This window comes from Lichenostomus cassidix, chromosome 26 (assembly GCF_008360975.1).
Source record: "Lichenostomus cassidix isolate B80296 chromosome 26, HeHo_3.0, whole genome shotgun sequence".
Classification (NCBI taxonomy): domain Eukaryota; kingdom Metazoa; phylum Chordata; class Aves; order Passeriformes; family Meliphagidae; genus Lichenostomus; species Lichenostomus cassidix.
The window spans coordinates 2,977,231-3,250,982 of NC_139506.1; the positions used below are offsets into that span (position 1 = coordinate 2,977,231).

The following is a 273,752-nucleotide window of genomic DNA, read 5'->3' on the forward strand; positions in this document are numbered from 1 at the left end:
GGCCAGGGGGAGGTGTATAGCATGGGAAAAGGCAAGGGGTGGAAAAGAAAAGGGGAAGGAAAAACAATATATATAATTAAAAAAAGCCGGGAGTTTGCAGATGGCACGACCTGGCTGGGCTCGGTGGCGGCGGGAGTGTCTCGGGGTGCTGGGCAGGGGGAAAGCAGGGCCAGAGAGCAGCTCTGCTGGCTGCCCTGAGAGGTGGGAGGAGGACTGGAAATAAGGGTGGAGGGAGAAGAAAAAGACCTTTCTGAAATATTCAGGGCTTTTTGTTTGCTTGCGGGAGCTTCTCACAGCCTGGCCCCCTGACGCTGGGGGCACCCCAGGGAGGCAGGGGGACCTCCGCCCCACCCCGTGACCATCCTTGTGCTGGGAGCTGCTGGCACCATCTCTCTTCCAGGGTGTTCCTGCTGCCTGAGCCAGGAGAGGCATTGCCAGCCAGGAAACTGCAGCAGGAGATAAGGCTGGGAGCCAGGAGTGGGATGGGGAGGAAGGTGTGCAGTGATTCCACCTGTCCAGGGACAGGGGGTCCCACAGCCCCAGTGGTCATCCTGTCCACAGGGTCATCATGCCCATGGGCTACTCCCAGCCCACCGTGCTGCCCCTGCACCCTCCCATATCCCCTTTTGTCCTAATAACCCTTAAAGATACCACAAATGGGACCGGAGGCAGTGGGAAATGTCCAGCTAAGCCAAGGCACCCACTGTGGAGAGGAGGGACTGCAGCTGGACAGGAGGATGCTGAGGAGTCCCTGCATCTTTCCCTACAAACCCCCCTCTCCCTGGGCTGCCCTCATGGGCACCTTCTCCTTGGGAGGGGGTTTGCAGGAGCACACCAGTAACCCAAACCCATCCCTGGCACAGCCAGGCTCCCTGGCAGCTGGGAAGGGACAAAGGTGTGAGAATGATTCTTACAGCTGAAAAACAATGTTGTACATAAAAATATGAATGTGGAGGTGTTGTCCTTAGGATGTGCTGGGAAAGGACCATGACCCATCAATGGGAATGTGCTACCCCACTTGGCACTGCTGCTGGAGGAAGCCAGCTGCCGTCTGTGCCAGGAGCTCCTGGGGACAAAAGCTCCCTCCCTGAGGTATGGAGCAGGACAGGGCTCTGGTCATTGCAGCCCCTGTCCTGATCTGAGAACATCACTAGCGGGGTGCCACCACCCTCCTGTCAGGACCAGATCAGCAGCTGTGGCAATGCTTTTCTTTCTGGACTGGGACTTGCTGCAGAAACATAAGTCTCTTATGGCAGAGGGACTCATAAGAGCAGAGTCAAAATGGAAACTGCGCTGGGTTACGCTGGAGGATCTCTGTGCTTGGCTGCCGCACCTCGCACCCCATCCTGTGATCCTTTATCATCATAACCAGAGGAAAACTAAACAGTCCTCCTTTTTTTTCCCCCTCTAACCTATCTTCTAAATCTGGAGACCGATCTCACGGCACGAGGAACAAGACCTTCAGCAATGTTGATTTATAACTGAGCTTCTAAATTGCAGGTTTACGCATTAGTATAAACACCCATAAACCAGCCTTAAATACACAGGACCGTGTGTAATTAAAACGCCAAAACACTGAGCAGCCATGTGACAGCACTGGGGAATGAACAAACTCCTCACTCGTGCCCAGACTGCCTCAGAGGGGACAGGTCTCCGGCCAAGTCCTCCCAGTTAAACCAGTATGTCGCACTGCTGGGGTTGGGTTTTGCTCTTGAAGGCTTTGCTCCTGCCACAGGAGGCAAGGGGCTGAACCCCATGTCTCACTCATCCAAAGGGATTACAAAGTCCTACAGCAGAACAGTGGGGTTGGTGTGAACTGCTGATGTCCAGGAATTCCCGAAAAAGCTATATAATCCTGCTTTCTTCCCAAAGCACGCTGCCTGGTCAAGCAGCTGAAGGGCTGATGGAGGTGCCAGGGCTGTGCACGCTGTGGTGTGCTCCAAGCATTCGGCTGTCCTCCATGGGGAAAGTCAGGCAGATGGGGATTCCCGACATCGCTCAGGGAGTCTGGAGGGAGTGCTATGATTCACACTTAAATCACCTGCAGGACAGCCCAGCGCTTCGGCCCAGCGGCTCCTCACCAGCTTCTGTAGCTGCCGTGTGGGGTTGGCACAGATCCATACCCGGGAGCCATCTCCAAAATTCTTCCCAGGCATTGGGACAACCCTGCCAGCCTGAGCCTTGTGTGTGTGTGTGTGTGTGGCGGGGAAGGAGGTGGCAGGACTCTCCTCCCTGCTGCCTCCACTCCCCGTTGTGCACTTCTGGGCAAAATCCATTTGCTTTGGCTTCATGTAGGGCCAGAAGATTCGGCCCATTGTGCTGTGGCGCTGAAGAGCCGGCGAGGAATTGTCAGCCATGCTGAAACGGTTACATGGGGAGTCATGAAAATTTACTGCACCGCGCTCCGGTCCCTCGCCAAGAAATAAAAGCAAAAGATCACAACAGGCATTTTTTTAATTTGAAGCAAAATTAAAAAAAGAACGGATCCGCACTCAGAAAACAACAACCACATCCACAGATCAAAGCAGCTGTTCTCCTCTCATTCGGGGTTTTAAGAGGTTTCTGCAGCTACAGAGATGTTTACACAGGGAGAGAGATACATACATTGTGCTGTCTTGATGCTGCCTCTCCCCCCTTCATCTGGCAAAACATTCCCTGGGAGGCGATATGAGGTCATTCCTAGCCCCTGCCTTGTTTTCCTCAAGCTGCAAGGCTTCGGGGCAAGAGGCAATTCAGTTCCCATTAGCACACACACATTTGCACTTGGAACCCTCCCATGTACATTTTGCCTGGGGGGAGCTCGGGATGGACAGGGGACCAGTCTTTGCCAGCTTGTTCCCAGAGGGAATTCCAGCAGCCGAAGCTGCCGTGAGGGCCAGCGGCTTTGGCAAAGCCCCTGGGAAGGGACATGGAGCCGGGAGGTGGGCTGGCATCTTTTGCAGACCGGCATCTTCTGCAGACCAGCCGTAATGTTTCTGTGGCTTCCACCACTTTTACGACGAGAGGGGCTGAGCGGCTCTGGGGAGCACTAATGGACTGTAAAAGGCTTTTTCCCCTCTGCCTCCTTGGCTCCAGCCCAATTCCGAGCGGCAGTGAGCCCCACTCCGGTGCTTGCGCAGGGACGGAGGCCGTGGGAACGCGCCAGGGCAGCCTCTGCCTTCACCTCTTGGCATCAGCACCTTGGTCCTGCTGCTCCGTGGGCAGCACCCGCTTTGGCAAGCAGATGGATTGTGGCTGTGAGCCAGCCTGCTCTGTCTGGGCAAATGATAAAACCCTCCGAAACGATCCTCCCCATCTCTAGCATGGATTTAATGCCATGTGCTAGGAACGAGCTGCATCTTCAGCTCGGACTGCGTGTGCTCGCATGATGCTGAGCCAAAAGCTGTTTCTGAGGCTGCACAAGAAGCTGCTGAGAAGCAAAAGTCCCCGAGGCCCTTAGGGCTTGCAGAAGCAGCTATTGAATCAGGCAGGGATACTGGAGGCAGAAGAGTGAACCAGGAGATTTCCCTTTCTCTCCAGTCCACGAGGACCAGGGGGACAACTGCCAGTCCAGGGCAGGACCCCACCTCTTTGCTGGACCCAGCAGTTCAGGGGGATCTTGTCCCGACCCTGCACACTGGAAGGTGCTGGCTCGAGAAAACAGCAGCCCAGACATTTCAATGCCCCAGCGAGGGCTGTGGTCTACAACTTGGAACAGAATAGACTATTTTTAAAAGCCGAGAGGAAAACACAGTATTCCCAGTAACACGCCAACAGCCCAGGCTCACGCGGCTCAGCTGGTCCCCAACACTCATCCCTCATTTCCCCAGCCTATGGTTTGATCCAGATGCCTCCAAGGTGGGTAAAAAAGCACCAGGTCCCACGAAATGACTGCCTGTCACCCTGTGACACCTTTTTTCCAGCGTCATGGAGCTTCCCAAAACGCTGCCTGCGAAAGCCCTTGTTTGTAATTCCCAGTTTGCAGCAGGAGAAGGTGACACATGCTGAGGTGAAGTGACTTACCCCGGCGTCACAGGGAAGGTCAATGGCAACGCCAGGAATAGCCCCGTTCCCAGTTAACCACTAACCACACTTATCCCAGAATAAGGGTCCCTTTTTCCAGCTGAATTTATAACAGCTTTCCAAGTGACATAAGGTCTTACAGAAATAGGCAGGCTTTTATTCCAGAATAATTACCAGGAGATCGGACTGGAGCGTGTATAATTACACTGGTGCTGCTGCCGGTGAGTCGGACCCTGTGCCACTGGGAGACAGCTTTTATCTCATCCTGCTTTTCCATGAGCATGTGTACGTCAGCTGGGAGATCACCAGGATGTGGGTGGGGAAGGAAGGGGCTTTGGGTAGAAAGGAAAGTGATGTATCACTCTCTACAGCTTTGTTAATCACATTTCCCATAGAAGATGATAAAAGGTCTTCAGCTACTGAAATCATAAGGAGTTTTTTGGGCTGTGCTGGGTCACATCCCTGATGGGCTCAGCAGTGCTCTGTGCATCTGCTTTGAGTTCATACCAGACACAGCTCTGGAGCAGGTGGGGTTTTTTAAAATACATTTCATATCCCACACTGGTAAAATCAAGCTCTGAGTCCAGGTCGAGGCCTTAAACACATTTCTGACAAAAGCTGTGGGGACAGATAGTATAAAAACATCCTTTGAAAGTAACTGCATCATTTTTCAGTTGTTGATGTGTTTGTGCATTGGCAAGAGTGGTGCCTGTCAGGAATAGGGTTGTGGGGGGCTTTTGGGGGGCTTTAGGGGATTGTGGGGGGCTGCTCTGCTGCCCACAGCTGCGACCAGGCAGGGGTTAACTGTGACACCACGGGAACTCCAGGACCCAGACGCACATGTTTAAAAGTAGCACTTCTCTCCTTAAAATAGTTTATGGATCTTACTCGGGGATAAATCCAACACCCTGGAGCAGAAGGAGACCTATTAATTCCTGAGTTTTTTCACGCTGTAGTAAAGCAGCGGTTTTATTTGCCCGCCTTGTGTAAGATGTCAGTCATTTTCCCACTTGCATTTCCATCTACAATTTAACAAGGCAGCAGTTTATTTCCAGAAGCCCCGGCCAGACCCCAGCCAACTGCGTCAATATTTTGTTGCTTACACAAACGCCACCATTAGAGTCAATACTGCGTTCCGGGGGAGGCTTTTTCCCTTTCTTTTTTGTTGGAATGATGCATGTACAGCTCTGGAAACATGGGAGGGTAAGAGCAGCCTCTCCAAGCATGTACCTGGCGCAGAGGCACGGGCACACTGCTCAGGGCACTGACCTGACCAAAGGCATTCGCTAATTAATTCATTCTTCCAAGAGACTTAACTGCCTCTTGCCTTCGGAAACCAAGGCAAAACCCGAGCCAAATCCGAAGCCTGTCAGAAAGCATGGAGAGACCCTTATTGACTGCAGAACACTCCAGAGGAGGGAGCTGGCTGGTGCCAGCCGCGGAGCCGGCGGGGGCAGCCGTCCAACTCAAAACTCCTGCACGGCTCCTCGGTGCCACTTTTGGGATAAGGAGAGAGGCAGAGTTTGGCTGGACCAGGGGCTCCCCACCTTCCTCAGCCTCCTGTGACGCTGCTTTGGGGTGTCTTTCCTGGTCACCATGGGCTGACCATGGCTGCTGGCTTGTTTGAGGGATGCTCCTGCAGCCCGCACTGCCCTGTTGCCTTTGGCACGCTCTCCCGAAATCCCTCAGAGGTTTTCTGGTCCAGCATGAGCTCATCCCTCTGCCCCAGTCTCCTGAGTGTGGTTCTTGAGCCACAGGGCTCTCAGGGCACCCCCAGCACCTCCCTGAAGTCACACCCACAGGCACCTCCAAAAGCTGGGGGGTTTTAAGCCTACACATGGCTAAAACATCTGATAAAATCCCAAAGGAAACAAGGAGAACCCAAAGAACAAGGGTCTGACAGCCCAACCAGCTGGGGAAGCCCTGCAGGATCTCCTTCCTAATCCTGCATCAGACCACTTTTGCATGAGAACAGAGCGGCCTTAGTGTGTCAACAAGCTCTACACGCCCGAGGGCAGCTGGGAGTGAAATGACATTATTTTTTTTATTTAAAACGGACTTCTTAACCTACAGGAAAGTAAATGTTCTTCTAGGATGGCCAAGAAAACCACACTGGGATTTTCCAAATGGGCATGACTGACTGTTTATGAGCAGAGGCTTCCAAACGCAGGAATAAATGGCTTGCTCTCAGCAGGTTTTCCTTTCTATATTTACCCTCACCTGAAATGAACATTATTGCACACTGCAACACTTATTCCCTCTGATCAGGGGAGCGGGCGAAGAACTAACCAGCCGCAACACGTCAAATAAATTGTTAATCTGGTGTTTGCACGGGCAGGGGGAGGAGGGAGTCCCCTGGGTTTGGGGCAGGGCCCAGGTCCTGCTTACAACTCCCATCCCAGCTCTGCAGGAATGCTTTGCTTGCCTGCTGCTGAGAGCTGGGGCTGGGCCCTTGGTAGAGCTGATCTGTCTGTCCCCAGCAAATCTCCAGCCTCCTCCCTGTGGCACCTGAGAATCCCTGATCACGGGCAGCTGGTGGAAAGAGGTGGCATCTGGTGCAAGGAGCTGCCCAAATCTGCACAAGAAGACTTTTGAAGGGTAAGAAAGTGCACCCAGATCACAGGTGAAAGTTCAAGCATGAGATAACCCTCTCCAAAGCACTGGGCTTTGCCATCCACCTCCACAAGTCCCACGTTTCACACTGGGCGCTTCTCTGCCCGTTCTCAAGGTGGGAAGTGCCTATGGATGCAAAGGGGTGGTGCCTCCCACGGATAGGTCCCCTGCAGGCACAAAGTGTCCTGCTGACGTGCAGCTTAGCCATAAAAGTTTCTTAGACAAGGGGCTGGGGGCTGAGGCATTGTGAACCAAACCTCACCATGAGGCTGGTCACTCAGCTGTAAAATCTCCCCTAATCCCAGCCCTGGGGAAAGGAGAGGACAGGGAGATCACCTGCCTCTCCAGGACATCGCCCACATCACATGGCTCCCAGGGTCATGCTCACACCCACCACCACCTTCAAATCTGGGCTTGACCTCCAATTTACCTTGAAGTTCACTAGTTGTGCCATCCGCTCTGGCACGCCAGCTGAAAAAGGGGTTCACATCGCCCCAGGAAGAACAGGGGGGATTAATCCTCTGTGGTGGGGGAAGTTGATCAGTCATTAGTGTCTGCGGGTGCCAGGGACCCTTGGACGTGGGCAGCAGGCATGAAACAGCCTTGCTCTGCTCATGGGGGTTTCCATGTACTCATGCCAGACAGGACTTGGCTTCTTTTTTTTTTTCCCCAGCTCAAACTTTTCACTTTTGGAAAAGTCTGTCCTTGTCAGAATAGCTGAGCAAACCCTTCCCCAGCCAGCCATTCCAAGAGAATTTGTTTTAATCCAGATTAACGAACATAAAGCAATCTAGATAAACCGCATTAAGCCAAAAACATCTTTGAACTTTTTTTTTTTTGGATCACAATCCCTCCCTGAGCGCTGTGTGTGGTTTGGGCCTCCCTGTACCTTCAGCTTCCCCAGAGCTGAGCTCTCCACCAAGCCACAATTAAGTCAAGTCAGCAAATACAAAGATTACCCAGAGCCAGCAGCACCAGCAGCGACCCAGTGCATTGCATAGGGAGCCCAAAACCAATTTTGGATGCGGAGGTGTCCAACAGGGTGAGATGGCACAAGAAGCATCTCCCCAGTTCTGTGCACAACTCCCAGCCACAATGCCTGAGCTGTGGCCACTCTGCCCACGCAACCATGAATCAAACCCCTCCAAGCCTCAGTTTACCCAGGACCAACTCATTCCCTAAACATGCAGATGATAAATTGGTCTGAAACACCCCGAGACCAGGCACTGCCTTCAGGAGGCTGGACAGGACAGGGGGTGGTTTGCTCCAAGTGGCTGCTCCCTGCAGCTTGGACATGTCTGCTGTGACTGAGGTGGCAACAGCCAGCTTGGGCACATGGGATGTTGCATGGAAAAGGTCATGCACCATCTGAGGAAGAGGGAATTGAGAGATACCACAGTTGCTGGTGAAGCACGTTGTGTGTTATGGGCACATACACACCTTGCATGCCTACGCCAGAGTCATCACTGCAGACATCAGAGCAGACACTCTCTTCTCCAGAGGACTCCCAACCAAAATCAGGGACTATGGCAAACCCAATGCCAAGACATCCTCTCACCTGGACAAGGTGGGAAATGCCCCTTCAAGCGCCTGCCGGGACACTGGGAGCTCCTCAGGATCCAGCTGTCTGCCCACGTATTTGCACCAGCATCCAGCACGGGAACAATCCAAACCTTGTCTAGCGCCCAGGAGTTCCTGCAAAAATAGCTTTCCTGGCGGATAGGGCAGAGGAAAACTCCAGTCTTCCCCAGCTCTCCCTTCCACACCCTCCCAAAACACCTGCTAATGCTTTCTGCCCTCCACCCCTATTGCCTTCCTCCTGCAAGGCCAGTTTCCAACGGCCACAGATGTAGCTGCTGGGCTCCAAATTCCCTCCCGTCTTGGAAGTGAGGGCTGTGACACCACTGGGGCTCTGCCTCTCCTGTTGGGACGGGGTTTGCTTTTTCACAGAGAGCCTTCTGCGGCTGCTCAGCACAGCAGCTCACAGCTCGGGGCACTGTGCCTCCCTCCCAGGTGATTTGGATCAGGATACACCAGGAAGTTTGCTTTCGCCTCCTCTGTTGGCGCGTGGGTGTGCAAACAGTGACCAGTTTCTCTGCCGGTTCGACTCCTTTAAATGGGGACTTTCATATTCATCAGGCTTGGAAAAACATTGACATCTTTTAAACAAAAAATCCATTTCCCCTTGCATGGGGAAGGTATTTCTGTTTGAGCTGGCAGGCTCTCCCCCTCTGGCTGCCGCCTCGCCGCGCCCAGCACGGTCATGACGGTGGGGTTGCAAAAGTGAGGCCATTCCACAGGTGAGCAAGGTCCAGCCAGCGAATTCTCCCTGCTCCTGCCAGGAAAATGGGAGCCTTCTTGGAAAGCTGAGCCCTCTGCACCAGGCTGGGTTAAATTTCTTAATCAAGCAGGGCAGAGGAGCATGGGCTCTCCACTCACTTACCGATCAGGCAGATTCGCAGCCCAAATGGTCCTTTCCAATGTTTATCATCAGGGTTACAAATTTCTGAGGTGATTAAAGGGTAAACTGAAAATCTCCCTATGAAGTTTGCTGCCTGACACTCCAAGCGCTCACCCTGAAAAAACTCAAAATCCCAATTTCCTCTGTTAGGATTTCAGCTGGATGGCTTGGCTAAAAAAAATGAGATTAATCTAATCAGAGAGATGGATGGAGCTCATTAAAACACTAGATTAAAAGAACCCACCCAGCCCTATTACCAGTGCTCCCGAGGTCTTCTGCCTTTGTGGCAAGTTAAACCCACTCAGGAATTAGATTGCCTTGCAGAAATCTGCAGGAAATGCATTAAAAATACATTCTGCTATTACAATCCTTCATGTCAGCCGTCACTCAGGAAAGGAAATTAATGCAGGGCAAATGCATATATATTTAAATACTTACAATTGCCTCCTCTGGGATCAGGATTTATAGGCTGGAAGTGATGGGCCCTGCTCTGAAACAGAGACAAGAGCAAACTGCAGTCCCCTCAGGAGCTGTTTTATTCTCGATAAATGCTATTTTCCCATCCTCAGCTTCCTCATGCAAAGCTAAGGATGAGGAAAGGGCAGGAGCTGGGTCTGGCACTGCACAGAGCTGCACCAGGAGCACGGAGGGAAATTCCTGGGCAGGATTTGGGCCAGACGGGTCTCATGATGAACTTTACTGGTTTTATTTCTCATGACCAGTTGCTTTCCCACTCACAAGCCGTTCCTGTAGTTTTGAGCAGCTGCCCATCCCCTGCCCTGTGGCCCTGGGGGCTCCGGAATCCCTCAGTGCTGCAGGTGCCAGCTGGCATGGAGGGGGAAAAAAGCTAAATTCTTTATTGGCACACAAGGAGCCTCATCCCAGATTTTGTGGTTTTGCTGGGAAGGTTTAACCCCAATCCCAGCGAGGTTACAGCAGGTGACCGGAGTCAGGCCCTTCCTTCTCCACAAAGGAAAACGGACAAACCCGGAGGAGTAAGAGAGCAAGAAGGATGCTGCGGCGGCTGCACGGCCAGCAGCGCTCCCTGCAGCCTCCCGACAGCTCCGGGCCCCGCGGCAGCTCCTGACGGCAGGACCGGGATGCGATGGCAGGGCCGGGATGCGGTGACAAGGCCGGGATGCGGCGACAGGGCCGGGATGAGGTGGCAGACCCCGGGATGCGGTGACAAGGGCCGGGATGCGCTGGCAGACCCCGGGCTGCCCTCGAGTCCCGGCGCCGCTGCCCTCAGCGCAGCGCTGCCCTCAGCGCAGCGCTGCCCTCAGCGCAGCGCTGCCCTCAGCGCAGCGCTGCCCTCAGCGCAGCGCTGCCCTCAGCGCAGCGCTGCCCTCAGCGCAGCGCTGCCCTCAGCGCAGCTGTCCCTCAGCGCGGCGCCCGCCTCACACGGGGGCCGTCGCCCCCCTGGTTCCCCCCCTCCGCCTGTAATGGGAGCGTCCCGCCGCGCCGCCTCGGCACGGCGCCTGGCGCGGCCCATTCGCTGGGCAGGGGGGAGCCGGGCAGGGGGGAGCCGCACCGGGCGGCTGCGGGGAGTCGCGGCCTGCTGGGGTGGGCGCGGGATCCCCGGGGCTGCGGCTGCGGCCGAGGGCAGTGTCCGGAGTTAATTAGCCCGGTGCCCGGTGTTAATTATCCCAGTGCCCAGTGTTAATTAGCCCGGTGTCCGGTGTTAATTCAAAGAGGCCGGCACTAGGGGTCAGCCCCGCGCCGGGGATCGCGGAGAGGAGAGGAGAATCTCCTCACACCCTCATGAGGCGGGGTGATTTGTCTGTACACAAACCTGCACTTTTTCACTCAAAAGCTGCTCAGTAAATGCTTTTAACCCGCTTTACCTCTCGAGGCTGTGGTTCGCGTTCCTTCCCTTACTTTTATCCTGCTTTTCTGCAGTCTGCCCTGGAAACAGCTACAGGCAGTCACTGGTGACAGTTCCACACTGATCATTGTGCATGAAATTGTCCTCAGAGCCACTTTGGGGACAGCTTCTCCCACACAGGTCAGCATGTCTATATATATATAAATATATATCTATATATGCAGGCTTGGCTTTTCTCTGTCTCGTAGCAAAAAACACATGAGAATAGGGATGGAGATGGGTTTGGGTCTGACTGTAGAAGTACCAATAAGATAGCTCCTGGAATAAGCAAAAAATAGTTGGAGCCTGTTTTATTTATCCATGGCTTCATGATTTTCTAAGAAGTTCTTAAATCTGATGCGTGTCAGGTATGAGTCACTAATATGGGAAGGTTTAGAGGCTCCAGCTGTGTGAGCTGTGATCGTGACATGAACAAAGCAGACTCTGCAAGGAGCTCTCCTCCGAGGTGCTGGTGTTTCAACTGAAAAGCTGTTTAAGTGACTGACACTCTCACTGCAGAGACAAACACTAGCTAGAAAAACATTCTGTTGGTCTTCCCGAGGGCATGGAGGGTTCCCCTGAAAAGTGCTGTGCTCTTTTTACCCCTCAGCTAAGATGGGGTAAGTGCTGCATTTGATGAACTTTCTCAGCATTTCAAAGTGGCCTCACTTTGCAGCATTTATTGCAGTGTTGAACTTTGAATTCAGTGTCTCATCCGAAGGAGATTTTCAGGGTTTTGGACCTGCTGAATGTGACCTCCAGAGCCTCTGCGCTCACTTCAAGACCCCAGGATGAATGGAAGAAATTCCAGGCACTCTTGGGCAAGCTGCCTAGTCAGTCATGGAGAAATGGAAAAAAACTACTACTTCTACAGGAGCTACTAAAGCACTAAATGGACCCTGGGCATTCCAAAACGGATGCTTTCATCACCTGTTCAGTAACAGATGAGAGAAATGCCTCTAAGGGCTGGAGGCCTCCTGGAGGCCTCCTTCAAGTGGCACACCTCACACAGTGAGCCCCAGCTCCTGCATGCAGAAAACAGAGCTGAGAGCCTTCCCAGGAGGAACTGGGAGTTCTCAGAAGTTTGAAATATTCTGAGATCCTGTGAGGAATGAGGGAATGCAGTTAGGAGGCATATTTAAAAAGGAAAAGCTGCATTTGATGTAGACATCTTTTCTTCTAGGCTGCAGAGATTTCTCTGTGGCTGCCTCTCTCCTTGCTCAGACTCCATCAAGGCGCTTCTTGGAGGCTGAAATCCTCTATCCAGTATAACATTCTGTGGATCTCAGTCCCAGCCTAACCTTGTGCTGGGATGAGTGCTGTGTGTCACTGTAAGCAGTTCTCTGCCCTTCCCTGCTGTCCCCTAAACCTGCTTCTTGCTGGCTGAGCATGACCAGGCTGGTCCTGCAAACATCCAGAGTGTTCCTGGTTCCTACAGCATCCTCCTGTAATTTTCTTGTCCCCAGTCTGCTCCTGGCTGCCTGAGCAAGCTTCTCTCACAGGAGATTTCTGTTGATTGACCATTAATTTTTTGTTTTCATACTTTTGCTCCCTAGAGGGCAGTGGATTCATTCCTTCCTCAGCCTTTTAATTTTCCTCGATCTAAAAGATTTCCCAAAGGGCTGTGGTTCCTTTCAGGAAGAGCTGCTGGAAGCTGGGTGCAGGTTTGGAAACACAATCCACAACAGGCAAGAGTTTGGGAATTTTCATTTTCCAGATGCAAGCTGGATTGTTTCTGATAATTTTCTCCACGCACCAGGCAGGGGTGGAATCTGTTCTCCTCCAGTTTCTCAGATCCTGCCTCAGCTTGTAAAAATCCATCTGACAACACCACCAGGGCCTGCAGGAGGTGATCCTTGGCACATCAGGATCTGAATAAACCTCTCAACTAGAAAAAGTAGTGGCCTTTCTTCCTCAAAAACCTGTCCCTATTTGGTGGGGAAGGCAAGGGGCTGTGGAGCTCATTGAACTGCAGTGCTGATCAGGCCCTTTTAACTCAAGGTGTTCATTCTGCCCAGGACGTGTAACCTCTTCTGAGGTGTCAGTGGCTCTGAGGATAAAACCTCATGGTGTTTCAAACCATTAAACCAGCTCAGTGTATTTCATGTCAGCCTGAAAACCTGACTTGCCTTGCTATTAGAAATGGAACATACAGTATAAATTTAGCAATCCCGGGTGTATTTAGCATTTCACATCAGTCAGATTTTACTTGACATGAAAATCTGAACTTTAACCTGTATTTAAATGTCTGGATTTCTTGCTCTAATTTTACATACTGAAATGTCCTAGTTCCTAGCAAGCCCCAGGTCTTTGCTGGGTAAATGTTCTAAGCAGTGGCTACCCAAATGGGTATCAGTGTCACAAGAACCACTCACTGCCCTGCTGCAAAAAGGGATTTCAGTGGTTATCCCGAGTACAGGACAGGCCCCAGGGACACAGTCCTTGCAGATGTACATTAGTGGGGGTAAAAATTAGCTTTTCTAACCCTCCATCACACTCAGAACACACCCACAGTGGCTGCAGACCTTTGTGCTGTCTTTAACAGAATACATGAATGCGATTTTAAGCATAAATTAGTCTCAAAATAATAATATTCAATATTTGGGTCATTATGACTGCAGAAAGAGCAACTTCAACCAAAGCTCCCAAACCCCCAGCCAGTGCCTGCAGGATGAAAACTGCCCTGCTTTTAACACAGACCTCAGGAGACTTGGGCACAACACTGAGGCCACACACAACAGCACACACGTGTGTCTAAGGTTGTTTATTAATTCAGTCTGTTCTAAGTTGTACAATTATGAAAACAACAAAACGACTGCTGGAAGCCCAGGAATATTTACAATCTCGCCTTGTTGTAGTGAGGTCAGTCTATGTTGTTGCACAGATCGGTTATGTTTGGTACCACAAGATGTTTAAAATTCAGACAAATTTGAACAGATTAACAATTGTATATACAGGAAATAAAAGGAAATTCAAGTATCAAAATACAGACAGATTAAATAACATTTGTATTACAAATCAGCCCCACTGCCATACATCACAATTAGCAAAAATGTCCACATTGCAAACTGAACTTGACTGTCTCTGCCCTGTCAGGGAATCCCAGGTTATTCTTCTGTGGGTAAGAAAAATGTCTGAGCTGGGTTGACGTAGCGAGAACAGCACAGGTACTTTACTTTTGGGACAAAAAAATTTAAGTAATACCAATGTGAGACCTAAAAGGGAGACCTTTGCAACGTGACAGCGTTGTGAGTGCTGTGCTGGCTCTGAAACACATATCTGAGCAGAGCCAGGGAAATGCTGCTGCTGCTGGAAACTTCTGAGGTGGGTGGAAGGAGCATTAAAGCATTGGCTCCACCTCAGCTGCACACAGAACGGGATGTGTTCGGGGCTTTTTGGCATCTGCTCTGTGTCTCAGCAGCCTCCTGAAGGTACAGACTTCACTACAGGTACAGCCTGCAAGGTGCCACATCTCCCTGGGAGGGGGACAGGCGTGTACCCCAAAAAAGTTGCATAATTTCTTCTAAAAAGAACAATCCCAAAGCAAGTTTAAAGTCAGCTGAACAGCTAAGATTAGCGCTGTTTTATTTCTTTGTAAACACAAAATAAAAAAAAGGATAAAGCATCTTCAATTTGAAAAAAAAATCATCCCCTCCTATATAAAGACAGACGAAACTCGGCAACTCCGTTTGCCGGCTGTGAGTGAGGGCTCAGCCCAGAAACCAAAGTCTGTGAAACACAATCTGTCTTCAAAGAGAGGAAAAAGACCCAGGGCAGCCCCAGCTCCTCCCGGGCAGGTAATACAGCAGATGCAGTTGGATGCAATGTCACGTTCAGCACCAGAAATTTGGGGCACTTTCCTCCAGATAGCACAAAACCCTGCAGGGAGGAAGAGCCCGAATACTGCGCAGTGGGTGGGTGAAGGTGGCCAGGAGCCAGCGACAGGCACAGGCCAGGGTCAGTCTCCAGCACCGAGTCCCTCGAGAGACCCCACCACACCAAACTGCCAAAACAACTGCTCTGTCTGTGAGGTGAGAAAGGGAGTATCTGGCTAAAGAATGGATCACTAAAGACAACCACAGGTTTACACGTGGGGCTGGAATGGACCACCAGGGTCACCGAGCCCAGTGCCTGAAGATTGGAGTCTTCATCACCACGTCACCTCCAAGCCAACCTCCAAAAAGCTCACGTCAGAAAGGAAAGGTGTCCCTCCTCCCAAGCAGAGGTTCAATTTGCAATCTTACCAAAGACTTGTTGCCAACACATCAAATATTTACACTTACACCAGTATGAATTGCAACATGTGCATAACAAGGAATGTTAGGTTTCCTAAATTCATCGACTTAACCCAAAATCTCCACTCCCCCTTCCGAATCCTTTACAGGTCTGTGCCCTCGGGATTATGGTTCACTTCCCTCCCAGCCTCACTGGTGAGAGAGACTAAAGGAAATCCTGACATACAGCAGCAACTGGAGTTAAACAGGAATTACTTGGGCACAGCGTTCCTGTGTGGCAGCAGGTCCCACAGCCCTGACGAGATCATGACGGATGCGCTGCGCTACACTTGGCATCTGAAGAATTCAAATCACAACCATTTTAACATTCTCCCCAGAGGGGAACAGTCTGAAAACACGTCAGTCACAGCCCAAACCACCGTGAAACACTCCGTAATTCGGAATAAAAGCAAACACACAGCACCTTTGAGGTGGTGTCTTTGGGGACACTGTGCTCGGATGGGGCCAAGCCACCCTCAGGCTGATGTGGTTTGTCCTTGGGGATGGACTGTTTCAGTGTAATGCCCAAAATTTAACTCCTTATTTGTTCATCTTCTGAAACTGTTGCACTAATTAAATAATGAGCTAGTATCAAAAAAGTGCTAAATCACAATTGAATATACTTAAAAAAAACCCAACCCTTCAGGGCATAACTGCATTTAAAAACAAGACAGGTGCACAGAGGCTTGAGCAGGGAGTTGTCCCCTGGAATTCAGTGCGGAAATGGGAAGAAACGGGGTCCTTGCCATAGAAATGTCAAGTATTGCAACACGACAGTTCAGGGGATAAGGAAGCTTTGTACCATCGGGGATATTGGCCACAACTGCTCTGGGGTGAAAGATCCTTTGCAGATTCTTTTCCTCAAGTTACTTCCATTGGCTAAAAAAGCGTGGAGTGGCTCGGAGAACAGGATGCAGACTTACCCCACCAGGTTCTCACATGAGAGGAAGTGATTTCCAAGAATTTGGCGTTCTCTCCTCTTCACCCAGAGCTGAAGCAGAGTAAGTACCGTCAGAAATGCGCACACCACGCCCCTGCTAAGACTTTCTATCGTGCTCCTCGCCGGACTGCGGGATTCTCAGTAAATAAAAATTTCTTTTTTTTGTTTTTGTTTTCCTCACCAAAAAGCTGCAGTGCTACATTGAAACCATGAACCGGATTTGCTCTGTGTCACTTCGTTAAAAAAGAAACGGGTCGAAAGACGTTTGTCTCAAGCTAGAAAAGGCGACATCGCTCTCGGCCTCTCGAGTTTTCCTTCGCTAGGAATGGAGAGAGCGGCTTTCCTCGGAGGATGCTGGGTCCCTTCCCCCCTCTGCTCTGGGAGCCCTCACCGAGCAGCCACGCACCCAACTCCGAGGCAGCCACCCGTGCCAGAGGGAGATGATCTTGACGTCAGGAGGCCACTGCGTCCCAGGTCTCTGCCCCGCTACTACATCCCGTGGTAGGAGACGGCTGCCCGGAGCTCAGCTTCGCAGAGGCAAACAGAAAGGAAGATAATGGAATGAATTTCCGAGTCATATAAAAACACGTGCTGGGAAAGGCGAGGCCAATGGCCCGGAGATGGGACATAAAAATCGTCAGGGCTACGGACACAGAGCGGCAGTCGCGTGGTTTGGGCAGGGCTGCCTGGGATCCCTGCTGGGTTTGGTCACCCTTAGAAAGGCACATGCTCTCATGACCCGGATTAAGGGGGCGCGGAGGGACCTGCCCTTCCCAGCTGAGAGCAGGGGGAGGAGAAGAGCTCAGACCCTCTGACATTGGGTGGATGTGTGGCAGCTGCGTGGTGAACACCTCACCACCAGGGAGTGAATTTCTCTTAGAGGGACATAGAAACCTTCAGGGCAGTTTTATAGCTTGGAATGGTGGTGATGGATCCTAAACCCAGTCTCCCAGAGCACCTCAGGCACAGCAATGTTCTGCTGCCCACAAGGCCTGGGCTGGCAGGATGGCATTGCAGCCCCTGGGCAGTGCTGGCTCTGTGTCAGGGGGCTCTGTGGCATGTGAGATGTATGTACTTGACTGAGCTTTCCTTTATTTTTTTGCTTTAAGACAACCCTTTTACTTTTAGTCCTCTCGTGGGGTTCTCACTAGCTGAGCCCTCAGTCTGAGGTCAGTTTGCCATTAAGTTGCAAATGACTTAGGAGATCAAACTCATTCCTGAGAAAGAGCTAAATAAGGACTTTGAAACGTCAGATTTCACTGCAGGTGAGGGGAAATGGAAGCTCTGAGGCAGCAACTCCAAAGCCACAGCAAAGCTCAGACAAGCTGCTGCTGGCCCTAACACCAGGGGCAAATAACCCCGGACTGCTCCCTGACCTCTCCCCACTGATGCTGTTTGTGGTGTCCAGCTGACACCTCCCCTCCCCAGCCCGGGGCTAAAAACAACATGTGCCTTTGGAAGCTTAACCACAAGCTGCCACATGAGAACTACACCCAGCGCTCATGAGAAGTCTGGTGAGTGTAAACACAAGGACTATGAGGGGCAGAAAAACCTACAAGGGACTGAAATGCATGCAACCAACCCCCTCCTCATCTCCGAGGGGACAGAGCTCACAGTGGGAACGATCACACCTGGCCCAAACCAACGCTCCCCCAGCACTCAGAGCAGGTTCTGCACCGGGCTTTGAGGAGGGAGACTGTGGACAAGAGTGGCCGTGAGGAAACAGAAGTGCCCGTGTGTTATTTGCAGAGAGCATCACAGTGGTTAGTGTCAGTTCGACTGGCAGGGAAGGAAAGGTGAGTTCACCAAACAGTACACAGCCGTGGCTCAGTCGGGAAGAGGAGGATCTAGGAGGAGGGAGTGTGTGCACCGCAGAGACAAGAGGTCTCCATCAGTCCAGGGACAAGGTGAGATAGAAAAAAAAGGCCTGGGGAGTGTCACATTGCCCCAGGGATTCACAGTGCCAGAGCGAGGGGGGAAGACGTGAAAACGGTGGGCAGCTTTCCTGGATCCACATGTCTGACTGCCAGCCTGCCCTCTCTGCTCCTCCCGCCTCACGGGCAGCTACAGCGCGTTACCCTTGTTTCCAAGTAAGGAGATTCACAGTGTTCAGCAGCGATCAGGTACAAAAGCCGTTTAAGTCTACAGTCTCCTAAGTGCTGCTGCCTTGGACGTGGTGCCTAGGCGGGCTCAGGGCGAGCAGCTGGAGGAAGAGGGAGTTTAGAAGAGCAGACAGATCAGATCGCAAAGGCACGGTTAGACGGGGCGGACGCGGGCGTTTGCTTTAGAAGATAGTGGTCTCATACTTAGTGCTGAGGGTCCGCTTGGAGTCCTGCTTGGGGTCCACGACCCAGGAGACGCTGGCATGAGATTGGGAGTCTTGGTCCACTTCAGGGGGATCCAGCTAGAAAACGAGAGAAAGGGCGTATTAGGTCATCCGTGCTTCTGGGACAGAATGAGTGGGGATTCAAAGCATGGAGTGGCTGCTGCTCTGCCTATTGCCTGTCCCAAAAACGTGCACGTGTGCAAGGAAGCAGCTCTTGATGGGGAGGCGTTTGAGTCCTTCACAGCTAAAACATGTCTGGCCATGTCAGTCTCAACCCAGCACCCCAAGATGACTCCCTGCATTAGGCTGAGAGTCCCTGTCACCATCAGTGACAGCTTTGCTCATCTCAAACAAGCATGAAAAACGGAGTGCTACAGAAACGGGACAGAGGGAGACAGCTCCTGGCAGGTGAGCTCCCATGTGATTTACCCTCCTGACCAAGCACGGCTCTTTCCTCTTGTCCTCCTAAATCAGGGTGTCACGGGGAAGTTACCAGCCCAGCAAGAGCAGCGGGGTTAGCTGAGAGCTGCCACACTGCATCAGCAGGGGTGGGTGGGAGCAGCAGATCCCGGGGGTTCATCAAAACCCCTGATGTAGGTTGGAATGAGCAAGGGGAGGAACAACAGTGAGGCAGGACACGAGGGCACAGCAGGAGACACGGGAAGTAGGGAGGCAGCCCGGGTCGGTTCGGAAGGGAGGATGGCAGGAAGAAGGGTAAAGACCTTCGCTCCAGGACTAACAGACTGCAGCGGCAGGTAGGAGGGGCGGTGTGTTGTACAGGTGTGACAGTAACAACAGCGGGTGTCGGGAGGGAGCGGCACCTGAGCGGGGGGAGCAAGCAGAACACAGACAAAAGGAGACATTAAAGGAAGGCAGTGGCTTATGCAGCAGTCCCTGCTCCTCAGCAGCTCCAGTCTTGGCTGGTTTTGGCTATGGGGAATCCCATAATGCAGCTCACCTACGGATCTCACTGCGGTTCTGCAGGGTTTGCATGTGGAAGCTGTGCTGAACCCAACAGGGCACTTAAGCCCCATCCCACCCAGGCTATTTCCCTCTCCTGCTACCAGGAGGAGCCCCAACCCCACAGCAGGACTGGCACAGGCACAGACCTGCAGTGCCAGCAGCAGGACAGGCACCTGGACCATGTCTGGGCTCCCCCCACCACCCAGGGGAGGTGTAGGGGTGTGGTGCCCACGAGAACCCCCAGCTCAGCCCAGCAGGTCACTCTGCCACACACACATACCGCGGATTTCCTCATGCTTGCTCGTGGTTTAGGCACCGGTTTGGAAGATTTTGTTTCAATCATTTCTCCTGCTCCAGCACCCAGAGGCTTTGCTCTCTGGGCTTGCAGGGCCAGCTGGTAGGCGACCTCGAACGCCTGCCCCAACGTGAGGATGATCTCGTACGTCAGGTTCTTTGGGAGAACACAGAGAGCACAAAGCTGTCAGATCACCCTGTGCACAATCTCCCCTGTGCTCAATAGCTGCTCTGGGGTCACAGACCTTGGCAGAGCTGGTGCCTTCCCATCAGCAGGTCACATCTTGTTGTGTCCCTGGCAAAGCCACTGAGCTCCTGATGCGGGGGAGTTGGGACCCTGCTGCCTCTCCCAGGGCCCTCTGCCCACCTCTAAAGTCCCACCAGCACTGCAGTTCAGCAGCGTAAAGAAACAAAGCCCAAAAGTCTTGTGCAGTTGATTCTGCCCAAGTATAAAAGCAAATCATGCTTCTACCCTCTCTGAGTTAAAAGGTTCTTAAATCAGCCCATTATGCTCAACATAATTGAGAGCATGTTAGGGGTCTGTGCATGGCACATTCCCCAGGAGGGAAAGCTCCTGCCCTGCTTTATTCAGCACTGGAGATGGCAGTAATGAAGCCAGACAAATATTCTCTTGTTCCACAGAGGTCCAGTGTAAAGGCATTTGGAACCAAGACTACTTTATGGTAGAAATGAGTGAAAGAACCCTAGGAAGAAGCAGTCTGTGACTAGCCAATAAAGCTCAGGGACGAAACAAATGGGCTGTGAAGGACTGGGAGATGTGACACGATAATCCACTCACCACATCCACAGTGCTGAAGACATGGCAGTAGTGATGGCTGGTCTGCAGGTCCTTGGTGATGTAGGCAAAGGTGCAGAGATCCTCAGGGTCCTGAGCAGCACAGGAGATGTTCCGGATCTCGTGCTCAGCAATGACATTCTGCCGGGGTCAACCACAAGCACCTGTCACCCTTCTGGGGATGGCAAATACACCCGGCAAACAGCGGCTGTGGAGGGTGTCCTGGGGACAGGGAGGGGGAGTCTCCCAGCCAGACCAGTCCCAGCTCCCTCCCATGACAGGAATAAATGGCAACATGGTCCACAAGCAGCTGGTCTGCCAAGCTTTTGGCATTCAGGTCACCATCACCACCTTGGTATTCCCCCCAACCCCAGAAGCTCCTTAGGACCAGCCATGGCTTCTGGAGCCACAAAACATGGCCTGCAGCCCCCAGGCAGGTGGAACTGTAGGTCATGTCCCTCCAGACACTGACTTTGAGGCATCTGCAGCTCACCTGGTTGGAGGCATCGATGAACTTCACCCCTTTGTATGTGATGGACAGGATTATGGTTGGGATCTTCTTCATGTGCTCCGTGGATTTCTTCAGAAACAAGAATTTTTGAGTGACCAATTGTGAATGGATGGTTCCCTTCTCCACACCAGCCCCAGCCCACCCCAGAGACTCCCAGGCCCATACAGGCAGGTTTGGGAATCTGGAACTAGGAGGGGGAAAGTTAGCTCCTGGTAGAAGCTGAGGATGAGGGAACAGGGACCTGAAGAGACTCCAGCCATCACTTCCCCAGTGAAAACACCCACTCTCCCACTGCACAGACCTTCCAGCTACCAGGAACAATGCTGGGAAGAGGCAGTTCACCAGTGGCACTGCCTGTCTGGTGGTCTGGGCCCCCACAAGGTTTGGGAAGCCAGAGATTCCCCCTCCCCAGTCCCCATCATCCACCACAAGCTGCAAGTGAAGCCCCAGGGTCTCCATACCCTCATCTTGGCACAAGCATCCTGTGTAGACTCTGTCCCTCGGAGGTCTTTGATCAACATGGAGCCCAAGTACTGCGTGAAGGAGGGAGTGATGTTAAATCCTGCCAATCCCAAGGCAATGCCATTGCCCTGAGATTCCACACTCAGTGGCCTCACCCCAGATCCTCCTCATCCTCATCACCCCCACAAAGCAAAAGCCACTTACATTGGCCTCGTACCCGCAGGACTCGAAGATGAGCTTCTCAGGCTGGTGTTGCCAGTTTTGGACTGGGGCGTATGGGGCTGCCAGGCTGGGGGGGCGCAGTGTTAGCTTGGACTCCCGACGGTCCTCCTGCGTGGGAAGAAACACGGATGTGAAGCCACAACAGGTTCAGTCTGGGCTGAAACAGCTCTCAGGAGGGATCTTTGGGCTGATGGGAGTGAGGTTGGCAATGGCCAAATCCCCGAGGAATGGGGCAGAGGTGGCACACAGAGGGTGAAGGTGCCAGAGCTGATGGAAGCCTGAGCTGTTTTTGAGGTGAAACTGAGGCATAAAGGAGCTGCTGGCTCTGATATCTGAGGGAAGCTGAGCCTGACCAGCTTCCTCCCTGCATCATCCTACCTCCCCCCTGGCTCTAGAGATGGAGGAGCCTTCAGAGAGGACCCCCAAGACACACAATAGCACCCACTAACCTGTGCTTTGTAGCGCTCAACTCTGGAGTAGGGAGCAACCTCAGTGCCATGATCGTGTTGCCTCTTGGCAGTGTCCCCGGAGGGCAGCAGGAGATCAGCAGATCTGCCTGTGCAGGAGTCGTTCTGGCTCAGGGGTGATGACGTCTGGGACATCAAGTCCTGGCACTGGAATGGGCAGACACCACAAAAGGTCCTGGTCAGCTTGGGCTGTGCCCCCCATTGCTCCCTCGACACTGTCTGACAAAGGGTGCAGTGAGTGGACTAACAGGGTCAGCTCCTGCTCTGGGGGCTCCTGCATCAATGCCAATCCCACCCTTTACTGTCTGCATGGGACACCTGATTGACTCCCAGGATGGTTTCAGCCACATACTCAGCCTCTTCTGTCCAGCACGCCTCTGTTAGCTTATCCCAGGAGGGCAGGGGACATGGGGACATGCCGGGCTGGGGGCAAGGTGATTCCAGAGGCGTGGGCTCCCCATAAGCACTGAGCTAAGCACCCGAGGGTGATGATGATCAGCCACCTCAGCAGAGGAGCCCCAGGAGCTGCCGCCAGAGCAGCCGGAGCCTCGGCACAGCTGTGCCCACATTAGTCCCATTCAGCCCACTCGCTTGATTTGCCATTGACGTCCGCCCGCGCCGCAGCCAGCGCTGGAGCACACCAGCTGCAGCGCCAGGAAATGCTGCAAATGGCCCATTCTCCCACCCAGCTCCCCGGGCAGCATCTCAATCAGCTGAGCAGCCTTCTCCCCGCCCTCTCCCTGCTGCCTTCAGTCTCACAGTGCAGCTCCTTGGCTGCTGCTCCCGCCCAGGCTGCCTGACATGGGGGTTGAGCAGTGGGTGAAGGTGCAGGGTCTGTACCTGGCACACTCCCAGTGCAGCACCAGTGTGAACTCTCTCTGTTCCTACACTTGAACCCAGACCCTAAAAAATCCCATGTCAGCAAGCATGGCACAGCAACCCAACTTGCTTCAGCTAAGGCTGTTTGGGTTGGAAAGCCTTGGGAATCCAAGGTAAAAGGGCAGAGCTCTGCAGCAGGGCAAGGACCAGATGTTTAGGATGGGTAAAGTCCAATTCCTGCTCTCCAATTCCTGCTCCAGGAAGCTTATTTGCAATCTCTGGGTGGAGACAGCACGACACGCTGCCCCACTCCTGAGCTCAGTGGCTTTTGCCAAACTCAGCTCTCAAAAGCCAGTTCTCAGGAAGCACAGGCAATGTAATGCCTCCCTCCTAGCCCACCCCTGTAATAAGGGTCTGACATCCAAATGCTGCCACTCCTGCAGCAAAAATCAACATCCACACATCTTGTCGAGTGCTATTTGGCAGCAAGAGCAGGAGCTCTCAGCAGCCCAGCCGGGCCAGGGATAGGGCTCCAGCTCCCAAGGGTGCAATCAACCACCAGGCCCCAGCTGCAGCCCTCTCCAGCTGGGCTGGGTCACTCCTGCCTGCTGAAGGCTCCCACATCTCTGACCAGGAAACAAGGGCAGGAAAGAGGGCTCAGAGCACCACTTGGTGCGGGGCAGAGGTGGAGTGGCACCCTGCACCCCTTCATGCAGGCACCCACCTGCACAGAGGCAGCTGATCCCAAGGGGCAGCCTGACCTTTCCCATGGGGTCAGTATCCACAGGCTGACCTGCAAGGGCTGGAGTTATCTTCCCCCACCCACTGCAATCACAAGGTTGCCCCTGCACAAGTATTTGCTGCCAGGATGGCTGGAGAGGATGAGGTGAGGAGCTGAATAGACACCACTAGCCATGTCAAGATTTCTCCCAGCACTGACACACGAGCCAGGCAGGGACCACAACAGGGACTCACTCTCAGCTGCGAGAACCGTGGTGGCTTGGCTGGTGGCTCCTCATAGGGTCTGTCTGCCAGTGAGGCAATGATCCTTTTCCGATGGCCCAGCAGGTTCACTTTCAGCACCTGCAGGGAGAGACCACAGTCACTGTGGGCACAGAGCCACTCTGAGAGACCTGTGGCAAATCCCACCCTGAGGGAATGGGGCAGGACCTCGCTGCCCTGGCAGGAAAGAGGTGACACTCACATTTACTATCTCAAGCTCCCAGAGGTTTTTCACAGTGTCAATAGAGCTGTAGCCACTCGAGAGGAAGGACTGGATGTAATCCTGCAGTCCCAGGGAGTCGAGCCATGCAGGAACTGAGGGCTGGCTATTCCCATCACAGCCCAGGGGTTTCAACTGTGAAAGCACAAGAAAGGTGTTAAAAGCTGCAGGAGATGGGATCCCGAGGGTCAATGAAAATCAGTTTACAGGCTGTTGCCATCTCAACTAGCCAGTAAAAAAATCACTGTATAAACAAAGAATGTGCTTGGGATCAAGACTGATGGCAGGAACAGTGCCAGCATGGAGCTACCACCATCCACATAGCCTGGAAAACCAGTACACTCCTCCTCCTCCTCCCTGCTATTCCCCAAACCCTTCCCACAGCCCCTCGGATTCCTCCATGGCCAGAAATGCAGGGGACTGGATTTTGTTTCCTCTGTATTCACAGCCACACTTGGCAATGTCCAATTGGTTGGTGCTGACCTTCGGGAGGGAGCGAGCAGCCTGGAGCAGCTTCCGGCGGTGCTGTGGGTCACCAATCCCGATATCCCGAAGGTCCTGGTCTTCCATGACATTACAGCCCTGCGAGGACAGGAGGGAGTGACATGGGAGCAGGGGACAACAGGAGCCACATCTGGTGTGCAAATGGACATCACACAGCTACAGCACCCTGCTGACCTCACCTCCAGCACGTCCTGGGAGGAGGAGGAGAGGGAGGAAGATAAGGAAGGCTTCCAAGGCTGGGACCTCTGCCCCGCGTACCGACCTTGGGCACAGAGAGGGCTGACACGAGCAGAGCTGCAGCACACAGAGCACTGCCCTCCCCTCCCACCCACAGCCTGCTCTGCTTCCAGCCTTTAGCCCTGGGGCATGGCTTACAGCCACCTCCGTGGGATGTGACACACAAAAGGCTTTAAACATCGTCTAACAACACCCAGGCAAACCCCAGCTCCCTCCATGCCCGAGCAGCAGCTCTGGGCTCTGCTCAACCTCCATTCATGCCACAGAGAAACCTGCACTACTTTCCCTGGCAGTAGGGGAAGGTCAGGTGTCTCCTCTGCCCTCCAGGCAGGGGCAGAGATGCTCTGCTCACCCCACACTGCCCTGTTAAAACCCATTTTCTGCCCCCTTCCCCCTGCAGAGCAGAAGCACATGGACTCTACCCCCCTTTAAGAGCCTCCACAACCTGCTTCCCTGCCCTCCTACCTGGGCAGAGCTCAGCAGGACATGTCTCCCCACGCCACTGTGTGACTGAAGGCTTCAGCTCCAGCCTGTACCCCTTCCCTGGCCCTGCCTCCCTCTGCTCCCCAGAGAGTCCCAGCAGAAGGTCTGCGCCGACAGCACTTCACTGTTCCACATTTTGGTTTTATAAGAGAAACCCAATTAAGGCCGGCCGCGGGGAAGGTGAGGGCAGGTGAGATTGCCAGGCACCCTCCATAAAGGGTTTCCTACCCCTTCCCATCCACACCTTCATGGGATTTCAGCACGTGTGCTTTGCTAAGTGCTACCTGCTTTAAATGCAGCGAGCTGCCCCCGAGCAGCCACCTCTGAGTGTTCCTTGCTCCCAGCCATGCCAGCAGCATCACTGCCACTTCCATGGTGGGTCAGGTGACAGCAGAGCAGGATGGCACACAGCTCTCCACCCGGGAGCTGCTCTCCTCTCGGCCACAGAGGAGTGTTCAGGGAAACGGGGAATTAACACCACAGATAAGAGATGCCCAGAGATGTCTCTGCAGGCAGGAAGGCTGCCCTGCAGCCCACACACTGTCATTTAGCAAGCAGCAGTGGCAAACGAGCAGTGGGTGGCACGAAGCAGAGCCCTCAACACCCCCTGACACAGCTCCTCTGCCTACCCCTCCCTCAGCAGGACAGATCCTGGAGATTCCTGGAGAGCCGGGGAGGAGGGACCATGACGGCAGAGCCTGAGCTGACAGCCACGGCACAAAGGCATTTATTTGTCTGAGAGTTGTTTAAACAGCAGAAAGAGTCAGGACTAATGGCTCTGCAGCCCACGAAGGGGGTTAATTCCCTGTCTTCCCAAAGGCCAGCTCACAGACTGTGCTGTGTGTTGGGGCCACTTCGTGCTGGGAAGAGCTAATGTCACTGCCCCAGAGTGCCTGGGGACACCAGACCATGGCCAGGCCCTGCACCCCACAGCCTGGGAACGAGGCCACAGGACACCAGGGGCTCACCTGAGCTGTGACACTGCACACAATGAACTGTGAGAGGATGGAACCACGTCAGAAAGCTGTTCTGTGCACCCCTCAACTGCACAAAATCAGTGAGAAGAGGCAGGTTGTTGCTGAAGGCTCCAAAGTGCCCATTTGGTGCACAAGCAGCAGCTCCCTTGGATTGGGAAGAAACCCCCTGTGATTAACACAAGGAGCTGCTGCTGCCAGAGCAGCGACCTCCGGCTGGCAGGCAGCAGCATCCCACCAGAAAGATGAAAACATCCCTCCCCTTTCTTGTTCACAAATTTTAAGCCAAAGAGCCACATTTAATGTGCATTCCTGTAACAGCAGGAGATTGTGTGCTTGGCTCCAAGGAGGAGGGAAGGGATTAACGGGGATTAACTCCCCTGACAGACACCTCACCTGGCAGGAATGCAGCGTCTGTTCGAGGAATTCATCTCCCAGAGAGAGATGGTTTTTTGAAACGAACAAAGAGGGCCAGATCAAGTGATGGGATTTCTCTCATAGGTTTGGAAAGCAAAGTATTACTGCCCTGTCTGGGGGAGGAACAGGGAGGGACTGAAGTGCCCACAGCAGGTTATTGTCACACCTTGGGTACCCGAAACCTGCAGTTCCTGATGTCTGGGCCTGCTCTGCTCCCTCGACATGCCCATCTTGGTGCTCTGTGGCTCCATCTCCCTGTGGAGAGCCAGGGCTGATGCTGGGGGAGCACAGGGAAGCTGCTGGCAAGGGCAGAGCTCACAACCAGTCCTTCCCTTCGTGCCACCCGGACAGCAGGAACAGTAGGCAGGCAAATGAGCTGTGACAATGGTGATGTGTAATTTCCACGTATAAAAACTAAACAAGCTTGCTGATCCTATTTACATTTTCACTCATGCTCACTCTCCAACGTTGAGCCCTTTTTGGTGCTAATCCCCTTTGGCATGGCTGTGATCCCACATGAGTAGCACGGGGCTGGTGGCTCTTGCTCTCCCACAGAGCACCAGTGCCAGCCCCAAAGCAGGGCAATAGGTGCTCTCCCACCTTTGGCACCTCTAATTCAATAAAAGTTGCCTGCTATGTAGCAAGGATACAAGGTAGTTAAATACTGTGAAGCTTACAGCTTTCTCCTGCACTCCTTATTTTTATGTGTCATATTAAATTCCCTCAGTGCCAGTCCCTATTCTCTGGGTACTTAACAAGGATAGACAAAGCGTAGCAGCTCTGAACAAATCATTCCAGGCCCTGGTGCAGGAGAAATGTCCTTCAAACCCATCCGGATTTCATCTCCCATGAAAAACAATAATCTGCCACTAAACGAGAGAATTAAATACAAAGACACTGGAGATCTTTTAACCTCTGCCAGCCACACAGACGAGGCAGACTTTTAACCTGTCTGCACCCAACATGTCCTCAGACGAGAGCTGCTGGCATGGGTCACTCCTGATTTTTGGCTTTACTCAACGGTCCCCTTTGGTGCTGGCCAGAGGTCAGCAGATGTCACCTCCCAGTGCCCCTCTGAGGGTACAGAGCAGCCCCAGCTCCCACCAGTCCCTCCCCAGGTCCTCTGAGGACGGGCTCTGCCATCAGCTCAGTCCTCCAGGAGCCTCCAGCAGCAGCCTCAGAGATGCCAATTAAAATCAAAAAGACTTTCCCCAGACGTGTTTCCGACTTTATTCCTTGTGACAAGTGCTTTTACCTTGCACGTTCCTCCTGGTTGGTGCAGCCCTGCAGGGTTGAGCGGAGCAAGGGAGGCTCAGGGTTGCCCTAGGTCAGAGCTCTCACTTTCAGCCACATTTTGGGGAAGTGAGGGACACCCAACAGCCCCTTCCTCCCAACACCTCACTGTGTGCTCTGGCAGGAACCAGCCCCAACCTGGGCTCACCCAGGGAAGGGAGACAGAGGGTGAAATGCATTACCTGAGGCAGAACTCCTCAGCTCCACTGGCAACTCAAAGAGCTGAACCAGCAGCCCAGTCAGATGCCTGAAACTGGGTATAGTGAGTCCCATCCCGGGTCCCAGCTGGCACAGACTGCCTTTCATCTCTGCCTTCAGCTTCCTCCCAGCCAAACTGAGCCCCCTCTGTGGAGAGGCACAAATACACAGCACCCTGAAGGACATTCCTGAACCCTGGCTCTGCCCTCCACACTGCCCCAAGAGAGGGCAGGGATCTGCCAGTGACCCATGTCCTCACAGGGAGCCCTGTGGGAGGCCAGTGCAGCCGACCCACCGGCAGAGACACGAGCTCTTGGAAAAAGGGTTGGCTTTGGTCACGCCTCACTGCTTGCACTGTAGTTAAACAGCCCGTGAGGCTCCAGGTTTCTCATTAAAGCAAAAAGGCACAGTCAGAGGTTACCTGGCAGAAGGCAGCATCCCCTCCTGCTACCGAGGTGACCCCAAAGCGACTGTGCCAAAGGCGGCGCTGCCGAAATCTGCCAGATTCCTCCTCCAGCAGGACACTCTGCAGGCACTTAACTACCCAATTTTCAGATGCTGCTTCTTCCCCAGAGCCTGGCGTCTGTCCATGCTCTCGTTCCAGCTAAGGAAGGGCCCGAGGCACCGAGTGTTCCGTGCAGGACGCGCGGCCGGGCCGGCAGTGGATGGACCCTGATGCCAGCCTGTGAGCACACCCTGCACGGGCAGAGATGGGCAGGACAGGGAGCAGGACGTGCCTGCTATCAAAAGCAACAGATGCAAAACCCAAACACAGCTTTCCCATACTGCTGCAGACATCCCAAGCAGAGAGAGAGCTGAAGGCTCTCTGTGCATACAAAGTGCATACAAAGCTCTTTTTCCCTTCAGTGCGTTCGAGACAATTTGCATCTTGTTGAGGATTCTGCTGTCACTGCTATTGCTCTGCTTTTGGCAGCCTGGATGTGGGAGATGGAGACATGTCCAGCTCACCACAGACTCAGAGTGAGGATCCCACAACTAGGCCCTGCACAGTCAGACCTCAGAGCAGGGGGACCCTATCTGGTCACACAAATCTGTGTTTGTAATTAGCCTTGTGAGCTGCAGGGTTTGGTGAGTTCCCTTAACAGCATCTACAGTCTGGGGTTCTTGAGTGGAACACAGAGGAAAGGATCTGTTTGGCCACAGGCATTATGACGAAGCCCCAGCTCTTCACAGAGCATTGACTGGGAAAGGGGCTCATACACAAAACCCTACAATAAATCTGAGATTAGCATACAGCCACTTCATTTTTGTTTAATTTTCTTCCCCATGCAGACTGGCAGTGTGACAATGGCAACGGAGGGAATCGGTCATGGTTGTCAAGTTCAGGCAATTTTATTGAGAGAAAAAAAATTAACTGCAACTTTAATGGCTTTTTTAATGTTTATGGGGCCTGGAGCTACTAATGAATCAAATGTAAGTATCCTCTAAATTGCCATTTCTGGTCCACCCACTTTGCTCCTCAAAATCCACTCCAACTTCGCTGCTCCCCATGGAGTTTGTTCCTATTATCTGGGGAATTGGTGCAGCTCTGCTGCATTTCCCAAGATCCTCAAACTTCCTCCAGCCCCAGATCCCTGAATGCCTCTGCTCTCACCGTTCCCTTCCAGAGAAAATCCAAACCATGGTGGATAAAGCACAGTCCTTGGGAACCTCCTAAGGCCCAGCCAGAACCCACTGGGGAGATGTCAAACAAAATTCATTTAATTGAATTCTGAAGCAATTCCCACTCAGGGGGTTGGCAAAGACCCCCACCCCAGGGTCCAACTCCACTCTTAGGGGCTCATGCAGGGCTGCACAATCAGTCTGGGGACCCTGGCACGTGTTCCTGGGGGCTGGCAGCAGTGACCAAATCCAGAAACAGCCACCCAGAGCTTCTATCCAGCTGAGCAGAGCTTGCTCCAGTTCCAGCCTGACACAGCCCAGGCATGAGTTACACAGGGCTCACCTGAATCTGCACTGAAATCCCATCTGTGGTCAGGCCACGTTCTTGCAGTGTTTCAGCAAGAACAGATGCAGTAAATCCCTGTCAGGGGTCTGGTGGGTCCCTGTTCCTCACAGATCATTCCTGGGTGCAAACCACTACCAGAATACGTCAGTGCAGTTTTCCCCGAATGGCTACTGTAAAATGACAAGTTCTACATGAAAATAGAAAAAAGCTCTGGGGCAGACACATTCCCAGAGCATGTCCAAAGCCTGGCTGCTGCCCAGGGGACCAGCAGCTGTGCGCCAAGCTGGGCTGTTCGGAACTGGATCAGGCAGGGCTGAGTGACTGAGGACACAGGAGATGCTGGTGCTCCAGCAGGGCAGGTATCAGGTGAGAATGAGATCATGAAGGTGTCAGCCCACACCCCAATCCCAGGAGCTGCAGAGAGAAGGAGACTAAGCTCTGTTTGTATCCCATTAGATGTGCATAGGGCTGTCCTGGGTAGGCAGGAGGTGCCGAGCTCAGCTCACACACCCAGCCCAGGTGGGCCAACCTGAGGCAAGGCCTCAGCTCCACGTTTATCCTGTTTTTGCCTGCACACACAGAGAGGAGAAAGGGAAGTAAAGGCTGTTCCATTAGTGAACACCACCGCAGGCTAGTCTAACATGGCTCTGAATTGCATTTAATCAAATTAATGTCAGTACTCTAAATTATTTGCGGACACGTCGTTCTTCCACCACCATCATTTTTCTACCACTTCTCCCCAATTATAAAAAAATAAATAAAATCCCCCAGAGAAGCCCAGGGCACTACACACAGAGAACAGATTTCCCTTTCTGACGCTGTCTCATTGAATCAGCATTAGCTGCTTTCCACACACTCCATGGGAATCCAGGCTTGAACAATAAAAAAAAGCCATAAAAAATGGTTTATGTTCTCTTTTACCTGCTCATTTGTGAATCACAATATCTTTGAACTGAATAAAAAGTTCAGCTCCAGAACACTGGTACAACTGCCAGAGCACGCGGGGTTTGCCCTTCTCAGATGTCAGCCCAGAGGAAGCTGTTGGGGCAGCAGCAAGATCCCACCCTCCAGGGGAAGGGGAAAGCTTTTGCAAGCACCTCAGATACCTTTATGGGATCTGTGGGATCACAAAACACCGTGTGAGGGAACAGGTAATGGCATTTCCTTCCGCACTTCTGTGGGGGAATTCCACCACCAGTTATTGCAATTCCTTCTCATTACAGTGGCGACATCCTTGCCTTCTCCAGACGGGCAGCATCCAGCCTGCTGTTTCCCTGGGTTAATCCCTGTTTGCTGCAAGGACCAGGAATGCACTGGACATCCCAAAATCCATTTCCAACTCACTTCCCAAAGGCGGCATCTGTGGCAGATGCACCAGTGAGCACAGCAGACATGATGGGGCCAAGCTCCAGGAGCAGCAGAATCCCTTTTGGTCCATATCCCTGTGACATTTTTCCTGCTCTCCCAGCTCCCTGACTCATTACCCGCCAAGGACAATTAAGTCCATTTATTGTGCACTTTTCTGGATGACACTTCTCACTCACTGTTGCAGTTTTGTGATCTGACCTTTCATTTCCCTCCTCTGGTGAGGGATGAAGCAATGGGACTACAGGGCTGCTCCACGTGGGAGGCAGCAGTGCTGCTCCTCCTGGGTGGTGGGGTGGGCATTCCTGGTTCACTGGAGCTGTTCACATTTGGCAGGCAGCACTGCTGAGGGTTTTATCCCACTTGCAGAGCTGTATTTTTGCTATGTCAAGGACAGCACAGCCACTGCCAGCAGCTTCGCCTCAGTTGTGCTCACCCACCACACGCACAGATAAACTTTCCCCTCTGATGAAGGAATCCCAGCGGGCTGCAGAGCAGGAAAGGAGAATTGGAAGCACTATCTCCACTTGAGCTGTTCCTAATCCCAGCTGCCTGCACAGGCTGCTGCCCAATTCCAGCTCCATATGAAAAGCAGCAGCTGAGTGTCCCAGTCTGACTGCCCATGGCAGTGGTGCTGGCCATGAAGGTCACTCAGTGGCAACACAGAGGGTGAAGGAAAGAAGCTGCTGTCTTGGACAGTGGGGTTTGTGCTCAAGAGTGGCAGAATAACAGGGAAAGCATCTTCTCTGCCTTGTCCATAAACACAGTGTAGCTACTGTAGGCAACTTGAAGGGAGTAAAGAATTTCTGCAGAGAGATGTGGCCCAATATGCAGATGTGGAAAGAGAACTCAATGTTTTAGAAAACTAAAGCTACCTAAGTCCATCTCTTATCACCCCTTTCTTCCCTCAACCAAGCCAAAAGATTACACAATCCAAGATCTGTGTAGACCTTGGTCCTTCCCAGGAACACAGACATGGGCGAGGACACTCCAACGTCACATCACATCCATGTCTCAATAATCCTGCTGACTTGTGCCAGCGATACCCACCCAACGCTTGATCGAGATTAACTTTGTCCCAGATGCAGAGCTGGAACTCCCAGGAGCAGAGAGGAGGCTCCAGTGCACCTTTCCCTCTCACAGCACAGCCTGTGAGACACTCGTGGCTCCCACTGTCACCTGTGGGAGCTGTGGGTCCCCTGAGCCTCTCTCAGCTGTTGGTCAGCAGACCCTGAGAGCAGCAGGACCCTCAGGCCCTCCCTGCTGCCCACTCGAGGGGCAGCCTGTCCAGTGAGATGGTCAGCACGTGGCCAGAGCACAGCTAATCCCCTAATCCCCAACTCCTGGAGTTCTGAAAATAACAGAATTATTATTTTTGGAAACAACACGTGTTTCTGCCTTCCTATATTAATATCTAATTAAGAAGCCAAATATACTTACAGAGCACTTTTCCAACTCCCTTTACACACGGTGTGCTCATGAATCATTTCCCTACCTGGGGGTAAAGGCTCCTGTGACACAGGGCACAGATTAACACAGGAGCCAGCTGCAAACACCCAGGGAATCAAGAATTCCTGAAACCAGACCTGGCTGCAGTACAGGCCACCAGAGCACCAGCAAGCCCAGCATCCCCAGTTTGTGTCTCTCACAACCCTGCCCCAACTCCAGGGCAGACAGGGCACTTTAAACCTCTGTTTCTTCAGTGAAGAGCAGCACCAAGCACCCCAGTGCCTGCACACACCAGCTCTCACCCATCCCTGCTACAGTGACAGGACATGCTCCTTGTTAGACTGTTCTTAACCCTCTGAGTATCTACTACGGGCTGAGTATCTTCCTCAGTAATTAAAGGACTCTTTTAGGACACTGCTCTGCTCTGCAGCTGCACCACCGCTGTACACTGAACACTTTGATCCTACAAAGCTCCTGGTTTACCCCCAAAAGGCACCTGGGAACCCTGGAGCAAAGGGAGCATCCTGGCACCCCTAGCAGGGAGCGATGCTGAGTAAAATCCTGCACAGAAAGCAAGTGTTTTCATATCAAAGGACTCCAATTTCCTAGTCTGGGCTACTAAAACTTAATTAACCTCATAACCCACCTGGAGATTTGCAAACCATTACCCAGCATTCTTTGGACCTTGAAATACTGAACACAGGGAGGCCCTAAGAGGGACTAATCCCTTCATAGAAACTGTTTAACTCCAGGAAAGTAATGCACTTAGTTTGGAATATTCTCTGTTAGTGACTGGAAGGGGCAGCCAATAAAGCAATGGTTGTGCAAAGAAGAGGACTGGGCAGCCCAATGCTTACAGCTTGACATCCTGAGCCCCTGCTCTGCCCAGCTTCAGCCTTCACAGCAGTTTTAATAATTCATCCAAGAACATTAAAAACACCACTAGAATCAAATTAACTACTTGTTCCTCACTTGTGCTGTATCTGATGATTTTGCTTCCCCAACACCAGAAGCTGAAGGCAAGGAACACCACACAGGAAGAGATTCTAAATAATTCAACTTTCCTACTGGGCTGATGTATTAGCTTGGAGCTCTCAGGGCTGGGATGAATGGATTTAAAGCCAGGGCTGGCACGGGTGCCAGGGTCAATTCCCTAGGAAAAGTGATAAGCAGCAAAATGGAAATCAGCGGGGGTTTGCAGGAAATCTTTGTGAAATCATTTGACCTTTTAAATTTGAGAGGAATGAGCAAATGAGTGTCCCATCCCCTGAATCCAGCAGCAGCTGCCTGCTGCACTGAGAGCAACCACCCAGCACTGGACAGGGAAGAAAAACGTCCAGCCATGAAGAAAGCAAATTCTACCACGTACCCAACACCACCACACAGAAGAACAACAGAAGAACTTTTGCTACTGGAGTTCGGAGCTGAGTGAGGTCCATCACCCCTGGCCAGGGAAGGGAAATGTGTTTTATCTGCAGCTCCTGGGTGAGAGCAGCCATCCACCCTGCAATGATCACAGATCCATCAGCAGGGGATCCCAAGAGGATCTACAGGATTATTTCTTTTGAATGTGTTGTACCATCTCCATACAGTCCCAGCACACACAGGGATGCTGAACCCTCACACATCCCTGGCCAAGAATCCACTAAGGTTTGGGACTGGCCAGGTGGGACACGGGATGAAAACCACAGCAAACGCCAGCTCTGGAGGGGAGTGCTGGCCCTGCCAGGGGAAGGGAAGACAAATGGCCTGGCTGCTTGCTGTGGATACCAGGATAGATCCCACAGCTGTACAGATCCCACAACATTTATCCTCCTGGCCAGGTCACCTTTTAAAGTACAATTACACCCTGCCTTTAAGTAGCACAACAGATGCTGCTCAGGTGTATTCTTCCTTGAGCCTCCATCCATGCCCTTTCCTAGTCTCTGTCTCTCTCCAGCTGCCCCCAGTACCCTCCCCACCAGTGATGGCCACTGTGTGTTCCCAAATCCCCTCACCCAGCTCACATCCTCCTGATGTCACCTCTCTGCACTGTCCCCAGCATTAGAGATGTCCTCACTCCTGTTCCAAGGCAGGATGCTGCATTAGCCAAAATTACTTTTCCAAAGGTTTACATACATTTTTTGTTATTTGCCAAACTCTGACTCCAAGTTTAAAGGCATTTCTTTAAGCCATGCAGGGAGAACCCTCCTGCAGCCCCAAGATACTCCCTCTTTGCAGTTCATCATTCCACACGAGTTCTTGGATTTTTACACCACACGGCTTTAAGTTTCTAGACACTGGTTATTAAAACCCCTCACCACTGAGCATTACCATGTCGTCATCATTAGGTTTCAGAGCCAACAGTGTCAATGCAATTAGGTACAGCTCATTAACATACTGCCTGCATGCTCTGAGCAAGTATAGTTCCAACAAGAGGTCTGCTGCCTCCTTCACAGCCCAGAGCACAGACTGCTCAGGGGTTCTGTCAAAATACCAGTGAATTTCAGCTCCCATTTCTGGAGTAAGTTGGATAGTAAAGATTTAGGGGGCAGATTAAATAAAATTTTCTATCAAAATTACAGCAAAAAGCCAACAACACCAGAACTAAATGCGAAGACCCAACACAACCCTCATCTATTCCTTCTGTCCAACCCTCTACACCTCCCCAAGATCATCGTGCTGGGTGGGAGAACCTAACTCTGCCCGGTGCCCACATGGGGCATCGGTGACACGGGGAGCTTTGGCCAACCCATCCCTTAGAAGCCACAGTCCTGCTGAGCACTTACCAGGAAGCGAACATCATCAAAGCCATTCAGGAGCAGCTTGCTCTCGTACTGCTGCAGGCCGATGGACTCCAGCCACTCCCCGACACTCTGCTCCAGCATCCGCGAACCTGACGAGAGAGGAATCGGCAGCCGCTTGAACAGGGAGAAACCGTTCAGGCGGTAGCAGCGGCACTCTGAGGAGGACAGATGGCATTGCCACATCATAGTCATTACCATAAAGAAACTCAAAAAATTATGCTCAGAGTACAACAAATCAGCGGGCAGACAATTCCTCTTGTGTGCACAGAGCATGGACAACAAGCTCGCAGTGCCTCCGCGGGCTCTGGGTGCAAATCTGTACCGCAGTTCACACTCAGAAAAGAAACTCCTCTCCCGGGCAAAGGTTCAGAGGCGCTGCTGGGGCGCTGAGATCACAGGCACTGCTGTCAGGGCTCGCGAGTTCCTCACCAGGCAAGCACATGAAGCCCAACCCCACGGGGATGCGGATCCACTCCTTGGCTCAGCGGAAGGGGGCGGGAGGAGAGCAGCAAACTTCAACCCGAGGCATTCCCAGGCAGTCGCAGGTGCGAGGGAAGGGAGCGGAGTTGTGCCAGTCCTCTCATCCGCACACCTCTGGACGCAGCCCCGGCTCGGCGGGGAGCACGGAGCAGCCTGAGAGAAACAGCTTCATGCAGCCGAGCCAGCTCGGACACGGCTCGGGAAAGCAGCAGGAGTCCAGGCAGAGCGGCTGTCCGCGGGAAGACACGCAAGACAAAGGAAGCACAGACTGCAGCAGCGGAGAGGAAGGGCTCATGCTCTTCCTCCCCAGCAGTCCTGAGAAAGGCAAACCACGGCAGGGGCTTCGTCTCGCTGTTACTGCGTTATGAGGTCCCCAGGCACATGTCCGGCAGCCCTGGCTCTGTCATTCTACCAGCGATCCGGCCGCTTGGCATTCCAGCACGCTGCCAGGACCTCTTGGCATTCCAGCACGCTGGCCACAGACGGCCCAGCCCCACCACTGCACCCTGTGACAGCAGAGCCGGGACTCTTCTCACCCAACACTGCTGGTCCTGCCAGGTGTTGGGTGCACACCTGGATTTGCCCTTCCTTCATTTTCCTCGGCTGAGCGCAGCCGCCGCATCGAGCCCCTCGCTCAGACAGGGAGCAGCTCTGCAGGAAGGAGGCATTTCGGTTCCCTGCTTCCGAGCCACGGCAAAAGGAAAAAAGCAAATGCAAGCACACCCTCTCCTCCTCCTGCAGCAGCTCAAGTCCGAGCCATGCCCTGGCACCTCCCCTCAGCCTCTGATAAAGGAGATTCCTCCCAACACCTACGGAAGCTTTGCAGATGAGCTCTCCCTTCGCTCACCCCCCTGGGATGAGTCCAGTGACTTGTTACTCTCCTCTGGGAAAGCTCAAGACCTTAAGTATGACCAAAAAAAAGTTCAGAGATCTCCTTTTCATCAGGGAATTTGCTATGCAAGACAGGCAGATTTTCAGGTTCCCTGGCACGTCTGTTTCCAGCATGGATGCAAAGAAAAGGATGATCAGGAGACCCCCGTTTGCTTCCTTTGAACCTTCAGGTCAGCTGAAGCAGTTTGGTACCTTCCAGCCATCCCTCCCCACTCTGCTGCAATGGCTGCACACCCAGAGCTCACGGTGTCATCTGCAGATTGCTGGGGTAATTCCTGCTGTCTGGTCCAGGGGGTTGCTCCTGTGCCGGGTATTCGGGAGCGCCGGCCGGTCCTTCCAGCAACGCCGAGATCACAAAAGCCTCCTGCCTCCCTCCCCTGAGCCAGCCCATGCTCCGGGGCAGCAGCTAAACCCGGACTGTGTGCCAGGAGCTCCTGCTCTCCATCCTCCCCTCCATCCTCTCCCCCGCTGGTCCCTGTGCTCCCGGCGGCTGCAGCGGCGGCTTTGTCTGAGCCGGCGAGCCCCACGCTGTCCCTCCCTTCTCCTCATCCTCTCCCCCCTCCCAGCGCTCCCACCCGCCGGGAGGGAGGCAGCAGCTCCGTAACTCTCCAGTGGAAATCACTGACTCCTCAATATTTACTCGATGATGGACAACATGGCTTGGGGGTTTAAAAAGATGATGTCACAGGTCTGCTTTGACAGATCCAAGTGATTTGTGGCTGGCTCAGAATTAATTTATCAAGAGAGAGGTGAGGAAGTGCCTGCTGCCTACCACAGCATTCCTGGGAGCTGTCGGGGTATTGGCAGGGGGAATGAAACCACAGCAGCTCCTGCCCCTGAATTCCTGAATTTAATTTTTAAAATTATTTACTCTATTCAGCCTTGTATACACTTGTAAATGCATTTCTGCTTTTAAAAGGGAAACCTATAGTGACATCAAGTGCAGGTTTCCCGTTTACAAAAGCCCTTCAAGTCATGACATAATGAAGAGGGAAAAGTATTTGGAGGGAGGGAATGAAGGGGTTTCCTTTAAAAATAAAAAGAGAACAGGTTGAAAATAAATCCCAGGCTGAAAATAAAGGTGCCCCAAATACATCTGTTATTCGTGTGTTACAAGGATGACACAAGAACAGAAGAATCACAGTACTTGTGTCCCCTGGCAAGATGCTGATCACAACTTCTGACTGAAAAAAACTCCTGTTTCTTAGCTCCAGCCTTCCACTTATGCTCCACATTCTGGGAATCCTGCCTTTGAGAAGCCTGCAGCTGGCAAAGGGGGAACCAGTGGGCAGAGTCAGAATGATGAGAGCATTCCCAAAGCTCACAGACAGAAGGACAGCAGTGCAGTGCTCCTGCAAGGTTCTCCTCAAGTCCCACAGCACAGAGAGAAAGAGGCTGCCAGGGTTCAGAAGGGGCTTTCAAATATTATTGTTTCAGTAATGACCTTCAGTGTGAAGCTTGCACCTGTCTGGAGGTGAAATCAGAGTGTGGGTTGTGCTGGACCAACATCTTGCCGTTTGCTTGTGGACATTTGGTGCAGAGAGACACCAACATCTGTTCCAAGGCCTCCTTTAAGGCAGGTGGAGGCTGGTATCCCTAAAATGAAGGTGCTCCTTGACTGCCCAAGCTCTGAGAAGCCCTTGCCAGCCCTTACCTGCTTCTTTCCCCAGACATGAGGCTGTTTTATGCAGAAACTGCTCATACAAAGAGCTCCAAACACACTCATTCCCACAGGAACTGCCAACGAGGCATTTTACCTTTCCAGACCCCAAAATAATCAGGAGCCTCAGTATCTTTAAATATCGTATTTTTGAGGATGAGAGAGCATTTGGGAAGTTCCCTGAAGCTCCCTGCACATTTACCATGACCTGAAGCATTACAACAGCCCCACAAAGCACTGAGGAGGAAAAGCCAAATGTGTGGGAGCTCCCAGCAATGGGGTGGGAGAGCCCAGCTTGCTCCAGGGAAAGGAAGGACAAACAGGGAATGTGCCCAGCAGATATCTGCACACGAGGGATCCCAAACCGAGCGTGACAGAGCACAGCCTGCGGGAAAACCCTCAGCTCCAGGACACGGCAGCTCCCGTGCCCACCTGCTGCAGGGTGTCCATCTTGCTGAGCACTCCCTGCACAGCTGCAGGTCTGCAGGAAGTCTGGCTCCTCCTCTCCCCTCCATGTCAGACCTTTCCCTGGCGCTATCGATCCGTCACAGCCCGGACCGGCGCAGGGAGGGCTGTCAGAGCAGGGTGCCTGAGCACAAACCCACACAGCTTCAACTCCTCTGCAAAGCCACCTGACCCTGGAATGCAGAGCCTGAATCAGGGTAAACTCCCACTGGGAACACCTCCTCACCTAAGCAAAAACCTGAGAGACAAAAGGGTATGAGGTGAGCTCTGTCACAGCCCATGTGAGCTGCGTGTGTGGATCTGCATTAGCATCTCATCAGGAGGAGCTGCTGCCCACCCGGAGTCAGAGCTGTTCTGCTGCAGCAGTCTGGAGGTGAAGGATTTAAAAGGACAGAATCCCTCGTGGTGGCAGCTCTCCAGCAAGCTTGAGTTCTGCTTTTGCTCACAATTCAAAGGCAGAGAAGAGAATTAATGTTTTAAGCACGCTCCAAGAGCCTTGTTCAGTGGGTATCAATACCGACAGGTTGCATTCAGAAGTGCCCAGGATCACCCTCCCTGAGGCACCTGGCACATTAACCACGTCCAAAGGGCATGGCCACCATGAGACACACACTGACCCACCAGCAGCACCACCCAGCCCTGCTCAGCACAGCTGCTGCCCTCACAGAAAGAGCCGGGAGGACAATCCCGCAGCTGCGTTCTGTAAAATTGAATGAATCTTCCCAAGGAGTGTTGAATTAAAATTGCTGGCAGCAGCACTGAGCATCATGTGGGAACCCCAGGTCTGCTGCTCCTGTGCCAGAGAGCATTCCTCTCCCTCCCAGAGCCAAAGCAGGATAAAGAGATCCCCATGCAGGAGCCAGCACCTTGTTTGTGTGCAGAGCACAGCCAGGACAGACAGACACATGCTGGGTACACTACCTGAGATCCTGTGCTGCTCCTGGGAAAAGTCAATGCCTTCACCGATGGAACTCATGATCTTTTCAATCTGGAAATAAAATAAAAAAAAAGCACGTGTTGCATTATTCATAAAGCCTCAGCAAAAGGCAAAGACAGCCCAGGATTTCACCTCCCACGTGACAGCTGAAAAAAGCCAGGGAAGGATGTTAAGATACCTCTGAACCAGAAGAGGTACCCTGAACACCTTGCCTGACTAACCTTGCCTGAGTAACTCTTTGTTGGGATGGATGGCTCACAAGGGATATGCAGAGGCTGAGGCTCTGCAGAACCTTCCCTTCTACAGCTTGCCAGTGCCTGGAAATAAAAAGCTTCAACATAACCATCCCTCTGGAGCACAGCCTGGGGGAAGGAAGGAGCCCCAAACACCTCAGCTCACCCCACATGAGCACACAGGCCCCCTCCAGCAGCAGCAAAGCCACAGCAACACTGTCACCAACTCCTTCCCAGCAAGCAGACTGCAAGCTTGGGCTTTTCCACACTGAGTTTTGTTGGGCAGGTTTTGGCTTATTTTTTAAACCACTACATTTCGCAATGCTGCACACGGAGCTGTGCTCCCACTGGAGCAGGTGCTTCCAAAGGGCCTGAAAATAGATCATTTGGGATAGCAGAATCACAGGGCAAATGCATGAAGGACCCAGGAGAGGGAGCAGGAGACAGCTTCATCTCTGACAGAAACGATTCACAGTCCACAGCTCCAGGCAAACCTCAGGCAATGAGGAAGAAAAGGTACAAACTACGCTGGAGTGGGTCTGAGTCCACTTAAGAGCTGCCTAGAAATGGCTGCATTTGCAGCACACACAAAAGAATAAATTAATCCAAGTTGCAATTTCCAGTGAACCTTCAGGAGACTTCCTTAAATGAGAAACTTTTCAAGCAGCTCTTGAGCAGAATTTTTAAATAGAGGTTTCCAGTGCAGTGGTACAGAGGGAGAACTGACAATTACCAGGTTTGTAAGAGGAAACACCTAACAAACTTCACCTCAGTTGGTCAGTTCAGACCCTTCAATACTCTCAGCACTGAACCCCACTGTTTCCCAAAAAGCAACAACACACTCAAGAGGCTCAGGGCTGGTTGCTTATCCCAGTCCTCAGTCTATAACCGTGCAGAAATTAAAAAAAAAAAAAAAAAGAAAAAGCAAAAAGTGCCTCCAGTGAGATTCCCAAACAGAAATCTCCCAAGCAAACACCCTGCGAGGCACTTCTGAGTGGTTGCTGCTGAATGCAAAGTGACTGGCCACAGAGTGGGGGAATAAACCTCAACTCTTACTCAACTTTTTTTCTCTGGGTCATTTAAGGACACATTTAGGGTAGGAGTCCAAGTTTCCCTGGACCTCACCCCCGGCTGCCTCTGTCCAGCCTGGCTCCCAGTGTGATGCTCTGCTGGGTGCAGCTGCAAGGAAATGCTGCAAGGGACTCCCAGGAATGCTGTGAGAGGCTGGATCTGACTGCTATGCACACTCAGGGGCAGCTTGGAGCTGAGCTCCATTAGAGAAGGGCTTTGGTGAAACAAAAAAACCTCTTACAAGGCTCCTGCCAAGGCAGATCTCCATGAAGGCCCTCCTGCCTGCAGGGAACAGTGGGCACGGCACTTGAGGTGTAAATCTCACCAGGGACAAGGCACTGGTGTGAGATGTAACAGAGCTATTAAGGATGTAGGTCCTCTGCCCCTGGAAAACCATGAGGATGAGCACCTCTGTTTGGCTTAATGCCCATTTACTGGGAGATTTGCAAATCAGCCTGGGAAAACAATCAGAATCCCAACACATAAAGCAGAAGAGGGAAGTATGAGCTAAAAAGAAATTCCAGTTAGGAGGGGTTTGGAGGCACTGGATGCATGGGTCCTGTCCTAAGGCAAAAGCATTCCTTGCTCCCCTGCCTCTGGACACAGCCAGGACTTGAATGTGACCTTTGCTGGAACTGCTGAGAGACTTCTGAGCCCTGCCAGGCTCATTTCAGCAAGAACCACCACAACACATGGTTTTGCCCCCAAAGCAGCAAATGCTCTCCAGCAAAACCTTTGAATTTCAGTGCCCTCAAGTACCATCAGGACATTATGGCCATGCAGGATTGGAGGGAAATACAGGGATGGTGCAGAATCAGCCCCATGCCTAGGAAACACCATGGGCTCTGGCACTGGTTGTTCTACTCCCTTCCATGGACAGGCACTGAGCCTGAGCTGCAGAGGATTTCTGGGACACTGCCACAACCCTGAGTGATTGCTGCACAATTTGGGTCTTGAGGTCAATTCAGTTCAAGCCTCAGAAGTTTAAGGACATTAAACTCTGCAGACTGGTGTCCATCAGCTTCAGGACAAGCTACATCTCTGAGCTGGAGCTGCTCTTGTCTGGGAATCTCTAGCTGGATTCAAATTGCAAATTAACTCTGAAGCCAAGTTCCTTTGTTTCCATCGTGCTGCCCTCTCCTAATTTGAGAGAGACTTGATGCTGTCCAGGCTCAGTCCCCAGCACTGCCAGCTCTGCAGTCCCAACACCACTGTGAGGACTTGCAGGTGCCTCTGCAGCACTGAAACACCCACGACCTTTTCCTCAAAAGCAGGGAATCGCCTTGTGCCATATAAAACTGAATGGAAATGAAACAATCACGTGGCAGAGGATTACCTTTCACAGCCCTCCTCTGCCAAGCGTCGGTCATGGTTACACACAGTTCCAGATATTACCATTAATGCAGAGGGAATCCTGCCCTGCCCTCAGCTCTCCACGAAAACCAAACACCTCAAAGACTCAAATACCACCTCAAACATAGATTTATGGCTGACCAGCTTGATTTAACTGTTAGGAGGCTGCAAGGAGAAGAATGAGGGGAAGGACAAACCTGGAGAGGGAACCAATGCTTTAGAGCATCCCTGTCCTCTGCAGCCTTTCCTCAGCTGCACTCCAGCATGAACATGGGGTTGAAGAGAAGATACCTTGAAAATAGCCTACGCTACAGTTTTTTAGGCTGTTCTTTCCCACTGGTTAATTATTAAAATACAAAAATACCATGTTTAAATATAGCGCTGCAGCTCAGACTTAGTTGTAGCCTGAACACTCAGTTCCGATTTGTTTTGGCTTAACCTGTATTTTTCCACTGAAGTACCCAGTGCCCATCTCTGGTTGTGCTGTGGGGTCGGTTTGGGGTGGGGATTTTATGGTTTATTTGTTTTACACCCACAGAAATAAAACCACCAAATGCTTCTGCTTCCTAAATTACTATAACCATATCTGTTATCCCTAATGCATAAGGACAGCTGGCTCCATGCTGGGACAGTGTTTTGGCCAATGAGCCCTGAAACCCCACCAGGGAAGGAGAAACTCCAGCACAGCTAAAGTACTCTGGGAGAAGGAAAGGCTGCAAGGACAGGAGTGTCCCAAAGCAGGAATGTGACCGGAAGGAGCTGTGGAGCAGTCACCAGGATTGGAGCTCTTGGATCTATTTTCACATTTGCCTACATTTGGTGAAAGATACAAATGTCCCAAAAAAAGGAGCTGGGTGCGGCCAAGAGTCCAGCCAGGGTGAGCTCTTCCAGGCAGGCAGGCGGCCACAGGAAGAACATAGCAACTGGCCAGTGACTCCAAAACAGAACCTGACTCAAAACAAACTATCCCGAGCAGAGTTCTGCTAACAGAGAAGAGGCATTTGTTTGCAGAAGGCCACTGAGGCCAAGCCAGCCTCGTGGCATGCTGAGGTCTGTCCTGCTGCAGGACAGGAGACATTTCCACACCAGAGTCCTGCACTGCAATTCCTCACCTTACAGTGCTCATGGCAGGAGCAGCCAATGGCTTCATGGGGATGCAGGATGTCTCCTTTTCTCTGATTCCAGGCTGCAGGAGCAGCAGGGACCCAGAGATGGACAGTGAAGAGAGCAGTGAAGCCCCTGGGACACCTCTCCTTACAGAGGCCCCACTCCACAGCCAGCCCTGATGTGCTCTGTTCCACCCCATGCCCTGATGGATGTCAAGCCATGGTATCCATTTGATCTCTCCAGCTTTTCTTCCCTAGAGCCACTGCTGAAGTTTGAAGCCAGTGAATCCATTGAGAGAGACTGAGGGCAATTAAACCAGCCCCGGTGCTTTTGTCCCCAGAATAAAGAGCTTCCCACAACATGGGCTGTCTGCTCACACACAGGGAAGGAGCTTCATTTGAAGAGGAGACTCTGCCAGGGTGACACTCACCCAGTCTTGGAGGAATCTCAATTCTCCTGGAGCTGTCTGGAAGAGGCTTCATAAAAACTCACCTTACAGTCACAATCAATGCAAATGCACAAGTTTGTTCTCAGTCTCTGCACGCAGCACCAGAGACTGCCAAGGACACAGCAAGGTCATCCTGAGAGAACTAAAAATCACAGAGTCCTCAAACAGTTTGGTTGGAAGGGTCCTTAGAGATCATTCAGTCCCACTCCCTGTCACAGGCAGGGACACCTTCCACTGTCCCAGGTTGCTCCAAGCTCTGTCCAGCCTGGCCTTGGACACTTCCAGGGATCCAGGGGCAGCCACAGCTTCTCTGGGCACCCTGTGCCAGGGCCTCACCACCTTGTGTGACATCAACATCTTCTGCTTCCTCTGTGGCCCCTTCCCAAACTGGCAACTTAAAAATCACCAGTGATTCCTGAGCACCAGGAAGAGGAGCTGCAGTGCACCTGCACAGGCCTCAGACTCTGAGCAGTGAAGTTACTCAGATAAAGGTCTGTAATTAAATAAAACCACACAGAACCAAACTCATGCTATCTGCCATATGGAGGGCATTAGTGCACTATAATGACACCCTGCAGCAGGAGTATAATTAAGAATATAGCAGGATTCCCATCATAAATCCTTATTACTGAGGGTTCATAACCTATTGTGCAAACCCGCCCAGGGCTCAGGCTCAGCAGACAAGAGCAGCTCTCACAGCAGATTTCAGTCTCAAAAGCTACTTACAAAGTTGGGTGGAAAGGTTATCAGTCTTTCAAATTTCTGCAATTCCAGGAGAGTGTCAGCAGTTAAGACTTCATTATTCCTAAGCTTTAACAGCTGGGGGATGGGGCAGATTTGGTTTCAAATTATAAAAAAACCCCAAACAAGCTGCTTCTATAGTTTCTAACCCCTTTGAGCATAACAAACCCCCCAGTGATGATATTACCAGCCCCACAACAGCCCAGCAGGTCAGCTGTAAACACCAGGGGAGAACTATGGGTAAGTGAGGTCAATGGGTGATGCTGGGGCAGCACAGAATCATTGACACTTCCATTCTGCACCAATACCACAGCAAAGCCCAGATTACTGACTGATACTGCACCCCTGAAGGAAGAAGGGAGGCTGTTCAGACTCAGCTGTGATATATCCTTGAGCAGAGGGATGGCAGGATTGCAGCATCCACCAGCATGTCTGAAAGGGATGGAGCAAGAGCAGAATCTGGGATGATACCTGCTGACTCCTTAGTACAAGTACAGTCTTGAAAAATTTGGATCTGGGCTGTGAATCTCATTTCTAGGTTGGTGGCAGCCCATAAACCACTTCTGGTTCAGTTTATGATGCTTCAGCTTATGTTCTCCCATTGCCATCCCATGGAGCACAGTGCTAATATTTCATCTCAATATGTTCTGTGTCTCCCAAAGACACCAGCTTGTATGAACTCAGCATAACAAACACCAGAGGCCTGGAAAACATAATGCTCCATTTATTAATTCAAAGCTAAACTGCACCAGCCAGTTGTTCACGGCACATTTGAGCACTCAAATCCAGAGTTCCTGTGCTACATCCTCCCCCAGCAGCCTTCCACACAGCATGGAGACTTGCTGAATTTATTTCAAATCATTCTGCAACTGTTTGCCAGTGATAAAGGCAAACACATTTTCTGGCTTAATATGGTCTCTGAGAAATTCACTTGGATGGGGACCAGGGCCTGTTGCTTCACGCCACTTTCCAGCTTATGTTTTTGTACAAATCCCAAAGTTACAAATCTAAACACGTACCAAAAGGAACTTATGGTATAAACTTGAATTTCACAACAGCGTGTGATGGATCTGCAGTATCAGAGCCCTCCAAATAGCAGTGTTGTTTTAACAGGAAAATCCAACACTGACATGATAAAGAGAATGGCCAAATGCAGCAACACATCTGCCCACAGCAGGGAAACAACCAGACAAGGACTACTCTGAGTCACAATAAAAAAGGCAAACCCCCCAGAAAACACTGAATCAATTGACTGTCATTCCATATTCCTGCATCCTAAGAGAAACCCCAAAGCAACATAAGGCTCTCAAGCAAGGCTGGCTCAGGCCTGTGGGACATGAGGCAGAGCAGTGAAGCTGCTCCAGGCTGGAGAGAGAGATTTAAAGACTTTTTTTAAAAATAAAAACTTCAGAAGTGCTGGGAGATGCGACGTAAAGCGGAAGAGAACATAGTGAAGGACTGGATTTAGTAAGGACACTGCGGCCGGACATTTCTGTTCCTGAAAAACAAAAATGTCCCCAAAATGCCAACGATCACAAGGTTGTTCCATAACCAAAACATCCGTCAGAGCACGAATCACTCACACAGAAGAACCAAAAGCTTCTGATTCACAAATACTGAGTTCATACACTTGGGAAGCTACTAGAAACACACACCGAGGTGGATGGAGCTGCTGTTCTGGCAAATATCACCCCTGTTGTGTCCAACCCTTGCTGCTAAACACTGGAACAAAGCATGCCTGGTCTTTACATTTGCCTTTCAGCACACAAATTTTCCTGTAAAATCAGTGAATTGTCTTACATTGGCTTGGATTGGCTTAGCTCCACATTGGCTCATAATCCCAACAGGCTGGGCCTTTGCAGCAGGTTTAAAAATGGTGGAAACACAAAAGCTTTCACTTCAAAAAGTTCATCAGGCCGGAGGAAATCTCACCAACTGGGGGTAGAGGGAAGAGATTGGACGTGAGGGATGATGTAAGAATTCCTGACCTTAGCACAGGAAAAACAAGAGGAAACATTGGGATCTGGAGATAATAGAATAATCAGCCCAATAATTAAGCTGATTAAGACCCTGATGGCCATACTTGTTTAGCAGAAATCAGGACCAAAAATACTGACCCCACTGCTGCTTCTGCCCTAGACAAAAATGAATTACAAACCATTTCAGGCAAAGGGGAAACTGGAATGCAAGCTGAGGGTGAGGGTCAGGTTGGGGCAGGGGACACCCAGGGACAAATTAAGCCACCCTGCCTGGTCCCACCAGCCAAACCCAGGGCAAGCTGAGATTTAAACACCTGAACCAAGAGAATAAATGAAACATTTTGGGAGGCAGAGGCTGATGGCTGAGCTTTTACACGATGCAATTTCACCAGACACAAAAACAGCAGGGGAATATTTGCATTTTCTTTCAACAGGGCTGGCTGGCAGCTCTGAATCTCAACTCCTGGGTGTTTTAAGGCAGTGGCAGGTTTTGCATCAAGAGCTTTCCTGAAAGTTTCACATTTCAATGCAAATGCTGTTAATCCTCCACTGTAAGCCTGTAATTAAGGCACTGATTTCACTGGGTACTGCAGCACCCAACAGTCCCCAACAAGGTCTGAAGGCACCCACAGCAGCCACAACCACCATCAAGTTGATTCCCAGCTCTGAGCCTGAGGTGGAAAGCACCACATATGTGACAATCTGCTCCTGGCATCCATCCTTTGGGGACATTAACACCCCCAAAACGAGTCAGCAACCGGTGAAACATCACATCCATGGTTACTGCAGAAGCAAAGCATTCCTTTTGCAGCAGCCATGGAGCACCACTGCAGTTAGTCATCGGAGATGAATGTCCAGCGCCATAATTAACTACAGAATATTCATTAGTTCTTCAACTAATTCACTTGGGAGAAGAAAAAGTGGTGGACTGTGCACCTCCTGTTTTCTAAAAAAAACCCCAAAAACCTAAAGTAACATGCACGTTTTATTCAGGTCCCTAAATTTTTTTGGAAGGAGGTTTAATCTCTTCCTAGAAGGACTTAAATCAGAACACAGAACTACCACCTCATTCTGTGGGATTGATACTGGAACCTCCAAAATCCACATTCAGCATTGGACCTGCTGACCTGATAGCAGGCAGCTGGAAGTGGAGCATTAAGGGATGTCAGGAGCCAGGTCTGAGGCTAATTCCCAGCAGCCTTCCTTGTTCTTTGCCCTGACCATTTAACAGATCATGTTTCTTACAAACGCCTTCCAGGCAGAAGAGCAGCCCCAGGCTGATGGGCAGGGCTGGAGCTGCTCTACAGGGGAAGGCAGAGCAGAAGCAGGTTAATATGCCCTGAAAAGGGGGCTGGCAGTGGGGCTGGGGGCAAAGCCCCCCTCCTTCAGAGGTGCAAACACAGGTTATTCTGTACCAAACCCTCGGTGAGCTGCTGCTGCCCCACTCATCCCCATCTGCTCAATATTCATCAGCCAAGGATAAAAACCAAATCCATCACTTCAGCTCTCAGCCAGGTTTGGAAGGATTCAAATACTTTTGCTGACTGAGAGCTCTACCCCTCACATGCCTCCTTGCCCCCAGCCTGCTTCCCACTAGAGCAGGACTGAGAATTTTTGGTCCTCACCTTCTCCCTGGGCAACACATGGATATTTGATGTATGAGTTTCTCTGCCTTGCTCACACAGAATTCCCACCTGACAGTGGCAGCAGGACCACCACGTGTGCCTTCCCACTCCCAGGAAGGAGCAGGGGGTCAGGAGGAGATGGGACATGGGCTGAACAGGCTCCTGGGCAGCACAGAGCAACACTCTGGGCCAGGTCCTGGGAGCAGGGGAGCTGCAACTGGGAACAGGGATGAGTTTTGCCAAGTGAATCATTCCTTCCCCATCCCACCCTTCTGGCAAAGCCAGCACCACCTTCCACTTCCAACAAAGGGCATTGGCAGTGCTTGGCTGGGGCAAGGACATGACCCTTTGCTTCCAAGCAGCAGATTTTCTGCTGTCCCCAGCCAGGGGGGACACCAGGGCCCACAGCAGTGTCAGCCTCTGCTGCAGGTCCCATCTGTCCAGGGACACCACAGATCCCTCCAAGCCCCTGTGCCCTGCACAGACACACCTACTGCTGGCCAGGCAAGCAGGCAGAGCCCTCAGCTTGCTGGGTGCAGCTGGGAGCCACAGAGAGCTACACATGGATCACTTCCCTCCTTAGTCACCTGCATAGAGGCTATTAAAATTAATAGAATATAAATCTGCCATTGTGTCCCCTCAGCACAGAGGGAGAGCCAAATCATTGCTAACAGGAGTGGCTCAACAAGGTTTATATTGCCCTGGTAAATGCGGAGGTTGCAAGTTGCATCCAATTATGAGCAGCTGCATTATCCCATCCAGGGAACTAATTCAACACTCAATGACACCACTACATTTATGTTTAAATCTCACTGTTGCCACTGTGACCAGCTCGACTTTTTAAAAGTGAGACCTGCCCCATTGCAGACAGATGTGAATTTTTCACATTCTTTCTCCGATTTCCTCACCTAAACAAAAGGGGAAGGAAAAGCAGATTCCTCTCTTGGGACTTGTCTGGCTGCCTCAGGGGAAATGAGGGATTTGTTTACAAGCAGGAGGAAGCAGCTCCAAGGTTCATCTGAGCAGAGGAAGCAGAGGCAGTGCAGGCAGCCCAACACTTGACCTCTGCTACCAGTGCAGTCATGCCAAAGGCTTCTGCCCTTTCAGTGTCTGCTGCAAACAGCTCAGATAAAAGCACAGGGAATTATCCAGCCCGTCCAAAGAACCTTCTGCTGCAGAGCCTTTCCCTAAGCCACGGTACAACTGACCCGGGCAATTAACAGTGAAGCTTCTCCAGCCCAAGCAGCTGCAGAGGAAAATATCTATTTGGCAACCCTGAGACCCGGCAGGGAGTGAGGGGGAGGGAGAGAATGAACTGATGGATGGATTCTCACGTTGCTCTTAGTATCTCCAAATACCTCCCTCTTCCCCAGATGATAATTTTCTCTCCAAGCCAGGGTTGGAGAGGCAGCTGAGCATCAGCCAGTGCAGGGGCACAACCCTCCCCCGGGTTTCCACGCCCGGCACACGCTGCTCCACACCCCCAGCACCACGCCAGGGGTTTTGGTTCCTTTCAGAGTACAAAGAGTGGTTCATCCGAGCTTATCTCTTCTGCAGCCCCGGCTCTCCCGGCACAGAATCATCCCCAAAGAATGTTTCAGTAATGCTGCGGTGCTGAATTTCAGAGGGACACTTAATCTCGCCCCAGTGGCTCTCCAGGGCCAGCTTTCTGAGCATGAAATATTTAACTGTCCGTGGGCGTCCGATATGATAATAAAGTGACTGCTAACCAGCCGCTGAAATACACGTGTGAGGAGGAGAGCAGGAGCTATCAAATACACAAACCAGCCTAATTACTGTCTTCCTTCCATCCCCACAAACCCCCGGGCACTGCTCACACTCTCCAGCAGCAGGGAACCAGCAACACAACACCTCCAAGACTGGGATAGTCAACAGGGAAGAACTGGAAGGAGGAGATCAGGAGAAAAGTTGGTGAGGTGCACTGTTACCAAGTCTTCCTCATTTTGGGAATGTGAAAACTTATCTGGCTTGCCTAAAAGAAACTAAGCACTGTATTTGAGAAAAAAACTTTGAAGCCGCTTGCAGTTCTGCTACTTCCCCACTCCAATGAATTCTCTTTTGGCATTTAACACCTTACAGGCTCCCAGCGAGCATGTGCCTGTAAATGCCTTGTGAGAGTTAGTGGAAGCAATGGAACCCACCCAGGACCCCCTGAGGGCAGAGGGGAACTCCTGCTGCAGAGTCATTCCTGGCACAGAGGCTCTTTAGCAAGCTCAGCCTTACCTCATCCCACTCGGAAGCAAAGGATGGAGACTTCTCCAGCCGCTTCTTCCCGGTGCTGCAGTTGGAGAGCGATTCGCTCCGGCTCCCCATGGCATCGTCCTCCGTCGGGGAGCAGGTCAGCAGGTCAGAGTCCGACTTCGACAAGCTGCGGCTGAGTTTGAGCTCGGCTTTGGGTTTGCTGCCCGGGTGGGCTCTGCCCACAGCTCTGTCCCCCTCCGGCTCAGCACCGCCGGGGTGCTGTGGCACGTGGGGCGTGACTAGGGCTGAAGGATCCGCCCGGCTGACGTGCTGCACCGTGGCGTACACCGCCGTCTGCTTGGGGTCCGGGGAGCTGCTCCGTGCTGATCCCGACGAGGGTAACTCAGCATCCTCCAGCTGCATAGCAGCAGGGTGGCTCGAGGCTTCCGTGTCCTCCTTCTCCGCGGAGGAAACGAGCCTGAAAGGGTCCTCGCTTATCTCGCAGATTGGAGAAGAGCCGTGGAGCAACCCTGAAAACTGCTCTGGCACCTGGATGTCCTGGCTGTCGGCAGAGTCCTGGCTGCGGCCGCCACTGCTCCTCCTGTGGTCTTCAAGGGGATGGAAACGGAGAGGAGGGGGAAATTAAAAACATGGAAGAAGTAGCAAAATCCCAGTTCTCTCCCTGCCCTCCCTCAGCAAGGGAGAGAGAGATAAAGAGAGAACAGTTCCGTATTGTTCCGCGTGCTCAACTTGTACCCAAAGTCATGGCATTTATGAAATTCCAAACACTGGCCCGATTTACGCAATCTGGCAGCTCTCCGTGTTTTTTATTCCTGTTAACACTAACTATCAGGCCTTGCTATATAAGGCCAAGAGAAGTGCTAACTATATCCTGCAGAGAGAGCAAGTGAGGTGGGAGCAGCAGAGACAGAGGCTCCTGGAACATCTGATCCGTTTCCATAAAGGCCAAAGCGTTATTTAGAGCCGCGCGCCCGGCTCTTGGCACGGGCTGCAGGGTGGGAAAACGCCTGGACTGTAATCGACCTGTGAGTTCCAAAATCCGCTCCCAAAAAAACCCACTGCTTCCCTCCCTAGTGGCTTCCGAGTTTAACCTCTCCTCCCTGCTCAGGGGAGAGAAATAAACAGTTTATGCAAGAAAAGAAACTTGAGCAAAAAGTCTCTTTTGCAATGAACTGAGCACAGAGTGGTCAGAGCTGGTGGAGGACCAGCTGCCCCAGAAATGTGACACTGGTTCCCAGCTACTCCTGCCCCAGCAGCTTTAATATCAGGTACCAGGGTCCTGCATAAACCATGAAGAATTGACTGATCCCAAGTGCTGAGCATGCCCACACACACCCCCATGTACTCACCTTTGTCACAGCTGAACAAGCGTTTCAACTGCAAAAGCAAAACTCTGTCAAACCAACAAGTCTAACCTTGGTTTCCTAGGATTCTTTCACCCTCCCAGCACTGCTTGTGAATTTTAACTGCTTCCATTTAGGTGCTGAATAAACTCTTCAGTCTGAGGACTAAAAATTGATACTGCAAGGGAACAATAAAGCAAAGCGCTCTGATAAGGAGGCTCTGAAGTGCAGGGAGGATGTTTGGATGTGAAGAGGAAATTGCCTGCTTTGTGGACAGCAGCTTTGGGAAGCCAAGGCAAAGGAACCCTCCTTTCCGTGCGCAAAATAATGAATTCTACTTTAACTAAAAGCAGCCTGCTAGCAGCAGCAGAGAGCCCAACTCAGCCCCTAGCACCTTTCCAGCACCAAGCCTGATAAGGGGATTTTCAAACAACACCTGTTGGGCTTTGTGGTCTGTCCTCACACCAGAAATGGGCAGGAAAGGGCTCAGTGAGTCATGTGCCTTTGTGTTTGGGTCTCAGGTACCCCATGCCTGACGAGCATGGTGAGTCCCTCTTGCAGGCATAGGAAGGTCAGGAGCAGCCACAACCCTCACTGCTCACTGGGATCAAGTGATGCAAGGGATTATCTCATCCTGGATCCTATGAGTTAGAGATTCCACGACAGTGAAGTAGTTGTTGACTCTCTTGCACAGGCACATAAACCACCAGCTCTGTGACGGGAGCTGCCAAGGGTAGGCAGGTCCCAGTGCTGGCTGAGGGGGGCCAGCAGCAGCACCCCAGATTACAAGGCCAGACTGGAGAGAAACCTCAGAGGACAAACCTCAGAGGAGATCAGATGTCCTGCATTCACAGGACAGACTGGGATTAATGCAAAGCCATGGAGAGGTGAGCAGGACAGCAGTGATGGGAGTCACATAAACCTGTGGGGAAAGAAAAACTTTTGCAGCTTTTCTTCCCAACCTCTTCCCTTCCTTGGAAACCATTTCTTCCATGCCCCAGCTGAACCTTTACTGACATTTCTGCTGAAGGCAGAGAGGCGGCTGGCGACACTTTGTGCCACGTGCTGTAACACTTGAGTCCAGCCAGAACAGAGTGCTCCAAATCCAGCTCCAGCACCTCACAAAAGGGCTCCTGTTGGACAGGAATCCCAGCCACCCACTCATCCACAAGCTGAAGAGGAACTCTGAAATACAGGGCAGCTGCCAGGGAAGGAAGGGATGGAGCGAGGGCAACAGCACTTGCTCAGAAGTCGTGAGGAACATCTTGAAGGAAACAGTTCAGAGCCTGCCCTGAAAGCTGCAGACAGAAAAACTAATGTAGAAAGTCACCTCATTTTTTTTTTTGTCACTGAGGTGCACACAGCAGGAACATGCAGGGCTCTCCAGGCCTCTCCTTTAAAGGCACCTGAAAGAATCATCCTCCAGCTACACCTGAGTTACACTCAGAAATGGTTCTCAACACAGGGACTTTTGCCCAGCTCTCTTCACTGATTTCACCCCCCAGCACAGATAATCTCACTGATCCTGACTTTCTCAGCCACAGGAGAGGCTGCTCCCAACCCTTCCTGGGATCAGGAGCCCCTCCTGGGTACAGACTGTTTGCTTCCCAGGGAGGATTCAAGTAAGAGCTTCCCTGCCAGCAGCCTGAGGACTCCAGATACGAAGCACTTCCCAAACACTCCTCGCTAAGCTGTAACCACCCTGCCTCGACTGGATTTCTTTCCCTATATATCAACAGCAGGATTTGTCTCACGGCCCTGGATTAGGAGAATGAAGCTGTTACTGCAGCTGCTGCTTGCACAAGCTCCCCACCCTTAAAATTAGTGAGGGCATACAGCAGCCTCTGACTTGCACGTGGAAAAGGCTCCCCATGTTACATCACGCCAGAATTTGTCAAGTGAGGAGCAGGCAAATCTCCCTCCTGTGAAACAGAAGGCCAGAGGAGGAAGCTGGCCTTGAAGGGTGGAAAAATAGCCTTCACCTTCAAGAGAACTGAAACACAGGCTCATTCCACAGGCAGGTGGAATGCCATGTGTGGAAGGCAGCTGAGGATGGCACACTCCCGTGTTAGTCTCGCCAAGCTCAGCCATTCCAGGTAGAGTTTATCCACCTGAACTTGTGCTCATTTGTACTCCCCTCACCAGAAAGGGCAATGAGACACTGTCCTGCTTAGAGAGATCATTGATGTGACTTGTATAACACGGTAACAGCAGAAACATAGGCTTGGCCTGGGATATGGAACAAGGGTCTGTCCTCTGTCCATGACAACACCATGTGAGGACACACAGACTGTGGGTTTATACTGTCCTTCATCTCACAGCAAACCAAGAGCTTTCTGACCCCAAACCTTTGTCTGCAATATCCAAGAGTACCCACAGATCAAGGTCCACCCCACTTTGTCAGCAGCCATACTGTGGCTCTCAGAAAAGAGTTTCTTTAAGTCTCTCTGCAGTGTGCTCTGACATTATTGCTGGCTCATTCCAGCTCTCTGGTTTGCAGCACGGTCACATTGTGCTGGTTGAACCGGTATAACCACAAAGAAAATCTCTGGAAGGGCAATGCAGGGTCTTCAATCTTCCTATGGAAGCAGCACAGAACAACCTCAACAGGTACCAGTTTGTACTAACTACCAGAAGGCACCAAGTCAGTCCTACCTGCAGCTGGTCACTGCTGACAGCACCTGGGAGTGATTCCTGAGAAGCCAAACAGATTAAAACTCAAAAGCTTTTCCACATTCACCCTCTATCAGAGCTCTCTGGAGGCAGCAGGAGCTGAGAAGCCTCCTCCTGGTCACTCCACACACATTCCTCCTCTCTTGCCTTATTTTCACACCCTGTTACAGGGCCTGAGTGCCCTGACTTCACGCATGTGACTGCACACCAAAGTGGATGGGAGAGCATTTGGCTTAAACCACTTCTGATACTCTGCCCAAAACACGAGGCCAACTTCTCCCAGTGCTCCAACATGTGACAGCGAGCTGCTCTAACACTCACAAAGGCCACCAAAGCCAGTGGATAATGCCACATTCATCTGCTCGCTGGACACAGGACAACTGGCAGCCACGGGAACAAAGGCAGCTATCACAGATGAAAGGCACCATTAAACCCGCGTGCCTGAAATTCAGCCTTTCCGCTGCCCTGAAATGCCCTTTCAACAGCCACAAGAACCCAAGTCCTCCTCTCCTGACCAAAGGCTCCTCCAGAACTCATCCACAAGGCCAGACCCTCAGACTGAGAGCCAAGAAGCAGTTCAAAGCCATGCTTCAGCCTGTTCTGTTTCTTGGGAGTGAGCTGTTGCCTTTGATGCTCCAGGACCCTTCTGATCCAGAGGTGGGAAAATTCTCCAACACCCCAAGTAAGCTTCAGTCCCTCCCTCAGCTCCTGTTTAACTTTTTGGCAAAACAGCTCTGCTACTCCCCAAATTTATCTTCTCCTCCCCTATTAACCACAATGCTGACTGCATTTAAAGAGCAGACAAATGCTGGAAGATGAGGAAAAGCTCAACTGCATCCTTGAATTTCTCCCACTGCAACAGTGGGAAGAGCTCCAGGCTTGTTACCAACACAACACCACTGTCCATGGAGTGCAAACCGTTAAGTCACAGCTTTGATCTTTCCAGCTGTGCACCAAAAGATGGGACTCTGCTCTGGATCCACAACAGGATCCATGAAGATCTTCCTGCAACATCTCCTGTTTTCAGGTGTGCGGGGGAAGAGATTTGCATCAAGAACATGCAGCTGCATTACTCTGAGGCTTTATTTTAAGCTGACACATAATTAGGACACACCTCCACTCTTACCAATCAAGCCTGAACACAGCAGCCAGGGGAAGGAGCGGAGCTGTTGGAATAGCTCATGCCTGAATAACCAGCAATAGCTGCCCACTGATGAGTGCCTGAAAGCCCTGGCTCAGTGGCTGTTGCCCAAGGACCGTTCCTGGCCCAGACTGCAAAGCACCAACCTGAAAAGCTCACAAATTTTGCTTCTGGCAGTGAGGGGCTTTGGCAAGTGCTGGTGGGAACACAATGACCTCTTGTGCCACCCTGGAACAGCCAGGAGAGCAGCAGGATTCAAACAATGATAACTATCATGCTGCAAAGAGGGGAAAAAAGCTGCAGGTCTGACAAGGCAGTCAATGAGCCATCACCTCGAGTCCTTGTTAGCCCCGACCATCCTCAAAGGGAGAGGGGTTTCCGTGTGAGAGTCCAAACTAAATCCACCCAAATTCCTGCTCAGGACTTCTGAATAAAGCTGGAAGTCTCTTCCCTCTAAACAAATCTTTTGTTATTGTTGAAGGAAAGCCAAAAAGCCAACTACAGCCAAACACAAGAGACAAGGTGTTCCCAAATGCTTTATAAAGCATGAAGGTCCTTCTTGCAGGAGGAGAGAATGCCTCAAATTAACCTGTGCACCCTGTGGATTTCAGTCAGTTCTAGTTCTTGCTCTACACATTTTTGTTTTCCTCCTCTGTTAGTTTCCATCACAAATTAGCTCTAACACAGAGCAGGATGTTGATTTTACAGCAGGATAGCAGAAACCTGCAGCGCCAGCTGGATGGAGAACATGGCTCACTGGAATACTCATGTTGCTCATCTCCCTCCAGCACAGCCTCCAGCCTCTCACCCTCTGCCTTTGCTTGGCCAGGCACAAGATTTGGGCACTTCTGAGGTCACAGAGTGGATCCTTGCAATCTCTGAACTGTCCCAGAGTGGAGCTGCCCTTCCTCCCTGTACACTTTGTACAGGAACGCTCAGAGCTCTCCTTCACAGAGAGATTACCAGGAAACACAACAATCACCCTCCAGCCCCCACCCAGCAGAGAATTCTATTGTTCCACTTGCCCTCTGCCCTCCATGTTTCCCTGAAGTGCATGCAAGCTTTTTGGATGGTCACTCACCTTTTGTTTTCCTGTCCACTGCAACTGGCTTTTTCGTTTCTGCTGTAAGCAATAGCTCGTAGGGGTGTTCCTCTTCCTCAGCTCCACTTCCCCTGCTCTTCCCCCGGGCAGCAGAGGCCTAATGGAGAATAGCACAGTGTGGTGCTCTGCAAAGCAGTGCTCTGTCCCAGCATAAACCCCAAAGCCTCTATGCCATGGGTTAAGCATGGAATTGGCAGAGGCAACACCTTCACTCCGGAGAGTGAGGAAAAATGTAATATTCCCCTTCGGTTTTTTTAACCCACACAAAAAAAACCCCACCCAAACCCCTTTAATTTTTAGTATTTCAGGCTGCTGACAGCTTTCCAGCACTGACCAACTGCCTCACTGTGCAAAGGCTGCAGACAGTCTGGAGGGGGAAAGAGCTGAGACCGTTATTCCTGTTCATCCCAACTCAGACTCGCTGTTGCTACCGGAATTTGCATCGTCATTCACTTTTTAGCTGCCGGCCCTATTAGGACAGGGCTGAAAAGAACAAAAGCCCAAATCCCTGCCACCCTCTCAGGCATCTCAGATCTGCATTTCTGACCTCGGGATGTATGACCTATTCAGAACTAAAGAGTCCTCAGGCAGCACTGTATGAACTCAGTTTAACTTCAACGTGCAGCAGCGATTGTGCTCATTTAAATCCCCCAAAACCTCTACTTAGAGCTGGTTTGTAGCCCTGGCAGACTCTCCCTGAGCTGCTCTGGAAACCACCATCCATGTGCAGGGATGAGGTTGTGGTGCAGGATCCAGGGATGAGGTTTTGGATCCAGACTCATGCATGCTGGTCTGCATCAATGCCAAGGATGACAGGCACTGGATGCTCTCGTGTGCCATGCCAGTGCTGATGGGGCTAAACTGGCCACCAGGGCACCCTGCTGGCACAGTCAGTTGCCTTTCAGCACCATCTCCTGGCCAGACCCTGGCAGGTTGATGCAATCCTGTCCCAGGAACGCAGCATGACCTGGGACTGCACCCTAAGAGGCTCAAAGAGAGCTGGGGAGGGGCACAGAGTGATAAAATTTGTGAATGGCTTGGAAGTGTTCAAGGACAGGTTGGATGGGGCTTGGAGTAACCTGGTCTAGTGGAAGGTGTCCCTGTCCATGGCAGGGGATGGGACTGGATGATCTTTAAGGTGTCTTCCAACCCAAACCATTCTGTGATCCCATGTGTGACTATACCCAACCACTGTGGGACAAACCCAAGACAGAAAGCAAACAATTCCTACCTATTGCCAGGACAGGGAAGAACAGGTCTGAGCAAAGCATGCCCCCAGGGAGTGCTCCTACTGCTCAGCCCCCTGGACCTGCCACTGCCCTACCAGCAGAGCACACACCACCTCCTGCTTCTCCCCGAAGTGAAAGCACCAGAGCTGCTCCAAGGGCAAACTGGTACCTACCTGACTGCAACCCAGCCAGGAGCTCTGGAAGCTTAAGGAGTCTTGGAGAGGCACCCAAGAGTCAGAAGCACAGAAAGGATTCTGACATCCACGTGCTGTTCTGCACGAGCCCAGCTGGCTTTTAAAGTGACTTTCACAATGGGAGGAAACAGGTCATGTCCAGCATGGGAAGTATTTATTCTACCTGCTTTGAGCAGGAGCTGCCAGGCAGACCTGCTCCTTTCCAGGTGAAGGAGCTCATAATGAGCAAATTAGGGAAAAAATTCTGACCAGATGGTGGCACGAAACCATCAGACCAGAACAGCAGGTAACAGGTTCCTGCCAGTGATCTTGGAAAAATCCTGCACAGCAGCAGCCTGTTAGCACAGCAGCAGCCTGGACCTTCAGCCAGGCTCTGGTGCTCTCCTGACACTCCTGTAGATTATGATTCCTGTGCTGTCCTCTTTAAATGCACCAAAGGCAGGAGCTCTCCAGCAGCACACAGCTCCCAGCTTCTGCTTTGTGAACTTTCACAGGCCTGTTTGCACCTGATTTTCTCCATCTCTCATCCTTCCAAGCGCTAAATAGTTTCAGGTTCAAATTCACTCAAAGCAAAGACCATTGCTGGAGAACACTGCTTGCTCTGTGGGCTCTGTGACCAGGAGCAACACCAAATTTTCTTCCAATTCAGCTTTCAGTTCTTCAGCCATGTTGTTTGCATGTATAAATGTTCACTGGTAGCAAAGCCCAAAGATAAGACACCGTGAACAATGAGGATGGTCTTTAAGGTGTACTTAAGCCACAGCAGAGGACTTTGAAAAACTTTTTAAAGGGTAACTCATCTCTTCCTCTGTCTTCCCCTCCCAGAGCTGCAGACCAAACTCCTGGAGCCAACGTGGCGCCTTGTCCTTGATCTGCACTTCCCTTCTGGAGACAAGCAGTAAACAACTGGAACTGAAGCTTAATTTGACAATGCAGACTCTTACTCAGCTCCAAACCCAGAAGGTTTCTGCAGATAGTGAAAGGCACCACTCAAGCACCTCCACACAATCAGCTCCTTTCCCTGTTTGTACCAATGTTTTTCCGTGATGAAAGTGAAGTTTCTTGTTTACGCTCCTCTGTTTTGACTGATAGCCCCAGCTTGGCAAGGAATAAAAAGACTACTTTGGAAAACTAGAGTTTGGCCCAACCCCAGAATACTCAATGACTAAGTGTCCTGGCTCCAATGGGAGAGAGCAGGGCTGGAGGGTGGCAAATTGGGATGCTGCAGCAGAACATTTACAGCATTCCCGGAGCATGTGCACGCCTGCCCGGCCCAGGGAGAACAGGCACTGAGGTGATAAAAGATGGGCAAGAGTTAAAGCATTAAAAAAAGTTAAAGAATTAAAAAAGCAGAGCAGGCCAGGAGGAGCAAGCAAAGGAAAAGGATCAGCCCCAAACTCCTCATCAGTATGTCCAAAAGGTCATTTCCAGGCAGCCACATGCTCTCTGTAAGCTTTGTCACTGAAGCTGGTCGCAAATCAAGGTCTCCCCAGCGAGTCACTTTGCCATTTGCCAGCAAGATTTCCTTTAATGGATTGTGCTTCCAAAGCCATTAAAGGCAGGACAACACAGCAGGTGTTTGGTAATTAAACATGGCAAGAAAGCTCAGCAGGAACGGTCAAGGCACGTTTCCCTCCCTCGTGTTTATTGTCATAAACAAGCTCTGCTGCCCAATTACGCCATGACCTGCTGCCCAGCTCTCCTCTTCCACAGCCAAACACAGGACTGATTATCACCCCCTGCATTTGAGCAGCAGTGCAGGGATCAGTCCACAATGTCACATCCCAGTTTCTCTGCTTACACATGGCTCAGGGTTTACTCCCTCTCTGCAGTCAGTTTTATTACAGCAGACCATGTTCACTCGTGTCTTGTGTGGATTTGACACACTCCAAAACACTGATTACATTTATGCCTTGCAGAACTCCAGCAGATCAGCACATTCAAAGAAAGCACCTGCTGAAGCAGAGCCTGGTCCAACAGCAGAGGTGGCACACACTCCATGGGCTTCACATACAACCCATTGCCTTTGGGAGAGCACAGAAATCCAAAGGATTTGGATTTGCTTTGAACGTTTTCCTGGGTGTCAGCAGAAGTTGCCAAGGCACATTTGTGGTTTCCCACAGCCGTGTCTCCCGGAGAGTCCTTCCTTCTGAGGTTCACAGGCAGGTGAATGAGAGGAGCAACAGGAAGCCCAGGAGCAACAAAATGGAGTGGGAGAGCTTGTGTTCCACCAGAAAGCAGCTCACATGCACTGACCACTGCAGAAGGCAGCTTTAATATGTGCTGGGCCACATCCTCAGCTGAATTCAAGCCCCTGATCCCTGCTCATGTCAGTGGAACCCACAAGCCCACACAGCTCCTCCACAGCTGGGAGCTCAGAGGAAGCAGGAACTCACAGCCCCTCTGTGTTTCAGTCCAGCTGAAGATGCTTGTGGTGGGATCATTACTAGTGGGCAATGGTCCACATCGCAACGTGGGTCAGAAAAATCTCTTCCTAAGGGAATTCTGAGCCAAGAATAGAAAAGTAAGGCTGAAGGTCAACTCTGAGGTGCCCTGGAAGAACCGGACAAAGGAAGTTCCCATGGTAAGGGGACAGCAGTAATGCTGAGTGAGGGAATATTTCTCATTCACAGCCCAACTAGCACAGGAGGTAACAGCATCCTTGGCTCCTCCCAAACTATTAAAAGTGACGTCTGAACCACTCTCCCATGAAACACCCCAGAGCAAGCCCCATGTACCTCACAGGGAGCACTGTGGCCTGTCTTCTTCTCCATATTCTGCTCCTCTTCTTCATCAGGCGGGGGCTTGGCCGGTGGGGGAGGACGTTCTCTCTGTGGGTGAGACAAGCACTGTCAGCTGTGCTGGTACAGCTCTATGTCCCTTCTGCTCCCTCCAGCTCTATGTCCTCACTGCTGTGGATGCAGCAAGGACCTCTTCAAATTAATCTGGGTGGAGAAGTTCTGCCCTAACAGCTGGGCAATGGCTGCTGCCTTTCCTCATCCTCTTCCTCAGGACTCAGATCTGTTTGCACAGGTCTCACTCAGACCCAGACCAGTAGCTGCACTACATAAGGGAGTAAGCAATGAGCTGATGGGGAGAAAGGGCTTGTGGCTTAGTGAAACTAATGCCAGAGGCACCTCTCACAGTGGAAAACTCTGGAGATAAGAAACAATGCTAAACTGTTCTCCAATATCCTGGGATTGTCACTGGGCAGCTGGAGCTGCTGCCTGATCCTGAGGCTGAGCACATCCCAGGCCACCTCCTGCCCAGCCACAGCTCCATCTAATGGCAAAGGGAGCAGCAGAGCTGCACTGCTCACTCAGCAAGTCAGGGGAGGAACTCCAGCGAGCTACTGGAGCATTTCCCTCTTCCTGCTCTCTTTTCACTGCAGTTCAGCCTCTTGTCTTTCCTTACTTGTGACAGAGCTGAGCTTATTTCACACCAAACACCATCAGCACAGCACAATGACAAGATTTGATCAGTAACAGGACAGTGCACCTGATACTGCACACCTGATAGATCTGGTCAGAATGTCCATCATCCAAAGCTTTTGTCTCATTTCTACTCTACTTGCTTTCTGCATAAGCCAAAGGCTGCACCTCTTTGCAGAGAGGGGAACAATGGTTACTGTGCCCCCAGCAGTTTAATTGTTCACTGCTGCTCTGCCTTTTGTCCAAAAATGCCTCCACAGAGCAGACTTTGGAAAACCAACCAGAACACAGAGCCTGAAGCTGACCCAGCACTGCAGGGCCTGTGTCCCATCTGCCCCACAGCAGCATTCCCAACAATCGCTATCAGGCCAGCAGATGCAGCTGACAGAAGGTGAGGAAGACTTCTCTGGGGACAGTTCCAAGAGCTCTGTGCTGCCTTGTAAAGCCTGGAGTACCCTCTACAGAGCTCTGCAAGTAATACACAAAACCCCCCTTCCACTGCCAACTAGTCTCCAACAGATTATTATTACAGATAATTTCCTGAGAGCCTTTGTTTTGGCAAAGCAGTGAGCGAGACACGAGAAAATGCTCCACAAGTTTCCAGAACTTTTTTCTGGATGAGAAATCAGCCCTTCTGTGAAATGTAATCTCCTGACAGACCAAGATTCACTGGCATCAGTATCCAACTGCCAGGAAACAGAAGGATGCAACACGAAGTGAAACTCAAGCACAAAGAAGTGGCTGCTTGTAGGCAATACATGGGGCTATTGCCTATGAACAGGGCAGGGCAGAAGGAGAGGTACCTGCCTGCTCTAATCATTGCCAGAGAAGGGTTTAAAGATTTCCTCAAGCTGGAAAACCTGACCTTGCAGGTCAGCCCTCTGTGCCTCTAGGACAGGCAGGGATGAGCACACAGAGCTACATACAGGCCTGACTCCTGCTGCCTTGAGGCCACTCGGCTCAGCTTCCTTATTCACAGACTCTCGGTCGGATGATCTCCCGCTGGCCAGGCTGTCCAGGGAGTGGCAGGACGTGGCATTGTACAAAGCTTCATATGGGCTCTCCTCCTCGGGGTTCACATCGAAATCGATGATCAGCTCTGTCACAGCTTTGTCCACATCACCTGTGGGGGGAAGAGAGAGATAGGATTGTCACTGGATCTCCCAACGTCTGTGGTGGCAGGGAGAGGAAAGCTGGTGATGCCCACCCTGAGATGTCCGGCCCGAGGGATCGGTGGCTGGAACGAGCGGGGCTGGAGCAGATTTCTCCACAGCTTTGGCACTTTTCTTCCCAACGGTGTAATCTGCAAGGGGGTTGGGGGGACAGGGTCAGCTCACATCAATCTTGTTTTCTGTCCCCTTCAGCACACGGCACTTCCTCCCTCGTGGGTGGAAGGCCAACTGTCAGCTTATTAAGTGTCCAAAAAAAATAACATTAAAACTTGCAGCTCAGATCCCAAAATAGAAGCAGGCGGCCTCTTTAATCACAGGCACAAGGGTAGGGATGGTCCTTTGAACTTTCAGAGTCTTTAATCAGAAAGCTGCAAAGCTGCTGTACGGACACAGAGTCACGGAGCAGATTTGTGTTGTAGACACAAGCTCCATCACTGAACAGAGTCATAACAAGAGAAACCAATTCCAGCTGCAGCCCCCCAACCACACAGGCAAAGTCAGAAACATTCAGCTGATGTAAAATCCAACAGCAGCTCTCTCCTGGGGCAGACTAACAGCCTTTATCTGCAACACCTCCAGTTTTAAAGCCCATCTTTGTCTTCAGTTTCAGAATAAAGCTCAAACCTACCAGCCTCACAGGCACAGCTTAGTTAAAAGTCTGAGAAGTGCTTTGAACCTGCAAAGCTCCCAAATGCTCAGCATGAATAACACACCCCAGCTCCAAATGCTTCTGATCCTCCCCACAGCTGAGAGGAAATGCAGACAGTGTAATTACAAGGTATGAATTTAGCCAAGATGTCACATTTCATTCCCGAATTTGGACAGACACAATGGACCGAGCTCCTTTATAAACCACAAGTAATCAAGGCCTTTTCTGTAAATCTCATCTGCAGATTCCATGCCCAAGCCTCACAACGAGGCGAGGAGCAGGATGTGAGATCTGTGGACAACGATTTGCCTACACAGACACGTAAAGGGGAGTTGCACCAGAACCATTTCTAAAGCTGTTATTTTGCATTCTGCAAGCAGATTTAGGATATCCTTAATTTTAATTAACTTCTAAAGTGAGCTAAACAAAGCTCAATTAAGCCCATTTAAACTGTAAAAGTCACACCACACTCTCTCAGCAAAGGGCTAATCCTCCTAAATCCCCCCAAGTCCTCCTCCAAACATTTGGTCTGGAGAAGCTCACCCCAGTGTTCCTGCCAACACAGCCTGAAGCTGCTTTGCCTTTAGCACTTTCCAGGGCTAGGAAAGCACATCCTGTACCTGCCCTGGCATAATCAGCACCCAGAACCTTCCCCTGCTCCCCACAGGCAGAGCTGCATCACCCACCTTCGATGAGGGCTGCTATGTGCTGGCTTTTCTGGGAAGGAAGCTCCCTCACAATATCCAGAGCAGTCAGGCCTCTGTTATCCTTTATGTTCACATCAATACCTGTGACAACAGGGGTACAGAGGGCAAAAGGAAGAACATTGTCTAACTGTGTGCAGGTTCACGTTTTTCAAGTCACGTTTGTGATCATCACTGGGGGGAGCTAAAAAACACTCTAGAGACAAAGCTAAAGCCAAACTCCGAGAGCCAACCTCTCCTATATCCTGCTCCAAGGAGCTCCAACAGCTGGATGGAGAAACCTGCTGCACTAGAAAGGGATTTCCTCAAGCTCTGGGTGAAGGGATCACCGCATTAGTGCTTCAAAGGAGGAACATTCTCTCACCTGCAGCCAGCAATATTTGTACCACATCTGTCTTGCCAAACAAAGCAGCTTCGTGCAAAGCACTGCCTTTCTCAGTCTGCAAATTAAATGGAAACATAGCATGAAGCCAGACAGCAGGGAATGGTGAGGGAGGCATGGCTTAGAGGGTTACAGAAGCAATAAATACACAGCGTTGTACACAAGGTGTGGGCAGCACTACCTATGGCTGAGGACAGACTATCAATGTGATTACAGTGCTGAGGATGTGGGATGGAAAAATGGGGATGGTTTCATCAGAGAGACCAACAAAGGGTCTTCTACAGCTTGGCAAGAGGTCATGTCCTGACAAGGAAAGACAAGACCCACATACAAGCCATTGCTGTGAAAACAGCACATTCACAAGTGGCTTGATAGAAAGAGACACGTCTGCCTCCACTGCTATCAAGAGCTCACAGCACTGCAGGACAGAACAGCTTTGGCCAAGGGGTGTTTCTCTCCCTCACTGCATGTCTGGGGCTTTGCCCAGCCCCTGCGCAGGCGTGAGGCATGCACAGCACCCAAGTCCCTCTGGGCAGCTTCCCCGAGCACCCCAGAGCTGCACAGCTGGACACAAAGCTCTCCTCAGCTTCCTTGAGCGCTCCCTCTGCGAGAAGAGGTGGCGGAGCTCTCAAATCCCCAGCAACCAGCCCAGCCCCACAGCCACACCAGATACCTGGTAGTTGCTGTCCATGCCAGCATCCAGGAGGACGTGAACCACGGCCTTGTGACCATTCCTGGCTGCCAGGTGCAGCGGAGTGTGTTTCTTAGTGTTGCAGCTTAAAAGGTTGGGGTGGGCGTTCAGGAGCATCTTGACCACTTCCAGCCTCCCGTAGAGCGCGGCCAGGTCCAGGGGGGTTTCAAACTTGTTGTTGCGCATGGTGGGGTCGGTGAGCTCCTCCAGCAGCACCTTCACCACCTCGGTGTGGCCGTGCTGGGCCGCGCAGTGCAGCGCCGTCTCGTTGTCGTTGTTCTGCGGGGCACAAGCGGCAGTGTGTCAGGGCAAGGGCAGCGGCCGCCCCGCGCCTCGCCTCGCTCCAACATTGAAGTTTAAATGCAAAAACAAGACAAAAAAAGCAGTGGGGAAGCAGGGTCTGAACCAGCCTGAGCAGTGTTTCACCATCTCACTGGCTGTTTACCATCCCCTCACAAGCTCATCGACTGGCCCACCCAGCCACAGCTGCAGGGATGTGCAGAACAACACACTTCAGCTGGGGGAAAGAGGGACTACAGATGAACCAGCCTGTTTTCCAAGCACTGGGATCAGATTCCAGGGGCCATGCTAAAGTTTAAGGGATGTTGAGCTATATCCAGATTCCCATTAATTCTGCTGGCACCTGGGGAAGGCAGTCTGGTACCTTGGCAGCATCCCACACTTCAGGGTGCCACAAAAATAAAAGAGTGAATGTAAGGGCAGGCAACCTGGTGTGTGAATTCTGTTTGCTGGAGCTTCATCGTCATCATTTTAGATTTAAACTTCAATTGTTTCAAGCCCTACTTATCCTGGTTATAACAGTCATTGCACCTCTGCAATTCTGGCTGTTTAGAGAAAGGGTGCACCAAGTCCCATGCAGTTTGTAAACCAGAGAGCCGTGCAATTCCACCACCACAGGAACAAGCCAGGGCTCAGGGCAGCTGAGGGAAGCAATGTCTCAGTGACAAGGGAGCACCCCCAGCTGGAAGCCAGACCCAAACCCATGTGTGCAGCAGCAGCCAGGCTAAGAACCAGCACTGCAAAGCCCAAAGATGAGCACTCCAATACCCTGCACATATAGGTGCAAAATAGGAACATGGCCAGATCTAACACAGCTTTTTCTCAAATTAAATTCTTCTCAAGTTTCTAATTTTACTGCTGTGTGTCATCCACAGAGGGATTCTGGTTTAAGCACTTTAGAAACAACTATCTGACAATTTCACCCCCCAAAAACTCTAATACGAATGGTTACACACTTCAACTGAAATAATCGTGAATTTGTCATTTTAACATTTCCATTAAAACAAACACAAAGTTCTTGTCCTGCTGGAGGCAGCAGCACCGCTGCAGAAGGGAATTTAATCCCTGCCTGCCTGCTGTGAGAGCACACACGTGCCTGGGGACACCGCTCAGTATTTTGCACCATGTCACAAACTCGTGTGGCTGCACAAGCACTCGGATCCTGGTGAGGTGCTCAGTCACTCTCAGGCTCACAGGAGTCCTGTCAACCCCCCACTTGTTTGTATCTGGCTTTTGCATCACTTCTCAGCCACAGGCGAAGCACCAGGGGAGCAGGAGCTGGGAGAGGCTCCAGCAGCTGCAGCTTGAAGGAGCAAAGCAAAGGAGGCAGGAGCAGCACCAGGCACATGCAGGGGGCAAATGGGGGCAAAGCATCACTGCCAGCACAGAAAGTCAAGTCAAACAGGCTCTATCCTGGAGGGAGGCACATACACGTGGACAGAGGTTACTGCAGGATACAGAAGTCTGCACATAAAATATACAAACGGAGTGAGAGGGGACAGAGTAGAGAACATCAGAGCTTGCACCTGCCCGTCAGCTCACGCTGCTGCTGCTCTTGGGCATTTACAGGGTTGGCAAATCCCATTATTCCTATTTGAAAGGGTTGGGAACGCAGGGATCAGGGAGCCCACAACAGCTGGGCCCAGGCTCTCAGCCTGCCCTGTGGCACGAGGGATCCTTGCTGCCAGGCTTTGGGGACAGACTGGATGACCCCAGCCCCCCTGAGCAGTGGGGGGACACACTGCTCGTGCCATGCCAGCCCTGGCTACTGAGGATTTCCTTGGCTAGGCTGCCCCCCTTTCCTTTCTCCCTAGCACAGGGTATGTATCCCTCAGGGGGGCTTTAAAGCATGCAACACTTCCAAGCACCTGCCTGCGGGCTCAGAAATGGGAACAAAACATCCTTTAGAAACGTAATTGTTGGAGACTTCCCTCATCTTCCCTGCAATTCAGTCCAATTTTCCCTAAGCAGATTGGGGATCCAATGCTCGAGGCAAAATCTCCAGACGTTCCTCCTGCAGCAGAGCTCACCGAGCGGTAAAACTCCCCCGAATCATTATAGCAAGTCTCTCCCAATTCCTGACTGTGCAGTGGAAACTCCCACTACTGCCTGAGTCTTTACTGCCTCCATTTTGGGAGAGTTTTGAGCAGCCAAAAATACTACAGCTCTTCCAGACAAGGGAGTTTGCTCCCTTCCTGCGTCACCTCTCCAGGCACAAGCCAGAGCTGAGCCTGAGCAGGAGTGCTCAGACCTACAGATGTATCAGAGATGGAAAGGGAAAATTCCATTCCAGCAGCCAGAAGGCACGTGGCTTCAAATTTCAGAACTACTTAGAAAAAATAGAGCACTCAGGAGGGCTGAGGGGCTGCATTCCTGCAGGAATCCTTGCATCCCCCCAGCTCTCAGCCAGGAGAGAGGAGCTGGGAGCAATGCCCATCTGCAGAGCACAAAGAGAACATGAGAAGGGATGGCTCTGCTTTCTTATGGGCTCCAGCACAGGTTTCAAGCCTGAGATATCACTCACCACACACAGCCCTGCTGTTCCTCATGCCATGCTAAAGTGGAAAATCCACAGCCCTTTCAAGTGCTGTGTCCGTCCTGCACCCCCTGCTACCAACACACTGAGACGGCTCTGACTGAGCAAAGGGAGGCTTGGTTTAAATAAGGGAAAGTTTTCTGACCTGCAGAGACCTGAAGGGTTGAATAAACTGCCAAAGGCCACAGAGCTGCCCCTCTCTGAGGTTTTTGAGAAGCTGGTGGGCAAACCCTGGTCAGGAATGGTTTAGGAACACTTGATCCTGCCCCAGGGTTGGGGAAAGTGGCTAAACAGCCCTTCAGTCCCATCCAGTCTACTTCTAAGATTCCTTTGTAGGATTTTTGTCAGTGTCTGAGTGCCCAGCAGAGTCCTGCCCTATTGACAACCTGCTGTTTGGCTGCTACTGAGAAAACACCAGGGTTTGTGTGACAGACAAAACTCCACATGCTCTTCACAGCTGGCCAGGACCTGGTGCAAAGCTGGTCAGAACTTATAATGAACCCAACAACTGTGTGTAAATCATCTCTCTCCCTTTAAAACCAAAGCAAAGATTCCCAAAATCTTGTCTTGCTCTAAAGAGCACCTCAACTCTCTAGAGAGCACCTGAACTGAGGCTTTAAATAATGCACTTTTCCACAGTATAAAACAAAAATTAGAGGACTCTGTAAACAAAAATTCACAAGAAAGGGAGCTCCTTTGGTATTCCTTCTTTACATTCCTTCTTCATTCAACATCCCTATACTGGAGAGATTTTCCTTGGTTACTGACAATATCTTAAAAAGATCCTTTCAGGCTACTGAACTGTTCAGCTATGATGTTTCCACGGAAGACAATCCTTGGCATAAAATTTCCACCTGGATTTTTGTAAAAATCCCTGATTCAGATGAGCTTCATGGGAATATGTTTGTGCTCAGAGGGTGGGAGTTGGTGACCCTGAAACAGGGCTCTGCAAAACCATGCTTAACTCCCAGCAAGCACAGGAACTCTGGCTGTGTGTTTCTAAAGTCCTGCAGAGGGAAGCTCTGAGAGACAGAAATCTGCCATGGATGGCTGGATCCAAAATAACTGGCTGGAAGCAGCTGTGGTGTGGCAGCTCAGGGCAGAGGTGTCTCAGGACAGAGCAGCAGACTGTTTACCATCCCCAGCTTGCAGCTTCACTAGGAATAAAACTGAAAAATGGTGTCTGGGAACACCACCAGGAATTTGATCTGTTTCTTCAACAGCTCGGTCTCAGCACATCGCACAAGCTGATGTGTCTTTTGTAGCTCAAGAACAACTGAAAACAAGAGAAGAGCAAAACAGGCCAGAGAACAGGAACAGGAGACCAGGGCTGAAGGGTCAGATGACATCACGGACTGAACATCAAAAGAGAGAGACTGATGTAATAAGCAGGACATGGAGGACTTGGGAAGGGAGGCAGGAATATCACTGCCCTCCCTTCTCCCCACCACCACCACAGGAATTAACTGTCCATTCAAACAACACACACAGCATTATGCATTTGGTAGGAGAAAAGGCATCAAAATTCACTCCAAACAGCCCACAGAGAAAATGCATCCATGGTTAAGCAGGGAAAAAAATTCCTTCTCTTTGCATTTATCAGCAACATCAGCACATGAAACAAAACCTAAAACATTTAATTGAAGTAACATTACCTTTGGGAAGTCATCCAGCCCAATCAAGCAAACTGACCATCACTGCGAGTCCTACAAGGCTAAGCAAGGAAGGAGCCCCCAGGAAAGTAAGGAAAAGCTTCCCTTTAATTATGTTTCTATAACTGCTTTGAAGAGAGAAACCCACAGTAAATAAATGGTCCCATTTTCCTTTCCCCAAGCAGCTGCAAAGTGAACAGGTATTATTGCACCTGGAAGCACGCGAGTGCAGCTTGGAGTGATGATGCAGTGAAATGCTGACAGCAAAGTACACACCTTGGCATTGATATATGGGTCAAAGGGGCCGTACTTTTTGAGTTCTTTGATCTCAAGAGCATTCTACAAAAAGGAAGAGGAAAAAGAAAAAAATGTGATAATGAAATGGGTGAGATACAGCAACAAAGCAATGGGTGACTCCAAGGGGTGGAACGCCAGGACACAGCATCTTGTTCCAGTCAGTGCCATGACCAGCAAAAGCCATTCCAGCTGGGATTGCTGTAACCTGGACCAGGCTCCAAGCACAGGCTCCTCAGCTGACTTCTCTCATTTAACAGACTTCCTACTAAACAGACATTAATGAAACATTACCTGGAAGGACCATACTAAGCTTTGGATCTTTTGCAAAGATTTCCCCTCTACCTGCCCTGCTCAGAGCAGAACATTTACACTCAGGGCCTTCACTCAATTCTAATCAGATTGATTGTGAAGGGCTACCTGCACTCAAGCCTATGTAATCAGACTGAGTGCCTGAGTGCAGCTGTGCCTGGAGACATGATTAAGCACAGCCCCAAACTGGAAAACTATCACCAAAGACATTAGAACACACACTCCTTGTTATTCTTGCTCAATGGAGGAGTGGTAGGGAATTGCATTACATCCAAATTTTATATTCCATGATGTTTAAGCAGCATTTATCCCTGGGGCAGCCTGGTGCATTGAGTTACCCATCCTGGGAAACTTCAGTGTGGCACTTGGGTCACTTCAACAAAGAAGGACTGGAGCTCTTAAAACTGCCTCTGAAAGGACTTTGCTCCCCAGCTTCTGAAAAAGTACCATGGAGCAAATCAACAGCAGGGACTCCCAGCTGCTCACCTCGACTGTGAGCTGAACTCAAGCCAGGGGTTTCTGACCTACCTGGAAATTACCTCTGGAATGAATGCTCAGGTTTAACCCGGCAGCATTAAGGCAGGCAAACCTATTTTGATTTATTCCTTTCCTCCTGAAAGAACACCTGAGTGGTTTGGGAGTTGATTCACAGGGACATCAGATGTTCCTGCCTTAGGGACAGGACAGGCACAGCTCACTGCAGCTTTAGCCACCTGATTTGGGTCTGTCACCCTGTGTCTGCCAGGCTCACCCAGGGAGGGGCAGTTCAGTGACACTGCTCAGATGGCCTCACTCATGAAACCAGTTTCCTTAAACAAAACTCTGAAACAACAGGAATATTTGGGTCTTCCAGCAGTAGCATTTCAGAAGTTCCCTGGAATTTTAAGATACCTCTGATGTCCATGGGGCAGTTCCACAGGAGCCAGCCCTCTGGAGAGGGCACAGCTGTCTCGTGCCCCTCACTCCCTCTGCACCCCAGACCAAAACTGTCAGCTTGACAAAAGAAACAAATCCAAGAAGCTTTTCTTTTTCTTGCCAGATTGAGAAAATAATTCTTTAAGTTAGGGATTTATCTGGGGGCAAGTAGGGTTAAAATTATCTTAGAACTTACAAATTAGTGAACTGGAGCAAGTGCCAGAGACAAGCCAGGAGAGCAGCTAAGAGAGCACGGCCAAAGAGACTGAACAAAGCTGCCTTGATTAGTTCCCAAAGGAGGGAGCCAATGGATCCTCTGCAGAACTAGAAACCTGCTTAGCTATCCAGCAGCTGAAAGGAAAACTGTGGGTTAGTTTTAGAAGCCCAGAAGCAGGAGACCACTCCCTAAGTGTTGAGCAGTTCTCATGTTCATGTGTCTCTCTGTAAAACTTAAAAACCTTTCTCACCCTACCACTAACTCAGAACTGAATGTATTGCTTCAGGCAGTGCCCCTCTTATCCCACCAGCAAGTAGGACCTTACAACCATTGCTGCTGGTTTGGGAAGGGTCAGGAGTCAGCTGAAGGAGTCTCTCTCCATGCCAGGAAAGTGATTCAATGACACATTAGAGAAAATCAGGCAGACCTGCTCATTCACTTTGGTGTGCGAAGGGCCCTGGTGGATGAGGAGCTTCACTATGTCAGCATCTCCCTTCCAGGCTGCCAAGTGCAGGGGGTAACAGCCCTTGTAATCTGCCACATTGGTGAGCGCGTCGTTCCTCAGCAGAACTTCCACAACATCCCTGCAAGAGATGGGAATTTGGGTGAGACACTCAGTTCTGGTTTCACAGCTCACACTCTGCAGCTAGTACTGCACAGGATTATGTCAGAGATTCTCCTGGAATGTGACTTTTAAGTGTACCTATTAAATGCTGCCCAAGGAAATTAAAAAAAAAAACAAAACAACAAATAAATATTGATGAGGTGAGCTCAGGGAAGATCTACATTACCTCCACACTAGTGGAGCTGAGCAGGGGCTGAAGTCAGCCACAAGCCTGTGCTGCAAAGTGAATTGCACCAGCACAATGAAGGTGAATAAAGATTTTAACTCTATTCCATTGCTCAATATCTTAGGCAGCAATGAGCAACATGAGATCTACCACAGTGAAGACTGGAGTCACTTAAAAATGTGATATGCACACAAGGCAATTGTGAAGTGGTGCAGGCCCAGACCACCCTGGACACCAGACAGGCTGTAGTGACTGTCACCAGGGGAGCCCCTTTCACATGCTGTCACAGCTTATCCAAATTGCTTAGAAACAAACGGGTGGTTGAAAACCTCAGTGTTTCGAGATGTGAGACTGTGCAGCAGCCAAAGCACTGACATTCTCCACTTCCCCTGAAGATGGAGTAGTGCTGCACCAGTGCCTCGGGCTGGTGAATGAACCACACAACCGTGACCAGGGAAGCACAAAGCATCCACCCCTGCAAGCCAAGGCATGGGAACAGGACTCACTTATGGCCATTGAGAGCAGCGTGGTGCAGTGGGGTGTATCCAGTGCTGTCAACGCAGTTCACGTTTGGCCCTCTCCAGATGCTGCAAGACAAAAAATGGACAGGGAAACACTTAGGCAAACACCAAACAGGGCAAGGGCAAGGTGAGCAGAGCTCTCACACCAAGGTGGGTACCTGACAGCTGCGGTTGGGGCAGTCACACAGAGCACAGAGTACAGCAGAGGGGTCAGTGTGTCAGCACATGCCAGCACATGGGATCATTCCTCTGCTTTAGCACACCCTCCTGCTTTCCAATCAGAGCTCCCACTGCCACACAGCCTTCAGCCATACACAGCCCTGCCAAAAAGCATCTTCACAGGAACATGTGTCTATTAGACTGAACCACAAGAGACAGCAAACCACTGACCCACTGCTAATTCACACCCCGCAGAAGAATTCTGATGGCTCTGGGAAACTGTCCTTCTCCACAGCAAGAGTCACAAGGGATGAGTGGAAGTCAAAGACTGTGGGATACAGAGGCTGCTCTCGGTCACCAGTGTGATTCCACACTGACTTCTCACTGTCCCAAAATCACTTCCATCTGTCAGCTGCTGGCAGTCTGTACTAAAGAGTAGGTGGTCTCCCAGCACTTCTGAGAGCATTAACTCCCCTCCCTCGTTCAAAAGTCAAGCAGCAGAGATTTAAGAATTAACCCTGGCAAGGATTACTCTTCCCCAATCCCTGCTCACATCAGCACAGGATGGCACAAGTGAGAGGCCAGTGCTGCTCCTGAGCTCGCTGTGAAAGGAGTGTGGTGTCTGCTGCCCCTCACGAGGGCTGCCACCCTCTCCCACAACAGGCATGAAACTCAAACCAGTACATTCTTATACACAAACTGGAACTGTTTACCTTTCCTGACAATGGCCCTCTCCAGTACAACCCATCATCCCTGTGTGCTGGCCTGTTTAACACTCCATTCTTCCAGAAATTACACGGGGCTTATTGCAAGCCCTGACAATCCCACTTGTGCTAACATGGTACATTTTCCTGCTTTGTTTTCTTTGGGGCTAAATCTTAAGAGCACCCTCCAATCCCCAGTTGAACTGGTTTAAAATCAGCCAGCTGCAGCTCTGTTTGAAGCAGGCCTTTTCTGAGCAATCCATTTCCTCCCCAGCACGAAATCAAAGCGACTCATGTGGCCTAGAGGCTTTCTAAAATAAGTCATCACTGGGGGGCTGCTAGCCAGGAACACCTCAGTGCCACACTGAGCAAGAATAGCAGGAAAGGCACCAAACCAAACCAATGGGAATCTCTTGTAGACCAAGTGGAGCTTCAGAAGGGAATGAAGCAGCAGGCCCACACTGGAGTAGGAAATGGAAAGTCTGTCCCTGTCCCTTCCAAGTGACTTCTGATCTGCAGAGCATTATAAAAGGCTTTGCAGTCCTGAGACAGACCCAAGCTCTGCTAGAGGAGAGGCAGCTAAGGGGAAACTTTATCCAAGAGGACAGGCAAGTGAGCCACAAAATCCAATTTGCAAAGGATCAGAGGCTTATCCTGAGGCATCCTGCACACCACACAGCATCCCGTGCTCCAAGAGCAAACTGCAAATCAATACACACATGCAGGGCACCTCCAGCACTGACAACACTGCTCACAGGATGATGGTTTAAACTACATCCAGAAGGTCGGTGAGACACCAAAACTCCCCCCTCAGAGTGTGTGCAGGAGTGCCCTGCCCGATCCAGCTCTGCAGTCCTGAAGCATGAAGAGTAGAGCTCAGCTCTGGTTTGTTCCTGGCAGTGGGCTCTTGCAGTGTGGTTGCCCAAATAATTTATTGCTGGATTTAAAGTGGCAATTAATGGTTAGAACTAGTGCCAGAAAGCCTTGTGTGCAGTCTAGAGCAGTTCTAACATTGCACCTGTGCTGCCTTTGCTTGGGCTGTAACCTGGGCAGTGCCAGAGTCCCGTGGTTTTACACATTAAACTGAGCCGTGTTTGGAAGCTGAGCTCAAACTGCTCGAGGGTGAACACATGAAAAACCAGCAGCAATTAACACAAATGTTTCTTTCAGCTGAAGTTATGAAACAAGGAAAACCAGGGTCAGTGGTGCAGTGGGCAGGGCTGGGGACTGGAGCCTGGGACATCCATCCCCATCGGAGCGTGGTGTCCCCGTGATAAAACACTTCCTGAAAAATCTTCAGGTCAATGCTTTGGACTAAAATGAGAAGTTTGTTCCAGGAGCTCAGAGGAGGAGAAAAGCTGGAGCCCAGGAGGGAGCTGGCCCAGCAGTGAGCACTGGGTGCTGCGGAAACCAACTGCCGGGATCTAAAGATATTTAAAAAAAAAACATCTGCTGTGTCCTCTCCTCCCCTTTGCCTTTTTATTCCTGCAAATAAAGAAAGCTTTTATCAAAGAAAGGTCAAATCACCCAGAAGATCAGACTGGAAGGATCCAAGAGGAGAACTATTTATATTTAGATGTGGGGACTGCAGCAAAATACATCACTCCCTGCCCTCCTCTTCAGCTCTGCCAGCAAGGCCATACAATTAATTCTCCTGAGGTATGGAAACAGGGTGCTGAGAAAAGCAGAGCACAAAGCCCAGAATTCTCTGTGTACACTGTGACTTTGGGCTGTTCCTGACTAAACAGAAACCCCAATCCCAGCACAGAGAGGAGAATGCTGTAAATACAGGTCCCCAGTAAAGGTCTGGAGCCAATTTGACCTCTGCTGCTTTCTGATTTCTATTCTCCTCCAATCCCCTGAATTCACATCAAAGAGGGAGTGTTGTTTTTACCTCAGTGGTCTCTGTTCTCAAAGGATTACCCAGGTCTCACCTGCCCTTTGCTGCACCAGGGCAGCATCTGAAGGTGTTCCTGATGGCATCTGCTTAAGGCAACTAAGACTGAAAGTTGAGGACATCAGAAAAGCTCTGAAAACAGCAAAATCTGCTCCATTTAAACTATTTCTTGTGCTCAGTTTTCTCTTGCTCCATGATTCAGCAAGTGCTGTAGGTCTTAAAGCTTCCTTCTTGTGAAAACTGCTGAATAAAGCACATGCTTTAGGTCATAGTAAAACCCCGAAGTTCCTTTAAACAGGACCATATTTGTCCTCTTGCTTTTCCATTTCTTTCTTCCCAACTTTGCTCACAAAACCACCCCAGGCAGGGGGCTAGAGCAGGGCCAAGCCTGGAGGACAACATGGTGTTTCAGCTCAAATGATGAACCTTTGGGGCAGTTTTTGGTCTCACTAACGTGGGTTAGGGAAGCACCAGGATAGCTCTGAGTACTTATGCAAAGCAGAGGCCATTGCACCCTGTGTATTTACACACCCAACACTAAAGACAAAAAGCACAACAAGACACCAGCAAACACGAGTGGCTTGGCACAAAGTCACCAGGAAGTTTAAAGCAGTTGAGCACTGGCCCTAGATGTTTGTGTACTTCACTCAAAGCCTCTAAGTGTCAGGAGGGCAGTGGGGGCTGAAGGCAGATTCCCTTGAGTCCATTGCCCAGAGGCCACCAGAGCAGGTCAGTCACACATCCCAGCTATCCATATCCATACAACCACTGGATTCCTGCACCCAAACGCGACCCTCACTTGGTATTTCCTGCTTACAGAGGGAACACAAACAACCCAGAGGTTTCGGGTGAGGCCTCAGGGTTAGGAAGCTGCTTGTGTTTTTCTGAAGCGTGAGGAAGGCACTGCTGCAGCCAACCTCACCAATGGGAAGGGTCTGGAGTGGTGGGACTCCCAGCAGAGCAGGGACCCCACTCCCTACACACCCCAACCACCAGATACTGCAACAGCTTTATGAAAACAAGCAGCTGATGCACAGCTGGAGAAGATTAAAACAGAATATTGCTGGGGCAAGGGGCTCTCAGCCCCTCTTGCCAGGTTTTGGGAAAGCCCAAGGAGAGCAGCTGGTCAGATTCCAGATATTGGAGCAACTGCAGAGGAAGCCAAATCTGTGAGATTCCGCTTCTGTGCTCCTCAACTTCTTGGTCCAGATTTTTATTTGCTGTAAGAAAAACAGGCAGATTTTCCTCAAAGTCAAAGGGTCACAAACTCAAGTACAAGACGCCAGAATGGACGAGGAAAAGCATATATATATATATGTGTGTGTGTGTATATATGTGTGTGTATGTATATATATATATGTATTAGGAACAGGACACATAGAAGTGACCCAGGTGACACTGCACAGCACTACAGCCAGCACAAGGGCTGAAAAGCCCTGGCTCCATAATCAGACCTGCTCCCAACAGAGCCACTGACCAGGGATTCCAGTTAAAATCCTCAGGCTCAATCCACTTCAACTGACACACTGCAGCAGCCAGAGCCATGCCTGGCCCTCTGCACAGAGCCAGACCTCAAGTTCCCACTTCATCAGCTCATTCTGAATGAAGCAACAGCTCTCAACAACAATTGCCAACAGCTCCAGACTTGTTGCCCAACACCTACAGACAGTTCAGCCAGTGTCAGGTCAACAGGGAGTTGTGAGAAACCAGCATTTCCACCAGTGGAGCAACACTGTGCAGCAATTAATCCTCTGATGGCCAAATGATCCCTTCTCCCACAGAAAAGAGAGGAACTTTTCATTCCTCAGGTGCAGTGGGTGGCCAGGAGCAGGAAACCTGCATGGATTTGCAAAGTGACAGCAGCCTGAGAAGACTTAGTTCAGGAACTGAGAGGCAGAAGGTGACCTCATCTGCTTCCCTCACAACCAGTCTGCCATCTCCCACTCCTCATTTCCAGGGGAGGCTGTTTTGGGTTGGCACAGACCCGTGACAACCACATGTTTAACTCCTGGTCGTGCAGCTCATGCTAGAAAGGAACCAGACAGGGTTGGCATTACTAATAGAAATGTGTCCATCCAAGCTAAAAACCCCCACTAGGAAGAGGCCAGCCCTAGCCTTATGGATGGCTCCTGGCAGTGGAAATGCATTTATTTAAACTTAATGTATGGTGGGGGGCGGCAGTGGGGACAGAAAGGCTGGGGCAGGTGTGCAGCGCGTGCTACATCAGAGAATCCCTCCGAGCAGGGGCGAATAAAGAGCTGCAGGACAGGGAAAATATAGGTCTGGGTTGAGTGCATATGCTGCCCTTTATTCTTAAAAGCATTACAGGCACTCTGCAACCAACCCACTCCCATTAAGGAGCATTCCCAGCTGATGACAGGCCGTGGAGCAGGAGCAGCCCCACATAACACAGGCTCCAATGCTGGTTGTGACCTCGGGGCCAGAGCCAAACAAGCTTTGCTGGGAGAAGTGCAGAAAGGGTCAGCAATGGAGTCTGAGAAAGCCAAGCAGTGTCTTTGGGAGGGGCCCAGGAGCTCTGGGGTCTGATGTGTGTGGCAGCAGGAGCATCCCCCTGTCCACACCATGTCCAAAGGCAGTATGATGGCAGGGGAAGAGCAGGGGAAATGGGAAGGCAGCACCCAGCATAGAAAAGGAGGGTTTGACATGAAGCCCTGAAGCTGCCAAGCTCATTCGAGGTGGCAAAGTGACCCCTAAAAGAGGACAGAGATTGGACAAATTTGCCAAATGCTGACAAACCTCTCACTGAGGTTTATTAAACACTGATTTTGTGGCTCATTCTCTTCTTTTGCATCTGACTAGATGGGGTTTTGAGGAACAGGAGCAAAAGGAACCAAAACATTCCTACAGAAATTCAATGAACTGAGCAGCATTATGAATGTCATAAACCAGCCCGGAGCTGGTAATATCCTGGAACTGCAAACAGGAACCAGAGCACTGCTCAGGTAAACATTCCCCACTCTCCATTTGCAGCTCACCTCTGCTTCCACAGCACTGGAGAAGATGCCACTAAGTGGAAGAAAATACAATATTAAAAAAAAAAAAGGAAAAAAAAGAGATGCAGAGTACATTAGCAGGACACGTGTGTGTAGATAGTGCAGGCTGCTGGGTTCCACTGAAGCACAACTCCTTAGCAAGGTGCCAGACTTTCCCTTGGCCTTCCCTCCACTGAGCACTTTCAGAGAAATAGAAGGAAACTGCCTGGGCAGCCACAAATTCCAGACCAAAACCACCAAGCAGCTGATGCTGCAGCACTGAGCTGGCTACAGCTGGCAACCTCGCACTGGGCTTTCCCTCCCCCTTCTCCTTTGTGAGATGATTTAACAAGCTGCAGAATCCCACGGGACATGTCAGTCAGCCAACAGCAATGGAGCATCGTGTCTGGAGCCCAACATGTCCATCTGCGCTGCTCCCTTCTGACAAGCACAAAGCTCTGAGCTTGGAGTAAAAATGTCATCAAAAGGAACTTGTGCAGAGAAAAATGTTCCCTCCCCCACCTGCCAGTGCTCTTGCACAGGAAGGGATGTGCCAATTAAGTGTTTTGGGATGGCAGAAAACGTGTCACCCTCTGCTCACTGTCAGAAAATGTCAATGGGATCAGAACACCTGGAAATTACTGTTTGTCTGCAGCACCCACAGAGATCTGATCCAATATGTATCTTAGTGGGAATTTGGGATTTCCAGCAGGAGCATTGCACCTGGAAGGGTACAGAGACAGTGATATTTTATTTAAACATGGACACCCTCCTGGTGAAGTCTCAGACCTCTCTATAGAGAGCAAATAAACCACCCCCATGTTCTCAAGGTGTGCCTGCTCAGCCCAGCCAGCCAAGCTCCAGGGCTCCTCTGGGCCACCTTGGGCACTGCCCCTTTGCTTTGTGCCATGTCACCCATACTCACATCCCTCTCAGCCTGGCTGCTGCCCACCCTTTCCCAAATCCTGATCACGTCCCTCTCAGCCTGGCTCCTGCCCAGCCCTTCCCAAATCCTACTCATGTCCCTCTCAGCCTGGCTGCTGCCCACCCCTTCCCAAATCCTGCTCACGTCCTTCTCAATCTGGCTCCTGCCCAGCCCTTCCCAAATCTCACTCACGTCCCTCTCAGCCTGGCTGCTGCCCAGCCCTTCCCAAATCCTGCTCACGTCCCTCTCAGCCTGGCTGCTGCCCAGCCCTGATGCCTGGAACACTGAACCACGACGTGTCTGACCTGGGGCAGATGAAAAGCAGGTAAATAGGCCAAGTCAAGCAGAGACAGAGATTCAGGGACCGAATTACCCCTTCCCTACAGCAATTAAAAAAGCAAATGCAATTATTTTGTACCAACAACTGCACGCAGAGTGCACTTTTGCCTTAGGGAGACTGAAACCAGTGAGAGAGAGATTGGCACGACATCCCCCTTCCCTTGTGACATTGCCCAGATCAGTGACAGGATGACTCTGAATCGGTGCTGGCACTGCAGTGCTTCATTCTGTGCACACAAGGAGACCCTGGATGGCAGGAGGGACCCCTGGGCTCTGGCCCAGGACATCAGGACAGGCAGGAGAAACACGGTGCTGGAGTGAAAAGGGAATGAATTGCTGATACTGAACAGAAGAATGACAGGATGGGAAGTGAAGCCCTGGAAGAAGGGGACACGGAGAATTCAGTGCCACAACAAAGCTTCCCCTAAAGTGTTTGGAGCACGCTTTGCCCTTGAACACAGCCCTCACCAGCAGCCCAGCAGCTCACCCACATGGCTCCATCTAAGCCTGTATCAAATCCCAGCTCCAGCTTAACCAGGAGTCCCTGAGGGCTAAAGAAAGACACTGCAAGGAGAGATTAACTGGCAATAGTGCGGGACACAAACAAGGAACCGACATGCCACTGACTCCAGAGACATTCCTTCTTGATGAGCTTTTTAATTGGCTGCCCTAAGAGCAAGTGACAGGGAAAGGAGAGAGCAAAGAGCAAGAGGAGGAGGGCAAACAGAGAAGTGACCCTATGGTGGCTCGGATGGGAGCACAGGGGACACACCTGAGCAGCCACAGAGCTCTGTGATCAGCTCTGCTTGCTCCTGCTGCACACTACACAAGCAGAGAAAGCACTGATTTAGACAACAGTTCCTAAGGAAGCTCAGTAAAAGAAGGATGGAAATCAGAAAGGACATCCCTTTACTCCAGAAGCATCCTTGAAATCCAGTCTGTTAAAGAGCAGGAACAAGAGTGAATGGCCAAGACGGGAAATTATTCCCAAATCCCGATATAGCTCCTAGAAGTTGTCATTACTTGTCTGCGCTATCTGTACAGAGATAAGGTTAGAGCTGAAAAACACGAGTGCTGAGAGCTGAGGGCATGAGCCAGGCAGTCAAACAGAGGGTATGGAGCAGGAGGGTTCTGCCCTGCTCTGAGAGCCCCGGGGAAGGGCAGGGACTGCTCCCCAGGAGCTGCCACAGGCAGCTGCACCAACCCCTAATGCTGGAAAACTGAACCAGTAATGGAACAGGCAGCAAAGAGAAATGTTCCCACATATTTCACAGTGGCTCTGCAGCTTCCAGTCCCGGTTTCACCCAAATGCCAGCTCTGACTCTCCCCACAATGACAGCCTCAAACAGCTTTTTTCCTCACCAGAAAGAAAACTTCATTCTTTGGGGAACATATGGAACATAAGATGTTCCAAACCCCTTGAAATATCTCTGCCCACTTCTCTTCAAGAATAACAAACTCAGCTCTGAGCCTTTTCTCTGTTCAATACAGCTCTCCCAGCCAGGAGCTGCTTTCAGCAGCACAGCCTTTCCCAGCCTGACATTTTTAATGTACAGAAGGAATGTACATATGCCAGTCAGACTCCTAAAGATATACAGGATAAAACTCTGCATTCCTTCAAACAATTTCAGGGTTACTGTAACTGTCCCAGCAAATAATTGTATCTCAGCTGTAACAACTCACACCCATGTAACAACCAGGATCTTCAGAGCTTTTAAACCAATTCTCTTTAGTCTTTATTTTCTGTGAAAAGGAATGTCAAGGTCACATCCTGCTTCACTCCTTCTGTGAAATAATTTCTGTTTAGATTAGAGGAAATATTTCCAAAATGCCAAATCCAACATGAATTCCACACATCCTCCAAGTTCCATTTTCAGCTGTTCTGACCCAAAGCAGATGAGCCTCAGGAGCTCAGGTATGGCTTCACAGCCTGGACCAGCCTGAAAGGAGCTGTGAAGGGGGCACAGGGGCAATGCAGTAATTGAAAATCACGCAAAGGTGGTTACTGACAACACTCCAGGATGGCCACAAGTCATCCACGGGGATAAAGTGAGGTCACTCAGACATCTCTTACAGGGCAGTCAACTCTATCAGAGCTCCCACTGTGCTGCAAGAAACCACGGTTTAAGAAATCACTGGAAAGAAGCACTAGGAAAAACCAACACAAGTCCACAGGATACAGTCTCTTATTTAAGTAATCTGATGGATTTCACTGTCCTTGTAACAGAACCAAGATCAGGACGCAAAGCTTTGAAGTCTTCAGAGCTTAAGGCTTTATCATAATCCTGCTCCTGATTCCTAAAAAAAAAATTGTGCTGATTTCTGAAACCAAGAGCAGTGAGGAAGAGCCTGTGGAGCCTGCATGGGGGTGCTTCAAACCTCAGCAGGCACCCAGCCTCTGGAATTGGATTCTGTTCTAAAATCAGGCACTTTGTAATGCCAAACTTGAGCGGATTTCTCAGTGTCTTAATTAGATGAGGCAAAAGTAGTTTCACCTAATTTCCAACCCAGTTCAATATTAGATTTGAAAGACCACCTATGACATCTTCAGCCTTGCTCGCCCCAGGAGTCTGCACAACAGCAGGCAACGGGATTAGATAGAAATCTAATGAGATAATGTATTTACATAATATTTATGGCACTCACTCTCAGACAGGGTTCTGTTCTTGCGTCCTCAGTACGTGGCACTACAGACACTTCCTTTGAACTGGAAAAAGCTGGAGGTTTATTTTTAAATCTAATTTCCCTTTAAAAGAAACCATGTGTTTAAATAACAAGGGAGGAGCGCATATGTACCTGTGTTTACCAAACCTAAACACCAACTCGAGCTCAACTTTCCTGCAGCTGAAATAACTCAGGCTCCTGCAGAGTGTCCAGTAAAGCCATGCACACAGAATCCTCCTGTAATTCCTTTAGCATCCTCCTATGTCAGATGCATACCCTGATTTTCACCTGAACCCCTCAACAGTCACACGTCAGCAAGCTAAGCATGTATCTAAACACACAGTTCCAGCACTTTGCATCCTGCAGCTTCCCAAACATTTAAGCAGCTCACCCTCACTAGCCCTGGGGAAACAGCCACCTTAACACCCTGTGTGTGCCAGAGACAGCTAAAATCCTTGGCTCAGGAAAAAGTAAAAACCACACAAATCTACACACCGCCAAGATAAAAATAGTTCCGAACTTAAGCCCTTTATCCAGAAGTCTGGAGGCCCAACTGGATTTTCTTCCAGGATACAAACATCTGCAGGAATGCCTGCCCAGCATCCAGCGCCAAATTCAGTTCGAGTTAAAGGGCAATGAAAAAAGTTTAACTCCCATCTGATTCATCCAAACTCCTCAAAGCTGAGTATTTCTCATTGAGCCACAGCACCAGGACAAAGTGATTTGGGATTCAGGTCTAGAAACGTGCATGTGATGCAATGGCCACCCCAGGTACCATGTGGCATTACTGCCTGGCCTGACCCAGGGCAGGGCACTTCCCCACCCAGGAGGGTACAGGAGTCTCTCTTTGGGAGACAGGACATAAAAGAGCTCTGAGGACATCACACAGGCTCTGCAGGTTTTGTGTAGAAGAAGAGGGCACATTCACACACTCCAGCTCCAATTTCATTTCAAAGGCAGCTCACACCTTCCTGCCCTGTCTTTATTTGAGCCTTTGCCCCCTCCTCAGCCCCCCAGGCTCTTGGATGTGGACAGCCAGCACAGGTGCACCGACATTTCCAGCTCTGTTTTCCTCCCTCCTGCAGACAGCAGCTGTGTTCACTTCGCCAGTCGGTTGCTATAGAAACAAATCAATCCTCAACAGTTTTATTTTTACCAGTTTCTGTGAAATAGGATTTATCTCATTTCCATGACTAAGCTGTACTCTGGAGAAAGCTCTTTGGGACAGCGACAGTGCCAGCTCAGCATCGGGCACAGCTCGTGCTGCAGTGACAAGAGGAAATGGCCATCACCCGTGTTCAGAGGCACCTTCTCATCTTGAGGACACTTCACCTTGAAAGGATTCCACAGCCAGAGCACTACAGCACTCCACAGCTGCCCCCGAGGAGTGGAACAGAGCAGGGAGGATGGCACAGCCTGGGTAAGGTGATGGGGTCACACCGTGTGGAGATATCAGCACATGGTCTGTGCTGAGAGCCAGCCTGGCAGCCCTCGGGCACTGCCACAGGGTGGGCTCAGCCTCCATCCTGCCTGCCCTTTGTCCCAGGGCAGCTGAGAGGGGCTTTACTTCTGGTCTGCCATGACCTGGATGCATTTCCTCCATTCTGTATTACCTCAACTCTGTGTCACACCTTTCACCTATATCCTTTCTAGCCTGTTTGTTTGTCTTTCAGTCTCACTGAAGTGATGTGTTACCTCACAAGAATCCCACTGTATGAACACTGTTTTTTGGCTCAGCTGCTCCCAGTACATCAAATACTGCTCCAACCATTCATCTCCAGAAAGTTCTGCTCCCTGACAAGGGACCTTCTGCAGCTGGAGGGGACCTGTGGCATCAAGTGGAGCAGTTCCACTTCACCAACACCCATTGCTGGGGCACAACCTGCTGCATGCAGGGAGAGGAAGGGGAGACACTGCTCCTCCATGCTCTCACCTGGAGGTTCCTGCCATTCCCTCCTGCTGGATCCAGGAACTGTGCAGCCTCAGGAGACAGGAGTCTGTTAGACCTGCCAGCTGAAGTGTTCCCCCTGGCCAAACCTTGGGGAGAGGAGCTGGGGGTGGCCAGGCCAAGCTGGAATCTTTACACTGCAAAGTGCCCAAAGCCATCTGTCAAACACTCAGCATCCAGCTGAGCTCTGCACCACTCCTGCCTTCAGAACACAGAGTGCTCTGGCTGTTCTCAGATCTGCAGTGACACTTCTTCAGTTTAGGGACTGCAGACACAGGTGGAGGCCACAAGGCTGTAGAAATGTCAGGATCTCGTAGCTCAAACATCCCAGGTTTGGTGACAGGCATAGCTGTGGTTTTGTTCCAAAATTCCTCACACAGCTCAACAGCAGGGTGAGAAGTTGGGGTTATACAAATCAAAAAGCCATCAGGGAACCTCAGATACACCCTCAGGGCACTCGAATCTCACAAGCACCTGAGCACAGCCACCCTTGGGCTTCATACAGCTGTTCAGGACCCTCCAGCCAGCGCTGGAGCCAGGCCTGAGCACAGCATGGGAAATAAGTAAATGCATGTTGTCAATGTGTTTCACAGCTCCTTCCATGACAGAACAGAGCACAAACCTTAGATGAGCCCTGCAAATGCTCCTGGGAAGATGTGTAACCCAGCAACTGGAAAAACACCTAGGAGCCTTGTGCCTCAGCTCCTCGAGCCCCTGAGAATGTCCACATCCTACAGTGGATGCAGTCAGCAGCAGTAGCTGCCTTTGTTCCGACATCCTCAGCCATCCTCAACACAATGGGACCCACCTGATGCTCCTCACCTGAGACCAGGACCCCTGTGACACTCCTCCCACCACGTCTCAGCTCACAGCAACTCCCTGATGGTGCATTTGAGGTAACCTGTATGAGCATTTGGATATTTCCAAAGCTGCCTGGCACTTCAAAACACTCTCAAAGCAAGGGAAAAACTACGCTTTTGCTCTCCCCTCTGACTGACACAAACACGATGACACATTGATGTTCCCAAGCTAGCAAGTCCTACAGCACATGTGGGTAAAGACTGATGGGAAGCCAATACCTGGAAGAATGTTCAGCCTCAACACCCACCTGTGCAGAGCCTTCCACTTCCAGCCCCACTCTCTGTCAACCAACCCCAGCAGTGCACAGCCTGGAAACCTGGGGCTGCCCACAGCCTGTCAGGAAGGGAGAGGGACAGGGCTCTCCTGAGGGGTTTTCACAGGAAGGGAACCCACCCACAACAATTCCCACATGTCCCAGAAAGCCCCAAGTGCTGTACAAACCACAAGTCCTGCTTTGCCCACTGGCTTGGGCGAGTGGAGCAGAGCAAGGCCAACACTACTGAGGCCCCAGAGCAAGGAGAGCCCAGTGCTCCTGGCCCAGCCCTGAACATGGAACCACGCTGACCAAAGCACGCAAATAAAACTTTCCAAAGCTGCATCACAACATCACACAGAGACAAAACACTGCAGAGTCACAGCCAGTAACTGCAGCCTTTGAATTCTTGAAGAAGTGCTTAGGAAACAATTCCCAGCCCAGCGCCGGCGCACACCTGTGCCTGTGGCACAAGCACCTCCAGCAATCCCTGTGTTTGGGTGAGTAATTAAAGAGGGATCTGTCCCACTGTGCCCTGTGCACGGGAGGGTGTGGAGAGGAGAAGGTTTAAAGTGGGTGAGATGATTAATCACAGCAGCAGGACGAGGGAAAGACCCAATGTTGCCCTGTTCAGTGGGAATGCAGCAGGAGCAGCTCCCTTGTGATGGGGAAGGGGAAGAGAGGAAAGCACCTTGTCTGCACAACCCTGGAAGGTGGACCTTGGAGCCTCTCTGATGCTCCCTGCTGCTGTCTCTGCTGGACACTGCAGGACTCAGTGCTTACCTGCAAGGCCTGGGCACACACAGAGGGACAGACAGGCCAACAGCCTGACCCTGACCTCAGACAGGGCAATTTCCCCTTCCCTGGCAGCAGCACTCTGTTTCTTCCCAAGGGAACAGCAGCAGAGAGGCACAGCAAGAGCCTCACCCCCCAGGAGTACACAGGGCACTAACAGATCCCTGCTGTAAACCATCAGCCACACCAGAACAAACACCAAACCCCCCCGTTTTTAAAAAAGAACTCATTTTTCTGACTCCTAACCACCCTTGGACTGTTGGAAGCCACTTCAAGTGTTCTGCCATCCCACCACGTCATTCCCATAACCAACCAGACCCCTCACCAGCAGCAACTGTTGCAAATGGGCTGGAACAAGGGCTGTGGCTTCTGTAGAACAGCACTCGACCCTTCCCACAACAGATGTGCACCCAAACTCCTCATTCCCAGCAGAAGCTTCTCCTTGATACACTCCCTGAGGACTGCATATCCCATCTGGGGCTCAGCAGCAGCCTCAGTTTCCCCTCTGGCAACGCAGATCCAGGCTTTTCACAGCAATAGATGAAAATAAAAAGCTGCTTCTGCAGATTTGGCTTTAACACAACCCATCCCTCATTGCTCCTGGCAAAACCTCCTGAATGCAGCCTGATAGCTCAGCCACAGATTGTTCTGTTCTTTCCCGCCTTTAACTTCACAGTGAACCACTAAAAAATAAATACAATAATCCAAATTCTGCAGCCTTGATGCAGAATAGGCTCATGACCCCAAGAAAGCTCATGGATTAACAGGCCATTTCTGATTTCTGGACTTGCTGTTGCTCATAAGCCTTAAGCTGGGCATGCACGGAGTGGGTTTTCTCTCTCACTGCTCCTCACACGATGTCTCTGCCTGAGCCATGATCCATGGCTGGAACCAGAGCAGCCAGGCCCAGCTGAGGAGCCAGGATCTGCTCCTGACTGCTGGGCCAGGCCTCCAGCAGCCCCCCAGGCCCTGGCAGATCCCAGGGGCTGCGCAGATGCCGGCAGGGAGCCGAGCCTCCCAAACCCTGGCAGCCACCACCTCTTTGTGAGCCCACCATCTGCTCTGGCAAATCCACACTCCCATTTCCCCCCTCCTGCATCCTTCTCATTCCCCCAGCCCGCTGTCAGCATTCCCAATTTCCATCAGCTTCCCACTGGGGTTTATTCTTCTGCCCAATGCCCTGAGTGTTACACCCTGGCATGTTCACCCCTTAAGAGAGACTTGAATTCTCTTTGAAGTTCCTCCTCCTGTGGCTTATCCTGCTCCATCCCATCCTGCTTCCTGCTCACCTGCAGCCATAGGTGATTGGAGTCTGAGCCTGGCTCCACACCCAGCGGGCCCTGCTCAGCCTCAGCAGGAGCAGCACAGCCCAGACCGTGACAAAGTTCACATTTAACTGATAACAGACACGGTGGCAGCTCAGGTTACCTGAAAAAACAACGCATTCCAAGGAATTTACTGCCAGGGCCATCTTCTACCACTTCACAGAGCAGCACTTGCTCTCTTTGGAAGAGAAATGGCCCAAATGATGAGTGCCAGCTCAGAGCAGGTGTCAGCTCAGCACATACCAGGTGTAATGTGGGAATTCCAGGGAATGCCTGGTTTGTAGGCATCCAAACTGTATCTTAGAGACACCTGAAACACTGCAGAACTGCCATAAGAAGCTGGGACAGGCACCTTGGCAGAGATGAGCTTTGGAAACAGGTTGTTTAAACAGTGGGACTTAAAAAATAAATAAAATAGGAACTAAACTGGGACCTGAAATCAGGTGAAGAAAGGAACAAAGGTGTCCTGCCATCCCAGCAGAGCATTTATGACCTGGTTCTGCTCTGGGAATGAGCTCTGGGGAGTGGAGGGCAGCTCAGCAGCTCCTGTGTTAGAAGAGATCCTTACGGACCTGAGGAGCCTCAGCAGGACCAGGAATCAGCCCTAAGAGGGCCAGGGGCTGCCCAAGGAAGGGAAAATATGGAGCACACAGACCTGACTGAGGGCAGGCTTCTCCCCACACCCAGAGAGGGCAAAATCCTACATTAGAAAAGTTCCCGTCTTCTAGCATTGGAAAAGGTGAGGTTTCCTCCATCCTAAAATTCATCTGTCTGGTCCCTACAGCCTGGCCTCTGCTCCCTCTGGCTTCTCCTAGCAGGGACACTCAGCAGCTGCTTCTCATCAAAACCTCATCACAAGCTCCTCACCTGGAAGAATCTCATAGCAGAGCCAAAGCCCAACAAGTGGTCAGGAGGTGGGAAACAGTCACAAAGCCCCTAAATGGCAGCAGGTGGCACACAAGACAGGCTGCCATGGTCTGCCACAATATGCAGCCAGACCAGGAACCAGTGTCACAGGCACAAATCCCAGCTGTACAGGGAGAAATAGGTTCAGGAGCTGGGACTTGGGAGGGGGAAAGGGGTTGTTCCAGTGTCACTGACAGGTACAGGGCAATGAACACAGAATATGAGTGACAGCTGTGACAGTCACTGTCCTTCAGACATGGGTCTGTGCATGAAGCCATGTTCACACGTGAGAAATACAACAGGTCAAAGGGACAGCGTGGCCCACTCTGGTACCATGGGACCAGTGCAGGACCATGGGCACTGACCCAGGGAAAGGCAGGGAAAAGGCACCCTTGTGCTCCAGTGCTGTGGTGGATCTGGTTCAGCTCACAGCGTGTTCAACTGCACCGACCCTCTGCACTGATCTGAGCCCCTGTGGGCACATCCATCCCACTCAAACAAGGGCTCAGACTGTTTAATGTATCAAAAGAGAAGAACAAAGCTCGACCTAAGGGTAGATTTACGTTTCAGAGAGGCAAACGTGTGCCCCAGGGCAGGGTGAGCTCTCTCATGTCTGCAGGCCTCCACTGCCAGCCCAACCTGCAGCTATCCAGCTGGGTTATGTGAAAGGAAAAACTAATCAAATTCGGCCAAAAACGGCCAAGTCACATCCTTCTGAATAGTCAGGTCGAGTAGCAGCAGTGTCACCTGGGGCTGGACACAAATCTCCTCCACATGTCCCAGTACAAACCAATTGCTCAGGGACCAGGAGCAGCAGCATTCCCAGCAGAGGCCAAAGTGGCTCAAAGCTACAGCTCCAGAAGGGCAGCAGCAGGAGAAGATGTCAAAAAAAAGGGAGGAGGAAAAAAAACTAACAAAAGTCCAAGAGTTTCAAGTCAACAAATTCCACAGCATGGGGCTGGGGACGAGCCGACCCCAGATGCACAGCCCCGGCAGTGGTGTCACCTCCAGCTGTGACAATGCCAGAGCAGGGCCCGGACACCTCGCCCAACACCTGCCCCGAGCAAGCCAGCCGGCAGCTCTCCCACAGCCAGAGCCTGCCCCGAACCCGCAGCCCTCCGGACACACCAGTTACTGCCCAGTTACCCAGTCTGCAGCATCCGCACCGCAGCGGTTTGATGCCAGCGGGTCAGGCAGCACCTAGCCCTGCCAGTGCCCGCTCCAGACAGCCACAAAGTCACTCCCCTGTCCCCTCCCAGCCCACCGGGGGCACACCAGCCCGAGGAGCTCGGCTGCAGCCCCCTCCGGCCCGGCTCCCCAGCAGCCCTGGTCCCTCCAAACTCTCAGGGTGCCCAGAGCACAGCCCGCTCACAGCCCGTAGCGATGTCCCATCCCAGCTCCTCAGCCCCCCATTCCCACCCGGGGCGCCTCCAGCTCACTCCACACCCACGGGGGACAGAGCAGGGACAGACCCACAGCCTCCCCCGCCGCGCTGCAGCCCCAGGGAGCTCCGGCATCCCTTTGTCCCACAGCCCTCTCTCCCTCTCGCTGCACTTCACAAGCGCATCAACCCCACCGCTGCCTGCCAGCCCCGCTGCCTGCAGCCCCCAGCCCCATCCACAGCTCTCCGTTCCCTTCCCGTCCCGCAGCCCCACAACCGACTCCCCGTCGGCGCACAGCCCCGCTCCCACCCCACACCCCCAGCTCCCCGCCCGGGCCGCGCTCACCTGAGCAGGCTGGACAGCGGGTGCCCCACAGTGACGCTCCCGCCGCTCCCGCCGCCGCCTCCCCCCGCCGAGCCGCCGCCGCTGCCGCCGCCGCCGCCGGAGCCGCCGAAGCCGGAGCTGAGGCGCTTCCCCGAGAGCAGCTTCTCCACGGCCGGGAGGTTCCCGGTGCGCGCGGCCTCAAGCAGCTCCTGCTCCTTCCCCATGGCCGGCGCGGCCCGGGCGGCGCGCGACTTCCGGGGCGGGGCGCGGGGCTCGGGGGCGGAGCCTGAGGGGGCAGAGCCCGAGGGGCGGGGCTAGGGGCGGGGCCTGGAGAGAGGGCGGGCTGTGGGCGGGGTTTGGATCAGGCCCCGCCCCCGAGCGCAGCGCTGGTGCCTCAGCCGCGCTGGTTCTGGGCGGGTCTGGGGAGTTTCCCCCTGCCGGGCCGCGCTAACCCCGTGTTCCGGACCTGTGTCCCACAGGAGGGGCCGGCTGCGGAACGGCGGCTTGGGGCGGGGCTTGGAGCGGGGCCGGTCGGTCCGAGCGCACCGGGCCCGGAGCTGAGCCCAGCGGAGCTCCCCCTGCACAGCCCCGCTGCCATGGCAACAGGCCCTGCCCCGCGCGGCCCCTCGCGGCGCCCGTAGCTGTGCGTCATCAGGAGGCGCCGTTGCCCTGCCGTTGCGGCGCCGTTGGCGTGGCGACATGCTCCTCCCCCATCGCGGCGCCCGTGCTGTGTCATCAGGATGCGTTGCCGAGTCGCTGTTACCATGGCGACAGGCACCGCCCCCGGCGCGGCGCTCGCAATTACTTCCTCATCAGGCGGTGCGGTCGCATCTCCGTTGCCATGACTACAGACCGCCCTCCGCGTCGCCGGTGACTGTGCGTCATCACGAGCCGCCAGCGTCACCGTTCCCGTGGCGATAGGCTCCGCCCCTCACGGCGTGTTTCGTCATCAGGAGGCGCGGCGGGCGCGGCCATGGCGGACCCGGCCCGGGAGCCGCTCGGTGCCGCCGCTGTCCCGGAGCCGCCGCCAGCACGGCCATCCCCGCCCTCCGCGGGCGATGGGGCTGCGGCCGCGGGGGAAGCGGCAGCCGCGGAGGAAGCGGGCGAGGGCGAGGTGGGGGAGGCCGGCGGTGGCGGCGAGCCCAAGGCGGAGGTGGCGGACGGGGAGGTGAGGCGGAGCGGGAGCGGGGCCGGGCCGGAGCGCGGGGCCGCAGAGCGAGCGCTGCCCTGTCGCGCAGGTGAGGAGCGCCGAGGGGGAGGCGGCGGACGGGGAGGACGCGGGGCTGCAGCAGTGCGCCGCCAGGAAGGTGAAGCTGGAGCTGAAGGAACGGAAGGAGAAGAAGCAGAAGGTGGATGAGGACGAGATCCAGAAGATGCAGTGAGTGTCCCGGGAGTGCGGGGATCGTGTCCCCGGTGCCACAGCCCCGTCCCCGATCCCCCTCCCGCCCCGCGGTACAGCCCAGCGCTCCCCTCTCCTCCCGGCCTGGCTGGTACCGCGGGAGGCCTTTACACGGCTGTAAATGATCGTTCTCTCCACCGCAGGATCCTGGTCTCCTCCTTTTCCGAGGAGCAGCTGAACCGCTACGAGATGTATCGTCGCTCCGCCTTCCCCAAGGCTGCAATCAAACGGGTACGGGAGAGGCAGGGAGACCTCGAGCAGGGCGGGCTGGGGGCTCCCCGGGACCCTCCTGGAGCTCTGCCGGCATTGTCCCGGGACAGCTGATCCCGGTGGATTCCAGCTCAATTCCCCCACCAGGATGTGGTGCTGCAGCTCAGGCTCTGCCCAGAGCACGCCCGAGGGGGGCTGGGTGGGGCCGAGATGTTACTGCATCTGACTGTCCCCATCTGTCCCTGTCCCAGCTCATCCAGTCCATCACTGGCACCTCCGTGTCCCAGAACGTCGTCATCGCCATGTCTGGCATCTCCAAGGTGTTTGTTGGGGAGGTGGTGGAGGAAGGTGAGTGGCACACGGTGAATTCCCTGCTTGGAGCAGGACATGGAACTGCACCGAGCGTTCCATGTTTCTCCCTTCCAGCAGTAGCTCTGGTTCAGAGCAGAGCCCAGTGAAGCTGCCACAGCCCCTCTGATCCCACCAGTGTTGCTGCTGCTCCTCCTCAGGTGGAGAACCTCAAGTGCCAGTTCTGTCCCTCAGCCCCAGCTCTGTCCCTCAGCCCCAGAGCAGCTGCATAACAAGGATCTCATTAGTGCTACAGGGACAAAGCAGTTCCTTAAGCCTCTTAACCTGCCGCAGCGTTCCTTTATGGGAGGAGCTGGGATCAGTTTGGGACAGGCTGGGAGCTGACCCAGCTCTTGCTGCTCAGCTGGGAGGGTGCTGTGGGGTCCCCAAGCCCACCCTGTCCCAGGGGCTTTGAGCTCATCCATTCCCTGGCTCCAGCATCTCCATGTGGCTGAGTGGTTTAGAAGCCATTTGTCCTGGTTGCTGCCCTGGGACTCCTGTCAGTGAGCAGCTCATGGAGCAGGTTGATTTCTGACACAAACATGACCTGCTCCCTTTCCAACTGCACTGGAGCAGCAGCAGGGGATGGGCAGAGCTCGGGTGTCCCCTGACATGACCTCTCTGTCTGTTGCCCAGCTCTGGACGTGTGTGAGAAGTGGGGGGAGCTGCCCCCCCTGCAGCCCAAGCACATGAGGGAGGCTGTCCGCAGGCTCAAGGCACGGGGGCAGATCCCCAACTCCAAGTACAAAAAGATCATCTTCCACTGAGAGAGCTTGAAGTGAGCTTCCTGAAGGATGTTCCCAAGTGGACTCTTCCATAAGGCCCCTCTGGGGGAGCCTGTGGGACCTCAAGGATGTTTCTGCTGTCCTCACCCTGTGGGATCCACCCTTGACCTGGACTCCAGGGCTCCTCTGCCTCAACACAGCAGGAGAGGAACATCCAGAGGCTGCAGAGCATTTCCTGCTGACCCAGCTGTGCCAGCTGTGCCCAGATGTGTGGCTTTTTTTGTACATTAAACTTATTCTTGTGTTCATAGCATGGCTGGGACCTGTTCACTGTGTAACCTGAGGTGCTCCCAGAGCTGTTCCTCATGTGCTGGGAGCTGGGGCTCAGCTGTAATTCCAAATGCAGGAGCTGCCCAGCACCATTGGGAAGGGATTGGGAGGGAAAAGCAGGAAAAGAAGCTCGAGCCTGGAAGGAGGTTAATGAGTTTAATTCCGCTCGTGGTTCATAGAACCAATAAATGCATCAGTGAAAACAAACTGCAGCAAAGTTCCAATACTGCCTAAAATTCAAGTTCAGGTTTGCACATTCCCCCTGTCCCCTTCCAGGAGCCCTAGGAGCTGCTCCTGGCCCCGTGAGAGGTGCTGAGGCCACGTGCTCTCCCACAGCACCTCTGCTGGGCAGGACTCCCTGGGCTCTCACTGGAACAGAGGAAGAATCCTTAAATAAGAAGCTCCACAAAGTAAACTTTGATATTTATGACCTGTGGGGATCCAGGAGGTTTTGTCCTCCCACGTGTGTGGGTTTTGGGTTACAGTCCTTTTTACTGGGACTTCAAAGCAAAGGAAATGCTTGAATTCTTCAACAAAACCCATTGACTTAAGATGCTGGAGCAAGGAATTTGCTGTAAACAACCTGGCCCCAGCTGTGCTCAGCCTGCACACGTGGGAGGAGCTGTGGGACCTTGCAGGTCAGCACCAGGGCTGAGTAAACCCTTGGCACCCTACTCCTTCCCCTAACGCACACAAAACGTCATGAAAATTTGAAAAAGCAGAAGAGAAACCTCCCATTCTCAAGCAATTAATGAAGAAAAAGCAGGAATACCATGGCATTCCACCTCAGGAAAGCAGTTCTCAGAGCTCTTGCTCCCCACAAGGAGAGGGAGCAGCACAAAGGTTTGGTGAAACAAAATCCAACTTCTGCCTGTGGGCTCTGGGCAGTTCCCAGCAGTGCTCACAGGGAGCTGCTCCACGTGGCTGTGTTCCAGTTTTGCTTTTGGGAACAGGGCTGGCAGGTGGCTCTGGAACATGTCCCATCCCAGGCAACCCCTCAGCCCGGCTGAGAGATTCCGCCCAGTGCTGAAAGCCCCACAGCTCCTTCCTCAGCAGCCATGGCTGCTCCCCCTCCCCAGGGAGGAACTCGGGCACACAGAGCTTTGAGGACAAGGTGCATCCCAAAAAACACCCAGGTCATCTCCTTCTGACACTGAGCCAACTTCCCTCACCCCATTCTTTGATAGTAAACTTAAGGTTTAAACAGTGCCTTGTAAGGGATTAATTCCTTTGTGTTTCTGCACCAATGAAGCCAAACATTGTGGAATTAAGTGGGAAAGAACTGGACTAAGTCTCATACAGTCTATCCATTGCATCCATCTCTACACCAGGAATTACTGGTGGAAAAGGAAATCTGAAGGAATTTCTTTACCATCCTGACCCTGTTCTTGAGGGAATAGTGAGCTGTGTGCCCTCACTCCACAGTGGGAAATCCCATCTCTGTTTCCAGGTGACAACAGCCCTGCTCTCCCAGCAGAGCCCTGACCCTTCCTGCCACTGTCCTGTCACTGCCCAGGTGCTGCAGTGACCACCCTGCTCCTGCTGTGGCCCCAGGAGAGCACAACTGGGCAAGAACACAACAAGGAAGGGTGAAAGCAGCAGAAACCCCAACATGGACCATCTCCAGGTGTCACCATGAAAGGTGGAGGCTGAAAGCCACCCACAGATGAGGATATATGGGGTGTCTCCCCAGCATCTGACCTGGTGTTTGTAGGCTGACCATGCCCTGGCTCAGAGCAGCACTCCCAGGCCAGAGCAAACAAAACTCCTTATTCCTCCCATTTGTCTCAGCCAGGCCTCCCTCCCTCCCTCTCCCCAGTCCTCTGCAGTCCCAGCTGGTTTCAGTCTGGCAGTTGGACCCGTTTGGCAGCAAAAAGACCAAACCTGCCCTGTTGGTGCTGGTGCTGGTCCCCTGTCCCCGGCAGTGCCGGCACCGTCAGAGCTGGAACAGGGGGTTGTATTTCCTGATCTCCTGCAGAAGACGAGCCTTGTCCATGTTGGCTTCTGCCAGGGCCAGTTTCATAGTCTGGAGCTCCCTCTGCAGCTCTGGCACTTGCTTGAGCTACAAGAGACAAGCAGAAAACAAGGCAGGAGTTTTCAAGGTAGACAGTGAGCTGCTCCAAGGAAAACCAAAACAGGAGCTTTTGAGGAGAATTACACAGTGTGACACAACCACACTGACAGAACTTCTCTTTGTGGGAACCTCTCGATTCCTGTTTTTCTTACAAGGAAGTGGATGCAGTGGGGAAGATGGAGCCAATCAGAAAAAAACCCCAACCAAATTCTGAAAGGGAACAAGTGAGTTCATGCTGGGCAAAGTGCCCTCACTCCTCAGAACACTCATAGGACGAGGCACAGGCTGCTCCTCAGGGCACTCCCTTCCTGCAGCTCACCACACCTGCCAAGGACTGCAAACAATGAAGGCAAAAGAAAATTTCCAGCTCTCTGTTGTCCAGACAGCAGTGACTCACCTGCAGCCCACGTGCTCCTGCCGCTGGGGCTGCTGAGACAGACTCTGCTGGGGCCTTCTGCTCCTCAGAGACTGACACAGGTTTTTCCTGTTTTGGTGAATCCTTCCCCTGGGAAGCTGGAAAGCAACAGAACCCACTCAGGAGTGGACATTCGGACAACAGGGCTCTCAGGACAGAAAGAGTAACTTCAGTTAATTTTTGTCCCTTTTTTTTTGTTTTCCCCTCTCTTTTTTAACAGGGAAACAAAATTCTCTTTCCCCTTTTAAAATGGAGAAACTAAAAGGTAGTAATGTATCCGGTGTTTGTGAGTTCAAGGAAACACCAAGTACAAACTCTCACACCAGGGAACAGAGGCAGGGACTGCTCCCACAGCAGGGAACACACACAGGGACTGCTCCCACCCCAGAGGCCATCCTTCCCTGCAGGAACCATCACACCTCAGTCCCAGTCTCCTCCAGCACAGCCTGGGGGTGCAGAGGGACAATAAAACCAGGATGTTGCTGACCTGTGAGATAGAAGACGCCGTCATCCCTGCGCCTCACCACGACGTGATCCATTGCCAAGGTGATGGGGACAGGGCCAGGGGAGGTGGGGTACACCGGGGGGCTGTCATCCTGAAAAAACATGAAGCAGAGAGGGGATGAGCTGCTGTGGCAGCTCTGGAAAGGACTCCCCTTGCCCGCAGCCTCCTCAGGAGCAGCGTTCCTGACTGGCAACACTGCCAGACTCACAGAGGTACCTGCCTTTAGGTACAAGGTGTACAGGTACACCATTCCCTTGTGCTCCTCATTCATCCCTAGGGCAGCTTTTAGAAGCAAAACCAAACAGTTTCAGGAGAAGAGAAGCTCTACAGACACCCCCAGCAATCCCACAGCATCCCTTCCCAATCCTGCAATTGGGAATCTCACAAGCGAGCCCTGCCCTGGGCGGGGAATCTCTCACCTTCAACGTGATTTTGGCATCCACGACCTCTATCTCCATGGGGATCACCTCTGGGATGATTTCATCCTCCAGGAAGGGTCCCAGGCTGGTGAGGCAGGAGGTGCAGAGCTCGGTGGAGCTGCTGTGGAGCAGCATGCGGAGGAAGCCGTTGCGCTCGGCCAGCGGGGAGTGAACGGCTGCACATGGCCCTGACTCCAGGCGCAGGCACACCTCGGGATGGGGCTGCCTGGGCTCAGGGCTCACAGGCTTCTCCACACCTGGATCCCCTAGAGCTGGAGCAGAGAGATCTCACTGCACAACGGGACGCCAGTGATCAGGTATCAACTCAAAATGGGCATCCTGGAAAGCTCATTTCTGTCCAAACACAGCCAAGTGACCTCAGTCTGATGGCATCTCTCACATGAGATAAATCCAAATTTCAAAGGACTAAGAGCCCAAGTCACAGAACTGGCACCAGAGCTGGACCATTTAAGGGCCCAGGTGCATCCCTGTCTCACCACACCCTAAAACTAGCTCCCATTTTACATGTGCAGGAGCTGACCCAGTGCCCCACTCACTCTCCAGAGCTGACTGACCTTTCCTCATCCCTTTGCCCCACCGTGGCCACTGGCAGGACTGGGAAAGGCAGGATCAACAGCCTGGGAACTGCTCACACTTTCACTTCAGGTTTGGGGTTGGAGCTGCTTTTGGTTTTGTGTTACATTTTTCTGGAGGAATGGGGGGTGTGGTTGAGTGGTTTTAGGTTTGGTTTGGGTTTTTTCTAATTCAAATTTAGGGGAAGTCCTGTAGACCGAAAGCATTTTTCTCAGAGCAGGAATAACTTCAGGGTTTCCCTAGATAGCTTTACTCACTCTTTCGATTCATTTCATGCATCCTAGAAGCAATTTAAAAAATCCCCATCAATGGTAAGTAGGCACCACAGAGCCTGACTGTAGGAAACATCTTTCAAGTGCCAGATCTGAACCCTCACACATGAGTTGTGCTCAATCCTAACCACCCCGAACACTGAGGCCACAGTTAATGGAATATTCCCTGAGGGAGGCTGGTATAAAAGCCAGTTCTAACAGTGCAGCTGTAAAAGCAGCTGAGCCCCAGAGCAGTGCCTTACCCACGTAGCCACGCAGGAACTGCCACATCCCGACATTGTTCAGCTGCTCTGGAACCACGGTCATCACTTGAACAGCCACAGACAAATCATCCCCTTGCACCTCCATGGCACAGTTCACATCGTTCATCTTCAGCACCAGGACAGACACCTGCAACAGCCACCAGGAGGTCACTGGTTACAGCAAACACCTCCTTCCAGAACCCCTCAGGGACAGAATCCCAGTGCCAGGGACTGACCAGCTGCAGACTGGGGTCTTCACTCTGGGACGTGGAGCTGTTCACCTCAGGAGACACTCCACCCTCGTCCTCTGCAACCAGGCTGCTTCTGCTGCCTGTGTCATTGTGGGCTGGGGGAAGCTGCCCTGAGGGAAGAGGGTCCAGGCTGGGTTCTGAAATGGAAGTAAAAATAACTTAATTCCTTTTTTTTTTCTGGTTTTGAGAACTCCTGATGTCAGCATCTGCCTGAATCCCTGGCCTCTCTGGAGGTACCATCCTCTGGAGAGCTCTCTCCAGCTCCTCAGATGAGTTTATGCAATGCAGGGTTGAAGTGAAAAGATGTTCAGAGTAACTTATATCCAACCAGCCCTTCCTAAATGCTCTGTACCACTCTCCCCCAGCACATCACAGCCCTACAGCCCTCAGGACACCACTGGGATGTGCAGGTTCACCCCACACCCATTTACACTCCTGATCTCAAAGAAAAGGCACCTAAAAGAGCAGAAAGAGCACAGTGAGGCAACTCCTTAAGACCTTCAAAACCAAGGAGCAGCAAAAGTGATTCCATAGGAACACAGCATGGATGGGTTGCCCTGTTCACCACTGTGAGAGGAGGGTGGGAGAGAGGAAAAGCCAAGGGCTTTACCAGAGTCTGTGAGCATCACGAAGCCATCACTGCCATCACTGTCCACAGACAGCCCATCCTCAGGGCCACTCCCATCCACAGATGTGGTGTCAAAGGAGTGCTGGGATGAGGTCCTCTTCATGGAGAAGAAACGCATCCGGCCACTGCCTGCCCCACCTGGGGTCACTGCTCCCTCCTCTGCTTTGGGCACAGAATCCCTACAAAAAAACCCCAACAAAAACCAGTGATGAAGGCAGGCAGCTGAGCCTGCAGATTATTCAGATTGGATTCAGGATGGACTCTGATCACATGCAAGTCAGACTTCAGCATCCTCAGACCAGCCCCAAGAGATGAAGGTTTAACCCATCTCCAACCCAAACAAAATGGAAAGAAGGGGGGCAGTTTGCCTCTGTTTCCCCATCCTGCAGCCCAGGAGCCCATCCTGCTCACCTGGCCGGGGGCAGGGAGAGCATCCTCTGCATGGTGGAGGTCATCTTGTCCCGGCTCAGGCTCAGGGCATCCTTTGTGAGGGACATGGCCTCCTTGGTGAGGTCCATGGTGGCGTGCAGAGCTTCCTTTGTGGCGTCCTTGGTGATGTGCAGTGCACTGGAGAGCTCCACCTCGATGTTCCGCAGTGGGATGAGCTCTGCCTGGCCATTGAGGGTGACACCTCCTCTGCCTGAGGGCTGTGTGTCCGAGGCTGGGCTGGAAGGGACAGCAGGAGGGCTCTGAGGGTGGCTGCTGGTCTCTGCTGGTTTTTCTGCAACCAGGGCTTCCACAGCTTCGTGTGCTTCCTCTATCAAGCCTTTCTCCTCTGCGCCCTTACCAAGGGGAGCTGCACTCAGAGCTCCATCGCTCGCCGATCTCGGGAGCCTCTCCAGTGAGACACTGGATGTGTCCTGGATGCCACTGTCCTCTGGGAGCTCTGAGGTGCTGCCTAAGCCCTTCTCTGAACTGCTCTCTGATTTCAGCTCCTTCTCTTCAGCTGTCAGCCCCTCCTTGCTGTCTGAAGGAGAGAGCTCGGACTCGATCAGGCTGGTTGTGTCTGAGTCCAGGGATCTGGGTTCCAAGACAGACCCTGGAGCAGGGGTCATGAGCAGGGCCACCTCAGCACTGTGGAACATGACTCCCACACAAGCAGACATGGAATCTAAAGGAGACCCAGTCATTTCCTGGGTATCTTGGGCCAGCTGCTCCTGCAGTGCTTGCAGAACTTCCTTCATCCTGAGCAGCACCAAGTACTGGTAGTGATTGAGCCGAATTTTGACATGGACAGAGGAGGACATGAGCACATGGATATCAGCAGAGGCTTCCAGCTCTTTACTGTCCACTCCATCATCAACTTCATAGTCAGATTCTCCCAAGACATCCATCGTGTCTGGAGCTTTGTAGATATTCTTCAGATCCTGGTCAGTCTTTGACCTTTGACAAACACCACGTTCTCCAGAAAGGTTTTCATTCTTGGAGTGGTTGCTAAAGCTGGCAGAAGGCTTGATTTTCACCTCAGAGGTGGCCAGTTCCTGTCGTTTAGACATCTGAGCTTGCCCCCACCTCTTGGGCAGGCAGGCCCATATGGAAAGGGGAAAAGGGTCAACAAAGCTAAGGGCTCTGCCCTTGGAGCTTTCAGCCCCCTCGAAGCCCAGGGAGAGCTCAGTGAAATTCACAGACCACAGATCCTCAGAGGCAGAGGTTTTGTGAGGCAGCTGGCGAAAGCCTGGCCGCTTCTGTGGCCTGCTATCCACCTCGTAGGCGTGGCGCAGGAACAGGGTGTGCAGGAGGCTGAATCTGTCCTGCGCCCGGGGGAACTCAGCGTAGCTGGAGTGGAAGAACTCAGACCCTGCAAACTGACGGAAGAGGCTCTGCAGGTCCTGGCAGCTGCAGGAGGGAGCGTGGCGGGTGTTGGTGGCTGTCACCTCTGACATGCAAACACACAGAGCCCGTGGCCGGTCCCGGTGGTCTGTGACCTTCTTATCCACAGGGATGCTGAGCTGCAGGGGAAAGAGACATGACAAGAGGTGAGACAGGAATAGCAGATACTTATCCTGGATGAGAACTGCAGCACCAGCTTTGCTGCCCACAAACCAAACAACAGCAGACAGAAGGAAGGCAGCAGATTTGCTTCCTTGTTTTAAACTCCAGCTATGTCCTGGTATCATGCTCCTTTCACAGAGAGAGCTCTAAAGACTGGAAAAGGAAGGAAAGGAATGGTACCTTCAGCCTGAAGCCATCCAGCCGGACATCCACATGCTCATCCCTCTTTCCTGAGTCCTCCAGCTTGTAGATGGCTTTGAACTGCTCCAGGCTGCGATAGAGATCCAGGCAGAAGAGGTTTATCCAGAGCACACTTGGTGTGTCCAGGGTGAGCATCAGGCCGTTCAGCTGCACGTACAGGTTTGGGCATGGAACTAGAAAGGAACAGATTAATGAGAGCAGGAAAGGCCCCTCAGGTGCTCTGCAGCTCTGTGCAGAACCTGCACTGACAGCACCAATGCAGGGGCTTCACCACCCCTGGGAGACACATCTCTGAAGGGGAGCACCCAGAGAAATGAGGTGATCCCATTGAGTGAGCACCCAGAGCACCCCATGGCCCTGCTCCAGTGCTCTCAATAAGGCTGAACCCCAGGAAGTGGGCAGACAGCAGCTGCTGCAATTCCTTCCTGCAAGCACATTGTGCACAAACTCTATCCCACCTTCCCACAGGTAAAAAAAAATAGGATGGCAAACATCAAAAAACTAGAAAACGATGGACAGAGAATATCTAACAGGGTTAACACATCTAAACAATTGACGACTCTTTAAGAAGCTTGTGAAAGAAGGTGCTAACCTTGATGTATTACCTGGAAAGTCCTGATTGTCTGGGAAGTAATATTCTGTGAATTCAATATGGATTGCAGAGACCTGATCAGGGAGTTTGAAGATTTTTCTACTACAAGAAACCAAGGTGGAGGGTTTCTTACTCTGTTGCCCAGCTGTAGAAACCTGGAAACAGAATGGAATGCAGTTGTGAAGAACTCAGACTTGGCAAACCCAAGTGTCCCAGTGACCCCACAGTTACCTGAATTCAATCCACCTCATTTACACATCAAACATACATTGCTTTCAAGCAAAAACATAATTTTCTTCCACTTGCTGATGCTGCCAGCTCCTCTCCTTTGAGGGAATTTAGTTCTTTATGCCTCCTGTCATGCTAGTAAGAGCTGTGACAAGCAGAATTAGGTGACATGAGCAAACAGAACAGAAATCTATTCCAGCTGCCTGCAAGATCAGGGACATGTTGGCAAATTCATCATAGTATCTGGTGCTGCAAAGAGCAAAGCCAGCTCTTGGGTGGATACAGGGCACATGGATGCAGGGCCTGATGCAGGCTAGGGATGCTCTGTCCCAGGGGAGAAAGCCTGAGGTGAGACTTATGCATCCTCTGCCAAAAATCCACATCTTGACTTCTCAAAGGCATAGAATGCTTTACACTGGGCCTGCCTAATGCTTGGTGTGAGCTTAGATAGGAATAGAGGGCAGAAACCCAGGGTTATCCATTTCCCTCTGAACATAAACTATCAGCAGCTCATTCTTGGGTTAAAACTTTTACAGGCAACACCATAACAACATTTAGGTTCCCTGGGCAGCGTTTTGCATGTCATAGGATTTGCATGATTTATTCGAATCATATCTGGTGAAATTTCCTTTTTTAAAGTGCCATTGCCATCTGCAGGCCCTGCTGAGCTCCCTACCTGGTGCACATCCAGGTCATCCACTCTCACCACCACGCAGCTGGAGCGCAGCCGGTGCCAGGGAGGGTGCCGGAGCCGCGGGAGACTCGTGGGAGGAGCTCGGCCCTTCTCTGGGGGGCTCTGCTGGGGGCTCTGGGGAGGCTCTGTGGGGACAGACAGGCAGAACCAGCAGGGTTTTAGTCACCTCCTTTGCACCATTCATGCTGACACCTCTGTGCTCACTGAGCAGAAGTAACAGTCTCAGAATTAACACAGCTGAGCAGGAAAAACACTCAGGACTTTTGAAGGAAGAATGCTGTGAAAGGTGAGTCTGTTCTGTGGCAAGAGAACACATCCTTCAGCCAGGTCTGAAGTATTTAATTTCATCCTTATATACTCACCTATGGAGAAACTCAACAATAATCCAGGAAAGGGATCACTGCAGCCTGTCCATCCTTGCTGCAGTGCTATCCCAGCCACTTTCCTTTCCCATTACATTTATGATTTTTAGCGTGCTGTGCATTCCTGCACCAACAAATCAGCCTGCTCAACTGGGGACAGGCAACTAGAGATACTGCTGGATGGAGCAAAATTGTTACCACCTCCTGCTTCACTGATTTTATCAAATACCATTACCTGGTTTCCTTTTGAAGGGGGAAAGTGGAGTCTTGGCAAACATGGGGTCTGTTTCTTCATAAAACTTCTCCATCTTGCTTTGAAATTCACTGACCAACTTCTTAGCCCACTGTCCCCGAGTCTCCATTGCTTCACTGTACCTCACCCAATGCTTACAGGCATCTCCTGCAGGAAAACAAACATCCAGGCTTTAAAAATGAGGTTTCTTTCTTCCAGTCCAGCCTGCAATCATAGAGCAGGACTGTTCTTTAAACTCCCTTTTTATCCCCCTCCTCAAGTTGTGAGGCCACAGGCTCCCTACCTGCCCTGTGGAAAGGATAATAGTCAAAAGCCATCCTCCTGAAGGTCAGCTGGATGGCACCTCCTAGCATCCCATGCTTCAAAGCACCTGTGGGGAACAGAGCAGAGGAAACCATGGTCAGCTCTGCAATCCGAGCCCTGATCCAGGAGAATTCAGAACCTGTGACTGCCACCACTGACTGACACCATGAACAGGATGAGGGTACCATCTTTAGGAATCTGCACCCAACTCTTGTCCTAAGCAAGGACAATGACTCCAGAATCAACTGGCCAAAAGTTTAAATAGTGAGAACCAGACCTGGAAACTCAAATCCCAAACTGCAAGGCCCCACTGCTTCCCAGCCCCCTTCCAGAGAGAAAATTGCTGCCTCTGCTGCTGTTTTCCTTCCTCCTGACCTGACTCCCTGGCGTGGCTGTCATCACAGATGTGGAGGTCCAGGCGGGAGATGAGGAGGTGGTAGGAGGATTCCTTCATGTCGTGCTTGTCAAAGTACTGCCCGATGCTGGTGGCGTTGGGAGAAGCTCCAAAGGGCTGAGCCCAGGACTGCTGGGCACTGGGAGCAGGTGGGGTGATCTGTGGGAGGGAGACAAGCTTGGTGAGAACTCAGAGAGGGAAAACAGAGAAGTTATAAAGCAATTAACCAACTCATGCAAACTTCCAGTCTGCAAGGCATTCGTTTATAGGAATTGGGATTCCCAAGATCTGAATCCTTTCCTGTGCTCTTATGAGAAAAACCCTTTGTGGCTGTGCCAGCTGCATGCACTTTTCTTGGAAGATGTTTTAAGATTCCTGGGCAAAAACGGCCAGGTATTTCGTATTTCCCATCCCTCCTATGCAACCTCACTGCACTACATGTGCATTCCTGCTTCCCCAGAGCTTCCAACTCCAACAGAAATACTCCTCTTCCCTTACCCTTGACTTGAAAAACATTTTATTGGCAATCAATCCCCCTCCTTTGTTCACTTCATTACCCCACAGCAGCCCACAGACTCTGTGGCACTGACCTGACACCGTGAGTTCCCATCAGGGAAAATGCTGTGAGTATGGGCCAGATGTCACACAAACACAGACTGTCCTTTTCCCTGGCAGATGAACATCCAAGCTCACTCACCTGTACAGACTCTGGTGCCAGGCTTTTCCTCTGCTGAGCAGATTTCTCCATGGCCTCGCTCAGAGACTCAGCGTATTTCATCATTGCTTTCAGCTGAGAGTCTGTCAGCACCCAGAGCAGGTCATCCAGCAGGAACATCAGCTTGGAGGCCACCACGTTGCAATCTTTGGTCTGAAATAGCAAGGAAGGAGTCAGGGACTTCAAAAATTGCCTCTTCATACATAGAGTCATCATAAAACACAGAAGGAGAAAGAAGGGAGGCTGCTCTGAAACTCCTCTGAGAGATGTCATCTGGTGCATGTCCACAGCACCTCCTCTCAGATGGAAAGCAGTCAAGACCACCTCCTCTTTAGGAGACAAATTGCTCACTGTTTAATTTTTTTTTTCCAATCATCACATTTCCACAGAGAGCTAAAAATCAGGCTGCCAGCTTTCAGCTCCCAGTAAGGAGATGACAGCTCTCCTTGGGATGTTCAAATGAATTGAAAAACTCACTCCATCCACGATATCCTCCCCTGGGAAAGAAACTGCTTTGACATTTGGTAAGAACACAGCTGTCTCTGACAGAAAACATGGAGAGATACATCAGTTTGGGCTCAACGTTTTTGAAGAGAGAGAAGAGCTGTTGAGGACTGTGGGAGGAAATATGTATCATCTCCGCAGCAAAGCATGGAGAAGACTCTCACCCTTCTCTTGAGAGAGATCTGGATCCTCCCCTGGTTGGTGATGAGCCTCAGAGGAGTAGTGATAGGATCCTGATCACCATTGTCCGTGGCATCTGCCTCTATCCGCAGGGTCTGCCAGGTGAGCTCCTTGAATGTCAGAACCTGCTCAGGAGGAGAAAAACAGGAAAACGCTGAGATTTTCACAACTTCAAGGATTGGAAAAAAAAAAAAAGAACACTCAGAAGACATGAAATGAAACAAGGAAAAATCATTAATCACATTTTTCTTCTGTGATCCAAGGGCTCACCTCTCCCCTCTGTGGATCCGTGATGCGGGTGAGGCGCAGGTCACTCTGCTGCCAGTTGGGGTTGACACTGTAGCCCTGGAGCTGCCAGAGCTCAAAAGAAGCATGAAAGGCCTTGGAGTGAATCTTGATGGTGATGGAATTGACAACAATAAACATCCCCTCCACGACCTTCTCAGCAAAGCCATATTCACTGCAAAGAGAAGATCCCCCCATGTCATGGCAGACTTGGCAGAGGTGAGGTTCACACAGAGAGGTTTAAGTGCAACACCAGAGGCACTTAAACCTGAGAGCAGGGAGGCCAAGGGTGAATCAAGGAGAACAGGAGCTCCCACACCCCAGCAGGATGTCAGGGAGAAGCTGCAGGGTTTGGAGTCTGACCTTTGTCCAGCAGCAAGAGCGATGGGTGATTGTCCATTGGGTGGCCGAGGCTCCTCACACGTCCTCATCTCCACCTCCACCTTGTCCAGGTACTGCAGAGACACAATGTGGGAGCCATGAGCACCACAACAAGCCTCCAGCTTGGCCCACCAACCCCGGGGTGAGACTCCAGGGCAGGGACAACCAACTCTAGGGTCTCAACACTCCATGTGTTAAAGCTCTCACACCACCAGTGCCAGTGGGTAACCTGAAATCCCAGATGTGGGGAAAACAAACAACAAAAAACAGGCACCAGGTTGCTCTGGACTTCCCTGAGAGCTCCATCCTGCAGTGAAATGGGGATTTCATGGCAGGGCACTCACAGCCAAACAGTGCTCCCTATGTGCTAACGGCCTGGAGGATTCAGGTCCAATGAAAATTTGAGCACTTGATGGTTTCCCTCTCCGGAATTTTTCTCAAGTAGAAGAGATTAAAAAGAGTGAGGAAGAAAAGGAAGAAAAGAAGAAGGAAGGAAGAAGGGAGAAAGGAAAAAAAGAAGACAAAAGAGGCAACATTACCAGGCAGATTGGGTGTGTTTTCAGCTTTGTCCACTGGATCTGAAACAATAAAGTTGAGGTTATCAGAGTGATCTTTGCACTGGAAAGTTTCAGAAACTGCAGAAAACCATCTCAGCCCAAACTCTGAGCCCCATTTCTCTGAGAAATGTCCACAGTGTCTCACTGTATCCAGGTCAAGCAGAGACACAGACCAGGGAAAAGACATTCCAGACACCAGATCTACAAACCCAGCTGAGCTTTTGGATCTCATGTATCATCAGGAGTAATGGATATTCTGCAGGTCAAATTCTGCAATGGGGAACATTCCTGGTCTTTAACAGTTCACAACTAACTGCTGCTGTTACTGGGAGTCAGACAACTCTTTTGTAGACTGAGCACAAACCAAAAAGCTCCATTTTATTTTCATACAGCAACATTCACTCTGCAGTTCTTGTAGGAGGGAGAACAAATGTTTGTTACTAAACTGAGCAGATCTGACTCTAAAAACAGAGCACATCAGATGAGTAAGACAAGCTCATTTTTACTGTCACTTGGCAGAGTAGAATCATATTTCTTTTATAGAAAGTCTCTTTGATGTCCTTAAAACTTTTGAGTTCATGTAATGCAACTGTGGTTAGTACCATGTGCAGTTAAACAATCTGGCAGCTTGTAGCAAGTAAAAAAACCCAATTTTTTGCTCTAAAAAGCACAAGGAGGAAGAATTTGTAAGAGTTCGGTGTGCAAAGTGCAAACCCACGGATAGTCTCAGCAATTCTGCCTGTAAAGGGATAACTTTATCCATTTAAAGTTGGATTAACTTTAAATGCTCACCCTGATGGAGGCCTTGTTGCAGTAGACCCGGGTGATGGCGAGCCAGGTGGGCAGCTCCAGCACATTCTGCAGCACCTCCTCATCCAGCTCCAGGTTGGTCAGCTGCCCCTGACCTTTCAGCGTGCTCAGGTTGATTTTGTCTGGGGAGAGGTTCTTGGTAAACCTACAAGAGAAGAGAGAGGAGACTTGAAAAACAGCCCCCAGCAAAGCTGCTGAAACTGCAGGAGCATTTCAGAGTTATTTTAATACCAGTCTGTTTGCTGTTTTGTTAAACTCTTTCTGACATTTTTAAACCCAAGGCAAGTTGGTTGCTCCAGAAAAAAAAAATCTCTATGCTTTGACATTTGGAGGACTTTTTTGTTTTAAACTAAATTCAGGTTTGAGAAACTGAAAATTCCTTCTAAAGCTCTGGATCCTGGAAACCAGCAAAACTGCCCTAGGACAAAACCAAAGAAGACCAAAGCCAAACTCCAACAGCTCAGCAGTTTTACTCCCCTCAGAATTGCCATGTCAGCAGGGAAAAGTTTAATTCTCTAGATTCTTTTCACCCAGGAAAGCAAAGGATCATTAATGACTGACTTTTGTGGCTGTCTCATTTAAACACCACCCTTGCAGCCCAGCTTGCTCTCTGCTCAGCAGGGCCAAGCAGCAACTCTCCTCCCTAGAGACTGCCCCAGCTCCCTCCTCTGCTTTCTCTGCCTGAAATTCCTCCTCCCCAGGGCTGCCCGTGTTCCACCTCCCCTGTGTGCCCAAGATTTCAGTATTGTGGGTGAAACACTTGCAGCAGGACTGCTCAAGAGCAGAGGATCCTGGTGTCAAAGCCTGACTACACTAAAACCAGAGTGGCCCCTAAGGAACCAGAAGAGCCAGTTCAGAGGGCAGCAGATCACAGAGGCTGTACAAGTGTTAGCAACACTTCTCCATGTCAGAGAATCTTTCTGTGCCAGCAGAACTTCTCCTGTCCCCATCAAACCTCACCCCTGTGCAGAAGGAGCTGCCACCACAGGAGCAGGGAGCTGCACTCCAATGTCACTGCATTCAAACTTGAAGAGTTCCTGGCAGACAACTTTCCCACCACTGAATCCAGGGCTTATTTCTCACATTCCTCCATGCCAGTGCTAATTCTCATTCTGTACAGTGGTCCAGAAAGCAGGATGGAAAGAAAGCCCCTATTGTCAGCATAAGCAGGAGCAGGCTCCCAGTCACACGCTGCTCTGCTTGCTCCATCCTGCACCCACAGTGTGAGGACTGCTCTGGGAGAGGCAGGAGGGGCTTCTGGAGCAGCCACAGCTCAAGGAGGAGAGGAGAAACCGGAGCCACACTGCTGGGGTGCAGCTGCTGCAGGAGCTCGGGGTGTAGCACAAACCTGGCTGAAGCACTGGAGCAGCAGCTGAGCCATCAGCCCTGTGCTTCCGGGGGCAAAAGGGCTTTTCCAAAGCAAACATTTTGTCGGGAGAGAAAGGCTGACAGATGTTGAGCTGTTGGTGTCAACACTGCGCTAGTGATGCAGTGCTGCTGGAACAAGAGGGCAGCACACAGCTGAGAGTTTACCCACTGCTGCTCTTCCCCCCTGCAGACAGTTCCTGTGCCCTGCTGTCCCCTCCCTGCCCTGAGCCAAAGGGACACGCTGGCAGCTCAGACCAAGTTTACATCACACCTGCCAGCACCTCAGGCTGACACATTCCCTCCAAACTCGTCACTCCCTTTAAACAGAAGCTTCTTGTTTAAGCACGCCCAGGGAGGTGTCTGAGGTCAACACAGCTTCTCAGCATCTGCACCAAGAAACTGAAAATTCCAGAGGGTGTCCCAGCAGCTGCTCCACTGGCAGTGAGCACTGAGAATCCAGATGATTTGGGCCTGGAGTCCTGTTGTGAGCACCCACAATCCCAGACATGGCTGAAAATCAGAGCAAACACATTCAGAAGCAATACAGAAGCACCCTTGTGTTGCATCAGAGAACCAGCCCTGCTGAAAGCTGATGTCACCGTGTCCACTTGGGATTGGATGCTAAGAATAAACCAAACACAACCTGGACAGGTAAATGCAAAGCACTTAAGCTCCCAGGCTGGTGTGGGCAGTGATCAGCTCACACTGGCCAAGCTTTCTCACACCTGCACTGAAGGATCATCCCTGGGCTCGAAGCCTCATCCCAGGATAAGCATGCTCAGAGGGGAAGCTGCTTTCAGCTGGTAATGCAGAGGAAAAGTACAAGTGCTGCCCATAATTCTACACTGGCAAGTCTCTAAAGGGGGAGAATGATGTCTAAGCTTTTTATTTATTTCTCCTGTATTTGTAGCTTTGTAGATTGCTAATGCATGGATGTAGCTCCAGTACTTTTCCTACCCTTTTCCCCTAGATTTTAGAACAATAAGCTGACCTTCTAAACACATTCCTGAAATATTGTTTAGTCTTATTCCAAGTAGGGGACCTACAGTAAGACATAGTAAGAAGTGGGGCAGAGAAGCCCTTGGACCAACTCCAAAGGGCTGACCCAGGAATGGGTCACTGGGGCAACTGAATCTCCTATTGGATGTACCTGTTAGATATCCTAATTAATTAACCTTAGGAAATTGTAGAAATTCCATTCTGGGTGTGCCCATCACCACCAGGACACCTGGAAGCTTCCAAGTAAAGGTCTGCTTTTTACTTTACCATCCTAACACTGTTGCAAGGGGTTTTTCTCTTTTGATTATAGGCAACAAAAGCACATATCTGACCCAGGGCATCACTTTCATTCAGTGTGTAGGTGTATCAAAAATACCAGCACAGCATGGAAGAACCAAAGCTGTGAAACAGGACACTGTGCAGAGTGAGGTATGAAACTCGATCCAGCCAAACCAAACAACCCTTTATCACCATCTCCAGGGAAAGGCAGCAGAGATCCTGCTGAGCAGGTACCAAACCCACCCCCAGTGCTACCAGAGTCCACACAAGAAGCATTCTAGATGCACCAAAATGTGCCATTCCACCCCCAAAGCAGAGCTCACAGACACCACCCATGATGGGACAACAGAAGCTGCATGTTCTGGAAAAATACATCTCAAATGTAAACAAATTCTTTCTTTTAAACCACAGCCTAAAATTCCTAGGGTATGTTATCTGTTGTCAAACCTTGCTTCCAGCTGGTGCTCCCTACAGGAATCCCAGACCTTCCACTGGAATAAACTCCACATTTGAGCCACTTTACCACCCACACGTCAGACAGGGCTTACAGGAGGCCTCAGGTGAGAGTTTCTGAGAACACAGAGTTCCCAGGTGCCAGGTCTCTGCTGTTTCCAGAGAGGAACTGCTTTGGTCAGTGCCAGGGGAGGAAGAGCAGCAAGAGCAGAATGTCAGATGTTTGCTGGCAGGCTCTCTCCATTCACACTCACCCACAGCAACGTCCTTGGCAGCATGGGCTGCTGGCTTCGGGAAAACTGAATGAAAATGGTGGCTATTGGGAAAACTGACACGGGAGGATGTTTGCCCTTTTTTTTTTTTTGCAGTTCCAACAGAAGTCAAGAAGTGCTGAGCCAGTAAACTCACAGGGCAGCACTCCTTTTGAGCCTGCTGGGATTACCCTGACAAAAGTCAACCCTGAAAATCTATTTGCTCCATCATCAGCTTGAATATATATCAAAACATGATGTCACTGCTGAAAACAACTGCCCAGTTCCTCAGCCTGCATATCCAGAGGCCACAAACTCACTGATTGCAAGAGGGAGTTTGGGTAAATCTGACCACTGGCCCAAAGCCAGGCTAGAATCATAAATAAATTTATGTTCACATTTGTAGCTGTCTCGCCACACTGTCTCCAACTGAGCAAATGCATGGATAGATAATGTCAGAAGACATCTGAAATCATAAAATTTCTCCTCAGAGCCCTGTCTCATTACCCTGCTGCCAAATGGATGAAGAACCCTCTTCTCAAATACTCAAGATTTTCTGCCTCAGCCTTCTCCCTGCAGTTCCCCAGCCATCACTGGCTGTTGCACCCAGTCACCACCCCCAGCTCCACATGAGCATTTCTATTAATACCTTTGTCACTATGGCTATTATATGGGAGAGTTGTATGTATTATATGGAGCTGTACTCCAGTGACCTTGATTTTGCTTAATGACAAGCAAAATCTCTTGGCAGAAGAACTTGTGACACCAGCCACAGCTGCAGGGAGCAGCTGGAAAGTCCCTCCAAACCAAGGTAGGGCAGGGAGGGGGAACTGGTCAGCTCAGGGGGAAACCAGCCAAGCTTTCTGCCTCCACAAGGGTCACAGTGAAGGAAGAGAGGAGGATTTTCTGCTTTGATTTGGAATACAAATATGTATTTTAAGCAACTATGACAAGAATTGGACATGGGAAAAAAAACCCCAACAACTGTATTCTGACCAATGCAGATTTGCTCCTTCCTGAAAGTCTTTTCAAGTCTTGCCTAGTCTGGTTTTGAACAGGGCATTCAGTGGGATTTCCATCTTCATTGGGAAGACCTTCTATAACCCAAAAATTTCTGTGATGTGACATTTCACCTCAAATTGAAACCTCATATCTCAAGAGCCAAAGAGCACGTTTACTAGAACAAAAGGTTCACCACTGCTAAAAGGAAAGGTCAGTGACTTTCCAAATTAGGGCTACTCTCAAGGAAGGCAGCAGCAGAGGCTTTAAGTGCAACACACATGACTGAGGATGAACTTAAAAACAATTTTGGAGGAAATAAAACTGGGCAAGTGATCAAAACTTCTGTAAAAAGGGAAAAAATAGCTGCCTCGAAGACGCACAGGAAGAACTAAAAGCTTTTTCAGGAAGAAAAGCCATTTTATCTCCTCGAACTTCCAGTGTAAGCAGGGACCACTCTGAGAGTGGGCACAGAGCTGCTCTGCAGACAGAGGTAGAGCTGCAGAGGAGGAAGAGAAACTCGCTGAATTAGCAGAGGATGGGACTAATTATTGCACAGTGTGAGATGGAGTTGGTATCACACCCACTTAGCACAAAGCCATTTGGAGTTTAAGGGAATCCGATCAACACCAAACTGCCCAATTGTTCAGAGGACAGAAAGCACCACAGTTACAACCATCTCATAATGTGTGTACAGCTCTGTGCACCCTAGATATCCTGGGAGGCAGTAACACCTTCCCAAGGGGACAATCAGCCTGATAAACTCACCCTGCTTGGGTTACAGGGCAAGCAGTTTCCACGTAACGTGGTACCTACCAGCCAGTCCCACGCTCCTTATCAGGGTGGATTTAGGCACAACTGGTGTCCCTGAACACACACACCACTGCTGGTGGCTTTCCATTATCAGCTTTCTGTTTTTCCAGGCTTCAACTGAATGAAAGGCTGGGCCTCCCAACCACCCGAAGCCAAACACAAAACATCCTGATGAGTAATCAGTTGTCTTGGCTCCGCGTTACCTCCTGCAATACAACAAGGCTAAGGGGAAAAGGCTTAGGAATTAAATTCAGAGTTAAACCTACGGGGGAAAATCAGCATTTCCAAGCAGATTAGGCACGAGACTGAACCATTACACAAAGCAGGACTCCAGCTCACTCCTCCCTGAAAGCTGCAGCCTCCTTTCACCCCAAGGACACCTTCTTGTCCCAACAAATATTTCTCTACAGCATTCTGAATGCTGAGAGGCTCCTTGCTCCACACCCACCAGCACCTCTGGGTACTGGGAGCCCTGGAAAGTAAACCAGGAACTCATCTGAGAGGAGGCCAGGTCTCTGCCAGGGGCTGAACACCTCGCTGAGGAGCTGCTTTGCTATTTCCAGCTCCTCAGCTGGACACTCAGTGAAGTTTAAATGCCAGTTGCCCCATGCTCCCAAATCCGGAATGTAAACCCTCAGCACCTGCCAGGGAACTTCCCATGTCTAGTCCTCAAGCAAATAACAGATGAAAGAAAACTAGAAGAAACCCAATACAAGCACTGGTGCAAGGCTCCCCTTCTTCATTCTGCAATCTGATCTGCATTTTTATTTCCAATGTGCAGAAAAGAACAGGTTGTTGTTTAATTCTGATTCAACTGAGCACCTGCAGGAGAGGCAAGGGTTCAGGGAGTCCAGGAGAAATAAGAAACCCTTGAACAGTGCCTTTCCTTAGGGGAGGCTGAAGGGCTCTGGAGAGGTTCCACAAGGTCAGTGCAAGGCTCTGCAAACCCAGAGCTGCACTGAGGGAGCTCCAGCCACATTTTCATCCTGAGCTGCTGAAGTACAATTTACCTCTGCTGCAACAAGAGCCTGTTTAGCATTCCAGAAACAGCACACACAGATCTTGGGCTGAGGAGAGGTGGTTGGAAACACCTTGCACCCAGCAGCTGACACATGCTCCATGAAACCATCCACTTGGTTCTCCCAGCAAAGTGTAGCACAGCAACCATGCCTTTAGAAGGGAAGACTTTAGCCTCTGTGAAGGGAAAATGTCTGTGTCCACTCCCTGTCTTGAATAAAAAGTGGCAGATGTGTGTTAACTTTACCTGTAACACACTGGGGTTCCACCTCACCATCAAGAATTCCTCACTATTAAAATTTTTAGGTGTAAAAGAAGCCATCAAAATGTACTAGGAAAACAAGAAATTTCCAAATGAAAACATGGAGTAAAGGGTTTACATGCAGCTTCACATGCTTTGCTGGGCACAGCGTGTAAGAACTGAGACCAGCTCGTCACCAGGGGTTTGGTGCTGCACCAGCAGCAGCTGCTGGGACCTGACAGAGCTTCCTCCTCATAAACTGCCTCATAAAGTCCTGCCACAAACTGCTTCATGCTCTGGATGCACCCTGGGCACTGGGGCACCAAAGGAACCATTAGCTGACTGAACTGAGGGGAGCATGACGCTGTGCAGACAGAAAAATAACGGTTTTTATCAGTGTTTAACAGCTGGCAGCTCTGTGGTTTCATGTACTTCCCATTGCTGCAACAGCTATTTTAGGCAAATGATCATCTTAGAGATCATCACAGAAATTTCCCTGATCACCAAAGGAGGATATTAAAGCAGCTAAAGCCAAAATGGCAAAGTTGGTCAGAGGTCTTGCTGCCTAAATCACTCGGGAATTTGTAGCTTCCTCAGGCCATTCCCAGACGCAGTTTCTTTGCTTTCCTCTTTACCCACCTCGCTCGCTAAATTGCTCCCAGGTAATTTATAATCAAGGTCAGGAAACTGGGAGAAGCCTGAAGGGTTGGTAGTAAGCAGATCTCTGTTATTGGTGGCAGCTTTTCCTGACTCCAAGGGTGTCCCAGAGCCCTCAGGAGCTGCATGTGCCATCCTGTGACTGCAGCAAGGGCACAGCTGCAGCACAGTGCTCGAGCATGCAGCGATGCTGCAAAACACTTCAGGGCAAGGGAGAGGCAAACAGAGCAGGAATTCAGGCTCTGTTCTCTTACAGCAGTGCCCAGACTGCAGCATTTGGGCAAGAAATGTAAGCTGAGGGTTAAAAGCACTCTTTTGACTCAGGGAATTCCCCACGCTTCTGTGCTGGGCAAAGGCGTAGCTGGTGACATGGCCTGACTTGCCTGGTACAAGCCACAGAGCCCATTCCAATGATTCCTGAATGGTACAGACCAAGTCCCATCTTCTTGGCTGAAGAACTGCTCCTGTCTCATCTGCCCACCTTTTCTGATGAGAGGAATGGGTTCCCTCGAGACAGCACATCTCATTTCTGCCATCCTGACCCCAGGGAACCTCTCACCGCCTGGCAGAACAATTACAACCACAATGGCCTTTCTCTGCCCTGCCTTAGCATGAATGCAAATCTCCGATGGTGGGGATGGACAGGGAGCAGGCAAGAAGTCACAGACCTGAGCATGGAGGCCCAGACAGCTCCAAGACCAACTGCAGAACAGGCAGGACTCACACCCAACGCAGTGCTGGGTCTGGGAGCCAGCTCTCAGCTCTCTGTGTTGGCACAGAAGCAGCACAACTGCATGGAAGGGATAATGCCAAAGGCATCTTTAGGGCCAGGAAGGGATTCCGAGATCCTCACATCCAAGTTAGGAAACAGCAGCCCCCACGAGCCCACGCGCTCCCAGCTCAGCACAGGCTGCCACACCCACGTGTCCTGCTGCTAAACGGGTCTAGAACAAACTAAAGCTGCACCATGAGCCTTCCTGATCACCCAAGCACCTGCTGCAAGGCCTGGGTGCAGCTGCAAATGAAAGAGGGCAGGAGTCAAGGCAGCCTCGCCTGGAAAAAGGGATGGAAGTCCTAATCCCTGGAAATAGAGAGGGGGAGCTTCACTCAGGTGCTGCACCATTTATGAGGAGCTACACATGCTGTTTCTCCAGGCTGAGGACCTGACCTGCCCTGATAAGCACCTCAGCGCTACACCCTGCACGTGCCACTCTGCTGCTCTGTCCTCAAAGATCTTTTTAAATTCTGTTGTCTAAACCTCATCTTACTTACCTGAAAAGGTGGCTCCATCCTGTGCCGAGAACAGTTTGCCAAATCCACAACCTGCCACCCCCTCATTTCTGTGCTGCACATCTGTTACACATCTGCCTCGACTGGCGACACATGCTCTGCACTCTCCTCTGCAAACAGGTCTCGTTTTCCACACAGCTTTTCCTCTATGGTACTACCTCTGCTGTTGTTAACTCCTCTCTCATTTCTCCTCTGCTCCCTTTTCACCCTATTTTCAGAGATTCCCAAAGTTACTCCTCAGCAGCAGCTCTCCGGGGCTCCTGTCACAGTGAGACACATTTGTGGTCTCCTTGCCCTGTGTTCAGACCTGCCCCAAACCCCAGCCCAGCTGCTCCTCTGCTGACACCAGCTTTTATTTCTTCCCAGCGGGACTGCATGTTGCATTTCCTCTGGAAGCCATGTCCTGTGTGCCTGTTACTCCACAAGCTCACAAGCTTCAACACGTGTCCCAGAAGAAAACGTCACCAAGCAGCTGTTACAGGCAGCAGGGGATAAACCTCTCCTATGAAATTAAATAAAAGCCATTTTGGCAAGGATTTCCACTGCAGTGCTGAGAACTCAAATCCCAAAGTGGCACATGAAGTTGGGTTTGTGGATAAACAGGGCCTTTGTCACACCCTGAGAACACGGATCTGCTGCAGCTATGCTAACACTAGTTTAAAAATAAAAAGACAATGAGACGAAGCTACTTTCAAACAAGGCCAGGAAGAGGCAAAGACAGCTCGCTGATTTTATTTCAAAGCATTAGATGTGCTTCCATGAATAATTACAGGCTGGAGAACACAGCCATGCTCAGAGCCAGCAGTAGGTGCCCAGGCAGCTCTCAGGGAGCCCCTGATGCTGGGATCCAAACCCTCCCCAGCACTGCAGCCCTGTGCCTGCCTGGAAGCAGCAAGAACTGAAACCACCTAATCTGTTTGCTTTCCCAAGCTATATATAGGACAAAGGAGTGAAAGGCACAGATGGCGAAAGCTCCGCAAGTTTTTAGGTTCTCCTGCTCTAGGAATTTAAGCTGCTGAAGCTCAACGCAAGGCTGAGCCTTCTAAAATACCTTCACAACTGGACAAAGCCCAGCTGTACCAATCCCTGCCGTGACCACTGCAGCCACCCTGTCACACATGTGACATGGGATCACAGGAATAGTCAGGTGAAACATCTCATTCACATTTCCCTGATCCAGCTGTCTCTCCTGACTGCTTCCTTGCAAAATTCCTCATGGAAGAGGGATAAAAACACACCCCCGTGCAGACACAACATAAAGAACGAGGAATTACTTCATATGCAAATGTGAGCAGAAAATAAAGGCAGATTAATGATTCAGTAGCAAAGTTCTTCCAGGAAAACGAGTGTGGCTGGAAGAAAACCCACAAGGAGGGTGAAGATGAGGTATTTGGAGGAAACAAAACCGAAACAAAAAGACGTAATCTTTTTTATACACCATTAAACTGGATTCAAATTGTGTTTCTGCAAAACATCCACAATCCTCTTACAAGTGAGGGGCAGGATCAGATAATCACCCAAACGACAAAGTGCAGCTAGTAGGAACACAGGCAGAGATGCTGAATGTTTTGGAACTCTTTGTTCTCCTTGGAAATGTCCAAAGGAGACACAGATGAACACTAAGAAGTGGTCCAGTCAGAGGGAAAAAGAGGCACTTTGGGCAGGAACATGATGTAAGTGTAAGGCAGGGGAGATGGAAAAGCAAAATTAAGCAAAACCACCGGAAAATTTGTATTTATGTAAAGAAAGAGATCTGTCCATGAGCACAACACTCACAGGAGCAGCACCCAGGGATAAAGCCCAGCTCTGTCCCATCCTCCATTAAGAACTGCTCTCACTCCATGGTATAAAATACTTCAATACCTCCTGACCAGGAGGTTGAATCCGTACTGAGCACAACACAGCTGTGTGAGGTGAATGAGACAGAAAGCTCAGATGCTTGGGATGTCAAGTCTAGCAGAGATCCACATCAGGTCCAGCAGAAATCCATTTAAACCAATGCTCAGAGCAGCTCCAGCAGCAGATCCATCATCCCTCATTCGGGACAGTGCAGAGAGAGCTGGAGCATGGAGCAACTGGTGACTGCAAGACAGACCCTGCCCTGCCTGCCCAGGGTGTGTGGGGATGGTCTGGAGCTCGGGACACTCCCGGGATCCACCTCAGAGGTCTGGGATTCGTGGATCACACCAGCGCTGACCCCACGCTGCCCAAACAGGTCACTTCATGCCCCTCACTCTGCACCTGAGCGTGTCCAGGAGCAGGGCTGGAAAGGACCTGCTCAGGGAGCACAGAGGACAGAGCTGTGCCCTGCCCTGCACCCTCACAGATACTGCACCTTCCTGCTCGCCATCCTCTGACCCCGCAGCCAGGAGTTAACACAGCTCTTTCCTCGGGCAGGGAAACTGAGGCACCGCTATGTCCCGAGGCCCGCCCCGAGCAGGGCAGAGCAGAGCATTTCCCGGCAAAGCCTCACGCACCGAGCACCCGCTCCTCCTCAGCACCTTTATGAACTTCACTGAAAATGACGGAATACAGCGCTAACACCTCCCAGGGCCGGTGTCACCCCGCGGCTGGTCATGTTCCCCTCAGGCCTCAGAACTTCCACTGCGCTGCCCGCGGCCCAGGGCCGGCACCGGCACCGGGACACCGACAGCGGGGCACTCCGAGTGCTCTGGGCCGCTCCCGGCAGGCCCGGCCCGCTGCCCCCGGACCCCACAGCCCCCCGGACACCCTCCGGCCCCCGGACAGTCCCCCCGGGCCGGCGGCTCCACAGCCGAACGCGCCCGCAGCCCCCCGGGCCCGGCGGCTCCCCAGCGGCGCTGCCCGGCTGTCCCCAAACCCTCAGGGCCGAGCCCACCGCAGCCCCCCGGGAGCAGCAGGAGGATAGGGAGGAGAATGAGGCCGAGAAGGACGAAGAGGAGCGGGAGGCTCACCGGGAGAGGTGCTTCAGGATCTGCTTCTTGATGATGCCCGCCATGCCGGGCCGGCGGGTCAGGCCCGCGGGCGGCGGGACCCCATCGCGTACCGCCCGCTCCGCACCGCCCGCCCCTTCCCTTCTTCCCTTCCCGCACCGCCCGCCCCTTCGCTGCCCGCACCGCCCCCTGCCTGAACCGCACCGCACCGCCGCAGCCGCGCTCCGGGCCTGTGCGGGGACGGGGCGGCAGCACTGACCCCCTGGACCCTCCCCAGGATGTCCGGGGACCCGCTCCGGGACCCCTCCTGGAGCTCACTCCAGCACCAACTCAGGACCCCCAGCAAGCCACCCCGGGATCCTCCAGGACTCCCCTCCCATGGGTTCCAGGGACCACCCCGGGACCCCCCGCTGGAGCACACTCCAGGACCAACACGAGATTTCACCCCCGGACCCCCAGGGATCTGCCCCAGGATCCTCCAGGACCACTCCAGAGCCCCAGGGACCTGCCCCAGGATCCTCCAGGACCACTCCAGACCCCCAGGGATCTGCCCCAGGATCCTCCAGGACCACTCCAGAGCCCCAGGGACCTGCCCCAGGATCCTCCAGGACCACCCCAGACCATCCCGGACTTGCCCCAGGATCCTTCAGGACCCTATTTCCAGGGGCTCCCCCGGGACCCCCATCAGCCCTGAACTTCCCTCACTGCTCCCCACCCCTATTTTCTTCCCCAGGGGACAGTCCAGAACAAGGCTCAGTCTGTATGGAAACAACAGCAATGTTTTATTGTTGTTTGTATCATTCAACAGGGGGAAGTAAAATAATAATACAACTGAAGAGACACCCAAAAAGCCAGGCCTCGTACAAGTCAGTGCAGGGTGTGGTGTCCATCCACACGCTGAGGTGACAGCAGAGTCCCTCCATACACAGAGTACAAAACCCCAGGGACACAGGTCTGTGGCATTTATCATAGGGAAGGTCCTAATATGAAAAGGCAGCTTCGTCTCCACCTTTATCTGTCTGGACGGGTCATTCCTGGCCTGGTTGGCACCATCATGGGTCTGGAGGGGGGTCTCATCATTGGGGGCCCTGGCATCATTGGCATGTGTCCTCCCATGGGTGGCCTCATCCCAGGAGCTGCCAGGGGAAAGACAAGTTAGACAACAGCACTTGGGACCACCAACTGCCCAGTCATTGTAGAACATGGATGGTTTGGGTTGGCATAGACATTAAAGATCTATTTTCACTCCCCTGCCATGGGCAGGGACACCTTCCATTATCCTAGGTTGCTCCAAGCCCCATCCAGCCTGGCCTTGGACACTTCCAGGGATCCAGGGGCAGCCACAGCTTCTCTGGGCACTCTGTGCCAGGGCCTCAGCACCCTATCAGGGGATAATTTCACACTTTACAGTGGGCAGGTTCTTGTCCTGCTCCAGGGAACTCCCATTTTCCTTCCAAGTCTGTAAGTTCTGATCTGGCAGCTGCTGAGATGGATTCCATTCCCTGAGGGGCTCAGCCAGCAGCACAGGAAGAACCAAGCTCCTGGATTATGCACCCATTCTGACAATATTCACTCAAAAATTAGTTCCAGCCACTCAAGAGAGACACGAGCTTAATTACTGATCTGGAAAGTTCATTTGGAGAAAAGTGCTGCAAAACCATCCCATGTGTCCACAAACAAACACTGAGCACCTCTGCCAAGGAAAAGCAGAGGCTCTGCTGCCCAGCCCTGAAATAATGGTTTCCATCCCACTTTGCCATTTATTTCCGCAAGGCTGCTGAGTGTCACGGACTGTGCATTTATCTTGTGCCTTTAAAAACACTTTAAGAACACTTTCCAGCACAAGACAATAATTGCAAAGGCACTTCACTACTTTCAGTGCACATATGTGTGTGTGTGCTCCTGTAGATTTGTTCTGGGAACCACTCCAATAAGATATCCCCTGAGAATTCTTCAAATGCCAGGAAGTTCAGGAGTGGAATGGAATGGATCAAAGACATTTTCGTTTACAGTTCTGATAAAGCCTTTTTCAGGCCCATTGTTTCTCTGGAACACATTCCCCCGAGACGCTTTAAAGAGTAAAATTCATTTAGCGCAAAAAACGTGCCCCTTGTGCAAAACCTGAGACCTGGAGGCACCAAACTCCTGAACAATGACTGCTCAGAGCAGAGGGAGAACAGCTTCGACTTCCCAGTGCTGTAATTCCAGCTGCACAGGGGGTTGGTAACTCTCAACGAGGAGCAAAGGGGCTTTAATAAGTGGTTGTAAAACTGCTGTAGTCTCTCCATGCAGGGCTAACAGTGACACAGGAGCGTGACCAGCCTAGCATTGAGCTCCCAACAGACAGCAAACATCACCCAGACCTCCCACCTAGCCCCCATGGCACAGTTACCCCATCCCAGACTCACCAGGTCCGACTGGCATCATTCCTGGAGGGGGTGGGCCCATCATTGGCATCATCGGGGGCCCCCCCATGTGTGGGGCTGGCATCATGCCGGGCCTGGGGGGGCCAGCTGGACAGACACAACAGTTACACACTGGCACTCTCAGCCACCAAAGGGCAAGGCAGTTATTCACAGCACATGGCAGTAACTAAAGCCTCAGTGGCTTTGTATCTGCCTCCATTCCAGCCCTGATTCCAGGTGCTAGGAAGTGACTGGAGAAGGAATATGCTGGCTACCAACTCCAGCTGTGCATACACAGCACAGGGAACTCCCAACAGCAGGGCTTGGGGCTGGGAGGGCTCTGGGCCCTTCACCAGCTCAAGGGCAAAAGCTTACTAAAATTACTCTATTTAGAAAAACCAACCCAAACCAACCCACTGTGTAGTTCTAATGGAGCCACCTGCATGGGAGCCCCCATGGAATGTGGGGCTCTTACTGCTTCTGAGGAACTCAGCACCCCAGAAATAAGACACAGTAAGAGCTGAACTGCTCTTACACAGAATTCCCTCCTATTGTGGGAGCACAAGCTCAAGATGTCTTAACTTGACTTCAGACTAAAAGGCCTTTACTTTCCAAGTTGATAACACAAGCAATACAGCTCCAGAGAGTGTATTGCTTGTGGATTCCAGCCCCAAACTGCCCCAAACTTACGGATGCTGGGAGGAGGCGGAATCATGGCTCCGGCCGGAGGTGGTGCCGAGAACGGGGTCGGTGGAATTTTCCCTTGCTGGAATGCAGCCGCTACATTGGGGGGGAAAAGAAAAAAAAAAAAAAGGAAAGAAAGAATCCCAGGAAAAAAAAAAAACCAGTTACTAGGCCGATGAAGCGCCGGGTCACTCGTCCGTGTCATGCCCCGCGGTCACGTCATGCTGCGTGCGCTGCTGTCCCCACGCCGGACACATCCCTGGCACCTGGGGAGCACCTGAGACTCCTGGAGACAATTATTGTTACAGCTGGGACTAGAGAGCTCCTGTGTGGATGTCACACCCCTGGGCAAGGTGGGTGTGTGGGTGAGAGAGGAAAAAAAAAAAATAAAAATCAACCACGTCGCGGATCTGCATCGTTCCACCGGGACATGCTGTGCTGGAATGGCAACGGGGCGAGGACTGGGGAGGGGCAAGAGTAGGAAATGGGGTGCAAGGAAGGGGAGAGATTCAACTGGTATTGACTGGGAGGAAGGCAAAAGATGGGGGAGTTGGGAGCATCACAAGGAAAAGAGACAAAGGGAAATAGAACGAGGATGAGTCTGGGGAAGTCTGGGCTGGATGTTTTAGGAAAACTCTACACCCAGAGGTTGTTGGGCACTGAGTGCTCCCCAGGGAGGTGCGCATGGCTCTGAGCCTGGCAGAGCTCAGGGAGCAGCTGGATGATGCTCCTGGGCTCATGGTTTAGTCTCAGGCAGTTCTGCACAGAGGTGGAAGTGGGACAAATGATGCTTAGGGGTTCTTCCAACCTGAGATATCTATACGAATGCTGCCATAAAGTTAATCTGGTGTTTGTATTTCTTTCATAGAGAAAAGAGCCATTCCTCAGAGGGAAGAGAAGGACCTCCTGAAGTGGCAAAGGAAACAATGTCACACTTCAGTCAAGATTTTAAGTGCCAGGAAAAAACATCCCTCAGGAACTGAGGGCAAGCAACCCCAGCATGCAAAAACTGCAACAATTCAATGTTTTAATATCCATTTTCCTATCTTTTGGAATCCCTACCCATGCTCTCTGCATAAACATGCCACTGCCAAGCAGCACAAGTGTGTTATGTGGCCTTGTAGGACATTACTGAAGGTGGTGGCACTGACAGCCCTCATGAACAGTGACAGGAGGGAACCTCAGCTCTTGTGTGGTGAGCAGAGCACTCAGGGTTCCCCAGCACAGCCCACAGCCTGAGGAACTCAGATCCAGACTCCAAATTTTCGCTCATGACTCCCTGAACAAAGACTCCCCAGGGAAGTGAGGAAAAGTCAAGGTGGAAGCACGGAAGAGCAGCTGGAGGAAGGGCAGGGGAGGGAACGGGGAGGCAGCCAGGGTCACGGACAGATTGGCCTTACTTGTTTTGTCAATCAGGCTCTGGGCTTGCTCCTCCATCCATTTCTGGTAATAGTCCTTCACGTTCTCCTTGTGCTTCCGGCCACTGCAGTGGGTTTTTCTCACCGAGGGCTAGGAAAGGTCACAGAAACCCAGGATTCAGCAGCAAATAGGAATTAAGTATGATTTTAAACACATGCAATTCAGCAGTGTAAAGCAGATTTGTTTCCATGCCCAGTCAGAGGATGGCTGATATGTGAAACCTTTATGTATAAATGACAAGTATTAACTCCCCAGCTCAACCCAGACTGTCCTGACCCTGTCACTGTCCTGCTAGAGAACACCAGGGACGTGGCACTTTCTCCTTTTTGGCACGGAAGCAGAAAACACTAAGTAACACCGCTGAATCTCACGGTTCCTCCTTTTCGCTCACATTACTTTTGTTTCACTGCTGTAGATGAACAAAAGGATCAACACCGAGGCTTTGGCACTCACCGAGTCATGAGTCAGGTACGTGTCACAGTAATCACAGTAAAACCTGCCGGGGGAAAACCTCGTTATTCAGAGCTCCCTTCGCGCTGCGAGCGTTAACGGAGCCCCGGAATGACACCGCAGGGTGCCAGGGCTCGGCCCGCCCGCTCAGCCCGGCCCTTCACTGCCCTGGACGCACAGGGAGCACCGAGCACCGCCCAGGAACCCCCGACCAGCCCCGCTCCCCGCCCGGGACCCTCGGGAGCGCCGGCCGGGCCTGCCGCACTCACTTGGGCATGGTGCTCCCGCCGCCGCCGCCAGCCGGAAGTGGCGCGCACCGGCAGTGACGCACTCATGCAGCGGCCGCTTGAGCCCCGCCGGCTGCCGTAGGCCCGGAGCGCTGCGGTGGGTGGTGCTGTGTTTCCCCGCCCGGCGGGAGGAGCATCCCGAGCCCGCCCGGCCCGGGCCGGTCACGCCACCACCGCCCGCCCACAGAGCCGGCAGCGCCGCCATCGCCCCCCAGCGCGCCACTGGAGGGGTGCCTCGGGACCCCCAGCCTGGGCTGCCGAGGCGTGTTCTCCTTCCTCTCCGTGCTCTCCTCACGGAAAATACCCCGTGCTTCCGATCTCAGGCCGCCCACGAAGCGGCCTCTCGCGGCCGAAAACTGCAAGAAAAACATTGTTTTTAGGGGGTGAAAAAAACACCGAGCGGGCTCCCGTCGGGCCTTGCGCTGCTCATTTGCATGGCGCCGCGTGACGTCATGGCCTCTCATTTGCATACGCAAACACGCGCACTCCCCGCCATATATGGATGGCAGCGCGCGGTCGTGGGCGGAGTCGGCCTATAGCCCCGCCCCCCGGTGACGCAGCGCCCTCGCGCGGAGTCCCCGCGTCACGAGCGGCGCTCATTTGCATGCTGGGCCCCGCCCCCTCGCCCTTGCCGCGCTCCCTCCCTCCCCCCCGCGGGCTCCCGGCCCCGCCCCGCCCCGCTCGTGGGGTGACGCCAGCGGGGTGACGTCTCGTGCCGCGCGCCGCGGGGGCGGGGCGGCGCAGGCGCGGTTCCGGCGGCGGCGGCGGCGCGCGCGCACTCACCCCCCACCCCCCCCCGCGCGCCCGCCCGCCCCCGCGCGCCCCCCCCGCGCGCGCGGCGCTGAGGCGGCCCGGCCCGGCCCGGAGCCCCCGGGACCCCCGGCCATGGAGGGCATGGATGTGGACCTGGACGCGGAGCTCATGCAGAAGTTCAGCTGCCTCGGCACCACCGACAAGGACGTGCTGATCGGCGAGTTCCAGCGCCTGCTCGGCTTCCAGCTCAGCCCCGCCGGCTGCGCCTTCTTCCTCGACATGACCAACTGGTGCGGGCCCGGGGCCGCGGGGGGGGAGGCGGGCGAGACGGCCTGAGGGGGCTCGCGGGGCCGAGGGGCCGCGGGCCCGGCTGCCCCCCCGGCCCGGCCCGGCCGCCCCAAGGCCCCGGGGGAACGGGCGGTGTTTGTGCCGGGCCCTCTGCCCCTCGGCCGGGCCGGGCGGGCGGCGCGGGGCCGGGGCTGGCTCCCGTGGCGGTGCGGGAGCGGGACGGGCCCGGGGCGGACGGGGCTGACTCTCGGCCCCGGGCCGGGCTGCGGGTTTGCCGGTTCGCCGGTCCGAGGGCCGCGGAGCTGTTGGAGAGTGACAAACCGATAGACGGGGCGTGTGACCCGCGGGCAGGGAGCGGGGACTGCGTTCGGGGACGGGCTGTGGCGCCCCGACATTGAGGCGGCTTCAGAGGACGGGAAATTGTGGCAGAAAGGCGCTGTGGGAGCCTGGAAGCGTTCGCGGTGCACGTGTGAGAGTTACCGGGGTGTTTGGGGAAAACTCCGTGTCTGCCTGTGGACTGAGGGTCTCTCTAAATCCTCTGATTTTCGGCGTGTGTTTGCCTTTATAAAGGCTCTGTGTTGCTGCCCAAGGAAAAAGTAGACATGGGCTATCAGGGAAGCTACAGCTCTAGAAAAACAAGGGAGATACTCAGTACAAGTGTGAAAAACAAACTAGGAGTGTTGTGGTGCAGTGAGCCCAGGAACTGCAAATAGAATAATGTGGAGCAGTTGCTGTGTGAACGGGGGGGTTTGGCTCGTTTTGAGACCTTGTACCTCTCAGCCCGTCTCCAAAGTGTGTTGACCCAAAGCTCTGCACCGTGGGGGCTTCAGGAGAGCAAATGATTGCTGCGTGTTTCTGACACGATGAACAGAGATGGCTTAGCTAAGCTTTGCTTAGAGGTAGAACATCAAACCCGGAAACCTCGGCTTTGAAACCTGAAATCCAAAGGGCGCTCAGGATATCAACAGTTGGGAGAAAACTTGTGTGGAATTGTTGAGCTTATAAACAGTGATAAGACGACTTCGTCAGCTTTTTGCTTTTGCTTTTCCTTCCTCCTACAGCTCTGTATTGAATTATAGTGACAAATATGCATCTGCAGAGGGAGTAGGGGAATAGCAAGTAATTCCTTGTGTTTTGTAAGCTGACACAATGCAAAAGAAGGTCTCGCAGAGTTCAGGAGTTTGCTTGGAATAAACAGTTGGTTCGCAGCAGAAGATCCTTTCCCACTTCATTTATGTGTTGATAAAATGACTAATACAGACACTGCACTGTAATCCTTGTGGGGTTCTGTGAGGCTCCTGGGGAGAGTAGGGAACAGAGTTGAACCTAGAAGTTACTCCTGAAGATGCTCTCTGTAGTCAGAGTGTTCCTGGCTTGTGCTGAAGCAGCTCTTTTTCATTCAGGAGTATTGAATTCTTGTTTGAAATAACAGCATTTCTAATCCAGCCTCAGAACCAAGGGCTTTTTCCAACTTTTAGCTGCAGTTGAAGATCTAAAATGATTAAAATAGCTTTAATTTTCCAACTTCAGTAGCTAATTAGATTCCGAAAACATCAGTTTTGACATTTTTTCTGAAGTATTAATTGATAAGCCTTGTGGATGGATGGGCATGTGCCTGTTGGGGTGGTGAGATGTGTGTTCAAATAACCACAGCCTGTGGCTGCTCTGAGAGGGCTCAGAGCCCGTGTGAGTGCCCGTTCTCAGCCTGGCAGGGGCTGCTCCCTCTCTCCCAGGTTGGTGCCATTCCTTGTGTGTCCAGTTGGCATCTCTGCTCTGTGCCTGTCCCACTGCCCAGCTCCCACCCCTTCCTGTATGGCCACAGGGTCGTTGGCCTGGCCAGGCTGACCCTGCACTAACCCTGCTGTCCCTCAGCAGGGACAATCAGGACACGTGTTCCTGTTCTGGAAGCTCCTTTCCTGTGTCGTTGAGAGGCCCTGTGCAATCCACACTCCCCAGGTGATTCAGGCAGTGCCCTGTTAGGTTTGCCTTGTGTGGCCTGGAATTAGGGTCAGATCCTTCTGGCACCTGCAAATAATTTGTCTTGATGAGACCATCAGATCATTTTTCCAAGTGTTAAAGGCATGGCACGTTCCTTCAGGGATGATTCCTTCTGCCTCAGGATTGATGTTCACCTGCAGGAAATGGTGAGGGAGCTCCTGGTGGGGTGACAGAAGTGCACACACTGGCTATTCCAGGTTCTCTATAGCAATGTCCCATGTGTGAGTTAATTAACAAATATGTAAATAGTTTCACTGTAACTTGTTCCCAGGTGTGAAAGCTGCTCTTTGGCAGTAACTGTCATTTCCAGACCTGCAGTTCCTTCCCCACTTTGTGCCTTTCATGTACTATAGGGAGCACTCAGAGCTTAATGTGCTTTGAATGACCATTTCCAACAGCATCATTAGTAATTGTGGTCAACGGATTTACAGTGAATTAGCAGTACTGCTGAAATTGAGGAATTATTTTTCAATAGCTTGTTTTGCCAATTTGGGGGGGAAAATTAGTGGCTGATTGGTGAGGAATACCTGTAAGTAGCCTCTAAACATCTGTGTCCACTTCTCCAGTTCCCAGGAATGCCCAGTGTCCCTTCAGACCTCTGTCAGGCTTGGGCAGCGCTAAGGAACTGCCAGCTGGTTTTATTAAGTGCTGCAAAAATGCTTTGGGTTGAACATATGCATCCAAAGTTTCTGAGGCTGTTCCTTGATCTGCAGGAAATACAGGTTAAACCCTTTGTCTTTTCCCTGGTATTTATTAAACACTTTCCTAGAGTTCTGTCTATTTTCTGTGCTGACTTCTTACCTGCCCGAGATCCTGCCTGTACATTCCCCAATGGCAGCACACACATTAGGTTATTTATTTTTCATTCAGAGAGGCTGCGGCGGGAGAGGCTGAGCTTTCACTTTCGGCCTAAAACCAAAAGTGAACTTCTTTGTTCAAAAAGGAGAACCAATAGTGAACTGTTTTGATGCCAAAATGTTTCTTCCTCATGAGGAAACCCTGGGTAGCAGAGTGGGGAGGGCATTTTGCTGCCACTGCATCCAGGTTCAAATTCTCCTGGGTTCTCTTGGCTCTGCTCCCTCCCCTCCAGATGCTGGGCCCCACCACAGGTGGGAGGGAAGGGGCTTGTGGGAGGGATTTCTGTGGTGCAATGAAGTCCCACATGTTGCCTGCAGCTCCACAGTGATCTGTGAGATGGGCAGGAGCTGGTCTGAACCCCTTTGGCCTTGGCCTGCCTTCACAGGGAGCTCCTGGAACTCCATAAAAGTCATTGGATTCCTCTAAAGCTGGTGTGGAAATTGTACTGGGACAAGAAAAAAAGAATGATTTTCTTTTAATTGGAGTGTGTGCCAGTTTTGTGGGTGAGAGGCTTGGAGCTGCTTTAATTCCATGAGAGAGTGAATTAGTTTGAAGTAGTTAATGGTGGTGAATTTAAAAGCCATACTTTAGTGCAGTTGGATGAGAGAATCCCAGTTTGGAAGGACTAACGTATATTTCAGTAATTTACATGTAATACTTCTTTACATTCTCTTTTTAGCTTTTGTTTAGAAAGCTGAATTTTTATTAGAGCAGTAGGTGTGATATTTAATTGAAATGTGTCAGATAATGATGGCTTCCATTGTGTGGGGGGAAAAAAAGCATTATTGTAACAAAGCTTTTTGGATCCAGCTTTAGGGGAAAAAGGTCATTATTTGTGAGGTTGTCAGATCTCTTCTGGAGATCCTCGTGTTTTTTCATCTGTTTAAGAGAATTTGTAGCTTTGTCTTTTAACTAATAAGTCAAGGTGATGTTTTGCATAAAGATAAGTTTATCTCTGAAAACACTGCAGAATCTGCAGTAAGACCTTTTTCTCTCTTGTCTCAGGTATGGGGCAGTTCTGTGCTAAAATTACATTATAGATGCACATTTCCATCCCTGTGGGTGGGCTGTTCATATCCAGTGGAACACCTGTATTGCCCAGAAGTGGATGTACTTGACTGTGGGTCTAAAGATGTGGTTTAGCTAACAGGGCTTTAATTGCTTTTCCCATGACTTATACTAAGTGTAGGTGCTACTCAGAGAAATTCTTGAGGTATATTTGTGTAAGAAGTCAGGACACTCAGAATTTAACAGAACAGACAGGGTCAGGGGGATTCACTCACACAGGATGTGTTTCCCACAGTGGCTCACACCATCACTTCTGATTTTTAACTGCAGGTGTTTGCAGAACTGCCCTTAAAATCCAGCATGCAGGTGTCCTCTGAGAACAGATGTTTGGGCTGCTCTTCAAACTGAATCCATGTTCTCACAAACATGAGGAAAACTTGCCCACTGCTCTGTATAGATCCCGAGCTCAGTTTTGACACTCTTCCCTTTGGTGAGGAATCCTCGTGTCATGGAGGAAGCAGGAAACTGCGACCTGATTTTCCAGATAAATTATCCTCCTTCCCTGGGATGCCTGTGGGTTTTCATTCCTCACCCCGCATCGATGGGGCAGTGACAGCAGTGGGTGGCAGCTTCAGTTCCTTTGTTTCCCGTCATCGTTATCAGGTGATAGAGGCCAGAGTCCCATGTTCTTTCTGTGACTCAGCACACGTTTGTGGAGCAATCTGCATCTTGGTGTGACTCTGATCTGGTTAATGTTTGTTTATGGTGACCAGCTGAGCCATATCTGGTGAGAGGGGTTGCCTCAAAACATTGACTGGGTTTTGATAAGCCTTAGTGGGGAAGAGGGAAGCTGAGGCTTTGGGCTTGGTGTCTGTCTTAGTCTAACCCAGTTGGTGACATGCTGTCCTCACAGGCAGAAGTGACACCCCAGAAGCAGATCTGGTGGTTGATGATGTGCTGTCTCCAGGATGTCAGGACAGCCTGGCAGCTTGGCTGTGGATTGTGGCATGTGCTGGGTCATTTATACCCTGGTCTGGGAATGGAAAAGAGATTTTAAACTGTTTGGTCTGTTGTGGCTCACTTCAAACATAGTGGATGTATCTTGCTGCACATGAACCATCGTGGACTCCTGCCTCTCTGTGTCCACAGCTGTCTCCTGATGCTACTAAAAATAACAACATTACAGAATCAAACAATTTAAAAATGTTTTCTTAGAAGCTTTTATCTAGTGCGGAAAAAAAACCAAACCCACACCTCTTCTCCAGAGCAACTCAAGTGTTTGACCTGATTATTTTGAATGAAATCTAGACTTTAAAGAAATTGTATTTATAACTGTGGAACATACTGTAATTGTGCTCCAAGGTACAAAACTTTTAAAAATTTGGTGCCTGTGGTATGGAAGCAGAAGCAGGTAACTGTAGCAGAATTGGGTACAATATATTTTTTGTCCAGCTGGACTCTGCCTTACATGTCCCAACTTGTTCTCAGACAGTTTCTGTAGCTTAATCCCCCTTCACTTTCCTGCAGACAATTATAGATTGGTGACATAGTTTGTGCTGAGGAATTGGCAGTTACAGAATCTCCTGTGTACTGGCAGCTCTCAATGAGTTTCCACTGGGAAGAGCTGTTGCCTGTTTTCAGTGGCAGCTCCTGCTGGGACATTCTCGGGATATTTTACTCCCCACTTTAAGCTGCTGGGACCAACTGCTTTGAGAGGGCTCAGCTGCTGGGGATGGTTTTGTGGGCTCGTGCTTGTAGCAGCATCATTGTGGTGCTGCTGTTGGGCAAAGGGTTGTGCTCAGGTGTTTCACTGTGCTCAGGTGATGTGCTCAGCCCTGCGCAGGTATCTCGGGAAGGTTTCAGCAGCTGCTGTGGGTGTTTCTGTGCACATTAAAGCCGCTCAGGGAAAGTGATTTCCTTTGATGGTTTCGTGCTCTGAGGATGCTGTGCTTCTCCTGTGGGCTCTCAGTTTCTCTCTTCGGGCTGTCCCTGCAGATACAGGATTGCTTCTGTCACCACAGGTTTCTGTCTTCCTAGAACAGCCCACTTTTATGTGGAACTGCTGCTTTCAACTAAGACAATGAAATATTTTTCTGTGTCTTCATGTGAAAAAATACTTAAGCTTTAAATTAGCCAGCTCTTTCCCCTCCCCCTTCAGCTGTGTAAATTCAGCTTAAAGCTTTCAGCTTCTCTCGGTAGTCCTTTTGCATCATCAGACATCTTCCAAGGTAGTTTCCCAACTTCATGGATAGAATTTAGTGTAGTTTTAGTGTAAGAGGGGTCAAGAATGAAGAAAACTGACACAGAAATTTTGCTTTCTGAAATTCTGTCTATTGAAAGATATTCACTGATTAAAATTCCAATCCTTCAAAACATCTTGAGACTTTGCACTTAATTGCTATGTGTCATCCCTATTGAACGCTTGAATTGAAAGCTCCAGGTAGAAGTGCTTTCCTGCAGCATGATGTGCACATCTCTTCCCCCACCCGCTTTGGGCTTCTCCAAGGTTTAGAGTGAGGCACCTCCTCTAAACCTTGGAGAGGTTGGGAACTGCTGGAGATGTCCCAGCCTGGAGTATCAGCAATCCAGGTCCCCAAGAGCTAGGGTGAAGAACATCCAACTACAATAGTAAGAACTAAGAGACAAAAGGGGTTGCCTCACTTGGATGTCCCCCATATGCATTTTTAGTCTCTCCTTCCTGTATCATGTAGAGAAGTTCCATTATTTAGGAGTGAGAAATTGTCCATCTGCTGCACTTTCTTTTTGTTTTTTAACAATAGACACCTTATGGGGTGCTGTGGTGCCTGGTTACACTCTGCATTTGGAGAGCGACAGGAGCTCTGCGAAGGCAAAGACTTGAGTTACAGAAAGAGTCCGAGGTGTCCTACATCACGTGTGCTGTACTGGGGATTTTATTGTGCTGTTTAGCACTGCCCAGTGTCTGCATTGCATATTTCCAGGAGATGTCACCTGAGTTGCTTGGCTCATGACAAAACACTGCACCCTGTGAGTGCTGAGGGCATACAGAGAACACACCTCCCAGCCCGGGCACCTGCCTGGCTCCTGCCTTCCATGGGGACAGACCTTGGCACCTTCCTTACAATGACCAAGTCCGTTCATTACCTGAGAAATATCCTCTGCAGCCTGTCTCTGCATGACCTAAGGGTGCATCCCATCTGAAACTCCACGGGGAAGGTGCCCTCGGTGTTGCAGGGAGCATTCTGTCAGACGTGTTCTCCAACAGCTCAGGAGAACCTGAGCCCTGCAGTGTTCCCCAGGAGCAAGCCATGGTGGGTGCTGTGCTGTTCTGTGCTGTGGGCATGGGCAGGAGCCAAAGTGAAATTTGCAGCCTGGATTTTGAGCTTAAGCTGTGATTTGATTTTAATTTTTACCCCCCAAAAGTCTGTTCTTTAAAAAAATTACATATTTTTCTTTGGCTCACTTATCAAGAAATTTGACAATAAATGAAAGCTTGCAGATTTCTGTAACATTTATAGTTCAAATTCTAATGTCCCCCGTCTTGTATGTTCAAAGCACTTGCTTGTACTGCTTTTCTTCTGAGATACTGAACTTATCTATGCTGAAAGAATTCTCCATATTCTGGGGAGCAGAAGGGTCTTGGGCCTGTGCCCTGCTTTGCTTGAGGCCTCAGCAGCCTTGGTGCTTCAGTGTCTTCAGTCTCCTAAAAAAAGTCTGATACAATTAATTAAAAAACAATTTCAATTTACCTGTATACTGCTGGTCGTCTGCAGGACGGGGAGGTTGTGTAACTCGAGTTTGTGTACTGATTTGGAAGAGTTTTTTTTTTAAGTCTGAACATTGAATTACTTCAAGTAATTAATGCCTAAATATATTGGTTTAACATAACAAAAAGCTGTCTGGAAAAAACAGGGAAGGGAAAGAAGGGCTCAAGATGAGCCACCTCTTTGCTAACACTTAAGAGTTGTTAAGGGATGTCTCCAGAGCTATTAGCAAAGAAGGTTTTAACTTGACTATTGTAATTTAGCTCCTGAGGCTTGAAATGAAACAGCTGAGGAAAAGGATTGATCTGAAAAGGAACACTTTGGTGGTGTGTGGGAAAAGCACTTGACACCCAAGAGTCATGGGATGCCCTTGGAGAGGAAGGAGTTAGAGTAGATTTGGTTGATGATGTGGAATTATAACCTGTATTTGCTTCCTACTCCCCTCTTTCTGGGATTTTGCTCTTATGACTAAAATTGAGCACGATGATGAGTCCTGAGCTCACCCCATCGCTGGGGTGACTTGTGACTGTAGGCTTTTCCCGCGAGTTAGGGCTTGGATCCTGTCAGACCTGCTCTGTAAGTGTGGCAGGGCTACAAACTGCTGTGGTCCAGGACTGCTCTAAAAATGGAAAAATTGCTTAATTTCGGGAACGTAAGGAGGGCCTGAGACCTGGAGGGCCTGTGAAGAAAGAGCTGCATGGCCACCCCTGTAATTAGGAGAGCTCAATCATGTCAATTACACTGGCTGGATTTGCAGAGTTGTTTGGTTTATAATAGTAATTTATCTCCTATGGCAGAGAGCAGAGGGTAGTAAGTAGTGTGGTGTAAGTCACACCGAGGAGTGAAATCAAGCAGGCAGGGATGTGTGAGCAGAAGCCTTTAGATGATAACTCAACCCTCTGAGGGCTGACCCTTGTGCCTGTCCCTGCAATGTCTACAGCTGGGGCTATGCAGTTACAGCTGGGCACAAAGACCTAAAAAAACCCCAAATATATATTTTAAAATAGACAAATTTTTATAGGGCCTTGAGTATGTTTGCCCTAATGCATCTCTGTCATTAAGGTCGCATTTGGTTTTGAGCTGCACTGATGCCATGCCTGTGGCAGGGTGTGCTGCCTGGGCTCTGCTGCCTGCACATCACCAGGCTGCAGAGTTGGCCTCTGCAAGTGGCGTTTTCCTCGGAGTGCTGCCCTCCAACTGATCCTGGGGATTTTGGGGTAAGGGAGGAGGGGGGCAGTGTGTGTTGGGAGGAGAGGGATAGAGCCAGCAGTGGTTGTACTAGCTGAGAACATGACCGAGCTGTGAGCCGGGGGTGCCTCTGGCACAGAGCAGGGCCACCGCCTCTCTGTCCCTATCTCCTGGGGTTGTCTGTGTCAAAGAACGTGAACTCAAGGCAGATTTGCTTTGTCATCCTGACTTTGGCTTTTGCCACTGTGAATTTCTCTTCAGTTTCTGGAAGCTTCTTTTTAGTTCTCTACTGGGAAGTCCAAGAGGCATTGAAACACGTAGAAAGGCTCACCCCAACACCCCCCGCCCCTCAGAGCATATGGTTGGGAGTGGGGAGGTGGCTTTGGAATCACAAACGGGGGCAAATCTGTTTCCAGCATGTGTTGTTCTTTAGTTAGTTTTTAACTCGATGCTGCAGAGGAGTGTTGTTGTTTCCCAATGGCAAAGCGCACTGAAATACGACCCCGGGATGGGAGTGCTGGCCCCAGGCCTATGTGCACAAATAGCCCACCACCTTCTGAAGCCTGCTTGCAGCAAACACACACAGCCAGGCTGCCTCACAAAGAGTTGCAGTAGAAATCTGCCTCTCAGAGCTTTTATTTTTTCCTCTCAATGTCAATAAAATGTCAGTACCACTGATTCCAGAATCATCACTCACAAGATGTTGTGGTCTGTCTGAAAATGTAGTTATGTAGTAGTGGATTAGGAAGAGAAAGAGCTGCATTGCTGTCTTTTGTATCTCCTACAATACCTTTTGCCTTGGATTGCTGTACTACAGGAAGAAATCGTAGTGCAAACTAAGCTCCAGCTCATGGTGTTAGCTGGGTGAGCGAGCAGGAGTCTCTTGGCACAGCCCTGGTGTGAGTTATGTAAATCTTGTGCAGTGTATAAGCAACAGGCGGTTGGTGACGTAAAACTGAGCATTTGTCTCTGTTTACTGGCTAATGTGACATGGCCCCTTCCTGCAGCATTTGACTGAGCTGGCGGGATTAAATAGAGCCCTGACACTCCTAAGCAGAAAACGCCTCAGGCTGAATAATGGTTTCTGCTCTGGAATTCGGAGTTCTGGCCACAGCATGGGACCCGGTGGCTCCTGTGTTAGACCAAAGTCCGCTCGGCACAGATGGCAAAGGTCTGGCTGTGAGGCTGGCGTTGCTGAATTGCTGATTGATCCCCGTGGCCATGTTGTGCAGGACATTCCTCCAGTGCCTCCTTAGCAGAATGTCAGGAACTCCTGTGACTCACACAGCGATTATCTGCTGGCGCTGTGATGGATGGATTGATTGCCAAACTGATGAGGCTCTTTGGGTCCTCTTGAAATGCTTCCAGAGTGGCTCTACCCCCTGCTGTTGCCCCCTGTCTGGTGCTGCATTTTGAGTCCCCTGAGTTTTCTGTGAGGAGAAAGTGACACTGCTCCCGTGCAGTTTGGATTTTATCCAGAATGTCCGATTTGAATATTTTTTTTGCCATGAACACTGCAGGAATTGAACAGGAGGCAGAGTTTCTTTACTCACTGTTTCAAGCCTCTTTCCAGCTGGCAAGCAGCCCCACAAGCCCTGTGTTTGCTCTTGCTCAGGGTCACGCTGCAAATGTTTCTCTTGCTTTCACCTTGGCTCTCTGACTCGGACACATGACACCCCACCCCTGTTCAGCCCCTCAATATGTCACTGTGCCCACACAGAGCAGCTTCTGCAGGGCTTTGGTTTAGATGGTGCTTCCCAGTTTGTGAAGTCTTGGTTTGGTTTTTTTTTTTTCTATCCTGCTCAAAAAAGCAACACAGATTTCTGTAATCGTGAATAAGAAAACAGTTGTTGTGCCCATTGGGTTTGGAGAGATTTTACTCATCTCTATTCTCACAGCACCCACTCACAACATGTAAATTAGGGCCACAACCTCTCAGACGTGTATAAACAGAGGAATTACATGACTTGCCAAACACTTACGTAATGACTTAATAGTATATCGTGGAACTGAGCTAAGGCTCATGAATCCTCTTCCTGCCTGACTGTTCCTCTTCTCACATTAATTATCATGAGTTGTAGCTACACCGTAGCTCAGGAATCAATAGCATTGTGGTTTTCTGAATGTCCTTAGTATATCACAGGCTTGCACTGTCATTTATCTTTATTCAGTGAGAACTTTTGACTCAGGTGGTTTGTAAGTTCCTGTGAGTTGTGACTACCCAGGGCTGAGCAGGCGCTTTATTGATGAATAAACAGGTTGTACCTGATGTTGTGTTTCAAAAACAGCAAGGCTGGAGTAGTTGCCAGTGCCCTTTGGCCCTGAGAGTTATCAGAAGAGCGTTCTTCATGTTTTGTTCGTCTTGTGCTCCTTTTGGACCTTGTGTGCCAAAATAAAATTGAGAGGTTTTTTCCTTTTGAAATTAGGTGAGGTAACAAAGCTGGTGTGAAGAAACTGCCCCATGTTTGCCTCCTGTGGCATAGCTCTTCTCTTAGTGTCTCCTGAACTGTTCAGCAAGTTTCATAGAGAGCTATTGGAGTAGAGGTCTCCAAGACTTGTAAGTTCCAAGATTTCCAGGGAAAACAGAAGCAGAGTAGAAAAGTGATCTAAACCAGTGTCCCTGGCAAGAAAAAATACTGTATTTTGAGCTCTGTTATCTTGGAGAATCCACATGCAATAGACACAAAAGCTTTAAAAAACACATGAGCAGCAGAGCTATTACAGTCTGGACATTTTTGCTGAACTGTTTGGGATGACACATGGGCACCTGTGCAAACGGCCTGATCCACCTGTACTTCAGGTTGTAATGTGCTTTCTTCCTTTCCAGGAATCTACAAGCTGCCATCGGAGCCTACTATGATTTCGAGAGTCCAAATATCAATGTCCCCTCCATGTCATTTGTGGAAGATGTCACCATAGGTGAAGGAGAGTCCATCCCTCCTGATACCCAGTTTACAAAAACGTGGAGGATACAGAACACAGGTGAGGCCTTTGGACTGCAGAAAACCCCACACAGCAGGTGCTGGGATCCAGTGGGAGGGATGCTGGCTGGAGGCAGGAGGCTCACATGCATTCACCTGGGCTGGAGCCACCCTGAGGTGCTGCCAGCCCATGCAAGTTCCTCTTCTTGGGTTGGCACAAACATTTTGTGACAGGATGTGCAGCTCAGTCAGGTCATCAGTCTTGTTCCTCGTGCCACCACACAAACAAACTCTAGGAAACTTATAGACAAACGAGGCAGTGACACAAGGGTCATGTGGCAGGTCCACTTCTGGCAGAATTGCCTTTTCATGTTCTGAGAGGATGCAGGGCTGGAGTGACCACATTCCAATTTGAAGTAAGTCAAAGCAGTGACTGGGATCCAGGAAGTGAGGCCAGGCAAAGTGCATTCCCAGTGCTTGATCTCCTGGGATGCAGTCAGAGGAAAATGAGATCCATGGATGTGAAGGATTCCCTTGTGCTCAAGCAGTGAAGTGATAGGATGTTGCATGAAGATTTAAAACTGTGTGTCTGAATTTAACTGACCTGCTTGTACTGGTGTGAGGGAGAACAATCCCACACTGAGGTGTGATGTTGGGAGTCATCAGCGAGTCAGGTTCAGCTCTCAGTTTTTCTACTTCTGAATAACTGCAGTACTTGGGCTGAATATCCAAGTATGGCAGAGACTAAAACTGCACAAAAAATCTTTGAGTATTTCATCAGGATATGGGGAGATGTTTAATAACACTGATTTATAGAGAATGTGTTCTAGAGGAAGGGTTCAATATTTCAGTGTACTTTTTCTGCCTTCTTTTGTTTGAAAGTACAAAGAAAGGGTGACACATGGAACTTGCCTAAACTCCAGTTCTGTGAAAAGTTCACTGGCAATTTTTTTATAACTGTCCCAAACACAGGTACTACAAATCTAGTGTGACAGGTCTTGTTTCTCCACTCTTAGTACCTCCGTTTATGTGTGTTATGACTACACTTCTATCTCAGGCCCTTCCGACTCCTCCCTTCCCTGTTCCTCTGGTGTGCCCTTGCCTGGATGCAAATTCAGCCTTTATTTGGCATCCTAGTTCAGGAGATGTTTCATTGTGCTTGAAATGTTTCACCTTCTGAAATCCTGGGGCTTCTAAAATGAGGGACAGGAGCTCATCTTGATTTAGGGTTTCCTGGTGAGGCTGACATTTGTTTTGGCTTCTGTGTGGTTAAAACCTGGCTTGTGAAACTATCCATCCATGCCCTAACGGTAGTGCTGGAGGCCAGGGCTTGGTTCAGCCACTCTGCTGAGGGGTAGTGAAGTGCAGCTTCACATGCTGGTTATGACTGTGCAGTGTGAGGAGGACTGCAGCATTTAAAAACCATTCTTAAGTTAAATTAAGGTATAGTATCAAAGGGCTGTAGTGTTTCCAGATAATATCTACTTGTTCGGCAGATAACTGAAGCAGCGCCAAGGTTTTTAACAGCTCTACAGGAGTCCTTGATTAAATGACTTCAGTTCTAGAACACAAAATACCTGAGGCATGTGTCACTGGAGCGTTGCAGGTCTGATGAGTGTGACAGGCAGAGCTCAGAGATTGTCAGTTTGAGGCGTGTGAGCTGTGAGCTCAGTTCACTCAGGTTCTCGTATGTGTCAGTAAAAAACAATGCCCTGCTCTGGTACCTGCAGGATGGTGCTGCCTTGTCTGCCAAAAGAGCAGTTTGTGTAGTAGAACCATTGCTGAAAGAGCACCAGGATTTAACAGCCTGGCTTCCTCTCCCCACTCTGCCCCCAGCTGCTGCTGGCTCTGCAGGACACTCTCTGCTATTTATCATCTCCTGAGAGATGAGTGTACTGAAATAGAATGACATAATCATAATTTCGTTTTATGAGGCTTATCAGTTGCAGCGTTCTAGGCACCTTGCAAGCCTAAAGCCATTAAACCCGATAAAAATCACATAAATAATTTAAACTAAACCATGTTGCTGGGCTGCCAACCTCTGCAGATGAGACTTCATGCTCAAGTGCCCCACGCCTCAGGCTGAGGTCAGCCAGACAACCAGCTCCTGTTTCAGAGCCCTGCTCTCTCAGCACCTTTCCAGCTGTACTGCTACATCCCCCATGCTGAACATCCCGCTGCACTCCTGCTCTCCCCGTGAGGTTGTGAATTCCACAAGCAAGGACTTCACAAGAAAACCAGTCCTTGCCATGTCTTCACTGGAGTATTCACAGGGATTAAATTAGCAGGCAAGCTGTTGCAAAGGATGCTCCTTGAGGTAATGTGAGGTCAGGGCAGCCTCCGGCGCGCTCGCCTCGGACCAGACGGAGCAGTTCCAAGCTTCATGGTGGTTCAGGCTTTCCGTAGCCATTTCCGTCAGCCTCAGCTGAGCAGGAGGTATTCTCAGTCGTTGGCTTAGTCTCATCACATGACTGGGGAAGAAGCAAAAGAAAATTGTGCTAAATTGATATTTCATGAGTCTCAGAAGCACTTTTTCTTTCTGTCTGCCCCAGCACTTGTTATCTTTGGCAGCTGTGCTTGCACACAGGAGCTGTTTTCTGTCTCTCTGATTGCCAGATCACGCTGTCAGTCCCAATGTCTGCAGTCTAAACATGGATCTCCACAGATAAATTGTGTTCACAACCCTTCCCACCCTTGCACAAGCCCGAGAAAAGGGTTGGTGCAAGGAGAGAAATAAATCCATTTAGGAAATTGTGCTGGCACTTCAGTTACAGCTCAAGCTATGAGTTTCTCTTGAGATTCCTAACAGGCTTAGAAAGAAATGAATCCCTGAAAGGACGTGTTGCCAGCACTTTGTATAAATAACAGGTATTTGATGTAGCATGGCTCAATGCTTCATGCAGGGAGGTAGAAATGGGGTCACACACGCAGCCCTGCCCTTGTGTCTGCCTCTGGCCCTGGGGAAGGGGAGGTGTGTATAGGTTAGGTTTTGTTTGTTTGTTTGTTTTTTTGCAGCTGTTACACTGTGACTTTGAAAATTTTTTTGTGTAACAAAGACCCAGAGATTACTCAAATAGAAATATCAATTCTTCTGCTGGTCCCTAAATGCACCAGTTAAGCCTGCTCTGAAAACCAGGCTTCCTCAGCATCCACTGCTGCTATGTCCTGTGTATCTTGGTTTCCTTTGACCATCCAACAATTGCACAACTGTTTTAACAAGCATGTTTCATCCAGTCTTACACAAACAGACAAAGCTTTTCCTGGTGCTCTGTTAGTAATTCCCTCTCCTGTCTAATCCCAGGGACGGAGGCGTGGCCCCCAGGGGTTTGCCTGAAGTATGTCGGTGGAGACCAGTTTGGCCACGTGAACATGGTGATGGTGAGGTCCCTGGAGCCGCAGGAGATGGCCGATGTCAGCGTGCAGATGTGCAGCCCCAGCACCGCCGGAATGTATCAGGGACAGTGGCGGATGTGCACTGCCACGGGACTCTACTACGGAGGTGAGCAGCCCCTTTCCCAGCCTGCATTCCCTCTGGGGACAGCAGGGACATTGGTGGCCCCTGTGCTGTGCTCCGATAACAGAGCTGGAGGGCAGAGGTCTGCCAGCCCCGGGCCTAAATATAGAACACAGAGTGGAGGAAAACATCAAGGGAGCTGCTGCTTTGTTGTCTTGGTCAGTGTTTTCTAAGCCCTGGAACAAATTACAGATTACATAAAACTCTGGAAAACAAAGGGATGTGCATAGCTCTCCTGGAGGCTCTTTCCCAGTCAGTCCTTGTCAGAATTCTTTCCCAGTTTTCTATTGCTTTAACACTGTGAACTGCATATGAGCATAAAACAGTAGTGAAAACCTCATTTGAGAAGTAATGTCCAGGGTTTAGTGCAGTGATTTAGTGCATCCTCTGTGAGCCATTTCTCAGTTTAAAGAACACATATAGCTATTTTGCCTGGTGCTTCAGCATGGGCCTCCAACATCTGCCTTCAGTGCAGCCCACCTTTTTTGCCAGCTTTAGTTTACACTAAACATCTTTGTGTCTCGGCGGTTGGGAGTATCCCAAGTTTCAGGTTTGAGTGAGAGGTGTTGGCGCATGGAGGCAAAAATACCAGTGCCCAGAGGAGGGGGCTGCTGCCAGTACTGTCACTGCCGTGTCTGCAGGGGACACAGTGTGTCCCTGAGGGATGGACAGGGATGACATTCTCATGCAGGTGGGACAGCCTGTTCAGCTTTCGTTTCTGGTCCTGCGTGCTCATAAAGCCGAGGGTTTGTGGAGGTGTCCCAGCGTTGCCAGAAGTTGCCACTTTTGCCAGAACACAACCTGAAGATTAAACCTCTTTGTCCACCAAGCTCCGAGTCCGAGGGCCTCTTGCCCTGCAGCCGAGCTCGTGGGTTTGGTGTCGGCTGGCCCGAGGTCCGGCCCGGCGGTCCCGGGGATCCCATCCTGCGCCGGGGCCAAGCCGGGGCGGCACCGGAGCCGCAGGGCCGCGGGAGGGCGGCAGAGGGCGCTGCGGGGCCACTCCCGGGCCGCGGTGGGGGCGACGTTTATTGCGGGGAGGGGGTGACAGTGGGAGGGGGGTAGTGTACAGGGGTGGTCACACTGTGTGGTGGTGTGTGTGTACAGGGGTGGTCACACTGTGCAGGGATGGTCACACTGTGTGGTGGTGTGTGTGTACAGGGGTGGTCACACTGTGTGTGTACAAGGATCAGTGGTATGTGTATGCATGGGTCAGTGGGGGTGTGTGTACCGTTTTCAGTGAGGGAGGGTGTGCACGGGGGATTAATGATGTGTACCTGGGGGTCCCAGCTCTGGCAGAGTTCAGAGTTCCCTAAGCAAGTCGTGTGCTGCTAAGGTAAAATTCCACTGTTCTTAATTGGCTCCTAAAATTCAAATTGCTGATCCCAGCCCTGTTAAACTGGGGGCACTGGAACCAGTACTGTTAAAACTTCTTAAAAATGTGCTTTAAGCAATAAGTCTTTTTCTTGCTGGTATAAAGGATGGAATTAATGTTCTGTTTTGCTCCTGCCCCTTCTTTGTAAACTGCCATCTAGTGACACCCCAAACATGTCTTTCCACAGATGTCATCTGGGTGATCCTCAGCGTGGAAGTTGGAGGACTTCTGGGTGTCACACAGCAGCTGTCATCCTTTGAAACAGAGTTCAACACGCAGCCGCATCGCAAGGTAGAAGGAAACTTTAACCCGTTCGCCTCTCCACAGAAGAACAGGCAACCAGATGAAAACAACCTAAAAGACCCTGGGGGTTCCGAGCTAGGCACAATCAGCAAAAACACATGGGGGCCTGCTCCTGACCAAATCGAACAAGATCAGAATGGACTGTCACAAAACTCTGTAAATCTCTCCCCCAGCAGTCACTCGAACAACTTGTCGGTAGTGACGTACAGTAAGGTAGGTGCCCTGGGCGAGCAGGAGAATGGGTAGGGGAGGAGCCTGGCAGGTGTGTAATTGCTCTTCCTTCCAAACTGCAAAGCCCTTTCCTTCTGCTTCTGCCAGACCTGCTAAGGAAGGTTCTGAATTTGACTGTCTGACTCTGCCAACTCCTCATGTTATATTAAAATATTTTTTGCCTCTGATAGACTCTACCAGATCCACCTTTTTGTTTTTGCTTCAAGTCCTTCTTAAAATTTATATAACCTTGTTTGGGTGCTGTAACCGCAAGTGGCCGGAGCTTGCTCCGGTTGCGTGTGCAAATAAGTCAAAATATCTCTCTAGATGTGTCCTGAGTTTGACATAATTTTGAACAGAGAACAAATAACCACACCCTCAAACTTCAGATTAGCCAGATAATTTCTTTTTAGCTGGTGTGGGGAGACTACAGAGCTCACCATTTGATCCCAGAAGCTGCCTGCAGGAACAGTCAATCAAAGGACTGTTCCTGTCTGTGTCCTTGTCTTGTTCATAATTGTAGGTGACTTTTAAATTATCTTTACTTTAAATCTCTTTCAAAAGCTTGCTTGGTGGATGCTATATGAGTCTGAGTGATATTTTGACTGTTTTTATTTGCTTGTGTGTGAAAAATGAATTGCAGGATTATTTACAATTCAGAATCCACCTGTTAATGCAGCAGTATGTGTAGGTGTGTACTGTCGTATGTCAAACTAGTTTGATTTTTAAAATCCTTTAAAAATGCTTTACTGTATTTTGAGCAGGCTGTGTAGGACAATAACACTTGGTTGCTGAATGACTTAATAAAGCCCTAATGTTAGTTCACCTACAGCACTTTAGTTCCTCCCTGGATGACCTGCCTGTCCTGTGCCAGTGGATCTTGTTTTAGTGACCTTTGCCCCAGGGCTGTGCATTTTTTAGGGTTGGCATGCACGGGGTGAGCCTGACTGCCATCCCCTAGTGCTCCCAAACACCATCACTGGGCTGGCTCCTGCTGCCAGGCTCTGCTCATCACAGTGGAGTGGATGGCTTGGGCACTGCTTCACCTGTCAGTGAAACACCACCTGAATTAGCAGTGCTGAAAGTCGCTGCTTTAGTGGCGGTGTGGTGGGGTCATGGTGCTCCCCCAGGGGCTGGGCTGGGACTGACTTCAGAGAATGTGGGTGTGAGGATCCAGAGCCTGTGGCAAGGAGCAGCTGTGCTATGGGAGAGAAGCCAACAGGGGAGTGAAGCACCACCTGAGAGGTGTCACTAGGCTGAAGTGAGCTGGTTTAGCTGGTAACCCAGAGCTCCATGCTCTGAGGAAAGGAGGGTGGTTATAATCTAACCCCAAACATAGGGCAGATGACCTTTCCTCCTGTTCTTTTCTATTGTTTTGTTTTGGGGTTGTTTCTTTTTGTATTTACAGAATATTCTTGGGTGGATTTGAGGTGGATTATCCAAGATTAAAGCAGACATTTTGTTTGTTTGCTTCAGAAAGGACAACTTTGTGGTCCTTTTTGGCTGGGGGTGGGAGATATGGAAAAGCTACTTGATTTTTGGGTGTTTTTGTCTCTACTGCAGTTTTTTTTTTTTTTTATTTGTGACGTACTAAAACAAATTATCTTCTCCTTTGGAGGCTGTTCTGGTAGATCTGAAGATCTGAGTCCTGTTCCAGCCTTGCCCATCCTGCCTGGGGCAGGAAGCTTTCTGCCACAGACCCAGTATTCATATTGGTACAGTACTGGTTCTCTAGTAAACAAGTTTGAGGGAGTTGGACATCCCAGCCACTTGGTCTGGTTTGAAATGGCAGGTGAACATTCCCCCCATTCCCTGGCCAGGCCTCTGGAAAAGAAGATCCAGTTTTGTTTGGCTTTTTCCCTTGGTGTGCATGGTGTCCCCATCTGGGGATGCTGCTGGAACAGAGGAGGGGTTATTAGAGGTGATGTCAGGAGTATTGAATCACCTGAGGAACAGATGGAGCTCCAGTACCTGTTGGGAAAAGCTCTACCTGGCCCATCTTCTCCATGCCCCCAGGGGATCTGACCTGTACTCGGCTGCTGCAGAGGAGAAGGGAAACTACTGCACTGGCAGTTGCTGTCTTGTGATTGAATATCGATGTGAAAGGCTTTATTTCAGGTTCTGGAGCAGACAAAAGAGCGCTGTGGGTTGGTTAGGCAGTGGCACAGACTCCAGAATTCCTGGATTTTATTTGTCTTAGGCAGGAGCGCTGATGTTCTTGTCTCCTTTCATGGAGCTGGGAGATGGAGGGAATCCCCAGTCATGTTTGACAAGCCATTTGGTGAGAGAAGGGGATGGTTCAGGTTTAGTTAAAGTGTTGAGAAGAGCCTGTGTTCTGTATTTAGAAGTAAAATAAGCCCTTAAATATTTCTCAGGTGACTGTGGAGGCTTCCTGTGCTGAGAGGCACTGGGGACACCCAGTCATGCAGTGCATGAGACCATGAAATCTTTGAGATAAAATGAGCAGTTTCTGGCATCTGCAGGTGTAAAACATACTCGAAGCTGCCAGACCTTGTCGGAATTAGTTCTCCCTCTGGTGCACTGAGCAGGTGTGACTTGTCCTCTAGAACTCCCCATTGGAGTCAGGATTGTGGCAACGCCGACGTGCCATCTGCTGCTGGGTTAGACAAGTACAGCAGCCTTTCACACCTGGAAACATACAGAATGCTTTTATACAGCAGCAGAGTGTGTGTGGTTTGGGTACCCTGCTCAGTGGAACAAGCTTTCCTAGGGAAAAACAAACAAAACCAGACACAGAGTTCCCTGTAAGCGGATAAGATGAAACCTGTGGCATGGTTGGAACAAACTGTGTGCTCTTTATTCCTGCTATGGCACCCACCTCCTTGGGGCCCCCTGCCCACCTTCCACACACACCACAGGCCAGAGCCTGTCAGGACTTTGCTTGAAGCATGTTGTTGTTAAATCTGTTCCCAGTGGAATTTTTGCATGTTCTTAGCTGTAAAGATGTGCCTAAGTGCAGAATAGGATGCCCAGAAATCCCCATGCACAGATATTTTATTCTCTGGCAATCGCTTTTTCTGGATTCTACAGAGATCTGAGGCTGATACAGCTTCCTCCTATTTACTCCTGTTTCATAGCAACCCTGCACGGTCACTGCTGCTCTCTTCTGACTGGCTTTTCCATTAAAAGCCAAGGATCCAGTCTTACAGTGCCTGGGAATTAGAGTTTAATTGCTTAACTGAGGAAAGAAACTTACAGGTTTTCCCATGTCTGGGAAGATCAGAAGTGAATAGCCATATCCTGACACTTAGATTGTACTTAACATCTCTGTGTAAAATCCATAGATCTGTATCTAAACCTGCTGCCCAGGTGAACTGAGGAATTGCTGCTCTCTCTGTCATGCAGAAAACTGCACGTGGAAGTTGTGATTCTGCAAAGATTTGCCCAGACAGGGCACTGGGCAAATGGTGCCTGCCTGTCCTTGTCCTTGCTTGTGCAGCTCTTCAAAGCCTAGTGAAATGGAAACATATTTGGAGTTAACAGCTTTAAAATCTGAACTCCCTTTTTTCCTGCTGTGTTTATGCTCCCCATCTCCCTCCATTCTGTGTGGAGCTGAGCTACTTGGCAGCTTTCTGTACCTGAGGGGAAACCAACCCTGTGTCCTTGGAGCCTTTAGCTGGCTTTCCCTCTCCAAGTTTAAATGTTGTTGCTGCTTCTAGAGCCGTGCTTCTCCCAAACCAGGGCCACCACTTTGCAGATTTCTGGAGTACCTCTGTAAACTTTAGACAGAAATGCTTTTACTGGAAACTGGGCATCAAACTGTCTTTGTGCATGAGGATGATGCCCCAGAAACGTTTGCATCCGTAGAGGAGAGAAGCTCCTTCCATCCTGGTGTCTGGGCTTCACTCTGGGCTGGTCACCCCAGGATTACATCCATTTAGACACAGTGGGAGAATATTGGGCTTGGAGCTCCCATGGCTGCTCCCACAGCACTGCAGCCTGGGCTGGGCTGGCATGAGCTGGTTTGCCTCTCTGGTGAGAGATTGGTGCTTTGCGTGCTGCGTGTCAGCTCATCCATGAAATCCACGTCCTTCTGGTCTGTAGGAAGTACCAGATAATCTGATTTTAGCCCCACTTTGCTCCAGTGCAGCCCAGCAGAGTTTCCCAGTTGTTTATCCTGGCCCAGCAGCATGTCAGGGATTTGTGCATGGGAACTCAATCAGGTACCTCCCTGTCGCCTCCTCACCCGTGGGCACCTGAACCAGCCCTGCCAGTGCCTGCTCCCAGAAGGTCCTGAACTTCCTGGTGGTCTCCTGGCCACGCCATGTTTGCACAGCATGCATGGAATAAAACACAAGTGCTGGATGCTTTGTTCTCTGTTTGTGCTCAGTTTACGTAAGCGAGGTTGGAGCAGCGTGGGGTAGGAGCGGCCTGAGGGGATGGGGACGGGCAGTGTGGGATTGGGCCACTGTCAGTGTCCACTGGGGGACTCCTGTATTGCTGTGCATCCACCTCTTGTCCCTGGAAGTGTACCTGCATTGGTGGTGACTCAGTCACAGAGGTGAAATAAAAAGCTGTCTGAAAGCCTGTGTGTGATGGTTTATGAAAGATTCCCTTAATCCTCACTTTGTTCCCAGCACAGGTGCCTCCGTTTACAGAGCTCAGTATTCAAAAGGGGTTTTAACTTCCCAAAATGTCTCACTTCCCTTCTAGAAGCACGAGTCATGATAATTTGTACCAGTAGTTGTCATGCAGAGTCTTTGCATTGGAAAATCACAGTTCTCACACACTGATCTGTGTGAAGAGCCAGTGCTCCCACCAGCAAGTGAGCAGTTACTTCTGGGGAACATTCTGGAAGAACTGAAAGTGAATTTGCAAAGCTGCAGCTGAGCTTTTCGTAAAGACAGTGATCCCACTTGGAGAATAGATGGGAATGCACCAAAAATAGTGGGAATAATCCTTCCATTGGAGCAACTTGGAAAAACTGCAATTGTCTGCAGAATTATTTTTGCATGTTTGTGATGTAAAATGTTGCATAGAGGGGATAATTAGGCTTGAAAATGTCATATAGGGGTTTGGTATTTGCATTGCAGCAGTAGCTGGAATTTTCTGGTATGAAACCCTTACATTGTGCAGGATAAATTAATGTCATGGGACAGGGGAGGGGGTGTCACCTGCACAGGGTCTGCACTAAAGCAGCTCTCACTCAGCCTAAAGAGACAAGTAGGGTTCAGTTTTGCTACGTTCTCATGTCCAGTAGTGAACCTCGGGTAGGTGAAATGCAGTGAAGAGTGGCAATCCCAAAAGCAAAGATTTGGGGCTTTTCCATGATGAAATTCCTTGTGTCAGGAGGAGCTGACCATGGTCGTTGTGGGGACTGCTTTGGCATTGCCAGGGAAGCTCATTCCAGGCTGTGAGGTATCCAGTGCAGGGTGGCAGGTGGTGCAGAGCTGTACATGCTGAGGAATCTCTTGTGCTGAACTAAATTTTGGGTTTAATTGACGTGGTTAGCATAATTGCATAGCCTTAAATTAGATGCTCCAGAAACCAGTATGTGGAGATCCAGAGGGTTTCCCTGCAAACCAGCTCATGGTGACTTCACAGAGCCTCTGCATCCAAATCAATAATGAGCTGCTCTGATGTCAGACTGAGGGTGACTGGCAGTTCCTCACACCACGGGGAGATGCTTGGGAAACCCCCAAATTAAAGCAAGCAAGGTGGTTTTGCCTCTGGCATTCCCTGTGAGGTGACACGGGGTAAGGTGTGCCCCCAGCAGAGGAGCAGGGGATGGTTAAACCCCTCCAGAGCTCACCAGGCAGTGCCTCAAACAAAGCCTTGTGTGCAGGTAGCTCAAAGATGAAGCAAATTCTGGCAAATGTGTCTGTACAGGTAATCGGCAGCAAATCCTGTTTTCCTTCTGCAGAGTGCTAAATACAATGGCTTAATCCCTGTGAGGTGAGACTGCTTGGGATCCTGTTTATACATTGCTCTCCTGTGTCCTTTTTTTGTGCACCTGTTCACGCCATCTTAATGTTTCTCTCCTGCTTCTCCTTTTCCCCCTATCTCAGCGACTGTATTTTTGGAAATGTTAGATATCTCAGTAATTGGATTTTGATGGGAGCATCTCCTTCCTGAGGTGAACTGTCATGCTGGAATCTGCTGGCTGTTCTCTTCTGAAAAGCTTTACAAACTGGCACTGCAGCATATTCCTGGGGTAGAAGCGTGTTTGTTTTTCCATCACTTGCATGTATTTCTGTCTGCAAACAGCAATTTCCACGTTCCCAGTCTTTCATACATCCCACGCAGTTCAGGAGATGTCCTGGTTAATTGTCTGCTGATCCTCCTCTTGGTTGGATTCTGAGAGCTGCTGAGAGCTGCTTCATTTTACCATTTGCTTGTATTTGCCACCTGATATACCCCAAAGAATGAACTTCTTCTCTCCAGCTGTAGCAAGATTATAGACTGTTCATGGCACTTCCTTCCTAGTCAAATCTGCAGCAGAGCTCTCCAGCCTGGGGTTTGCCAGTGACGTAGATTCTCTGTACAATCCCTGTTCTGACTCATGGCTCCATGGCCCTGGCTCCTGCAGTGAGGGGGTTTTGAAGTTGTAGAGCATGCAGGAAATGGTATTTCCTAGGGAGTTTTCCCAGTTAAAGGCAGAGTGGTAAAAACTGAGGCCAGAGCTTCCTGTTCAGCCAGAGCAGGAATGGTTTTGGCTGTTTGGGCTCTCACTGCCTTACCCAGAAAGTGCTGCTGGGAAGAGCTAGACTGTGTTTAGAATCATTTGCATAATGGTCTTCCGACTCTGCCATAAGATAATTTTTTCTCCCTCATCTCCCTGCTGACCTCAGTGTGTGTCTGGGTTTTGTTGTGGGGGTTGTACCTTCATCAGTGACAAATTTCATCTCCCTAAGAGCTGGGGCATCTCTCGCTCCCTGTGGGTCTTTCTTTTGCTTCCTCATGAAACCCCAGATAGCTGATCCAGACAATAGAAGTTACAAAAGGAGTTCCTGTTAATTTGAGACCTGTGACTAGATCTGACATTTAGGTGACTCACTTCAGGATGTAAAGGAGGGAAATGGATTCTGTAGGAAGCATTTTGGGGGTTTTGGTTTTGCTCTGGGTGATTTCACTGGAGGCAAATGTGTATTGTTACCCTGAGAGGGCATAAATGGCACTTGTGGGAACGTGGATTTTTTTTTCTGGGTTTTTTTTTTTTCTGATACAGCCTCTTACCCAGTTACAGCCCCATGTCTCTGGGACAGACTGGGGAGGCTGCAGGGGCTGAGCCTGCAGGTGTTGTAGCATCTGTAGGGGATTCTGGTATAGAAAACATAAGTTATTTTGTGGCCTTGGCCTAAAAAACACCTGACAGAGGTAAGTGGTGGCATCTGCCCTCTCTAGGGAAACCAGCCCTGGAATCTGTGGTTTAGGATGTTCTTGGAGCCACAGTGGGGTTGGTGGGAAGCCCTGGGCTGAGCTGGGCACTCTTCAGAGCTGAGCATTGAGCATTTTGTTTCTTGCCTGTTGAAAATTGATTATGTCTCCAACTTTCTTTCAGGGTTTCCACGGTCCTTATCACTTCGGACAGTCTTAAAACACAAAAACACAAAACGGGTATCGACAAGAGGAGAATTTAAGAAAAAGCTGACTTTTGGGGGAAGGGAGGGGGATTCATGTGGCAGACAGACACAGCGTGGACCCCCCTTCTCTGCCTCCGTGTTCTGGATAAAGAAGAAAAAACAAAAGCCCAGTAACTTAAGACTAGCTGTTTCCAGAGGAAAATCCAAAACCTGAGTATGCATGTGTGACTGCTGGATTTCAGAGTGGTGTAAATGCTATGAGGAAGAAGAGACACCAACACTATGGGTTTTTAGAAATCATCTTCACACGTAATTAGGTAGCTTAAAAAGAAGTTTAAAAATGAAAATTTAAAAGCCATCTTTAAAAAGAAAGAATATTTTGCCTACAGAGCGGTTGTAGTTTGAGCAAATGTTTAATTTCTGTTTGTTTCTTGTTCATATTTTTTTTTTCCTAAGGGACAGCGTGCATTTTCCCAGAATGTCCTGGTTTGCTGCCGAACGGGACTGGCTCGGCACCCGCTGGGGTTTGTGCAGGGACTGCTTCTGTCAGACTTTTTTAATGCCAGGTTGGGTCTGCACCCAGCACTGTGTTTTTAACAGCATCTGCTGGTTTCAGTTACCAACTTTTTAATCCTTTTATTTCTTCTTTTCCTTTTGGTTTGGGTGTTGCTGTTAGTTGTCCTGCGTGTCGTTGGGAGCCACGCTATGGCCAGGTCCTGGTACCAGAGTTGGAGACTCTGGGACTTCTGGGATAACATGGAGGGTTCATCTCCCTTCCCCCTTGTACATGAAGTACACAAATACACACCCATGTTAATAAGAAACTGATTTATTCAAGTTCCTGAGCTGTCCTGTGTGGTTAGCAGTTTAAAATCCCTTTTTGTTCACTCTTGATGTGCAGTAGCTGTGCCTGGAGCTGTGTGCCAAGGGGAATCTCTGTAGCTATAATTCACCTGCTGGTAGTTGCAAAGCTTCACAGTCATCCTGTCCTTTTCATTTGGAGTCTCCCTTCTCTCTTTCAGAGCATAAGTTTGTATTTGTTTCTCCTGTGCTGAGGTGTAGCTTAGAGGCTGATCCATGTGTTCTGGAGCACAGAGCAGGAGTTGGCACCACCAGCTGGGTCCCACTGTCACCTCTTCTTCTGCCTTTGTCGTCTGGGCTGAGGCTCTGAGTAAGCTCTCAGGGTTCATGTTAGGGAAGGGATTGCAAAATGTTTGGGCTGCTCTGCTGTTCCTCCAGCGTGTTTTCTTCCCGTTCTGGACTGGGAAGTGCATTGTGAGGGGAGACAGCTCGGGCTTGGGCGCTGTGGTGGATTTATTCTGAATTTTGCTGTCCCTGCAAACAGAAGGGAGTGAGCCCAGCAGCACCATCCTGCCCAAACGAACCAGGCTGGAACAGCCATCTGCCAAAGATACAGGAATATGCAAAGCTCCTTTTACCTTCTTCCAGATCTTTCCAGTGAATACTTTTCCCCGTGTCAGAGCTGCACACTGCATGGCTTTGCCCTCACTGCTCTTGGCTGCTTGTGTTTTCGTGGCTGGTTTTGAATGGGGGAATCCTTTGTTGCAGCTACCAAGGACTGGTACCCGAGTGCATTTGGATGGACCTGGTGGGGACAGTGGGAGTTCCTTGTGTCCAACGGAGGAAGGATTGGGTGATGGATTTTGTTTGTATTTCAGAGGTTCAGTTGTTAAAGATCACCATTAGCTTAAAATCTCCCTTCAGAAATCTGTTAGCTGGGAGAAACAATATAAAAAACTACCTGTACAGAAGTGGTACTGCAGGATTTGAACATCCTGACACTTGCATTCTGGTGGGCACTTGGCTCTGCCCTGGAGCTGGAGCAGTGTTGGGATTGGAGTGAACCTGCTGTAGGTGCTGCTTCTTGGAAGGTTTGGTTCTTGTCCTGTGACAACATTTTACCTTGGATTAGTTGCCCCTCTCTGAGAATTCATCTGCAGCCCCACAGTGTGGTGTGGGCAGGGGGAATCTTTCCTCATTCCCTCCTTTCCTCGCAGATGGCTCATGAGCCCCTCTGAGGGTATGAACATCACACCTGCAGCACTGCTGCTCCCCTTCTGAGGGCACTGAACCTCTGGAGACTGCTCTTGGTCCAAGTGACAAGGTGATTCCTTATCTTTATTAGCTCCTTGTGTCAGCTGCGTAGTGGAAGGGAGGGGAAATCAAGGTCTGAGTCTGAGAGTTAGAGCTGCTGCTGTGACCTTTGCCTGGTGTCAGCAGAGACACCTGGGAGACCCTTGCACTCGGATACCCCCATGCTGGCTTTCTGCTCCCAGGCACGTGTGCTCCTCCCGTGTCCCTTGGCTGCCACTCTCGTGTTCCTGTGCTCCTCCTAAGGCTGAATTTCCCTTGTCTTGAAAAATCAAAACCTGCATGCGCCCCAAGTAGCCATGTGCTTTCCCACTCCGAAGGCACACGCGTTCGCAGTCCGTGGTGTCCCGGTGACAAGGGTCACATGTTTCAGCAGGGCTCTGAGATCTGCAGCTCTTGCTGCTCACATCTCGCTCTGCCCAGGCAGCTGAGGGATCCACAGAGCACTGGGTCTGGTTGTGGCCCTGGCTGTGGCACTGGAAGGATGTTTAAAACAGGGGTTGCTCTAGCTCTGTGTTTTTCTTCGAGTAAAAACTGTTTTGCTGAGGCCAAAGGTGGTTTTATCTCCTTGGAACTTCGTGGTGCAGTCAGCTCTCAGATGGCTCGTGCTTCAGGTGTCCAGCTTTTAATGGGGAGATCTGAGATGCATTTGGCTAAGTTCTGCCCAGGTGACCTTGTGACACTGCGGTTTGTATCAGTTCCCACAGGGAAAAGGGTAATGCAGAACATCTCTGATGGCCTCTAAGTGGGTCCCTGTGGCAAGTAAGAGCCACTTGGGCCCTGTCACTAACACAGCTCAAGCAGTGTCACCTCCCAGCCTTGGCAAACTGGAGCAGGGTGTCCCTGGGACTGGCCCTGAAGTGGCAGTTTCACGGGAGGCGGTGAGAGAGTGGGAATCTTCTGCCCACACCTCAGGAGTGTTGGATTCGAACCCCGCCAAGGTTTGGGAGCTGGGGCAGAGCCGTGCAGTCGGAGAGCAGTGGTGTGGGTGGGAAATGCACGCTGTCCCACGTCTGGGTTTCTGTTGTGTTTAATTTTTTCCGTGTGTGAGTGCGTGGGTGGTTCCCAGCCTGTCTGTGCTCGCCGGGGCAGTGCATGTGTAGCACGGGATGGTGTGTTGCCTCTCTGAGTCTGGGAGAAGTCCTATGATAGCACATTGGGGGTGAAAATAAAGGAAGCTTTTTCCTTAATGTATAAATGAATATTTGTATGATTAAATTAACACAGAAAAAAAAATGCTCTGTAGCTGTTGAGAGTTTTATTGAAGCTGCAAAATTTCTGAGTCTGTCACCTTGTAGTTAAATGTACCCAGTCTGCTCCATCCCCAGAGTGTTTCCAGACACTCAGGCACAACACCCTTGAACCCTCTAGCCCTAATTTACTCCAGATTGCTTTGAAACCAGACCAAATTTGGTGCATATTGAGGTTGTCAAACCACCTGTCAAACCCCTGGGTGGGGATGAAAGTGGGGAGAGGCCATGGGGTTGCTTGTGAGGCTGAGGGAGATTCCCTCATGACCAGGTCAGGTTACTTCAGCACGATAATTCCTGAGGAGTGGGATGGTCTCAGCAATCTCCATACAAGGGGCACCAGCACGAAGTGACACCACAGCTGTGTCCCCCGGTGCTCCTTGCATGGCTGATCCACATCACAGCCCTTCTCTCAGAGCCTGGTGTGGGATGGGGTGATGCTTCACTCTTCAAACAGCCCAAACCTGAGGGGTCAGACCTGAGGGATCAGACCTTCCATCTCCTGGGTCACTCAGGGAGGCAGGAGAGGGAGTTTAAAGGAAGAAAGTTTGTTTTATCTTTTCTCACAATCCCTAAGGAAACAGCTGGTGCTGTGGATCAGGATGGGGGCACGTGAAAGTCTCGCTTTGCTGGGCACCTTGCAGAGTTGTCTCAGGTGGATCTGAGTTCCCAGGTGAGGCCTTGCTGCTCAGGACACCCAGCCCAGGCATTACCTGGATAAACTGCACCACAGAGCAGCTCAGCTGAGGCCATTCCTTTGCTTACCTGGAAGTTTGTTACTAATCCCCACGAGAAACCTCACTCTGTGTGTGCTGGCTTTGCTTTTATCATTTGAATAAATGCCTGGAGCTTTCATCTGCCGGTTAAGCTTGACTGAAAGCCTGACTGGGAACAGACATCCTGCTACCTGTGCCTGGGGGTGTTTGTTTTGTGCCCTGAGCAGAACGCGCCCCTCGAGCTCGGGGTGCTCGTGGGTGTCCCGAGGCTGCTGTGTTTGGGCAGGGGAGGATCACCCGCCCTGCTCGCTGCCCAGCTTTGCATTTACTCCTTATTTGCTCGAAAGAATCTGTTTATCTTTAGGGTTGCAACCTGTCAGAGGCTGCCAGCGCAGGACAATCCCATCACACCTTTAATGGTATCTCCTGAGTGGGCAAATAACCGGTGGGATTGCCTGGTGGAGGTCATCCCGCGATCCTGGGTGCAGAGTGGGCAGGAGGCCAAGGCAAACGGCCTCCTCAGGCACCTGGGAGCTGCTTGGGTGCTGCTTTGGCTGCTTGTTTATTTTTTTAGGGGAACCAGATCGTTGTCCATTAAAAGTTGCAAAATTAATTCTGGTTTTATGCGGGTTTTTGGTTCCCAAAGCAATGGCGGTCAGAAGGAGGGTGTTCCCAGGTTTTTGGGGTGGATTACAGGGATGAGGGTGTGCTCAGCACCCAGGACTGCTCAGGCCTGTGCCCTATGCCTTTTTGGGTACTCACCCTCCTCGGGCTGGAGGGAAGAGCAGGATCTGCTCCAAAACCTGCCCAGCACCACTGCATGTCCTCATATCTGCAGGCATGACCTCCAAGGCTCCAGTGGCCACCTACCCATCCAGGAGCAGCACCTGGAACAGTGGCAGAGAGGAAGAGGGCAGGTCATTGTGATTTTTATTTATTTTTCCTCTTCTCCCTGCTGCATCCACTAATCCTGCGGCAGCAGCCCGTGGTGTGCAGCGCAGTGCCGAGGGAGGATCTTCCCTCTGCTTGTGCAGCTCTGCAGATCCCTTGGGATGCACAGGGGAATTTTAATGGCCCAGAGGGGAAATGAGGCCAAGCCAGGGGTGGGATGCTACCAGGGGTCCACGAGGAAGGAGCAGGATCAGGGGAACCTGGGCTCTTCCTGAAAGCTCTCCACAACCTGCTCTCCCTCTGCCTGTGCGTTTCGTTGGAAAATTCCCAGTTACGCGGGAATTATTTAAGGAAGTCTAATCTCAAACGTTTCCTACCCCATTGATAAAACAGCCAAGTAGTAAAAGCTCTGCAGAGCCCAGCGAGGAGGCAGATGGCACGCGTGGGCACAGACCAGCCCTGTTTGCCCCATGGAATGCTGCAGGCTCAGCTCTGCACAGCAGCTGCAGCTGGGCTGGCTCTGGAGCTGCCTCCTCACTCATTGCATTCCCGTATTTTGGTTGTCTCTTCCCCGCAGGAGTGATGCCTTCATAGAAACTCAAAGTGTGGGGGAAAGGTTTGGTTTTCACCACTGAACACACAGAGCGAGTGGTGCAGTGTCCTGTTGTGAGGTGGCTCGGCCATGCTGAGAGTGGGGACACTGCAGGAATCACAGCTCCTTATGCTGCCAGGGGACAGTGTTGGGAACAGGGCTGACCTGGGGGGCTGATCTTTGTGCTGGGGCTCCCAGCCGAGGTGTTCCAACAGGGTTTGCTGGCGACAGGCCCAGCCTGGGGCAGGTGCCAGCAGAGGGAGCTGAGGTTGTTCCTCATCCACAAAACCCTTTGGAGCTGCTGGATGTGGCTTTTCCAGGCTCACTGCTGGTGACAGTGGCCAGGCAGGCGAGAGCTGTGTCCCCCCACACTCCCAGAGCAGCTGCTGTCCTGAGTGGGCTTGGCTGGGCGGTGAGGTGGCACATGTCACCTGGCCTGTCACCACCGCTGTGGGACTGGGGCGATGCTGCCGAGCCAGGCAGGAGTTGCTGGGCAGGGACAGCATGGGTATGACCCTCTGGGTTGGGAATGAGGAAGGGTCTGCACACCAGCAGGTCCATGTTGTGTCCCATTTTGAAGGGTATTGGGGACTAAAGGGGGTCTGGGTGCTCTGTTCTGGCCCCAAAGTGGTGCACAGCTCTGTGGGAGGGAGGGACCCCCAAACCTCGGGGCTGAGGTAAGGCCCTTTTTCCAGGCCTTTCTCCAGGAAAGCCATCCTGCAGGATGGGGCTTTCAGCCTCTCCTGGGTGTCTCTACTCTGCTGGTGTGGAGCAGCTGGGCTCGGCACTGTCTGTGCTGCACTGACATCCAGGGGAAAACACAGCAAGAACTCACATTCCTTATCTAATCTGCAGCATTTTCCCTCCTCGCTGTTTACTGTGGCCACGTTTCCTCAATTAATTGACAGCTGCAGGCTGGGCTGTGACGTTAGCCTGTGGCAATGAATCCCCAGACCTAGGGTGGCATTGGAGAGACCCCAGGATGAGCCCCTCGAACCCCTGTGAGCCCAGCAGGGCCATGAACCCTCTGCTAGGTGACAGCAAGAGGCACCTGAGGACTGATACTGCCATGTTGGGCAGCAGAGAGGGTCCCTGTCCCCAGCTGAAGGGACACTTGAACCCATCCTGTCCTGCCTCAGCCTCAGCAGTCCCTGTGCTGCACCAACTGCGGCTGTTCATGGCCAGAGCAGGGCTTGGCTGGATTCTGCAAGGGTGTTGGGCAATTGTGGCCACTGTGCCCTTGTGGGTGTCCCCCCAAGCCCCCTGAGCTTGGCAGGGCATGGCAGCAGCCTCAAATCCCCCAAAGTCCCACAGTCTGCTGCTGTGGTTCACAGTGGGATGGGGGGAGGACAAATCCCCAAACTGCAGCTTTGGAGCAGCCTGGTTTGTCCATCTTGGGAAGAGGGGGTGAGTTGGGGCTCAATGCTCTGCAGGTGCCTCCCTGAGCAGAGAGCTCTCCTCGGGATGAGCCTGGCTGCTCTGCCTTGCCCACGGGCAGCAGGCTGGGAGGAAGCAGCTGAGGGTGCCTGAGAAGCAGGTTTGTCCGAATTTTAAAGGGATCTAAATCAATAGCGATAAGGAAACAATTATTTAAAGAGCAAACAAATGGAAACTGCTAAATGTACCTTTTTTTTCCCTTTTTTTTTTTCTTTTTGTGGGTGAAGGGTGCAAGGCCAATGTCTCTGGGTGCTGGTAGTTAGTCCCTGCTGGGACCACCCTGGGGTGGGCAGTGAGGCAGCTCTGCTTGCTCAGCCCAGCCCCAGCCAGGCTGCAAACGAGCCTCACAGGACAAAGTGTTGTTTCATCCCACGAGGAAAAAGCTTTTATGGGTCATCTGGAAACGCTAATCCTCAGGTGAGCCCATTTGTGACGTTCGTGAGCCTGTTGATGGTGTCACTGCAGGTGCTGGGTCAGCGGGGACAGGGACAGTCCTAGGCTGGTGCAGGGACACTGCTGTGTGTTGCCTGCACCCACTGGCCACAGTTTCAGAGAGAAAGGAGCCAGAGTGGCCTCTGAGACCAGACAATTCCTGCCGAGCTAGGATATTCTCTTCACCTCCTCCATGGAGCTCTGCTGGGGTTTGTGGCAGAGCCAGCCTGCAGCTGGAGGTCATCCCTGCTCCTTGGAGAGTCTTCCCCCCACTCTGCCTGGTGCAGGGTACCCCAGGACTGGAGTGCTGCTGGAGGATCCCCGTTTCCCCCACTGGGGCTGTGGCTGTCACCAGCGGGGCTTTGTCTCAAAGGGCAGCTTATTCCCATCCTTCCCCCCCATGGTGTTTTCATCGGCTTTTGGTCGGGGATTAGGCACGTGTTGACAGAACAAACATTTTGCTGCGCTCAAAATCCACTGCTGAGGAGAGAAGTGATGTCCTCCTCGCTCTGCTGGTGCCTGAGCCAGCACTGGGATGGGGAGAGCAGGGCTTGGGGCTGGGACAGCCCTTTGAGGGGAACATGGAGCCATTTCAGGTCACATCCCACACCAAGGCCGGATCTCTGTCTTGCTGCTCCCTCACAGAGCATTAATCGCTTTCTGCTTTAATATCCTGCCCTGCGAAACCAGGGATGCCACAAGGAATGCTGCCTGTCCCCTGCAGGGCTTTACCGGGTGCTGAGGCCCCCCTGCCCAGCTCCCGGTGTCCATCAGAGCTCCCTCCTCCCCAGACCTGGCTCCGGGAACTGTGGCTCCGCACGGGGTTGGTGGCAGGAAGGCTGACAAGGCTGGCAATGCCCAGGAGCTGCCCGCGGAGCATGTGTTTGCCAGGGATAACAAATTCCTCCACGCTCTGCGGCCAACACAGTGCCTGCAGAGTGGGGGAGAACAGATCTCGAGACCTCATTTGGGGTCCTGCCCCCTTCCCCCTTTTTCTTTTTTCCCTACACGACTCCCAGGCCCTGGCTCCTTGCAGAGCCCCCGGACAAGGTGCCGGAGCCTGGCGATGCTCACGGGAGCGACACGTTTCCTTCGGAGCCGGTGAGTCACCCAGCGCTGAGTCACGGCTGGCGCTGCGGGCAGCTCCGTGTCCCCTCCTGCAGCCCAGACCCACAAATCCGTGCAATGCTGCGGGATGTGGGGTCCCTGCCCTCCGTGCACACGGGAGCTCTCCTCTCTCTGCTCCCCTGGCCCTGCAAACGTGGCTCAGTGGGTCGGGAGCGATGGCAGAGGGGTGGCTCTGTCCCCTGCCTGCCCCTCGCCACGCAGCCCCTCGGTTCTGTGAGCTGAGGCCAAGCTAATGTGGATGTTGAGGTTACTTATAGGGCTTTCCTCCATGGGGCAGAACCGTCCGCAGATTTGTCTGGGATGGACAGTGCAGGAGCCAGGGGGAAATCACTACCAAGAGCTTTCCCCGCTCCAGGGGCAGCGTGTGCTGCCCTGACCCTCAGAGCTGCCCGTTCCACCCTCTCCCACCCGGGGTGTTTCCCTGCCCAGCGGCTCCCACGCTCTCCGGGCTGTCGCTCCGTGGGGCCGTTATGCCCGAGGATCGTTTTGCATGTGGGGAGAACCGGCAGCAGAAGAATGAATTTGCATTTCTCAATGGCACCCAGTGTGGGAACCAAAGCCGCGGAGGGTTCCGCTGCCGCTCGGCCCCTCACCGGGGCTGTGTGAAAAGACAACATCCCGTCTGCTGGCACCGGGCCCGGCCCGTCTCACCTGGCTGCCCGTGTGTGCCTGGGAACTGCGGCTGCCGAGCGGCCCCGGCTCGGGGAGGGGGTGCTGACCCCCTGCCCGTGCCCTGCGTGCCGGTGGGATGAACAGGTGACAGTGACAAAACAGGAGAACAATGCCTCTGTGGGTGATTTTGGGGGGTCTGTCGTGCTGGATGGGATTTGGGGTTCGTGTGCTGATGCTGTATGGAGAGGATCCTTCCCCACACTGAGGTTTCCCTCCTCGGCACCCCAGATCTCCGGTGGTGGGGCAGGGGGAGCTGTGACCTTTCCTCACCCAGCGGTGAGCGGGGTGTGCCCACGCCGCCCTGAGCCCTCTCTTCCTGGCACCGCCGGGCGACCCGCAGCCATTTCCAGGCTTTTAATCCCAAGAGACAAAAGCAGGAGTTTAACGCCACCGGAGGAAGAAAAGAGCAGGGCTTTGGGAAGGGAACAGCAAACACGGCGGTGGATCCGCTGCTCCCTGCCTGGCTGGGTGTCCCATGAGCTCCCCTGTGTCACCCAGGGTGGCACCGAACCCGGGGGTGCTGGGGGCAGCCAGGGTGGGAATGGTGGGGAGCTGGTGATCCAGGGGCTGTGCTCAGGGTGGTGCTGGCATCACCCTGCTGTCTTCCCCCCGTCCCAGCTTGTCTTTCCTCAGAAGCTGCAGAAGCAGGACTGTGGCACCCCAGAGCCAAACCCTGTCACCTCCTGCCACCACAGGTGCGAAGCAGCCTTTGAATGGGGCCAGGTGGGCACAAAAGTCTCTGTGTTCGGCAAAGAGGTGGCACCTGGCTCCCCAGGATGGCCAGTGCAGAGCAGACACCCACCCCTGCACCCCTGGATGGAGCTGGCTTCTGCAACAGCCCCTTTGCACCCTCGAGGACTGCCTTGGAATGCAGGTGACACCATTCAGGTGACACCACGGTCCCCTCGCGGCAGCACGGGAGCACCAGGAGCCACCTCATACAGTGGGGACAGAGTGTGGGAGCAGTGGCCAGCAGTTGGAGCAGGGTTGGAGTGACAGATTGGTCACCGAGTGCCGGAGCAGGGATCGAGTGCCAGAGCCAGGATGGAGTGTCAGAACGGCGATGGAGTGGCCGAGCAGGGCCGGCAGCCCCAGCTCCTCTATCAGGGTGGGCCGCGGGCGGGTGCCGCAGCAATAACGCGGCTGTTTGCCCCGAGCACACACGCGGCCCCGTAAATGGCGTTTATGGCAGCAGCTGGGAGATGGGGGAGCCGGGGAGGTAATAAAGAGAATAAAGAGGAGCGGCTCCACTCGCCCTGGGGCTGCACGGGAAGTGGGTAGGTCTGGCTGGGGTCAGCAGGAGTCTGAGGGGATTCTGGTGGTGTGGGCTCTGCAGCTAACCCAGCAGTTTGGGAGCTCTGGACGTTCTTCCAGGTAGATCTAACAGGGTCATTGCACCGTGAAAAGCACCATCCCCTCCGTGCACACCTGTGGGTTCCTGACCCTCTGGGCAGCTTTGGGCTGTGCTGGAGACACCTTGTTCCCTCCCAGGACCCCTCCAAGGGGTGGGGGGAATGCATTAAAAGCACTTCAACCATTCCAACCATTTCCAGTCTCCTTGGCCTGCAAAAGAAGCCTGCAAACGCCCACCCTGCAGCTTAGGAGTGGAAATTCATCCTGTCTCAGCATCGCCCTGAGGCACAGAGGCCTCTCAGAGGGACTCCAGCTCTGCCCAGGGGCCACCACTGTCCCAAACACTGATGAAGCCCCACCACTGCAGGGGACCAGGAAACATTGCTGTGTGTGGGGACAGGCCGAGCTCCATGGGCTCTGTGGTTTGTGCTGTGACATCAAGGGCCTTCAATAGTTTTATTATATGTGACATGGCTCCTTATCTATTATTCTTGTGATGGAGCCAGAGATTAGCTGCAGGCAGGTGGGCAGAGATTCTTCCAGGCTGATTCATGGGTCGTTTCTCCATCTCTCCCCTCCGGCCGCTTTCCCAAGCATTGAAGTTTCAGCAGTGGCAAGAGACACCGGAATCGAAGCTGATGGGTTGACAGGGAGGACAAGGAAAAAAAGCCAAAAACTGCACACACTGGGCAGAAAAGCCAGACTTCATTTCCCTCTTCTGTTGTTCTTCAGGTGTTGCAATCTCTCCTTTTCCTGGTTTGCATGTGCAAGCAGAGCTGTGCAGAGCTGTGATTGCGAAAGGTGTCGGGGAGAGCCCGGTGTGGCCAGAGTCTGGTGTGGCCAGAGCCCAGGGTGGCCAGTGCCCAGCACAGCTGGAGCCTGTAGAAACTGGAGCTACTGTGTGGTTGCAGCCCCTGAGCCTGCTGGGAGGGAAGAAGAGATCTCATTTTGGGGCCTTTCATCCAGTTCTGCAGCGCTGTGCTGCACTGCTCAGCTCTCCCCGAGCCCAGAAAAGCAAATGTTTTTCCCTTTAATCTCTTTCTGTTATCAAGATCCCGCTGCTGCTGATAAGAGAAGTAGGGAAAGCTCTTTTAGACCGAGGTGTGAGTTTGGCCACAGGTTCCCAGACAGCCCAGGATGACCCAGGTCTGGGAAGCTCTGGATCTGGGGCTGGGAACTCCCCACTGCTTGGTGACATCCTGCCCAGTGTCCCCAGTTGTGCTCTCTTCTGCTTTGCTCCTGACTCCTTCTGGTGCTCTGGTCTGGTGTTTGCTCTGGTGAAAAGCTGTAAAGAAGCCAAATAAACACGAATGACCTGGAGGTGGTATCACAGCAGATCCAGCTTGCACAGCCCGTGCAAACCATTCCTTGCTCACCAGATGTCCCTCAGGGCACAGCCTGGCTGCAGGGCAGGAGCAGAGCAGCCACAGGGAGGGTGGGATGGCTGCAGTGCTTTCCCAGCATGGCTTGTGTCAGCCTGGTGTTGAATTTACACGTGACTTCACTCTGCATCCTCAATTTCCAGGGCTGAGACACCTGTGCTTCCCTGCTGTGGGGAAAGGATCCATGCTGGGAGTGCTGTGGCCCCAGGGCTGTGCAGGGTTGCTCCTGCTCTGGGTGCCCTCAAGGCATGCTGAGGTGTGACACAGGAACAGCTTTGGGTCCCTGTGGGGCCTTGTCCAAAGCAGTGGATGCTCTCAGTGGGCTGGGGAGCTCTGCTGTGGCTGCCAGGAGCACTGGGAGGGCATTGGATGGCCTGGACCCCCCTCCTGGCTGTGCCACATCCCCATCCCACATGCCCAACCCCTGGCAAAGCCCAGGCAGGCGCTGGCAGCTTCCCAACACAGCTGCTTGTCCCGGGGTCCCCCCACACCCACTGCCACGTGTTCCAGGCCCAGCCGTGTTTACCAAAACAGGGGAAAAGAACTCCCCTGGAACACGGCAGCCCTGATCCAGGGGGAGCTTTCCCCACGATAAGATAACATTGAGGCGTTTCAAAGGGAGGCAGAAACTCCTGGCGCTGCCGATAGCAGCGAAGCCCTTTCCCAGATGGGTCTCCTTCCTCCAGGGTTTTCATTTCCTCACTGCAAACTTTTCCAGGATGGCTTATCACCTGTGCCTGCCCCGGCTCAGGGCAGTGAGGGATGCCAGCTCTGTCCCTGCTCCATGGGCTGGGGACGGGCCACTCGCCTGCCTGGTGACGTGGGGACAGCCTGTGGGTGTTTGTGGCGGGTTTTGGTCTGACGTGGGTTTTTAGGGCATGGGGGAGTTTGGTTTTGGCAGCTCTACGTGCACAGGAGAACTGCCTGAACTGCTCTGCCTGCTTCATGTGCTAAAAAAAAGACAATAAATACCAGCTCGGTGTCTGTCTCGCTCAGATCTGCTTTTTCCTGCTCGTGCCGGTGGAGACAACCTGGGCCTGGAGTGCAGCATGTCCTGGCCGTGTCCCCGTGCCCCATCCTGCAGTCTGTCCCCCTGAGCAGGGGACAGTGCCATGTCCCTGGGGTGCAGAGAGTTTGGGTGCTGGCAGGGGCTCCCTTCACCCCCTACAGCTCTGTGCACCTCACTCACAGGCTCCATCACAAACCCCTCCTGGCTGCTTGGGCAGGGGGTGGTTCTGGGGTTAGGGTCAGGGATGTTCCCAGGGGATCCCTCAGGGATGCTCCTGGCCCTGGAATGGCCCAGCCTGCTCTGGGAGTGATGCCATGGACTCTCACACATCTGACAGGTCTCTGTGCTGCAGGTCTGACTCCAGAAGGAGCCCCATGTCTGTCCCTGTCCCTGTCCCTGTCCCTGTCCCTGTCCCTGTCTCACCCCATGCGAGGGTGGGAAGGGGTTAACGGTGCCTGGATTTGCCCCACTCCCCTCCCAAGGCCCGTTCTGCTCTCAGCCCGCCCTGGGCGCACCTGCCAAGGGTTAACCCGGCCCGGGCTGTTCAAACACCTCGGCTGAGGTAAGCGCTGCTTGTTTGTTCAGGTAAATAAGGAAGGAATTGGATATAATGGGCAAAGGAGGCTCTGGCTGAGCCCTGACACTCACTGCCGGCGTCCCCCTTGCACTGCCACCTCTGGCTTCGTCCCTCTGCTGCCCTCGGAGCCCCTCGGGGTGCCCTGTTCCCGTCCCTGTCCCATCCCGCTGGTGCCCACCGAGGGCTGATGTGGCTCAGCCCAGCCGCGCTGCCGCTGCAAAGCCAGCGCTGAGCCAGCGCGGTGCTACCGGCTGCGCTCCCCTCCGGAGCTGGGACACCTCCCCTGGGGCCATGTCACCCGCAGCCACCACGCCGAGTGCCACAGGGACGGCTCTTCCCAGCCTGCGCTGGCACCCATGTGGATTCTGAGCCCGCACACCCTCGAGGTAAGGCTGCCGCGACCCCCTGTGCTCCATCAGCACCCATCCAGCCCTGTTTCCCTCCCTCCAGGGAGTCCTGCTTCAGCCACTAATTTGGGGTGGACACGGTGTTGTCCCATGTCAGCACTCCGTCCCACAGCTCCTTGCACCTTCAGGTGTCATTAGGGCTAAACAGGGACAGGTTGTGCCTCAGGGTGAGGTTCCCGGCATTTCTCTGGTTGGTGTCACCCAAAATGAAATGGGGTTTGCTATTTTTGTGTCTTTGCAAGCCCCTCCTGCTCAAGCAAGGAGGGTGGGATGGAGCCAGGACTCCTGGGCTTGCTCCTCCTGAGCCCACCTGGGAACAGCTGGGACACCCAGGGTCCCAGGCAGGGGACAGGGAGGGGACAATGAGCTCTGGGGCACTGTGTGACAAACCAGCAGCTGGGACCCTTTGTGGAGTGTCCTGGGTAGCTGTTGAGGAGTCACCAGCTCCGGGGTGTCTCTGAGAAGCTGAACCCCTTTCCCAGGCCTGCAGTGTCCCAGCTGCTTTCCCACTGGGGTGGCTTTTTGTCAGCCCTAAAGTCACTTTGGCCGCAGGTTTGGTTTTCGTGGTTCTGCTCCGTTAGTGAAACACAAACGCCTCGAGGGTGCCAAATCCCCACAATACTGGTGTTCTCTGGGGCCAGGAGCACGGGGGGGAAGGTGCTGCTATAAATAGGGGCTCCCTGGCCCCACATGGGGAACACCAAGCTCTGCTGCTCACCTGGGGGACACCGAGCGCCGGGCTGTGCTCAGGTCACCGGCGCCTTGTGCCTGTCCCCTGTCACTGCTGTTTGCCTCCCTGCGCTGATGGAGAGGGCAGCCTGACCCAGGGCGTGGGGACCCGTGGGGACACCTGGTCCCCGTGCCAGCAGCCATGCAGGTAATGGCAGGAGGAGCCAGGGGACCTCGCTGGTGTTGGAGGAGGCTGGTGGGAAGCTGAGGGTCCAGAGCCCCCGGGACTAGCTGCATCCCCTCTGGGGGTACATCGAAGTGAGCCCTGTCCCCAGCCCTGTTACCATACAGGTACCAGAACCAGCCCCCTGCTCTGTCACCTCCCCAGCCCCTGCTCTGTCACCTCCCCAGCCCCCCAGCGCTGTCCCCAGTCCCTGCCCTGGCTGTGGGGAGGTTCTGGCCAATTCTCCTCCCTCCACCCAGAGATAAGAAGAGTGCGTGGCACAGGGTTTGGCAGCAGGACGTGGCACAGCTGTCACTGTGGGCTTTGCAGGGTGGATGGGACATGCTGGCAGGATCCCAAACTGTCAGCAGCCTCTGAGCACCCACCTGGGTGTGTGCTGCAGCCCCGGCTCATGCAGGGACCCCAGGGCTCTTCTGCCTCATCCAGGCTGCTCCGGGCGGTCTGTGACAGCTCCGAGTTCCGCACATCCCCAGTTCCTCCTGGGACAGCACAGCACATCCCTGTCCCTGTCCCCAGCCTCAGCCTGGAGGTGACCCTGGCGCCTGGTCCCCCACCCCGGCTGCCTGGGAAGGGCTTTCGGAAGTGCCCGGGGGCTTGGGAGACATCCCGGGCAAGGCGGGCAGCAGCTCCTCCCGCAGCGGGCAAACCTCCCCAGTCCCACGGGGCTTCGCGAGCCGCGCTCCGGCACAACCTGTTCCACCGCGGATTTGATTTTAATTAACGGACCCATTGTTCGAGGGCGGGGGGTGGGTGAATTTCTTTTTTTTTTTATTTTTCTTTTTTTTTTTTCTCACTCCCAAGTGCTGATCCCAGCGTTCCGGTGCTTGTGTCACACCCTGAGCCAGGAGAGCTCGGGGTGGCACGGGGATCCTTAGCCCCATCCTCATCCCCCTCGGCTGCAGGGTCTGCTTGGGGCTGGGTCCCTGCGGGGCTGAGCCACGACCAGGCCACCCACAGCCATGTCCTGGGAAGTGCAGGAGCCCCATCCCAGTCCCACCACCCCATTCCTGTCCCATCACCCCATCCCAGTCCCACCACCCCAGCCCAGCCCCGCGGAGCCACAGCTCCCCACGGAGCAGCAGCCAGGGAGCCTCTGCCAAGGCTGATGCAATGCCCAGCTCAGCCTCGCTCAGCTCGGGCAGGGAACGGGAAGGTTTCTGGGTGCCATATGGCCCAGCATACCTGGGGCTGCCCCTCTAGCTCTCCTTGTCCAGGGAAGTGCAAAAAGGGATAGGGAAAGAGAGGGAAAAGGCCACCTAAAGTGGCTTCTCAGTGCAAACAGTCCCACCCAGCCTGGCCGCCGGCGTGCCGGAGCGGGAGAAAGTCAAACAGCGGCCCCCGCCCTGAGAGTACAGCGCCCTTGGCGGGGCACAGCTCAGCCTTTTGGGGACACTTCCCGAGGGATTGGGTCCCTCTGGTCCCAGATGGGGGAACAGGATGAGGGTGAAGATGGGGCTGGGGCTGTCCATCCTGTGCCCTTCCCAGGGATGATTCCACAGCCCTGCTCCTCCGTGTGTGAGGATTCACCATGAACTCAGAGCATCACAGAGGCGTTGGGGACGAGTCCCCCATCCCCTGCCAGACATCCCCATGGCTAGCACCGAGCAGCTCTGGGAGATGCACAAGCTGTTACCACTTCCCTTTTGTGCTGGGAGCAGCGTGAGGCTGGATTTAGGGCTGATCTCCTAAAGCTCTTCTTTTAATCCCGAGCAAATCAAGGAGAGGTTTGGAAGCAGGCACCATCTCTCAGGGAAACTGTTTGGCTGGTGGGGGCAGCTCAGTGGTTTGGGGACCCTCTTTTCCCTCCTTCTCCTCACTGCAGTGCCACCAAACCACTCAGGGACTTGGGCTCCAACTGCTGATCCACAATCCCTCCCCAGGTCCCCACAGGCTGAGGCTGCCATGAGTGCTATTTAGGAGTCAGTGGTTCCTCCGTGGGTTTTTCTGAGCTCTTTGGGCTTTTCCAAGGGTGAAGCAATGGGCAGAGCTTCCCCCTGGTGCAGCCAATGCAGAACTTCCAAACCCATATTCCTGGGAGCACTGAATCCTCAGGAGCTGCATTAACTCCCCCCGAGCACAGGACACAGGGCTGGGTCCCCACTGTCCCTCTTTCACTGACCACCCCTGCTCCTGGGGGCTGTGCTCTGCCAGCAGGAATCTTGTGGGATCTTTCCCTCTCATGTCTTTTAAACCTTTTTCCCCTCAGCTAGGGTTTGGAGCAACAGGGCACTCCCTTTTCCTGGCCACTGCCCCCATTCCCCTTCAGCGCTGCCTGGTGTCCTGAGGGGGTTCAAGCTTTACAGGTTCCCTTTCCAGTGCTTGCTCCATTGCTAAAGCTCCTTTTTCTGCTTCTAAACCACCAGTTTGGGATGGCTCTTCTTTTTCTTCTCGTGGAATGCAGTGCTGAAGGAGCTGGGCAGTGCCCTGGCTGTGCCCATTAGCAGATTTCCCCTGGCAGGAGCTTCCCCTTCCCGAAGTCTCAGAATGGTTTTTGGGGAGTTTTCTCCACGGATGGAGCCATTCCCTGGTGTTGCCATGTAAATTCAGCAGGTTCATCCTCTTCTCCATGGCCTCTGCATACAGAGACACATGGGAACAGGCTGATTTTGGGTAATTTTTCTTGCAGGAGAGTGAAGATAATTGCAATTTTCCTGTCCTGCAAGGAGAGTTCTCATCTGAGGCTTGGCAGCAGCAACCAAGGGTTGGGTGCTGCAGTGCTGGGCTTGATCCCTCCTGGGAGATGTGGCTCTGGGGGCTGCTGTGCAGGGACACCTCAGGTGGAAGCAGCAGAGGATGTTTTCCATAAGAAATGTGTCCATGTGGCTCAAGCATCCCTTGTCACCCTGTCCTGGACAGTCCAGCCCAGTGTCCCCCACTGCCTCCCACCAGGGACTCAGCTCCACCTGGACTGAGCTGCTGCCAGCCTGGGGTGCAACCCATGGGGACACCCTAAACACCCAGACCCTAAACAGGGCTCAGATCCTGCTCATCTGAGCTCCTTCTCTCTGCTGGCTGCTGCTTTGGTCCTCCCAAATCAGGACAGCCCCCCAGCCGTGGCTGACCCCGCACTCATCCCGAGGCTCTCGGGGCACCGTGGGGCTCTTCGGAGGTTTTTTCCCCTCTAACAGGCTTAGTTCCTCCCTTTGTGCCTGGCTGCTGGGCGGGAAGGCAGGAGCAGTGCGGGCTGAGCTCTCCTCCTCTCTCCCCTCCGGGCAGGTTTGCAGCCGGCGCTGAGCAGAGGGATGGGCAGTGCCAGCCCCGGGCTGACCACTCTGCCCCCCGGCCGCCTCGCCTGGCCGGACCCCACCTTGCTGCCACCCCCGCGGGACCCCGACCCTCGCGGCTGGGGCTGTCCGGAGAGCCCCAGCCCCCCCAGCACCCCCGAGCAGCCCCTGCCCGCCTTCTGCCTGCACTACTTCGACATGCTCTACCCGGAGGACACGGCCTGGGCCACCAAGGGCGCCGGGGAATCGTCGCACAGCAGCGCCCAGGGCGGGCGGGAGGAGGCGCGGAAGGAGCCGGAGCAATGTCCCATCATCGACAGCCAGGGAATGGGGCTGGGGCCCGAGGGGGACCTGCAGGGCAGCCTGCACCTGGAGGAGCACTCGCTGGAGCAGGTGCAGAGCATGGTGGTGGGCGAGGTGCTGAAGGACATCGAGACAGCCTGCAAGCTCCTCAACATCGCCGCAGGTGGGTGGGTGACCCAGGGCGCGGCCGGGGAGGGTGTGCTGGCCTGGGAGCCAAAGCCACGCTGCGTTTGGGGGCTGCAGCCCTGTGTGAGGGTCTGGGGGAGCTCCCTGAAGAAGGAAGGGATGGTTCCTGGGGGGCTGTGAGGGTCTGGGGGAGCACGGCTGCTCCTGGCTGGCCACACTCACCCCCCTCCACCTCCAGACCCCACGGACTGGAGCCCCGGCAACGTGCAGAAGTGGATCCTGTGGACGGAGCACCAGTACCGGCTGCCGCAGATCGGGAAATCCTTCCAGGAGCTGTCGGGAAAGGACCTGTGCGCCATGTCCGAGGAGCAGTTCTGCCAGCGCTCGCCCGCCTGCGGCGACATCCTGCACGCCCACCTGGACATCTGGAAGTCTGGTGGGTGCCAGGGAGTGTGAGGGAGCTGGGGAGGGTGGGCGATGCCGTGCAGCAGGAGATGCCCCCCTGATCCCCCGCTCCTCCTTTCCAGCCGCCTGGATGAAGGAGAAGGCTGCCCCTGGAGATGTGAGATACTGCGGTGAGTTCTGTGTGGGCCGGTGGAGCTGAGCCTCGGGTACCTCCGAGGTGCTTGAGGGGTCCCTCCCTGCTTAATTGCAATTATCCAGTGCACTGGAGCCGCTGTGGGATCTGTGTGATTACACTCCCTCTGCCCCAGGGCTCTCTGCAGGGCGCAGTGAAGGGGAAATGGCCACGATCCCCTCACTGGCCCCATCCCACTCCCCCTGCACCCCTGCGGGCTGCGCAAAGGCGGCACTGAGCTGTTCTCCCTGCTCCGAGAGAAGGAGGAGAAAGCAAAGCTTCCAGCCCCAGTGCCTGGACTCAAGCCCTGGTTCGGTGCTGAGGACTCGCAGGTCCCCAGGACAGTGCCCAGCAGCGAGGTCTGTCCCCTCCCTCCTCTCACCATCCCCTCCCACGGCAGGAGGTGACTCCAGCTGGGCTGACAGCGAGGTGGACTCGTCCTGCGCCGGCCAACCTATCCACCTGTGGCAATTCCTCAAGGAGCTGCTGCTGAAGCCCCACAACTACGGCCGCTTCATCCGCTGGCTCAACAAGGACAAAGGTGGGCGGGGGGCGCTCCGGAGGCTCTGGGGTGGGCGCTGCGGGGCTGGCGGAGGCCAGGACAAGCACTAACCCCGCCCTGCTCCCCTGCCAGGCATCTTCAAGATCGAGGACTCGGCGCAGGTGGCTCGGCTGTGGGGCATCCGCAAGAACCGCCCGGCCATGAACTACGACAAGCTGAGCCGCTCCATCCGGCAGTACTACAAGAAAGGAATCATCCGCAAACCCGACATCTCCCAGCGCCTCGTCTACCAGTTCGTCCACCCGGTCTGAGCGGCGGCAGGACAGGCTGAGCCCCGGGAGGGACAGGGGACTTTCATCGCCTCCCTCTGCCCCAGCCACAGACTGTCTGGCCAGCACCAAGGACTTTGGCTGGTGTGAGGCTTCCCCTGCCAGGACCTGCTGGCAAGGGACACAGGGACCCTGTCACCTCCAGCAGGCCCTGGTGTGGGGCAAGGACCGTACAGAGCCCCTGCCCCCCATGGGGAGGGTGGCCATGGCGGCTGGGCTTGTCCTCCGTCCTCTCCTCCCTCCTGGCTTCTGGCTGCAGGTGGCTTCACCCCAGCCATTGTTCAAGGAGGACAAAGCCTGGGCAAGAGCTGGGACAATGACACCCACTGTGACAGGGACATCCACTGCTGCTCATGGTGGCACCCGTGCTGACCTGTCCCAGTCCGTGTGGGAGCAGCCTGGCACCAACCGAGGATGCTGTGGCCCAGGGGACCATGGGCACCCCCTGGGACAGGTGCACCCCCTTGCTTTTCACTCCAGGACATGCTCATCCTTTGTGGGGATCTGGGGCTGAAAACAGGAGTTTTGTGAAGAGAACTGTTGTAAATGTGGGTGTGATGCTGTGCACAGTGGGGTTCCCTCAAACTGTTCCCCCATCCTTGTGCCACCAGAGTCCTCCTAACACCCCAGGTTCTGTCACAGAGCTCTTCCCTTGATTCAGATTTTACTCGGACTGCCTGATTCCGGAGTTTGGGGAAATGGAGATGGCAGCTTTGCCATTTCCCTCTGGACAATAAATCCAGAGTGTGATCTGCCGAGGCTGGGCTGGGGCAGAGAGCTGGGAATTGCTTCACCTGCTCGTTGCACCAGAGTCAGAGTTACCTGATAATGTTGATCTTTTATATTATAGGTTTTTTATTTGTTTATTTGCTTTTTGGTTTTGGCTGGCGACGAGTTTTGGTTTAGGTTCAAATGTTGAGGGGTGGCCCAGCCTCCCAGGGATGTTCTGTGGAAGCTTAAAAGGAAAAACATCTGATTCTCCGTGTTTTGAATTTTTTTTTTCCCTTAAAAATGCTGCCAGTGCCAGCTACTGCCTTTCCCTTCTCTTCCTCTGGCCAGCCCTGCTCACATCCTGGCTGGAGGGGTGGAGGGTGGAGAGGAGCAGGGGAAGGAGGAAAACTGCCTTAGCCTTTGGAAAAAGGGGATGGAAAAACAAAAAATGAGGGGGAAAAAAAGAAAAAAGAAAAACGTGTATTGTGATTTGCTGTGTGCATCCAACGCAGGTGGTGTGGGGCACTGGGAGGATGGGCCAGGGGTGCCCCAGATCTCGTGTCACCCTCGGGGAGGGCAGGAGGTGACATCAACCTGCTGTGCTGGGGTTCTTGCAGGATCAGGGGAGTGCTGGGTCAGGGCTGGTGCTGGGAATGGCCCCAAAACCTGTGTCATCTCAAGCCCTCCCCATGGGCTTCCCAAAGCTTTGTCTAGCAGTGGCACAGGAGTCCCCAAAGGCAGTGGCTGTTCCCTCCTCCCGCACCCACCTTGTCCCCCAGCAATGCATCTGACCCCCCATCCCACTGCACCCCAAACCCTTGGGGTGGGGCTGTTGCTACCTGGGGCTCCAGAACCCCCTCAGCTCCCCCCCAGGGGTGAGACAGATGCACAGCAAAGGAAACCCCAGAGCCAAGGACGCTGACAGAGCTCGGTTATTTTCTCTTGCTGCTTTTTGTTGTTGTATCCACGGAAATACAATCACGAGAGATATATATATTATATATATACTTCTTAAATTACACAATCAATGTACAAAAACCGGGGTGCATTGCTGAGACAGGTGGTTGGTTGGGTCTTTTCTGACTTTGTGGGTTTTTTTCCGGTACCTGGCAGGGGCCGGGCGGCTCCTGCCCACCGTGCCCAGCACACGGTGCCTCCCCTGCATCCACGAGAACACTGGATCCCTGGGGCCAAAAAATTCACGAACCAACGGAGGGGGCAGGAGAGGAGCAGGAGGAGCGTGCGGGAAGCCGATGGCATTGATGCTGCTAAGGGTGATGGTATGGAAAGAAATGAGAGATGAGCTGTAGGGAAGAGCTCGGGAGGGCAAACGCACCCGAGGCAGGGGGAGAGGGGTGGCCGTGCTGGGTGGCAGCAGCCGCGGGAGCTGCGGGGACAGGGCAGAGCCCAGGGGAGGAGGGGTAGAGCTCCTTGGGGACAAGCAAAGGGCAAAGCCTGCGGCCATTCCCCTGCCTTGGTGTGGCTTGTTCTTGGCTGTCTTCGCCAGGCAGATGCTCTGCCTGGGTTGGGTATCCTGAGGTCTCCTCCTCATCCTCCTCCTCCTCCTCCTCCGGCTGCAGCTCCTGCCGGCACCCTGCAGGGCTGGACGGTGCTCATCCCCCATCCCTGCTCTGCTCCTGCCTCTGCTCAGGAAGGGGCAGATGGGGACTGTCCCCCGCAGTGCCCAAGGCAGTCCTTGCTGTGCCAGGCTGGGTGTCAAGGTGCTTCCAGCAGCACTGGGCTGTGGTGGGTGCTTCTCCGGACAGCGCTGGACTTTAGGGCCATCTCACCCCGATCTGGTGTGCGTTGGATAGCTGCCCACACGAAGGGCGATGCTGCTCCCTGCAGCACAAGCTGGGCATCGGCTAGGGAGCCTCTACCTGCTCCAGGTGTGCTACAGCCCAGCCGGGAGGAGGAGGAAGCTGAGGAGATGCCATCAAGCTCCGTGGTCCCACCTCACCTGGGCATCTCAAGGCTGGCCGCGGGGCTGCAGGGGGCATTCGTCCCCGTCCTCGGGTTGGGAGGATGAACTGGGCAGAACATGGAAACACCAAAAAAAAAAATAAAACCAACGGAGTCAGACTCCAATCCCTCTCGGTTTTCTGGGATGAATTTGGTTGGTCCCAGGAACTTCGGCGCCGTGCGTTTTGGAACAGTTCCAGCCAATCAGAAGGCGGCTCATGATTTCAGTATCTTTAAAAACCAACCAATCAGGAGCTCTCACTGGTTGGGCTTTAAGATCTTGAGGTATCGGCTTTTCGCTCAGAAAAAAAAAAAAAATTCAACTAACGTAGACGAACGGACAACGTCATCTTTCGCTTCACGTTATCTTAGAAGAAAGCGACTATGCAAAATACTCTTCGGAGACAACTCTTAAAAAAATAAAAGCTTGGTCGGAAAATATGTCTGAATCTCTAAGAGTGAGGAGTGAAGGACCAGACGGCAGAATGGCTGGTTGGCTGGTGGAGAGATGGAGACAACGGAGGGTGGATTTATCTGCTGACGGTGACGAGGAGCACACCACAAGACTTAGATTGCCTCCACATAGTTGGCGGGGTACAGCCCCAGCTGCCCGTTGTCCAAGCGCCCTTTGCACCAGCCCTGCTCGTCTTCCTCGCCGAGTTTGGTTAGTTCATCACCTGGAGAGCAAGGTGGAAGGCAAGAGCTCATTGCAGGTGCTGGAAATTCTCCCACCCCCTGTTTCTCCCCGGGATGGAGCTGCTGGGGGTTTGCAGGACTGACTCTGAGCACTTTGGTTTGTAGGATAGAAAGGCAAGGGGTGACCCATGGGACCTCATGAGCTCAGCCTCTTCTGCATTCAGGCTCAGCTTCTGCCTTCCCCTTTCTGGCAGCTCAACTTTTTGAAGGGCTGAGCCAACTCAGAAATTATTTGGGGGATTTCACACCCCCAGCTCCAGCAGACGAGCCCTGCCTGACCTGGCATCACCAAGTGACCATACCTGCTTTGAAGCTGAGCTCATCCTGCTCCTGCCCGTCGTAGTCGTACAGAGCCCGCACCCTCACGCCCTTCCCCGCCGACTCCTCGTCGAAGGGGTTGGTGCCACCGTTGGCCTCGCTGGTGTTGAAGGAGTTGCTGCCCTCATCATCAGACCACTCAGCGCTGTAGGTCTGCCCGCGGTCGTGGCTGCTCACGCTGGGAGGGGGAGGAGAGCGAGGGGTGGCTGTCACTGAGGACAGCCAGCATCCCCAAATGCTCGCACAGGCAAAGGCTGTGCCTCTGGCGGCACCTCCCCTCTGTGCCGCCCCTCACCTCCCGCGCTCGCCCGCCTGAGCCCCCGTGTCGCCCGCGCTGCTGGCGTTGGTCAGGGCCACCCCCTCGCCCTTCTTCTGCTTCTCCTTCCGCGTTATCGTGTGCGTCAGGTCCGGGTTCCACTCCTGCAAGCACAGAGCCAGCGGCCCCTGAGCGGCCGGCTGCCCCACAGGGCTGCCAGCCCCCAGCTGGCCAGCCCAGCCTCACCTCAAACTGGGGCCAGTTCATGGGCATCCCGGGGCCACTGGTGCTGCGGAACCACCGGAGATCCTCCTGCGCGTCCGACAGGCGGATGGTCTGCTCCAGCTCCCGGTACACGTTGGCATAGCTGCAGGGAGAGGTGTGATTGGAGGCTGTGGGTCGGGGTGGACCCCTGGGGACAGTGGGGGACAGGGACACGGCCAGGCTGTCACCTGAGGCCCAGGTTGTGCGTCCTCCGAGGCACTAGGGGGCGCCAGGTGCCCATAGAACATCCTGCCACTCTGGTACCTCTTGGTGACCAATTTGTTGGCCAAAATTCCCGGTCCCTACCTGCTGCTCTCGGCCAGGTTCAGGTGCCTCTTGATGTCCAGGAGCATTTCCTTGAGGAAGTTGAGCCTCTTCTCCTCAAACTGCTGGCACTGCTCGAAGACCTGCTCCATGCTCTCGATGTACTGCGGGGTGCACTTGTTCAGCTCGTCCAGCACCTTCTCGTACTTCTCCTGAGTCTGCAAAAACGCAGGAGGGACCCTGGTTGTACCTCGAGCACCTCAGAGGCTGTTTCTGGGTGCTGACAGGTCTGGTTTTGGGGGTCACCAGAATTTGGGGAGCCCAAATTGAGCCAAACCCTCAGTGGGTGGAATCAGCCCAGTAAATGGAGTAAATCCCTGCCCAGCTTGCAGTCGCCTCAGCACTGCCTGCAAGTCCTCCATTTAAAGGAGCGCAGGGATGGGAAAATTGGAATGGATGGTGGGGAAAGGGATGTGGTAACTACTTCCACAAGTTTCCCCTACCCACTGCCAGGCAGTGGCTCACACCTTTTGCACATCTTGCTTGCACTTTTCCACTTTGTCCTGGAGCTTCTTCTGCTGCTCAGGGGTGTTGGACTGATCTGCCTTGCTGTTGGCTTCCCGGGTCATGGCCAGCTTCTCCTCCTTGCACGCCAGGTGATAAGCTTTCTTGGCTGTCTCCACCTGTGGGGAGGACAGGGAGGAGACATCAGAGTGGCAGTCACAGCCCCCTGCCCACCCCTCTGCTTGTGGGGAGGTGCTGTGTGTCTCTCCCAGCCTGGACTGGGCACACAGAGCCAGACCTGGGGATGCAGAGATGCCCCAAGACACGCTGTGCTTCTCTCACCTCCTTGAGCTTCTTGGCCCAGGGCTTCTGGGCTTTCCGGAAGCCATCCTCAGCCTCCTTGGCCTCCTTGAAGCCCCCCATGATCTGCTTGTGGTAGGCATCCTTCTGCCAGTTCTTGACCTTCTCGAAGTCATCATTCAGGAGGCTGTTCTTCACCTCCTGGTGCAGCTCGCTCACCTTGTCTGCCTCTGTCATGATCGCGGCCCACGCCTTCTCCAGGCTGCCATACTGGGGACCTGGGGACCGAGGGGACAGCTGGGGGTCACTGCACTGCCCTTGCCCCTCCATTTCTGCCAGGTGAAGCTGTGACAGTGCCACCCAGGTGTGTCCTGGGCAGGTCCCCACAGCAGGTAAGGCACGGTACCTTTCTCGATGAGCTGCCTCCACCGCTTGGACCAGTCGGTGAGCTGCTGGGCGTAGGACTTCTCGATCTTGGCCCTCTCGTGCACACAGTTCATGAGGTCATTGCAGAGCCGGTGGCCATCGTCGATCCTCTTCACCGTGCGCTTGTAGTTCCCCACCTGGGATGGGGATGGGGACAGGCAGCTGTGGGGGATGTGACCATCCTGCCTGGCTCCAGCCCCAGCTGGCCTGGGGTGGCTATGGGGAAAGCACCAGGCAATTTGGGGGTGCAGGGATGGAGCTTGGGTTTGGGGCTGCTCAAAGACAGCTCCTTCCAGTCCTCTCTGTCACTCTGTGCCCCTCAGAGGCTGAGACCTCCAGCAGAGCCAGCTCAGACACAGAGCCACCATGTCAGGGACACTCTTAGACAGGGATAGGAGGGCAGCCCCCAGCCCAGGGGACACTCTGGGGTGCAGTGACAGCGGCGGTGGTGTCTGTGGGAGGAGAGGATGGTCAGGACTCACCTCCCAGAAGCTGTCGGTTGTTTCCTCGGCAGCCGATGCCGAATCGTCGTAGGAACCCGACATGGCTCCCGGCGCTGCCTCGGGCGTCAGAGCAGGCGCTGGGGGTTTCCTGGGTGAACACCAGCCTCATGCACTGAGGGGAAAAGAGAGGGGACTCATGGGTGGGAGCAGGGGACCCCCATGCTGCCTGCCAACAGCTGTGTGGGACAAGCAGCTGCGTGCAGGGGACAGGCATGGGGACAGTGCCCACTCCAGCTCTGGAGCCACAGACTCCTCAGTGCCCACCACCCATCCAAACAGCCCCGGAGCCAGTGGTGCTGGAGGGAATCGTGGGAAGCAGCACAGTGGGTGATCACAGGGCCTGGCTCAGCACAGGGAGCCGCTGGGCGAGGGGCCATGGCAGGGTCAGGGGATGCGCCGCCCAAGAAATTCTCGTCCTGATATTCCACCCTAATCCGTCCTGATCTTCAGAAAAACGGCATCCCCGGAGCGTCACGTGGCCCCGCTGCATGGCTTAACCCTTTGCCGCTTTCCCAAGAGCTGCCAGGGGCTGGTGGCTGGGGGTGGCATCACGTGGGGACGGAGAGGGGACTGTGGTGGCTGTGAGCATCTCATCGTGCCCATCCTGACCTGGATTTGAACAGTGCTTGGACAGGAAAGAACTGGCTGGTTCTGCACAGCTTCTGCCACCAGGATGGGGACAAAGTGGCCATGAACAGCTCAGATTTCCTCCTGCCCTGTCTCCAAAAGGGCTGTGATCCTCACACATCATCCCTTCCTTGGGGAGGTGGAATGGGCCAAGGGAGAGCTGACTGCCTGTGCCTCCCCGTGATGGGTGGGAGGGCAGGGCTGTGGGCACAGGGTCCTGTGGGGTCCACTGGTGAGTGCCCACGCTCTCCAGCTGTGTGCACAGCTGGCCCGGAGGTAGCCCCGGGCCAGGGCAGGGCACAGCCCCAGGAGGACGGGGGACCTGAAACAGTTACTGGAGCGCGGAGCAGGGCTCGCTGTGCTGGAACTAACAGGGCCTGGCAGGGATTTAGTGATATAACCAGGGAGGCACCAATCCCCTCCGCCCTCCCCAGACGGTTAAAAATAAACGCGTGACTGTCCCTCGCTCAGCCGCCGAGACGCAGATGGATGGGGGACAGCAGCGTCCCCCCGCAGCCGGCAGCACACGGCGCCCGCGCCTGCCTGGCACCCACGGCCCTGCCTCCGCCACTGCCTGGCACCCACGGCCCTGCCACTGTCCTGCCTGGCACCCACAGCACCACCCACTCTCCCTGCCTGGCACCCATGGCACCATCACCACTCCTGCCTGGAACCTATGGCACAGTCACTGTCACTGCCTGGCACCCACGGCACTGCCACAGTCCTGCCTGGCACCCACAGTACTGCCACTGTCCTGCCTGGCATCCATGGAAATACCACCACCACTGCCTGGCACCCACAGCACTGCCACTGTCCTGCCTGGCACCCATGACACCACCCACTCTCCCTGCCTGGCACCCACAGCACCATCACTGTCCTGCCTGGCATCCATGGCACTGCCACCACAACTGCCTGGCACCCACAGCACTGCCACTCTCCCTGCCTGGCACCCAAGGCACCATCACCGTCACTGCCTGGCACCCATGGCACCAACACTACTCCTGCCTGGCACCCACAGCACAGCCACTGTCCTTGGCATCCACAGTGCCACCACCACTCCTGTCTGGCACCACAGCACTGCCACCCTCCCCACCCGAGCACCCGCAGGCTGCCCCGGTGACCTGCAGCGCTGGCAGAGCACGTGGTGGCACAGCCCTCAAGGGACCCTGCAGGTGCTGCGTGTGTCATTCCCCTGAAAGCCGCGGGCACAGTGCAGTGCCCAGCGCCAGGGGCTCCGGGTTTTGCTGCAGAGGCTGCGCTGGCATGGCAAGGGCACCCTCAGGGCGACAGCCCCGCTGTGCCCCGGGCTGCAGGGAGGGAGCACAGCACACCCACGGCTGGGTGTACCCAGGAGCCGGGGGCACAGTGCCAGCCCCAGCTGCCCCCAGCGAGCCACCGATGCCACGGGGCGCTGCGGACGTGGCTGCCGCAGCTCCCTCTCCGAGCCACTACCTGGTCCGAGCCGCAGCCCGGGGGTTATTTTTGGCTCTGCATCACTTCCCAGCTAACGCTGCCGCCTCGTTGCCACTCTCCTGCCACGCACCCCACGCGCGACCATCCTCGCCCGCCCGCGCACGTGCGTGTGCCCCGCCACGCCAGGCCGCCTCGGCCGCCTGTGCCACATGTGCCAAAGCCCTGCCAGCCCCCGCCAGCCCCCGGCCCTGCCAGCGCAGCCCATCAGCTCGCATCAGGGCTGCTGGCGGTGACGCCTGGCGCCCGCAGAGCCGGCGGCCGAGCCGCGGCGTGGAGAGCTGCCAGCCCCGGCCCCGCGCTGCCGCTAGGGTACCCTCGGCCTGGGGGGCTCCGCTTGGGCCCCTCGCTTCCGCGGAGCTGCCAGGGAGAAGCCGCAGAGCGTTCGGCATCAAGTGACGGCGGAGTTTGTCCCAGCTCCTGCTCCACGTGCCCTTGGGCTGCTCCTGCAGAAGCTCCCCCTGCGTGTCTCTGCTGTCAGCCTGAGCACTGACACAACTCTCCTCACCCTCCAGGCAGCTCCCGCTGCCCCGCTGCTGCAGGGGGGTCTCTGCCCTCTGTGGGGGCCGGGCTGTGGCCGTGGCCCTGCGCAGGCAGGAGGCTGCTGCAATGCAGAGGCTGGTGCTGCTGACACCGCGGGCAGGGCACGGGCAGCTGCCTGCACCCCCATGGCAGAGTCCTGACTGGCAGAGCCCTGTCCCCAGGGAGGTGGGGCAGTCCAGTCCTGCTGTCCCCTGTCCCCAGGTTGCTCTCTCCAGGTGCGTTTGTTGCCCCAGCATCTCTCCTGCAGCCAAGAAGGAGGTGACGGGGATGTCACACTCCTGCCTCTGGGCACATTGGCTGAGCCCGGTGGGGACCAGGGGCAGGAGGGGCTGCAGAGCCTCTGGTGGAGGTTCGTCGGCTGCAAAGAGCCCCTGGCCAAAGCACGATGGTGGCAGACGTGCTGCAAGGAGAGGAGCAGAGCACAGAGAGGGATGGTGTCCCCATGCCTGTCCCCAGGCAGCAGGTTCATGGCAGTGTGAGCCCCATTGCTGGGAGGGCAGTGGGTGAGTGACTATTGCTGAGAGCATCCAGAGCAGGGGGAACCCCAACTGGGAGCTGCACTGCTCTGTGGGAATCCAAGCAAGTGGGCTGGGCCTCAGGCTTTGGCCACAGGAAAGGTCATTTGCTCTCCCTTATCTCAGCACAGAGCTGCTTGGGGGTCCATTTCGGGGTGCAGCAATGCCACCCTGATGCACTGCTGTGGCCACATGACAACCACTCATGGCCAAGACAAATGGCCTTGGATACAGGCAAGGAAGCCCAGAGGAGCCTGGCAGCAGCATCTCCCACCACGTTCTGGGGCTGCTGTGCTGCATCCACCATGGGTACAAGTGGCCATGTGCTGCTCCTGCTATGGCCACACACAGGGGGTGAGGTGGCCACACACAGGGGGTGAGGTGGCCACCCATGGGGGATGAGAAGGCCACATTTGGGGGATGAAGTGACCAAGGCACCATGGCAGGTCTCAGGGAAAACCCATGATGCCGATGAGCGTCGCAAGAAGCTTTTCAGCTGCAGGAGCTGTGCCTGGTTTGCTGCTCAGCTGTGACCCAGCCAAGTGGCTGTGGGATTCCCACCCCAGGCCTGGTCCCTGTATTCCATGGGGAATGCTCCTGGGGCTGGTGATGAGCTCAGGGAGCCAGGGGCTGTGGAGGGGTTTGGCTGTGGCTTGGCTGAAGTGTGGCCTCTTCCAGAGCCCATGTGGACTCTGTGAGGAAATGGTTAAGTGGGTGCTGCTGATTCACGCTGGCAGCTCCTCACCAGCACAGCCCAGGGCTCAGGGATGAGCAGTCTCAACACCCGTCCTGCCCCCTCATCATCAACCTGAGCCCAAGGCCAGGTGGGAGGTGAGCCTGGGCCTTTCCTGGGCACTGTCTCCATGGGAGCAGGCTCATGCCAGGGTCCCTCCTGCATTCCCTGGCAAAACCCCTTTGGCTGCAACATGAGCAGGGCTGGAGCCCTTGGGCAAACAGCCAAATCCAGAATGGTGGGTGATCCTTGGTGGGATTTTGGATAATGGAGCACCATGGGGCTGCCTGGGAGCTGGTGTTCGAGCAGTGCATGAGGTGGCTGCACCCTGGAGGGGGCACAGAGGTGACGGTGGGAAACTTCTGGGAACCACTTTTCCCATGAATCCTGGGCAGAATGTGCCTATGGAAACCTCCTTGTTTCCATCGGGGTCATCTGCATTGATGGGGAGATCTGAGGACTGAGCACCCACTGGACCCTGAACGTCCCCAAAACCAGAGAGGAGGTTCAGTGATCCAGGAGCAGCACCAGGAGCCTCGTGTCCTGTGCACAGACGGGAAGCTGCCGGGGGCCAGGTGCTGCCAGGTTGCAGTAGCCAGGGGAGACGCATTTGCTCCAAGCCCTGGCAGAGATCAGCTTCACAGCTCATGTGGGCTCTGCAGAGACCTTCCCCTTCCCCCCGCGCTCCCAAAACCACCCTGCTCAGGGCACCCATTAATCTTCTAGGGATTTTAGGAGCCTCGTGCAAAAATTTCTGGAAGCTTGGTTGGTATTTGCAGATAACGCAAGTGTCTCTCCAGGGGAGCCTGCAGCCCTGCTCAGGGACAGCGGATGTGCCGGGAATGCGGATGGGGAATGTGGATGGGGATCCCGGGAGGGGCAGCAGCAGCAGGATTGCCAACCCCCTGCATGCGCTCAGGCCTGGGGAAGGGAGAGGGGGCTCACCCTAGCTGGGGGTTCCACTGCCCGCCCAGCTCTGCAGCTCTGTCTCATCCTGCTGCCTCGGCTCGCCGCGGTAAACAAGGCTGCTCGGACACCGAGCGGGGATTTGTGCGGTCCCGGGAGCCGGGTTTAGGCAGAAATCCAAAGATGAGGTTTGCAATTAAACCCAGAAGTGGCAAACAGGAATGGTGGAGGATACGGCGGTGCCATCCCCCCCGCTTCCGCATCAGGGGAGGGGGGAAGCGGAGCGTCACGCGCTGGCACGGGGGTCCCGTCCCCGGAGCCTCGGTGGGATGGACCCGGAGCTGGTGGTGACAGAAGGCAAATGGGGCTGCTGGGAGCGGGAGAGGTGGAGGGACAGTGGAATTTCAGCTGTCTGTGGTGGGGAAGGAGACTTGGAGGCAGAGGGGATGGGAAAGTGGGGAGATGGGGGGACAGCAAGGGAAAAGCTGGGGTGACAGTGCTGAAAGGAGGGGATTCAGGGATGGGGCTAGGTGTCCATTTGGGCAGGGGGACAGCAATGACAGGGACGGCACAAGTTCCCCCCGTTATTTGCAGATGGGGAAACTGAGGCACAAGCCCGGGAGTGCGGCAGCATTGCAGAAGGGGTGTCCCTTTCCCCAGCACCCCACTGGACACACGGAAGGGGTGAAGGTCATGTTCCCCCTCAACCTCCCTGGCTTGCAGAAGGGATCCCTAGCTTATAAGGGACACCGTGTCCTGCCGGGGGGTGCAAAGCCACGCCGTACTGCCCGATCCTTGCACAGCATGCCCCCCGCCATCCCCCCATCCCCGCAAGGGACCCGGCAATCCCGCACCCCAGCCCGGCAAGGGACCCCGGCATCCCGCACCCCATCCCCGCAAGGTACCGGGAGTCTCGCACCTCGTCGCCGCAGGGGACCCTGCTGTCCCCGCGGGGGCTGCGCTCACCTGGCGGGGGCCGGGGGCCGGGGGGGCCGGGGGGCCCGAGGCCGGGGCCGGGGCTCCGCTCGCTCCGCTCCGCTCGCTCCGCTCCCGCCGGGCAGCGGCGGCGCGCACGGCCGCGGGCACGCGCCTGCCCGAGCCGCCCGTTGCCATGGCAACCGGGATGGAGCCGCTGCTGCGAAAATCATCCGGGGGGGGCAGAGGGGGGGAACGGACCCCCCCTATCCCTGTGCCCGCGCCCACCCCGAGGTGTCGCACTGCCGCCACCCCCGCAGAGCCCGCCGGCCCCGGACCCTCGCCCGGGGCACCCATCGGGGCCACCCCACTGCGGGGCGCTGCGGCCCGGGGCACAACCCGAGGGGGGCGGCGGACGCCACGGCAGGGCGATGACGGGGTCCGGCCCCGCGGCGCTGCCGGGCTCCGTTAGGGCCAAACCGGGCTGGTTTCCCCGGGCCACGTTGCGGGGTGGCTCTTTGGGGACCTCCCCTGGGGGTCCTGGTCCTGCTGCCCCGGGGGTCGTTGTACCTCCTCCACGGGAGGGAACAGAGTCACGCACTCCCTCCGCTGCTGCCCCGGCCTCTCTGTCACCCCCGCGGTTGCAGGGGGGTTTTGGGGCTGAGCCACAGCTTTTGCAGGAACAAACACCCCAAAACGCCTTCGGAGAGGCAGCCGGTGCCGCCTCCTTGCCAAATGTGCCAGCTGGGAACAGGCTGGCGAGAGAATCAGGAACAGTGTTTTCCCCCCGGCAGGGCTGGGGAAGGGGGCGAGGGGGCTGCAGCCCCCAAGGCTTCTTGGAGGGGAGCAGGGCAGCTCCCCCTCACTGCCATCTGCCCATCTGCCTCCTCCCAAGCCCCGGGGCTCATGCCCGGGGTCACCGGGGCTTGTCACAGGCTGGGAGTCCCGGGGGCAGAGGGGGCTGGAAGCCGTCGGGGAGCGGGGAGGATGCGGGTGGGGGTGATGACAGGCTCCCCGACACTGCGCCTGCATCCCCCCGCGAGCGGGGGATGTCAGGGAAATTAAAAGCCAGCAGGAGATGAGAGCGTCCAGGCGAGTAACCGAAGCCGCTGCAGAAGCTGCAGTAATGAGGCTGCCGGGGCCGCTGCCGCCGGGATCGGGTTGCCCAGAGAATGCGACCCGGTCCCGGGGGGCTCTGCCGGCCTCCGACGCCGGCTCAGCTTTCCCCTAACAAGCGCCTTCGACTGCCTAATGAAGCTCGGTGGGGCTCTCCAGCCCGCCTGCCTTCCGGCTCCTTCCAGCTCCTTGCCACCCGAGCCATCCCACCTAATGGCCAGACAAATGGCACCCGGAATGCTTCACGCCTGGCTGCAGCAGGGGTGAGACCCCAGCCATTTAATGTCCCCAGTCCCAAACACGAGTGGGTGGTTCCTCCAGGAGCAGGGGATCTTTGCCTGTTGGCCTTTCAGGGTGCTGAAGAACTGCTCATGGTCCTTCCATGCAGTGAGTTGGCAGTTCTCAGCACAGGGTCACTGCAGGCACCATCTGCCCTGACAGCATCCGTGCTGCAGAGGGGACAATGTCCTTCGCATTAAACACTAGGTGACAAACACTCTCCAGGATGGTGATGGGGGGACTTGAGTGACTTGGGGGAATTCCCCAGTGCAAAGAGCCGTTGCCACCAGCTTTGTGGCCTGTGCAGGTGGCACCAGCTCAGGTCTCCTTCCCTGCAGCTTGGCTTTTCCACGCAGGGAGCAGGTGGGAGCTCTGCCTCCTTGGTTCCTTCACCAAAAACTCGGTCACGACAAACTTTTCCCCAGCTCTCACCATCCCACCGTTTACTGTTTTCGGTGGTAAGTCACTTCTCCTCCTGTAAATGAGTTTCCTTGTGGGAAGCAGCAGACGGTATTGGCAGGAAATAAGCCCTGATTTATCGGGCCACTTGCCACTCTGGAATTACAGCTCCGTGAGCACAAACGGAGAAGTCGGAGCGCATGAGCCCACACCGTGATCCCGCGGCTGCTGGAGCTGGAGGGGGCAGGAATGAAGAGATGCCACCAGGGATCAGCCGCCTGCCCATCAGCCAGGCAGGAGTGCCAGCCCTCGCACGAACAGGGGGGTTTCGAGCACAGCCAGCTCCCGTCTGCCTCCCCAGCAGAGCATGGAAATTGTCTTTCCCAAATCCCGGCAGAGCCCCCAGTTAGGGGTCTCAGCTGGTTCTGGGGGCAATGACAGAGCTCCTGGCCCACGGGCAATCCAGGGAAGGCTGGTGGGGATGGGGACAGAGAGGCATCCCGGTCATCCCGAGGGCATTCCTGGTCTCCGCTGTCCCTTCCCACCGGATGCCAGGGCAGAGCTGAGGCTCGCAGGGCCCATGGGGCCAGTGCCCCGTGCTCGCCCCATGCCTGCGCGGCGTCCCTGCTGCGGATGTGCTGCCGGTCCCAGGAGCCCTCCGGGGAGCTGGGAGAATGCAAGCGCTACTTTGCATCTCTAATTAGCCGCGGAGGATAATTGGCGGCTCTGCGGCAGACAGGCAGCCATTGTGGAGGGCCCCGCGCGGGGCAGGTGCTCCCAGAAACCCAAATCCCACCGAAACAATCCCCTTCTTGTCTGCCTGTGACCGGCCGGGGCATCCTCCGAGCCCTTCCGGGGAAGGGGCTGGGGCCGGGACATAAAGGCTCCATTTTTCCTGGGAAGCAGCGTGGAGCTGGCTGCAGGCAGCTGCCTGAGGAGCCCGTACACATCACCCACGGCCACGCTGATGCTGTGGTGATGCTGGGGCTCGCTGCCCCCCATGCTGTGCCACGCCGGGGGCAGCCGGACACTGGTTTGGCCACTCCTGGAAGCTGCCGGCTGGATGCAGCCTCTCCTCCTCCAGGATCACCCGCAGGAGCTCAGCAGGTCCAGGTTTACCTTCAAGGTGTTGCACAAACCCCGGCCAGGTTGTCATCCCCGGGACAAAGTCTGTCCCTGGGCAGAGCCGTGCCAGGGGCTGTGCTGGAGGAGCTGGCTCCATCCCCGTGCCATCCCGCCCTGGCGGGGACCAGCACGGCTGGGGACACTGCATTCCCAGCGAGGGGGATCCCACACGGAGCCGAGCCCAGGCTTTGGGCTCGGGATGTGGCCCCGGTTGGTTGTGACACGCTGTGCTGATGTCCCTTCCCTTCTCGCCCTGCCCTGTGCACGTCACTGTCGGTCCCTGCCAGTGCCTGGGCTCTCTTCCCTCAATCCTTTCACGGTTAAATCCCGCTCCTGTCCTGCCGCAGCCCCTCCGGCGGCCGCACACCCTGGGAGAGGAGGGAGAGGAGGGAGAGGAAGGAGAGGAGGGAGAGGAGGGAGAGGAGGGAGAGGAGGGAGAGGAGGGAAAGGGGCCAGCGTGGCACAGATCAGTGCAGACCCCGGGGCAGGGCAGCACCTCCAGCACCGCTGCCTGGTGAATTCCCCTATTTTCTCTGCGCTCCTGCAAAGGGAGCACAAAACCCCAGGAGATGGGAAGGAAGGTCCCTCAGGGCTGCAGCCAGGGTTTCGGGGTCAGGCGCGCTGGGAGACGCAGCGACTGATCTCTGCCGTGCTGCGGCCACGGGCTCGAGCTGGACGTTTGGCTTAGGGCTGGGGTTTGCTCGGGGAAGGCGACGCGGGGGCCGAGGGATGCGGGAGCAGCCGGGGAGGCTGCCGGGAAAGCTCTAATCCGTTTAGCAAAGCACTTGCTTTGCCATTTCCAAGGCAGGAGGTGCAGGAGCTGTGAGGAGGAGATGCAGCAGGGACAGGGACAGGGATAGGGACAGGGGCAGGGACAGGGACAGGGACAGGGACAGGGACAGGGACAGGAGCACGGACAGGGACAGTGCCCGTGGTTAGCACGGTACTGTGGCAGGCAGGGACAGCTCCCGCTCCGCGGGACGAGCCGGCACGTGCGTCTCTCCCGAGGAATGCCGCAATTGTCGCAGCATCCTGGGGGGTCACCCTCGGAGAGCTTTCCCCCAGCTCCATCCGTGCTCCCCCCGAGAGGAAGAACAGCGGGGATGACACGGTAGCAAAGCCCCAGGATGGCTCCAGGCAGCTCCAGCAATGCGGCGCACCCCTCGCCCCCTGCAGCCCCCTCGGCACAGTCCGGCACAAGTTGAAAATCACTTAAACCGGGTCGGGCGCGGGTTCGTTTCCCAGCGCAGGGCGCAGATCCGGTTCAAACACCGCAGGGGACGCGGGGTGACAGCGCTGTCACATCGCTCCGAGCCCCGGCATCCCCTCTGCCCCCCAGGAACATCCCTCCGCTCCCGCCGCCCCCCGGGCAGCTCCCGCCCCGCCGGCCGTACCTCGGGGCCGCGGGGACAGCGGCGGAGCCTCTCCCGGGGCCGGCGCTGCGCATCGCGGGCAGGTGGCGGCAGATGGGGCGGAGGGAGGGGGTAAAGATCAGCTCGGAGATTAGGGCGGCATTTTTAGCCGACCAATCCCCGGCCCGCCGCGGCGGCTCCTCGGCCGCGCAAGGTGACAACGCGACCGCCGGGAGGATGGCAATAAGCCGGGAGCCCCGGGGCGGCGGGGGTGGCCGTGCCTCCCCGTTCCCTCTGCTGTGCCACCCGGCGATGCTCAGGGGTGTCATGTGCCGAATGCTTGGGGTGTTTAGGTGTCCCCTGCTGCACCGACCCTCGCTCTTGTGGCTCCCGGGGGTTCGAACCCCCAAACGGGGCGGGAGAGCTCCGAGCTGGTGGGGACTCGGGGTGTGACCAAGGGGACACGGGATGTGACCAAGGGGACACAGCGCCAGTCCCCCATGCCGGGCACACCGCGGCCCCCCGGAACGAGAGCCCCCATGAGGGGTGACACACAGCCGGGGGTCAGGGCAATCCCGGCTCCCGGCAGGTTTTGGGGAGCAGAGCACTTCGGTGCCTCCCGAGCCCTTTGCCCGCGGCTCCCCGGCAGGGCTGTACAGCTCCGCTCCGCAGGGCACGGCGGGGAGCTGGGGGTGACACGGCTGGGGTGACAGGGCTGAGGTGACAGGGCTGGGGTGACACGGGGAGCCGCCTGTGACCCCATCAGGCAGCGCGGCGGACTGCCCGTTCCCAGCCGGCAGGGGGCCTGCGCTCCGCTCAGGCGGCGCCGCGGCCACCCTCGGCCGCCGGGGGCCTTGCAGGGCGGCGGAAGCGGCGGTTCGGCGCACGCGCAGCCCTTTCCGGTCGGGCCCTGCCGCCGCCGCCACGGTGAGGCCGCGCTCGGGCCATCGGCTCCGCATCGCAGCCATCCTGGGGCCTGGGCCCTCCGCGGGGCATCTCCGCCATCGGGGCTCCAGGCCCGGCTGTGCGGGGAGGGAGGGACTGGGGGCGCCGGGCCGCGGGGTGGTACCGGAGGTCCAGCGCTGGCACCGCGGCCTTCCGCCCCGGGCGCTGCTGCGGGGGTGGCCCGAGACCCGCGGGGGTTCAGTCATGCCCGAGCACCGAGAGCCCCGCGCCCCGGGCCCGGCAGCGCCGCTGGTAGCCGAGTTCCCGTGCTCGGCGCGCTGCCCGCGCTCCCGGGGCGCTGCCGGCTCGGCTCCAGCTCCCGGAGGGGCGAGAGGCTCCCGAGTTCAGGGGTAGTTAACGGCAGCACCCGCGGTGTCCCTGGAGCCGCGGCCCTGCCCCCCTGTGCCCCGTGTCCCGCTGTCACCGACACCGGACGGTGCTGTCCGTGCTGTGGGGGATGACTGAAGGAGTAAAAGCTGGGACTGCTCGGTGTTCCCTGCCGGGAAGCAGCGGGAAGGGGCGGCCCGGTGGGCAGAGCGTGCCGGGGCAGCTCGGGCGGCACTGGGGTCACCCAGCGGGGATCGCTGTCCCCGGTGTGGGTGTCGGTACCCGAATGTCACCCAGCCCTGTTTCCTGTGCCTTCTGCAGATGTTGATGCCCAAGAAGAACCGAATCGCCATCTATGAGCTGCTGTTCAAGGAGGGGGTGATGGTGGCCAAGAAGGATGTGCACATGCCCAAACACCCCGAGCTCGTGGACAAGAACGTGCCCAACCTCCACGTCATGAAAGCCATGCAGGTGTGGGGGGTCAGGGGCTGCAGGTGCGGGCTGGGGGGACACACGGGAGTGTTGCAGTTGTGTCCTGTGCGTGGGGATTGCCCCCATTATCCCACATCCCCATTCCCCACTGCCCTGCTGGAGGAGCTGGAAAAGCCTCACCTGTAACTGGGAGTAACTGGGAGCTCTCCCTGCAGTCCCTCAAGTCCCGAGGGTACGTGAAGGAGCAGTTTGCCTGGAGACACTTCTACTGGTACCTGACCAACGAGGGCATCCAGTACCTGCGGGATTACCTGCACCTGCCCCCCGAGATTGTCCCTGCCACGCTGCGCCGCAGCCGCCCCGAGACCGGCAGACCCCGGCCCAAAGGTGAGGCAGGGTGGGCACAGGGCTGCTGGGCTGCCAGGACACTGCCAGCTCTGTGTGGCTGGGGGGGTTGGGTGTGGAATGGTGATCAGAGCAAGAAGATGTGGTTGGGGGTTGTTGCTTTTGTACATGGCGTTGGATTGGTGTCCCCTGGGAGGGGTGGGGAGAGTTGGGGGTCACAGGGAGGTGCTCTGAGTGGGGACTGGCCTGCCTCAGGGACTGGGATTGCTGGGAGCAGGTCTGCTGAGACTAGGATGTGGTGAAGGTGTTGTCCAGTGTCACCTGGGGCTCACCCATGGCCAGGTTGGGTGTCCACACTCACCAGGGATCCTGAGTGTGCTGCTGGACAGAGCTCATTGTTAAAGATTGACAGCAAACTCGTGGTGGAGGAGCAGTGGAGCCCACAAAAATGCTGAGGGGTCTGGAGTATCTCTGTGATGAGGAGAGACTCAGGGAGCTGGGCCTGGTTAGTCTGGAAGAGACATTCAGATATCTGTCTCCATGAGGTGTCAGAGGATGGTGCCAGACTCTGTTCAGTGGTGCCCAATGACAGGACAAGGGGCAGTGGCCAGGAACTGAAACACAGCAAGTTCCAGCTTGACATGGGGAAGAACTTTGCATGATGGGGCACAGCACTGGAACAGCTGTCCAGGGAGGGTGTGGAATCTTCCTCTCTGAGCATATTCCAAACCCACCTGGACATGTTCCTGTGTCACCTGCTCCAGTGACCCTGCCTTGGGAGGGGGTTGCACTGGGTGATTTCCAGACGCAGTCCCTTAAAACTCCAGCTGTTCTGTGATTCTGCTGGACTTGGCAGCTCTGATTTTCCCTTGGTTTTCACACCCCTGAGTGCAGGTGGCTCTGGGGGTGCAGCCAGATGTGCTTTGGCTCTGTGGGCTCACATGATTGTGCTTTTTGCTTCTGAGCCACATCTGGGGCCAGGGGGTGCTGGGAGTTCACCCTCAGCTCGTGCAATTTGTGTCTGAGCCAAACAAAACGGGAGCATCACCTGCTTCAAAGGAAGGAATTGCAGAGAAACTGGGGAGGCGATGCTTTCTTTGATCTCTGAGTAGCTTTGGATGTTCCAAGATTTGTTCTTTAGCTGCTGTCTTTATCCAGTGAGCTAAAGGAGCTGCATCCCTGATGAGAGGGAGGGAGGGAGGGAGGGGTGGCAGTTCCTGGCTGGGATTTGTGCAGGTGGAGCTGTGTGTGGTGTCCCAGTGTTGTACTGGTGCTCTGTTTCCCTGTGACAGAAGCAGCCTGGCAGCCACAGAGGTGGTGTAATAAATGAATTATTACAAGAACTGAGTTTTGTATGGCCAAACAAGTGCCTGTGGTGTCAGGCCTGTGGACATGCAGGACGCTGGGGTGTCGTGGGCTCCAGGGACATGTCCCAATCCCTGAGAGGTGGTGGTCCCACCACAGCTGGGTGTTCCTGCAGGAATTCTGTCTGGTATTAACCTGAGGTTCCACAGATAATCTGCTCTTAGTGTCATGAACCTGTTCTGTGGGGGATTTGGGGTATTGACAGTGTGGCTGTTTCAGGTTGGGGTCAGAATTCTGTCCTGCAGTTTGTGACTTGGCTGTGGACAGGCATGTTGGACATGGCAGATTCCTAGTGTTCCTGGGGTTCCTACCAACATTAATGTTCAACAGTAGTTTGATGGCCAGAAAACTGTTGAGATGATGCTGTAAATCCATTTCTCACACTATTTAACTTCCATCCAGTCACAAGCTGGGGCACTTGAGCAGATTTCACCCTTAAAGTGATGTTTCCCTTATTAAATCACTGTTTTCCTTAGGTTAGTTCTCCCTGAGCTACCCAGGTGTGGCACTGCTGCCAGACCTGCTGCTGTTCTTCTCCTTGGGGTGCAGGAAGGAGCTGTTTGTGCCCTGGCTGAGCAGGGTTTGAGGCTCTGCTGTGTGTTGCAGGTCTGGAGGGTGAGCGCCCAGCGCGGCTCACGCGGGGTGAGGCTGACCGGGACACATACCGCCGCAGCGCCGTGCCACGTGAGTGTCCCTCCTCTGCCCCCCTGGCCTCGTGGGGACACCTGTCCCAGTGATTGGGCTCCTCTCAAGGAGAAAAGGAAGAGATGAAACTCTTATCATAGAGTCTGTATGTGTGGGTGGATGGGAGGTTTGCTGGACTTCTGTCTGGCCAGACTCTGGGATTTTCTCTGGGGTTGGTTCAGTAACTCTCAAACGTGCTCAGTTACAGCTGTTTCACTTTGCTGTGTTCAGCCCCAGTTTTAGTTCTGTGTGATGGTTAAAACTTTGCTGCCAGGCAGACATGCTGTGCTGGGCAGGGGGTTCTGTGGGCACTGACTGCTCCTCTCTCTGCAGCTGGTGCTGACAAGAAGGCTGAGGCTGGTGCTGGAGCAGCCACCGAATTCCAGTTCGTGAGTATTTGCATTTGAGCTTTGCTTCTTTTGTTGAGGTTTTGATGGGGGAAGCTGGAAGGTCCTACCTGTGGGACCCTGAGGGTGTCAGAGAGGTTGGAAATTGTCACCCCTCACACACAGCTCACTCACTGTGGGGAAAGGATGTGGTGGGACAGAGACCAGTGACAGGTTTGAGAGCAAGCTGAGCTCTCTGGAGAGCCATGATTTTATACTTAATGCATAAAAGAGTTTTAGGGATGATCCACAGAGCTGGCTGGGAGTCGATTGATATTGGTGGTACTCAGCTGGCTGACCTGTGCCAGTGTTAGACTGTTACCAAAGAAACACCAAGTTGAGGAAAGAGCTTTGATGATGTTCTTTGTTCTTCTTGCTGTCACTTGACACGGTGACTTCTAACTCTCTCCCTTTGCTGTTGCAGAGAGGTGGATTTGGTCGTGGCCGTGGTCAGCCCCCGCAGTAGAACTTCGTGCTCATGTTTTGTGTATAATAAAAGAGGTGAAAATGCCGCTGGGTTCATGCCTGTGTCTCACTGAAGTGCACAAACAGAGCTCGTGAAGCACGGGTGACTCAGATCTTCGGCATCTGGAACAGCACTTTGGGAGTGACTAAAAACAGGTTCTGGTGAAGGAACTCTCCAAGTTTAGGGGGTGTGGAGGTGAGTCCTGGAGGAATGCAGTGCTGTTTCCCATCTGCCCAGGGTGATGCCGATTCCTAGTGATGCAGGAGGGCAGGGCTGGGACAGAGCTGTTGTGCAGATGGAAGGTTCAGCTGTGCCAGCCCGTGTCCGTCTGGACGGGACACAGCCCCTGTGGGCGGGTCTCGTGTCCTGCAGCCCTGCGGTGTCACCTGGGTTGTCACTCGCTGGGGACCGATGGTGGGCTTGGTGGCAGCACCTGCGGGGGCTGAGTGGCGCAATGGCTGCTGCCCGCCGCCAGGTGTCGCTCGGCAGCCGGTGACAGTGGTGGCTAACGGACCCGGGGTGGCCGCGGTGTCACCGGCGGGGGGAGCAGACACGGACACTGACCCGCGGTGTCACTGCCAGCGGAATGGACGCACACCCGGGCTGTCACCGGAGCGGGAATGGACACCAACCCGGAGTGCCGGGGAGGGGTGATGGACACACACACAGAGGGAATGTCACCGTGGGGATGGACACCGACCCGCGGTGTCACCGGAGGGGTGGGGACTGGCCCGAACCCGCGGTCCCGCCGCTGCCGCAGCGCCCCCGCGCGGCTCTGGGCGGGCGCTGCTGTCCCCGCGGAGCCGCTGTCACAGCGGGGCCACGTGCGCGCGGCCGGCCCGGCGCTGCGCCGTTAGCGTAAGGCGGCGCGCTCCCCGCCGCCGCTCCGCGCCGCCCGCCCTATTCCCGAACGCGGCCTGCGCCGGTGGCGCACAGCGCGCGAGCCGGGGCGGGGGCGTGGCGGCGCCCGCTGCGCGGGGGGAGCGATTCTGGAAGCCGCGCTGCGCTCTTTGCGTAGCGGGCGCGCCGCGAGGCCGCGGGAGCAGCGCCGCCTCCCCGCCCGGCGGCGCTACGCCGTTTGCGTAGCGAGCCCCAAGATGGCGGCGCGGTCGTCGTCGGCGGTGGCCGGAGCGCGGGCGGCGGCGGCGGCGCGGCCGGGAGCGAGGGCAGGGGTGAGGCGGGCGAAGGGCGGCAGCGCGTAGCGAGACCCACGAAGCGAGACCCAGAGAGAGACTGTCGCGGGCAGGCGGTCCCCCCGCGCTCCCCCGTCCTTCGCCTCCCGGCGGGTCCCGCCCGCCCCCGCCCTCCGGGCCGCGCGTCCTCCGGCCCCGCCGCCCCCGGAGCGGAGGATGATGAAGCTCAAGTCCAACCAGACGCGCACCTACGACGGGGACGGCTACAAGAAGCGGGCGGCCTGCCTGTGCTTCCGCAGCGAGAGCGAGGAGGAGGTGAGTGAGGGCCGGGCCGGGGGCGAGGCCGGGCCCGGGACCCCCGAGCCGCCCGCGGTGGGGGCACTCGGTGCCAGTCGTGTTTTATTTTAACTCGGCATAATTCAGCCCCAGTGGGAGAGTTGGTGCTTCCCACTCGGTGACTGCTCCCCGCTGGAGCCGGGGAGATGCCCGGTGGGCGGCGGGACGGGCTGAGGGGAGCGCGGGAGGGCGTTTGGCAGCCGGGCGGACCGACCACGCTGGCAGAACTTCAGTCCAGCACATCACATGAGATGGGACAGGAAACCTGACCTTGGATTTATAAAAAGAAACTGGGATAAAAAGGGACTGATGGACTGCCAGAAGTTGCTGTCCAGAGAGCTTGGGAGGAAGTGGGAATTAAAGGTGGATTGGTTGGTTTCAGAGCGGCCGCGTTGCTAAGGGGCTGCATTGTCCGGGAAGTTACAGAGAGAAACTTCGCTCCGATGTGCGATTTTACACGAGTTTTTATTGACACCTCCTCAAGGTGGGCTCGGGGTGCTCAGAGCAGCGAGGCTGCAGGTCTCCCTTCTGCTGCTGCTGCTGGAGCCAGGCGTCCACACTCCACTGCATTTGCTGTGCCCGAGTGGCTGTGCTAAAGTCTTTGTTCTCCTGATTATCATATTTGTAGCTACAGGAAATCGGAAGGGAATGCAGACAGTTCACTGGAGGAAAGGCAATTAGCATACATCCAGTTATTATTTAACGTGAAGGAGGCTGCACAAGCCCTTTGTAGCTGTGCTGGCGTGATGAGGAGTGTCAGCGTTTCAGCAGAAATGGTCTGAAATGACAACAGTGTGTTTGGTGCAGCGCTCAGTGTAGCTGGTCCTTCCCACGGACTTCCAGGAAATTGATGGACTGACTGAAGAAGAGCATCATTGTTTTGTGTGATGATGCTGAGGGTGCTCAGCATGAGTGGATGAAGTTGCTGGAGTGCCCTGATGCCATTTTACACAATTAGTGGGGCAGTTTGCAGGCTCTTCTCAAGAGGTGGAGGCTCGGCCATGTGTGATTGGGGGTAGAAAAGTACTTTTAACAGGTGCCTGAAGCAATCAGCATGTGACTGGTTGTGAGTTTAATTTTAACACACCTCAGCCTGCAGCTTTGTGCAGGCTCCAGATGATCCCTCCAGCCCATGGGAGCTGGTGACAGAGCCCTCGTGGTGCTGGGGACACCAAGGTGTGTTAATGACAGGTGTCAGACTCCCTGCTGTGCTGGGACACCAGGCTGTGTGGCAGTGTCACAGTGCTGACCCAAGAGGTCGAAGGAGGAAAGTGAACTCGTTCCAGAGGCATGCTGGTGTGGGATGGATGCTTCCAGCAGGCTCAGCTGTCAGGTTGGTGTAAGGCTGAGATTTATAACCGTTTTTGTGTCAGTTGTGTCTCTGTTCTGGTCTCCACTTCTAGCGGACAGAATTTAAACTCGTTCAGGCTCTAGTTTCTAGGTGAGACCTGGACTAGAACAATGTGTTTCTGGTTTCAGGCAGGATTTGAGGGAGCTGCCTCCCTGTGCTGGTTGTGCTGGATCATTCCTGGGGTCTGTAAGCTCTGGGAAGGATGTTGTGTACAGGGCAGTGGAGATTCTGGATAAGCATCATGGTGTCCCTGTGGTCGCTGTTGGTGGCCTCGTCCCTGAGCTCCCAGTGACAGCTGGCAGTGGCTGTGGTGCCCTGGGACACCTCGGGGAGGGAGCACTGGCTCCTGTGGAAGTGCTGCAGGCTGGACTGGGGTGGGTTTCCTCGGGATGTGCAGTGTGTGTGCTGCTGGTGAGGATGCACAGCAGGAATGAGGCAGGGAAGGACAAGTCTGATCTCGGAGCCTTTGAACTGCTGTGTGTGGTAGCTGTGAGCTGAAACTGCATCCTCTGCTCCCACCTGTTACACCATGCTGTGGGAGCTGCCCAGGAAGGGGGCTTGTCACAAATACATCTGGGAAAGTTCTAACCCAATCCCACCTCATTAACCCCACCGGGGTGGACTCTGTGCCCAGATGCTGCACTTGGCCTTGGCCAAAAGGCTGGGAAGCCACTGAAGTTAAACTTGTGTCAATGAGTGAAATCAGCAAGCAGGACACCTTCTTATTTTTTTCTTTCTAATTATTTCTTGGGTTAATTCTCATTTGTTGGCTTTCAAATAAACCTTGAGAGAAGTTGACTGATGTCCACTCGCTGCAACTCATACCTTTTTGATAGCAAGCCAGGTGTTGCCTGTACACATTTAAGTACAGAGTTTATCATGGCTGTGAAAGATTTCTTGGTTTGCTCTTGGACAATAATACTTTTTAATGTTACTGACGTATTTTATTATTGATTGCTTCTATTTAAATGGAAATTGAGATCTATTTAAAAGGTCTCTCCAGGGAGGGGAGAAAGAGGCAGAGCCAAAGTATGTACATTAAAGATCTATTAAAAGCTTAGTGTTTGAAAAGAAGAGAGAAGAAAAGAAGCATGTTTTGATAAATAAATTAAACTTTCTACATTAAAGTAGGATTTCTTGCTAGGACTGACTGTTTCTCATTACTGTTTCTTTTAAGTACTTAAGAAATAGTAGAACTTTGCTCTTGCCTTTCTTCTTCATTTCCTGCTATGAATTCAAAAACCCCATTTTTTCTGGCTTTAACCCCTCCTTAGTTCTAGAATTTAAAAAGTTTGTCAGTGACCAAGAAGAAATAAGAGAATTCTGTTTACGCTGACAGAGGAGGCTATTTTCTTCCGTTTAGGTGTTTCCCCCTGACTCTTTAGTTCACTGATGTATTTTTCTTTGAAATCTTAGCAATCCCTGGAGATTGATAAAACACCATGTCCTTGCTTTGGTACTACATTTGCACATAAAGAGTCTTAACAGAAAAATACTTGGTTCTTTTTTGGTTTTAAAGTGATTTATTTTCTCCCTATGCTGCTGGAGGTCACACATTGTCTCTGCATTGCATTTGGAAGCCACTACTTTTGGGCATGAAAGAAGCTCTGGAACGTTTTTGGAAGGCCAGGCATTGGCTGAAAAGATGCCTTTGTTACATATTCCTTTAAAAAGCAGCACAGGGAGAATTAATTTCAACATGAATCTCAAATGCAGAGGAAAAAAACCCGGTTTTTGGGTGTTGTGGAAACCCCCCAAATTGTGTGTAGTTTCCCAAACCACGATCCACCTCCTTGGGTAGCAGGGAGAGCCAGGGCAGCAACGGGATTAATTCAAAGAGTGGGAACAGACTTCAAAGAACCTTCCAGCAGCCAGACACCAGGACTTTGCTATTCCCATCTTTTCACGTGGAGTGAACTCCCGGAATACAATACTGCAGAATTGCAGAAGGAGAGCATGGAGGGAGAGCTCCCAAATCCTGTGGCACCTCTGGAATCACTCAGTGCTTCCTTGGGATGTCCCTGCCCCTCAGCATTGCTGTCAGAGTGGTTTTTCTCCACAACACACGTATTTTTAGTATGGAGCAGCTGTTTTTGTGGGGAAACATCCAGAAACTGCCCCTGCTGCCCTGCTCCTGGTGGCGTTTGACAGGAATAAAGAGGCACCGTTGGGCTGTGGGTCCGCGCTGGGGCAGCGGCAGGTTTGAACATGCCCACATTGTGCCTGTGAAAGGACAAGCTGCTCGTTAACCACGGGCGTTTTTAAAGACTTCTTTTTTGGAGGAAATGCCTCGGGAAGAATCTTTTCTGCGCGGTGAATGAGGCCTGAATGGAGCTGGGAGAAGAGAGGTTTCACCCAGGGGCCGATGCCCTGGCACACGCCAAGCCCTGCGGTCACGGGAGAGCTGGGCCGGGTGGCCCCTGGGAAAACCATTGGAATGCAAACGAACCTTTTTTCTTTTCCTTCTGGCCTCTCCTGGGTCGGTTGTTACTCCAGCTGTGATGTAACACAGCAGAGCTGGGATTGGAACCCGCCGAGTGTGGTGGGGATCACGCGGTGCTCCTGGGCTGTCCCCTGTGCCCTGGCACCAGAGTAAACCAATAACAGCTAAAACCACTCCGGGTGCTTCTCTGTTGGGATGTAAGTGAGCCCAGCATCATATGATTATCCTGCTTTCCGTGGAATATAGTCCCAGAATGCCTGTTCTGACGGCTGGGCTTGGCTGTGTGCTCCCATCAGCTGCATAAAAGGGTTGTGGTTGAAACCAAGTGAAGTTCTCCTGTCTGTTGCTAACCTGTTACCTCATCTCCAGGGGGGTAAGGAGCAGCTTGGAAGTGGATCTCTTGCCTGTGCTTCTCCTGGCCTTCTCATTGTGTAGAATCTGTAGATTGTGTTCCCCAAGAGCCAGAGCATGGATAAACCTCTGCTTTCACCTTAAACAGTGTTTCTCCTTCCTACAAAAGCAGCTGTCACTAAACAGTTTTACAAGCAATTCCATGGTCTCTTGTACTTTACCAAACTACAAAAGAATAAAAATTGTTACAATTTTCACTTCATTTACTGGAAGCTCAGCAAGCTGTTGTGAAACTGAAGAATTGAGTCAGTTTTGTTCTGCTGCAACTCAGGGAAAAGTGATGAATATGGAAAGAGGGTGTGCTGCACTTTTGGGCTGTGGAGAAGGACCCAATAGTGGTGGCTGTGTCTGTTCTCTACAGAACACTGCTTTGGAATCTCTTCCTCCTCAGATCCATTTATTGGTTGACCAGGGGTTGGTTTTTTCCTACCATTTTCTCCTCATTGTGTGTGTTCTGTGTCGCCCCTTTTTAAAAAAAAACTGTTGCCCAGTTCTCTGACTTGGTTCATCTCAGCACCCTTCAGACAAACTCCTGCAGTGTGGAGACAGGTACAAGCATTGGGAGTGCACCCAGCAGGGACTGCTGCCACAGGGCCTCATCTTTCCAAGGATGGTCTCTCATGGTCTGGAAAACAACTCTTTCCCTTTTTAGTCAAAAAAACCCAGCCATGTGCTTGGACTTTTACCGTCTTTTAAAATAATGAGAATTTTCCTGGTTTTCTTGGATAGAGCAAAATTAACAAACTCAGTTCTACCTTACAAATAGCAAACATCCATGTGGGAATGCTGTAGCTGACGTCATGTAGTTGGGAAGCAGGGTGTCTGTTTCTTTAAACACTTGTTCTTTTTCATTCCAACTGAGGGACTGGCTGCACAGACCAGTCCAGGATCTTTCAAATTTTGTGTGTATTTGTTTCAGAATTCCTTCCTGTGCCACTGGATATTGCACACTGACTCTTTGTTCTCAGAAATTTCACATTAACCTGTGAAATTTGGAGGGATGTGATTAACTGCCGGGTAGATTTTTGTCAGATGTTTCAGGGGTTACTTTGCCTTGTGCAAATGACATATACTGGTATTGTGCATAGAATTAACTGCTTATATTTGAGCAGCTTCCCAAGAGTTTGTGTGTGCTGGATTTCATGAGTAGGGTGGTTAATCAGAACAGTGTGTGGAGCTGCTGACAGCCAGAGTCATTTGGTCTCTGTAAAAACCCAAATACCGCTTCATTTCTGTTTTTCCCCTCCTTATTCAAAAAGGCACTTTACAAGCCAGCATTCCTGCTGGAAAAGGTGCACCTGGACAAATTGTGTAAGCACTGAGTGGTCACCAAACTGGTTTTGACAGGCAGAAATAGGTTCTGGGGTTTGGGGTCTCTCTCTGGGAGTGCCCCTTATCAACCCTCGGCTTCTGAAAGCAGCAGCCACTGCTGCAGGCGGTTCAGCTGCTCCCGAAGCATGGGAAGGCATGTTGCAGATAATTGTTGTGGTTATCTAAACCATAATTTCACTGGAGGGGGAGGACTTGGGGTTGTGTTCCTCCCTGGCAGGAGCAGGCAGTGGCTCTGAAGTTGCAGGAGCACTGCAGTAGCAGTAACAGGACCCGTGGTGTTCTGGAGCCAGAGCAGCAGCGCGGTACGTGGTGATTTATTATTGTTATTCTAACCAGCAGCCTAAAAACCAACAGAATCTTCTGTATTTTTTCCTCTCTGGTTATAGGAGTGTAGGTGCGATCCAAGCCCTTGAAACGACTTGAACTTCTTCCAGTTCACCTCTTGCTCCCGTTCCAAGCTTTGTGCTTTAATTTTGTCAAGTTCTGTGGAGCGAATCCCTTCCCCTTTGCGCTTGCTGCCGTGAATTTCCCACCTCCAGTTCCTGGGTATCACGTTGTAGATTAAACCCCATTATCCCACGGAGCCTGGTGCAGGTGTGTGTGCAAAAATAGCACTTGTCTAAGGAAACATATCCTGTTGAGGAGCAGGAATGCTCCTGGCAGGACAGGCTGTTATGGTCAGGGGAGGGATTTCTGTGGCTGTTGAGAGTGTGTGTTGTGGTCCCAGCTGCTGACCCTGCCAGGTGCAGGGCCGGCTGTAGCCCTGCTGACCGCCGGCTGTACTCACTCCTGCCATGTGCGAGCTCTGGAACGTGCCTGGAATAGCAAGAGGGTGGGAGAAGCCCTCCTGTAAGCCCTGGCGTGTGCCCTGGGGCTGTCCTGCCTTAGCATTTTGGCAAAACACGTGATTTGTTGGGGAGTCATCGAGGCCGTGTTGCTGCCGGGGAAATGAGATTAATTTTGCACGGCTTTGGTGGCAGCAGTGTCCCTCTTCTCCCCCCTGCTCCTCCAGTTGTCAGCCTAAAGGTGGTTTGGTGTGGTCAGATGGACATCCCCCTTTTGTCAGGTAGAAAAGCATTACAGCAATGATAATATGTGGGGATTGGGAGAACGTTTGTTAATTTTAAATGAAACATCCGAGGTGTTTGCTACGCTGGACACAGCACCAGCTTCGGGATCTGCCCATGGGGCACAGGGCAGCACACAGCTCAGCTCCTGAGAACACACTCGTTTTAAACTGAAACTTCGAGACAAAGGCAGATTGTACAGCAAAAGCCTTGCAGTCAGCCATCTTCTCCTCCCAGCTCCTGCAGCCTCTGCGGCAGCGTCTCCTTGCAGGCTGTGCTCTGATAAATGATGCTGGAGAGGGAAACGAGTTGCAATGCCGGGAGGTTTGTGCTTCAGTCGCTGTGCAAACGACCTGATTTATGGCTCACTGTTGATAGAAAGCATGGCAATATTGATAGAAAGCATGTCAATATTGAGGGAAAGCCTGAAAATATTGAGGGGAAGCCTGTAAGGCAGTGCAGAGGCTGTGTCAGGAGCCAGCAGCTCTGGATCGGCTCCTGGCAGCAGGAGGCTGCTGGGCCAGACCCCGGATTTAACATCTTGCCTGCTGTTCCCTGTGCTGGCTGCCAGCTCTCCAGGCCCCGGCTGGCACGGGTGGGTAGTGCTGGCTTTTCCTGGAAGTCTGGAAGGTTCTCAGCTCCTTTTCTACTCACGCTGCAGCCCAGCTTCTCGCAGGGCTGTGGCTCTTTTCGTCTGCTCAGATGCTGCTGTGGAGCCTCTTTCGAGGAATTGTGTTCCTTACCGTGTAGCTGCTCTTGTTTTATTTATGGGTGGTGGTTGTTGTTTAAATCCACCACAGCGTGGAAGAACCTGGGAATCTCTCAGTCTGTGCTAACGGGGAGTTAATTCTCTGCCTGATCCTGGTTGCCCAGTTTTGGCTTTGCAGAGCCCCATTATTCCTGTGAAAAAACACCAGTAAAACCCCTCCATGTGGATACAGCGGGTTCATGTGTAACTGGGTTGTTTTCAAGTCTGCATTGTGTATTGGGGATACCCAGATTTATCCCAGGGACAAGCCCTTTTCCCCTTTTCCCCTTTTCCCATGGAGCTCCTTATTCCACGTTGCTGTCCGGGCAGCCTTAGATGTCTTGCTGTGTTTCCTGCCTCCTCCAGGCGGGGTTAGCGCTGCTCAGGTTTGTTTGGATTTGTTTGTTGTGCGCAGCTTTGAAGGTTCTCGCCATGAGGCTCTGTGTTGAGCCCCTGCTGCACACTTCAAACTTGGCTTATTTTTCTAAACTTTCTCTTTTGTGGGGGTTTGTGTGTGTGAGTTTCAGCAGGGCCACCTCCTGCCTTGCCAGAGAGGCTTGTGTTGCTCATTTCCCTGCTTTGAAATGACATAATTGTCTTTGAAATCCTGGAAAACACAACTTGGCCATGTGACGTGTTACCTGCAAATGCTTTTCCAAAAAGTCTGCAAGACGTGGCTCCAAAATCCAACTCCAGAATTCAACTCCAAAATCCCTGGCAGGCCAAGAGTCTCAGTAGCCATCTGAAACACAGTTGCCTGGCAAGAATAAAATGGAAATATCCAAGTGTTCTAGCCTGATTTAAACAAATACAATAAGTAAATTTTGGTGTATTTTTTGATGGCTATTTAGATTAAATTAAGTACTTTAGAATGTATTAACATAAAAGTTATTTATGTGATAAAGAAGTTAATGAGCCAAAAAGCCAGCTGTACCCTGGGCTGGTCTAGTGGAAGGTGGCAGGAATGGGCTTTAAGGTACCTTCCAACACAAACAGTTCTGAGATTTGGATGATGACAACATTTTCCTTGATCCCTCTGAATCCATTACATGTATCAGGATCCAGGACTGGTGTTGGAAGTGGGTTTTTTTCTAACACAGCAATGTCTCCCCCTCGTTTGGAACTCAGCCCCTTTGTCTTGGGAGAGCTCATTGGTAGCAATATCCTGTTTGAAGTTGTTTTAAAAGAATGACCTTGTAGGGCTTGTTTCCTGCTCTCTCTTGATGGGATTTCCTTTTTATTAAACAGGAAATAGTCTGATTACATAAAAGTGTGAGAATGACAGGTTTTTCCTTCCCAGTGAGGGTTGTTCATGTTAATTCTATTCAGAAAATTCTCAACTGCCAGAGCAGCTGAAGTTAATTTACTTTGCCTCAAACCATTGTTTACACCCAAAAGTTCCTCCTGGTGTGTTGCTGAGGCATTGTCTGAGCCCAGGCAGGTTTCCTGGAGCAGTCTGTGTCCAGGGTTCCGAAGCAGATCCTTGTTCTCACGCCTGGAAGGTGGCAGAAGTTCAGGGGTGTGAGGTGTGCTGTGCTGAGTTTCAAAGATCTGGTTCTACAGCTTTTTCTAATATTTTTCTTCTTTTTTTTCCCCTTGAGCTGGAGTTCTGAATTGCAAGGGGAAGTGTCAGAGTTGATGCTTCCTTACCTGGCAGCAAAGGTGCAATTGAAATGGCTTTTCCTGCTCTTTTAGCTTTGTCCTCGGAATCACCAGTTGACTTGGAGTCAGGAATTTGAGTCCAAGCTCTTCTGGATGATGAGTGAGGATGGACTAGAAGTCAAGTACTGTGCTAGGAAGAGGTACAGTGGCAAACTGAGGTGGCTGGGGATGGCCCTGCAGGGAGTGGCTGCTGTCCTGAGGGCTCTGAGCATGAATGAAGTTTACATTCCCTATTTAGGAATGGCTTTCCGATGGTGTTTGACATGGACTGGATGCCTGGGGGAAAGGAATTCTGCCTTCCTCTTGGAGAGGGCCAAACACTCAGGATGTCACTGTAAAGTAAACTCTGTTCTGTCACAGCCTGGCCAGAGGGTGGGGCAGGCAGGAGCTATCCCACTTGGGACTGTGGAACCATGCACCTTCATTTGTTTCCAGTATGAGTTTGGTCAGTTGGCGGATGAGAATTTTCAAGATAAATCAGCTAGAAAACCCTGGAAATCTTGTGCTTGTTTTTGTTTTGGAAGTTTAATTTTGAATTCTGTGGGTAGATTCCTTTTGGTAATTAGTGCAAATCTTTTCATATCCTACTGGCAAATCACTGTTTCCCCAGTAAAGCCTGGGATTTCAGTGTCTCCACAGTGTAACTCCCAAATGTCTGACACTGTTACAGCTGGCCTGGAACCTAATTGGACTGGTATGTTGGAAAGTTTCTGGAGCAAGTCTGCTTTTGGCTCCCAGCTTTGTGCCAGTGAAATGATGAAGTACAACAGGATGACTCTAATGAACGAGCTTTGTTTAGAGAGCCGGACAACAGTATTAGTTTTGTTTTTAGTTTCCATCTCTGCTCATGGATGTATTGCAAGTAGATTTAATAAGCACAGTGTCTCGCTATTCTTTGGGACAGTCTGTAGCCAGTTGAGAGTGTTAGTTAGGGTTTGTATTGCTGGGAGGTGGCAGATCAGAACCTGGGCTTGTACAGAGCAGAATTACACTGGAATAAAATGTTTTTTCAAGAAAAACTGTCACAAAGTACATGTCTGGCAAATCTCTCCTGGGAAGAGGTTTGAATAATTTTTCTCATTCACAAAAGTCTGTCCTTCTGTGCAGCCTTTTCCTAAGGGATTTTAAGTTTAATGGGTTTAATATAAGATTTTATTTTGCTTATACCTCATTGAACAATCTCCTGTAAACCAAATTTAGCCAAGTGCTGGCTCCGGAGCTGAACTCCTACTGCAAAAGAAATGACAAACAGGGGGGCTGAGAATCTGTGCTCAGACAATTGCACATCAACAGTGCAGTGGGAGTTCCCAGATGTGTCCGTGCTGTTAGGGACACAGCTGCAGGGACAGGCAAGGCCAAAGGCACCACAACAGTTAAATCAAGGTGCTTCTGCAAATGGTGAAGGTGCTGAGCAGCATCTGGGCAATTCTGTTGTTGCATGAGGTGTATCCCAAGCTGTGAGGACTCTGCACTGAGCTCACACTGGGAGTGCTGCTGTGTCCAGTGCAAATGAGTGTTTGGTGTGCAGGGGCAGTTTTTCCTACAATGCATCAGAGCAGGGAGAGGCAATGGCTGAATGACAGAGTGTGGGAGTGCCTTGGTGTCACTGCTCATGGAATTTCCGTGGCTGTCTGAACAGGGAAAAACAAAGTTCTAGCAAGGCCTCGCCTTGGGTGGGTCGTGTCTGGAGGTGTGTGAGGCACAAAGACAATCTCTGCCCTGTGCCTGGGCCCTGCCAGGGAGCACTGGGGGTGTCCCATCAGCTGTGCTCTGCTCTGGGGGTGTCCCATCAGCTGTGCTCTGCTCTGGGGGTGTCCCATCAGCTGTGCTCTGCTCTGGGGGTGTCCATCAGCTGTGCTCTGCTCTGGGGGTGTCCCATCAGCTGTGCTCTGCTCTCCACAGGTGCTGCTGGTGAGCAGTAGTCGCCATCCTGACCGATGGATTGTCCCCGGGGGAGGCATGGAGCCCGAGGAGGAGCCTGGCGTGGCTGCTGTGCGTGAGGTCTGTGAAGAGGTGAGTGCCTTCAGCCTGTGCTCTTACCGCCGTTCTGGGAGTTTGCTTTCATCACTCTTGCTGCTTCTCCTCGAGGTGAGGAGGGAGGTAGGGTCACTGGTGATATCCCCATCCTGCGTGGGAGGAGAATGGAGTCCTAAATAAGGAGAACATGGGAATGTAATTAAACCTCTCAGTTGGAATGAACTTGTCCTTGCCTGATACCTTTAACTGAAAATAAATTTCAGCTCTTGTCACTTCAGTGCATATGGTGATATTCTCTGCTTTGTTTTCTCTGTGTGAGGAAGAGTTTTGTAAAAGAACTTTAAAATTCAGCTGTGCCTTTGTGGAGCTGTCTAGTACTTGGGTAGAAGGTAGAAATAAGCCCTTATGAGCCACTAAAGACACTCCAAATAAAGGGACCTCAGTATGTTTTGGTCTAGAACAGACTGTGAGGTTTATGTGAATAAGTGAAATTGGCCATAAGATACCAGCAGCAATTACTAAAGGGTGCATGGGTTGGTTGGTTTGTTTTTTCTTTTTCACTGGAAGCTGTTTCAGGAAGGAGATCAAACAGCAGATCAAGCACAGATCAGTGGGCTGTAGGGAGAAGGCAATTTTTTCTCTTAAAGCTGGAAGAACAATTTTTTTCTTCATAAGAAATGTAAAGGCAGCAAATGGCAGTTTACTGCAGTGTATGTAAAACATGCCTTTAGAATTTGCATCTGAATATTAACAAACTGGGGAGATGCTTAGGTTCAGAAATGATTGCATGATTATAGATAGAATGACCAAGTAGGTTCACAGTTACATAAGGCAGGATTAAAAATGCTTTCAAGAGGGTTATAAATCTTTGTACTCTGTGCAGAACAGAAATCAAGAGCTAATTGATGAGACTTGGGAGGAAGCCTCTCCCCTGGCTGCTCTATTGAATTGTCTGGTATATACAGGTTTCTCTCTTGCAATTATATGGAATTACCTGCTGTGATCTAGCAAAACTCTGAATATTTGAACTGTTGGACTAATCTAATGTGGCAGATCTCGAGCTGTGTGTTTCTCTTTGGATGTTTTTCTAATCTAACAGTTTATCAGAAAGAGATTATACAGTCAAAGTTTATTTTTTAAGTGTCTTTAGGTCCCTCTAATACTGGGAATCGCTACTTGCAAATTTTATTTCCAGCTTGTAACTCAGCTCCCGCTTCTCCAGTAACTCGGCAACCTTTCAACCACTTTACAAGCCAAAGTGAGTGTAACCAGAACAATAGAAATATTTTTAGCTGCAGACTCCTGCTTTTCAGCCCAAGCGTTATTAACAATGAAGTGATTTGATACAGAAGTTCATGCAGGGGGTGCAGAGCTTCACCTCTCAACCCTTAAAATAAATGTTCACCAACACTCCCTGCCCGGGCAGCAGCGCCCTGGGAGAGCCGCGCTCTTTCCATGACAGCGCTGGCTGGAAGGGAGCCTTGGCACGGCTCCGGAGGCACAGGAACTGGTTTGGGCTGGCTGAGATAATCCTGCTCGCTCGGCTGGTGTTCCCTGCTCACGTGGAGCGCTGCCCACTGCCAGTGTAACTCAAGCCGTGGCAGCCTGGCAGGGGTGAGTTCTGCCCAGCGAGGCACCTCAGCCTGGCTGCTCCCGATGGGGAACAGGGGCAGCTCGGAGTGCTGGGAGCACCCCCAGCTCACCTGGGCACTCACAGCTCACCTGGACATCCCCAGCTCACCTGGGCACCCCCAGCTCACTCAAGCACCCCCAGCTCACCTGGACATCCCCAGCTCACCTGGGCACCCCCAGCTCACCTGGGCACCCCCAGCTCACTCAAGCACCCCTAGCTCACCTGGACATCCCCAGCCCTGGGAGGTGCAGGTGGAGGACCTGACACGGAGCTGTCAGGAGCTGTCACATCAAAGGCTCCCTGAGGACTCTGTCCTGTACCAAGTGATGTGAGCACTCTGCCAGTGGGGCTGGTGGAGCTTTGGGGGTGTGAAGCCTTCCCCAGACGGGCTCTGCTCATGTCCTGCTGAGGATCTGCACGCAGAATTATCCCCCACATCCCTGGCCTCGAGCTCTGGGAGCTATTTGCTGCATGCAGGGGGATGTTGTTGGAGCACAGCAGGAGTGTTGGGAAGGACTGGAGTACCCAGGTCATGCTGTTGGTTTGGCAGGAGGGTTTCAGGAGGCTGCTGGGAGCTCTTGCTCTCCCTTCCATGTGAATCCAGGTGTTTTCAGGCTGGTTGGAGCTGAGGCTGATTTCTGAGTAAGTTTGATGTCTTTGCTTCTCTCCTGGACAGCCTGTCTGTCACCTGTGGGGACACAGGTTAGCTGGGCAGTTCCAGTTTGCTGCTTGAGTTGGGAGAGGGAAAATCCAGTTTCCCCCATGTCAATGAGCAATGCTGCTCAAAGCTGTGGAAGAAATGTGTGGAGTTTCTTTCCTTGACTTTGGTGTGCCTTTCCAATTTTTAATAAGAGCTGGTTGGAAGAGCTGTAAGGACTCGTGACCCTTCCCGTTGCTTGTGGCTTTTGAGGATGACAATAGACTCTCTCTTCTCAATTCATTCTCTTGCATGGGGTGCATTTTCTTTTCAAAATGTGCTTCCCTAAATGAACATTTTAACTTCTACATTCATTGTTTTAATTTTAGTGTGTATGCATTTGGGTTTATCCATGTTATTGCTGGAATTATTGTCATCTAAAGTTACCTAACTTTTCCCTCTTTCTGTTCCAAAAATGAGATGTTGATTCTGAGTGAAGGCTGTGATCCCTCTGTCCCAGTTTGAGTTCAAGTCCTTGTCCTAGTTTGAGGTAGTCCTTATCTATATTAGTCTGCAGCAGCACAAGCATTAAAGTAGACAGGTACCAACACTTGTCATGCTCTTATTGTCTGCATGAAATTGGAAGTGACTGGAGTTGCTGGGCATTGTTTGTGACAGACAACACGGCAGCTCTGGGTCACAGCAGCCTCTTCAGAGTAAACCCTCTTATTTCTGACAGGTTGTTGAGAAGTGCTGTAGTCAGTCTTACAGAGCTGGGAGCTCCACGTGTGTTCCAAGGTTCACCTTCTGGAAGCTGTGTGCCCTTTTCAAACAGGCCTTGGTGCTCGTGGAGTGTGGTTTTTGCTTAGGAATAAAAGGGTTTTTATGGGTGTGAGCAACTGGTGAACATCATGGGATAGAAATAGATGCCTTAGAGTTATTACAGAGTGACTTTGAACAAAGCCTCCACACTCATCTGTGAAACTCAGAGCCATTTCATTTTTCACTTAGAGCATTCTTCACATCCTGACCTTTAAATACTTAGTAAATGTCAAATATTATAACATTGCAGGAGTGTTAGTTGTGCTTTCTTCATGGGAGTCAAAAGCCAGATAAGCTGTGCTTGATCTGTGATCAAACAGGCAATTGGTGCCAATATCAAAAATAGTCCATCATGACAGTACTTTGATCTGGTTGCTGGAACTTTTTTCCCCCTTTTCTAAACATGCTTTATAGATAATCTTTGCTGTTTCATGTGTTTTGTTAGTGATTTAGAACACAGATATTGCTATTTTTCAGCGCTAAAATAGGAAGACTTTTTAAAAATACTGCAGGGCCCACAGATGAATAATGAGATGATGGCATTGAACTCCTCTTAGTTGGTCATACCCAGTGGCTCAGAGTCACTGTCCCTTACCCTGTGTACTCAAACTTCACAAAAAGGAGTGCAGTGTGTGAAAGTTCCTCGCTCTGACGTGGAATTTCATATCTATTTCACAAGTGTAGAAATAAATAAATAAAGGTGTCACGCAGTGCAGAATTAGATGAATGAGTCTGACCCTCTTTAAGATAGCAGAGTTTGCCCAGCTGGCCTGGAATCAGCATCCTTCAAACGTGTCCACAGCCCTCCTGGGTGGGATTTGCACCTTCAGTAGTGCAGGTCTTAGGGCAAAGATTTGGGTGTTCCCCCACAGTCCTCTTGCCCAGCAGTAATCTGTAGTAGATGCAGGCTTTGAGCCTAATAGAGCAAAGTAAAATAGCTGAAATTCCAACCCACATTTTCCTTAGCTCAGATGGAAGGAAATAAAAGCTGTCCCGAGGAACAGATGGTGTTGCTGCAGGCTGCTTTTTGCATCTGACCCCAACTTATTTTCAGCTTTGAAACCTGAACCTGCTGTTCTTGGATGTCTTCAGTAATTTTTCTTTATTAAAACAAGTTGTTCCATGAGCAGCAGAACTAGTAAAGCTTCATTTCCTCTGGATTTTTGTTCCTCATCCTGAGCTCCCAGCCCACCCCTCTGGGTGCAGCAGGGGTTTGAAGTGTGTACTGGTCGGGCAGCTGGCTCTAGCAGTGTCTGTTGCTAATGTGCTCTTGCCAAAACTGCCTTTTCCTACTCCCCCAGATACTGGACACTGATTTGGATCAGCAGAGCTGGGAAAAAGCTCATTTTGGCAGCTCTGTTGTACCTGAGCGTGCCTCTCCCAGGGAATCCTGTCGTGTGATTGCCCTGCTTTGTTCCACACCTGCAGGCAGAACAGTTGGTGCTGCTGCTCTCCTACCCCTGTTGATGAGTTCAGTACATCCTCCAAGAGTCCTCCTAGGATTCTCCTTGTGCTTTGAGGGTTGCAGCATGGGCTCTCTGTGCAGCACTTGCAGTGCTTGGAGTGGCACAAAATCAATTGTGCTCTCTCTGCACACTCACTGTCCTGGCCCAGGAGGGCAGAGCATTCTCAATCCATTTACTATACAGGAGAATATTCCTGGGTCATCTGCTGCAAATTTTAGAATTAGACCGTGCTGCAGTCCTGGGTGAGCCTGGGACTGTGCTTTAACTCTCCAAGAAAATGCTGTTGGCCCATAGGAAAGGAGGAGATGGGGAGCTTGATCAGAGAGGAGCCTGGCAGTTCTGTTGCTGGTTACCAAGCTTGACGTGTTAGTGATAACAGCTGTAGGTTATTTCCTCAGGTGTCTTGGACAACTTTTATGTTAGAAATTTGTGTGAGACTGTGAATTCCATTTCCATGCTTGTTTTCTCCATTGTACAGAAGCTGATGCTCCTGTTGGTGTGGGAATTTAGTGCTATATCAAAAACAGGTACATGACAATCCTGTTGGTGTTTGGTATCCTGTATGTTGTCTTTAAAATCCACTGTACCAGGAAAATGGGCTGAGGGAAGCATTGGCCCCCAGGAGCAGTGAGTGATGTGTTTTGCAGGCTTTGGTAAAAACTTGCTCTATAAAATCATCTCAAGGTTTGTTTGAACCAAACCATTCTTTTATGTCACCATTTACAACTGCACACGAGAAGTTCATGCGTGAAGCGGAGCTTAGAGCTTTCTCGAGCTGTCTGATGATAATTCAACATGATTTTTCTGCAGCACATGTTTGTCTTGGCATCGTTTTTTGTGCCTTTTTGGGCAAATAAGACCAGGCAGGACAGAGCAGGAGGATCCCGGTTTGCAGACAGCATTATTTCTGTCGTCTCTCTTTACCAGCACAGAAGGAAAGGCTCCTCACCTGCCTCTGCTACTTCCAGCACAGTTCTGGAGCTGGGATAAACTGCCTGAGAGGCTGGTTGAGCAGAATTCATCCTTCGTTTCCAGGCTGGCCAGTTGCCTGGAGATAAATTTATTTCTAGTCAGACTTGAGAGTTCACTAAACCATCACAACAACATCCCTGGCTTTTGATTCAGTGCCTACAGGTAAGGAGAGCAGAAATTCAACAGCCTTTTCCAGGAACCAGTGAAGAATTGGCTTAAGACAGTTATTTTCCAGCAATATTTGATTATGCTTCACCTTTTAATGCATTCATGTCCGTATGTTGTGAAGGTGGAAGCCTCCAGTTCCTCCCTCTTACTGCTGCCTGTTGAACACGGCTTAGCTAAAAATACATCCCAGTGCTGAAGGAGTTCCTTGAGGGAAATGCATTTGAAGCATTTACATTCCAGCTGCCTTCAGAGAAGGCTGAGCCCAGGTCAGCAGGGTTGGCAGAGGAGGTGGAATTGCTCACCCACAAAGGTCAGGCCATCTCTGCCCAGCCCGTCCTGCACACGTGGGCATCGACCTTCATGGAATTGCTGCTCCTTCATGGAATTGCTGCCTGCTCCAGAAATAGCCCCAGGGTCACAGTCAGTGGGGCACCTGTAGGCTGAGCAGGATGTCAGAAGTACTGATGAGACAATAAAGCTTGTGTCTAAAAAGGAAATAAAAGGTTCAGTTGATTCACTTTCTAGAAGTGGAGCTCAGTGAGAGTGATACCAAAAGGATTTACAGATTTCTGTGACTGCTTGTAGTGAGGGAGCTACTGCTTCTGAGGCAGCTCCACAACAGCTCCCATTGGAAGCAGGAGTGAGGTGTGCTCTGGCTGCATTGTTTGGTACCTGTGGATGTTCATTCCATAGCCTGGAACTTAACCAGGAACATTTTCTCATTAATTAAATTTCTTCCTTTCTGATAGCACGTGATTGTGCAGCAGCTGGTCAGTAGGACAGAGAATTTGTCATACTGTTAACATGTATCCAAACATCCTTTTTTTTTAAAAAAAAAAAAGAGAAGCCTGACATAATCAGTCTCTGTATCTCATGTGCAAGAGGCACTATTTCCCTGGGCTGTTCAGGATGTGTTCCAGCTGCTGGAGACGGAGCCGACGCTCCTTCCCAGTTGTGGCTGGGTCGTGTGCCAGGCTGTGTGGGTTGGTTCAGACCTGTTAAGTCATGGAGTGAGATCTCATCTTGTCTGTAGCACTTGAGTTCCAACCATTTACAGTCATAAAAAAGAGGGAATATAAAGCAGGGGCAGAGAGTGGGCTGGGATTCTGCACAGAGAGCTGAGGAGGGTGGGGAGTGAGCCAGCAGGGAGGTACCAAAAGGGACACCAAATGTGATGGAGTGGCTCATCCTCAGTAGTATTCAAATAGGCAGAACTGTTGCTTAGATCTTTTCGTTTGTCTCTTCTTGATTCAAGAGCTTTATTTCAGAGTGCATCTGCCCTTTGTGTTATATCCAAACCCCTCTTGTTGCTGCTGCCAGGGCCACATCAGAGGGTTTTGTGTTTATATTGGCTTGTTCCCAGTGTGTGCAGGACACCCCTGAAATACCTGGGAGCTGTCACGTTGCTCTGAGGGTGTAGGTGGATGTCTTACACATACTTTATTTTCTTAAACTCTGATTTTGAAGGGGTAAAACTGCTAAACCCCAAAGCCAATGTTCCCAGTGCTCAGGCTGTAATAACCTGCAGAGGAAATTCTGGTCACGAGGAGTGTATTGGTATGCAAGGAGTAACTCCTCAAATATTTCTTCTTCCTCCACATTGAATTCAAAATTGTTTGAATGTAGGAAAACAAGAAAAAAAATCCTGGGAATGATTGGATGGTGAACGCTTGGGATACATTTCTGTCGTTTGTCTTGTGACTGTGTTGGTTTAAGATTAGCAGAATTTTAGAGCGTTTGCTTCCTGTCCTAAAGGAACTGGTCCTGCACAACAAGTAGGAAACAACTTACTGAGCTGTTGTTAAAACATGTTTCTTTTCTCTTTGAATTTCCCTAGGCTGGAGTGAAAGGGACGTTAGGAAGATTAGTGGGAATTTTCGAGGTAAGTTTCAGACACAGGCGGTGGGAAATTTTGTTGCAAAAAAGCGTCGTGGAGTAACAATGGCTCTGCAGGGTTGTGGAGTGAGTGGGTGCTGGTTTGGTGCAAACTTCAAAGTCCCTGGTAAATAAAAACACACCTGCTCAGCACTTCAGATCTTTGCAATGGGCACTTCAGTTAAATCACTGGTGATAACTGGTGTGACTGAATATTCTCTGCCAAAAGCCAGCCCCAGCTGGGGCGTGGGGTCCCCAATCCTTTTTAGCACTCACAGCCACACTTGGCACAGTCAGCATTACCAGACACAGCTCTTCTCACTGTTGTTCTGTCCCTGTCACCCTTTCACAGTTGCGTGAAATAGGTAAAAATCTTCCCAGTTGAGGAACCAATTTATAAGCCCATCAGTCCACAAACCACTGCTCCACAGATCAGAAACTACCCTCTTGGGCTCCAGTCCCTAGTAACACTTTCAGACCTCTCTGACTTAAAACACAGTTTTTAGTAGCTAAGAATGAGCTGTGATGTGGGGAGGAGCTGCACCCAAGGGGGGCAATTCACATTTTGCAGTGGCCTAGTGCCCTCCTGCTTAAAAGGGTTCGTTGTTGCTCTGGGAGGTTTGTTGTTACTCTGTCCCCTTTGCCTTCCAGAACCGGGACAGGAAGCACAGGACATACGTTTATGTACTCATTGTCACCGAAGTGTTGGAGGACTGGGAGGACTCTGTCAATATTGGTAAGCTTGGTGCTTTTGATTAACTGATGGAGACAAACCACAGGTCAGATCAGCATCCCTCTGGGACCTGGAATCTGTGTGAGTGGTCAGGAAGTGTCACAGTGGTGTGTCTGTGTCCTTTGGTTGCATGGGGGAAAAATTGTGGTCAAATTTTTCTGTGGTCAAATTTTTTTTGTGGTCAGATTGTGGTTTTTGTCACCTCTGTGACAGAAGATGCCAAGTAAGTGTCCAGCTGCCTTTGCAGCAATTTTGAGTTTAATTCTTGCACTGGAAGGTACCAAGCAAAGAGCATGAAGATCTGGAGGAAATACATCTGGGCAGTGTGGGTTAATCATTCCCTGTTATCTCTGAAATCTTTGCATTTAAATTGATTCTCAAATGGAAATGAACCCCTTGTTGCCACAAGGTTTGTGATTGCACTGCAGCAAATGGAACATGACTTTCCTCAGGCTCTTTGAGGAAAGAGTAAGAACTGAGAGCTGTCCACAGGAAACTGAAATTCACTTGCAAACTGATGGAAATTGGGTGGTGCTTGGTATGCATTGCGGGTTGTCTTAAAATGGGCATCCAGCTTGAATAGAAATTGCAGAAATAGCAAAATAAATGTGGGGTTTTTTAATTAGGAAATGCAAGACATGGGGGTGTAGTGCCCTAAACAAACACCTGTCCCTGGGATGGGGAGCTGTCAGTGTGGGACTGGAGGGGGAAGCCCTTGAGATCAGAGAACATCATTCTGTTGCATCTGCTGATTTCTCTCTTCGCCCCCAGGAAGGAAAAGGGAATGGTTTAAGATAGAAGATGCCATAAAAGTTCTGCAGTATCATAAACCAGTGCAGGCCTCATATTTTGAGACCTTGAGGCAAGGCTGTCTGGCCAACAACGGCACCCCGGTCATGACCACGCCGTACTCCGAGAGCTCCGTGTCTGACATCAGATGACTGACGACGTCCCTGCGAGAGCAATTCCCAAAAGCAGACTGAGACCTGGATTTCCCTCCCCTCCCCGTTCCCATGCCTCCTCCCTCACACCAGGCATGGGCAGCTGCCTGGGGCAGAGCAAGTGTTCAGAGTGCTGCGATTTAGTGCAAGGTGGGATTTTTTTTAAATTTTTTTTTTCTTTTTTTGGCTTTTTTTGCTTTTTTTTTTTTTTTTTTTTTGGATCTGTATTTTGTAAAATACATTTTGTGCATGAAGTGCCCCTTTCCTGGTACTCCGCTCCACGGCCTGGAGGCTGCCAGCCCCGCCTCTGCCTTGTGCTCTGAAGTGTCCCAAGTGTCCCCTTTGTGTCACCCCAGCCAGAGCCACTTTTTTTTTTTCTTTTTTTTTTTCTTTTTTTAATTAAAAGACTTCCAATGTGAGATCAGCTCTTCAAGTCTTAGTCTGTACTGTAAGGTGCTGCTCAGACCCGTGTGGGGATCACTCGCAGCACACCTGTATAAACTTTTTTTTTTAGATGGAGGATCTAACAATTTAATTTTGCGGGAATTTTTTTTAATCCTGGTCTGCTTCTGAAAAGAAGGGTTCATAATTAATCTGTTTGCCTTTTGTTCTGTTTTTTAAAAACACACATTCTGTGACAGTGCTAGTGGCTGGGCCAGTTTACTCCCCATCCAGTATCTCCCGATTTAGTGCAGTGACACTTGAAGTTGAGGGCAGAGTTCGGATCACCTGCAGACATCCCTGCGGCTTCTCCGACAGCTTCCGCCAGTATTTCTGCGTTTCCATCCGAGTGAAACCACCAGGAGCTGATCTTGAACCGTTGGCCAAAACCAAACAGCCTCAGCGGTGCTGCGGTGGCGCCCGGATCGCGTCGGCTGCCGTGGGAATCGGGGATGCACAGGGGGGTCGGACGGACAACCCGGGGTGTGGCTCACCAGTGCTGTCCCCTGCTGTCCCCTGCTGCCCCCGTCCCGCTCGTGTCTCTCTTGTCCACATGCCTTACGCCGTGCTGAACTGGACACTTGGGATTTGTGCCGAAGCGTCGGATCGCGCTCGCTGAGAACCACGCGCGTGTCCCCGGAGAGGAGTCCTGGGGGGAGAATTCAGGTGTTCAGTCTCTTGTCCTGTGGTTCTGCAGCACTTACACCGTGGAGCGTGCTCGAAGTGTGCCCTCCGTGAAAGGTACAGGGGGGAGCAGCACAGCAGAGCTCCCTGATGCGTTGGCACACTTCACACGGGGGTTTGTTGTTTTATTGCTGTAAGTTTCATGCTGTCTTGATTTGCCAACAGTGTTGTCTAGTTGGGAAATAAAATGGGAAGGGTTGGGGTTGGGGGGTGGGTTGGGACAGGTACAAGTTTTGGGAGGGGCATTAATTAATCCCTGGCTTGGGACAAGAAGTGGTTGCTGAGTTCAGTAACTTCTCCTTTGTCAGAACAGAGCCAAGATGTGAAATTAAATCTGCAGTACTTTTTTTTTTTTTTCCTTTTTTTTTTCCTGCTCTTTATTTAACAAAAAATATTCTAATAAACACTCACTGTTCCGGAGTTTTCTCTCTTCCTGAGAAGCGCTTACAATATGAAAATCTGATACAAATATCCATGGAGCCTGGGACGAGGGGGAATGGTATCCTTGCTGGTTTGGCAAGAAGCTGTTCATTTTAAGATCCTCTTCTGTTCCTTTCCTTGTTCTCCCTGCTTTCATCGGTGTGGAGTAGCAAGGCCAAAAGCAGTGCCAGTGATCGCTGACATGGAAAACCACGCGTAAGGAACAGCCCATTATTCAAGGAGTAGCTCAAACCCAAGCATCTGGAATTGAGCCTAAATTACACCAGTTCAGCTCACTTCAACTTAGAGACGAATGTACAATCCTTTCTCACTATGTGCTGGTCAGCCTGAACCAAACTCTCAAAAGGGCTTGAATATTCAATCTGGAAGTGTCCAAGAAATTCCCAGAGTCGCTGTCCCCGCGCCCTGCGAGGCACCTGACACAGCCATCTACTGCCTTCAACGAGTCTTGGTCTCTACTGTACAGATTAGTATGTTGGATATGCTTTGCAGCAAAACAGCTGGTACTCCTGAAAGAGTAACTGCAGTTTTAATATCAGCAGCATGCACACTTTTGTTTTTAAACTAAAAAAATGTTTTTACAGGGCTGTTAAACTGACAATTTAGGGTAGAATATTGTTAATGACTTGCTAATGGCTTATTTGTTTGGGTCAGAAAAAATAAATTGTGCCAAGAAAGTGTTTTAATGTGGCATGGATTGATGCTGTTACCACAGAGTGGCTGATGTTATGCCTTGTAACTGGAAATGGCTCCTGGGGCAGGAATAGATGATTGAATTCCCAGATTGAAGTTGTGGATTTCAGACCAGGCCTTAGCCCTGTGCTCCCTGAGCCTCTCCCTGCACCACGCAATTCTTGTCTTCCTCAGCATCTGAGGTTCTCTCTAGAGCTGGTAAAACCCAGAGTGGTTTTATCTCAACTGGTGTTAACTGGTTTGGGACTGATAGTCGCCCTGTCTGTGTGAGGGACAGGGGAGCTGCTGGGAGGGTGGCTCTGGTTCCTCAGCTAGGATGGGGCTGCTCAGTGTTGCTGCTGGGGCCACTGTCCTGAGCATGGTGAATGCTGGGGAATGAGCCTGGGGCTCCCAGCCAGGCTGAAACTGGTGCTATTCCGAGGTGGTAGCGTTAGATGGATAGTGGGATTCTTGCCTCAGCTGGCCTGACCCCTACCTGGAGCATCATCTGTGTCTCAGCATCCCATGGGAGCAGGTCTAGGCTGGCTCTCAGCCCAGCTCTGCTCCCTGGGCTCTGCTGAGAACAGGGTGTGACAGAGGATGTCCCCAGACAGCCAGCGAGTCACAGCAGCTGTAGGCCACCCTCATGGCAGGTCTGGAATGCTGGTTTGGGATGTAAGTGGGGGTGTGGGTGAGGAGCTGCTGCTCTTCATCACCTCTGGGCCCTGGGGTCCCTCTGCAGCTCCTTAGGGGCACAGTGATGTCACTAATGAGGTCACTTCTTCCCTTGCTGCTTTTCATTTGTGGTCGTGGTCCAAGGACACCCCAACTGCTTGAACACCAAGAGGAGCAGGGAAACTCTACTGGTTTGGTCTACTCCAGCACTGGGAGCAGGAGAAAAGGGAAGACACCCCTGGAGTACCTGTGTGTCCAAGTGCTGCTTGATCCTTCCAGCAGGGTTTGTCAGATCCCAAAACTCTCTGATGGTCTTAAATGATGTGTAAAACTCAAGAGGCAGGTGGACATCCCTCTGCAGAGAGAGCTGAGGATAAAACTCAGCAGTTGTGCAGCTCTGGCTTTGGGGAGTTTCTCCCAAGATAAGGATTTGTCATCGTGGAACAGGGATTTTGGTTCTTTGGTTATTGGTTGCTTGGAAATTGCCTGTGGCAGAAACCACTCAGCACCTTGCCTGAGTGGTTACTGTTGGGCAGGTTTTGGTTTTCAGATGTGACTTTGCTCACGCTGAGGTTGTTCAAAGGCACATTTCAGAGGGAGGAGCCTTCTTGCAGTTCAGAGTAACCCCAGGTGGGCTTTGGGGGATTTCCCTGCTGTGTGGCAGGTGGGGCTTGGCTGTGCTGGGCTGGGAGGTGCTGCCTTTTCCTGCGAGAGAAGAGTGAAAGGAAGGAGGTTTTTCTCCATTCTCCCTGAAATCTGGCATTCAGTGATGTTAAAGTACTTCTGGCGGCTTCCCAAAGATGGATTGTTTGAGTGGTTTGTAGGAGCCTCAGTGTCACAGCTGTGCCTCCCCATCTCAGCACGATGTTGCCACTTCCCAGCAGCACTGGCTGAGCTGTCCATGCTCCGTGTGGTCAGCAGGGCCAGCACAGCCTGGCTCAGAACTGCCGTGGGACTGGGAATTCCGAGCCATTGCCATTCACCTCTCCAGGTACAGCATTAGGCAGAACATTCCCTGGATGTGGAGTTAACAGCCACTGTGCAAACTAAAAAGATTTTTTTCAAATTGGAAACGCGTTGGATTTTGGGTTGTAGACCAAGGCAGTGACAGCAGGGAGGGGACATGGTGACAATCTGGTTCTAGCCTAGCCTGGTGGGTGTGTTCTGGGAATAAACAGAGGAAGGGCTGCACGTCAGGGTCACTCTCCTGTGGGTGCTGGGGAGGTGTCACCCAAACATCCTGCTGTCTCCCCTGGTCCTGGAGGGAAGGTGGGAGCTGCGTTTGGGGCCTGGAAGGAATGGCATTATCAGCATTCCCAGTGTCTCTGTTCCTGTGTAGATGGATGCTGTGAGCTCTTCCCTACTCTCCTGTGGAGCACTGAGGCAGCTCATTCAGCCTGAGCTGGAATGTGCCTTAAAGCAAACTCTGTAAAGGGAAAAATGAAAAGGGATTGGAATCTGCAAGTGCTGCTTTTTCCCTTGTGTGGCCACAAAGTATTCAGTGGCTAAAAATGTGGGTAGGGAATGTCAGGAATCCTCAGTTCCCTTCCCAGATCTAGCAGGGGCTTTGGGCCTTTGCCTCAGCTTTTCCATGCAGAAGCTGTGTTCAGCATTCTGCAGCGCATGGGTCACTCCCAGGGATCGAAATCCTGGAGGCTGCACGGGTCCAACGAGTGCCCCAGTTACAAAAGCTGTAGGTTTTCCTGCCTGTTCTCTCTGTTTTATCCCAAATTGACGTGTTTGTGTTTTCACACAGCCCCATGCAGCATCCATTGCTGTGCAGAGCACATGGGGCAATGGGGGGAGTTGGTGAGGATTGGTTTGGGGTTTGGCTCTCCTGCATGGAGCCTGTGGCTGGTGCTAGGGGAGGATCAGAACTGTATCTTCAGCCAAACCTTCCCCAAGCAGTGACAGTGAGGAGCTTCTCCCTCTGGGTGATGCAGTGCCTGCTCTGGTCTTGCTCCCAGGCTGGGTTTTCCCTCCTGGCTCCATTCTGCTCAGTAATGGCATCATCTGGTGGCTGCAGCCCTGCAGGGACATGGTGACCTCATGGCTGCAGTGTCCCTCAGCTGGTCCCTGAGCCCCTGACACACACAGGATGGGATCCTCATTTTCCTAACATTGGAATGAATTAACCCAGCTGCCGTGCTGGGGGTAGTGTCAGGAGTCTGTACATAACCAAGGTGTAAAAAGAAACGGAACTGGACTGAAGTTGTATTTAGGAGATTTATAAATCTCTCTTTGGTGCTAGTCCATAGAGGTTTTTTTCCTTTTTTTTTTTTTTTTTTTGTGGGAAGGTGGGAATTTTGACATTGTACTTGATGAATCGGCTCTAGAATTGCCTCAGAAATTAACCTGGGGAGGTCTGAGAGTGTTTGTTGAAGTTTCTGTGTGTCCTATTTTATATTTATTAAATCAGAAAACCTGGAATGATCACTTTGCATTTGCTCCTCAGTCCTTCCATGAGCTCTGTGTTTGTGGGGCTCCTGGCAGCCCCCCAGGTTGGGTCAGCTGGGTCCTGGACCCTGGCTGAGGGATGAATGACCAGGGTCCATTGTCCAGCCTCCTGTCCATGGGTGTGGCTGCCTGAGGCTTCTCCATTCCTCCCCAAAACAAGGAATCTCCATGGTTGGTCAGGGCTGTGAGGCACAAACCAGAGCTGACTGTCTCTGTTTTGTGTCTGAACCTTTGAACTCACCCCCAGCACTGAGGGTGGGACTGGCCTGGGCACTGCCCTTGGTGTGAGGGGAAACAAGTTCTGAACCCTTCCAGATGCTGATCCGAGTCATCCAAATGTCCAGGCCTGGGGTGGGGCTGATGGCAGCTGCAGAGCCTGGTGAGGGATCTCTGTGTTGTGCTCCATGCGGTGGAGGGGTCAGTTGGGATGTGGTGGGGTCAGCTGGGATGTCTCATGGAGGTTCTTGTGCCACTCCTGCCACCTGGCTTTCACAGGGAAGTGTCAGCAAGTTTGCAGAAGGAAAACTGATGTAGAGAGCAAATTTGCTAGTTTATTAGGATTAAAAGATGCCTGATATTTTCAGTGATTTTCAATGAGTTGCAAGTGAAATGCTCAATTCTCTGTGAATTCAAGATGGTTGGTTTTGTGCATGTAATTCCCATAATCTGTTTGGGTTTATTTTCCTGGCTGCAGATCTCCATTCCTCACTCCAGCTCTTGGTGTTTCTAATCTCCTGGTGAACTTCATATGGGGGGGTTATGATGAATTAAATAGTTTGCAGAAACTGCAAAGGCCCTTTGGAAATGGAATTGCAGTGGATGCTTTTTTCTCTTCCTCACTGACTCGTTCTCACACCACCTTTGTTCAAAGTCACACGCGTGAAGTAGAAAACACATTCTGTTTTCTTTGGGGCTCCATCTCAGTTGGAGCCTCTGGATAACACAGGTGTTCTGCTCCTGCTCAGTCCTGGCTGGCAGGTGCAGGACATACCTGTGTGACTCTGACCTTTCATCCACAGTGTCTCCAGAAAGGCTGGAGAGCTCTCCTGTCTGCAGAGCTGGGTGGTGCAGCAGGGTTCTGTCACCAGGGTTTCCTCTGTTGAGTTGTGTGTGATTGGGAGGCTGTCACTGTCTTTTAAAAGAGTAAAAAATTGAAAAAATTGAATTGGTGGATGCCAGTTTGCCGAGAGTGTGGGCTGTAATCTAGTGCCAACCAATAAACACGCCAGTATTTCACACGGCTCTGCCTCCTGCCTGCTCTCTTTGTCCCGGCGCTATTCCCTGCGTACGTGAACTCGGAGATCAGGCAATGGTGTCACCCAAGGAGAAAGCCCTCCCTGCAGTGCCTTGGGACAGTCACAGCCTGGAAGGGGAACTGGAAGGATGTCACCAACAGCCTGGTGTTGAGATGGGCTCGCTGATGGGGTGGGCAAATGGGGCATTTTAAGGGGACAGCCTCCTGGAGCCTCTGAATCTGCTCCTAGCTCTTTCACAAAATCCTTCCTGAGCGTTCTTCCCGTGGGAATAGCCCCGTGCTGTGGGAGAGGCCGGGTGGAGCCTGCATGGAGAGCACCAACACCCCCGGCAGCACGTGGTGCCCATGGCCACAGAAGAGCGAGCTCCCGCATTTCCCTGCGAAGCAAACACGTCCTGGTGTGGAGACCCATCCCTAAGCGAGCCTTTGCGAATTCCCTTTGGGATCTGGATGCGACCAGGCTCCTCCTGCAGAAAACACAGACTGGTGCACGACGGCCTCGTGTTGCAGCTGCGGCTCGGAGCCCAGGGCAGAATTAATCTGTGCTGACGGCGGCGTTAATGCCTGAGCGGGCGAGCGGCGAGGCAGAGCCGGGGTGGCTGTGCCCCCGCGGGGACGGCGACACCCGGCCCCACACCCCGGCATTTCTGGCCGGATGAGCAGCCGGAGGGATGCGCTGGCTGGAAATCCGGCCACTTGTGCTCAGCTGCTTAAACGGGAGCTTAGCGGCTCAGCAAAGCTGTCCCCAATTATGTGCTGGGGGCCGAGCAGCGCAGGGGAGGGGGCTGATGTCTCACAGCGGGGTTTGGGGCAGAAAAAAAATACCCTGTGGTGCTATTCCAGCTCTCCTCACTTTGCCCCCTGGCTGACACGCTGACACCCCTTCCACCCGTGTCACGAAGGTGCCTTGTCCCTAGGAGGGGTGGTGATGCTGCCCTCAGCCTCCCCGGCATCCTTCCCCCCCCGCCAAGAGTAAGCAAGGGGGAGATTTCTCCAGGGATGAGCAGCTCTTGTGCTGCCTTGCCCTCCATTCCCCCTTTTCTCCCATCTGGATGCTCTGGGAGGCAGTGGATGGGGGGAAAAAACCGTTCATGTGTGATCTGGGGGTGCTGCAGGTGTCCAGGGCTGGCTCTGGCCGTGTGGAGGGGCTTGGTGACCCCCTCGTCTGCTTCCAAGGATGTTGCTTCCCCTGGACCCCGCATGCTCCTCCCGGCCATGTGCTCCCACTCGCTCATGCTCTCCAAGGAGCTTTCCTAGAAACTGAAGGATTTATTTTTAGCCGTGGCACGGCAGGGTTCGGCTGGGAGGGGATGGGCAGAGGTGGATGGCGGCAGCATGAAAGGCCCCTGAGGTGTCAGTGCTGGGCTGAGGGGAACTGGGGGTTCTGTCCCACTCTTGTTCCCCCATTGCAGTGGTGAGCAGGGGGCTGGAGTTGGTTTGAGAAGGGTCTCTGGGGCAGGGAGAGTCAACACAGACAGTGAGACTAGTGCCACTGCTGGGGAGAGTGGGGTCAGCACGGGCTGGTGGGGCCAGCGGGACCCCCGGGGACAATGGGACACTGGGGACTGTTGGCCCCTCTCAGCTGGTGCCCTTTTCCAGGCTGGAGAGAGGAAAATGACCCTGCACGGGCTGGGCAGAGAGTGAGAGCAGCAGTGCAGGCAGGGTATGGGCAGGCTGCAGGCCGGGTGCAGTAAGGGTACAGGCAGCAGTGCAGGCAGGGTACAACCAGCTGTGCCATGGGCAAGTTCATCCCAGCGGCTGCAGACCAGGAGCTGCTCTTCCCCCCAGCTCAGGAGGCTCCGGATACTCCACAGAGGCTGAGCCCTGTCCTGCTGCCAGTCCAGGGGCTGTGTCCCCCCAGCTCCGACATGTCCAGGCTCCTCTTTCACCTCATTCCACTTATTTTCTGTAGCTGTTGGGAAGCGCAGCAGGGCCTGGTGCTTCCCGGTGTCCCCTGCTCCTGCCTGACCCACTTAGTAGGACCATCTGGTCCCTGAGAGCAAAGCGGATTAGCCCTGCGGCTGGGATCAGGGCTGGGGCACTGCCACCACCATGGGTGACACCACTGTTACTGTCACAGCCCCTGCCTAAGCTCCCCACGGATCCAGTCTTGGGGACATTGGCCACAGCAAGAGCCCCTGACCAGGATCCAGTCTTGGGGACATTGGACACAGCAACAGCCCCTGGCCAGGGACCCACAGCCACCTGTGATGGGGGTGACCCTGCCCATGTTTTTGCATCCCCTGGGACCCAGCCGACCCTGGCCCTGTGGGTCAGTTGTCTCACACCACACCTTTATCTCCATCCATCCATCCATCCTGATCCTTCCATCCCTGTCTATGCATCCTTGTCCACCCATGCAACCTTCCGTCCATCCATCCCTCCCCCTCCCTCTGTTCATCTGTGCTCGTGCCTCCTTCCATCTCTCCCTTCCTCCATCCATCTGTCCACCCAATTAATAGTGCACGGATGCACCTACCCATCCCTCATGTCCGTCCGTCCATCCATCCCTCCCTCCCTCCCTCCCTCCATCTCTTCTCCAGCCCATGCCCCCAGCTGAACACTCGTCTGGCCAGATGTGCTACACTCCCATCCCTCCCTCCATCTGTCTGCCCTCCCCTCCACTTGCCCTTCCCAGTGCTACCCGGGGGTGTTCTTTTCTTCCCTTCTCCCGTTTTTCCCCCGTTTTTTCCGTCGCTCCCTCTCCCGGTTCCTCATTTCCCCATTTTCCCTCCGTTTCTTTGCCCTTTTCCCTCTTCTCCCCTCACGCGTTTTCCCGCCCTCCCCTCGGGTCTTTGCTGCCCCCTGCCGGCCGCGCGCCGCCACCGCCCCGCCCCAGCCCCGCCCCTTCCCCCTCCGCCCCGCCCCTTCCCGCGCGCGCTCGGCCCCGCCCCGCTCCCGTCCGTCACGCGCCGCGCGGGTTCCGGGCGCGGGCGGCGCGCGCAGGTGGGCGGGGCGGGGCGTGGCGCGCGCGGGGATCCCCGGAGCGCGGGGGGAGGGGAGCGCGGGGGATCCCGAACCGGCGGGGGGAGGGGATGGGATGGGATGGGGGGGTGAATTAGGGTCGGGGTGTCCCGGGCACAGACCGCTGCGGGTTCCCGCAGGCTCCCCCAGCCCCGGCTCTACAGGGAGGGGTGCGGGGTGATCCCCCCGGGGGGTGTTGCCGGACGGGGGATCATTACCGGGGTGGTTGGTTATTACCGGGCGGGAGGTGGGTGATTACCTGTGCGCCGGTCATTCCCGGGCGGTGAATTCCCGGGGTGGGGGTCATTCCTGGAGCGGGGCTCATTCCCGGGCAGCGGGTCATTGCCGGGGTGGGGGTCATTCCCGGACGGTGGGTCATTGCCAGGGCCGGCTGTGGGTTGCAGAGCTCGGTCCGTGGGGCCGGACACGCGCGTCCCCATGCGGGCAGGAGCCGCCGCTGGGCCATGAGCAACGCCACGGCCCCCACCGCCCCGGGCGCGGCGGGCGACTCGCTGGTGGGCTCCGTGCTGGGACCCTTCCTCCTCCTCACCCTGCTCGGCGCCCTCCTGGCCGCGGTGAGTGAGTGAGCGGGCTGGGGGGACCGGGGGGCACCGACCCCACCGCCCAGCCCCGCGCCGCTGATGCCTTTCCCCGCAGGTGATGTACGTCAAGAAGAAGCGCAGGTGAGCGGGGCCGCGGGGCTGGGGGGCCGTGGGGGGCTGCGGGGTCACCGCTCACCACCGACCCCCGCCAGGTCCGACCGGCTGCGGCACCGGCTGCTGCCCATGTACAGCTACGACCCGGCTGAGGAGCCGCCCGAGTCGGAGCAGGAGCTGCTGGTGGAGGCTGAGGAGGCTCAGGTGGGTCGCTGTGGTGGGAATTGGCATTTATCTAGTTTTTCCACGAAAAATTGAAGTGGCAGCAAGGGAAATGTGTGTCCCGAGGGAGCTTCGGGCTTTGAGAATCACGGAATCATTAAGGTTGGAAAAGACCTCCAAGAACGTTGAGTCCAACCTCGTGGCAGTCAGGCTTTGGGTGTAATCCCGAGGTTTTTGGGAGAGGTGGGGTGCACAGATGGTGCCTCCCCCTGGGCTGCAGGTGTGTCCCTCTCTGTTGCAGGTGGTGCCCGGCTGGGGGGGACCCTCACCCCCTCGGCCCCCTCGCAGGGACTGGAGGGCCTGACACTGCCTGGAGCTCCGGGACTGGATCCTGCCCGCGGGAGGGGAGGGAGGACAGTGCCAGCATCAGCACCATCAGCCAGAACGGGCAGGACGTGCCCACAGTGGTGCCGTGATGCCACAGCCCCCAGGACCCCACCTCTGAGCACTGACCAGGGCGGGACATCTCCCACCTCAGTACTGGGTTTTGCCTTTTTTTTTTGCTTGAACTGCTCCCGCAGCCCCGTGGAAGGCCCCGGGGAAGACTGGCAGACTGGCAGGGAGCAGCAGGCTCTGCAGGCACGGGATGCCTGTGGGAAGATGGGGTCAATAAATATGTCTCTGCCTTGGCCCCGAGGCTCCGTGTGGGGCTGGGGGTTCCCAGCCTTGGGTGGGAGTTTGGGGGGCAGCAGGGTTTTGCCTGTTTGTGTTTGGTGGCTGCCACCAGCACGGATGTCCCTGTAGAGAAGGTGCCATGGGAAAAGCCACCCCTGCCCCACCCAGCCGGGGCCTGGGACAGAGGTGTCACACATGTCCATAAAATGTTTTATTCAAGTAACTGCAAATAGGAACCCAAAAGGTCGTTAACAGTGAACCAAAAAAAAAACCCAAACCAAACCCCAATTCTCTCCCGCCGGGGCCGCCCGGCACCGACCTCCGGTCCCGCTGCAGCCGTCGTGCTGGGGCAGAGGGGCAGGGGGAGCATCCCATGGTCCCCCCACCCCACTGCCCTGCCAGCCTCGATCCCTTGAAGCAGCAGAGCAAACTAGACCTCAAAATAACGATTTTTTTTAAAAAAAAAGAAAAACGAAGCCCAAAAAAAAAAAGGGAGGGGAAAAAAAAAAAAATACCCCACAGCCCCCAGCAACACTCCGAAAACAGGAACCACCGAGCCCACGGTGCCCTGGCAGCGCAGCAGCACGTCTGTGAGTTCAGAGAGTGGAACTTAAATATCCAGAGGTAGTTGTGAATGAAAGGAAAAAAAAGTACTAAAAAAAAAAAAATATATATACCAGAACCTATGAGGAAAGGGCTGCGTGGAGCCAGCCCCGCTCGGGCACCCTGGGGACTGGCACCCTCGGGGACTGGCACCCCGGGGATGGGCACCGGACCCCGGCAGCGCCGCGGGAGCTGCTCCCGCACACAGTGCAGTCACCCAGGACTGGGGGGACACGGGGGGCTGCCCGGGGTAGTAGCAGGCCAGAGCAAAGGTCTAATGCGTTTTGGGGAGTCTCACCTTCACTGCCCCCCTGTCTCTTCCCTGCAGAGGCCCCAGGGCAGAGCCCAGTGCTGGGGGGCAGCCAGCACCCGCTTTGGCGGGGCGAGATCACTGCGTTGGGGGCAGTGAAGGTGGGGGGTCCCAGCCCCGGCTCTGCCACCACCCCCTTTCCAGTGGGGCTGCCCCGAACCCCAGGGCTGGGCAGGGGGAGCTGGGGCAGGTGCCCCTCCCAGGCGGGGGCTGCGGGGGCCGCCCGGGTTGGGCCATTTTCCAGTGCTGCCGTTGTCTGAGGGTGAGGAGGGAGCGGAGGAGGGAGGAGGAGGAGGAGGAAGCCAGGGCGGCACAGTGGGTCTCTCCCCGTCCCTCTCCCCCGGCCGCCGCGGGGCCGTCGGGCGATGAGGTAGCGCCGGTTCGGGAAGTGTCACTGCTCCTCCTCGGATGACTCCTGGGAAATGTTCACCTCCTCCTCGTCCTGCTGCTGCAAGGCAAGGGAGCATGGCCGGGGGGTGTCGGGGAGTGCAGCCCCACCCCACTGCCCCGGATGGAGGGCTGACCACGCTCATCACACCCCTGTGCAACGAGGGAAACTGAGGCACGCCACCCTCCTGGATTTAAGGACTGGCCCTGAGTCCAGGTTGCAAATTAAATCCCAGGTGAGAAGACCCCGGCTGGGCTCACAGTGAGGAGGTGGGACCACACATCCTGGCTGTACAGCACCTCTGAGTTTGGCACCGCGGTCCCTAGTGGCCGCTGGGGGTGGTGGCAGTCCCGGCTGCCCATGTCCGGCCCCGGGTGTCCCTGTCCAGCCCCCACGCCGGGGTGGGCGGCCGTGACCCCGCACGCGGCGCTGACTCAGGGCTGAGTGAGCCTGAGTCACAGCAGCCCCCGCTTCCTCCCGCTTCATTCACAAAAACGCCACCGCGCCTGCCAGAGCGGGACATCGTGTCCCCGGCACGGCCCCGCTGGCACGGGACACGCTCCTCCCACACCACTCCCCCCTCTCTGGCTGCCCGCCCTGGGGTCCCCAAACAGCCCCTGGCGCTGTGACACCCACACAGGAGACCCCGGGATGCGACCGTGAGTTTGCAGCCCCGGCTGGTTTCAACCCCTCGGCTCTGCAAGGAATTTTGGTGGGAAAAGGAGCAAAATCTGGGGCAGGCGGGGAAGGGAGATGAAGCATCCCGGATACCTGGCACCGCCTGAGCTGCGAACCGAGGGGGAAAGGAGAAAATAGGGAATGGAGGAGGGAAAGCACAGGGAAGGAAGGGGTGGTTGTGCCCACAGGGTGCAGGGACCCGGGTGGGTGTGTGCCAGCATGTCCCCAGGGCAGGACCAGCCACCCAGCACTGCTCTTGGGCCCGTGGGGAGATGGGGACATCTCACACCCCCAGCTCCAGGGGGTTTGCAGCCCACCGAGTGCCACACTGTGTCCTACTCGCTCACTGCCCCATGATCCTCCAGCCCGGCAGCATCCACCCCACACTCACGGGGCTCTCTGGGGAGGTGCTGTGCCCCCGAAGTGCCCAGTGCCCTGACAGGGTGCAGGGAGAAGGGAAAAGCCCACTCACCGATTTTTTGGGTCGCCCTCGAGGTTTCCTCCCTGGTGTGACTGCAGCTTTCTGAGTAACAAAAAGGGCATTTTGGTCAGGCTGTCCCCAGGATGCTGGCGGGGGTGGGCAGCATTCCCCTTCCTCCCACCCGTGACTGCCAGATTCATCACCCCAGTGGCATCTCCTGGGGTGCTGCTGCCAGCCCCCCGAGCCCCCCCAGCCCTGGGATGCCCCGTGAGTCACGAGGTGGGTACAGGATGTGAGTCGCATGTTTTGCAAACAGGTTTCTCTCTGACACACACAGCCCCCGGCTCCCCCAGCCAACTGCCCAGCCCACCCCCCTCTCCCAGCAGCAGATCTGCCCTGAATTGTCCATAATTGAGCTCAAACCGGACCTGTGATGCTAGCACCCAGCTGGAGCAGTCCCACCCCCAGGTACCTACCCTGCCCTTTGTGGTGGCCTTGTTTTTACTGCCCTTCGGCCGTCCACGGGGTCTCTTGGGGGTTGGGGCCTCGCTGGGCTCCTGCTGGAAGGAGAGCAGAGGTGGGTTGCAAACCCAAAGTGCCTTCCAGCCCACCCTGGGAGTCCCGTTGTCCCCAGCAGACCCTGCCAGGGCAGAGATGCTCTTGCATGAGGTACAGGGAGCACTGGTCACACTGGGATTGGCGATCAGGCGTCAGGCACAGGCTCCTGTGTGTCCTTCAGCCAGGCATGTGTGACCTTTTCCACCCCCCAGCATCACCCACTCAGCTCAGCTGGACAATCCCCATGTCAGCCCCTCAGTCCAGACCCGCTTGCTGCTGGTGCTGCAGCCAAGGAAGTGTCAGGGAACCCACAAATCACCTTTTCTGCAGGAAAACGATGTGCACAAACCCCACCTGCCTCGGGGGGGCTGAGCGGGGTTTGGTACTATAAAGGCTCCAGCAGCATCTTATCTCTCTGAGCAGCTTTTGCTAATGGGGCTTTAATTAGCCCGTCTGCAAAGGCAGGTTCAGCAGAGCCTAGGGAGGGGCAGGGGAGCCCCCAGCCGGGGCCAGGAGCTCTGGGGTGCTGCAGAGCTGGGGGGTCTCTAGAGCCCCCCAGGAGGGTCTTGCTGCTGGAGAGCCCAGGGGAGGTGCTGCCCACAGGGGCTGCACTGGGGATATTCCCACCCTGCCCAGGGGTGCAGGTGTGGGGACATTTCCTCCTGCCCTGTACCCTGGGGGTGCCCAGTCCCCCCCTCCTCGCAGGGGACCCCACGTACCTGCGGCTTCTTCCTGGGCCGCCCTCGGCCCCTCTTCTCCGACACGTCTTTCTCCCCTTTGGAGGCCAGGGGCTGGCTGGATTTGGCGCTGGATTCACTCATCGTCTGTCCCAGCAGCGGTGAGGAGGAGCGGGAGGGAGGAAGGTCAGTCAGCCATGGCTTGCTGTGCCAGCTGTGCCATCCCCCTGCCCTCACCCTGGCCAGGTTAGATGCCACCTGCACCCTCCTGGCTGCAGGGCAGTGCCCCAAGCCCATGGCATGGCCACCCCGGAGTACCAACCAGTGCCCAGGCAGCTCCCGGGGTCCCCTCAGGCATTTGGGGAGCAGCACCTTGGCCAACCCATCCTGCAGAGCCCAGCCCCTTTCCTCAAAAAGTGACAGTGGCTCCAGATTTAATCTGGAGTCCTCAAAATCCCACCTGTGCTGCTGGCACCAGCAAGTTGGGAAAGGATGAGTGGTGGCACTGGAGACTTTGGGGACGTCACCAGGGGGTGCCAGGGCCCTGGAGTGGGTGGAATGGAGCTCAGGGTGCTGCAGCCCTGCTCCTCACCCCACCCTTGGCACTGCTGCACCCCTGCCACCCAGCTGGGATTAGGGACAGGCACTGCCTGGCACTTGTCCTGGGGACACCGGGTTTTCACCTCCCCTGTGCACGTCCCAAAGGGCTGGGCAGCTCTCCCTCGCTCTTGGAGAAATCCCACAAAGGAAAAAGCTCCATCTTCCCCTCTCCGCCTTGCTGCTTCCCAGGGGCACATGGAAAACCTGCTTTTCCAGAGAGTGGGGGTGGCTCTGTGCCCAGCTCCCAGCCCAGGAGCAGGGAGGATGGGCTGGTGGGAAGGAGCAGGATCACTGCCACAGCCCTGGTGCTTGCTGGTGACCCCTCACAGGGCCAAGTGACCATGGCCATGCTGGGGACACTTGCCCAGAGCAGGGATGTGAGGAAGAGGCAGCTCTGAGGTTGTGTCCCCGGTCTGTGTGTGCTGACAGAGTCACCCTCCTACCTCTGGGGTAATAACGCTCAGTTTGGAGGAACTGGTCTGGATTTGATGGTGCTGGAGCAGCTGGGATAGTGGGGCTGTGGGGAACAGAGGCTGCTGAGCCCCCCGGGACACTGAGCCTCACAGGGGAGGGTGTGGGCAGGACATGCAGCCTGAGGAGCCACACTCAGACCTCTGAGCCTTTTCAAAAAACAGGCGTCAGCTCCTGCTCCCCTCTGGAAGTGACTCATGAGTGCAGAACAACAACAACAAAAACCACCCTCGGAGTCTTTTTTTTTTTTTTTTTTTGGGAGACAGAAACCATGCCGTCGTGTAAACACCCCGAAAATATTACTCACAGCATCCCAGAGCCCTTCAAGGAGTCTCTTAGGGAGAAAAAAAAAAGAAGTATGGTTTAGATTTAGGCCAGCAAAGGGCCGGCTGCTGGTCGGGCTGGGACGGGGTTTTGTCTCTTTTTTAAGTCAATCTCTGTCAGAGGCAGCACAGCCTCGAGCTGCTCCGTGCCCCCTCCCGCAGCTGGAAACAGATGGGCCCAGCATGGCCCCCACCCTGCCGTGCTCTGCTCCCCCCGGAGCAGGAACCAAGCCCCACACAGCAGCTCCAGCTGGGAATGCCACGGGGACCCTTCATGGGATGGGGGTGCCACTGGGTCTGTGCCCCCCCGAGAAGCAGCTGCTGCTGGGAAGTTGTTGGTGCTGGGGGAAGCATGTGCACATCCCACCCAGCCCTGTGCATCCCACCCAGCCCTCTGCATCCCACCCAGCCCTGTGCATCCCAGCCAGCCCTCCAGCACCTCAGAGCTCCCCCCGGGGGCTGCAGGGCTGAGGGGCTCCACGCCCCGCTCTGGCAGAGGGGGTTGGGAGGAGGATGCTGGAGATGGGGGATGCTTCCCTCCCATCCCAACACCTTCCCTGCCGACACCCCGCTGCCGAGAGCAGCCCCAGCTCCCCGCAGTGCTCCCAGCTCGGCGGCACCTGCCAGGCCCCGGGTGTGCTGGGAGCCCGTGGGACGAGGCTGGGCACATGGCGGGAGCAGCTCCGGCCCTGCTCACACGCATCAGAGCCATGGAGGGAGGGAGGGAGCAGCTGGGTTGCCATGGAGGAGAGGAAGCAGCTGAGAGAGAAACCTTTCCAGGCAGGGAGGAATCAGTGGGGGACGCGGGCAGGGGCTGCCGGGCTCCCCGCGGCCGGGGGGGGAACATCTCTGCACGGTTTGGAGGTGGAGGGGCCACATCTGCCTCTCGATTGATGGAGCTGGGGGAAGGAAATCTCCTCCCCTCTCCATCCCTGCGGATGCTGAGCCACCGAGCTCTCCTCCCCCAGCCCCATCGCTCCCTCTGCTCCACAGCGTGAGCTGGGCCGTCCCCAGCGGCCACCTCTGGGTCGCACAAGGGCCAACCTGTCCCCTCGGAGCGATGCTCCTGCCTCCTCCTGGGCCTGCTCCTGCCTTCCCGGCCGCCTGCGCTGGCTTATGCTGCTCCGTGCAGATAACCCCATAAATCCCCCGCTCCTGCCACCTACTCTTAGATTAAACAAACTGGCCCAGGAGAAGCGGGGAGACAGGCGGGGGCTTAGATCTTATAAAAAAATAAAAAAAAATGTATATCAAATCTCTTCACGCCCAGAAAATCCAGCCTGATGGCAGCTGGAGAAGGATCCCAGCCGCACCTCCTGGCAGAGGGATGGGGAAGGAGGAGGGGAAGGAATCGTGGAGCAGAAGTTGAAGAGCCTGTTGGGCAGGGGTGCGGGCCGGGAGGGATGTGCGGGCTCCTCCTCAGCACAGACCCGCCGTGGGGCTGCTCTGAACCCCCCCCGGGCTGCCATTGAGGAAAGTCCCCCCCTTCCTTCCTGGGATGCATAATAAAAGGAAGTGATAAAGGAAAGGAAGGAGGGAGGTGGAGGAGAAAGAAAAGAGGCAGGAAGGGCACCATCAGGGCTTTGTGAAGCCCCTGTCCTGGCGGGGGGGAGGTAATAAAACCCCTCGTGGAGCCCGCGCTGCTGGCGGGGTGCGGGGCCGGCGGGGTGCGGGGGCACCATGCGGGGGGCTGCTGAGCCCCAGCGCCGCAACTTCGCACCGAGCCGCGTGTGTGCGTGTCCCCCGTGAGCCGGCCTTGGCCTCGCACCGACCCCACGCACCTCACGCCGCCCCGGCCCCACGTTCGAGTCCCGCTCCCACGCCCGTGCGCCGGCCGCGGCCCCACGCACCTTGCACGGCCCCGGCCCCGCGGGCTGTCCCGGGGCTGTCCCGGGGCCATGCGGGCCCCCCGGCCCCCGTGCGGGGCGTTTGCATCGCCCGCAACCGAGTAAGTGGAGCAAAGTCTCTCCGCGGTGGGAGCAGCGGCACCGGGGACCCCCGCCCGTCCCCCCCCGCTCCGCCGCGGCCCGCCAGGTGCATCACCCTGCCATTAACAATAATTAATACCAATAATAAAGCGAGGCACCGCCAGCCGCACGCAGCCGCGTCCCTGCAAAACCCGACACGCCGGGGCCGATCGTGCTCCGCATGCGGCCAGGGCCAGCAGAGCCCCCCGGCCCTCCGCGCCCCCCGCAGCACAAGGAAGAGGAAGGTGGCACTCACAGTCAGCTTGATCGCCGAGCCGGCTGTTCGGGGTGGGTTTTGGGGGCGGCTTGATGGTTTTGTTTTTCCCGGCGGGTCTGTGTTGCGGAGCGAAGGGACCCCCCGCCCGCGGCGACTGCGGATCTGCAAGGAGAAGAGAGAGGCTGCGGCTCAGCCCCGCATCCCCGGCCCCGCCAGGCCCCGCGTATTTATATAAATAATAAAGAGAGAGGGAAAAAAAATTGCTCCAGGAGGAAGGAAGCTGGGTCAAAATCATTTGCAGGGAACGAGGCAAAAAAAAAAAAAAAAAAAGGGAGGGGGGGGAAAGGGGGGAGAGGGGGTGAAAAAAAAAACCGGAGCGAGCTCCTAGCCTTACTGGAGGGGATCCAGCTGCTAAAAATAGCAAAATCACACTCGAAATTAAATAAGGGCAAACAGGCGAAGGGAGCTCCCAGCGCCGGCGGAGCGGGGGAGGCGGAGCCGGGGCCGCATCACGGCGGAGGCGGTGCGGGGCGGCGCGGCCGGGAGCGATAGGGCCGTTCAAAGGGCTGCGGCGGCGGCTGCGCCCCCGGCCCTGCCCGCCGGAGGGTCCCCGGCTGTGGATGGAGGGTCCCCCGGGAGGCTGGAGGCAGCGCCGGGGTGGATTGAGACACCCTCGTCCTCCCGCCCGGGATGCTTTAGGAATGCTCCCGGCCGGGGGGTGCGGCGCCCCCCGGCTGGGTGACCCCGCGATGAGTGACCCCCGATGGGAACGTCCCCGGCTCCCCCCTCTCCGTGTTTTGGGTTGGCCTGGAGGGGGGTTGGGTTGGTGACCTCGTGGTGGCGATCACTGGCCGCGGCCAGGCCATGCGGCGGTGGCCAAAGCACGATGCTCCTTCTGCTTTCTGCCTCCTCACCTCACAACCCCCGCAAAAGCTTCTGTCCCCAGCTGGCGGCACCAGCACTGGGGGCTCCGTGCCTGGGGGTCTCAGGGCTGCCTGGATCGTGTCGCGATATTTATTTAATGTGTTACTGCAGCAGCAGTGCCGAAGGGGAGGCTGCTGTGGGAGCAGGTCCTGCCCGGTGCAGTGGGGTTTGGGGGGCTGCTCCTGATCGGTGAAGAGGGGTTTGGGGGGCTGCTGAGTGGCTCTGAGGCTCTCCCGGGCTTTAAGCATGTGTTGGGCTCAGTCTGCAGTACAGAGCTTTATTCAGAATTCTTTTGGTTTGTTTGGAAGTGGTTTGGAGCTGAGATCAGCTCCCCAGCGAGGTACCCCAAAACCCAGGACCCCGCTGTGTCAGGGCAGGGTTTCCGAGGCATGTCGAGTGTTTGGGATGTTGTGGTGGTTTTCCTTGATGGGATAACAGGAAATCAGTGTCCTCTCCGTGATGTGGTTGTGTGAAATTTCCCCAAACTCCTGCGAAAACAACAATCACAAGTTTAATGGGAACTGATTTAGGTGCTTTTGACCATCCTAACTCTAAGAGTTGAAATCTGAAGGGAGGATGTGAACTTTAGACTGCTGGATTTCAGTTTCAGGCAAGTTTTTATTAAAAAAAAAAAAAGGGGGGGGGACCGTTAAAAAGATGAAATGTGAAAGTATCGATATCTGCCTGTGCAAAACTGCTCTGGCAGGGAAGGTTTGCAATGCAAAACAAACCAAACCAAACCCAGCCAGGCTTGGGGCACTTGTTTCTGCTAATTGTTATTTGGATTTCTCAAATCCCCTGCAAATTCCCCTGCCTAAAACACAATCGGAGCAGTGTCCCTTTCTGACGATTAAAAAATGAAAGCAAAGAGGGGGGAGAGCCCTCCTGCAAGAGAGTTCCTGTTCCCCAACACCTGCAGGAAGAGCAGGCACCACCCTGCTGCACCCCTGTGCACATCCTGATCCGAGCTCTCCCCCATCCGAGGGCCTTGTGTCCAGGCAAGGGGCTGTTTACAGACCCCGAGTATTTTTTTTTTTTTTTTGTTTTGCTAAAATCAGCATTTCCCCACCTGCAGGCAGCCCTGGCTGGGTTTGGAGGTGCCAGCGTGCCTCTTGCCCCGGCTCTACCGTTTGGGTTTCCCCCTTTGTGGTGAGCCCGATGAGGAACTTGGTTTCTGCGCTGGCAGAAGCTCGTTGTTTTTAACGTCCCTCGTTATTTACCCTGCAGTGGCTGTGAGTGGCAGCAGCCTGAGCACTGCTAACGGCTGGGGCTGCTCTGCTTTGCTTTGATCCCTCAAAGTTTTGGCAGTTCCTCACTCCCTGAGCCCACCTCGGAGCCTCCCCACACCGGCTTCTCTTGGTCTTTAAAGACAAACAGGGCTGCTGTGGTCCCCCAAAAATTAAAGTGTGGTGGGGACATGGCCCAGCAGTCAGGTACTGGAACATAACCGCGTGTGAGGAGGGGAAAACGGGGGAAAAACTGGTCTGGAGCAGAGCCCATGGCTGGGCCCAGGACTGCAGTTTGAGAAGATCATTTTCACTTTTGTTTCTGCAGTTGGGTTCCTGTTTCACAGCTCGTGGCTGAGTGGGTTTAGGAGCAGGACTGGGTAAGCTCCCCCAGCCTGTGGTTTTCTGCAGCCCAGAGCAGGAGCTGAAAATGGCTGGAAACAGGGAAACAAATGATTTATTATCCCCCCCATGGCAGCTGAGCCCAACGCGGGGCACGGCGGAGCAGCCTGGGCCATGCCGGGTTGGCACCGCAGCGAGCTGGGCAGCCCCGGGATCCCGGTGGGTCGAACAGCCCGGGAACCCCTCCGGTTCAAACGGGGATGTCCCCGTCCTGCTGTTCTCAGGGCTGGCCGGCCATGTGGCGGGAGGACAGGGACAGGGACGTGGCCTTTGTTTCCCCTCCCGGCTTTGTTTCCCCGATGGCCCCATTGTTGAAACCCCATGTGGCCGAACAGCCCCGGACCCACCCCAAACCAGGCCTGTTAATTTGATTAAATGCCTCCTTCCTCCCTCCCACCCCTGGAGCAGATAGAGCTCTCACCAGGGCAGCGTTTTCCTGCAGCCCCTTTCTGGGGACAAATTCCTAAATCACCTGATAACTTACAGGCTTAATGCTTCGAGTTCGGGTTTGCAGGACGCAGTGCCGTGGGCTGAACACATGAATTATTTTGTATTTCGATTTATTTAGCCAATATTTCAGGCCCGGGAGGAGACCTGATGGAGAAATGGGTGCTCAGCGTTTGAGAAAAGCTGCACCTCTGGGAGGTGTCCGGAAAAAAAGGTGCTTTGAAATCACCCCCAGCTCCTTGGGCTGCAGGGAGCTGATCAGCTCCCCGAAAAGCGTCCGGGAAGGACATGGGGGACCAGAGGGTGGCCCTGAGGGACACACGTCTTGTCCTGCCCTGCCCTGCCACCGAGCCCCGCAAAGCTGCGTTTGGGATTTGGGTGCCTAATTCCTGCTAGTTTCCCTGGGAAAGGGGAAACCCGATCCTCTGAGTCAGCTCGGGCTGTTGGGTGATTGCAAGGGCCACCCGGCTAATTACGAGCGGGTGTGTTTGTCACCTCCAGAGCCCTCGGGAACAGCCGTTAATGGGGCGTGGCGCTGGCTGGGTCCCCTTGACTCCGGGAGCTGGGGGTGTAAAGGACAATTTGGCCACTCCAGTTTGGCTACTCCACTCACACTCCAAAGAGTGAGGCAGGAGCAGGGTTTGAAGGTGCTACCCGCCCTGGGCTGCGAGGTGCTTGGGGCTGCGGTTTGTACAGCCCCCGCACAGGGAAATACACGTAAATAACTCCCTGGATCCTGGCGATCCTGACACAGCGGGATCTGATCCATGGCGGCCGCAGGGCGAGCAGGATCAGCCGGTGGGGCTGGAAAGTGGTTCTCGCTCAGCCACCCCTCACCTGCACGTCCTGGCTTGTGGGGACATGTCCCTGCCCGCCACCCCTGCTGGGCGGCAGCAGGGTCTGGTTCAGTGCCACTCCTGCCCGCTGGGAAGGCGAGGATCCATTTTGGATGCTGCTGCCGGTGGGATGGGCATGGACAGGGGGCTGTGTGCGGGGCGCTCTGGCTTGGGCGCTCTGTTGGAGCATCCCGTGAATTTTGGGGAGCTGCTCGGGTCCCTTGGCCAGTGCCCTGCGCCACTCCACCGCCGGCTGTGCCACCTCCCGAGCCTGGGGTGGCTGCTGGCTCTGGCAGAGAGCGGGATGCTCCGGGGCTGCAGCCATCGCCGCGCGGCTGCACAATGGCCTTTTGTCTGCGGGGCTGCCCCGGGAACATCCCGCCATCCCAGTTTCCCAGTAACATGAAACCTCCTCGGGGCTGCTTGCCGGAGCACAAAGCCTGGGGCTGCTGCGGGGGGCAGCCCTGGCCCCGCTCCCGCCTCCCCCCGCAAACGCTTCGGCACATGTGCACCGAGCGTGCTGGGGCTCAGGTGGGTGCTGAGAGGCTGCCAGCCCAGCCGGGTGCCGCACGGCAGGAAGAAGGTGACAGGAAGAAGGTGACAGGAATCAGGGGAGCACCAGGAATGCAGCCATGCGCTGTCCCCATGCCCGCAGCACCTCCGAGCGAGGATGCGGCTGACCCACTCTGGGGGTGCCGGCAACTTCCTCACCTCTGGTCTCCCCACGCAGGGAATGAGAAAATTCCTCCGGGTGCTCCCTGGAGCCCCTTTCCGTCTGCCCTGGCTGGGGGGCAGGGAGGGGACAGGCCGGGGAGGAGCTGTAAATCATTAACGGGGGCGCGGTGGAGGGGAATGCGAAGGGTCATTAATCGAGGGCTCGCTGGCGGGCTCGCAGTGGGGGCTGGCTGCCTGATATTTTTTTAATCAAGGTATTTTATTGCACATCAGCTCCGAGCAGGGCAGAGGAGGAGCTGGTGGCTGCCGGCAGCATCCGAGGAGGGGTGAGGGGATGCACGGCAAGGCCCTTGCAGGGGGCTGGAGGACACGCGGTGCAAGGGACAGGGGATGTTTTTCCTGCTCTTCCCAGCCTTTTCCAGCTCCTCCATCCCCTGGAATGTCCGCAGGTTCCGTATGATAGGGGAGGAGCCCCCCACTCCCTGCTCAGCTGCGAGTTCACTGTGGCAAAGGGGACGCCCCAGAGAAGCTGCTCCTTATCGGGGCTCCAAGAAAAGAGTTTTCCCAGCCAAATTCCTTGACACTTTCCCCTTTACTCAGCTCCGGTTGGAAAAGCATCGAGGACCGAGGGACTTCCCTCGGTGGCGGTGACTCAGGTGGTGGTCACCGAGGTGACTCAGCCGCTGGCTCCGGAGGCACAGGAGGGCCCGGGGTGACACAGAGGCAGGGGAATGGGAAAGGGAGGCGATGCCGGAGGTGACGGGATGGGGAAAGGAGCCAAGCTGGCTGCTGGTGCAAGGCAGGGAGCTGGAACCGGACTTGTGTCCACTCCTTGGCCTGGGGCTTTGACGAAGGGGCTTTGGGAGGACATGGGGCAGGGCGGGCAGAGGGTCACTTTACGGTCAGTGGATGACCCGAGGCAGCAGGGCAGGGCGGGATGGAGCGTCCTGGGATGGAACCGGCAGGTTTTCCTGCGGGGAACGCGCTCCCACGCAGCCAGAATCACAGAATTATGGAATAATTTAGGTTGGAAAAGCCAACGCTGCGGTTTCCTGCTGCCACCTAACGGGGAGAGGCTCTGGCTGCGGAGCGGGATGGAGGCGGGGGGCTCCGCATCCTCCCCCCGCCCGCCCCGGGGTGAGTCCCAGCATCCCTCACCGGCAGCAGAACGGTGCTGGAGTGGGCTGGGGGCAAAGTGAGGCCGGGCAGGGCTGAGGCGCGTTCCCCTCTGTCCCCCTGGCAGTGCCCGCGGGGAGTTCGGTCCCCTGGAGAGGGATGGACTGGAGGTGCTGTAGGGCTGAGAGCGAGCTGAGCCCTCCACGGGCTACTCGCTTCGCCCCCGGACCTCAGGGACAGCGCGTTTGTCCCTAGCAGGGACCCCCAGGCACGTGGCGTGTCCCTGACCCTGCGAGGCGGCTCTCCCGTTCCCGGGGGAATGTGACATCCAGCCCGGCCGGAGGATTAGGGTTGGCTATAACGGGCCGGGCGCTCACCGCTCACTCCCGGCTCCGGTTACTCGTGTCCAGCCCTTCTCATCTTTCAAATGGCAGGGACAGGCTGGCAGGGGGCCTGTGGGGACACCGAGAGGGTTATGAGATTGGAGGGGGTGGTCCACGAGGCTGGAAACCACCGTGGGGCTGAGCACCCCAGCCCTCCGTGCCCCCAAACCCGGGCGGGGGGATCAGGCTGCGGTTATCCCAGGGTGAGGGTCCTGCAGGGTACTTGCCACCTTCACTGCGGGGCCAGGACCTTCCACCCGTGCTCCCCTGCCCCGGTACCCCCCACCCACCACGAGAGCCGCCGGGTGGGAGTTTGCCAGGCTGTCACCCACCTTCCCAGGCGGCTCCGGGCCCGCGGAACGGCTCCCTTGGCAACTGCACCTCCGTAGGTAGGAGCGGAGCAGCACGCGTGGCTCCCCTCGAGGGGAGCGTCACGACACGGCTGGGGGGAGGCTCCCCGTGACTCGGAGCTGGGGGAGGACAGCACTGTTCCCATCCCTGACGAGCGGCCCCAGAGTCCCTGCGGGGTGGGAGAGAACACCCCCGAACGAGCCCACCCCAGCACCCACACGCCGCCCTTAAATAGAAGGATGTGGCTGCTCGGAGGGTCCCTGGTCCCCGACACCCGCGGGGAGAGGCTTGGGGTGCATCGGTTGGATCTCCAGGATCTTCCCTGGAGATTTAGGGAGAGGTGCTGGGCGGGTTGTGGGGGATGTAATTTGCGTTTCACCTGCCGCACCAGGGAATGGGAGGCTGGGTGTGCTCAGGAGATGCTGCTCAGGCTGTGCCACACCTCTGCGCGGGGGGCAGGAGGGGACAGTCCCCACCGGAGCCGGGTGGGTATTTCGGACAATGAGTGCTCCTGACACCTTTCCTCCATCCCCAGCGCCGGGTCCGTTCCGCTGCACGGCTGCAGTGAGGGAGGCTTCCACGGGAAGGCACTGCTGGCCTTCGCTGGAGATGCTGAGCCCAGCTCTGGGACCCGAGCGCTGGCGCAGCAGCGTGGGCTGGGGGCTGCAGGAGCCGGGGGTCCCCGGCGCTGGGGTCTGCGGCAACCGAGGGTCCCCGAGGCTGGCAGCTCCCGTGGGACCTGGCTGGATACTGGCTGCGCAGGCTGCTCCAGGTTGCGTTTCACCATCACCCCGTGCTGAGTCCTCCTCCTCCCGGACATCATCTCCCACTGCTGGGCTGCTCTCTGCCCCTGGGACCTGCGGCCCCCTCCTCTCCTTCCCCTCCGCCGACCCCCCTTGGAGATGAGTGATGCTCATCCCACCTCCCCCTTGTCCCAGGGGATTGGGATTTGTTGGACTGTGTGTAACCAGTGCACAGGAGAACCTCTGGAACCCTTCGCCTGGGGCTCGGGGAGCTGAGGGAGAGAGGAAAAAACCAAGAAAAATAATTACAATAATAAAAGTTTTGAATATTGTGCAGTGAAACGGGGCGGGAGCCTCTGCTGAGCTCTGCAAAAGCAGGGAAATAGAAAGGAGCTCTGAATGACTTGACTAGCATCCAAACTGGGAGCAGAAGGGAACTGGGGGGACTGGGAGGGTTTGGGGGGTGGCTGGTGGCACGTGGTGAGTGTGTCTGTGTGTGTTTGAGGGTGCTGGATGTGACTGGGATGGATCTGGATGGGATCCAGGGTGCTGCTGGGGGAGCTGCTCCCTCCTCGGGTGAATCTGCTGGTGCAAAGCTGCAGCCACGAGCATGGGGAATCTCTCGGGACTCTGCTGCACGGTGCAGGATCCCTCCTGCCTCTCCCCAAACCCTTCCAGGACTCTCCCAAAAGCCACTTTCTCCCACTGGGGGGGGTCACACCGACACTGGTTTGGGGACCCTCCCAGCACAGCCCCTCACTGCGGCACCTGATCAACGACCAACATAATTACTCCTGCAAAGGCAAATCCGTGCTGGCCTCGGCTGCTTGGTTGCACTCCAAGGAAGACAGTGTTTCCTTGCAAGGATGAGGCCATGAATATTTTATGTCCGAGGAGGATATTTCTTTCAGGAGGTTGTTGCATGAATTATGGAAAAGTTGGGAGGAGAAGACGGGTGCTGCTTGCCGGGGTCGGCTCTGAGCTGGAGGCTGAGCTGGCACCGCGGGGCTTTACCTCAGCTCCCTTTCCCTGCGTGCTGGGCAAGGTCTGCCCCTCGCTCCCCACCACAGCAGCAATCAGGGCCTGCTGGAGGAGCCTCTGGTGCAAACCCATCCCAGTTTGGGGCAGTTTGTGTTCTCTGGCAGAGCAGGTTGGTGCATGCAGAGTGGATGGGGCAGTTTGGGCTCGGGGTTGGACAGGGGATGGGTGCTCAGCTGCCAGTCTGGAGGGGTGTGAGGGGTGACAGTGGCTTCCCTGGGCACTTGGAGGGGGGAAGCAAGGGATGGAGCTCTTCCCTGGTTTCCCCGATCTCCTTCTGCCTGGGTGGGTGCTTTGGATGCTGGCGCTGGGCCCATCCAGCCTCCCGCGGCTTCCCGGTGCCACTCCCTCACCAGAGCCCGTGCTGCTGCTCTCCTGTCCCTTCTGCCCTGTCCCCTGCACATGTCCTGCACCCCAGGTGCTGCTGCCACCCTGCTGCAGCACGGCTGGCTGGGAAAAACGAGGGGGTTGACTTCCCCACCAGCCGTGGCTTCCGCGTTAGTATTAACTAACGTGTAAAGATTTTCCTCTAATTGTCCTGTGGGTGCAGAGGGAGTGTGTGCTGCCTGGCCGTCACAGTTAATTTTACCACCAAATGTTCTCTCTCCTTCCCTATTCTCCCTTTTTTTTCTCTCTCTCTTTTTTTCTCTTTAGTTATAAAGAAAACATTTCCAGCTGCTCATGATCCCTGTGGGTGGAAACCACCCCACTCCTGCACCCAAATGGAGATGCAGACAGAGCTGTCTCTCCCTCTTTCCTTTCCCAGTGCTTTGCTTTCCCAGGTTTAGGGGACAGGGATGTGCCTCTGGGATGTTGCTCTGGGGACAGGGGTGACATCTCGGGCTTTGGGAACAAAATTGGTGGGAGGAGAGGAAGGTTGGTTGGGAGGAGGGACCCTGGTGCCTCTGAAGGTGCTGGTTTTGGGGGCAGCTCCTGCTCTCTCTGAAGCATCAGCAGAAAAAGCTGCTGATGGTGCACGACGGGGGATTTCCAGGAGAACATTGTGCCTCAGCTTTTCGTGTTTCTGTATTGTTTAAACCCCAAATCCGGAGTAATCGCCGCCCAAAATAACCTCTGGCCACTCAGCACGTCCCTGGGCCTGAGCCTTTTCCTCCTCTTCCATAAAGCAACAGGGATAACTGGGATGGGACCAACTCACCAGTTGCACTGAGTGGACCAAACTGGAGGGAACATCCAGCAGCAGCTCTCGTGTTTCCCTGTGAGTGGGGAAGGATCCCTGTGAGCTCCAAGGATCCCAAATTCTCTGCTCCTTCCCAGCATTGCCCTGGAGGGAGGCAGGACGTGGCCCAGAGGACGGAGCTGACAAAACTCCAGGTTTTTGGAGATGCTGGAATGAGTTCATGGGGGTGAAGCAGCAGCTTCTCCTATACTGGGGTCTGAGTCTGGTGAGGTCCATCAGTGTGCTGAGCTGTGCCAGCCTCTGCTCTGCTCCTGGGGGTGATGTGGGTGCCATCTGGGGTGTCCCCATGTCCCCCTGCCCCGGGCTGGCTGTCTCCTCGCTGCCTCTCTCGCCATTAGGTGGAAGTGTTGTAGAGGAGAAGAGCTGCTGCCCAGCTCCAGGCTCCACGAGTGGCAGCAGCCCGGCAAGGGTCCTTTGTCCCCCTGTCACGGCAGCAGTGAGGTACAGCGGGGAATTTTTAGGCTGGATACACCCGAGAGAGAGGAATAAACCCCGAGGGTGCAGCAAGAGGAGGTTTGGCAAGAGAGAGGTGTTTGGTCAAAGCAGCAGCTCCCCAGTGTGCTCCATCCCCTCCGTGCTGTCAGGGGAAAAACTCACAAGCCCAGGGAATGTCCCTCTTGGTGGCCTCTGAGAGGCAGGGCTGTCTCTTTGGTCCCAGCTGGGGTTCCTCTGGGGGTCCCACATCAGCTGAGGGGTGTGGGTGCCTGGCAGGACCCTGGGCTGCAGGAAAGCTGCTGGTGGGAGCTTGGCAGCACCCAAAATGTGTGAAGGGCAGCCAGGGGGCTGCCAGGGAAGCTGGCACAGCCACAGGAGCCTTCCTCACGAGGAGGAGGAGGAGGAGTTGTCATCACTCCCAGCCTGCAGCCGAATCATCCCTCGTTCATTGCTAATTCCTCCCCGCATGCCCGGATGGGCTTTTTTTCTTTTATCCTTTTTTTTTCTTTTTTCCCCGCATTTCTTTAAAATGCAACTTTCCCCATCAAGAGCTGTTAGTCATGAGGCGTATAATGAGTTTTATATATATTTAAGTGGTCTGACATTCGGCATCCCATTATCCCCACTCCTCGAGAGAGGCACGGACCCGATGTGTGAATGTCAAGCCCATGCGAGCACAGGCAGTGCCGTTCCTGCTCTCGAAAGATCCACATCCATTACCCACGTTCATGCGCTGGGGGTGTGTGGGAGTCTCTTTCTTCTGGAAAGAAATCCAAGGCTGGGTTTTTTGCTTTCTCCTTGGCCTATTATTTAGGTGGTTTTGGAAGGGCCGAGCTGGATTATTTTGTTGGTTTTGCTCTGCAGTTCTGTTTGTCCCTTTGGTAACTGCCCAGCACAGAGTGATTTGATGGCATTTTGCAAGTGGCTCGTGCAATTCCTGCTGGAAAATGTCTGTGGGGGCTGAGCCAGGGTCATCCCGCTCATTCCCAGCCTGGAACACCCTGCCAACTTCCACAGAGACTTTTCCCATCCCTGTCCTCTTGCTCCGGCTCGTCTCTGCCTGACGTCAGTGAAAATCTTCCCTTTGCTGCAAAATCCCTGAGGAGCAGGACAAAAGTGTCATCGCGGCTCTTCTTCCTTCCTTTTTCTCCTCAAATCCTTCTTCTGCTCTTTTCTTTTCTTCCAAACTGTCCTTTTGTTTCTTGCTGTTCCACCACCACGGGCAGGACTTGTGTCCCTGTGCTGCTGCTCCTCCCAGCCACGTTTTCCCCTCAGACAATTGGGACACCCGAAAAACCTCCCCAGCCACCCCCCACCCCTTCCCCTGCAAACTCATTTCCCTTTAAACACACATGAAAATAGCTCTTGCCGGGCCTCCCGCTTTTTAATTGTGTAGATATTACAGCTAATTACAGTTCTATTAATATTTCACTTTGAATTAAAGATTTATTTTCCGCACCCTGCTATCCAGGAGGGAATTGAATCCACACCCAAGCCAATTGCAGGCGCTGGCAATGCAGCCCCCAGATGGAAAGGTTCGGGTGTGATTCCTGAGCCTCTGTCTCTTTGACAGGAGTGACCCGTGAGGAGGAGGGAGGAGGTGGTGGCTCGGCCATCAATTATTCAAAGCCCTTTTGCAGAGCCGAGCCGGAAAGTCCAGTCCATAAGATGTGGTTTCAAGTTTTCCTATATTAAAAAAAAAAAAAAAAGGCAAAATTGCAAGCAGTTGTGTCTCCTGCATGGCGCTCGGTGGCCTCAGCAGTGGACATGGTGACCTTCCCGGCTGGCCAGGGGCCAGGGCAGCGGGAGCAGGGATGTTGTGTGGCCAGAGCTGGGCCTGCCTGGGGACAGCCATGGGATGAGTGGGGTCAGGGAGCCCAGAGCCTCCTGCATGGATGCTGTGAGCCCTGGAGTTGAGGGAAAGGCTCCCTGGAGATGCTGGAGTGCCCTGGATGAGTACAAACGGAGGTGGGAATGCCTCGGGATGAACCCCCAGCCCTGCCCGCGGGGCGGGAGAGGCAGCGACTCGCTCGGTTCCTGTGGCTCTGTGCCTGCCGGGGGAATATCGATCCTGGCGGACATCTCCCTGTCCATTTGCTGACGGCATCGAACCCTCCTGGAGGACTTGATCAGCTCTGACCCCGGCGCTGAGCAGGAGCCCCCGCAGTGACCTCTGTGGGGTTTGCAGAGCCACCTTGGGGTAACCCCACACCTGGGCTGCACCCCTGGACTCACTGTGGTGTTTCCCATCCCTTCCACCATCCTCTCAGCTCCCACGTGGTGGCCTTTCCCGTTGTGCCGGGGGAAGCGTCGGCCTCAGCTGGATTTCCAAATGTTAATTGGGTTTTGACGTTCCCGATGGTGACACGAGCGCCGTGGTGGTATTTTGGGTTCTGGCTGACGGCTGGCACAGGGGTGTGAGAAGGGGAGACGTGCAGTCCGTGAGGCTTGGGGAGGAGAGGAGAGGCACTGCCTGCTCAGCTATGGTGGGAAGAGCAGCCTGCAATTCCTGGGATCCAGGTTCCCAGTTTTTGGGGAGATTGGATTGTGATTTTCAATCGGAGCCAGGGCAGCAGTGAGGCACTCCTGAACGAGCTGGCTGCTGGAGCAGCTCAGGCAGTGCTTCGGCCGAGATTCTCCATAATTTATCCCAAACACCTTCCCCCAGGGATTCTTTGGGACCTGGGCAGAGCAGAGCAGGGTGTCCTCGTGGCTTGGTGCTGTGAGACCCCAGGCTGTGGGCAGAACACCCTTGTTTCTCCTTGAAGGCAAACACGTGTCTTAGAAATCCCTGAGAGCTGAGGGCTTCACCTGCCTCAGAGCAGGAATCTTGACCTTCGGGTGCCTCTAAAAGCTACTTTTGGTGAGGGATTTGCACCTGCCTTATCCTGTGGTGTCTGGAGCACGCTCAGCCCCGGCTTGGGGCAGGCAGGGGGTCCTCTTCTGGTTTTTGTGTCCCTTCCACATCCACCGCAGAGCAGATTTTTCTGTCCCTTCCACATCCACCATAGCACAGATTCAATTCCTGCATCAGTGCTGCCGTGGCTGAGGATGCTCACACGGGTGGGGGCTGTGAGGGCTGTGAGCATCCTCTGTGAGTCCCCCCGGCTGCCCTCCCCTGCCCCCCTGGAGCAGAGTAACAGCAGGCACTGCTCAGGTTCTTGCTCTGAACAGAATCACTGCAACAGCCTGGTGGCTCTGCAGGAGATGCGCTCTGGGCAGCATCCCATGGCTATCCCTGGATCCACGGGAATGTTGCACTTGTTCCCATGGCGGGAGGGTGGCTGGGCAGCTTTTCTAGAGATCTGTCTCACTGGAGAGCCCGAAGCTCTTTGAAAGGCCCAGCTGGGACGTTGCGCTGGAGCTGGGCAATCCCGAGTGCTTCTGGAAAAAAGGCTCCTCTCCAGCCTCCCAGCCAGGATTGTGGTGAAAAGGAGCCTTTTCCAGGGGCAACCAGCCCACCCGGGCCCTGGCTTACCCTCACCAGGGCTGGCATTTCGCTGTCACAAACGAGCGACACAAGTCACCCCGTAGGGAAGATGAGGCTGCAATGGCGTGTTTGTGGTCCACGCTCGGTTCTTTGGTGCTGGGAAGGGCAGAGAGCTCTCCCCGCAGCCAGACCGCGCTTTTTGTGCGCCGATGGCTTGTCCAGGAGGGGCTGGGAGCTCCGGCAGCCCCGCGTGCCCGCAGGTAAGCCGGGTGCGCCCTAATTGCTCCGGTGACCGAGCAATCACCACCGTGTCATTACCGTGATGGATCGCAGCAGTTAATGTGTCAATGGCCATTACCAGGGGGTTGTGTTTTCTCTGGATTAATGAATCGACACTGCACGGCGGGCTTCACGGAGCCGCGGGGCCCGGCGGAGGGGATTGATGGGGAAAGCAGGCGATGCAGGAGCCGAGCTCGGCTTGGCAAGGGGTTGGCATCGTTTTATGAGAGGGAGAAGGGTAACGGCTTGGGGTGACGAGCATCCTCCTTCGTGGCTGCTTGCCGGAGCTGCTCCCACCTGCGAAAGGGGATTTGAGGGTGGCTGTCCCTGCAGGGAGCCGGAGACCCTCAGCAGCCTGGTGGGGGGACCCTTCCTCCCGGAGCCGGGGGACCGCCGGGGTGGGGGTCCCCGCGCTGCGCTGGGGCTTTAAGAGGCTGGCAAAGCCGGCGGCGGGCTTCCCAGCTCCTCTTCATGCAAAACTTCCCCGGCCCCGGCTCTCCTCCTCCTCCTCCTTTTCCCCCTCCTCCTCCCCCTTCTCCACCTCTTCCTCCTCCTCCTCCTCCTCCTCGCCGCGGCTGCGGTGCGCGGAGCGCGGCGGGTCCCGCCCGGCTGCGGCTCGCTCGGCTCCCGGGCCGGGCCGGGGCTGGGGGGGCCGGGGCCGCCCCCGCCGCACGCCGCAGGGCCCCCCCGGGCTGCCCGCGCCCCCGGGCCGGGGGCGGATCGCGGCACCGGGCAGCGGGCGGAGACGGGGCCGGCGGCGCCGCCAACTTGGCACTGCCCGCGGGTAAGTGCGGGCGGCGCGGGGGGAGCATCCCCGGGACGCTCGGAGCTCCCGCACCTTCCCCGGGGGCTGGAGTGCCCCCCGCTCCCCCTCCCTGCAGCCTCGCCGTTTCCCCCTCCGCAACGCTCCGGCAAATTGTCCGCCTTTCCCTCTTCTTTTTGGGTTGGGGGGGCTGCGACAGCGGGGGCTGCAGCCCGGAACCCCCAGCGCTCCCCCCTCTCCCACTCATCGCATTATTCATCGCTGGGGACTGCGGAGCGCTGCCCCCTCCTCGCCCCGCTGCTCTCCCCGCCCGGGGACCCTTACCCCTGTCCCCAGCCTGCCACCTTTGTCCCCAGAGGTGCCCGCTGTCCGGCGAGGGCTCCGGGAGGAGAGCAGGGGGGCTCGTCCGGACGGAGGGAGCTGGCAGGGGTCGGGGCAGGAGGCAGCGGGCAGGGCGGCTGGCCGTGACCGTGGCCGAGCCGCCGGCGGGGGCTGCCCTCGCCTCGCCGCAGCGGGCAGCGCCTGCAGAGCCGCCGCAGGGCAGGGCAGGGGGGACGGGAGAGCGGCGAAGGGCTGAAGGCGCTGCCCCTGCCAGCTCGGAGGGGCTGGGGGGAAAGACCCTTCCCCGGAGTCGGAGCGACCCCGCGGGGGAACCCCCGGGCCGGGCAGAGCCCCGCTCCAGCACGGGGTCGCTTTCCTCTCCGGAGCGTTCTCCCGCTCCTTGGCGCTCTCCGGGCGAGCGGATCTGAGGCGTCGGGAGCCGCTGGGGAAGTTGGCAGCCGTGAGAAAAAACCGGAGAACTCTCCCACTCTGCCTGCCCGGGTGCAGCCCCGCCAGCCCTCTTCCTCCTCCTCCTCCTCCTCCCCGCGGTGTGATGAGTTTGCCGTGCTCTGCCAGCCGGGTGATTTTCCGTGGGCTGCTCCGGCGCTGGGGGATGCCCGCTGCCTTCGGCGGCGGCTGCGACGGAGAGGCTGCGGGTGAGTCACTGCCTTTGCCATCGCCATCGCGCTGCAGGTGACCTGTGGCTCGGGGCTCGGCGGGGGTGGCACGAGGCAGGGCCGGCGGTCACCGGAGGAAGCCACCGGCAGTGGCTCTGTGCCCCGGGCAGGGCCGGAGGAGGGAGGGATGGAAGGATGAAGGGAAGGAGCAGAGCCGATCTGTTGAATGCAGCGGGGAGATCGGGAAAACGCCACGAGAACTGCCAAAAGAAAAAGCTCATTTCCTTCCCTGCCTTCGCTCCCTGTAAGCAGCGTTCATCCGCACCAGGCGGCGGGGGGATGTGCAGGGGGATGTGCTGGGCAAGGCTGTGGCCGGGGGAGAGCTGGGACAGGACCCTTTTCCCTTTGACCCGACAGCTCTGTGCTCGGTGGATGGGATGTGCAGAGATCCTGCCTGATTTTGACCAGCCTGGCTGAGCCGATGGGCAGTGCTGGTGGCCACGGTGAGGGCTGTCCCTCTCCATGAGGGCAGAGGGTCCCCATGTGGCTCCAGCTGCCCCAGGCTGGGGGGCTACAGGCAAAATCCTTTTCTAGGAGGGCGTCAGGCACTGGTTTGGGGGTGCTGAGCTACACCCCGAGATGTCTGACCAGCATCAAGGGGATTTTCCCGTGGTAATCGAAGCTCGAGAGGAGCTGTGTCCTGGCCCCACATCCCACATCCCAGGGGCCAGCATCGCCCTGAGGAGAAGCCCAGCGGCTCCCCGCAAAAGAGCATCACGTGCTTCAACTTTGGCATCAGGCAGGAGGAGGATGGATTTGTCAGCTCAGCCACCCCCTTCCAGCTCTTCCCAGAAAGGCAACGGCTCGAAGAAGTGGCAGGTCCTAATTATAACATACGTGAACCCGCGCCCGCCGCCCTCCCCGGCTTCACGCCCGCTGCGGGCACCGGCTCTTCTCCCGGGCGCTGCGTCTCACGGAGGGTTTTTTCCTCCCTGCAGCTCCCTGGATGGTCCGGCTCAGGATGGGGGTCTCTGGAGTGACCGGCGGGGGGGTGTGGGCAGGGGCTGGCGCTGCCACACCGCAGTGTCGGGGCGTAGGTGTGATGGGCAGCGGGGCTGCCGCGCTCTGCCGCGGGCACTGCCGGGCACCGCCGGTCAGGCCGCGCTCTCGCTCGGAGCCAGCACCGTCCCAAATTGCAGATGGCGATAAAAAATTAATTGCCGGATTCTGCTGCACGTGGCAGGAGCGGGGACGAGCGGCGGCTCCTTGCCTCCCTTCCAGCCGCTCCCGCCGGAGCTCTGCGCTGGCTGCCGGCGGAGACCTCGCGCCGCCTGCCCGCAAGGTGAGCTGCCGTTCTCTCTCCGCTCGCTCCGGGGCTGGATGCTGCTCGCCTTCCCCCCCTGCCGCGCCATCCCATCCTTCAAAGTGAGGGATTAGCCCTGACCTGCTTGGCAGCGGGAGGGAGGCGGAAGGAGAGGGCTTGCTGCAGTTAAGGACATATATAAATATGGTGTGATAAATATTGCCTGGATCTGGTCTGCGCCCTGTGGGAGCGCTTTTGTTTGGACTTCAGCGTCCTTCAGGACACGCTCCGGGGCAGTGAGGTGGGCGGTTGTACCCAGCTTTTCCCCACCATGAGGCTCTGAGCTGGGGACTGGCAGGACCTGATTGCAGAGAGGACCTTGGTGATGGGCTCGGGCTTGTGTGAGGGTCTTGATTTTGGTTCATGCGTCCATCGAGGGGTTGCTGGGGCAGGGGCTGCGTCTTGGAGCTCCTTGAGGGGGTTTGCATGGCACAGTCTGGGGTCTCTGCTCACTGCTGCCCGCTGAGCCGTGGCCTTGCTTCCCCGAGCCAACGCCGGGCTGCTGGACCTGAATACTTAAGGTTTTGCCTGTCGGGAGAGAAGCTAACCTGGCATCCCCTCCCTCTGTGCACGTCTCAATTCTGCTCTACTTCATGGAGGTTTTGCAATTAAAAAGACCAGGAGCCAAGCGAAGTTCCCTGTAGCTGCTTGCAGGCGGGAAGAGTGAGTGTACACTAATTGGGATATTGTGCTGCCTGCTGGCTGGCCCTGCTTGCTGGAGGAAGAGCAGGTGGGGAAAGAAATAGCCTTGATTTTCAAAACGATGCTGTGGAGCTGGTAACAGCCAGCGTGGCTTAAGCTGGCACAGCCCTCCCAGTGCCAGGGCTGGGCTGGAGTCTGGTGCTGAGCTCTTTGGCGCTGGAGGTGGGATGTGCAGGTGAGTGCTGGGTGCTCTTGGCTGATTATTCCTGCATCTCCTGGGCTGTGTAACCAGCTCAGCCTCTGCTGGGTTTAACGAGCTCCAGAAAACGTCCTGGCTCTGAGCTGGGAGATGATGGATCCTGCTGCAGGCAGAGCTCTGAGGTGTGGGGTGTGCTCAGAGAGGGGTCTGTCTGGAGTGTGTCCCAGGTGGGGCAGTGCTTGTGGGGATGTGCAGGAGGAGCTGCGGGAAGGAGCAGCAGAGATGATGCTTGGGATGGCCGGTTGCTCCTCTGGGCACTGGAGATGGTTCAGCGGCAGGAGATCTGCCTGATGTGGGGGAATTTTTAATCAGAGTTGGATTTAATGGAATCACAGAATGGTTTGGGTTGGAAGGGACCTTAGTGCTCACCCAGTTCCAGCTTCTGGGGGCAGGGACACCTTCCACTAGGCCAGGTCGCCCCAAGAGGGGCTCCCTGTCCAGCTGAGCCCTCCCCTCTTCCTTCCAGAGCCCTCCGTGGCTGGCGATGCCGGTGGCCCGGTGGCCACCACTAGAGGGGGGCAGGATGCCACCGTGCTGCCGGCCCCATGTCCGGGGTGCCGGGACCGCGGGGCTCTGCCTGTCCCGGGGCAGCAGCACCCACAGCACCCAGCACCTGTGTCCTGCACCCTGGCTCGGGCAGGGGATGACCCCCGGCTGGGGTTGGACATCTCGGTTTGGTCTGTACGTGTGCCACTTCCCAGGTTGGGCTGCGGCACTGCCGGGATGAGGGCGATGGGAAAGCTCCGTCCTCACCGCTGCTGTGCTGGTGGAAGTAGGAGGAAGCAGAATTGCTCCTTGCTCTTGGGCTGGGGTAAGCACCTCGCTGGGCTGTGATCCCACCTCGTTATTCCCACCTTCGGGGTGCTGCTGTGGGGCTGTGCAGATGGGGCAGGAGATGTGCAGATGGGGCAGGAGATGTGCAGGTGGGGCAGGAGATGTGCAGGTGGGGCAGGAGATGTGCAGATGGGGCAGGAGATGTGCAGGTGGGGTAGGAGGGTGGCTCTGGCCCCTCGCTGCCTGGAGTGTGTGGGTGAGGCTGTTCCCTGTTCTACCAGCACCTGCTGTAGGCAGGTGTCTCCTTCCAGATGTGCATCTCCCTCCAGATGTGCCCTTGGTGGAGCAGCTGCTTTGGAGAGGCTCAGGCATGGTGGTACCGAGCTCTGGGCTGCGTGGGAGCAGTGACTTGTGTGAGGCTGAGGGGATGCTGGAGGCAGGTGGAGGGGACAGGGTGCTCATCTGTCACCCCTCCCTGGGCCCTTTGCAGCTCAGGGGCTCACTGGGAAATTCCAGCTCCATCTCCCCTGATGATTCTGTGAGGGATCCAAACCAGCTCCCTCCTCCCCCCCCATTATTTTCGCTTTCTTCTTGCCTGCCGTGATATTTTTACCTTCAGTTCGTTCAGATTATATGATCAAAGGAGCCACAAAGGGGAGAGAACAGAGAGGGAAAAAGCTTAAAAGAAGAAAGGGAAAGGCAGTGGGCTCTGGGGGCACTGCCAGCTCTGCGGGAGCTGCCGTGGGCTCTGAGGGTTTTCCTGGGAGAGGGTCTGTGGTGTGAGCATCCCACCTTTGATGGGTAGAAATGTTGCAGCTCTGGGGACGAAGGTGGGAGAAGTGACCTGCTTTCGGCTGGTGTGGGGCTGAGGAGGGGCTGTGGTGTCTGAGCATCCCTTCGTGTCCCCATCATCCTCCTCCTCCCTGGCACAGGCAGAGCCTGACCCACTCCCCAGCCATGCCAGGAGCCACATTCCCCTGCTCCGTGCCCGCTGGCGATGCCTGGGGTGGCCCTGGCAGAGGGGACAGCACCATCCCACCCCTGATCCCGATCCCGCGCTCCCAGGAGCTCTCCAGGCAGGCTGGGGCGGGCGATGTGCTGCAGCATTCCCAACCTCCTGCCTTTGGAAGCACAGAGCTCGGCACCGGGTAATTCTGGTTCCTTAAAAGCCCCGGCTGTCAGAATCGCTTTGGAGATGGGCCTTCAAGCGGCTGCGGCGGGCAGGGAGGTGCATAATTCATGGAGGTGAGTTGAAGCCAGGGTCCTGCTGGCTGGGCTGGCTGCGGAGCAGAAGCACCCCGGGGTTGGTCAGGTTCTGTCCAGCAGCTCGGGGCTGGGATGCCAGGCTCTGGGCTCGAGCTGAGATTAATTTAAGCTGTTTCCTCGGTGTCGCCGTCGCAGCCCGTCCTGCCTGGGGAGTGCGTTTGCCTGCTCGGCTCCGCGCTGCTTTTGGTGTCTCCGTTAATCACGCGCTGCCCTCAGCATCCATCAGCGGCTGCTGGGAGGTGACGGGGATGGGCACGAGCGGGAACCCGCCTCGGGGGGAAACTGAGGCAGGGGCTGTGCTGTCGATATTTGCTGCCGGGAGCCGTCGATAAGGGAAGCTCGCGAGGAAGCAGCTGCTGGGTCAGGAATTGGTGGCCTGAAGGGAGAGCGGCAGGAGCACGGTGCTTCGGGTTGTGACTCGGATCTGGAATGCTGGGGTCTGGCAGTGCCTGGCCCTTGCTGAGGGTGCAGACCTCAGTTTGTGGGGCTCGAGGCCAGCGGGCTTGTGGCAGGTGATGAGAAACCCCTTGGGAAAGAGGAGGGATGCTCTAGGGTAGGCAGTGATCAGGGCAGGGCTGTGTGTGGGGTTTGCCCCACTCTGAGCGCTGTCTTGGGTTTTGTCCCACTCTCGCAGTTCCCCAAGGAGGGCACAGGCTGTGAAGGGGTCCCAGGGGGTCCCTCCAGCCCTGAGCTGGTCCCTGACCTGTCCTGCTCCGTGGGACACAATGTCCACGACTCCCTGACCAGCCCCTCTGCCCAGATGCAGTTTGGGCTGAGCCCTGGCATGAATCAAAGACCCAGTGAATCCCGGACCTATTTTTTGCAATCACCCCCGGTGCTAATTTCCACCAGGCTCCCTGATGAAAGCCCGGAATAGCCGACGTCCTCTTCCTGTTCCCGCCTAATTTTCTCCCCTTTTCCCCTCTCCCTCTCAAGGTCTCCAGAGCAAGGACCCGAAGCTTTGCGTGGCCTCGTGTCTGTGCTGCTGCCTCTCCTCCCTGGTGTAGCCATGCAGACCTCGGCACCCTCCTGCATCCCGAGCTCCTGCCTCTCCCCCGGCGCCGGCAGCTCTGTCCGGAGCCGCTGACGGTGCCGCAGCCGGATCCCTGCGGAGCCATGCCGCCCGCCCGGCCCAGCCCGGCCCCCTGACCGCCGCGTTCCCGGCCCGAGCTCTGCCCCAGCACGGCGTTGGCGATGAGCGGGGGTCACTTTTGCATGGAGCGTCTGTCCTTCTGCCTCCTCCTGAGTGCCTGGAGCTGGGGCTGGGCGCCCGGGGGTGCCGCCAAGCCCAAAGGCCAGGGCTACCCTCACATGAACTCCATCCGCATCGACGGCGACATCACGCTCGGGGGGCTCTTCCCCGTGCACGGCCGCGGCGCCGAGGGCAAAGCCTGCGGGGAGCTGAAGAAGGAGAAGGGCATCCATCGCCTGGAGGCCATGCTCTTCGCCCTGGACCGCATCAACAACGACCCCGACCTGCTGCCCAACATCACGCTGGGCGCCCGCATCCTGGACACGTGCTCGAGGGACACGCACGCCCTGGAGCAGTCGCTGACCTTCGTGCAGGCCCTCATCGAGAAGGACAGCACCGAGGTGCGCTGCGTCAGCGGAGGGCCGCCCATCATCACCAAACCGGAGAGGGTGGTCGGCGTCATCGGCGCCTCGGGCAGCTCTGTGTCCATCATGGTGGCCAACATCCTGCGGCTCTTCAAGGTAGGGCTGGGCCAGGTGAAGAGAACCCCTCGGCTAAACCCCTGCGGGTGCTTTGGTGGTGTTTCTCCGTGAGTGTCTCTTCCTCTGCAGCTGGGGGAGGCAGAGTTGGTGTCGTTAAAAAGCTTCTCCTGCCTCCCCCAGGTCCCCGGGGATCCCTTCCTCCGTCCCCCTCCGGTGACGACACTCGGAGCAGGAGGATTTTTGTCTCGTCTCCCCTGGCTGTGTGGCGCTGGTGTTCCCACCCTGCGGCAGGGGCTGGGTGGGCAGGGGGGCTCGGGGTGGGCTTGATGCTGGTTGTGGAGGATGCTCCATCAGGGATGTGGGTTAAACCCCAAAATGTCAGGTCTCACCTGGGCAGCCACGGGGCTAGAGGCAGAGATGGCCAATGGCAGGGGATAGCTGGGAATGCTCTGTTCCAGCCCAGGGGACATCAGCCAGGCTGGGGACACTTGTCCTGTGCCACCAGGGACACTCAGGCTGTGGTGGGATGAGGGCAGCTCTCCCTCTGCCAGCTGCAGGAATGCCGAGGAGTTGATAATTCCTTTCCCCCTTGCTGTGTATTTATTTATCCACCACCATGTCCCTGGGATGGCAAGCGTTTGAGCGAGACCCCCTCCACAGAAACGAGGGAGAAATGTAAATATTCTGCACCTCCAGCAGCAGTGGGGATCCCATCCCATCCTGGCCTTCTCCCAGCACCCCAAAACCCCTCAGTTGGGCAGGATTAGTGCTGTTTCCCTCTCTCTCTTCCCCCCTCCTGTTCCTCTGCCAGCCCAGCATGCTGAGAGCTGTGTGTCCTCCTGGGAGGGCTGGAAGCTGTTAGTGAAGACGGAAGAACCAGATCGCTGATGGAGTTTGATTTTTCTGGGTCCTCTTTTTCTTTTTTTTTTTATTTTAAAACGTGTTAATGTTCCAGGCGACGAGTGAGAGGGCTATTCAATAATTAAAATAATATAAATTAGAGGGAGTGGGAGGAACTTAAAAGCTATTTGCCGAGACAAAAACGATGGAATACTTGCTCTGGAGAGGAGGAGGGAGGCTGGCAGTGGGGAAGGAGGCAGGAGAGTGACAGCCAGAGAAGTCAGGGCCAAGTACAGTCTTTCTAGGTTTTATATTTTTTTCTTTTCCCTCACCATTCTCCTCCAGTTGTGATCCCTGGGGGAAGAGCTGTGACCTGAGCAGGAGGGAGGTCATAGAGCTCAGGTGAGCAGCCAGGCACTGCTGCTGCTGCTGGTGCATCCTGAGCCCCAGCAGCTTCAACCCCGAGCTGATCCCAGCCCAGGGGGCAGGGAGGAAATGCAGATGGGGTGATAAGAGGATGGAGACCTCAAAACCCTTTGGGAGAGGAGAATAAGGACAGACTTTTGCTCAGACTTTCCTGGGCAGCAGCAAATCCCAGTGTGGGGGTGATGCCCTCCCCAGCACAGGGACACCATTCCCATGGGATTGGGGTCTCATCCCACCTGCCTGGGCCATTCCTGCAGCAGGCAGGGGGTTTGGGGCTTCTGGAGCCTCTTCCCCCTGGCACGACCCGAGCGCTGCCGCTGCTCTTTGTTATTCAAACACTGGTTTTATGGCAGGGACATGCTTAAAATGAGAATAAGGCGACTTCCATTTCGCGCCGCCGCTGACCTTTAAGCGTGGGTGACTCTGCTCCGAGGTTCAGCTGAGGGTTGGCTGCCTCGGGCACAGCCAGCTGCCTCTGCCCATTCCCTGGGGAGTGGCACTTGTCACTCGTGTCCCCCTCGGTGCTGCCCAGCTCGGGGATGCTGCTAGGAAGTGCTGGGAGCTGCAACAGGGGGTCCCAAGTGCCCTCGGAGTGGTTTCTGAAGTGCTGAAGTGGTGCTGCTGGAGGGCTCCAGCACATCTGGGAGGGCTCCAGCACATCTGGGAGGGCTCCAGCACATCTGGGAGGGCTCCAGCACATCCAGTGAGCAGCATGGAGTGAATTAGGAAGTCCAGCAAGGCGAGAAATCCACAGAAATCCTGCAGAGCTCTGGCTGGGATGGGAGCACAGCAGCCACCCCAGGTTTTCCCCTTCTCTCCAGTGACCATGTCTGCAGTGGGGGTGGCTGTTCCTGTCCCCAAATGATGTGTCCCCTGCTGTGGTCCCTTGTCCCATCCCACACTCCTTCCTGTGCACCTCTCCCTGCTCCACCCCTGCACAGCCCGCAGCCCTGCCTGCTAGGCTGGCCTTGCTCCTCCCTGCCAGGCCTTTTGTCGCTCCTGCGCCACATAAATAAATAACGGGTCCTTCGTTAGCTGCCGCCTCCTAATTAAAGCTGTACATCAGTGGAACAACTTGCAGATGCGGCATCCTCTGTCCAAGCCGGTTTCATCACTCCTCGTCGCTCTGCCTGCAGAAAATCCTTTCCCCAAATCCGTGCTCTCTGTGATAACATCTCTCTGGCATCACTGCCAGGGCACTCTGGCACCTTCCAGCTCCTTCCCACCCCTTCTTGCTGCCTCTCCAGCCCCACCCCTGGCTCCTGAACCACCACAGTGGTGATGGTGGCAAGCAAACAATGTCTTTTTCCCATAAATGTGATCTCCTAAAAGCCACACTGGGGTCTGAGGTGTGTTTTTCGTCCCCATCCAGAAAGAGCCGTGACAAGATGGAGCCCAAACACTCAGCGTGAGGATGGCTCTGACACGTGCCAGGCACTTTGAGGCGATTGTTCCCTGCGTGGCAGCGAGTGCAGCCTCTCTCTGTAGCGCAGGGCTGTTGTACAACATGAATAATTCACCTGCGGACGGCGCTGCTGCGGGCACTCGGCACCTGCAGGACCACGGGGCTGTGCTGCCCGGGGCTGGGGGTGCAGAGCTGGGGCAGCCTCTGCTCCTGAGCCCCTCTGGCCATGCTGAGCTGGTGTCAGGGTGTGGGGACAGTGGGACAGAGCGATTCAGGACACTCTTCCCCACTCAGTGTGTAAATAACCTTCGCCGAGTGGGAAGGTGGCAGCCGGCCGGGGGACGCTCTGATTAATCACCCACTCCTGCCACCTTGTTTCCTGGCTCTTCTCTGGGTTTATTGAAACAAATTGCACTGCCTGGCTCCCCTGGGCTGCCCCAGCCAGGAGGGGTCCCTGGGCACGGCTTGTTGAGGAGTTGGATGAGTGGTGGCAGCTCTGGCAGGGATCAGGGACAGCATCCTCCTGCACCTGCTGTGCTTGCTGGGGCTTTATTTCTGCTTTTTCCCTCTCTGAGGAGGTGCTGAGGGCTGAATCCTGGGCCTGACCCCGTGTCCAGGGATGGAGCTGCAGCTCAGTCCATCTTGATACCGAGTTCTGAGCAGCCCCGCTCAGCCCCTCGCTGCTCCAGCCCCTGCGGTGCTTTACGCTCTCCCTAATTAAAAGCTGCCATCCAAATGGCTCGATGACGGAAATTCTAATTAAATCAATTCCATCTTGTCGGCGAACCAGAGGTTTGCATGAGATATGCATGAAATTAATAATTATGGGGAGGGAATTAGCTGCTCCCGACCCTGTTTCTGGCATGGGGGGTGTTGGTGCTGGAGCTTGTGGGGTGCTCCTGACCAGTGTGCCCAGTGTTCTTTTGGTTTTTGGTTGGTTTTTGGTCGGTTTTTGGTCCTTCCTTCCTCCCTGCTCAGGCTGATGTTGACATCAATGATTTAAGCCTGAGCTGGGTTGTGCTGAAATCACCACTTTTGCCTAATTCTTCCCGATCTCGGAGGATTCTGTTTCCCGTGGGTGGAGAAAACACCACAGCAGCTCCTGAGCCACACTAATGATGGGTGATAATGATGGGCACTAAATCCCTCTTTCCCAGTCCATTTGAAGTCCATCACAGCAGTGCACTGACGCTGGGGGAGCAGGAGGACACCCCAACCCCAGCCCCACCATCTCTCTGACCCCTGGGGACATTTCTCCAGGCTGGGGGTGCTTCTGGGTGATGGTTTTTGGTTCAGAACAAGAGGAGGAAGGAGGTTTTACCCTCTGCCCTGGGATCACTCCTCATTCTTGGTGGGACAAGGAACTTTTGGGGTGCAGGAGAGCTTGACCCACTGATATCCCAATCCCACTGATTTCCTCCTCAACACAGCATTTATCCCAGGCTTGAGATGAGCCAGACAAGGGACCACCTGTGCCCAAATATGCAGCTGAGAGATGTTTCCAGCTCCCTCTTCCCACTGCATCCTTCTTTCTAAGAACCTTGAATTCCCTGCCTGCATTTTGCTTTTATGTACCTAAAAGAACTTTTGTCTTTTATCTGAGAAAATAGCTGGTGCCAGGAGTTGGGCTATCAAAAAGGCAGAAGGGGGGAAAAGGCAGAAGAAATCTATGAAATGGTCATTTGGGAACTGGTATTTTATTCTCACTTTCATCCAAGGCAGAGGAGAGAGAAAAAAAACCCCTTTCCTTTTGTTGATTAAAATACAGCTTCCAGCCCGTAGCCTGTGGATCAACAGGTATTTTCTGGGCTTCGTTTTCCAGCTGAGGCTGGGGCAGGATGGGCAGGCCAGGGGTTAATCCCAGGAAGTTGGAGCTTGGATGGGATGGCAGTGCCGTGGGGAATGGCTGGGATGTCTCCATCACCAGTGCTCTGCAGAAGAGGTTAAACCAAAACACTTGGCAGAGGGAAAACCATCAGGAAAGGACCCTCTGGAAGGGCAGGGAATAGCTGGGAAATCTCCATCACCAGTGCCCTGCAGAAGAGGTTAAAACAAAACACTTGGCAAAGGGAAAATCATCAGGAAAGGACTCTGGAAGGGAAGGGGAATAGCTGGCATGTCTCCATTGTCAGTGCTCTGCGGAAGAGGTTAAACCAAAACACTTGGCAGAGGGAAAGCCATCAGGAAAGGACCCTCTGGGAGGACAGGGGAATAGCTGGAATGAATCCTTTGCCAGTGCTTTGTGGAAGAGGTTAAACCAAAACACCTGGCAGAGGGAAAGCCATCAGGAAAGGACCGTCTGGAAGGGCAGGAGTGCATCCCAGCCCCCAAATCGCCTTTGACGTAGGCATTGCTGCTGCCTGTGCCCTCGTGGGCACACTGTGGGCATCACCTCCATCCCGAGCTGTGTCCATCCTGCAGGCACAGCAGGGAAGAGGAGGCTCTGGGCTGGGAGCAGCCCCCCTGCTCCCCCCGGGATGAGTGATTGCCAGGCGAGCGCCTCACCTGCTGAGCAGAATTTTAATGGAGTCTCATGCACCGGCTCCAGTCACAGATCCCCAACGAGCAGATCAGAGCCCCTCGGAACGGAGCACAAAGCAGATTGTCACAGGGAGTAATCCTATTTGTGCCTTGATAAAGATTCCTTCCTCTCCCTCTCCCACTCCTGCTCCATCTCTCCCTTTTTTCATCTCCCATTTGGCAGGCAGGTAGAAGGGTGGCTGCTCCTTTCCAGGGGCCTTTTAGCATTCAGGTGGAGTCGTGGGTTTATAACACCGGAATCGCATTTAATAGAGAGAGGCAGGAGTGGGAGAGGGGAAATCACTCAGAAACAAAGGAGGAACTGGGAGATGCAGGGCTGGAGGGAGGTGGAGTGGGGCCAGGAGGGTTGGGACACCCAGGAGGGTCCATGGGGTGGCCCTGGTGCACATCTCATCCCTGGGATGCTGCTCCCCAGCTGGGCTCCCAGCGAGGTTCCCGGGGCTTATTACACCAACTCGGATTCCCACAGCTGGTGGGGAGAGCCTGGGCTTGATAATTTAATAAGCCTTTTCCATCTTTAAGATAAATGAGGATGTGTGGTGTGTTTTGGAGATGGAAAGTGCTGTGTAAGTGTTAAACATTGCCTGATCCCGCGGTGCTAAATCATTCCGATGTGCCGGGAGAAGTGCGGTGGCTCTGGTTAATTTAAAGGGCTTATTTAGGGCTGGGGGGGAGCAGGATGGGTTGGATCTGTCTTTCCTGGGGCAGGGAGCCAAAGGAGACCTTGGCAGTGCTGGCCAGGGGAGAATGATGTTTTTTTCTTTGGTCTCTCTCATGCTGGATGCTCGGGAATCCCTTCTGGGGTCCTGCTGGGTGTCCCTGAGCTGCAGGTTGTCCCCAAACCCCGATGTCCCCTGGAGCACCTGCTGGTGGCATCTGCTCCACCTGCCCCATGCTCATCTTCCATTCCCACCTCCCTCTTGCTCAGAGCAAGATGTCCTTCACGAGCCTTTCCTCAAGACCCCACAGTGAGCAAAACCCCCCAAAAATTAAAAAAAAAAAATAAAAAGAATTCCCAAAAGGGCTTTGGGAGCCTGGGCATGGCTGTGGGGTGGAGATTCCCTCCCTGCCCTGACTCTGTGCCTTTCCCTCCTCCATCCCAGATCCCCCAGATCAGCTATGCCTCCACGGCGCCCGACCTGAGCGACAACAGCCGCTACGACTTCTTCTCCCGCGTCGTCCCCTCGGACACCTACCAGGCCCAGGCCATGGTGGACATTGTCAAAGCCCTCAAGTGGAATTATGTCTCCACCTTGGCCTCTGAGGGCAGCTACGGTGAAAGCGGGGTGGAAGCCTTCATCCAGAAGTCCAGGGAGGATGGTGAGTGGATTTCTGCTGGGATGGGAGCAGCTGCGACAGGAGGAGGAGAGGATGGTTGGACTCCTTGGGCTGGGCTGGGATGTGGTTGAGGTGATGGATGGTGCAGTTTGGGGGATGACCCTGGAGCAGTGTGGGTTTTGGGGCTGCCATGCTGATCCTTGTGGCCAAAAAGGATCCAAGCTTTCCAGCAAGGCTTGAGAGCAGCAATCCTGGGCTGCCTGCACTCTGCAGGGCAGGCAGCTTTCGGTAAGAATCTCAAGATCCCATTCCTGGCTTGAGATTCCATTCCCTACTCAAGATCCTATTCCCTACTCAAGATCACATTCCCAGTTCAAGATCCCATTCCCAGCTCGAGATCCCATTCCCTGCTCAGGATCCCATTCCCAGCTTGAGATCCCATTCCCAGCTTGAGATCCCATTTCCTACTCAAGATCCCATTCCCTGCTCAAGATCCCATTCCCTGCTCAGGATCCCATTCCCAGCTCCAGCTTCCATTCCCAGCTCCCCAGGAGCTCTCAGCTCCACCGAGCTGGTCTGACCCCTCCCTTTGTGTGTGAGCCCCGGCACTGGACACCTTCCAGAAGACAAGACTCCTACAAATACTCCCAGGTTTTAACAGAAAATCAAATTGGCACCACCACGATCTTCACCCAATTTTAGCAGAATTATCCCCCAGGGCAGGTGCTTTAATTTGTCTACGGGCTTTGGACAGGCGGAAAGTCCGTGCTCAGCAAAACTCTTTGGGAGGATTTGTCTGGAGGCAGAAAGCGTTTTGCTGACGGGAGCTCTGGGATGCTTAGGGGGGATTAGCAGCCTCGGGAGCAGCACGGGAGCTTTTGGGGACCCAAACATCACCCCTGGGTGGGTGAGGAGCCCTGGGAATTGCTGCTGTGGGTGCTGCTGCTGGGAATTTGGAGCTGCCTCAACCCCCACGGAGGGGTTGGCACAGCACGGGGGTCCCTCCTGGCTCTGGCATCACCCCAGCCCCGCAGCACGGGGTGAGACGGCAGCTAAAGGGTGTTTTTTGAGACAGTTAAACCCCTGCAGGGCGCAGGCTGCTGCTTATTACGGGCTTAAGTGTGTCTGAATGGCACATTAGGTTCTGGCAAAGTCGGTGGGACACCGGCCTATCTGGAGCCAGTCAAACTGCGTTATGGCCTTATAAATGGATAAAGGGAATAAAAACTTCGAGGTGACGAGCTCCTAATCAAAGCCCTATAAATAGGAGCAGCGTTAATTCCGTCTCTCTCTCGCATTCCCTGGCACCGGAGCCGGCTGTGCTTTTAGTATGCAGAGGAACCCATCTGGGGATCCAAGTCGGGAGCTGCTCTTCAGGATTTTCACTTGAAAAGCGGAATATTTTTCACGGGGCTGTGGCTTCGCGAGGAGCGGCGTGTGGGGCGTGGTGGCTGCAGGGGATGTGTGGAGCTGCAGGAGCAAACGGGGTGTGTCTGGCAAATTTGGGGAGTGGCAGGGGATGCTCTGCTGCCCCATCCATGGGTGCAGCACCCCGGGGGAGCCGTGAGGATGCACAGGCACGATTCAAACCCACGCTGCTCCTCCACGAAGCACCGGTGAGGAGTGGTGGTTTGTGACTGGTGGTCCTGCTGCAGCACGAGCTCTTCTCCTTGGAGATACCTGTGGTTACCAGGAGCTCCTCTAACCAGATGTTAACGATCTGACAGCATAATTGCAGAGTAAAGGAGTGTGCAGGGAGCCAAAGCGGCCGCGTGTTAATCCGGGGCTGCCGCAGTCCTGTAATTTGGGCATCCGCGTAACCTGGCGATTATGTGCATTAGGGATAATTTAGTTATCAAAAAGCAGAATCCCACGGTGCCTGCGGTGCGAGGGCAGCCTGTGTGGTGCCAGCGGTGACGCTGTGGCCCTGACACGCTGCAGGAGCACAGAGATTTGGGGTGGGCTCTGAGCTGCTCCCTGGAGCATCTCCCTTGGGAGAGAGTGGGGGGTGTCAGCCACACTGCTTCACCCATGAAATCAGATCCACAGCTGTGAATAATGATGAGGATGGACCACAACCATGCTTTTTCCTTTTTTTTTCTCTTTATTTTATCTATTTGAAGCCTCCCAGCCCTGCTCTCTGTGGTGGCCATGCCAGGCTGCAGGAAGAGACAGGCTGTGCCCACCTCACCTCCCTGTCTTCCCCTGTGCTGACACCAGACACCTCTCCACCAGCATAGATCCATTGGGAAGGGGTGAAGGATCTGTGCACTGTGTTGGATATTCCTGGCTCTCAGTTGCATTTCTCCAGCAGCCCAAAGAACCCTGTGATCTTCCACTGCTTCCAGGCCCTCCAGCCTGTCAGAGGGACAGACAGGGCTGTCAGCTGAGTGAGGATCTGGCCTGTGCCCGGGGCTGGCCGGCTGTTGGTCAAGTGCTGGAGATTCCCCATGGGGGTGTTGATGCCGGGGGAGCAGCCAGGCACATCCCCAGCCCCCAGTCTGCCTCTGCCTGGGGGTTCCTCACCCACCCAGCTCGGGGTGAGCATCTCCCGCTCTCCTCCCCACAGCGCTCTGCTTCATTTCTCATGCCAAGCCTGAGCCTTCAGAGTCGGGTTTTATTTCCATCAGGCAATAATGCTCATTGCTGTCGTTAGCAGCTCGCACTCAAGCTGTTTGCTTTCTGATGCATTATCAACTTGACCTTCAGTTTCAATTTTTAGCAGAGCCTCGCGTTGAAGCTTCGCAGCGCAGTGGAAAACGGTTCTGCTCGAGGCACAAAGCGACCTCCGACAGCGATGCAGGGAGGAAACTCGCCCTGGAGATGGGTTGTTCCTGCAGCTGGGCTGGCCCTGGGCTACCACAACAGGCTGACCTGGGTGGCTGTTACATCTTTATTCATTTATCTTTACATCTTTATCCACATTTGCAGTCACTCTGGTGATGATGCTGTTGGCCCCTGGAGGTTGCTGGTGGCTGCACGGGTGGCTGGAGAGTCCTTATTCACTAGAGTGCTGCTTTTTGGGTTTTTAGCATTGCAGAGATGTTCAGCCCGCAATGGATGTGTTTTGTTCAGCCATTTTTAAGTGTTTTAAGTGCATTCTGCTCCCAAAACCCCATTCCACTCCCCCAGAGCATCCTGCATTGCCAGTGGCTGTCAGCTGGGTTTCCAAGGTGCACATCGAGGTGTCCCTGGTGTCCCCTCTGTCCAGCATCTCCCCATGCCCCTGACCCATGGCATCATTTTGGTGGTCAGACAGACCCACCCAGGACCCTCTGGCTCTGCATGGTTGAGGTCTCTGCTGTCTTTAAGCTCTTGGAGATGAGGACTGGGATTGATGTTTATGTAACAGAGCTGGTGTGCCACACCTTGTGCCAGTGAGATGGAATGTGCAGCCCCGGCTTTGTGGAGAGGGGAATATTCCCAGCCCAACGCAGGACTCCTCAGTCACATATCTGGATCAATTTTGCTGCCGTTTTCCCTTTCTATTGTTTCATCCTTCACTGGGTTTTCCATATTTTTAGTTAAGAGCCTGACGTGTATTTGTGATGCGTTAGCTCATCGCCATGTGACATCCCTGGCTGTCTCTTTCTGGTTCCAGCCGGGCTCATTACTCGCGGTGGCTGCACCAGGAGGTCGCCCCCAAAAAGCCACTCCCAAATCTTGAGGCAGGAGAGGTTTGAGCACAGCGTTTCGCTCTCACCCCGCGCAGCAGAGAGCTCAGAGTTCTGTCCCGAATGGCTTCTGCAGTAATCAGTCCTGGAGGCTTTGAAGTGACACAAATAATGAGTCCCGGGCCAGATGAGCTGCCCAGCACTCCCAGTTGTGGATCTGGGTTTGGGAATCTCATGGGAAGGCTGGAGTTGGGACGGGAGCTGAGAGTAGGCAGCAGCTCCTGGAATGTCACCTCTGCCGGGCTGTGCAGAGCCCGATGCCACCTCGGGGTGCCCAGGACTGCCCGGGGTGCACTTTGGGGTGGGGGAAACACCCACATCGCTGTTCCCAGCAGGGCTGAGCCCATCCCTGGTTTTCCCGCTGACCCAGGACCCTTCTCTCTCCAAGCCTGGCAAGCGCCGGCTCTGCGGGAGCCCTGGCGAAACCCCTTGAGCCATCGGCTAATTAAGCACTGGCAATCAAGAGGGGAAACCGGAGTGGCTACACTCCCAGCGAGCCATAGTGGTGGGGATTAAACCCTGACCCGTGTTTGACAACAGGCGTCCGGAGAGTCCCCGGGGCCGTGGCGATGCCGGGGGAGGCGACATCGCACCGGGATGGGAGGGACAATCCCTGAGGCAGCGTTGGAAGGGGAGCTTTGGAAATGGGCTCAGGTTGGGTTTTCCAGGCTGTTTCTTGCCGTGTCCTGTGCCACCGGTGATGGAATGTGCAGGATCTCCTCCGGCTGCCTGTCCGTCCCCAAACTGCCTCCAGCAGCTGGCTGTGGGATGTTCCCCCCATCCTCACCATTCCTGCCCTTCTTTCATCCTTTCTCAAATCCGGGGGAAGAAATGCCTCACCTCCTGCCTTCTCCCAGAGTCACACCCTTTCCCAAGTTAGGGAGCAGTGCTGTGCCACCCTACCGGAATAGAGAGAGTGGTCGCCTGCTTGTCATCACTGCCACCTCCTCGCTTTGATTCCTGGCTTTAGAGGAGTGTTTTGACTAAGTGGATTTCTGTGCGAAGACAGTGGGAGCATCACTTGGCAAATCCCCTTCTCCTGCGGTGCTGGGGGTGTGAATAATGCAGGTGCTGAGAGACAGAAAACACGCAGCTCTGCCCGCCCCAGCCACTGCCCCCTGACCCCCTGGACTTTTTTCCTGCTCGTGATTAAGTTTTCATTAATTAAGAAGATAAAAACGTTGTCAGCATGTGCTGTGGGAACCAGGGGCTCCCTGGCCCTGCAGGCTGTCACCTGGAGGAGCTGAGTTCCTCGTTAGTTTGATTTAACGGAGCAGCCGAATTACACGGTCATTTCTGAATTGCCATCGATTTAACCTCTTTTCTGGTTTATTTATGGGCCCATCTCCTCTGCCCCCCTTGCCACACGTGCAGGAAGATGTTCCCTGTGACAAGTGGCACTCAGGTGTGTCCCTGTGCCAGCCCTGAGCTGCCACTGGCGTGTGCACACTCCTGCTTGGGCTTTTGGAAAGCTCTGTGTTTGCAAACTGCTGCTTTTGTTGGGTTTTCTCCATTGATCGCCATGGAAACTGTAATTAAACTGCACGGTGGCCCCTGGCAGCGTGCTGTGACACCCCGGCCTGGCCGGGGGCTGGGTGGTGACCAGGGTGAGTGTCCCCAGGCTGGGACATTGCTGTCCTGCCGGCTGCTGCCCGCCTCGCCTGGCTGATCTGTCTGTTTATCCAACTCCCTCCTCTCCATCCATCTGGCTCCCCATATGGGAAACAAACAGCAAACTGGCCCAATTTCTTACCACAGGAAAACAAACCCCAAAAAAACCCCTGGAAGGCCCTGGCCAGAGGAACAGGGTGGGAATGCTGTCCCCCATCCCTGCAGCCCCCCTGCCTGCTCAGCACCCTGCACATCACCCTTCTCTTGGCTTTTGGCTGCAAGGGGCCAAATTTTCCCAGCTTTCCTGCAGCCCCACGCAGGGAGCAAAGCCTCCTGGAGCCTGTCCCTGTCCTGTCCCGTCCTGCTCCTCTCCAGAGCCCTGCTCTGGGAATCTCTCCCACCCCGGGTGCTAATTATGCCGACCTTTGCTGAAGCTGCGATCTGTTAGTGGCAGGAGGCATCAGCCGTGTCATTTACTATGCAAATTGAGACCATCAATTACATCCAGAAGGTCCCGCAATGTTTAATTTTCTCTCCCATCTCTCTCTTTATTGGCATCTGCAGAAATGCAGGAGCAGGAGGGCTCTGGCTTGGTGGAGCTGGAGGCTCAGCAGTGAAGTGTGGGGGCTCTTCCAATTGCTCTTCCAATTGTCTCTTTTAATTTTAATTACCTGCTTTTGCAATGGCTCCTCAAAAAACTGGGCTGGAACTTAGCCAGTGCCATGGGGATGGGAATAAACCCCTCTGCAGGGCCTGGCTGATGTCCTGGGGGCAAAGGGCTCATCTGCTCTTCCCGTGGGATGGTTTTGCCAGAGTTGGACAATTCCATGTGCAGAACACTTTGCAAATCCTGGGCTGGGAGGGACAGGTGCTCGGAAATCCTCACTGAGCTGCCAGGAAGGGATGTATGTCTGTCCTGGGGACGTTTGGAGTGTGATGTGGTGACTGCTGAAGGTGACAAGTACCAGAGGAGTGGTGGGTGGGAGGCAGAGAGGAGACACAGGGTGGGAGAGAGGGTGATGCAGAAGGGCTGAGCTGGGGGGAAAGGAGGTGTGAGGGGAGGGCTGGGGGACATGTCAGAGTGGTGGCAGTGGTGGGCTGAGGAGATGCTCTGTGCTGAGCCCCTCACCACTGTGAGGTGCAGATGAGAGCCCTGCTTTCCTGCCAGGCTGAGGAGCCCTGGGACAGGAGCCACCCCCGGGGGATGAGGACTTGCAGGCATCTCAGTGCCAGGGCTCTCTCTGCCGCAGGCGGGGTCTGCGTGGCTCAGTCCGTGAAGATCCCGCGGGAGCCCAAGCCGGGGGAGTTTGACAAGATCATCCGCCGGCTCCTGGAGACCTCCCACGCCCGCGCCGTCATCATCTTCGCCAACGAGGATGATATCAGGTGAGGGGGGCTGGCCTGGCTGGGAGGGGTCTGGGCAGGGATGTCCTGGGATGTGCTGGGATGCTCTGGGATGCTCTGGGATGCACTGGGATGCACTGGGGTGCTCTGGGATCCTCTGGGATGCTCTGGGATGCTCTGGGATGCACTGGGATGTGTCTGCAGTGGGGACAGGAGGTACCACGCCATGTGGCAGGGACATGTCTGCAGTGGGGACCCAATAGAGCTGGAGATCCACCTGGCCAGAAATCCAGAGTGGCCACCTGGCAAGTTGCTGCCATCCAGCCTCAGCCACACAACAGAGGAAAAACCCGCTTTCCTTCAGTTTTGGAAGCCCTGGATATCATGGCCTGCTGCTTCCCACTCAGGAGCTGCTCAGAGCCAGGGCAGGACAGACACTGATTCTTAGTGCAGCCCCAGCGTGGCAGAAGAACACGCCTTGGGGACATTTTGGGGACTTTCAAGGACCTCCCCAGCACTCAGTGCCCAGCAGGGCTGGGGCTGTGGCCACACTTGAGGCTGATGAGCTGCTCTGCAGGCGAAGCTGCGGCTGCAGCTCTGTTGTTTATGGAGCAGAATGATTCACACGGAGCTACCCCTGATTTCCTAAGTGTCTAATTGATTAATCAGCAAACATTATGTAAATGTGGGTAAACTGCAAGTTTAAATCAGTTTACATCAGATGTGAAAACTCTCCCAGTTTCTTTTTTCCTTCCTTAATAGAAATGTCTGCGGAGCTGACATCAGGCGGGGGTGAGAGGGAAAAGGGATTTACCTTGCAGGATAATTGGCAGGTCCTGTTATCAGGATTCTGGAAACATTTACCCATCCAAATGGGATTGCAGCCCTGGGCAATAGGGTTCTGCAGCACCTGGCTTTAGCTCTCCACCATCCCAACCTTGTGCCAGCTTGGGCTGCAGAGCCTGGAGGATGGGAAGGACGGAGTGGGAAGGTTGTAGCTGGAATTCCTGCCTGGCTCAGTTTGGGTGTGAATCACTGATCCCACAGGAATATCCCGGGTTTGCCCTGGGGAGATCCTGCCCTGCACAGGGGCTGTGGGCAGCTGGAGGTGCTGCTTGTCACAGAGTGGGACAGTGGCTGTGACTGTCCTAGGGAGGGATGAGCACAGAGCAGCCAGCACTGCTCCTGCTGCATGCCTGCCTCTTCCCATCCTGCCTGCACTCTCTGCTGGATTTCTATGGGATTTTTCCCTTGTTATGCATTTCAAACACCATCTGGACTGGAAATGATCAGCTCCAACGCGGGGGGTGAGTCACAACCTGCCTGAGCTCCGCACGGGGACACCGAGCTGCCCTGGGCTCTGCTCCCACATGCCTGGGGACCCACAGGAGCCCCTGAGGGGACAGAGCCTGGAGGATCAGATCCAGGGATGCTCCATTCCCACCCTCCCGCTGAGTTTCTGACCCGGCTGGTGCTGGAGGAGTGTCTGGCACCACGAGGGATGCTCAGCAGGACAGATGGCATCTCTGCTCCCAGTTGAGCTGCCCAGTTGAGCCCAGCAGAGCCCAGTTTAGCTCTGGCTGCTCCTCTCCCAGGGCTGGCCATGCTGGGAGCACGTGCTCTCCACGCTGCTGCTTTCCCTGCCTGCTGCGGCATAACCTGATTTCCTTTTTTTCTTTCCTTCCTTAATGTTGGGTAATTAAGGGGAAATTCAATTACCAGTCAGCAAATATGCAAATGAAGTGGGAGAAGCAGCCTGAGTGCCCGGGCTGGGAGGACAGAGGGTGTGGGAGCTGAGTGGCACCGTTGGATTTGGAGATTCCATGGACACTGGGATGTGCCTAGTGCAGGAGATGCCACCAGCACTGTGCCAATGTCCCCACCTCCTTGGGGCCAGACACGGAGTTGGTGGCTCAACCCCTGCTGCTTCTCTCCACAGAAGGGTGCTGGAGGCAGCCAAGAGGGCGAACCAGACGGGGCACTTCATCTGGATGGGCTCGGACAGCTGGGGCTCCAAAATCGCCCCTGTCTTGCACCTGGAGGAGGTGGCCGAGGGCTCTGTCACCATCCTGCCCAAGCGGGTCTCTGTCAGAGGTATGGGCTGTGCTCTGTGGCTCCCCTCAGCTCACCCTGGGGTCAGCAGCCTCTTCCTCGACTGCAGCTTTTGGCTGTGAAATCATCATGGAATCACAGAATGGTTTGGGTTGGAAAGGACCTTAAAGACCTCCCAATTTGCCCACCAATCACCTCCCTATTTTCCACGTGCCATGTTTTCTCTGCTCTCCCTTTATCACCAGTGTCCCTAGAGAGGCATTTCCTGTTGCCCTCAAAGCCCCAGAAAGTCTCTGCTTCGCTCAGGTCTTCCCTGAGTGGCTTTTCCACTTCCATCTCTGCCTGAATGGCACTTTGGGCACAATCCCACCACACTCTGAATGTCCCCATCGCTCACCACACATCCCTCCCCCTCTGCCTGGGTGCTCTGGGAACATCTCTCTGTCACCCCCAGGATTTATCCCCTCCATCCACTTTCTCCCCGGGCAGGTTTCGACCGCTACTTCTCCAGCAGGACCCTGGACAACAACCGCCGGAACATCTGGTTTGCCGAGTTCTGGGAGGAGAATTTCCACTGCAAGCTGAGCCGGCATGCTCTGAGGAAGGGCAGCAGCATCAAGAAATGCACCAGTAAGACCTGGGGGCTGCTGTGGGATTGTGGGGCTCATGGGGGAGTTGTGGTTCTGGTTGTGAGTGTTTTTTGCCTGGTGGGGATTCCTTCAGAGCTCATCTCAGGTTCTCAACTCCTTCTTCAAGCCCCACTGTGCATTTTTAGCCATTTCCAGCCAAAAGAGGCTTTAGGGACGAGTGCAGTAAACAAGGCAGCCGGGGATCTGTCTTGCTGACAGCGCTGCTGTCAGGTGATGGTTGGAGGCTCGGGGAGGTGACATGTTTACTGAGAGATGGGAGAGATTTACTGCCTGCCTGGCACCGGCTGAAGACAGATAACGGCGCTGTGGCTCGCGGGCTGCGACGTGGCAGGACTTGGGGACATTGGCGTGTCCCTTCGTCCCCTTGGGAGGGATGTCTGCTGAAACCACTGTGTGCTGTCAGGCAGAGGGACCTGGCTGTGTCTGGGAAGTTGGATCATGAAGGTTTTGTTTTTCCCTCTGCTTTCACTGCTGAGGATGAGCAGGATGGTGCTTCCACCTCCCTGTCCTTGCAGGCATTCCCCAAAATTCAGCTGGTGATCTGGGTGGGTGTGAGCTGGGCAAGCAGCAAGGACATAAAGGAAACTGGCCCGTGGCCATGGCTTTGGGTAGCCAAGAGCTCCTCGTCCTTCCCAAGTGCATTTTGGAACCCTCAGCAGCAGGAGATGCATGAGCAGGCCCTGCGAGCACTGATCTCCTCATCTCCACCGTGATGGAGCTTTTAAACAGGTGATATTTCAGGGCCAGGGTGTGAGTGGAAGCAGCTGAAACTACGACGTGGCAAATGTCCTAGGAGCTGTCTTTAAATCATCGGAATTTGTCAGCAAATAAACCATCTCCCGAGTGTTTGCTTGGCAGATAGAGCAGGGAACTAACGCATGGTGAAGCAAATCACCTGCCTGTGCAGAGCTGTGAGCTCCTGCCTTGCAGGGCTGATGCAAATGCCCAGCTTGGGGCTGTCTTTCTCAGGTTTGGGTAGAGCCCAGCATGCCTGAGAAATGCCAGCTTGGCTTGTTTATTCCACCCCGAAAACCACACTGAAGGATTCCACCCTGAACCGGACAGCTCCTGGGTCCTGTTCCTGGATGGGAGGGCTGGGAGGAAGGTGAGGGCTGAGCTGATGGAATTCCTTTTGGGAACTGCTTGTGTTACCCCTGAGACCAGCCCTGGCACCGATCAGATGTTTACCACGAGCATCCCACACGGATGGACTGTCCCTGCTCCCAGATGGGCTCACCCAGCCCAAAACCACAGCCAGGGGTGCTGGGAATTTGGGAATTCTCCATCCCCAGCTCCCCACAGCTGTGCTGGGAGTGATTTTGATTAACTCCTGCCAAAAGCCCGGACCAGTGGTGTGCTGGGAATTGATGCTAATCCCATCTCATCCGCTGCTGGATGGAGAGAAGCTGTGTCCCTCCTCCGAGGGGGCCGCCGAGCCTCGTCACGCTCTTGAAAATTAATTACCAGCCCTGTAGAACGACGCACAACCCTGCTATTATAATCAGCAGGTCACCTCCCTTCCGTGGCCCTCTCCTATTGGAGCTTGGCAGAGATTTATTGTCTCCAGGTTGGGAACAAGCGTCGGCCGTCTGCTCCACATTGCCCCTCTGTGCACCGGCCTAATTCCCGTCTGGAAAAAAGCAGCTGGGGCCTGGGGCAGGGTGGTGACAGACAGAGGGACAACCCCAGGGATGTCTCCTTATCTGCAGAGCTCAGCCTTGGCACGGGGATGAAAATCCACACAGCCTGAGCTGTTGCAGCAGGTTGGATTTTGGGATGCAGGCGGGATTGAGGAATTGGCTGCTGGAAAGCTGAGGAGCTCTAAGGGACCAGCTCTGGGTGCTGTGTGTCCCCTGGGCAGGACAGTGCTGGCAGCAGGGCTGTGACATCCCCATGGGCTCAGCTCCCCTGGACAGTCTATTACAGCTCCTCTCTTAATGGGTAATTATCTTGACAAGACAGAGTGGCCTGTCTGCGCCTTCGGAGATGAATATGGGGAAGGGCCTGAAGTTGAGGGAGAAGATTAATGGCTGCTGTCAATAATGTGGAAGGAGGGATCACCTGCCGGGCTTTGCATGAGTAATCTCCACGTTCCAAAAGCGTTTTTATAACTTTGAAGGATGGGCTATGAATTCACCTCCCTGATATCATCTTTTCCTGTCGGTCAGTTTGTTATCAATTCGCTTTGGTGTCATGTCGGTGGCACAGGTCCTGGCACAGGGACCTCCAGCATGGCTCACAGGGCTGTCCCCTCTCACTGGAGCTTCATCCCACTCTCCCACAGCAGGGATGGAAGGAATCAGCCCTGGAGCTTGGTGTCCTGCAGTCCCTGTGAATCCCATCTCGCATCAGAGCACTTCCTTGCACAGAGTTAATTTTGGGCACTGTGGAATGGCTTTCTAGGCTCTCTAGGATGTGCCACCTCTCCAGAGGAGGCAGGCTGTGCCCTCGGCTCCCTGACAAACCCTCCTTGCCGTTGGTGGCCTGGCAGGATGCCTGGCCATGCCTCGGGGGCAGGGATGGAGGGGCAGAGGCCAGAGCTCTCCATCGCGGCGGTGCCCCTTGGGAGATGCTCTCTTAGCTGTAATTAACAGCGTGCTGCGTTAATCGGTGTCTTCTGCTAAGTGATTAACATGTTTCTGGTCCCATTAAGGGTGGTTTTGACAGGGGGAAGGCGGCTGTCACCAGTAATTGCCAGATCCTTGCAGGATCCTGCCAGCCAGGGAGGCTGTGGGGTCAGCAGGGTGGGAGGGTGGCAGGGAGTGATGAGGGGAGTGGGGTGACAGGAGGCTTTGGGAGTGACATGGAGACAGGCAGCCAGCAATGGATGCTGCCTGGGCGGTCCTTGATGCCACTGGGAGAGACTGAGCTGGTGGAAACTCCTGGGAGATGAAGGAGGGATGAAGCTAGGGGTGAGGGTGGCCCAGTCAATGTCCTGCCAGCAGCCCTGGGAGGCAGTGATGTCCCATGGCACTGGGATGTGACATCCCCAGGGCTCTGGGAAGCACAGCACCCCCATTTAGAACCACATGATAGGAGGCTGGTTTGGTATTCCTTGGGGGATATTCCTTGGCTGAGTGTCACCTGTGTGCACAGGTTTGGGAATGAGGTCGGAATTCCCAGGGGGAGCTTGTCTGCAAGGTTTGGGTGGCACAGCCACATCCCAGGGAGGATGACAGGAGCACAGGAGATGGAACTGCTTCCCCTGTCCCCACAGACCGAGAGCGGATCGGCCAGGACTCCTCGTACGAGCAGGAGGGGAAGGTGCAGTTTGTCATCGACGCTGTCTACGCCATGGGACACGCCCTGCACAACATGCACAAGAACCTGTGCCCGGGCAAGGTTGGGCTTTGCTCCCGCATGGACCCCGTGGACGGTGTGGAGCTGCTCAAGTACATCCGCAACGTCAACTTCTCAGGTCTGCCGTCCCTCCAGGGTGCTGGGAGGAGTGGTTCTGGGGCCTGGGGGTCTCTGGTTGTCTCCCATTGCTCTGGGTGTCACCACTGAGGGTCACAGAGCAGTTTATTTGTGGTACCATTTGGCACCTGCTGCGCTGCAAATGCAGCGTGCGGAGATGGCAGCAGGGCAGCAGGCGAGGAGGTCAGAGTTTCCACATCTCCTGGGAGCCTTAGGAGTGTAACCCTGCAGCAATCCTGCCCTAACCCTGCCCTCATCCTGCCCTCATCCTGCCTTTTTGCCCTGCTGTCCTGCCCAGCCTCTCCCCTCACTCCCTGCTCCCCCTGCCAGCTCCTACCTCCCAGCTGGCAGAGGTCCCACTGCCTCCTGCTGCTCTGCCCTTGTCTGTCTCAGATCTCCTCTGGAAGCGTTTCTTTTCCTCTGCTCTGTCTCCTTAATAAACATTTTCTGTCTGGTCCCCTTATTATTTCTATTTATCTCCACCCTCTGATCTCCTCCACAGTGTCTCTTTTATTTATTTTCCCCTCTTGCTTGATTCTTCTCTTCCTTCCTTTCATTAGCGTTTATCTGCAGAGTTCACTTGATTTAACTTTTAAAGCTGCTTTTTCCCTTTTTTAAAAAAGGAACAGGGAGGGAGAAGCATCAAAGCTGAGCAGGGTGGGGATGCTGTGGGTGCTGTGGGTGCTGTGGGTGCTGAGCCACCCCTTTTCCCACAGGCATTGCTGGGACTCCTGTGACGTTCAATGAGAATGGAGATGCTCCAGGGCGTTATGACATCTACCAGTACCAGATCAGGAACTCCACCCCGGAGTACAAAGTCATCGGGCAGTGGACAGACCACCTGCACCTCAAGGTAAGGGTGTGGTCTGAGGGGAAGGTCCTGCAGGTTTCTCTTCTCACCACGAAGAGTCTGGGAGCTCCTGGGTGCAAAGTCAGGCAGCCAGAGGTGGCAGGGGCAGAGGGGAAGGTGTCCCCCATGTGTGACCACATCCCAGGGACTCTGGGTGTGGGACAGGAAAAAGGAGCCAGATCAGAGCAGATGGGGTTTCCTCATGGAAGGAGAGCCTTCATTTTGTGTTCCTGGTGTGTTGAATCTTCCCAAAATGCCAATGGAGATCTTCACCAGCTCCCTGTCCCCATGGCAGGTTGGGCTGTGACCCTTTGTGGGATGTGCTGATGGGTTGAGGGTCCTGATCAGGGCAGGGCATGGCAGGGGTGCCCTCAGCAGGGCTGGTGCCATCTCCCCGCAGGTGGAGAACATGCTGTGGCCAGGGGGAGGGAGCCAGCAGCCCAGCTCCATCTGCAGCCTGCCCTGCAAGCCGGGCGAGAGGAAGAAGCTGGTGAAGGGCATCCCGTGCTGCTGGCACTGCGAGCGCTGCGACGGCTACCAGTACCAGCTGGACGAGTTCCACTGCAAGCGCTGCCACTTCAACGAGCGGCCCAACGAGAACCACACCAGCTGCACGCCCATCCCCATCATCAAGCTGGAGTGGAGCTCACCCTGGGCCGTGGTGCCCGTCTTCATCGCCATCGTGGGCATCATCGCCACGCTGTTCGTGGTGATCACCTTCGTGCGCTACAACGACACGCCCATCGTCAAGGCGTCGGGGAGGGAGCTCAGCTACGTCCTGCTCACCGGCATCTTCCTCTGCTACGCCACCACCTTCCTGATGATCGCCGAGCCCGACCTGAGCACCTGCTCGCTGCGGCGCATCTTCCTGGGGCTGGGCATGAGCATCAGCTACGCCGCGCTGCTCACCAAGACCAACCGCATCTACCGCATCTTCGAGCAGGGCAAGAAGTCGGTGAGCGCCCCGCGCTTCATCAGCCCTGCTTCCCAGCTGGTCATCACCTTCAGCCTCATCTCGCTGCAGCTCGTCGGCGTCTGCATCTGGTTCATCGTGGACCCATCGCACTCCGTCATTGACTACGAGGACCAGCGGACTACAAACCCCCACTTTGCCCGGGGCATCCTCAAATGTGACATTTCGGACCTGTCCCTCATCTGTTTGCTCGGGTACAGCATGCTCCTCATGGTCACCTGCACTGTGTACGCCATTAAGACCCGCGGGGTCCCGGAGACCTTTAACGAAGCCAAACCCATCGGGTTCACCATGTACACGACTTGCATTGTGTGGTTAGCCTTCATCCCGATCTTTTTTGGGACGTCGCAGTCGGCGGAAAAGGTAAGGGAGGAGACGAGAAGCCTGGCTGGGGTGCAGGGCTGGGAGAGGCTGTGGTGTCCTGAGCAGGAAGGGTCTTTCCCGACAGCCTGGCCAGCTTGAGAATTGGGGTGGGAAGTTTTCCATGCTCTGTTGGCGCCTCGTGGATGGGGACAGTGGGCAG

General features: G+C 54.0%; 12 protein-coding genes and 2 long non-coding RNA genes across 32 annotated transcripts in view; 8 read left to right on the top strand and 6 right to left on the bottom strand.

The window, feature by feature from the left end:
• Positions 1 to 2,457: 2,457 nt before the first annotated feature.
• On the bottom strand, positions 2,458 to 10,238 carry LOC146426966 (uncharacterized). The gene is made up of 3 exons (XR_014856590.1): positions 9,515 to 10,238; positions 9,334 to 9,404; positions 2,458 to 8,310 (listed from the first exon to the last, which is right to left on the bottom strand). It is a non-coding gene; the product is annotated as an uncharacterized LOC146426966 (long non-coding RNA).
• Positions 10,239 to 13,689: 3,451 nt separating this feature from the next.
• ANKS1A (ankyrin repeat and sterile alpha motif domain containing 1A) lies at positions 13,690 to 91,098 on the bottom strand. 7 transcript variants are annotated; one of them, XM_085083105.1, is made up of 25 exons: positions 90,870 to 91,098; positions 73,359 to 73,439; positions 72,489 to 72,645; positions 70,600 to 70,662; positions 65,818 to 66,114; positions 65,127 to 65,202; positions 64,745 to 64,846; positions 63,445 to 63,540; positions 63,164 to 63,360; positions 61,545 to 61,637; positions 57,363 to 57,480; positions 51,146 to 51,711; positions 40,329 to 40,395; positions 35,894 to 36,000; positions 24,720 to 24,818; positions 24,219 to 24,371; positions 23,990 to 24,097; positions 22,178 to 22,342; positions 21,711 to 21,836; positions 21,506 to 21,577; positions 21,027 to 21,113; positions 20,537 to 20,674; positions 19,724 to 19,894; positions 18,461 to 18,558; positions 13,690 to 16,681 (listed from the first exon to the last, which is right to left on the bottom strand). In XM_085083105.1, the coding sequence occupies exons 1-25, from the start codon at positions 91,070 to 91,072 to the stop codon at positions 16,678 to 16,680; spliced, it is 3,444 nt and encodes a 1,147-aa protein (XP_084939231.1). In that variant the 5' UTR covers positions 91,073 to 91,098; the 3' UTR covers positions 13,690 to 16,677. The 7 variants fall into 7 exon arrangements, with proteins under 7 accessions (XP_084939231.1, XP_084939230.1, XP_084939235.1 ...); XM_085083104.1 differs by having other exon boundaries at positions 13,690 to 18,357; XM_085083109.1 differs by adding an exon at positions 19,203 to 19,301 and having other exon boundaries at positions 13,690 to 18,558.
• A 506-nt stretch (positions 91,099 to 91,604) lies between these two features.
• Positions 91,605 to 93,843, top strand: TAF11 (TATA-box binding protein associated factor 11). 3 transcript variants are annotated; one of them, XM_085083112.1, is made up of 5 exons: positions 91,605 to 92,016; positions 92,087 to 92,226; positions 92,391 to 92,478; positions 92,709 to 92,805; positions 93,442 to 93,843. In XM_085083112.1, the coding sequence occupies exons 1-5, from the start codon at positions 91,822 to 91,824 to the stop codon at positions 93,570 to 93,572; spliced, it is 651 nt and encodes a 216-aa protein (XP_084939238.1). In that variant the 5' UTR covers positions 91,605 to 91,821; the 3' UTR covers positions 93,573 to 93,843. The 3 variants fall into 3 exon arrangements, with proteins under 3 accessions (XP_084939238.1, XP_084939239.1, XP_084939240.1); XM_085083113.1 differs by having other exon boundaries at positions 91,605 to 92,001; XM_085083114.1 differs by having other exon boundaries at positions 91,610 to 91,962.
• Positions 93,844 to 94,002: 159 nt separating this feature from the next.
• On the bottom strand, positions 94,003 to 119,139 carry BLTP3A (bridge-like lipid transfer protein family member 3A). Its single transcript, XM_085083102.1, has 21 exons — positions 119,012 to 119,139; positions 107,694 to 107,856; positions 106,884 to 106,922; positions 106,327 to 106,418; positions 105,949 to 106,138; positions 105,663 to 105,803; positions 104,977 to 105,147; positions 104,261 to 104,438; positions 103,866 to 103,952; positions 103,565 to 103,729; positions 102,950 to 103,092; positions 102,059 to 102,200; positions 101,433 to 101,626; positions 99,672 to 101,209; positions 99,243 to 99,439; positions 98,618 to 98,769; positions 98,382 to 98,529; positions 97,274 to 97,545; positions 96,837 to 96,945; positions 96,332 to 96,447; positions 94,003 to 95,922 (listed from the first exon to the last, which is right to left on the bottom strand). Exons 1-21 carry the CDS (start codon positions 119,053 to 119,055, stop codon positions 95,797 to 95,799), a joined length of 4,407 nt encoding a protein of 1,468 aa, XP_084939228.1. The 5' UTR covers positions 119,056 to 119,139; the 3' UTR covers positions 94,003 to 95,796.
• Positions 119,140 to 119,749: 610 nt separating this feature from the next.
• On the bottom strand, positions 119,750 to 124,351 carry SNRPC (small nuclear ribonucleoprotein polypeptide C). 2 transcript variants are annotated; one of them, XM_085083116.1, is made up of 6 exons: positions 124,218 to 124,351; positions 123,952 to 123,994; positions 123,480 to 123,588; positions 122,086 to 122,178; positions 121,399 to 121,503; positions 119,750 to 120,126 (listed from the first exon to the last, which is right to left on the bottom strand). In XM_085083116.1, exons 1-6 carry the CDS (start codon positions 124,223 to 124,225, stop codon positions 120,002 to 120,004), a joined length of 483 nt encoding a protein of 160 aa, XP_084939242.1. In that variant the 5' UTR covers positions 124,226 to 124,351; the 3' UTR covers positions 119,750 to 120,001. The 2 variants fall into 2 exon arrangements, with proteins under 2 accessions (XP_084939242.1, XP_084939243.1); XM_085083117.1 differs by having other exon boundaries at positions 122,086 to 122,175; positions 124,218 to 124,349.
• Positions 124,352 to 125,036: 685 nt separating this feature from the next.
• On the top strand, positions 125,037 to 153,283 carry ILRUN (inflammation and lipid regulator with UBA-like and NBR1-like domains). 4 transcript variants are annotated; one of them, XR_014856621.1, is made up of 6 exons: positions 125,037 to 125,278; positions 136,899 to 137,053; positions 140,294 to 140,491; positions 142,066 to 148,108; positions 148,242 to 148,307; positions 149,914 to 153,283. XR_014856621.1 is itself a non-coding variant. In XM_085083110.1 (5 exons), exons 1-5 carry the CDS (start codon positions 125,121 to 125,123, stop codon positions 149,947 to 149,949), a joined length of 876 nt encoding a protein of 291 aa, XP_084939236.1. In that variant the 5' UTR covers positions 125,038 to 125,120; the 3' UTR covers positions 149,950 to 153,283. The 4 variants fall into 4 exon arrangements, 1 of the variants encoding a protein (XP_084939236.1); XR_014856620.1 differs by having other exon boundaries at positions 142,066 to 148,307; XR_014856619.1 differs by lacking the exon at positions 148,242 to 148,307 and having other exon boundaries at positions 142,066 to 148,241.
• A 10,243-nt stretch (positions 153,284 to 163,526) lies between these two features.
• SPDEF (SAM pointed domain containing ETS transcription factor) lies at positions 163,527 to 170,843 on the top strand. Its single transcript, XM_085082812.1, has 6 exons — positions 163,527 to 163,872; positions 168,023 to 168,496; positions 168,698 to 168,895; positions 168,987 to 169,034; positions 169,437 to 169,577; positions 169,671 to 170,843. The coding sequence occupies exons 2-6, from the start codon at positions 168,049 to 168,051 to the stop codon at positions 169,847 to 169,849; spliced, it is 1,014 nt and encodes a 337-aa protein (XP_084938938.1). The 5' UTR covers positions 163,527 to 163,872; positions 168,023 to 168,048; the 3' UTR covers positions 169,850 to 170,843.
• A 667-nt stretch (positions 170,844 to 171,510) lies between these two features.
• On the bottom strand, positions 171,511 to 186,250 carry PACSIN1 (protein kinase C and casein kinase substrate in neurons 1). The gene is made up of 10 exons (XM_085082811.1): positions 186,094 to 186,250; positions 176,051 to 176,183; positions 175,549 to 175,705; positions 175,185 to 175,420; positions 174,866 to 175,021; positions 174,381 to 174,556; positions 174,057 to 174,177; positions 173,850 to 173,974; positions 173,539 to 173,732; positions 171,511 to 173,217 (listed from the first exon to the last, which is right to left on the bottom strand). Exons 2-10 carry the CDS (start codon positions 176,111 to 176,113, stop codon positions 173,108 to 173,110), a joined length of 1,338 nt encoding a protein of 445 aa, XP_084938937.1. The 5' UTR covers positions 176,114 to 176,183; positions 186,094 to 186,250; the 3' UTR covers positions 171,511 to 173,107.
• A 576-nt stretch (positions 186,251 to 186,826) lies between these two features.
• RPS10 (ribosomal protein S10) lies at positions 186,827 to 191,047 on the top strand. The gene is made up of 6 exons (XM_085082814.1): positions 186,827 to 186,978; positions 187,645 to 187,794; positions 187,971 to 188,142; positions 190,072 to 190,149; positions 190,483 to 190,538; positions 190,960 to 191,047. Exons 2-6 carry the CDS (start codon positions 187,645 to 187,647, stop codon positions 190,999 to 191,001), a joined length of 498 nt encoding a protein of 165 aa, XP_084938940.1. The 5' UTR covers positions 186,827 to 186,978; the 3' UTR covers positions 191,002 to 191,047.
• Positions 191,048 to 192,061: 1,014 nt separating this feature from the next.
• NUDT3 (nudix hydrolase 3) lies at positions 192,062 to 214,960 on the top strand. The gene is made up of 5 exons (XM_085082813.1): positions 192,062 to 192,449; positions 203,387 to 203,497; positions 210,997 to 211,041; positions 211,686 to 211,770; positions 212,539 to 214,960. Exons 1-5 carry the CDS (start codon positions 192,351 to 192,353, stop codon positions 212,706 to 212,708), a joined length of 510 nt encoding a protein of 169 aa, XP_084938939.1. The 5' UTR covers positions 192,062 to 192,350; the 3' UTR covers positions 212,709 to 214,960.
• A 7,240-nt stretch (positions 214,961 to 222,200) lies between these two features.
• SMIM29 (small integral membrane protein 29) lies at positions 222,201 to 223,806 on the top strand. The gene is made up of 5 exons (XM_085082772.1): positions 222,201 to 222,279; positions 222,702 to 222,872; positions 222,955 to 222,980; positions 223,052 to 223,157; positions 223,417 to 223,806. The coding sequence occupies exons 2-5, from the start codon at positions 222,762 to 222,764 to the stop codon at positions 223,477 to 223,479; spliced, it is 306 nt and encodes a 101-aa protein (XP_084938898.1). The 5' UTR covers positions 222,201 to 222,279; positions 222,702 to 222,761; the 3' UTR covers positions 223,480 to 223,806.
• Positions 223,807 to 223,988: 182 nt separating this feature from the next.
• Positions 223,989 to 231,543, bottom strand: HMGA1 (high mobility group AT-hook 1). Of its 4 annotated transcripts, none has more exons than XM_085082777.1 (6): positions 231,398 to 231,543; positions 231,043 to 231,165; positions 227,468 to 227,572; positions 226,667 to 226,750; positions 226,242 to 226,292; positions 223,989 to 225,151 (listed from the first exon to the last, which is right to left on the bottom strand). In XM_085082777.1, the coding sequence occupies exons 3-6, from the start codon at positions 227,567 to 227,569 to the stop codon at positions 225,095 to 225,097; spliced, it is 294 nt and encodes a 97-aa protein (XP_084938903.1). In that variant the 5' UTR covers positions 227,570 to 227,572; positions 231,043 to 231,165; positions 231,398 to 231,543; the 3' UTR covers positions 223,989 to 225,094. The 4 variants fall into 4 exon arrangements, with proteins under 4 accessions (XP_084938903.1, XP_084938902.1, XP_084938900.1 ...); XM_085082776.1 differs by having other exon boundaries at positions 223,989 to 225,148; positions 231,393 to 231,464; XM_085082774.1 differs by having other exon boundaries at positions 226,667 to 226,747; positions 231,393 to 231,457.
• A 4,455-nt stretch (positions 231,544 to 235,998) lies between these two features.
• Positions 235,999 to 238,448, top strand: LOC146426978 (uncharacterized). The gene is made up of 2 exons (XR_014856607.1): positions 235,999 to 237,215; positions 237,353 to 238,448. It is a non-coding gene; the product is annotated as an uncharacterized LOC146426978 (long non-coding RNA).
• Positions 238,449 to 245,125: 6,677 nt separating this feature from the next.
• The window catches only part of GRM4 (glutamate metabotropic receptor 4), a 35,564-nt gene continuing 6,937 nt past the window's right edge, over positions 245,126 to 273,752 (top strand). The window contains exons 1-9 of one of the 4 annotated variants that reach the window (XM_085083212.1): positions 245,126 to 245,273; positions 251,431 to 252,207; positions 258,484 to 258,700; positions 265,194 to 265,329; positions 267,227 to 267,381; positions 267,829 to 267,969; positions 271,207 to 271,407; positions 272,123 to 272,259; positions 272,657 to 273,592. In XM_085083212.1, coding sequence (XP_084939338.1) covers positions 251,689 to 252,207; positions 258,484 to 258,700; positions 265,194 to 265,329; positions 267,227 to 267,381; positions 267,829 to 267,969; positions 271,207 to 271,407; positions 272,123 to 272,259; positions 272,657 to 273,592 — 2,442 coding nt within the window. In that variant the 5' untranslated portion in view covers positions 245,126 to 245,273; positions 251,431 to 251,688. Of the gene's footprint in view, positions 245,274 to 245,999; positions 246,230 to 247,122; positions 247,533 to 251,430; positions 252,208 to 258,483; positions 258,701 to 265,193; positions 265,330 to 267,226; positions 267,382 to 267,828; positions 267,970 to 271,206; positions 271,408 to 272,122; positions 272,260 to 272,656; positions 273,593 to 273,752 lie in introns of those variants that run through there. The other 3 variants (XM_085083208.1, XM_085083209.1, XM_085083211.1) reach the window with 3 other exon arrangements.

Excerpts from the sequence above, each read along its gene's own strand:
- ANKS1A (XM_085083109.1), bottom strand. The coding sequence starts at position 91,072 with ATGGGGAAGGAGCAGGAGCTGCTTGAGGCCGCGCGCACCGGGAACCTC. Across the intron at positions 64,847-65,126 it reads ACAAATATTGCTGGCTGCAG|GTATTGATGTGAACATAAAG; the intron begins GTGAGAGAATGT and ends CTGTTGTCACAG. Across the intron at positions 18,559-19,202 it reads CTGTTAGTCCTGGAGCGAAG|CTGGATCCCCCTGAAGTGGA; the intron begins GTCTTTACCCTT and ends CTCGTTTTCTAG.
- TAF11 (XM_085083112.1), top strand. The coding sequence starts at position 91,822 with ATGGCGGACCCGGCCCGGGAGCCGCTCGGTGCCGCCGCTGTCCCGGAG. Across the intron at positions 92,227-92,390 it reads GACGAGATCCAGAAGATGCA|GATCCTGGTCTCCTCCTTTT; the intron begins GTGAGTGTCCCG and ends TCTCCACCGCAG. Across the intron at positions 92,806-93,441 it reads TGGGGAGGTGGTGGAGGAAG|CTCTGGACGTGTGTGAGAAG; the intron begins GTGAGTGGCACA and ends TCTGTTGCCCAG.
- BLTP3A (XM_085083102.1), bottom strand. The coding sequence starts at position 119,055 with ATGGCGGGCATCATCAAGAAGCAGATCCTGAAGCACCTCTCCCG. Across the intron at positions 106,923-107,693 it reads GCAACAAGGCCTCCATCAGG|ATCCAGTGGACAAAGCTGAA; the intron begins GTGAGCATTTAA and ends TTATTGTTTCAG. Across the intron at positions 105,148-105,662 it reads AGATCTCTCTCAAGAGAAGG|ACCAAAGATTGCAACGTGGT; the intron begins GTGAGAGTCTTC and ends TTGCTATTTCAG.
- SNRPC (XM_085083116.1), bottom strand. Across the intron at positions 123,589-123,951 it reads CGTACCTGACTCATGACTCG|CCCTCGGTGAGAAAAACCCA; the intron begins GTGAGTGCCAAA and ends GACCTTTCCTAG. Across the intron at positions 121,504-122,085 it reads TCCGCCTCCTCCCAGCATCC|CTGGCCCCCCCAGGCCCGGC; the intron begins GTAAGTTTGGGG and ends GTGTCTGTCCAG.
- ILRUN (XM_085083110.1), top strand. The coding sequence starts at position 125,121 with ATGGAGGGCATGGATGTGGACCTGGACGCGGAGCTCATGCAGAAGTTC. Across the intron at positions 137,054-140,293 it reads GTGGAGGATACAGAACACAG|GGACGGAGGCGTGGCCCCCA; the intron begins GTGAGGCCTTTG and ends GTCTAATCCCAG. Across the intron at positions 140,492-142,065 it reads CACGGGACTCTACTACGGAG|ATGTCATCTGGGTGATCCTC; the intron begins GTGAGCAGCCCC and ends GTCTTTCCACAG.
- SPDEF (XM_085082812.1), top strand. The coding sequence starts at position 168,049 with ATGGGCAGTGCCAGCCCCGGGCTGACCACTCTGCCCCCCGGCCGCCTC. Across the intron at positions 168,497-168,697 it reads GCTCCTCAACATCGCCGCAG|ACCCCACGGACTGGAGCCCC; the intron begins GTGGGTGGGTGA and ends CTCCACCTCCAG. Across the intron at positions 169,035-169,436 it reads TGGAGATGTGAGATACTGCG|GAGGTGACTCCAGCTGGGCT; the intron begins GTGAGTTCTGTG and ends CTCCCACGGCAG.
- PACSIN1 (XM_085082811.1), bottom strand. The coding sequence starts at position 176,113 with ATGTCGGGTTCCTACGACGATTCGGCATCGGCTGCCGAGGAAACAACC. Across the intron at positions 175,706-176,050 it reads CAACCGACAGCTTCTGGGAG|GTGGGGAACTACAAGCGCAC; the intron begins GTGAGTCCTGAC and ends TCCCCATCCCAG. Across the intron at positions 174,557-174,865 it reads GCAAGCAAGATGTGCAAAAG|ACTCAGGAGAAGTACGAGAA; the intron begins GTGTGAGCCACT and ends GCGTTTTTGCAG.
- RPS10 (XM_085082814.1), top strand. The coding sequence starts at position 187,645 with ATGTTGATGCCCAAGAAGAACCGAATCGCCATCTATGAGCTGCTGTTC. Across the intron at positions 190,150-190,482 it reads CCGCCGCAGCGCCGTGCCAC|CTGGTGCTGACAAGAAGGCT; the intron begins GTGAGTGTCCCT and ends CTCTCTCTGCAG. Across the intron at positions 190,539-190,959 it reads CAGCCACCGAATTCCAGTTC|AGAGGTGGATTTGGTCGTGG; the intron begins GTGAGTATTTGC and ends TTGCTGTTGCAG.
- NUDT3 (XM_085082813.1), top strand. The coding sequence starts at position 192,351 with ATGATGAAGCTCAAGTCCAACCAGACGCGCACCTACGACGGGGACGGC. Across the intron at positions 203,498-210,996 it reads TGCGTGAGGTCTGTGAAGAG|GCTGGAGTGAAAGGGACGTT; the intron begins GTGAGTGCCTTC and ends GAATTTCCCTAG. Across the intron at positions 211,042-211,685 it reads GATTAGTGGGAATTTTCGAG|AACCGGGACAGGAAGCACAG; the intron begins GTAAGTTTCAGA and ends TTTGCCTTCCAG.
- SMIM29 (XM_085082772.1), top strand. The coding sequence starts at position 222,762 with ATGAGCAACGCCACGGCCCCCACCGCCCCGGGCGCGGCGGGCGACTCG. Across the intron at positions 222,873-222,954 it reads TCGGCGCCCTCCTGGCCGCG|GTGATGTACGTCAAGAAGAA; the intron begins GTGAGTGAGTGA and ends CTTTCCCCGCAG. Across the intron at positions 222,981-223,051 it reads TACGTCAAGAAGAAGCGCAG|GTCCGACCGGCTGCGGCACC; the intron begins GTGAGCGGGGCC and ends GACCCCCGCCAG.
- HMGA1 (XM_085082777.1), bottom strand. The coding sequence starts at position 227,569 with ATGAGTGAATCCAGCGCCAAATCCAGCCAGCCCCTGGCCTCCAAAGGG. Across the intron at positions 226,751-227,467 it reads GGCCCAGGAAGAAGCCGCAG|CAGGAGCCCAGCGAGGCCCC; the intron begins GTACGTGGGGTC and ends CTCTCCTTCCAG. Across the intron at positions 226,293-226,666 it reads AGGCCACCACAAAGGGCAGG|AAAGCTGCAGTCACACCAGG; the intron begins GTAGGTACCTGG and ends TTTGTTACTCAG.